The sequence below is a fragment of the Trichosurus vulpecula genome, chromosome 2 (genome assembly GCF_011100635.1).
Source record: "Trichosurus vulpecula isolate mTriVul1 chromosome 2, mTriVul1.pri, whole genome shotgun sequence".
Classification (NCBI taxonomy): Eukaryota; Metazoa; Chordata; class Mammalia; order Diprotodontia; family Phalangeridae; genus Trichosurus; species Trichosurus vulpecula.
The window spans coordinates 191,808,800-192,057,068 of NC_050574.1; the positions used below are offsets into that span (position 1 = coordinate 191,808,800).

Consider the following 248,269-nt stretch of genomic DNA (forward strand, 5'->3'; position numbering starts at 1 on the left):
GGAAGAAGTACATGCCAGTGTGCCAGGGAAGATCAAGGGCCTGAGAATGTGCTACTGTCACAACGAACAGAGAGATTAGCCACAATGAGATGTGGAGGCAACAAGACTGCCCTCTACTCTTCTGCCATTGCCCCAGTACCTTGGCAGTGTCATTGGGAACTCCGGGGGTGGGGGCAAGGTGGGAGGGAAAAAATGTGAATTGGTCGTCAGCTTCTCTGAGGTGCAAGTGGGAGAGAGATGAGAAGAGCCCCTAGGCCTCAGTACTACTGCTGCCACCACTATTATCAGGGGGTGAGACTCTGGTCTACCCAACGCACCACAACAAAATAGTCTTCCTAATTCACTGACTTGAACATGTCATTGTCATGCTCAAAAAAACACCTTTAAAGGCTCCTCATTGCCCACAGAATAAGATGCACATGCTAATTTAACCTAGTATTGAAAGCCCTTGGCAATTAAGTTCAAACCTACTATTCCACACTTATTTCCCACTGTTCTTCATGTTCTACTCATTCCAGTCAAACCCGACTACCAGCCCCGCCCCTTACACTGAGCTCATACTGTCCTCTGCAGAGTCACTGCAGAACATAACAGCAAATTCTCTTTTGTTGGGAATTACCAAAAGTGGACTACTCCTTTTCCTTCCAGAGTATGTTTCTACTACTGACTTTATCTATGTTTCTTTAAGATTACATTTCGCATCTACCTAGTCCCTAAAAGTCAGTATTCCTATGAAACTGGGATTAACCCAATGCATTATTGGTCTGTATACACTTTACTCAAGGGAAGTTGAGAGGGAGATTATTTTCTGTTACACACTGAGAGAGAACTCTCTAAATCACTGGGGTTTCCTCAGCTGGGTTCTTGAAATGAACTGAAGAGATTTTATCGATAAATACTATTATAACTCCTCAAAAGCAGGGAAAAGGGTAAGCCGTGTGAATCCAGACTGTCATGGATTCCCCTGGACATAACTGAGTCAGCTGTGAAAGAAAAACTTTTCCCACAGTTCCTCTGAGGCAATGGCCTCAGGCATTTTCCTTTCCTATTCCCTGGGCTGGTTCAAAGCAACTTCTCTTAATACGAGATAGAGCCAAAGTTGTGGCTAGACAGAAAGTTATGCTTGAAGAGAGGAGGTGGGAAAGTGGGCTTTGGCCACACCAGGTGGCCAGAGAGAAAGAATAGCTAGTTTTCCTAATCAGTAAGACCATTCTGACCTCCAGACATGGTTTCAATGTGAGAGGACAAGCAACATAATTGAAGAGTCCTTCCTTCCTTCCTTCCTTCCTTCCTTCCTTCCTTCCTTCCTTCCTTCCTTCCTTCCTTCCTTCCTTCCTTCCTTCCTTCCTTCTTTCCATATGACAAACCATACCTTTACATGTGGGTGCTCTGTCCAAAGAAATATAGATTTTCTTAAACCTTGCAAGATATCTTGGGGCTTGGGGGCTAGATTTTTTCTTCCCTGCTTATTTATTCTGTCATTGTTGTTTTTTCACCTCAAAACTGGGAAGCTCTTTTGTCTCATGGAGTTTTCATTTATGATTTCTTGAAATACAGCTCCCAAAAACCAGGTTTCCATAAAGCCCATTGGGATTCAAATGGAGCTACTTGACTATGCCTTTGAACCCAAATCACTCTGGCTCTCACTGACTTGGCCCAATCATAGGTCCCAGCCCAAGCCTCACTTGCTGATTATTTGGGTTTTGATGGCTCAGAGAGAATGTAAATACTAATTATGTCTGTTCTGGCCAGAAACTCTGAGGGTCTTCTCTTTCTAGATTGATTCTTTTGTGGAGGCAGACTAGGCCATCTTTTTACCTCAATTCTTACCTAGCCTTTTTTTTAGTATACTTTGATCTTTATTCAGACTCCCAGTTCTTTCTCTGGATGTGGATAGTATTTGAGTCTTTTGGAATTGTCTTAGATCATTGTATTGCTGAGAAGAGGTAAGTCTAGCAAAGTTAATCATCGCACAATGTTGCTGTTACTGTATACAATGTTTTCCTGGTTCTGCTCACTTCACTCAACATCAGTTCATATAACTCTTTCTAGGTTTTTCTGAAATCTGCCTGCTCATCATTTCTTACAGCACAACAGCATTCTATTACATTAATATGCCACAATTTGTTCAGTCATTCCCCAATTGATGGGCATCACCTCAATTTCCAATTCTTTGCCATCACAAAAAGAGCTTCCATAAATATTTTTGTACATGTGGGTCCTTTTCCATTTTTAAATGATCTCCTTGGTATATAGGCCTAGTAGTGGTATTGGTAGATCAAAGGGTATATGCACAGTTTTATAGCCTTTTGGGCAAAAGAACTTGAAAATATATGCCCAAGAACATAGTGAAGGAAAACTATGAGCAGTTTGTTTATAAAGAAAATAAATGGAATCTAAGATTGTGAAGGAGGAGAGTGGGGAGGGAGAGACCTAGCTTAATATCAGCTTGTTTGTAAGAGAATTGGATGTTTTGATGGACTGAGGGTTCCATGAGCATTAGAAATATAAAGTGGTGGCTGGTGGTTGGGGTGTTGATGCCATCATGGACAATCTTGGAGTCAGTTTGGTGTTTAGAGTAAGAGAAGCAGTGATCCCAAAGCTGTCTTCTGTGGTTTTTGGTTTTTTGGGGGGGCAGGGACCTCTGATTCATTTTTATTATAGCATTTTTTTTATTTTTAGTTTACAACACTCGGTTCTACATAATTTTGAGTTCCAGATTTTCTTCCCTCCCTCCCCCGCTCCCTTCCCAAGATGTCATGGAATCCCATATAGCTTCCACGTATAACTTTGCATTGAATTATTTTACACATTAGTCAAGTTATGAAGAAGAACTGTGATCAATGAAATGAATCACGCGAAAGAAGAAACAGGACCAAAAAAACCCACCCAAAAACAAAAACAAAAGAGACAAAAAGAAAAAAAAGTGGGGGGGAAGACTAGCATGAAGTGTGCCTCAATTTGCATTCGTACTTCATAGTTCTTTCTCTGGATGTAGATAGCATTCTCCATCGTGAGTCCTTTTGTCTTTGTACCTTGTGTTGCTGAGAAGAGCAAAGTCTGTCAAGATTGGTCCTCACAGAATCCATATATCTGTGGTGGTGTATAATGTTCTCCTGGCTCTGCTCCGCTCACTCAGCATTATTTCGTGTAGGATTTTCCAGGTTGTTATGAAGTCCGTATCTTCCCCATTTCTTATAGCACAATAGTATTCCATTACCTTCATATACCACAACTTGTTTAGCCATTCCCCAATTGATGGGCATCCCTTTGATTTACAATTCTTAGCTACCACAAAAAGATCCACTATAAATATTTTTGTACATATGGGTCCTTTTCCCACTTGTGTGATTTCTTTGGGATACAACCCTGGAAGTGGTATTGCTGGGTCAAAGGGTATGAATATTTTTATACCCCTTTGGGCATAGTTCCAAATTGCTCTCCAAAATGGCTGAAACAGTTCACAACTCCACCAGCAATGTAACAATGTTCCAATTTTCCCACATTCTCTCCAGCATTTATCATTTTCCTGTTTTGTTATTTTAGCCAATCTGACAGGAGAGATGTGGTATCTAAGAGTTGTTTTGATTTGCATTTCTCTAATCAGTAGTGATTTAGAGCATTTTTGCATATGCCTATAGATATCTTTAATTTCTTCCTCTGAAAACTGCCTGTTCATATCCTTTGACCATTTCTGAGTTGGGGAATGACTTGTATTCCTATATATTTGGCTCAGTTCCCTGTATATTTTAGAAATGAGGCCTTTATCAGAGACACTAGTTGTAAAGATTTTCTCCCAATTTTCTGCTTCCCTCCTAACTTTTGTTGCATTGGCTTTTTTTGTATAAAAACATTTCAATTTCACATAATCAAAATTATCCATTTTGCATTTTGTAATGCTCTCTATCTCTTGTTGGGTCATGAATTCTTTTCTTTTCCATAAATCTGATAGGTAAACTATTCCTTGCTCTCCCAAATTACTTATAGTATCAGCCTTTACTCCTAAATCATGAACCCATTTTGACTTTATTTTGGTATATGGTGTAAGATATTGGTCTATGCCCAGTTTCTGCCCTACCATTTTCCAATTTTCCCAACAGTTTTTGTGAAATAGTGAATTCTTAGCCCAGAAGCTGGCCTCTTTGGGTTTATCAAAGAGTAGATTGCAATAGTTGTTGACTTCTCCATCTTGTGTTCCTATCCTATTCCACTGATCCACACCTCTGTTTCTTAGCCAGTCCCAGGTAGTTTTGATGACTGCTGCTGTATAGTACAGTTTAATATCTGGTATGGCTAGGCCACCTTCTCTAGCATTTCTTTTCATCAATACCTTAGATATTCTAGACCTCTTGTTCTTTCAGATGAATTTTGTTATTATTTTATCCAGCTCTGTAAAATAATTTTTTTGGTAGTTCAATTGGTATGGCACTGAATAGATAGATTAATTTAGGTAAAATTGTCATTTTTATTATATTAGCTCAACCTAACCATGAGCAACTGATGTTTTTCCATTTATTTAGATCTGACTTTATTCGCGTGAAAAGTGTTTCATAATTATGTTCATATAGGCCCTGGGTTTGTCTTGGCAGACAGACTCCCAAATATTTTATGTCTACAGTAGCTTTGAATGGAATCTCTCTTTCTATCTCTTGCTGTTGGGCTTTGTTAGTAATGTATAGGAATGCTGAGGATTTATGTGGGTTTATTGTATATCCTGCAACTTTGCTAAAGTTGTTTATTATTTCAAGTAGTTTTTTACTTGATTCTCTAGGATTCTGTAAGTAAATCATCACATCATCTGCAAAAAGTGATAATTTAGCTTCTTCTTTGCCTATTCTAATTCCTTCAATTTCTTTTTCTTCTCTTATTGCTACAGCTAACATTTCTAGTACCAAATTGAATAGTAGGGGTGATAATGGACATCCTTGTTTCACCCCTGATCTTATTGGGAATGCATCTAGCTTATCCCTGTTGCAAATAATGCTTGTTGATGGTTTTAGGTAGATGCTATTTATAATTTTAAGGAAGGTTCCATTTATTCCTATGCTTTCTAGTGTTTTTAATAGGAATGGGTGTTGCATTTTGTCAAAGGCTTTTTCTGCATGTATTGAGATGATCGTATGGTTTCTGCTAGTTTTGTTGTTGATATAGTCAATTATGCTAATTGTTTTCCTAATATTGAACCAGCCTTGCATTCCTGGAATAAATCCTACCTGGTCATAGTGTATTATTCTCATGATAAGTTGCTGCAATCTTTTTGCTAATATTTTATTTAAAATTTTTGCATCAATATTCATTAGGGAAATTGTTCTATAATTTTCTTTCTCTGTTTTGACTCTACCTGGTTTGGGTATTAGTACCATATTTGTGTCATAAAAAGAATTTGGTAGGACTCCTTCCTCACCTATTTTCCCAAATAGTCTACAAAGTACAGGAAATAGTTGTTTTTTAAATGTTTGATAGAATTCGCATGTAAAACCATCTGGTCCTGGAGATTTTTTCCTAGGGAGTTCATTGATGGCTTGCTCAATTTCTTTTTCTGAGATGGGGTTATTTAGAAATTTTACTTCCTTTTCTGTTAACCTGGGCAAATTATGTTTTTGTAGATATTCATCCATATCTCTAAGGTTGTCAAATTTATGGGCATACAATTGGGCAAAATAGTTCCTAATTATTGTTTTGATTTCCTCTTCATTAGAGGTGAACTCACCCTTTTCATTTTTGATACTGGTAATTTGATTTTCTTCTTTCTTTTTTAAATCAAATTGACCAAAGGTTTATCAATTTTATTGGTTTTTTCATAAAACCAGCTCTTTGTTTTATTTATTAATTCAATAGTTTTCTTGGTTTCAATTTTATCAATCTCTCCTTTGATTTTCAGTGTTTCTAATTTTGTATTTAATTGGGGATTTTCAATTTGCTCTTTTTCTAGCTTTTTCAGCTGTATGCCCAGATCATTGATCTCCTTTTCCCCTATTTTATTCATGTAAGCATTTAGGGATATAAAACTTCCCCTAAGAACTGCTTTCGCTGCATCCCATAAATTCTGGTATGTTGTTTCATTATTGTCATTCTCTTGAATGAAGTTATTAATTGCTTCTCTGATTTGTTCTTTGGCCCACTCATTCATTAGAATTAGATTATTTAGTTTCCAATTAATTTTTAGCTTATTTTTCCATGGTTCTTTGTTACAAATAATTCTTATTGCATCATGATCTGAAAAGGATGCTTTGACTACTTCTGCCTTTCTGCACTGGATTGTGAGGTTTTTATGCCCTAGTATATAGTCAATTTTTGAGTATGTGCCATGTACCGCTGAGAAGAAAGTATATTCCTTTTTATCCCCATTCAGTTTTCTCCAGAGGTCAATCATATCTGCCTTTTCTAAAATTCTGTTTACCTCCTTAACTTCTTTCTTATTCATTTTGAGGTTAGATTTATCAAGTTCAGAAGGGGGAGGTTGAGGTCTCCCAATATTATAGTTTTGCTGTCTCTTTCTTCCTGTAACTCCCTTAACCTCTCCTCTAAGAATTTGTATGCCATACCACTTGGTGCATATATGTTAAACAATGATATTGCTTCATTGTTTATGGTGCCTTTTAGCAGGATGTAATGTCCTTCCTTATCTCTTTTAATTAAATCTATCTTTACTTTTGCTTTGTCTGAGATTAGGATTGCTACACCTGCTTTTTTTTACTTTAACTGATGCGCAATATATTTTACTCCAGCCTTTTACCTTTACCTTGTATATATCCCCCTGTTTCAAATATGTTTCTTGTAAACAGCATATTGTAGGATTATGGTTTTTAATCCATTCTGCTATCTGCTTCCGTTTTATGTGAGAGGTCATCCCGTTCACATTCACAGTTATGATTTCTATCTGTGTCTTTTTCTCCATCCTATTTCCCCCTGTTTATGCTTTTATTTCTCCCTTTTCCCTTCCCCTCCTCAACAAAGTTTTGCTTTTGACTGTGGCCTTCCTCAGTTTACCCTCCCTCTTTATTCCCCTCCCTTATCTTACCATTTCCCACTTGCTACTTCTCCCCTCCCTTCTGACCACCCCCCTCCCTTTTTTTTGCCCCTTCCCCTCCTACTTCCTGTAGGACAAGTTAGATTTCTAAACTTATCAGGGTATGTTATTCCCTTCTTGAACCAGATCAGATGACAGTAAAGCTCAAATACTGCTCTTCTCCCTCCCTTCTTTCCCTCTACTATAATATGTTTTTGTGCCTCTTCATTTGGTGTAATTTACCCTTTTCTACTACCTCCTTACCTCTTCTTTCATAGCCCTCCCTTTACATCTCTTACTTATGTTTTTTATCCTTATATCAGTTAATTTATACAGGCATTTACAATCTGTGTGTATCCCTTTCAATTGACATAATAGCTGTATTATTCTCAAGGCTGACATATATATGTATATATATAAAACATACCTAAGATGACATAATCCTATATAAAGATGCAAATAATTTGCCCTTATTGATTAATAAGGTTTGTGGGAGTTTTTCCCCCTGTTTACCTTTTTATGTCTCTCTTGAGTTTTGTATTTGGAGATCAAATTTTCCACTGAGTTCTGGCCTTTTCATCAGGAAGGTCTGGAATTCCCTTACTTTGTTGAATGTCCATCTCCTTGAAAAATTATGCTTAGTTTTCCTGGGTAGTTGATCCTTGGTTGTAGTCCCAGCTCCTTTGCCCTTTGGAATATCATATTCCAATTTCTCCTGTCTTTTAATGTGGAAGCTGAGAGATCCTGCATGATCCTGACTGTAGTTACACAATGTCTGAATTGTTTCTTTTTGGCTGCTTGCAGTATTTTCTCCTTGACTTTGTTGTTCTGAAATTTGGCTATAATATTTCTTCGTGTTTTCAGTTTGGGATCTCTTTCAGGGGGTGATCAGTGAATTCTTTCAATGACTATTTTGCCCTCTGGTTCTAGGACCTCCATGCAGTTGTCTTTAATAATTTCTTTGAAAATACTATCAAGGCTCTTTATTTCATCATGGATTTCTGGTAGACTAATAACTCTTAAATTGTCTCTCCTGGATCTATTTTCCAGGTCAATTGTTTTCCCAATCAAATATTTTACATTTTTTTCTAATTTTTCATTCTTTACATTTTGTTTTACTACTTCTTGGTGCCTCATAGATTCATTAGCTTCCACTTGCTCAACTCTAATTTTTAATGAGTTAGTGTTTTCATTTTGCTTTTGAGTCTCCTTTTCTGATTGGTTGATTTTACCTCTCAGGGTGTCATTTTCTCTATTTAGATTCTGAATCTCCATGGCCATTTTGCCAGTCTTATCTTTTAGGGACTTGATTTCATCAGTGGATTTTTTTTCCCCTTTTTTCTATTATCTCCCTAATTTGGTTTTTAAAGTCCTCCTTTAGGTCTTCCAGCAGTGCTTTTTGGGCTGGAGACCAGTTCACATTACCTTTTGAGGTATCAGATGTATCTATAGTGTCATTGCTGTCCTCTTCCAAATTAGTATTTTGATCATGCCTGTCTCCATAAAAAGAATCTATGGTCCTTGGTTTTATTGTGTTCTTCTTCATGTTGGTTAGCCTTTTCCTGGCTTTGCAACAAATTTCTGCCTTTGGGGCTCAGGGCTCTCTGTCCCAGCTTTCTTATTCTGGGGATTGTGAGTCTAGTTGTTGTCTTTGTAAATTATAGCCTTCAGTTTCCTGAGGTGTGGGGGAGGGGTCTGGCTCCCTGATGCCTCTTTCCCTAGGGTTGCTCTCCAGCACTGTTGCTCTTCAGCAATGGTCTCAGCTCTTTATTGTTTGGGCTGGTCTGGGTACTTCCCCTAGACGAGCAACATTATGTCTGGGCTCCTAGTGTTGACCCCTGCCAGCTCTGCCCCTCTGGGACTAATGAACTTCTACTATTTGGCCACTGATGCCCCACTTCTGTCTCCTCTGTTCCAGCGTTCTTTTTTTTTTCCCCAGGAATTCTCTGGGTGAGGGGGGGGGTGGGGAGGGATTAGAGCTGTTTACCTGGACATTATGTCTCCCGAAGTTCAAGAAGCCGTGTTTCATATCTTTGGGCTGCAAGCCTCAGGAGTCAGTGTTTCATGGTCGGTGGCATTGCGCTGCCTCTGGTTGCCTCCACAGAGCACCGTCCTGTGTTGGGAGGCCTGGGGATCTCCGCTGCTTTCGGGCACCCAGCTTTCTCCCAGCGTGTCTCCCACATGGGCCTCCTGGCTAGCCACTTCCGCTTTGGTCTGGCGCAGCTTCACATACCGAGCACTCTCCAAGCCTACAGATTCACGCCTTCGGCCTTTCAGACTCTCCCAGCTTGGAAATTCGCCCCACTCAGACTGCTCGTGGTTTCTAACTCTCTCAAACGTGCTCAAATTCACTTTTTTATAGGAATCTGACAGACCTTGTGAGAGAGCCCCGGTAAGATGCTGTTTTCATGCGGCCATCTTGGCTCCGCCCCTGTCTTCTGTCCTTACCTAGCCTTAAATCACTGAATGAGCATTGCCTCAGGCATACTGAGACCTGGGAAAAACCTTAGCTTAAAAAGGCCAAGGTCTCCCATTGCATCCAGGGTCATCACCAGTTGTCCTGATTTATGTCTTGTCAATGAACTCAGATAACTAAAAGAAAGAGTGAAGCCGATGACTTTGCACAGCCTGCCTCACTTAAATCCAACACACTTGCAAGTCTAGACATCACCCTCTTGAGATCATTGGTCCTCTTCAAGAATGAAGGATGACCAACAACAATCTAAACCTTCTTCTCATTTGTATTAATGGTACTACCATACCTACATTTATGTAGGCTCAGTTCTTTGGAGTCACTTTTGATTATTTCTTTTCTCTGATTTGCTATACCCTATCATTTGGAAAGTCCTACTCATTGTACCTTTATAATATGTCTCACAATGGTTCACCCCCTTTCTACTCCCACTATCACCAGACAAGTTCAGGATAGAAAAAATTTTAGAGCAGCTCTTTTTGTGGTGGTGAAGAACTGGAAACTAAGGGGATGCCCATCAATTAGGGAATGGCTGAACAAATTAATGGTATATGAATGTAATGCAATGTTATTGGGCTACAAAGAATGATGAAAGAGAATTTCAGAGAGATGTAATAAAACTTGCGTGAACTGATGCAGAATGAAATGAGCAGAACTAGGAAAACAATTTATGCTGTAACAAAAGCATTGTAAAAACAAACAATATTGACAGATTTAAGAATTCTGATCAATGCAATGATCGATCAGGTTTCCAGAGAACCAATAATTAAGAATACTACCTAGCCTTCTGGACTAAATATGAAGAATGAGACACACATTTTTGGACGTGGCCAATACTGGAATTTTTTTTTACTAGACTATGTATACCTGTTACCAGGCTTCTTCTTTTCATTGGAGGGGAAAGAAAGTAGAAAGGACTAAAAAATGCTTACTAATTGGGAAAGATAGTTTTAAAAGAAGAAGAAGAAGAAGAAAAAGAAGACGATGATGAAGATGATGATGATGATGATGATGATGATGATGAAGAATCTATAGATGCAAAAAAAATGAGGATTTGAAGGAACATCAGAGATTACCTAGTGCAATCCTCTAATTTTTCAGATGAAGCTGAGGCCCAAAGAAGCATCATGAGATCATAGATTTAGAGCTGGGGGATACTTTAGAGGCCATTTAACTTAACCTTTCATTTTACAGATGAGTAAACTGAGGCCAGAGAGTTTAAGTGATTTTCACCCAGATAGTAAGTGAAAGAGACAGAACTAAAACTCAGGTTCCCTGACTCCAAAGCCAGCACTCTTTCCACTGTTCCAAATAAACCTCATTTTGTTTCCCTTACAATTCCATTCAATTTTCAGCTGGGCAGTAGATGTCTGAGAAGAAAAATGTTTGACGTATTTATGACTGTCATGTAGCTGGGGGTAGTTTGGCTATGAAATCAAGGCACTTTTTCCTCCTTTTTTCTTTTTAAGAAAACAGTCATTCAGGCCTTTTAGCACTAATATGACTTGTGTTTGGTGGCAGTTACTAATTTTCAAACCCTGCCAGGCACTGAAGGACACAGAAGGGACATATGTTTTCCCTGTGTTATGTTCCAAATTTGCTTAAAAACAAACAAACAAACAGGCAATTATGTGAAGGTCTGATTTATATTTCCAGGGAACAGCATAGTAATTCCCTTGTTTTTGTAGCTGTGGTGTTCCAAAACTTATTTATATTGCAGACTTTTCAAAGGAAGTTGGGTAATGATCATAAGATTTTTTTTTTCTTTCTGTCATGACATCTGAAAATTTTATGAGCTCTCTGAGATTTAAGAACTTGTCCTGCTTTTGCTGCAAGCAGGGAACATGGCTAACTCGATTTTACAGGGAGAGCAGCCTCTTGCTTAAGCCTCCAATGGCTCTCTCTACTTTGCTTTTTAAAAAAATTCATTATGTGGGTTCAGAGGCATTTTCAGGCATCACCTCCTCCGGAAAACCTTCCCCATCTCCTCCCTTCACCCTGGCTCAGGCTAGAAATGAGCTCACCCGTCTCAGAGTGCTCAGGAAAATCTGTTTGAACTTCCTGTGAACTTTCTTTTTGGACCAGACCTGTGATTTCATTGGTGAAGAGAGCTTCCAGTGAGGACTTTACTAATGAGGCATATTGATGGGCACCTTCTCCACAGCTACACTTTTAGAGAAATGGCTTGAGCTGTGAGAGGTCCATGACTTGTCACACACAGCTAGTAAGTAGGTGGTAAGCATAGGACCTAAACCCAGATCTTTCCTAAGGCCAAGGCCCTCTCTCTGGCCTAGGCCATGATGATCCCTCATATGCTTCCTGCATTCTATAGGATATTATTGTCGTCTTTGGGATTGTCTTATCCCAAAGTGAAGGAAAGTCCTTCACTGTAAAGTCTTTGATATTAGGCACTTGTTTATTTTTTTTAATCCCCTATACCTAAGACACTGCACATAGGTACCATGTTTGTTGGATTGGATTAGATTGGATGGGAAGTCACTTCTGTAGAAGGGGCACAATCAACTCTAAGGTTTGATGAACCACCTGTCCCCTTCTCCTTCTTTGTCCCCTTCCCTTCTCCCAAACGTAGATTCAAGGAAAATGAAGTAATAGATTGATTTAAAACATTTTATTTCTCAAAGACCTCTCTTTTGCCTGTTGAAATATGTAGGATCCTTTTTAATTGAATGGGAGAGACAGGTATTTACCTGAACCTGGGTGGGAAAAGTTATGGAAGAAATTATAATAAAAGAGATACTGAAGAAGAAGGAGAAGAAGAAGGAGAAGAAGAAGAAGGAGAAGGAGGAGGATAAGTCACTTCTGGATGTAGCTAACTATAAATAACTAACTAACCAGTGAAAAGAAGATTGGAGCCACATGGTAGGGAGAAGAGAAAATTGAGAAGGCAAGGATATGCAGGAAGAAACTGACCAAGAGGTGGTTTTTGATATTTTCAAGTCAGTTCAAACAGCATTTGTCTGCACCTACTTTGTGCAAAGCACAGTGCTGAGCCTGGAGATACAAAGATAAAAGGCAAAAATAAAAAAAAAAGTTCCTGCCCTCAAGGAGCTTATAGTCTAGAATGTTAGAATCATCATTTTAGATCTGGAAAGGATCTTAGGGGTCTTCTAGTTCAACATCCTTATTTTATTGTTAAGGAAGTGAAGTGACTTACCCAAGGCTCTACAGGAAGTAAGTCATAGAGAGGCAGGATTTGAACTCTTTCTCTAAATCTGGCACACTTTCCAATAGGAAAGGTAATATTGAAATACTAGATAACGTGAGGAGGGACAGAATACTAACAATTACGGTGAGAGAGGGTCAGAAAAGGCCTTATTTAGGAGGCAGCAGCACCAGAACTGAATCTTGAAGGAATCTAAGTTTCTAAAAGGCAGGTGAGAGAAGTCACAGCCTGGGCAAAAGCACGGAGGCAAGATATAGAATTTTATGTTGGGGAAACAGCAAGTAGGCCATTTTGGCCAAAATGCAAAGTGCCTGAAAAGGATTTGATGTGAAATTTCTAGAAAGGTAGGCTGGAGATTTTGCTGTTGTTCAGTTACATCCGACTTTTTATGATCCCATTTGGGGTTTTCTTAGCAAAGATCCTGGAGTGATTTGCCATTTCCTTCTTCAGCTCATTTTACAGATAAGGAAATGAGACAAGTAGGGTTAAGTGACTTGCCCAAGGTCACATAGCCAGTAAAGTGTTTGAGGTCAGATTTGAAATGAGGAAGATGAGTCTTCCTGACTCCAGGCCCACTGCTCCATCTACTTTGCCACCTCGCTGTCTCGGAGTCAGAATTTATAGGACCTTAAATTCCCAGAGAAGATGTTTGTATTGTCCCTTAGAGAAAACAAGAGGTTGCTGAAGATCCCTGAGCTGGTAAGTGCTGTGGCCAGACCTACACTTGAGGGAGATTATTTTGGCAACTGCGGAGGATGGATTGAAGGGGGAGAAATTGGTAAGTGGGAGCTCGGCTAAGAGGCTTTAAAGCACTTTACCGCATAAATGCACAGTTATGTCCAGGACTTTCTTCCCACACCTGGGCAAGTTCATACAGATGCTAAGGCTACCACTCCACACTTGTGACATCCAGAATAATTCTTTGTGACCCCATCTGGGGTTTTCTTGGCAAAGCTACTGGAGTAGTTTGTCATTTCCTTCTCCACCTCATTTTACAGAAGAGGAAACTGAGGCAAACAGGGGTAAGTGACTTGCTCAGGGTCACACAGCTAGTAAGTGTCTGAGGCCAGATTTGAACTCAGGTCTTCCTGACTCCATGCCCAGCACTTTATCAACTGAGTCACTTGGCTGCCATCCGGAACAATAAGATGTGGTGGCCTTATCTCTCTACCGCTAAAATGGGCAGGCAAGTAGGAATGTGATTGTTGACTTATAGCTGGAAAGGGCCTCACAGGCCAGTTTCTCCAACCCCTTCACTTTGTTAATAAAGAAACTGGAGCCTGTGAAGGTTAAGCAGCTTGTAGGACATGAAGGACAAAGTATCGGGGGTAGGATTTGAATCCAGGTCTTCTGATTCCAGAATCAGTACTCCTTCCACTGTAGTTATAACACAGCAAGCTTAATTAGAGGTGTCAAATTTCTGGCAGTTTGGAATTAAAATAAATGAAATAAAATGAAATTTCTAGAATTTTTGGAAATCATGGTAGAGCAGGGGAAGGGTGGAGATAAAGAAGGAGGAAAGATGGGTGGATCATAGACCCAGAGCTGCAAGGGTCCTTAAAGGCCATCTAGACCACTCCCCTCCATTTTACAGATGAGGAAACTGAGGACCAAGGAGGTTAAGTCACTTGTCTAAGGTCCCATAGGTAGCAAACATCAGGGTGAGATTTGAACCCAGGTTCTCTGACCTCATAGCCAACGAACAATACATTTTAGAGAGTGAACAGCTAAAGTCATGTTTTGTTTTAGGAACATAAAATCAGTTGTGTTTATTTTGGTTTGTGGATAGAGTTATGATATTTGGTATATTTAAAGATGTGAAATCTCAGGAAAAAAATTAGAAAAATACACTATCACTTTCATACACTTCCCCATACCAATCAATTTCAAGGAAGGGAGTGAGAAATTCTTGAAACAGTTGTCTCTCTACCACCAATATTCCCCTGTCTTTCCTGAGACTTTCATATCTCAAGACTCATGACTAGAAGTCATATCCTCTCAAAGCCTTCAGCCATCCTCTTGTTAAAGCCCAGAACAAAGGCTGATTTTTCTCATATGTGCTGTGTTCAAAACCAGATGTCAGGGTGGCTTAAGCCATAAGCTGTTTTTTTGGACTGTGCATAAAATTTGGTCCAAGGGCCATTTGAATTCTGACTGTGGTAATGTTTTTCTTATGTCAGGGGAAAGAACCCATCAGCATCACATCATAACCTTTCACATTCCACACTTGCACAAAGCTGAGTCCCTTCCCCCAAATCCAACTCCTTTAATCTTTCCTCTTGAATTCTTCTCACCCCAAAGTGGTTGGCCCATAAGTTTTAAGTAGAAACCTCAGCACTGCTTTTTCTTTTCTCTGAACCCCAATAGTATGGCTGTTTTTACTTGGGAAACAGCTGGTTTTGTTCCTCCGTGAGTATTTATTAAGCAGCAATTAAGAACATTGGTGTGATGAACACCAATGGCTTTGGGGGAAGGAGAGGAAATTTAACTCAGTCCTTCGAGAAAGGATTCATAAATGGCTTCGCTCTTGCAAGACTATGAATGTACTAATAGCTTCAGATTTGGTCTTGGGATCACTGAATAAGTACTACTTCTCTGTGGGGACTGTGATAATAAGCATACAGTTTTCAGAAAATGACCCTGCTGGTGAAATGAACAATTCCCTCATTCTCTAGCCTCTTCTGCCTTGGGCCGCCTTGGACTGAGCTCAGATAGGATGGTTGAAATAACCAAAGACTAACTTTATGACCTGGGTGAGCTAGATAGGTCCCCCAGTGACAATTTGTTTATTTTTTCAAAGTCAGCAGTTTGAGGACTTTCTGTCTGCATAAGCTAGTGTGGTATAAAGATGACTATAGAATTTTGGAACTGGAAGGGCCCCTCAAATCGATAATTCTAGCTCTCTCATTTTATAGATGAGGAAATAGATCTAGTAAGGCTTGCTCCTACCACTAGGGCTAATTCAGTACTCTTAATCTTTTAGTTTAAGGCTTTCTTTCTTTTCTTTCTTCTTTTCTTCCTTTCCTTCTTTCTCTTTCTTCCTTCCTTTCTTCCTTTCTTTATTCTTCCTTCCTTCCTTCTTTCCTTTATTTCTTCCTTCCATCCTTCCTTCTCTCTCTCTCTCTCTCTCTCTCTCTCTCTCTCTCTCTCTCCTCCTAAGTCCTGATTAATGCAAATAATGAATCCCATGAAGAGGTGACATGTATTCGAATTTATACTATTAGATGCTATAATTATGTAAAATATGGTCATTGGTTCCAGTTCAATGGAAATCTGTGTGTGAATTCCAAAAATGCCGTTACTTTATGGGATTCATTGTTCTCATTAATCAGGACCTCGCTGTAAATGGCCTAAACAAAGCCATTTGCCTGGAGGAGTCCAGGGTTGATCTCTCTATTTTCACATCCACAAAGGATGAAAAGAACAGTCAATGGTAGTGAAAAGAAATCTGAATTTTGAAAGTCAAAAGGTTTGGGTGAGAGTTTTTTTGTTTTGTTTTTTGCTGCTTTCTTAGATGTATGACTCTGGGCAAGTCAATTAACTTCTCTGAGGTAATTGGTAAAATGGGAGCAATAATATTTATATTACCTGGCTCACAAGGTGATTTTTGAAGATCAAAGCAGATAATGTACATAAAATCCTTTGAAAAATGTCCAGACCTACACACCTTGGGTGTAGCCACCCCTCCCCTCCCTGCTCTGGAAGCCTGGCTTCCCTTAATAGTGAGATCCAGAGGTGTGCTGGAGGAGCTAGTTGTTAAATTTTCACTGTGAGCATTTACACCTTGGAAATTGGCAAACACACTAAAGCAGGGCTTGATTTATCGTTTTGTTGACAATCTTGAGAAATTGATGGAGAAAATATTAGTAATTCAGATTAAACTTACAAGTGTGTTATGCATACTTTTTTTTTTGAAAAGCCAGCACACTCCTGGTGAGATCCCATTATATTTAGGCCCCAGATCCTCATGCCATCTTTCCGCTAAGTTTCATACATATTCCCTTCACTTCTTGCTCTAGGTATAGTATTCAAACTAGCCGTATGATTGCTTCTAGAAAAGGGCCTTGTCAGTCAACTATACTTCCAATCCACTTACCATCCCAATGACTTCCAGAGCAAAACAACCTTTCTTAGCTACCATTTCCCTAGGTGTGTTTGCTCTCCTTATTAGAAGGAGAGTTCCTAGGGGTCAGGGACTCTTGCTTCTGTATTTGTACCCATAGAACTTAGCACAGTGCCTGACACATAGGAATTGTTTGAGAAATGCTCTTTTGTCATTCATTGTTTTCTCCTCTCCTCCTCTCCCCTTTCCTTTATAATGACATAGAGGATAAAGGGCTGGATTTGGAGTCATGAATACCCAGGTTCAAACCCCACCTCTGACACCTTCTGGGTTGTGTGACCATGGGCATATCATGTAATCTCTCTGAGACTTAGTTAGTTCATCTATAAAATGAACTTGGTTATATGTGTCATATCTACAGGTTGTTAAACAGGGTTGTTACAAAGCTCTAGCGAGTTATCATATGTAAACACTCTATAAATGTCTGTTGCTATTAGGAGAAAATGTACTGGTGTTTGATATGTCTCTGATTCCAGTGCTCGAAGGGAAAGACTGCAAACCCCCAGAGAATAGAATGCTTGGTAAGATGAATTCAGACAACATGGAAGGAGAAGGTGGTCCTAGGTACAAGGTCACTGGTGGCAAAGAGAATTTCTATGGTGGATGAGATGGGAAAGTGTTTTCATCATCCCTTCATCCAGCTCTTTCTTCTTCCCCCCCCCCACAGTCTCCTGGTCGAAGGAAAGAAGTGGGGCTTTTGTAATAGAATTGAGATTAGGAAATAAAATGGAAACAAAGAAGACTGAGAGGCCCTTTTGGAAAATTTTCCAGAACATCCCAATCTAACCTTACAGTGTTATATATAATTGTAAAATAATAAAAAAAGAATAACTTATGGCATTTTATAGAAAGTTAACAAACATTTATGTAGCATATAGGTAGTCCAACTAATAATTATTTCATTAGCAAAATATTACTGCTCATCATTCTTTTTAAAAATTTTCTCTTCTTTTTCTTTCAACAAGATTGAATATCAAGTGACCCTGGAAGATCTGAAAAAACTAAATATAGCCTTTCAGGTAAAAAACTGTCCAGTGGAAGCTTTTGAAACTTATTAAGCAAGAAATCTTCTTTCCTGTTTTTTGGTATTGGAAACAAAACTAGCTTCTTGTTTCATACCTTGTTTAAATTCAAAATAGAAGTGAAGAAAGAATCCTTATTGTCTTGAAAGTATGGAGGGAAGGTGAGACATGGCTGTGCCATGGGGTCCCTCTACCTAATCAGGGGTATCAAACTCAAATAGAAATAGGGGCCACTAAGCCAAACCTAAGGATCCCTGCCATAGCATATTGATTTAGGTAACCATATATTAACATTATCTATGTTTTGTTGTATTTTTATTTATTTTGTTAAATATTTTATTGCAACTTGGGACTGTTGTAAAAGCATGAGGCTATGAGTTTGACCCCTCTGCTGTAAAGGACTTCTTTGTTTACTACCAGGACATAGAAACATTATGAAACTTCATCTAAGGAGGTGATAGTGTTTCAGAAGTGGACAGCAAGTCCATTTAATTGAATAGATCAGAGTCAGAGACTTAACAGACTTAACAGAAGACCATTACTTGGCCCTCCTAGCTCACTATGTTTTTACTTCTAGGAATTCGAAAAAAGAGGCCAAAAGTTCTTGGACATGGACATGTTCATATGGATAATGAAGAAGTGTGTGAAGTCACCAAAAAAAGTAAATGTGTATTTTCTAAAGTTGGAGCATTGAAATTCCAAATCTAATTGACCTAGATTGTATGTTTGTAGGATAATAAAGCCATAAGGGACCTCCTAGATCAGAAGTTCCCAAACTTATTTGACCTGCTGCTCCCTTTTTTAAAAAAAATTACTCAGCACTCCCCTGGAAATCTTTAACCCTTTAATGGTTTCTTCTTTTAAAAAAAATTTGCATCACTTCAAAAAAATACAAAATTGTTTTAAAAAAGTTATACATCTTAAATTTAATAATTTGTTGTAAATTTGTGGGGTTTTTCCTGCACTGAAATTTTGATGATGCACTATTGCATCATGTAACCATATAGTATCATATTGTAAACAAGTCATTACATGCACGTATTCCTGCCAACGTGTGCTGGACTTCCATACAATGTGGGACACCCTCGCTTGCCAACACTTGCTTGTTAAGACCTGTCATCAGACTTGAACTCTTCAATGCTAACATGCATTTTGTGTGTTTATTTGGAAGACATTGTAATCTCTATGACTTTAATTCTGTTATACAACAGATGAAACATGGATTTTTCAAAATTCTCTTCTCTTTTTTCCTTATGCTTCCACCGCCCCCTTATTTTTACTCAACCCCCTCCCATTTGCACCCAAGGCTACTATTGCCTCCCTAGAATGTTCCAGCACCCCCTTAGGGGGCAGTATAATCCACTTTGGGAACCTATTTCCTAGATCATGTAGTGAAACCTTCTCATTTTGCAGATGAGGTAAAGAGGCCCAATAAGGCAGTGATTGGCCCAAGTTCACAGATTTATCGCTCAAAGGGACCTTAGGAGCCTTCTAATCCAACCTCACCATTTTAAGAAGAGGAAACTGAAGCTTAGAGAGATTAAGTGATTTGTCCAGGGTCACAGAGCTAGTAAGTGGCAGAGCCAAGATTTGAACCAGGTCTTCTGCCTTCCAAGTCCCATTCTCTTTCCATTCTCTATAATAACACACTATCTCTCTAAGGCCTCTTTCCATTAAAATTCTAGGGTCCTTATGTACTTAGACAAGTCTGAATTAACATAGAGTTCAAACTGTAGAATGTTTTTTAAAAGAAATGAAATCATTACTTTTTCATAAATACTGCCGTGGTCTAGGCTAATAAAGTGCAGCTTAGAAGTCCTTAGAAATCTAGATTTCTCTAAGGACTGGTTTGTAATTAGCATACTAATTGTTTTTAGGTAAGTGGGTCCTTCTGAAGTGCTTTCAGGTCCTTGAAAAGTTTAAGTCTTTTAATAATCCCCTTGCAATTTAATTTACATGTTAAACAATGAAGAAAGGTTTTCTGGGAAAAGGTAGGCTTCACCCCATCCACTGTATAAATGCTCACAATCCAAATGAATAGTCTAAATCAGCAGTTCTCTAACTTTTTGATCTTGGGACAACTTTACACTCTTAAAAATTATTGAGGATCCCTCCTCCAAAAAGAGCTTTTGTTTATGGGATCTACGTTTAGCAATATTTACCATATTAGAGATTAAAATGTCTTAGCATCATTATGAAAATAGTTTTAATCTCATGGGCCCCTTGAAAGGGTCTTGGGGACCCCCAAGGGAGCAATACTTTGAAAACTGCAGGTCTAAATTAATGAGATTTTTACCGTGTTTTCATAAGAGTAAATGTTGCCCAGGAAATGGGGCTTTTTAATTTTTCCCTGTATAGCTACATGATAAAATTTTAATTATAAGAAAAAAAATAGCCAGACACAGTTCTGTGACCTTACTTCTAGAAGCTGAAAGAATATACCCTTGAAGAATCCTGAGTTAAAAGATTTATCCATTGTCTCTCGCCTAGAACAAGACATTTGAATTGCATATTTGAATTGGAATTTAAGTTTTAAGTTAGTGTTTTTTGTGGCTCCAATTTGTTGTAAAATGTATTCTTTAAACCATTCTCATTTTTCATTTTTTAAAAGATTTTCCTCTTTTATGAAAAACTGGGTGAAAGAATTCCAAAATGGAATCAATTGTCCCATCAACAAGCATTTATTATGTTCCTATTATTAGGTACTGAGAATACAAAGAGAAAAATGAAATAGCCCAAGCATTTAAGCAGCCTGTATTTGATAGGAAGAGCACAGAGTATTTAAATGAAAATAAAATAGAGTCTTTAAAAGATGACAAACTTTGAAGGACCCCAAACTAGCTACCTGCTCTAGACTTTTTAAATGCCTCAGTGTATTTGGGGACAGAGGAGAGTGATTGAACAGTCAGGAAGTCCATGATATATATGCAAGGTATGTGCATATCCATGTTAGATCTACATATCCACGTGGGAAGTCTAAATGTATAGACAAGTGGTTCAATAGGAGACACTGATAGTTATTTCTGGAGTCTTGCCCTCTCTAAAAGAGATCACAATCTTTTTCTCTGAGAGAAGAAATATTGGACTAGAATTACATATGTATGTATGTATACACACACACACATATATGTACATACATGGGTGTATGTATACACATATACATATGCATATATACACACATATCTTACGCTTGCTATTTTGAATCTTTTCTGCCAAATACCAATTACACAAAAGACTGTCACAAATAGTTAATATGAAGTGAGCCCTTTTATCCAAGAAAATAGTAAATGGAAATCAGAGAAGTTATACAGATGAGAATATACCAGAAAATACACGGAGTGAATTAGCTCTCCAGTTGGGAGAGAAATATTTCAACTCAAAGTGAGAGAGAGAGAGAGAGAGAGAGAGAGAGAGAGGCCCCAGTCTCACCCAAGAGGAAGTGTCTCAAAGTCTTAATAGCAAACTGAATATTAAGAACAATTTATGGAGTTGGCTTCCCTTATATATTTGCTGATTTCAAAGCCTTTCTTTCCAAAATCTGGAGTTGGTCCCCAAGAGCACTACATGTCTACTCTCAAAAAGCATGAAAAATGTCTCTCCTCTCCATAGCTCTTACACTGACTTTGCCCCTGATGAAAAGCACACAGCACTGCATAAGTATTTTCTCCATGAATTAGGAGGGTCTCTTACAAAATACTCTAGGCTTGGTTGGAAGCCCAGGCTACATTTCTCCCCTGAGTCAAAAATTTTTGTAGTCCCTTTTAAAAATCAGTTGAGGTAAACTTGAAACCTACAGCATCAATATAAACATCCATGCTTTAATATCACAAAGATGATTTTTTAAAAAAAAATCATCTTAGATAACCAACATATGTTATTACTGAAAGCAAAATAAAACAAGTCTTCGTTAACAATATATGCAGCTGAAATGGCATTATACAGTACTCACCTGGCAGAGTACTGCACATATAATTATATCAATTGGTAAAAATATTAGGGTGAGTAGTAACTTAAGGTAAGAGAGTAGAGCTTAGATGAATACACTATTTCTTAGGACTGAAGTCTTCCAAGTAGCTGCTGTAATTTGGAATTGTGATCATATGGAGCAGACAGCCCAATAGTCATCCTTCATTTCCCCAGTTGTTTCTAGATTTAATTCAAAGTGCTGATGCTGTAAAACTCTTCCATAAGGAAACCACAGAAGGTTCTTTTGGGGTATTTGCTCCTGATAGAGACTTAGTTTGTTGACTTTCTGAGCATAGCATTCCAAGACTACAATGGAAGATGGAGAGAGGAAAATGACCATGGCACTATATGGGACAGAATTTTTAAAATAATAGGAGAGACATCTTTAAGAGAAACAAAGTAAAATTTATTCTACAAACCTTGCAAGACTTGGGCACACCTCCATAAGGGAGGAGGCAAGGTAAAAGAGAACCTGCCTTAATTTATAGTCTTAATGAAAAAGATTCCCACCCACCTCTATCCCTTCTCACCATTGGCTGAGAGGCAGGCTGCAGTCTAGGCACGAAAACTACACAGAGGACCAAGATTGATCCGGTTCGTTCAGGTTTTTCCCTATCAGAACTCAACTGCCAAGGTGGCGTCTGAAAGTCTAGGAGGAGAAATGGAATGGGGGAAGGAGAGACCCTTCCTGGAGCAGAGAACAAATAGCTCACAGGAAGTTCATTATCTTCTAATATCTGAGAGAGAGGGGGGGAAGGGCATGCCTTCCCAAAATTACAAGGCCAAATCCCAGAACCTCTCCATTAGACATACCCTGTAAAGTCTTCACAATTATCCAACCCACACAGCACCAACCTATCAGGCCATTGGCTGCAGCTAAGATAGGAAATTGTGTAATTCAGGTTGGCTTGTTAGTGTATTTTCCCACTTATATACAGCTTGGATCTTTTGATCTTGATAATAGTGCAGCTTGGCAGATTATACCCGATAATTCCCATACGCAGTTTTCTCCTTGAAAATAAGAGTGAATATTTATTGAATACTGACTTAAAAATAAATGAATTGCTTTGGAGAAATTTTTAACTCAAAGACAAAAATGTTAATCTGCCAAATAACTACTTTTGTATGAAAGAGTTAGTTTTAATAAATCCAACAGCAGGACCACACAGAGAAAGCATGGTGACAAAAAAGAAAGAAGTGGGATTATAACTTTCCAAGTTCCCACTGAATTGTTTCTGAAGTTGGGGAAATTCCAAGAACTTGAAGGAAGTACCCAAAGAGAGTGAATCAGTGCAAAAAAAATCCTTTGGGATCATCCAGTTCAATAGAGGAATCTATTACAAACCTATCAGGAAACCCTGCAATTACCCTACTTCATCTCCTCAGCGTCAGCAATTTCTGGAACTGCAGAGCTGGTTATCAACCAAGATGGCTCTCTAGCCTTGAGGAGCTTCAGGCTGTCCTAAGTCCTAATGAGCACCCTTGCAAAGTACAAGTGTTCCTAATATGCAGTAATGGACTGTCTGCCTGGCACACTATATTTGTGCCATCAGTGGCACAGATGCAAAGCAGTGCCTAAATACTTCTGCTAGGGTTCAGAGTGATGTTCCTGCCCACTCTGAGTGCCTAGGAGCCAACAGCGACTGGGTGGGGCTGATAATGTCTTCTGTTCAGTATCCTGGACTTTGGCTCCCATATATGTATGGAGGATAAAAATGAGGCTCTTGTGTGAGAGACCATGGGGCAATTCAGGACTTGGGTTACTTGCATGGAGCAGTGATTGCACAAAGATCCAGGCTTTGCTACAATTAACCTTTGTGACCTTAGACTTAAATTCCTGAACTGCTCTGCCTCAGTTTCCTCACTTGTATTAGAAGATCTCTAAGCCCCCTTCTAGCTCTAAATCATATGACCCCTTATGATAAAGTTGTTCTTTCTGTTGGAGGACCACAACGATCTACGCTAGTGAGTATCCTAGGTCTCTTTGGCCCTAGTTGTACTTGGGATAATAAGTTCATAGATTTAGAACCAAAAGAGATCCTAAGGACCATCAAATTTCAATCCACCCTTATTTCATAGATAACAAAACTCGCCAAAGGTCAGAGAAGTGGTAAATTGGTAGAATTCAAACTCAGGACTCAATTCCTACTCCAACATTCTTTTCACTGTACTATACTGCTCGGACCATGCGTAATGCTTTTTTGTCCTAGGTTCTGCTGGATCCTTCAGCATTCAGTAGCTTCCATAATGCTTGCTGATGGTTTTAAAACTCCTCTAAGTTTCGGCTTGTTAGTTACAGAGGAAGAGCTTGGGATCCCAGTTCCTGAACTAGGACTCTTGTGTTCTTCCCATAAGATGCCAGGCCCCAGGGCTCATTACCTTGAAGCCATGCCATCTATTTAGTTCATAGGATAAGAGATTTAGAACTGAAAGTTACCTTAGAGGTCATCTAGGCTAATCCCCTCACTCTACAGATGAGGAAACGGAGCCATGGGGAGGTTAATCACTAGCCCAGGGTCACACAGCTAGTATAGCTTCTGAGGCTGGATTTGAAGGCAGATCATCCTGTGTCAAGGCCCAACTCTCTGTCTGCTGTGCCACCTAGCTACCTCTCATTCAACAAATATTTATTATGGGGTGGTTGCATTACCTCTGGATGTGTTGGCCACATTCTAGAGCACTTTTTTTGTTTTTTGGGTTTTTTTCCTATTGGAACTTAATTTGAAGTTCTGGAGGATGGAAGGAAATTTACTCTGTGAGTCATTCACCTTGTCGCATGATCACTAGAATTGGATTGCAAGTCGTTCCTGTTTTAAGTTATTTCCCCTGCCAATACCCTAGTTTTCCTCCAGCTGATTAAAACAAAAACAAACCTAAATCTCCCATTTGTTTTCCAATTTACTCCTCTCAAGTAGGGAAAGCAGGAAGGCAAATTACCTGGCCATGCCAAAGGTCTATTCCCAGGGGAATCCCTACTCTTTCTAGCATCCCATTTGAAACTGCCTTTCTAAGTATATTTTTAGGTGTGAGTGCATGCATACCAAGGGTTCCACTTCTCTCCGCCACTACATTTTTCTTTAAGTTAGAGGCTACAACAAAGTCTTCCACTAGGGAAGAATTTTTGTTCCCATGCACTAGTCAGGTTAATTGCCATATTAACATTTTAGAACACACATCTAGAGACTTTTTGAGTAAGAGGTACTCTTTAAAAATAGATGGAATTCATAAATAGGAGAAATGAAGGTAGCTAAATGCCTTTTTTCCCCTTAGTAGATGTATTTTTTTCCTGTGTAGTCTGCGCACACCGATTATGATTTTTTCCCCTCTAGAGTAATGAGCAAATAGAACAACTGTTCATGAAAATAGACTGTACGGCGACTGGTGGAATTCAGTGGGTAAGTTAGTTTGAGCTGTGTGAGACAAGTTTCAAGTTGTATAGAGCTCCAAGTGGGAGTTTTAGCTTTGCTTCTCTTTCTCCTTTATGGAACATGCAGATTTGTGAAGTATTAACAGTGACCCTCTCTCTTGCCTAGCCATGCCAACTTGGAGTTGACCTGGAAGCAAATCCTGGCTTTCTCACTGTCTGATTGATTCTGGGCAAATCGTGCTACTTGTGATAACTGTGCCTCAATTATCCTCATCTGCATAATGAGGGAGTTCTGTTATGTGACCCCTAATGTCCTTTTCAGGTCTAAATCTACGAGCGTAATATGAAAGATATTTGTAGTTTAAAAACTTTTTAGGTGTTATAAATACGATGTGGGGCAAAACACACAAGCAGATACCAACAGTCTGCTAAAATAGCATCATCCATATGGAACCTGTTTCTAGGAGACTGGAGGACCGGAGCATCCATGGTCACTATGTGTGGGCCTACCACACAGTTGGGAGCTGCTTTTTTCCATTGACTGAGTGTCCAGAGCTATTATCTTGAAAAGAGCTTGACTCTGAGCCTCCTCGGGCCTTTTGCTCCAAGTCCCCAATGTCTTCCACGTGAATGAGGACATTTTAGCAAACTGATGGTGTCCACACAGGCGTCTGACCCCCATTGTCTTCATAACAGTAACACTAGGAGGTCTATATCTTGGGATAGGGCTTCAACTGTAAATTAGTCTATGAAGGGGGTCCCCACACCTATTGACAATCCTGAATGTAAATAACAGTGAAGGTGATGGTAGGCCGATTTGATACCTTTTAAGAGCAATACCAGCTGCCACAGACACATCTTTTATATCACTAGTTTGGGATTCAATTCAACTCGAAAAATATTTATTAACTTAATAAGAGATAATTAAAGGAAGCCGAGACCTAGGAAGATCAAGTCGTTTGCCCTAGGATCAGAAGCAGGATTTGAATCCAGGCCCTCTGACTTCAGTTCCAGTGCTCTTAACACTGTGTCATGATTCTTCAGAGAACAGTCATTCTTCTGTGTCTCTCTTTCAGTTCTTCCTGCCGTTATACATTTTCCTCCTTTCTGATAGACTTTGAAGATGTAACAACTAGTAGTCAAGGTTATAAAAGGGGTAACCAGTCCATTCTCTCGACTGGTAAATAATGGAATAGGCATATTAGGAAGCCAGTCCTGGGTATGTTTGTGATGGCACATGGAATGGTTAGATAAAGTGCCAGACCTGGAGTCAGGGAGATTCATCTTGTAAGTTCAAATCTGTCCTCAGGCACTTACTAACTGTGTGATCCTGGGCAAGTCACTTATTCCTCTTTGCCTCAGTTTCCTTATCTGTAAAATGAGCTGGAGAAGGAAATGGCAAACCATTCCAGTACCTCTGCCAAGAAAACCCCAAATAGGGTCATGAAGCAATCACGATGGAAATGACTGAACAACAACATGGAATGGTTATTGGGGTTGTTAAAAAATATACACCAAAAAGTGGGAGTAGAGAAATAGAATGTGAACAAGGAAGAGAGAGAATGATTAGTGTTATGATTTTATTGAAGTCAAGTGTGTAAATCAATGGATATAATCGGAAGTACACTTCCATAGGCAATTTGGGACTTGTTTGGCCTGTAGATTTACAGCAATCCATCCATGGGAGACTTTTCCTGGTGCAGATGCTCCAAGTGTTTGTTTCCATGAAGCTTAATTTAGGGGAACATGGGGAAGGTGAGAGTGGAGGCAACCCATGGAGTTCCATACCCCCAGCTGGTGTGGTTGAAGGCATCCTGGGCCCTAGTGCTGATCCCTGTCCCCCAAATTCTCATCCTTAGGATAGTGACAACTAGGTATCTATTAGTGTTCTAGGCACTGGGGATACAAAGACAAAAGTGAAATAGTTCCTGCCTTCAAGGAGCTTATAGTCTACCATATCTAAATGACATAGTGCTGGGAGCCCTGCACTTTCCTGATGAAAAAGGATGGGTGAGTATTTGGCATGAAGTAATTCCAGAGCCAGAATGTGAGAATATGTGTAGGTCAGTGGATCTGGGTCCCTTTTATCCAATATCTTAATATCTTCCTAAGAATCTGAGTTTCCTTTAAAGAAAATGGAGAGATATGGGGGTGGATGATGGAGACAAAGACAAGTTAAGAGTAGCTGTAGGCTACTAAAGAGACACCTCATCCTTTAACCCAATAATGTTGGAAGCAATGCTAATGAGTTAATGTTAGTAATTTAATGGCAAATAAAGGCCTTAAGGCAATGTCTAATCCAAGACTCAGTGATGGAGAGAATTTGCGGGAGTCAGAAAGATGGCTGATATAGAATTCCTTTCTTTTTTAGGATGACTTCTGTACCTACCTACAGTTAGAGTATTCAGAACAGGCCGACGCATTGGCCCGGCAGAAAGAGGTTTACTTCACCATGCCTGCATTGTCACAGGGGCTGTCTCACAGTGGGCCTGTCCTTCGCATTTTCTCTCTGCCTGATGATACCTTAATCATGATGGGAGAAGATGGAGTCATTTCTTTCTGGTCTCCACAGCTGACATTGAAAAGAAGAAAGCTGGTTTTCGTATGTGATTTTCCTTTGATAGGGATGCTGAGTACGACAGTTTGATTTTATTTGCAATTTTAAACTGCTTTTTAAGTAGCATGATTACATGAATAGTGTCCTTGAATATAATATATTCCTATAGGAATGTGCCAGTCTAGAGAATGCCAACTGAAGGATGAGCTCAGTGCATAGTACAAGATAATGCTTCGTTTCACTTATAAAATCAGATTGAGTGATACATTACACATGATGGGATTGTGTGTAATTTGTCATATGTCTTAAGAATAGACAAATAGAAAGAATCCTCGAATTTTTTCTCTTCTTAATGGTCATTTCAAGCATTGCTAGCTATTTGCCAGAGATTCTCTTCAGGAAATTTATCACTGAATCATAGAGATTGAGGCTGAAAAGATGTTAGAAGTTCATTTGGACTATTCTCCTGTCTTCAGACATGATTGTGCTTAAACTGCCTAAGAATCTATTCTCTCTCTAAAGTCCTCCTTAGAAGCTACTTCTCCCCAATGTCCCTGAGCAAGGTAGCCCACTAAGGTAGTGGTATTCACAGTCAGCAAGTTCTTCTTCAAATGTAACATTAAATTCCTCCTGTTACAACTGAAGTCCTTATCTTCTTGTTCTGTCCTTATTAGAGAGAGAAAATCTATGTCAAGTCAGTCTCCTCCAAGTATATAAGGGTTTATTACATATAAAGTAATACAACTCTCTCTCTCTCTCTCTCTCTCTCTCTCTCTCTCTCTCTCTCTCTCTGCCTCTCTCTCTCTTTCTCTTTCTTATACAGACACACATCTATATATGTATTATGTTCATATATAATGTGCATACATATCTATATCTTGGACAGATAGTGTAGGTGGACAATGAGTTGAGCCTAGAATTAAACAGGAAGATTAGAATGGGCAGGATTGCCTTTGGGAAATTGCAAAGCTCTGTTAATAAGCCTAAACTTCATCCAGAAACAAAAATCCATCTTTTTAATACCAATACACTAGCGGTGCTATTTTATAGTTTTGAGTCTAGGAACACTTGAGTCATCAAAATGACCATCATACAGAGGGCAATGGAGGGTGTGAAGAGGAGGCAATATATAATTAATAGGTATCAAACATGCCCTGGGCTTCCTCCCCAACTCAGTGCACACAGGTTTAGAAGTTGGATTCCCCAGAAGTCTCACAGGTGCTAGGGTGGTTTGTAGGTCCAGACCTCTGGAAATTATACCTCATGAATGAACTTCTCCCACCGTACTCCTCATGTGATTGCTCCCCTACAACATCTTTATGTCTTCAAAGAAGATCCAGAGTAAAGTGCTTCATAAATGAAGTATACGGTTGAAAAATTTGGATTGGTTCAGTGATGAGAAGTAACTAATTGTTGGACAACCAGTTCCCTAATGAGTATCCCTGAAATGTCAGGAGAAATCAAGGCAGGCTCTTGTCACATTGGGTGGGCCTCTATGAAGAAATTTTGAGAGGACGTAGTCAAGAGTTTCATGAGATGGGCAGGTGTGGAGGAGATACAATATGTATCAGAATGTCCACTCTGATGAGATCACAGATCCATCTGAGTATTGCCTATGACCATCAGAATATTTAATAATCCTCTTTATCTTGAAGGAGACCAATTAAATGAATAGCCTAGGAAGCTGGATATGTTTTAGAAATAAGAATGCCTGTGGCGATGTATGAAACTATTCTGTCCTTGAAAATAAATATGTTGGGGTATAATTAAGATCTTTGATGTTTTAGGACAAAGCCGTCAACCGGAAATCTAAGTGGGTGACAGATTTCATAAGCATGCCACAGTATAACAAACTGATCATTGGGACTGGGTAAGTTCCAGAACTCTTGAAGGGAGAAGGCCATAAGTAGAGGTTGATATAAATATGTGTATGTACAGCATGTGCATGTATATGTACACATAGTCCACATAATATACTAGACCCCCCCTAATGATGAAATTGTAAGTTCAGGAAATCGATCTATCTATCTATCTATCTATCTATCTATCTATCTATCTATCTGTCTGTCTGTCTGTCTGTCTGTCTGTCTGTCTGTCTGTCTATCCAATCTATCTATACATCCATCCATCTATCTATCTGTCTATCTATCTATCTATCTATCTATCTATCTATCCATCCATCTATCTAATCTGTCTGTCTGTCTGTCTACATTCAAACCCCAGCTCTGCCATTTACCACCCATGTGACCTTGGACATACAGCATAACCTTTTATGGGCCTCTGTTCCTCAGCTGTAAAATAAAATGACTTAATTGCCCTGTCCAATTTCTTCTACTTCTAACCCTACAATGCTATGGGATAGACCTGACTCGGATACAGGTTGTGCATCAGTAGGTCTTGCCAGCTGGGTCCAGAAATTGCAGGATTTCCTGGACATTGTAGTGAAAGGAACACTGGAATGAGGGTCTGGAAACAAGAGTTCTATTCCTGACCCTTCCCTTTACTGTGTGACTCCAAGTAATTTATTCCCTCTTTCTGGAATCCATCTCAGACACTTCCTAGCTGTGTAACCCATGGCAAGTAAAGTCTGTCTGTTTCAGTTCCTCACTAGTAAAATGGGGTTTTAATCGTGGTGCCTACCTCTCAGGGTTGTTGTGGGGATCAAATGAGATAATATTTGTAAAGTGCTTAGCACATTGCCCAGCACACAGTAGGTGTTTAATAAATGCTTTTCCCCTCTCTGCCCATCCTAGACCTCAATTTCCTCAACTTTAATATGAAGGAGCTAGATTCGTTGACCTCCATCCATGATCCTTTCCAGCTCTGATGGCCTATGCCTCAATGACTCTCAGCTAATTCCAATGATGCTGCTATCTCTCAAAACATTTTCAGAACACTTCTTTTGGTCTTACCTTCTGAACCCATGCACAGCCCACATGAGAAAGCCAGCTGCTTTTATCCTCTATTCATACCTAGCTTTTTTACTCAAAACGTTATCATCCCATTATTCAAAAGACTTGCCTCTGAATGGTGTTTGGCTGTTTTAAAAAATTAAATGCACTTCCATTGAGGAGATTTCAGAGAATATGCTTCAGGCTCAGAAGGCAGTACCAAAAGCAGAGTTCCCTCTATCTTTTGAACATCTCTGGAATAAAGGCACAGACTCCCAAGATGACCCCTTTGAAGGGGACAGAACTTATTTAAATATCTAAGTCTGGGTAAGTTGGTTAGAGAGCAATAACAACCTGGCATGTTAGTCTCATTGTGTGTGTGTGTGTGTGTGTGTGTGTGTGTGTGTGTGTGAGAGAGAGAGAGAGAGAGAGAGAGAGAGACAGAGAGACAGAGAGAGAGAGAGAGACAGAGACACACAGACAGAAACAGAGAGAGACAGAGACACACAGAGACAGAGAGAGAGAAACAGAGACAGAGAGAGACAGACAGACAGAGACAGAGAGAGGGGGAGAGAGTTACTGAGAGACAGACACAAGAGGAGAGAGAGAGAGAGAGAGAGAGAGAGAGAGAGAGAGAGAGAGAGAGAGAAGCAGAGAAGAGGCAGGGAGAGAGAGAAGAGAGGGAGGAAAGAGAAAAAGAAAATGAGAGAGGAGAGAGAATAGAGGGAGGGAGAGAGAAAGAGAAGAAAGGAGAGAGAAGGAAGTAAGGGAAGAGATAAAGAGTGGGAGGGAGAAAGAGAGAGAGAAAACAAGAGAGGAGAGGTGGAACAGAGGAGAGAGAGGGGGAGGGGGAGAGGGGGAGAAAAGAGAAGAGAAAGGAGAGAGAAAGAGGTAAGGAAAAGGGAGAAAGAGAGAGAAGAAGTGAGAGAGAAGGGACAGGAGGAGAAGGAGGGAGAGAAACAGAAGAGAGGAGGGGGAGAGAAAAAAATGAGAGAGAAAATGAGAGGAGAGGGAGGGAAGGAGAAGAAGAAGAGGAGAGAGAGAGAGAGAGCAAGAGCGAGAGAGAGAGCGAGAGAGAGAGAGAGAGAGAGAGAGAGAGAGAGAGAGAGAGAGAATGTGTGTGTCTCCATGCATGTGGAGAGCACTGTTCTTTCTTTTCTCACAAAGAAGTGCAGGATTGAAATAGAAGCTTTAATGGAAATGGCTGACCCATCAAGCTGACAAGACAGAGGAGGGAAAAAAAGAAAAGAATCAGGAGAGCTGTATCCATGCAACCAGGCTTTAGTGCTCCAGATGAAGCATAGCACCGTCTGGAAATGAAATCTGAAAGGGCATTTAACACCAAGGGCAAAGGAAGCCAATGAGTTTTGCACTTGAGAGAGTGAAACATCAGTCTTAATGAGTAGATCTCTGTACCTCATATTCATCTTACACACATAGGCTTTTACATCAGCAAAACCTGTTGCCATGGCAGGAGTCATTTTTAGATGCAGAACAATGAGAGGCGCTTGTGATGGGGGGTGGGGAGGGGGAAGGAGGGTTGATTCTCCAGGTCAAGATGTTCGGATGTTGTCAGGAGCATTGATGTGGCATAGTGGAAATAGGAGTTAGGAGCCCTGGGTTCTAGTCCTGGCTCAGTCACTTATTATGGACAGCATAGACAGCTTACTTAACCTTAACCTCCTTGGCCTCAGTTTTGTTTATCCGTAAAATGAATGTAATAATTCTCATGATAGCTCCCTCACAAGGTTGTTTGTTGTGAGGTTAAATGAGATTATACACACACACACACACACACACACACACACACACACACACATACACACACACACATACACACATATATATGCATATATGCATACATGTATACACAAATAAATATGTGTATGCTATATAAACGTGTACATATACATGCATGTATGTGTGTATACACACATATATGAAAGTGCTATAAAATGCTATTTAAACGTCCAGTTTCATTACTCTGGATACGGAGGACTTTAATTCCTGGCATTTTACAACCTTCATCATCACCACCACCAAGATTACCTATTTAGTAAAATCCTTAATGCATGTAGAATTGTTTTGGAACATATCCCAAGCACCAAATTCACTCAATTATATTTTTAAAAAATATGATAAAAATGCAATAGCCAATATGTCTCTGTAGTAAGGTAGGTTGGGAGCATGTCTAGCAAGCAAGGGTTAGGATAAAGCAGACCAGGGTGGTCAATGGATGTGGGGACCCCAGGAGAGTACAGGTGAGATCTGTTAAGAGAATGTGGAGGGGAGAGACGGTTTCTTCTCATTGGTCAAATTCTTCTGTTTTGTGGAAGAGATGTGATCTTGCTCCTACAAATGTACAATTATTTTTGACTGAGCTAAGATGAGATGTGTGTAGTTTACTTATGTAAACTATTATGTGCTTAATTTTTGGCCAGAGACCGTGAGATCCAGCTGTATGAACTCTCTAATCTGGAACCTTATTGTCAGATTCGTGGCTTGGATAGCATCCCTCTGAAGCTGGACTACTGGTAAGTGATGCGGCGTCTGAGTGGTGAGGTGGGATTTGTTTGCCCTTTGTCTGTTCTCTTCCTAATCCTCTTTCTCCCTCTTCTTTCTTGGTATGAATGCCCATTTTATAGTCAGTAAGTTTTCGGGATGTGGAATAGTGTATTTCTGTGGGGCATTTGTGCTACCAATGACAAGATTAAGCCATACCTGTGGTGTGGTGGAAGATATACACTCACTAAATTCTTTCTGTTTGTTTGTTTGCCTAGGATTTTTATTGTTGCTTTGGGTTTTGTTATTATTGTTAAGATTGGGTGTACTTACTTGCTCGGATTGGAAATGCAACGGGCACTTATGGGTTCATCCCCACTACTGATGAACATGGAGGCTTGACCTGTTCTGTTTCTGACCTGTGCTGATTTGCCCCCTTCTTTGGCAGCCTGGTCTTCTAGCAGCTGATGACAGGGGTGTAGCACTTGCTGCGGACACCTGATCAGCCTTAGCCCTACTACAACTCAGAACTTCTGAGCTCAGGCGATCCACCATTTTCAGCCTCCCCTCAGCAGCAGGGATTGCAGGCATGTACCACCACTCCTGACTGCTCTCTGATTTACTAGCTGTGTAATGTGAGGCAAGTCATGTCTCTGAGCCTGCATTTGCCCGTCTGCAAAAAGAGGATAATGCCTGCTTTGCCTTCCTCACAGGGTTGATTTTAGAAATTTACTCCTCTTTTACTCCCTCTGTCTCGCCCCCCCCCCGTATATGTATATACATACATATATTGTATACACATATAGTACACATATATGCATATACATATATACTATATATATACTCTCTCTATATATGTATATGTGTATGTATACACACACACACACACACACACATATACATATCCTATGTGAGAGGCATCTTAGCATAGTGGATAAAGAGTTGAACTCAGAATAGATGGAGTTTCCTTACCTGGAAGCTCCCTGTGCTGGTGATATATCACGTCTGATTCCCATCATAAATCCATATTTAAGCACATAATGTACACATTTAGATTAATGAATTGTTACGTTGGCACTGGCATTGTTGGTGGTGGTGGTGGCAGCGGTGGTGATCTAGCCCAACGCCCACATTTACAGATGAGGAGACTGAAGCCGGAAAAAGCAAAATGATTTGCTGGAAACAATCAATTAATTAAATAACATTTATTAAGCATTGATTGGACTTGTAGTCATAAAGATCTGGGTCCAAATCCTGTTGACACACTTACTAGCTATGTGATATGGGCCCACATAGAAAGTACTTAATAAATATTTATTGTTTGACTGAAAGTACTTAATGTATATTTATGGATTGATTGACTAAGGGAGGGAGATGCGGTTGGAAACATAGATTTGGAGTCATTGGCATAGATGATATTGGAACCAATGGGAGCTGATGAAGTCACCAAGGAAGAGAGTAGTGAGAGAAGAGAAGACAGGCCAGGACAGAGTCCTGGATTGCGTCGATGAAAGGGGGATGGGACCCGGCAAAGGAGACTGAGAAAGAGGAGTTAGGTGGGTAAGAGAACCGTAATGGAACAATATCACGAAAACTGAGGGACTAGAGAGCTTCCAGAAGGAGGGGGTAATCAACAATACCATCCACAAGAGAGAGCTTGGGAAGGATGAGAACTGAGAAAACTTCATTTTACACAGTAAAGAGATCATTGGTGACTAGAGAAAGAGGAGTTCTGGTAGAGTGGTGGGCACAACAAGCCAATGCAAAGGATTGAGCATCAGGAAGGAGGTGGGAAAACAGAAGAAAATGAGTAGAGTTTTCGAAAAGTTTTGTCATAAAAGGGAAGAAGATAGAGGACGATAGCTTAAAGAAGTGGTAGGGTCAAGAAAAGGTCTTTGTTTCTTGTTTTGTTTTAAAAAAAACTAGGAGTGGGGGAGGGAGGGAGCCACCAAATAAAGCAAAACTGAAAATTTGGGAGAAAGATGGGATGATCAAAGGGACAAGATGCCAGAGAAGACATGGAGATAAGAGATCGGGGCATATATTGAGGGGTTGGCCCAGACAAGAAGAAAGGTCATCTCTTCCTCCAGGACTAGAACAATGGAAAAGAACATGGGGGATAACGCTGAGATGACTTAAAATATAGAACTGGGGAAAAGACAGGACTAACAATGGGTGAGTTGATTTTTTTTCAGAGAAATATAAAGCCAGGTCTTCTGCTGCCAGAGGCAGCCAAGTGAAGCAGCAGACAGAGAGCTGGGCTAGAAGTCAGAAAGACCTAAGTTCAAATCTGGTCTCAGACATTTCCTAACTGTGTTAGCCTGGTAGGTCACTTAACCTCTGTCTGTCTCTCTTTTCTCAACTGTAAAATGAGGATAATAATAGCACCTACTTCTCAGGGTTGTTGTGAGGATCAAATGAGGTAATATTTAAAGTACTTTCTCCCTTCCTTCCTTTCTTTCTCCCTCCCTCCCTCCCTTCCTTCCTTCCTTCCTTCCTTCCTTCCTTCCTTTCTTCCTTCCTTCCTTCTTTCCTTCCTTCCTTCCTCCTGAAAGGTGAGAGGTTGTATAAATGATCTAAGAAGAAATGAGAATATTTGGAACAGATACCATGGGGAGTGCAGAGAGAATCAAACAAGCAAGAGTAAAAGGATTGGCATCTAGTAATGAAGGCCCAGATGAGATACATAACATAAATTGGCAGTGAATGGGTTTTGTAACTTCCCCCAGTAATTTCATCAGCATGTGAATAGAAGGTGAATGACAGGAGTAATTCAGGGGGTTGGGGTTTTGAAAAGACTAAAGAAAGATAGGACTTGGGGGCAAGGGATTGTAGAAAGACATGGTTAACTGCTTAATTAAAGGGTCAAGATTCTGAAGGAAGAAAAGTGAAGTGATTGGGAAAAACAGAGAGAGATGGAGTAACTGGAGGTTGTGCTGAGGTTGGAGATTAGATTGAGTAGAGATGAGGTATACAAGTGCAGGGCAGCTAAGTGGCACAATTTTTAGTGTGCTGGTCCTGGAGTCAGGAAGACCTGAGTTCAAATGCAGCATTAGATACTTCATAGATGTGTAACCCTGGTCAAGTCCTGTATACCTCAGCTTCTTCATCTGTAAAATGAGAAGAAATGACAAACCACTCTAGTATCTTTGCCAAGAAAACCCCAAATAGGGTCACAAAGAATTGAACACAACTGAACAACAAAAATACAAATGTTCCCAGGAACTAGAACCCAGTTCTCCAGACTCTTCATTTTTCTATTTCATAAGTATCAAGTAGCTAGTTCTAGAAATGAAGATTGTCATTTAAAGATATACTTTAAATGTATAAAGTATGAAAATATACTTGAAGTAAGCAAAAAATCCTTCCTTTGATCACCCAAAAGGTTAAGAAAAGTTTTATCATCTTTTTTAAACACCACAGTCATCCTGATATGCTCATCTTCTGCTAGCACCTTCCCTTGTAACAAAACAAATTATAGTGCCTGCATCTGACAAGAGCAGACAACATTCTGCACCCATAGGTCTCCCTCCCATTCACTTTTTACTGGAGAGTGAAGTGTGTTTGATCATCTTTGCTTTGGGACCAAGATTGATTGCTGCATTTGAAAAAAAAAATTTTAATATTCTATTGATGTTTTAAAAAGGCCCAATCATACCAGTCACTCCTCTCTCCCAACCCTTCCTTGTAATGAAGAAGTACAGTCAAGCAATACAAACTCACAAATTGGCTGTATTTGACAATGCATACCCCATTTGGCACTTATAACCCACCACCTTTATGTTGAGACTAAGGTCTTTTTCTCCATCAGTCTTTGGAAGTCAAAGCTGGTCACCTCTATGATCAGAGTTTGGCTGCCTTGGAATGTTCTTCCCAAGCTTCTCTGAATCCTTCATATCTGTAGTTTCCTATGGAGCCTTTTACTATTCCATTACATTTATTTGGCAATTATACTTGTTCCTGATCTTCCTCTTCCTTTCTTTTCTTCATCTCCTAAGATAAAATTACATTTGTCAGTTGTGATTCTGCTGTAAAACATAGTTTTCATTCACCCCTTTCTCTTCCTTTAAGTTAGATTTGAAAAAATATGGGGGAGGTGGATGAATTGGGGGAAAATGATTGGAAAGCAAACATCTGGAGACCATTTTGAATCCTGTGGAACATATGGATGAAAGAAGCAAAATAAATTTTGAATTGTTCTTTCTTTTTGGATAATGCCACTAAGAGACAAGGCATCTGGTTACCCTGACTTTTTCCTATCCTCTTCTTTGTTAGATCATTTTCTCTTTTCTTTTCTTTTTTTGATCCCTTATTTCTCCCTTAGGAAATATTTTTGGAATGGAATAGATACCCATAGCCACTCAATCAAAATGGTTAAATGGGAAAATATGACCTTTCCCCAACACTAACACAGACCGTTGGGATGAAAATCTGACTTATTATTGAGTTGTGGGGAGATTGATTGCCTTTTTCCTAAGCCATTTCTGGCAGCTTCCTGAAAATAAGGCCCCATGACCCACCCATTATTGCTTTCAGGAAACAACACTTTTCTAAGTGAAAAAAGAATCTTTTTTTTTCCTTAGTAGGCGAATATTGGCATGGGGAGGCAAAAGATGAAGATTAGAAACCCAGAAAAGAGGAGTGTGATTCAGCCCCATTATCTATCAGGGCTCTGGTGATATGCAGATATGACTTCCAGGAATTCCAGGTGCCTGAAATCATATTAGAGTAGTTTGGTTCCCACCCTTCACAATATAAAACCCTGAGTTGGAGCAGGGCTAAGGGAAGGCTTCCAAAAACTGGTGGGTATCCTGACAGCTCCTGCAAATCTGGAGATTGGTGGAGAATCTTAGTTCTGCCTACATATACCCTGGGATACCCTCAGGCATCCTGAGCTGTTGATATGAAAAGTTGGTTTGGGGCTGTTAGAGGCTCCATATGTGAAGTTCTGGGCTCACAGTCTTCAGGAACTCTGGGCCCTCAGTCAGGTATGCAATGACTTGAGGCTGACAGGCATCTGTAAAATGAAGGAGTTGGGCTAGATAATCTCCCAAATTAATGCATCTCTAAATTCTAATGACCTAGATTAGCCTGTCGGGGCCTAGGACTGTGTGAGCCAAACTGGTGATTCCATGGATTGTAAGATTAATTTAGACTATGACCACTTTCAGGGGTTGATGGAATTCTTGTGGTTTTCCTAACCATTCTCATCCATCCTACCCCTCCCCTTCACTTCCCAGTTCTTGTCTCTCAACTGACCTCCTGTCCCAGCCCTCACTGGCCCCTCAAATTCAACATTGATGACATCATGCTCTGAAACCTGCATTTCTGTGGTCCTGTATAAGAGAATGGGTTACAGAAAGGTGGTGCTGGTGGTGGAGGGCCTTTGGAGATAGTCTTTTTTTTCTGTACCTTTGAAGCTGAAACTGCTTTTCCCTTTCTTTCATGTTCCTCTCTGAGAGTTCTTATTGGATTAAATCCAACAGATAACTGATTAGAAACAGGGTTATGGCTTATTTCCTCAAATTTGCAGAGATGGAAAAAAAAACCCCAAGTCCACGGGGAAAATGAAGGTGAATCACAAAATAGAGAAACTACTGAGCTTTGAAACCTTACTTAAAGGTTGCTCGACAGGGTCCCTAACAAATTCATTCTGAGCCGAGACTGGGAAATATTCTTTATTAAGCTTTTTGTTTTTTGGACGTGGACTTCACATTTCATCTTTGTTCATTTCTCCACCCCTTGCCCTTCCTACCCAGACATAATGCTTGCACATCCTTAGACCCACTCTGGTATTGATAATAATATACAGGGAGAGTTAGGTTCTGATAGACAACAAAAATAGCTATTGAGTGTTGGTGGTAGGGAGGATTGGATGGTAAAGCAAGCAGTAATCCCGCATTTGTAGGAGCATTTTGTAAGCAAAGTCCTGTATATAACACCCCCATTGTTATTTTTTACTATATTATTGCAGGTACAATGCAGCTTCATTGGATTCAGTTGTCATGTCTATGCTGACGATTCTCAGGTCACTTATACAGCTTTAACCTTTCTGCCAACCTCCAGTTTCGCATCTCCAGCTGCCAAACTGAACTCATTACCTTTCCCCATAAACCCTTCCCTCTTCCTAACTTCCCTGTTGTTGTCAAAGGCACTAGCATACTCCACATCCCCCAGGCTCATAACCTAGGTGACATCCTCCAATTCCCATTCTGTCTCAATCTGTTGCCAATGCCTGTCATTTTTACCCTGATGCTATCTCTTGCATATGCCCTCTTTTCTGACTACCAACCCTCATCATCTCATGCTTAGACTATTGCAATAGTCTGCTTTGGGGTCTGTCTGCCTCAAGTTTCTCTTCTTTCCAGTTTATCCTCCACTCAGATGTCAAAGACATCTTCTTAAAGTGCAGATCTGACCATGTCACCCTGTCCCCTCAACTTCAACGGCTCCCTATCACCTCCAAAATCAAGTACAAAATCCTCTGTTTGCCATTGAAAGCCCTTCATAACCTACCCACCTCCAACCTTCCTTCTTATATCTTATACCTTCCCACATGTACTCTGAAACTCAGTGACGCTGGCCTACATGCTGTTCTTGAACAAGCTCCTCCGTCTTCCTGACTCAGTCACTGACTGTCCCCAGGTCTGGAATGCTCTCCCTCATTTCCACCTCTTGACTTCTGTGACTTCTTTCAATCTCAACTAAAATCTCATATTCTATGGGAAGCTAGTCCCAACCCTCCTTCTTGCTCGTGCTTTCCCTAAATTGATTGTTCCCCATTTATCCTGTATATAGGTTGTTTGTACATAGCTGTTTGCATGTCATCTCCCCGGTTAGACTGTGAGCTCCTTGAGAGCAGAGGCTGTCTTCTTTTCTCTGTATCTTCAACACTTACCACAATATCCTGCACACAGTATACTGTTAATAAATGTTTTTTGACTAGCTAGCTGAATAAATAGTTTCCCCCTATCCAAAACACTCTTGAGTGTTTTGCAGCTTTTAAACTTTTAGAATGAAAATAATATCAAAGGGAAAAAGGGATTTGAAGGTGAAAGATACAATAGTAGGTGTCATTCATTCTTTTCCCAGCTCTGTTACCCATTTGCTCCATAATCTGGAGCACAATTGTACAAGAGGAATACAATTATATCCACTCTACCTCATAGATTACTTGGAGAAAGAATTTCTTAAACTCTAAAGCACTTTACTTTTTATAAAGCACCATAAATGACTAAGTAGTGATTAGTCTGAACTTGTGGATTTGAGGGATTCCTGACTTATTATTTGTGAAAGAAATGTATATACCCTGAATCTTATTTTTACATTGACATCTATTATGGCTTCTGAGAGGTGTTCTGAAGGAAAAAAAAGCTTACTCTCACATTTCACAATATTAACATCCATTTCTGGGGTTATTCCGCTATTTAAAATGTCCTTCCTTTTATTAAATTCTCCCACATGATCCCTAAAAGAAATTGTCAAATGAATGATTAACTCCCAGGCTGATCAGAAAGACCATTTGCCAGAGCAGGGGTGGAGAACTGGTAAATCCCTGCTATCTCAGGAAGCCAAAATGTAGGAAGTACCAGGAGATGGATGACTTTGTTTCATTTAGCAACCTCATTTAGCAAATAATAATTAGTGTTAACATTTGTGTAGCACTGACTATGTGCCAAGCACTGTGCTAAGGACTTCACAATTATCCTATCATCTGATCCTCACAACAACCCTGGGAAGGTAGGTGCTATTACTATTACTATTCTTATTTTACAGATGGGGAAACTGAGGCAAACAGAAGTTGAGTGACTTGCCTAGGGTCACAAAGCTAGCAAAGATCTGAAGCCAGATTTGAACTCAGGTCCTCCTGACTCCAGGCCCAGTACTCTATCCACTGTGCCAACCTGTTGCCCCAGAGCTTTGAACTTTATATGTAGACTGCTTACTTTCCTTTTCTCCGCCCCTCCTCCCTTCAACTGGTACTGACACGCCGGCATGTTGTCCCTCATTTTTATTTTCCTCATATAACCAGCCACTGCCAAATTTCTACCTTCGCAACCTCTTTCCGATCCATTCCCTTCTCTTTACCACCCTACCAACCACAGGGTGATCAATCCCCTGCTTCAGACCCTCATTACCTCTTTCCTGGACGATTGCAATAGTTTTCTAAATGGTCTCCACAGCTCAAGTGTCTTCCCATTCCAATCCATCTTACACTTGCTGCCAAGTGATTTTCTTAAAGCCAGGACTGGCAATGTTCCCATCTTCCACCTCCACCATGCCACACATTTAATAAACCCCAGTGATTCTCTTTTACCTTTAAAGCTTTTCAAAACCTGGCTCTTCCTATATTTCTAACCTTCTTAAACCATACTCCCTTCCAAATACTTTGTCAGATCCCTTCTGCAGATCTTTCCCCATCCCCCCAGCTAACAATGCCTTTCCCTCTGAGATTGCTTTCCATCTTCTCTGTCTGTACATCGTATGTACCAAGTTATTTACAGGTCATTTTCCCTGGTAGAATGTAAACTCCTTGAAGTCAAGAATTGTTTTTGGCTTTCTTTGTATCCATAGAGCTTAACACAGCATCTGGCACACAGTGAGTGTTTAACAAACACTTGTTGACTGACTCACCACCAAGAGCTGGAACTCAGCTAACCTGGTTGGTGAGAAGACTGGAAGTAATGTCATGTGAGGATATGTTGAAAGAACTGGGGAAGCTTAGCCTAGAGCAGTGGTCTTCAAAGGTGGGGGCGGGGTGGTGAGCCCTGAATATAACAGTTGCAATCAACCAACCAGAAGATGGAATGATGGGTTGCATTACACACCTCCCTCAACAGTCAATCATAGGGTATTTATCCAACACAAACACACCTACACTTATCCTCCATTCCTCCTCAATCTGTGGAGTCCTTCTCCCTATGCTATGCATGATTCTAATCTTTCTCTTGAGGAGAAGGGTAGAGGAAAGGAGAAAGGTATGGGTCCCTCAGGGGGAATTATAACTTAGCCATTACTGGGCAGCCACTATGAACCAGCCATTAGGAAAATTACCTCCCTACTCTCAACATACCCAATCACTGCCCCACCCCCATCACATCACTTTGTGGCTGTGGCACAGACCACTTGCAGGGAGGACTCCTCATTCTTAGGCAATGGCCAGTGAGTAAGAGACTCATCTTTCCTCTTTTCATTTTGGATAAAATGGGGTGAGTTGTACAAGATGATCTCAGATTTCATTACATTATCTTTCCCCTAAAACCTACTCCCCTTCCAAATTTCCCTATTACTGTTAAGAATACTACTATTCTTCTGATCACTTTGGTTCACAACCATGGTGTCATCTTTGACTCCTTTCTTTCCTTCCTACCACAGATCCAATCATTTGCCATATTTGTTGTTTCTATCATCACACCATCTCTAGCCATTCTCTGCTTCTCTCCTTTCATACAACCACAATCAAAGTTCAGGTCCTCAACACCTCTTGCCTGGACCACTACAATAAATAACTAAATGAGCTTCCTTGCCTCAAGTCCCTTCCACTCCAATATATCCTTCATACAGCTGCCAAAGAGATTTTCCTAAAGTGTAGGTCTCACCATGTCACTTCCCTACATGATAATCTTCAGTGGTTCTCTTTTGACTTTAGGATCAAATGTTATTTCATATTTATCACATCCTTTAATAATTTAATATGAAAGTTTCATAATGTATGTAGTTATTAGAGTATCAATACACATCTATTATATATAAATCAGTAAGTATCCACATTGGCATACATGCACCAAATTTTTTTTTTTTACTAATGGGGCACATCCCCAAAAAAGTTTGGAGATCAATGGCCTAGTGAAGGCAAACTTAGAGAAGGCATGATAACCATCTTAGAGTATCTGAAGGATTGTCATGTGAAAAGAAGGATTAGATCTATTTTGCTTAACCATAAAGGGTGAAATTTAGAGTGAGGCATCTAAGTTAATAGGGAGGTAGACCAGTCTGATGTAATGAAAAACTTCCTAACAATGACAGCTATCCAAAAGTGGAATAGGATGTTTTGAAAGGTAGAGAGTTCCCTGTTGCTAGAGTTTTTGGATGACCACTTGTTACCCTATCTATCCACTGAGCCACCTAGCTGCCTATTTCAAGTATATAGTGGGAAATTAGGTTGGAAAACCATCAATGTTCTTCTGGGTCTGGGATCTCTGGATGAGAAAGGTCTTGCATCAGTGAGCATGTGGATATAATAAAGTATTAATAAATGAAGAAATCAAAATATGGAGAGTTCCAGGTAACTGATTGTTTGTCCTACTCAACCTGATTCTCCAGATTCTGTCTTTTTACTTTGGCTGTTTGTGTTCCCTCAAACAACAGGAGAGTTCCTACTGAGTATGACCTATGAAGTTGATTAGTTTTTCTTACCTATGTAACCTCAAGATCCACTGACCTTTTTCTTCTTTCTCCAATTTCCACCTCCTTTGCTCTCCACTCTTATCTGTGGGCTTCTTTCATTATTGGGAGCCACAAATTCTCCCAACTTTGTAGAGTTTGCTAACCAAAGTAAAGCTACAAGGAGAGAAGGAAAAGTAGTTTCCTTTGGCAGGTTTTGCTTTTTTTTAATTTAAATTCAGCTGTAGTTATGGAGATAGCAGATTATGTGTAAATTAGAATATCCAGGAAGGAGAGCTACCAGTCATACATAACTCCTTGTAATTTGGAAAAGTTCCAGAGAAGAGTTCTGAGAAATGGTAAAATCTGGAATTAACCTAAACTTAGTACACGTTTCTGATTTCCTAGCTCTTCTGCTACTGTCAGCGGACATATATAGAGCCCATACTGAGCTTGTGGCCTTTTATAAGGTCTTTTGCGATATCTTCCTCTTATTAGACATGGCAATGCCTTGTATAAAGGAAGTGTTTAATAAATTTTATGAATGAATAAATGATGGACATTTGATCTGACACTCTTCATGCACCGAGCTTTTAGTCAATGACTTGCTATTACTCTACCCAATGGTAGAGCTCTTATTTGTCATCCATACTGAATAAAAACAAGAATGTAGAAATACTTATATTGACTACAGATTAGAACTCTATGAAGAGAAAAGGTGGACTTGTAAATATCTATCCTGAAGAAGCCCTCATATACCCATTAAAAGAAATTGAAATGACTTGTTTGGAAAATTCAATTTTTCCTGGATTCTTATCGGGGATTTCCCTTATCCATTTATCCTGCAACATATTGAAATATTTCACATCCCTGAATTCTAGGATCCTGATCTCATGTCAGAACCATAGAATGATATTAATAATTTCTGGGTTCTCATCTTTAGAATATGTTTGATTCAATATGATTTTTGATAGAAATGCTATTTGAGTAGATCTTAGATAGAGAAAAAATCATTTTAATGTTTGAGGGGAGAAGAGGAAATCCTTCTATCAGTATACCATGGTACAGCAGAGATGTCTATCTAAAATTTGATTTGCATTCTTATGTTAAGGTTTAACAGAGAAAATGAAACGTTTTCTAGGGCCAATACTTTCAGAAATGGAAATTAGGCTTGTGATTACAGTAGTCCTGTTTCTTTAAGATGGTGAATAGAAGTAAGACTACTGCTTCTCCTACTGTATGTTTCCCTATGGCCCCTGATAAACATCAAAGCAAAATGAATTCAAAATGTCTTGGAAATGGTTTGGTGAAAGGTATTGATGTGGAAAGACAACTTCTGTCTATGTGATGCCAAACATTTGGATTGAAAAGTAAAAAATTCGGTCAATCATTCTGCCAACACTAACCGTTCCACTTGGGACCTCAATATCAGATCCTCCCACTTTTCTATCTCTAGGATTTTACTCTATCAGTCATCTCCTTTCTTCAATGCATCTTTAATCTTTTCCTCTTCACTGGCTCTTTCCCTTCTACCCATAAAGATGCTTACATCTCTCCTAAACAAGAAAGAAGGAAAGAAAGAAAAGAAGGAAGGATAGGAGAGGAAGGAAGAATGGGAGAGAGGAAGAAATAGAAAAAGGTAGAAAGAGAGAGGGGAAGGAAGAAAAAAGGGAGGGAAGGAGGAAGGGAAGAAGGAAGAAAAGAAGGAAAGAAGGAAGGAAAGAAAAAAGAGAGAAAGAAAGAAACCTGATCCTTCCAAAGCCAAGAAAAAACAATTTATAATGGCCCTATCACACTCTTGCACTACCATCTCCCATTTCACAGCCAAATATCTTGAAAGAGCCATTTATACTTGTTGCCTCTACTTCCTCAACACTTTTTTATTCCTCATTCCTTCTCCACTTCATTTACTCCTCATCTTTACTTCAATTCTGCTTCTATTTCCATCAGAGAGCTGAAAGGGGTCCCAAAAGCCATCTTGTCTTACTCTCTCATTTTACAGATCAGGAAACTGAGTCCCAGAGAAATTTAGAAACTTGTCCAAGGTCTCAAATGTAGTAGGTGTCAGCAGTGGGATTTGAATCCAGGTGCTCTGTCTACAGAGCCAATATTCTTGCCATTGAGACTACTCTATGTAAAGTCAGCAGTGATCTCTTGATTACGGAAGTCTCTCAATCTTAATCTTTTTTGACCTCTGCAACTTCTGACATCCTCGCTTGGTATTTTCTGCTTCCTTGATTTCTGTGATATTATAGTCGAACAATTCTTTTCTTGTCTTTGTAATTATTGTCTCTCTTCCTAATTCTTTTTTTCTTTCCTTCACTAACTTCTCTTTCTCTCCCAATTACTAAATTTAAGTGTTTTCCTAAGGCTGAATCCTTGGTATTTTTCTATATATGCATTCTCTCTTGGTAATCTCATGTATTTCCATGACTTCAACAATCATTTCTATGCAGATGATTTCCAAATCTTTGTCCCTTGTTCTGACTTGTCTTTGATTCCAGGCCAATATTTCCAGCTACCTATTGGACATCAAATAGATATTGACTGGCACCTTAAACTCTACCTGTGCTTCTCAAAACTTCTCAAGATCATCACCGATTCTCTCCTACCCTCCTGTCTCAAAGGCAGAGTTATCTGTTCTGTCTCAAGGGAAGACGTGATTAGCCAAGGCCAATCACATTACCTATAGCTTCTATTTCCTTCCCTCTTGTCTCCTCTAGGAACTTGTTGTAGCAATTATCCCTTACATCTGTTGCATCTTCAACCTTTTCCTTGCCAATCCTAAAAAAGAGCCTTCCTCTGACCCCTCTACCCCTCTAGTTAGAGGACCATATCTCTCTCATTCCCTTTACTGTCAGGCATTTTCCCCTATTATAGAGTGGACATAAAACCTAAGGTTTTATGTCACTTGGAGATAAATAATTCACTAATTTATGTAACAATCTTTGTCATCTTTCTAAGAAGCTAATATTTGAAAATTATCATTGATATCACAACACAACTCAGAAGGGACAACAGAACTGAGACTGAGAAGCTCCTTCTGATGATTCCAGCTTTGAAGCGAGCAAGGGATTTGGGAGAGGGATGGAAGAAAGCAATGCCAAACTTCTTGAAAAGGTTGTTTGTTCCTGGTGAATCCTCTTCCTCACCATCCATTCTCTCTTAATTTCTCAATAATTCAGTTTCAATTTTCCACATTCTACACAAATGATTCTAAAGTCACAAAGGATCTCATAATTGCCTATTTCTGTGGCTTTTTTTCAGTCTTCATCATTCTCACTTTCTCTGAACTATACACACATGTGAACACTCTCTCTTCTCTTAGCTTCAGAGACACCATACTCTCCTGATTTTCCTCCTTCCTCTCTAACCACTCCTTTTTTCCTTTTTCATTAGTTCTTTGTCTTCTTACCTTAAAGTAGATATTTCCCAAGGTCATGTCCTCTGCCACTCTCTCTCAGTAATCTCATTCACTTCTGTGACTTCAACTGTCACCTCTGTGCAAATGATTCCCCAAATTATCCCTAGCCCTGAATACTCTCCTGGGGTCTAGACTCACATCTAACTGCATATAGGACACCTTTACTTCCATGTTCCACTGGCACTTTAAATCCAACCGGCTCAATTCTTCTCTTTCACCCAAAAGCCACATTTCCTCTTGACTTCACAATTTCTGTCGGGGGAACCACCATTCACTCAGTTTTACATGTTTGAAACTTGAGTGTTTCCTTTGACTCCGTCTATTTCCTCGCTTCAAATATCTAATGAGTCTCTAAGTCCTAATGATTCATCCTCTGTAACATCTCTCATTTGTCTTCTCCTCCCTCCTCCCTATTCCCACTGCCACAATCTTAGTAAGGGCCCTCTTTACCATCTATCTTTACCATCTGAAATAGCCTCCTATGGGGGTCTTCCTACATCCACTTGCTCTCCCTTCTAATCCATCCGTCACACCACTCCAAGGCTGATCTTTTCTATGAATAATTCTGTTCATGGCACTTCACATAACATCCTTCTTCAGTGGGCTCCCTTTTGATTTCCAATTTAAAATCAAGCTTTTGCCTGACATTCAAGACCCTCTACCCTAGGATAGAAGTTGATAGGGCATCCTCCTACCTTTTTATCCTTTTCTTCTGCTATTCCCTTTTTCACTCACTATGCTTCAGCCAAACTAGATTGCTTACCATCTCTTGTGTCCTCATATTTCATCTTCTTTCTCTCTTTTAAAAAAATATTTATTTTGTCTTTAATTTATAGAGCAAAACAAGCATTTCTGTAACATGGTATAATAAAAAAAGATGATTGCACTTGAAGTACAACTTTTAAATATATAATAAAGTTATCATGTAAATTTCTTTTTTTCCTTTTTTTCTTCCCTTCTTCCTCTCCTCCCCACCCTAGAGACAGCCATCATTAGACACAAATATATGTATTATATATATGTAAAATCATTCTATGCACTCTTGTATTTATCAATTCTTTCTCTGGATGCAGATAATGTCTTCCTTCATATGTCCTTTGTAGTTAATTTGGGTATTTATAATAGTGAAAATGGCTTATTCTCTCATAGTTCTTAAAACAATATTGCTGTTACTGTACACAATATTCTCTTCATTCTACTCATTTCATTCTTCATTATTTCATGCAAGTCTATCCATACTTTTCCAAGATCATTGAGCTTGTCATTTCTTATAGCACAGTAGTATTTTATTACAATCATATACCACAACTTGTTCAGTCATTCCCCAATGGATGGGCATCCCCAGTTTCCAGTTCTTTACCACCACTAAGAGAGCTGCTATAAATATTTTAGAATATATAGGGTTTTTTCCTTTTTTCCTAATCATCTTTTGCAATAGACCCCCCCCCCACACACACACATTACAGCTTTATTCTCTTGTTCATGCTGTTAGATATAATCCAAGTGGCCTTCTGAGTCATCCCTGCCTGAAGAATTCCTACTCATCCAAAAATGACCTATCCAAAATGGGACTCTGGGAAGCCTTCTCTGATCCCCCAATTAGTAATAACTTTCTCTCCCTTTGGGACTCATAGAGTACTTTATTTATAGTATGCACCTACACGTGGAATTTTGTAATATAATTATTTATCAATGTGTCACATGGATCATCAGAAATAGACTGTAAGTTCATGAGGGCAAGAGCAGCAAGGCAGAATTTATTAAATACTTACTGCATGCCAGATCCTATGCTATATGCTGGGGATACAAATACAAGTAAAAAACAAGATAGTTCCTGTCCTCAGATATCTTATATTCTAATGAGGAAAAGACAATGCATATAAGCTGAAAGTGGGAGAAATAAGGGGAAATGGAAGATGAAGTAAGGTACCCTGTGGGGAGCACGCTGGCGAAGTCTATGGGAACATGGTAGTGAAGTCCAAAAAGTCAGAAGTATAGCCAGGAGACCAATGAAGCATGGCTAGAGTGGGCCTGTCCCCCAGAGGGTGGCCCTTGGAAGGAGCTCTCCAATGTGAGACGGGAGCTGGCATGGCAGAGGGATGTGCCAGGGTAAGAAGGCCACCAAACTAAGGGTCAAAAGCACAGCTTGGGCGTATGAAAATAGGTGATGTCCAACATAAAGGCTGTGTTTTATTTGGCTCCTAGTGTGGCACTCTTCATAATAGATGTTTGATTAATGTCAGGCTTAAGTGAAGTGAAACCTTCTCTTTTCTGACTTTTCAGTCTTCAATGGAGCCATTGCCATTCTTCCTGTTACTCAAGCTCTAAATTTTAGTCAACTTTGTCTCATCCTTTTCCCTTAGCCTACATATCTATACAATTTGCCAAATGACTGTATAGTAATGCTACAGTACCTTTAACATTCATTCCTTGCCTTCCAATCCCAATACCCCCACCCTAGTTCAAGTCCTTTCTTTTGGATTATTGAAATACCCTCCTAACTATTTTCCTTACTTCCAGGCTCTCCTTCCTCCAATCCATATCTTCTTGACACCATTGCCCTTTTAATCTTCTTAATGGACAGATCTGATCATTCCATTGCTCAAAACTCCTTAGTTTTTACTCATGAATCTCAAAGTCTAAAATCCTTAATGTGGCATTAAAGCACTGCAAAGATTGGAACCAACACACCTTTCCAAGCTTAATTGTCTCTACACTATAATCAAACTGACTACTACTATTTCAAAAACACATTCCATGTTTTTCATTATCTGTGGCAAGAGTCCTTTGTTCACATGCTTTGCTACCTGTGTTTGAAATGCTCTCCCCCATCAGTCTTCACTCATTGAGTAAATGAACATCTTTGCTTTTGAGCCTATCCTTCAAGGCCAAGGCCAAATGCTAGCCTCATCTTGAATTTTTACCTCATCCTGCCTCTCTCCACTGTACCACTACCCCACCCCACACCCAACCAAAAATGGTCTCTTGGTCGTCATTCTCCCACAGCCCTTTGTTAACTCAATTCAACAAACAGTGAGTGTCTGCTCCCTACAAGGCCCTCTCCTGAGCACTAAGATACTAAGATAAAAATGACACAATCTCCAGTTTTTGAGGAGCTATTGAGTAAAAGTGTAGAGAACATGATAGTACACAGATACATAAGATATAAGGTGGGAAAGGATGGACTTAAAGTCCATGTACTCTAGGAATATTTAAGGAAGAAGGAAACAGGAGGCTATTAAGAGCTTGCCATGTTCCAGGCGCTGTGCTGATTTTATTGGTGTTCGCTTGTGTCTGACTCTTTGTGGCCCCACTTGGCCATTTGGGATTTTCTTGGCAAAGATACTGGAGTGATTTGGCATTTCGTTCTCCAGCTCATTTTATAGATGGGGAAACTGAGGCAAACAGAGTTAAATGACTTGCCCAGGGTCCAAACAGCTAAGTGTCAGAGGCCAGATTTGACCTCAGGGAGATGAGTCTTCCTGACTCCAGGCCTGGTGCCCTGTGCTAGTGCCACCTAGCTGCTCTAGATACCTTACAAATATCGTCTCATCTTATCCTTACAATAATCCAGGGAGGTAGGTGCTATTATTATCCTGATTTTACAGTGGAAGAAACTGAAGGTAGATGGCTTGCCTAGCTTCACACAGCTAGTGAATGTGAGTGTAGATTTGAACTCGGATCCTTCCTGACTTCAGGTATAGTGCTCTATTCACTAAGCCAGCTGCCTCGCAGCTACTAGGGGCCATAAGGGAAGGTGGAGGTAGTACTTGAGCTGATCCTTGAAGGAAGAGGATTCTAAAAAGCAAAGATAAGGGGAGAGTCCATTCAAAGCATGGAGGATAGCCTGTGTAAATAAACAGAGCCATAGAGTATGTGAGGGGATTAATGTCTAGGCGAGAGCTTTAGAGAGGGTTTTAAATGCCACACATCAGTAAAGTTCTTGAGGATATTCAATTTCGTATTCTGGTTAACTCTGTGCATGACTTATCTCCCTGACTAGATTGCAAGGCCCTTGAGGGAATTACATAGTGACTTAATTTAGCTTTGCGTCTCCCTGACTACCTGGCACAGTAACTGGCACATAGCTGGTGCTTAATAAATGCCTATTGACTAATTGATTCGTGGCTTAGTAAGCAAATTAAGAAGCCTTTGATGAATCACTTAGTGGTTACAAATTGCTACAGCTGACTGATGGTTCAATTTCACTTTTCAGCTGGAGTTGTTGTTTTGTGTAGATGGTGCGTTCCCAAAAGGCCTATGGTCAGCAGAAGGAGTTTTCAGGCCACTCTCCTCAATGGCTACACTACTGTCTGCTGATTTCTATCTGTCACCAGCTCTGGCCCCGCTGAATGAAACATGAGGGACTTAGAGAATCGTAGAATTCCAAGAGTTCAAAGATGAACTTTCAATTCATTTCATCAATGTTCACCAAGCTTTCATTTCTTCTTTCCCCATCATTTCCCTCCCTCCTAGAAGCCTAGCTTTCACAGACATACAGGAAGGGTTCTGATCTCCTTAATCATCGGCCACCACCTTCCATGTTTGTGTTCTTGTGTGTCTTGTGTCTTGTATGCTTTTGTTGACTATATAAATCAAGCTTTATACCCCCAGAGAAGGGCCAGAAAAGCTGGAGTCCAGGAGACTAGAGGGAAGTACCCAGAAATCTGTGGCTGGGTGAGAGGAATTAAGTAGCCTTTATGATATTTGTGATTTGAGTCCCAAAGGATTAGGCAAGAAATCAACCTCAAGCAAGCAAAGGACTATGGAACTTGTTTCAAACAAGTATGGAAGGGAAGGAGAGTTTTCCTGTGGTGAACATAAAATATGCTCTGTGTGTTTCTGTCAATGTCAATCAATCAGTCAACAGGTATTTATTGAATGCTTACTATGTGCCAGGCTCTGTGGTAAGTCATGTGGATTCAGAAAAAAGACAAAAATAGTCCCTGCCCTCAAAGAGCTTTAGTCTAATGGGGGAGACTATGTGCAAGCAGCTATGTGCATACAAGATATATACAGTGTAAATGGGGGTAATCTCAGAGAAAAGGCCGAGTGGTGGGGGAAGGAGGGACCAAGGACACTGGCCTCCTTTATAATCCTCACACGTGACTTTCCATCCCCACCATTTCCTGACTCTAAGTGTTTTAACTGGCTGTCCACCATGCCTGGAACAACCTCTCTCCTCATTTCTATCTCCTAGCTTCTCCCTGGCAGAGACCTTCAACTAAAAGCTAGAATACTTCCCACCACCCCACCCCCACCACCACCCCAGGCATGGACTGGACTAGATGGCCTCTGAACTCCACTTTAGTTCATAGATTCTATGATTTATTTTTTTCAAATCTGGAGCTCTACCCCTCAAGACATTAGCAAGACACCATTTCTTCAGAGAGCACCTTCGTATACAGTATACAGTTTTGCTGCCTCATTTAGATCTGTTCTGGAGCCACTGGGTCATTTTCACAAAGAATCATTTATGATAAATACTGATGTGTGGTCATTGCCAATGGGAGACGTGTCTTGTCACTTGCAAATATTTTCAATAACCTGCCATCAGTACAGATCATAGGAAATACAGTATTTCACTCAATGTTTCTGTTTGCATCAGTTCATATGTCTTCCCATGCATCTCTATATTCATAATAATTGTTTCTAATTGCAAAGCAACATCCTATTACATGAAAGTTATTGTTGCTCAGCTGTGTCTGACTTTGTGACCCTATCTGGGGTTTCCTTAGCATAGATGCTAGAGTGGTTTGCCATTTCCTTCTCCAGCTCATTTAATATATGAAGAAATTGAGGCAAACAGGGTTAAGTGACTTGCCCAGGGTCACGTAACTACTGTGTGTCTGAGGCCAAATTTGAACTCAGGTCTTCCTGACTCTAGTCTGAGTGGTCTATCCACTGCATTGCCTAGCTGCACAAAGGTACTGCATCTTATTTATCCACTCTGAACAAGTGTTTTTAATCTTACCTGAAGAAGTAGGAAGAAGTAAACATCACCTTTTACAATAGTGACCATCCCATTTTTGGCTTATTGGACATATTGTCTTGGATTGATTTTTCAACAGTCTGAATGAGGAATTCTATTTGTGCCAGGTAAAGCTGCCTTTGATGTCTACAACGGCACCATACTTTCACATGTGAATATCTAACTGTGGCGTGGCTGGCTAGCCACTAAGAATTTGGCTTTGCCACAACTTTTAATGATTTCCTGTTTACATTTGAGGAAGAAATGGATAGCCACTTTATTGAAAACTTTAAAAGGCCTATGCAAATATTTGATGTCATAGAAAAAGCACTGACTTGCAGTCAGAAGTCCTGGGTTCAAGTCTCAGCTCTGTTACTAACCTGTGTTAGTTGGATAATGTGCTGGGCCTGGAATCAGGAAGACCTGAGTTCCTATCCCACCTCAGACATTTACTAGCTGTGCTATTCCATTAAGTTTGGATTCAGTCAAAGGGCCATACATACGGACCTAGAGGGCCACATGTGGCCTCAAGGCTGCAGGTTCCCCACCCTTGGACTAGATCAAAGGTTGAAAAACTATGAGCAGCAAGCTAAGAATGGTTGTTACATTTTAAAATGCAATTGCAGCCCATACCAAAACAATCAGCAGACTGTATTTAGTTCATGGGCCATAGTTTCCTGACCCCTAGATGTTATCATTAAAGTTCCTTTCAACTATAAAACTACGAACCTATTATTTCCTAGAATCTATGAGTCTATTAAGTCTGTCCTGGATCCATCCTTAACACAGCTGCCAAAGAGATTTTCTTTAAGTGAAGGTCACCCTGTTCCCTACACAATAAACTCTAATGGCTCCCTATTGCTTTGAGAATCAAATGCAGACTTCTCTTTTTGCTGTTTAAAGCCCATCATTGCCTGGCCCTGGACTCCAGTGTCACATGCCATCCAAACTGACTTTCTAACTTCTCCCCACACTCAGCAGTCCGACTCGGTAGCTTTATGTCGGCTCTCCACCATCCGCAGAATATTCTCCCTCCTTCCTTTAGCCTTATAGGATCCTTTACTTACTTTAAGACTCAGATCAAGCATCACTTTCTAAATAAGGCCTTTCCTGATACCTCTCCACCCTTATCCAACTACTAGTACCCCCATCCCCAAAATGACTTTGTATTTATGTTCTTGGAGTGAAAGTTAGCCAAAGACAAGCCGGTCACTGTCATGGAAATAGGTGTTGACTACTTTTCACCTCTATACTCAGGATGTTGGAAATACTTGTTCAGAGTAGATAAATAGAGTGTGATACATGAGCGAGATGGAATATTACTTGGTGGTAAAAAACGAGACTGTTATGAATACAGAGAAGCATGGGAAGACTTATATGAATGGATACAAACTGAAATAAGCAGAATGAGGGGAATGGTGTCTTCCTCAGGAGAATGTAAACTTCTTGAGAACAAGGATATTTCACTTCTGGCTTTGTATTTCCAGGATCTAGCATGGAACCTGGAACATAGTAGGTATACATACACACATACATTATACATACATATATAAATGTATGAATGAATGACAGTCCTTTTTGTTAATGCCAGTGGATCTGAAATCTATTAGCAAACATATGAAATGTTGAAGACAATGTTGTCAAGTTTCATTTTTTGAAAAAGAAGTTGATGATACGAAGGAGCTTATTTTGACTGGGTTTCAGAAAGTGGTTTTCATGAAGAAAAGTTCGATGATGTTGAGGCCCTCCTTTGCTTTGCACTACAGCCTGTGTTGCCAATGCCAACATCAGACACATAGAAAACCAAGGTTTTGGTACAAGGTGCCGGAATAGAAAAGCTTTTTAAGTGAGGTGGGAAGTAGAAAAGAATTGCTAGATTTGGAGTTAGTTATCTTGGCTTCAATCCTGGCTCTTGCTCAGTGACTTTATGTGACTTCATTGAACCTCAGTTTACCTGAGGGTACCTAAGGGTGTTAGCCTAAATGATCTCTAGAATCTCTTCAAACCCTGAATCCTACAGACTTGCTGAATGTAGGCTCCAATTATGAAACTGGACATGGAGAGTTTGATTGATGTCTTATCATTGGCTATGCCATTCTTTGCATTAGCTCCCATGGGGGGGGGGGCGGTAAATGGGAGTAGCCAGGGAGTTATAAGTGGTCCTTGATGCCCTTTTATCTTATTGATATTGCATGAAGGCTAAAAAAATGTCCATAACCATTGGTAAGCTCAGACCCTTATATCTCTCTAATGGTAGATGTGCCTACCATATCTAGGACTGTGAATGCCAAAAGCACCACCCACCACCCACCTGCTACTGCCTGGTAAAGTCCAAGGCTCCTCCCACTCTGCTGCAACCGATACACAGAATGAATCTGCTTCACCTGAGAGGGGTAGAATTCGTTGCTTTTCACTTGGTTGGTAAAAAAATGGCCATTTCCAAGTCTATACACCATACGATCTATAGAAGTACAGATAGACACAAACACAGATATATTCTATATGTATAATACTATATTGTATACATACTATATCCTATACATGTATGGTATACTATATTGTTGCTGTTATTGGTGTTCAGTTGTTTCAGTCGTGTTTGAGTCTTTACAACGTTATTTGGGATTTTCTTGGCAAAGATACTGGAGTGGTTTTCCATTTCCTTCTCCAGCCCGTTTTACAGATCAGGAACTGAAACAAACAAGGTGAAGTGACTTGCCCAGAGTCACACAGCTAGTAAATGTCCGAGGCCAGATTTGCACCCAGGAAGATGAGTCTTCCTGACTTCAGGCCTGGTGCTCTATCCATTGCACCACCTAGCCACCTACACACATGTATACATATGTCATATATGCCATATATATAGTACACTATGCACATACAGTATATACCATGTGTATACTATAGATATAGAGTATATGTATGGGATATAGTATATGTATGATATATGTATAGTATATATACTACATGCATGTAAAGTATGTATAGACGATATATTGTATGAATGGGTGTGTATGTACACACATACAAACAATATATTGCATGCGTATATGTGTATGTATGTAAAGTATGTATATGTTATATGATATATTGCATGAATGTATATATACACGTACATGTATACAAACAATATATGGTATAGGTCCATACATATATAGTACATGAGGAAGAAAATTGAAGTCCTTTTCAAATATTATTTCAGGTTTTTTTAACTTTTAACTTTCTTGAGTTCTTAAGATTTTTATTTCATCTTATTTTCTTTGTTTTAGTTACGTGGATCCTGACAAATGCTTGATTTTGTACGGTGATGACCAGGTACAGATGGGGGTGTGTGTATAAGGGGAGTATGTATTGATCCAAGAGAAGAGAGAACCCATCAGATTCCCTTTCAGAGATAAAAATGTAGAGAAAAGTATACAAGTTTCAGAGCTATGGCCAAGAATGAAAAAGGAGTTTAAAAAATTAAATGCGGATGAAGAAAGGGGAAAGTGAAGAAAGCCATTAATGCTCAAGGCACTCAAGCCAGAGAAATAGAGGAAAGAAAGGTTTATTATTATTTTTAATTATAACTCCTTGTCAAGATGGATCTTAGAGTAAGGAGTGAGTTATCTATCTATCTATCTATCCAGTTTATAGTACAGATTATAGTATAATCTCAGGGACCATCAGGCAGGACTAGCTGAAAAATATGTCTTCCACTTTCTCGCTGATGCCTAAAGTCTTTTAACAGGGGGCATGGCCTTTTTTTAAAAAATTTCAGAATTAGAGAGAGGAAATATGGAAATTCTCACCAGACCCAAACTCCACAATGCAAAAAAGTAAATTATCAGATTTTCAGAGGATTTTGTGAAAATGAGTTTTGGTAAGGAAGAAAGATTAGGATTATGTTGGATGCCTGAGAAATGAATATGACCATAAAGAGAAAAAAGGGGAGGCAGTGTACCAAAATGAAACATTTCCTTCTTTGAAGTTTTGTCCAGGGCTGACCTTGCTTTCTCTCTCTCCCTTCCCAAACTCCCCTCCCCCAACCCTTGGAATCTTGAAGGCTGAAAATCTTAATATAAGCCAACAAAGGCATGCTAGCTGCTGAAGGTAATCAGGAGAGCCTGGGCAACTTGAAGAGTCTTCCACACACGATCAAAGTCCCAGACTGTGTCTTTATTCCTTCAGCTTCATCCAGGTTACTAGGCCCTCCTAATCAACCCTAGCAAAAAAAGCAACAACAACAAAAAAAAACCAAAAGCCAAAAAACCTAATATAATATTAGGTTACGTTAAGAACACCAGAGAATCTAAAACATAGATGATGATGGTTCTGCTGCATTCTGCTGTGGTCTAAACATATCTTGATTATTGTATTCCATTCTGGAACCTCCATTTCAGGAACAACATTGAAAAACTAAAGAACATCCAGAAGAGGGCAACAAAGATGGCTGGCGTCGGGGGTGGAGGAGGTGGGGGGGGGAGGTCTTGACATCTGCAATAGGAAAATCAAGGGAAGGGACTTGGGGTGTTATTGAACCTGAATGAGAAAAGACTCAGGGAACACAGCTTTCTTTGGGTATCTAAAGAGCTGTTATGTGGTGGATGAATCTGCCTTTTTCAGCTTAGCCCAAGACAGTAGAACTGGTGGTATTTGATGGAAATTTCAAAGAAGTGAGTACTTGTTGTATGTAACGAAAAACATCCAAATATGAACTATCCAAAGAGCGAATGAATAGGCTGCATATGAAAGCAGTAAGTTACCCATCTTAGGAAGCCTTCAAGCACAGGCTGGATAACCACCTGTTGGAGATGTTCTGGAGGAGATATTTATTCAGGTCCCAATTGGCCATAATGGTCAATTCCATCCAGAAAATTCTGAGAATCTCTGAATTCTCTTGAAGGCAGTAAATGGTTACCTCATAAGATACTCAAATCCTGTTTCCCAGGATCTTAGATTTAGAGCTAGAAGGAACCATTTAATCCAAATCCCTCATTTTTGCAGACAGGCCATTGTAGCCCAGAGAACTTAAGTAATTTGCCCGAGGTCATGCAGGTAACCAGCCGCAGAGTCAGGATTTGAACACAGGTCTTTTACTACCAAATCTCCTATTTCTTTCCATCATATCAAGTTCCAGAGTCCTGCTCATGCATGGGATGAAATAGTTTTTGTGTGCATTTGATTCCAAGAAATGTAGATTGTTACTAGGCTGCGGTGGAAGGATGCAATCCCGCCTCCTATGCAGTCCTTTTCCTCCCTCTTCTCCATTCTCCTTTGACTGGGAAGCCGGCAGCCCTAGGTGAGGGAAAGAATGGGCAAAAACGCCTGTGCATTATAGTACAAGTTCATTTGGGAAAATGCAAATGATCCTTGTTATTTTGTCCCTCTCCCAGAATGTGCTGGTAGCAATAACTGGCTGGCTCGCCCAGCCTGTCACAACAGGGGCTGCTCACTTGAAAATACGCAAGCGCCTGACACACAACAGGTGTATATATATAGTAACCTTGCTGAAGGCACTGCCTGTGCAGGCTCGGTCACACAGTGCCCCCTAGTGGGCAAGGAGGGAGCAAGGCAGAGGAATTCAGGTCCTTCTCTGAGCAAAGGAGAGAGACTCCATTGCATCTAGGGAGCGTTTGGGCTTCTGGTCTTTAGTGCGGGTGCAGACACACACACACACACACACACACACACACACACACACACACACACACAGATCCACACACACATCCCCCCCACACACATATCCACACCACACACAGACACACAGACACACACACATATCCACACACACATCCCCCCCACACACATATCCACACCACACACACACACACACACACACACACACACACACACACACACACCCTTTCTCTCTAAATGGCCGGAACACTCACCAAAGAGCTCAGCAGTGGGAAAGGATGTCAACCACCAGTGGCTTAGAGTACCTAAGAGTTAAACCGAACTTGGAATGTTCTGAAGGCACAGCTATAAATATATAGACATAGATATATTTACATATATACATACACATGTATATGTATGTGCATGCATAATTTATTTCTATATGTGTGTACATGGGACCAGTCATGTTGGAAAATGAGGATGATGTAAGAACAAAAGATAGCAATATAGATACACAGATGTGTATGTTATTTATATAGATAATGTGTATATCTATGTATGCATATACATATATACATACGTGAGTATATCTCTTTTGTTCCTATATCATCCTCATTTCCCAATGTATCTGTTCCCTTTCACACATTCATAAAGCCAGCCCTGATAACAAAGAACAAAAAAGAAGAGGGGGCAGAATACTGAAAGCAATTCGGGAAAACCCATCCGTTCAACAAGTCCAACAACATCTAGATAGCCCACATATATTCCACATCCATAGTTCCCTTTCCCCTGCTTCTCTTCAACCTCTGCAAAGAAGGGAAGGAGGTGCATCCTTACATCTCTTACTCCAGACAAGCTTGGTCATTATAATTATAGTGTCCTTTGTTGGTTTTTGGTATTGGTATTGTTTAATGTATTTTATTGTTGAGGTCAGTGTACATTGTTTTCCTGGGTCTTCTTACTTCACTTTGGGAGAGGGGAAGGAAAGGGAAGGGAAGGGAGAAAGGAGAACAGAAGGGAGAAGAGAAGGGAAGGAAAAAAGGAAGGAAGGGAAGGAAAGGAAAAGGGAAGAGGGAAGGGAAAGGAAGGGAAGGGAAGGGAAGGAAAAAGGGAAGGAAGGGAAGGAAAGGAAAAAGGAAGAGGGAAGGGGAAGGAAGGGAAGGGAAGGAAGAAAGGGAGGGAAGGAAGAAGGGAAGAGGGAAAGGAAGAGGGAAGAGAGAGAAAGGAAGGGGCATTTATATAGTGCCCACTCTGTGGCCACACTGTACTAAGCACTTTACAAATATCATCTCATTTAATCAGTTCATATGAGTTCATCAGTTCACATAAGCCTTCCCAAGGCATGGCATTCTGACACGTGACTTCAGACTTCATTCTGTGCCCTCCTCAGATTCTTAGAGATGAATCTGTGGGCTAGGGCTTCCCCCTTGTAGGTTCTCCTTAGATTCCTTCTCATCACCAACCCTCATGTTCTCATTCGGGGCAATCCTTAGAAGTCCATAGGATTGCCAAAGATCTATGGGGGCCTTCTAGTTCAGCCCCCTCATTTTGCTGATCAGGAAAATGAGGCCCAGAGAAGTAAAAGTGAATCATTTTGGGATCACTGAGGTAGAAAGTGGCAAAGCCATCATTGAGTAAAGCTCATGACTAAATATTGGTTTTTCATCTTCAGAAGTGCTGTTTGTCCTTGATTATGGTTTGGAAAATGCTGCTTTTTCCCTATATGACACTCAAAAAGGGCAAATATAATAAAAAAAGACTATGCTCCCACTCACTAACTAATAAGTGGTATGGAAAAATGAATAAATTAAATAGAACACATTTATTAAGGCTTAAGATGTGCCAGGCACTATGCTAAGCACCAGGGATACAAACACAAAAAGCAAGAGAGTACCCTTCCTTCAAGAAGCTTACATGCTAATTGCAGAAGATGACACATATAGGGGAATGGTAGTTGGGGAGCGGTATTTGGGTCTGGGAAGTCACAGGAATGACGGTTGGAACCATGGGGTAAAAAACAAGCTCACATACTTTGGGGGCCCTGATTCTCCTCCCCTACCCTCCTATATACTTACTGAACTATTTCCTGTTCTTTACTCTGTTTACACACTGTTAGGCAGTTTAGAAAAAGCTTCCAAATTTTGCATACTTGCTAGCCTCTGACCATCCATGGTATCAGGGGTATGTTGAGACAAGGCAGAAGGAACTTCACGTTTTGCTGACCATTGCCATCTATTCGTGGAGTAAAGTCAATCTCATATCCTGAACGTAGGCTGTTATGCTATATACAGAGCTATATACCCAGTGATTGCTCCATAAAATCACTGAATGGTAACCTTTGGTTTGGTTAAATTACATTTTTCTTAAGAATATCAGTAGATCTAACCTTTATCTTAGCCTCTGTATTTCTTCCCATGCAGCCTCCTTTATAGAAGAATTTGGTCAAGCTGGAAATGAAGCCATTCATAGTGTTGAATGATTTCATTCTTTCTACACTGATGTTGGTCTACAGAGCCCGATGAATCCCACTATCTTCCTGTGCCAGTGCTGATGCCAGTTCCCATCACTTTTGGCAACAGTGAATGGGGCAAAAGACTGTTGGGAACTGGTACCTGGTTGGGATTGAGCAGTAAAAAGGCTATATCCGTGGTGGTCATAGCTGTGTATGCTCATAGCAATGATTCATATGGACATATCATTGCCAGAATGATCTCCATTATACCTAGATCTGGTCACATTGTTCCTCTCCTAAAAAAAATCTGATGACTCCCAATTGTCTTCTAAGTAAAGTTCAAACATGTATGTCCGGCATTCAAGGACCTTTTAAAGTTGACACCAACCTGCATTATTGAATACCAGTCCTTATTATACTCCTTAACCTCTAACTTTCCCTGCCCTTCCAAACACCTTGACTCACACTCTTCTCTATGACTGGGATGCTCATTCATCCCCTCTTACCTGCTGAATTTTACCCATCTTTTAAAATTACCACCTCGTCCATGAAGCTTTCCCAGATACTACTTGGTGGTAGGTAATAAACTTTTCTCCTCCGAGCATCAATTTGGCCATAATGTACTCTTCCTATCAACGATAACTCACTTTGACATTTAAATTTTATCATGTAAGGTTGTACACAACAGCTGTTTTTGTTTTTGTCTTATCCCTGAGGGCAGGAGCTATATATCTTCTTATCAAAAACTTTTTATCTCCCTGGATCCCAAGCACAGCGCTCTGTAATTACCCCAGAAGTATTAGTTACTATTAATTACATCCTCCCATGTGCCAGGCACTATGCCAGGTGTTGGGGATACAAAACCCAAAGTTAAAAGCTTTTTGCCCTCAAGGAGGTTACATTCTAGCAAAGAAGACAAAATGGATAAAAAGTATTTTGGGGAAGGGAGGGCCATCATAGGTGGGGGAGAATCAGGAAAGTCTCCATGTAATAGGTGGCCCTTGAGTTATTCTAAGAGCTGGGGGAGAGGAGAGAGGGCATTTCAGATATGGGGGAGGGACAGCCTAGCAAAGATGCACAGATGTGCAATGGAGGGCTGTGTTCAAGGAGCAAGAAGACCAGTTTGACTGAGCTATAACATGTGTGAAGAGTAGTAACTTGTTATTAAGGCTAGAAAGGTAGGTTAAGGCCAAAGATAGATTGTGAAGGGATTTAAGTGCTAAATCTTACAAGCAATAGGGTTGCTTAGGTGAGTGGCATGGTCAGTTCTGCACGTTAAGAAAAACTTTTTGGCAGCTATATGGAGAAAGGATAGGCATGAGGCAAGACTTGAGCCAGGGAAACCAATTAAGAGCCTACTATAATAATCTAGGTAAAAATAGATGTTCAATAAATTATTATTGTTTCCTAATGCTTTCAAGTTTAGAAATTGGGCAGCTAGCTTGTGCAGTGATAGAGTGCTGGGCCTGGAGTCAGGAAGACTCATCTTCCAGAGTTCAAATCTGGACTCAGACACTTACTAACTGTGTGACCCTGGGCAAGTCACTTAACACTCTTTGCCTCAGTTCCTGATCTGCAAAATGAGATGGAGAAGGAAATAGCAAACCACTCCAGTATCTTTGCCCAAAAAAAACTCTGAATGGAGTCATGAAGAGTAAAACATGAGTGAAACAACTGAACAATGCTTTAAAGTTTAAAAATATTTTATCCCATAACAACTATCTGAGATAGTTCATATAAATACTAAGCTGGGAAACCGAGTTATCGGGTGATTTGCCCAGGGTCACACAGTTAATAAGTGTCTAAGCTAGGACTGATATCCAGATTTAATGCTGCTGCCAATGCCCCATGTTGGCTTGCTGCTATAGTCATTTATTTCATTTTGTTTAAAGGACGAACTTAACCAAGTGGATAGGATACTTCTTTGGGGCTTAAAAAGAAAACCCGTGTGGATGCAGGGTTTTAGCTCACTAGTGATGGAGCAGTATTTTAAATTTTCCATCCTATGTAGGTCAGTGACCACAGGAGGTGAACCTCTTAGGAATTCAACACAAGCAGTCCAGTTTTATCCTCCTGATGTCATAGGAAGTATTGCTGATGATTCATCAGGTGGAACATTTCCCTCTGAGTCAGAAATTAACTATGGGTCCTGCCCAGTGTTTGGAGGGCACGAGGCTGCTGCTAGCTAGGTCATGCTCTAATGCAGGGGTCCTCAACTTGGGGGTTAGGGACCCCTTTGGCAGGCTGCTGAACCCTATGGAATCCTCATGCAAGAATTTTTTAAAAACCCATAGAATTATCAAGGAAACTAATTATTTTGATAATTTTTTTTTAAGTTCACAAAACTCAGGTTAAAAACTCCTTATTTTTTGAATACAAGAGAAGTCTTCCTGACCACAGAGATGGGGATATGTTGCTAAGGGAACATCCTCTCCTGGAAATCTTTAAAAATAAAATACTACCGATTTTCATTTCCCTCAGAATGAATTGGGGGCACTTTTCAGGCAAGGGGTAGAAGATTGGGCAGGTTTACTTTGTTATTCTCTGTTCAGAGGGCCAGGATTCAAATGTGAGATACAGTACTGACCTGTTTCCTAAGCATAGGCCTGTTAATTCTGGGATCTTAGCCAAAATCCAATTGGGTAATTCTGTTTTACTCAGTAATCCCATGGAGCAGCTGCAAAGTCAGTCAACATGTAATCATAGGATCATGGAATCTTCCAAAGTAGAAGAGACTTGGGAGGTCATCTAGACCAACCTCCCACCCAGGGAAGAATTTCTGACGAGTGGAAAATGTAGAGAGTTCAGGGTTTGCAGATGATTGAGCTAGAGTCTATGAAGGGATTTTTTTTCAAAGAAAGAAATAGATATTTAATTCATAAATGTTTAACTCTATGTTCCAGGCCCTGTGGTGGGCACCAGCAGTCCAAAAACAAGAAAAGAAATAATCCTTGGCCTCGAGGAGGGTACAGTCTATTGGACAGCAGAGGACCATAGATTTAGGGCTAACAGTGAATTGAAGCCCAGGGAAGTGACTTGCCCTGGTCACATAAGTAGTGATAGAATCGGGACTGCGTTTTGCCAACATATCGTCCATCTTGGCTCCCAGAGGTTGAGAATATTACAATCTAGTTGAGAAGACAAGACAAACACAAGTGAACATGACTGAAGATTGTGTGGAAAGAAAACATATAAAGTGAAGCCAGTTTTTGGTTTTGGCTTCCTGACTAAAATGTCTGGGTCATCTTGCTAATATCATGTTACACTCACTTGCCCCAATCCTGGATTGGTGAGTGAAATGATAAAGCATTTAGGTACACACACACACACACACACACAGCGAGACAGAGAGAGAGAGAGAGAGAGAGAGAGAGAGAGAGAGAGAGAGATATCATTCAGCTGAGAAAGTGGATTTAGTAAAGATTTTATAGCATACAATAATACCAAACACTCTCCGGTTGGTCTCTAGCCAAGCTGTCTCAGTGGCAGTACGATGTATGTTTTATGTAAGGGTTTTGAATCTGCTGCAGGAACCTGGCTTTTCATGTCTCAGTCTAGACAGATGCATGATTGAATGAAAGATTCATCCAAACCCTATGTAACAATGGCCATCTGGAAAGTAGCCAGCCCCTCATTTAGCAAATTGCTCCTTTTAAATGCAGCTGCTGTGTCTCAGCCTTTACAGTACCAAGAAATATCAGAAGGCTTGCATTCCCTCATTTATCTGAGCTGTTCCTCTCAATCTGCCTAGTAACTTCAAAAGGCAGTTATTGTATGGCAAGGCACTTGACCTTCCTGATTTCTAAGCCAAGGAGAAGTATCCATCTTTCTCTGGCTCGTCCTTTCTTCAAAAGCAAGGACAGCTTGTTAGCTGCTTGTCGTCCATTCCAGGGGGCTGATATTATGAGGAATCACATAAACCTTTCCCGAACCTAAATCAACCAGCATCCGTCTTTAAAATGTTATGTGTTAGAAACACTGTCAAAGGTGAGGATGAGGTAGCAAGGCCTGCCGAATCAGCACACTGCCAACCAATCTACCTCCTGGCTTCTTTCAAGTCCCAGCTAAAAATCCCTCTTTCTTCAGGAAGCCTGTCCCAATCCCTCTTAATTCTAGTGCTTTTCATGGTTGATTGGTTCCCATTTGTCCTGTACATAGCTTGTTTATACATAGTTGTTTGCATATTGTCTCTCCCAGCTACCGTGAGCTCCTTGAGGGCAGGGACTGTCTTTTGCATGTTTCTGTATCCCCAGAGCTTGGCATGGTCCCTGGCACAGAGTAGGCATTTAAAAATCCTCATTGACTGACTCACGGATTGACTATGCCCTGTTCCATGCCATCATGAAGGTGTAGTTTGGTAGTTTGGTGCCTCTCTCCATCAGGAAAGTCCAATCACAATGGTAGATGATGTCAATTACCTACCAAAGCCCCTAGGATGGCTTGGATAAAGGTGGATAGCTAAATGATTGTGGAGTGACAATGGGTTCCCAGTCTCTGGCCCCAGCTAATCCTTTGCAGAAGGAAATAAAAGAAATAACATAAGAAATAAGAATTTTTAAAAAGGCTTATCAGGGCTGGCAGCATGCTATCTCACCTCAACCCTTTCTTAAGCACCAGGTGCCAAGCAGGGAGATACAAAGGCTAAAACTTGCCCTCGTTGTGCTCACTAGGGGATAAGGGTGGGGAGGAACACAACATGCACACAGGTAACTAAATACACACTATATACAAAATCATTTTGGGAGGGCACTAGTACTTGCGGTGGGGTGGGGTCAGGAAAAGCTTCATGTAGGAGGTATTTGAGCAGAATCTTGTAGCAAGCTAGATATTCCTTTAAGAGGCAGAGATGAGGTGGGAGGGCATTCTAGGCATGGGGAACAGCCAGTGCAAGAGTACAGAGAGGGGACCTGGGAACAAGCATGAAGTCATAGAATGTAAATTCTGGAAGCAGGAGTGGGCTGGAGTCAGCTCTAGTCAGGGCTGTTTGTTAGGTCTTCAGTGTGAGCATTCACACCTCAGAAATGGGCAAAGTCTACAGATCAGGGCTTGATTTATTGTTCTGTTGATTGTCTAGACTTAAGATATCAGGGAGAAAATATTAATAATGCAGATTAAATTTAAAAGTGAGCTGTGGGTACTTTTTTCCTACCATGACTGGGCCTTAGAGAATATCTAGCTTAATCCTCATGTTTTATGGAAGAAGAAACTAATTCTTGACCTATATATAACACCTCAATGTTTACAAAACACTTTTACAAATATCATCTCATTTGATCCTTAAAACAAACCTAAGAGGTAGGCACTATAGGTATTATTACCTCAATTTTACAGATGAGGAAATGAGGAAATTGAGGTTCAGAGAGTGTAGGTCATTTGCCTAGGGTCAGCTGGCTTTTAAGTGTGATTCACTAACACCCCCCCACCCATCTCTTTGAACTTCAAGTCCAGTGTTCTTCACTTGATTTCATAAATACTCAAAAAATCTGTGATTCTATCATTGTTCTATAGGAAAACTTCCTCTGTTACTAGCATAGTGGGCCAGATAGGTGGCACAGAGCACTGGGCTTGGAATCAGGAAGGCTCATCTTTATGAGTTCAAATCTGGTCTCAGACACGTCATAGCTGTGTGACCCTGGGCAAGTCACTTATCCCTGTTTGCCTCAGTTTCCTCATCTGTAAAATGAGTTAGAGAAAGAAATGGCAAACCACCAAATGGGGTCATGAAGAGTTGGACATGGCTGAAATGACTCAACAGCGACAAAGTACATAAGACTTAGCAGATAAGTAATAGGAAAGTGTCTGAGGCTGAGAGTAAATGATTTGCCCAGGGTAACATGGCCTGTAAATGTCTGAGGCAGGATTTGAACCTGATTCTAAGAGCAGCTTCCCATAAAGGATATGACATGGCAAGAAACAATATCACACCATACCACATTCCACCAATATTTGTTGAACCAGGCACCTTTGTGTAAAAAAAAAATGCTTTTGGAGTGGCTTAAGCTTCAGGTTGTCATTTGGGGTCTGAAAATAGTTAAGTCAAATGAGAAACAAGATGTATATATGTCAACCCTCCTCTAGGCTATTTCACCAAAGAGGGTGGCTGCTACCTCAAAGATCTGGGGGTTACCTGCAGGTTTGTACATCTAATACCGTAGCTCATGAGCCCCCACTAGTGAGCTTTCCCTTAACATTCAGGTAGGAAAACAAACAAACAAAAACAAAACCTAGCCTAAAACAAAATCATTTACTAAGATAGTCTAATAAGAACAGAAGTTATACAACATTCTTTCCATAAACCTGGATGCACTCTCTCTCATAAATACATATGGCTGCAGTGGAAAGATAAATGGAGATTTAAGAATACAGTGGTAGTGAGGCCCACATGCAGGGAAACATTCCTGAACTTCAGGGCCTCAGCGATCTTTCTTTTCTCATGGAGTCCTTAGAAAGCTTCTTTCTGGATGCAGTATTTCTGCTGGGGGTGAGAGTGGGGGTGGGTCACTCATGTGGGATCCCAGGCCCTATTCCTCTCTTGAGTCCATAGCTGGCTCTCTTCTTTGCTTTCAGAGGTCTTGCTCCTTGAATATGCCAGGAGAGTATGTATGTCTGCTCCCTGTTGGATGTGTTATCTCCTACTGGTTAAGCAGCTCTTCCAAGTGCCATGATTGCCTGAAGGATGAGGGAAGAGGAACACTTTTCTTTCTCCTCCTCCTTTTCCCCAATTCCTCTCATGACCTTAGTGGTTTCCTGTGTTGATTAACCTAAGGGCTATTGGAGGGCATGCCCATCTTTTACCAGTCAATAGGGGAGCTGCCCCTATAATTCAATCAAGGGCTTCAAACTTCCAAAATATGAATGCCTGGTTAACAGAAACTTGTTATCTAGGAGAGTCAGCTAACAGGATAGAGCGCTGGAAGTGAACTCAGGAAGACCTGAGTTCAAATATGACCTCAGATACTTACTGGCTGCGTGACCCTAGGCAAGTCATTTAATCTCAGTTTCCTCTACTGCAAAATGGGGACCATAACGGCACCTACCTCCTAGGGTTGTTTTGAGGATCAAATGAGATATCCATAAAGTGCTTAGCATGCTTGGCATATTATTATTCAGTTGTGCGCAACTCTTCGTGACCCCATGGTCCATAGCACATCAGTATGGTCTGTGTGATTTTCTTGGCAAAGATACTAGAGTGGTTTGGTGTTTTCCTTCTCCAGTGGATTAAGGCAAATGAGTTAAGTGACTTGCCCAAGGTCACGTGGTTCATAAGTATCTGAAGCCAGATTTTAGTTAAGGACTTGACTCAAGGCCCAGTGGTCTATCCACTGAGCCACCTAGCTGCCTAACCTGGCACATAATAAATACTATATAAATGTTAGCTATAATTAACTATTATTTTATTGATAGCCTTATCATCTTGTGACTCTATCAGAATGGGTGGGGGAGAACCAAATCCTCCTCCTAATAATAATAGCAAACATTTGTATAGCTCTTCAAGGTTTCCAAAGCCCTTTACATACATTCTTTCATCTGATCTTCACAACACTGGGAGGTAGATGCTATTATTATCCTTCTTTTACACATGAGGAAACTGAGGCAAACAGAGGTTAAGTGGCTTGCCCAGGTTCACATGGCTAGTGAGTGTCTGAGGCCAGATTTGAACTCTGGTCTTTCTAAAACCAAGTCCAACACTTTAGTGAACTTCAGAAGAATGCATGAAATCAATCATTCAACATTTATGAAGCACCTACTTACTATGTGTCAGGCACTGTGCTAATTGCTTTAGAAGTCAATCAATAAACATTTAACGGGAACCTATTATGAGCATACCTCAGAGATATTGCTGGTTTGGTTCCAGGCTCCTGCCATAAAGCAAATATTGCAATAAAGTGAGTTACATGAATTTTTTGGTTTCCTGGTGCATATAAAAGTTATGTTTATATTATATTGTAAATTGTAGTACCATTTTAATACTATCGTGCTATATTGTAGTCTATTAAGTGTGCAATAGTATTATGTATGAAAAACAATGTACCTACCTTAATTAAAAATACATCATTGCTGAAAATGTTACCTGCCATCTGAACCTTCAGCGAGTCATAATCTTTTTGCTGGTGGAGGGTCTTGCCTCAACGTTGATGGCTGTGGCAGATCAGGGTGGTGTTTGCTGAAGGTTAGGGTGGCTGTGGCAGTTTCTTAAAATAAGACGACAAGGAAGTTTGCCCCTTTGATTCACTCTTCCTTTCTCTTGAACACTTAGAGGCCATTGTGGGGTTATTAATTGGCCTAATTTCAATATTATTGTGTCTCAGGGAATAAAGAGGCCTGAGAAGAGGGAAAGAGACAGGGAATTGTGTTCAGTGGAGCAGTCAGAACACAGAGAACATTTATTCATTAAGTTTGCTGTCTTACATGGGTGTGGTTTGTGGTGCCCCAAAACAATTAAAATAGGTAACACCAAAGATCGTTGATCACAGATCACTAACAGATACAATGATGATGAAAATGTCTGAAACGGTGCAAGAATGACTGAAATGTGACACACAGACAGAATGTGAGCACCTGCTGCTGGAAAAATGGCACTGACAGACTTGCTTTGAGGCAGGTTGTTGAATCTGTAAAAAAAAAAAACGTAGTATCTTCTAAGCACAATAAAATGAGGTATGCCTGTACATGCCAGACATTGTGCCAAGCGCTGGTATACAAAAAGGGACAAAAGATAGTCCCTGACCTCAGGGATTTTACAATCTAATGAATTATTAAATATTGAAGTATATAAAGTCAAGTGACAGGATTGTATACGTAGTACAAAATGTAAGGTTATTACAATTTGAAGAAAGAAAATCATCCTGTCTGTGGGATGGTCACTTGGACTATGGTGGGGGAGATGGACTTTTTAGTTGGAGCCTAATGATTTGAGTAAATGGAGTGAAGAGTGGAAGGGGTTTCAGTGGGAGGTTACAGAAGGAGCAGAGGGAGCTCATGTATGAGTGGAAGGGGGAGTGAAGAGGTGAAGAGCGGGCATGACCAGAGATATGGGAAGACAGGAGACTAGCCTAGCTAGAGGAAAGATTTCATGGGGTAGGGAGGGGTGTAGTAGCAGGAGAAAACAAGGAAATAGGCTAGTTGGAGCCAATTCATAGAAAGCCTTGGATACCAAGCTAAGGAGTTTGGAGTTGACCCAGTTGGCAACAGGGAACTGCCATCCTTAAGCAGGATAATGACATAATGAAAGCAATGTTTTAGAAAGATTTATTTGGCATCAGTGTATAACTGGAAGCTTCAAGACTAGTGGCAGGAATTCAGACATAACGTAATGAAGGTCTGGACTAAGGTGGAAAGAGAGAATTCTGAATGAAGCTGGGGAATTTGTCCTGCTTTGGATGAGACTTGATGATGACTGGACAAGGGTGATGGAGAGGGAGGAATAAAAGGTTACCAACATGGCGAGCCAAGAGAATTGTGCCACTGACATAAATAAGGAAGTTCAGAAAGGGAGCTGGCCTGGCAGAGATAAAACAGCGTGCTCGGTTTAAGATGTTATGAATCTGAAATAACCTTGGAATATCTAAATGAAGATGTCTTACAAGCAGCTGGGATTACTAGACTAGAGGTCAGATGGTGCCACAGAAGCAGATGTGTATTGTCCAATAGTCTGGTTTGTTATTTGCCTAATGGTCTTCCCAGGCTCCCTTCTCTTCCTCTCCACCTGCCCAAGGTTGGGAGAAGTGGAATGATTAGCCTGGGGCCAGAGAATTTTCCCTGCTCTCTGGGGAGAGTTCCCTGTTCTAGCTCTGCCCTGCCCCAGAGCCTAAAGCCTTTCCTTTGGAGCAGGGGGCCAGAGGAGGAATGACTAACAGCCAAGGGCCCAGAGACCAGGGTTATGCAGGATTATAAGAGGCATAGAGGCTCTCTGTAACAGTCATAAGAGATGGCGCTGGGAAGAAAATAACAGAAACACAGAAACATTTCGTTTCCTTGTCCATCCTGAGACACTCTTAGTTCTTAAATAAAAAAAAATCTTAAATAACATAAATTAAAAAAAAATAACAAGCCTTTCCATCTAAAAAAATTAAAAGTGTTCAATTTAATAGGGACACATGGTAAAGGGAATAGGGAGATTGACCTCAAAGCCAGGAAGATCTTGGCTCTAGCCTCACTTCTGGGCATATTGGCACTATGACCCTGGGCAAGTTACTTAACTTTTCAGTACTTGATTTCAGTGGTTCTCAAACTTTTTGGTCTTGGGACTCCCTTTACACTCTTTGAAATTATTGAGGACCCCTGTCAAATAAAGAGTTTTTGTTAATGTGGGTTATCTCTATCAATATTTACTTTATCAGAAATTAAAATGTCTTTGGATTATTATGAAAATAATTTTGATCTCATGGACTCCCTGAAAGGGTCTTGGCAACTCCAAGGGTCTCCAGAACAGGCTTTGAGAACCACTGCTCCAGGCAGTTCTCTAAGAATATAAGGTGCCAAGTGGTTTCAAACCAATTAAGTCACGCTCTAATCCCTATCCCCTTTGCTCAATATTTCAATGAATTGATTGGTGTGACTGCTCCTCTCATCCTGTGTGATTCCAGTCAGTCAATCAATGAGCAAGAAAACATTTATTAACTAATTATTATGAGCCAGGTGTTCTGCTAAGGGCAAGAGATACAAAGAAAGGCAAAAACATGGTCCCTGCCCTGATGTTCTAATGGAGGAGACAACATGCAAATAAGTAAGCATGTATAAGATGTATACAGTGTAAATGGAAGGTCTTCTCAGAGGGAAGCTCTGTTGGGGCTGGGGGGGCTTGGAAAAGTTCTCCAACTGAAGGACAACTTTGAGCTGAGTCTTGAAGGACACCAAGATAGCCAGAAGGTATTAGTAAGAAGGGAGGACATTCTAGATCAGGGGTGCGGAACCTGTGGCCTTTAGGCCAAACTTGAGGATTTAGAAAGCCACATGTGGCCTTAAGGCCTCAGGTTCCCACCCCTGTTCTAGATGCAAGGGACAATAGGGCAGCTAGGTGGTATAGTAGACAGAGTACTAGACTCAAAATAAGGATGGCTCTTCTTCATGAGTTCAAATCTGTCTTTAGACATTTATTAGTTGTGTGAACCTGGGCAAGTCTACAGGAAACCCTCCCTAACCCCTCTTAATTCCAGCGCCTTCCCTCTGTTATTATTTCCTATTTATCCTGCACATAGCTTGCTTTGTATCTATTTGTTTGCATGTTCTCTCCCCCATTTGATTGTAAGCTCCTTGAGGGCAAAGACTGACTTGTACCTCTTTTTGCATCCCCTGTTCTTAGCACCGTGCCTGCAGGAGAGCAGGTACTTAATAAATGTTAATTGATTGGTAACCATATTGCAGAGGGCTTGGAGTATCAGCTCTCTACCTACTAAGCCATGCTTCCTCTCATGTAACCTTAGTTGGCATTGATAGAACTACAAGATCTAGAGAACCTTTTTGGTATTATAGATCCCCTTGGCAGAATAATATTTTTAAATATATAAAAATAAAATATATAGGATTATAAAAGAGACAAATTATATTGCAGGTAGTTGTAAAAGAAAGCTAAGATGTTGATAGTTTTTGGTGCCCTATAGCTAATCAGACACATTGTGAGTATTGTATCTAGTTTCAGGTACCGCATTTTAAGAGCGACATTGATAAGCCACATTGGTACCCAAAGAATATAATACAGGGCCCAGAGAAAATCTTCCACCATGTCTTCAAGGCATTAAGTTGTCCAGCAAGTCTTGAACTGTATTGCCAGAAGGAGTTTTCTTACTGGGAGTTCTATATGTCAATGAAATCACAGGTCTGGATCAAAAACCAGGTTGCATTAGCTTTTTGTGGGATGGCTTTATTATGTTGCTGACTCATACTTTCAATCCATTAAAAGCCCTGGGTCCTTTAAAACCTAACAAACAAAAACAAATGGCTTTATTTAGATTTATCTTCAACCTGTGCAGCTGATCCATTTCATCATGAGGATGGAAGACTTACAAAAGACCACTGGATTTCTTAGGTCACTAACCTTAGAGAGAAGAATTTCAGAGAGCCAGGCAGAAGCTAGATTGAAGGTGTTAAGGAGGGCGCGTGTGGTGAGAGAATGACATGATACTGTAGACTCAGAGGAAGTTTAGTTGAAAAGGGAAGACACATAAGAAGGTAGGCATTTGGAAAGGGTGGGAAAGTCAAGTAATTAAAAAACATTTTTTTAAAGTTAGAATACTTTTCAAAATGAAACGCTAATAACCTAAAAGTCCAGTGTAACCCAAAGATGCATTTCTTTCTCTCGGGTAGTTAAATGCCCAGGGAGTATCTAAAGTCAGACAGTGTTAGCACGGAAAGGTAAGCACTGAAAAGTTAGCGACTGACCTTGGAGAGTATCTGGTCCCTATATTGGTGAAAGTCTGAGCACCTTCAAAGCTAAGTGATTACCCAGGGTCACACAGACAATATTGAATTGAGGCATCATAGTGTAGCAGACAGAGGGGCTGGACCTGGAGTCAGGAAGACCTGAGTTCAAATTCTGGCCTCTGTCACTAACTGCGTGTTCTAGCAAGTCACTTAACCTATCTCTGTTTCATTCCCTATAAAGTGGAGACAACTGGGGCTGCTAGGTGGCGCAGTGAGTGGGAGCACCAGCCCTGGGTCAGGAGGACCTGAGTTCCAAATCTGGCCTCAGACACTTGACACATTTACTAACTGTGTGACTTGGGCCAGTCACTTGACCTCAACTTGCCCTGCCTTCTCCCCTCCCAAAAAAAACAAACCAAAAAAAACCATAAAAGTAAACAAAAAGTGGAGACAACTATAGCACATATCTCACAGGGTTGTTCTGAGGATTAAAGGAAGTAAGGAAGCATTCATCAAGCGCCTATTATGTGCTAGACACTGGGCTAAATGCTTAACAAATATCATCTTATTTGATCCTCACAGCAACCCTGTGAGATAGGTGCTGTTATTATCCCCATTTTACAGCTGAGGAAACTGAAGCAGAGGTTAAAATGACTTGCCCAGGGTCACACAGCTAGGTAAGTGTCTGAGGCCAGATTTGAACTCAGGTTTCCTGAGTCCAGTCCCAGCTCTCTATCCACTGCTCACAGGCCTTAGAGGGTTATATAAATGTTTTTCTTCTTCTTTTTTCTTCTTCCTTCTCCTTCTCCTTCTCCTTCTTCTCTTCTTCTTCCTTCTTCTTCTCTCTTCTTCTTCTTCTTCTTCTTCTTCTTCTTCTTCTTCGTTTCTTCTACTCTTCTTCTTCTTCTTCTTCTTCTTCTTCTACTTACTGTCTTCTTCTTCTTCTTCTTCTTCTTCTTCTTCTCTTCTTCTACTTTCTTTCTTCCTTCTTCTTCTTCTTCCTCTTCTCATCCTCCTCTACCTTCTCCTCCTCCTCCTCCTTCTTTCTCCTCCACCTCTGCATCTTCCTCCTCCTCTTCCTCTCTTCCTTCCCTCTTCCTCTTCTTCTTTCTCCTCCTTTCCCTCCTTCCTTCTCTCCTTCTTTGCCTTCTTATTACTACTTAGTAGCAGAGCCAGGACCAGGACCAGATTCCCTGCCTCACAGTCCATGGCTTATGCTACTATATCTTTCGCAAAAACTCACTTAATGCCCAGATTAATACTTTTTTCAAGTGCCCAGACTAATATTTTTCAAGTGCTGTGTTAATGAATGTATCCAGCTACGTTTCCTGTTTCCATTCTTACCACCAGCAGAGAAAGTGTGAATTCACCTGACGTGGAGTCTGTGAGTACACTAAAAGCAGAGCTTGAATTAGTCTTTAATCTCTACCTAACTGACCTCAAAGAGAGCGGAAAACCCCCAAGGAGAAAGGATATATTTTATAGTCACTCAGGTTCTAGAAAGTACTGTGTGGTTGATTCCAGAAACTAAATTGGCAGAATTTATTCCACTGCTTTCCTAAGGGATAAAAGGCTTTGTATATTTAAAAAAAATCAGTGGTGAAATGAAAGGATCTCTCAATTTGGAGGCAGAGGACATGGCTCTGTGACCTACTGTGCGATGTGGGACAAATTACTTCCCCTTTCTAGGCCTCAGTTTCCTCATCTGTAAGATAAAGAGGTTGGGCTTTATAAACCTTGAATGTCTCTCCCACTCTAGATCTATGATCCCATGATACCAGGGTAGTATGGTATGCTGGAGGCTGGTTAAAATCATCCTCGGACACTTATTAGCCATGTGACCCCATAAGGCCCTGTGTTGGTAAGCAAAATGGGCTCTTAGCACTTAGTTCAACAAGTGCCCTTGAAAAGTTTGGTTTGTTTCCTTTGAGTAATTCAGTGTATTTCATTGAGCCTTACTAGGTGCTAAGCCCCAGGCCCAAACCCCTATTAGGTGCAAAACCTATGTGGGTGTGGATTGGTAACTAAGGTGGGGCCCAAGGTGGGGCTAACTCAGGGGAGGGCCTAGTTTACAAATGAGTTTGAGTGATAGGTTTGGGACATCAGAGGCTCTCAGACCACGTGGATTTAAGTTACCTCTTTGTGACAATTTAGGGTGGGTGTGACTCACCCCTGACCCTGAAAAAGATATAAAACCAGGAGTTGGCCTTCTCTTTTTTTTGGAGCTCTTTCCCACAGCAGTGGTGGCACGTGTGACTCTGGGCCAGCCCTTGTTCTGAGCTCCCGGGCCGAACCTAGATGTTGGTAACTATGAATTGTATTGGGTCTGTCTGTTGATGTTTGTAATTTGTTTGTATGTTGCTCTGAAGTTCAGGGTGCTGGTTTTTTCCCCTGAACTAAGTGAATGATATTTGTATGCTGAATTAAAGTAAGCCTGTCAACCCCTTCATGTAGCTTTCCTTAGTTAAGCAGATCAAAAGAACTTGTGCTTTTGCAGCGCACTGGCAGCTTTCTGGGTGCTGGCTGTTGGTGGATCTTACACCCCCCACAGAAGCTGCTAGCTGGATTGTTGAAACAGACCCAAGGCTCTTAACTTTGCTCAGTTTTAATTTCCACTCCAGTAAAAAGTCCAGCTGATGATAGCAACCCCCTCCCTGACTATCATGAGGCTCAAACGAGATTGTGCACAGATATTAAAGTGCTGTGTAAATGTCAGCTATTATCATTACTCATCACATGCGCTAACTATCTGGAAAGTATAGTTTTTTTCCTGTGTGTCGAATATAGCCCAAAGTTGGGGTTGGGGGAGAACAGGCTGGAAAAGAAATCATGGCTCCAACCTCACCATCAAGTCCTATTTTTATTCCTCCTTTAGCCCTGGCTCCAGAAAACAGCAGTTTGTTTTGTCTAGGTTTATCTCCTACCCAAGGTTACAGCGGCCTCACTTGCTCCCTAGTTCACGTACTTCTTTTAGGGAGAGAAAGCTGAAGTGAAAAATGATCTTATACCTTTGGAAACTGGGAGAAATATTGTTTGTGGCTGCTGCCGGGAGAAAATGAGCTTTGGGTGCACAGGAAATAAAGGGTACATGTTGCCTTCTTGTCCCCTGAAGTCTGTGGTTTTTTTTCTCCTTTCTGTCTTGCAGGGATGCGTGAACATTCTGTTTTTGGCTTCTGTGGGGGAGCTATTAAGGTAAATATTGAAGCTTAAATGGAATTTGGAAACGAGGAATATTTCATTTTGAACAAGAATAGAATCCGTTTTACATGTATCTGTTGGCAGAGAAGATAAGATCTGTCTGACCAGTAACCACTTTTTAAGTATCTTCCATCTTGAATTGACTGTTCTTTAATTTTCTGGGTTCGTAATTGTTCCCCACCTCTTTATTTCACTACTCTGACCTCTGCTGCAGTAACCCTCCTCAGAGAAGACTACAGGGCCCTCCCAATTTCACTGAGGAAACCTAAATGAGATGCAGAACAAATTAATATGAAAATTACAACCAAATTTGAAATTGTCGAGGTCATTTGCAGTCTCCCCTCCCCAAATGACAAATATAATAATTAGCCTGCCAAGCAAGGCAGAAAAGGGAAGGGCTGTATGTTTCCTAGGATATTTCTGCTTATGTCGCTCAAGCTTGGAACCCAGAAGTTATCTCTGGATCCTCTCTCTGTCTCACCTCAGTCTGAAGACCAGTAGATTTTTCCTTTGTGGCATTTTCCCATCCATTCCTTACTGCCACCACCTTCGTTCAAGCCTTCACTATGTCATACTTTCTGCTGCATTCCGTACTTCATACCCCAGGCAAATAATTCAACCTAACACACTCTTTTGATCACACCATACCCTGCTCAAAACCTCCAATGGCTTCTTATTGCCTACTCAAAAATCCAGTCTCTTGGCCTAGAGTACAATGCCCTAGACAGTCTGACCCTAAACTCCTTTTCTAACTTTTTCTCCTCCTTTTCTGGTATACAAGCCTTCTCTCTTTTCCAACCAGAATAATCTACTCCCAAACCTCTGAATATGCCTTGAAATTTCCTTTCTTCTTGTTCGTACCATTCCCCATCTGGAAATGATTTCCTGCCTTGTTCTACCTGTCAACATCCTAACCATGCTTCTGTACCCAGCTCAAACCCCATCTCTTTCATGAAGCTTTCCTGTATCACGATAATTGAAAGCAATCCTTCCCTCCTCCAAATCTTAATGGCACTTATTGTCTTTACCATTTATCTATCATGTATCACATATTGCCTTGTATTTAGTTATTTGTGTATATTGTTCATCTCCCTAACAATATTGTTAGCTTCTGGAAGGCAGAAGCCATGTCTTCAGTTTCTTTGTAGTCCCACATCATTAAACATAATGTGTTGTACATAGTAGGCACTCAGAAAATATTTATTGAATGAATAAATGAGTGAGTGATCACTGGATAGAGACAGGAAATATGGGTACTACTCTAGATTTTGACACTAATGGTGGCTATCTATCTACATAAACATACATATACATACATAAAATATATACATATATGTGTATATCTACACACATGTATATATAAGCATACATAGATAAGCAGAGGTTGAATGACTTGATTTATATAGATATGTGTCCTTCACATTTGAGGCTTTGATGAAATGTTCATTAATTAATTAATGTTCATTCAAGACTTTTTGGAGAGTGTAAAATACAAGGGCAAAGTAATATTAGTGATCTTGTTCACTATGAATAGAAGGAAATCTATGGGGCTTATGTGGAAATAGAGACGCATTAGTGCAGCAACTAAGAGAAACCAACAAGAGCTTGATCACATTAGTGAGACCAGGGACAGAGCATATTACCATCACATGTACCTTTCTTGAAAAATGGAAGAGTGTTTCTCAGAAAATAAGGGGTCAGTAAGGAAACGAAACATTTCTGGGTTTTGACTTTAAAGATGGCTAAAAAACACTTTATTCAGTCTCCCCTACAACCTCCTCCTCCAAGCCCCGTTGAAATCAGTCCATCACAGAAGTTTAGGGCCCTGCTTAAAAGAACATTTAAACACCCTAGAAAATAAGCATAATTACAATGTTTCAGACTGGAGCAAACCTTGTCACCTACACTGATGCACTCATGATGGGCTCCCTCCTTACGAGCTTTGGCTTTTACATTAGCTCTCTTGCTTCCCTCTTGGAATATGACTCAAGCTAATTGGAAGTGAATATAGGAGGCTCTGGAAGGCACACCAAATGAAAGGGATGTGTGAGTGGCACCCATTCATCAGAAAGCCCTTTGGGGATCCTGGGCTGTCACATGGACTCAGGCAGGAAATTTAACCTCTCTCTGCTTCTCCTCTTTTGTAAATTTAGGATTGAAATGCTGACAGCATCTTGTAGAAGTGCCAGGGAGGTTTAATTATTAATGAAGAATACCAAAGGCACATATTTGATATAAAACTTGATTTGCCTGCCATGATGGCCTGATAGGAAGGCACCAAGTAGCTTTGAATTAGCAATGCCATTGACTTCAAAACTGCTTAAAGAAGTTAGGCATGATCCCTGTGGGAAATCTTTTATTTTAAAAGAGAAGGAAACCTTCTGAATGATTCTCTAGGGGAAAAACATGTTGAAATTCTAGTCAATGTTGAAATACTTAGTACTCTTTGAGGTCATCATGGGGAAGCAAGCAATAAAGAAGGGTTCTCCTTTGTTCCCTCACCAACCTTTACACTCTCTTGCTTACCTGCAACACGCAAAGAATACCACAAAATGTCTAGGGATGAAAACTTTTGCCTTTATTTCAGCAGTGAAGAGATAGATGGTAACTGGCTAATTCCTAACTCCTACCTTGATAATCTTGATCATTCTGAACCACTGTCTGCCTTGTTAAAATCTCTTTTCCCTGGTACCTTTCTTGGAACTTTCAGTCTTATATAACCCAAGTCTAGCCCTTCCCAGTCCTAATCCTCTGTGTTCATTTCCCACCATTTCGTCTGGACCTCTCAGTCTAGAGTAAAAAAGTTCCCCATATCAAAGACCTCAAGAGCTTGATAGGATCTCGGAGGTCATGTTGTTCAATACTCTCATTTAACATCAGAAACAACTGAGGCCTGGAGAATATAAATGGCTTACCCAAAGCATCAAAAGTAAGATCTGAACCCAGGTTCTTGGTGTCTCTCTTCTAGTGCTCTTTTCACCATACCAAGTGGCTTCCCTTCATTCTAGATACTTCCTTCTGACATCCCCTCCATCCTTTAACTCTCACTATATAACAGCTTCCTCTTGAAGTTTGCTGCACCCCTTGACAGCCCCTCCAATAGTGACTCAGGACCACCTCACCTCCTAAGACTCTTGGTTAAGAACCCTTGACCTATAACTAGAATGGATTGTAGAGATCATTCAGTCTAAGTCCCTAGCTTTAAAGACAAATAACCAGAGAGCCATGGAGTTGAGGTGATGGGTCTAAAGTCACAAAAAATCACGTAACAGAGATGGAACTTAAACACACGTCCACTAACTCCAAGTTATGTTCTTTTCACCTTGCCATGAGGGCTTTCACTCTAGAAATGGAAAGAAATACTATAGGCATAATTCTGATAACTGGGCACTTTGACTCCTGAGAGAAGGGAAGACCTATGTCCGGGTGTTTATAATAGGCATTCTCTCCTTGACATCGTCATAATTCTCAAAACCAAGAAGCGTTTTTAAAGGCAACCAATTACTGATTGTGTGTGCTGTGGTTGGCACTGAACAAAGAAAGCTGCATGGCACAGCCTCCATATTTGTCAAAGGCTCAAGAGGAGACAGAAGGGCCAAAAAAGAGACAAACAAAACTTACGTAACTCCTCACAAACTCTTTATCCCCAATCTTTCACCTTCTCATTTTGAGAAATCTTTTCTTCTAGGTTTGATCCAGAAAAAAAAATCAACGAAAGCCATTTATTACAAACAGCTGGGAACGTAGCACTACCATCAGCAGCTCAGTTCTGGTAATAGAGGGACAGGCTAAAAAAAATAGCTTGAATTAGAGCAAATGATTCCATTCTCCAGCAGCATCAGCTGTGGCCATTAGGGAAGCCAGTGGGGAAAAGCTTTTCTAGTTTATGCCATCTAAGAGTAATGGGAGAAGTTAGAAAGGATTAGCTGTTTTCTGAAATACTAAGACCCTATTCACACTCCAAATGCCAAGGACCACAACTCATTTAAGCCATAGTTTTCATTCACAAAGCTAAATTAATCCTGATCACAGCTGAGGGAGCATGGTTTGCACCCTTCCATCAAGTCAGGTATTTAGGGAGACCTTTTGGTTAGGAAATTATGCCTCACTTCTTTCTAAAATATTTCTTTTTGTGCCTCTCTCTTCTCCAATGACTAGAAGCAAATACCTCTGGGAGCCCTTGTCCTTTCCTTTAGGAAAGAGGGGTTGTTGCCAGACATAAAATGAAGAAAGTCGGAAGAGCAGGGAGATCAAAAAGAAAACTACAAGGACAGATCAAGTAGTTAAGTTGAATAAATGATCTGAACCATATGGAAACCATATGGAAGCCATGGTAGTTGAGCTTCTAGTGAGAATGCACAGTTTATCACAATCTCTAGTGAGAATGTACAGTTTATCATAAGAGATGGTTATTGCTTCAAGAAGCTGAAGAAGAGACAGTTTTACCCAGCAAACACACATGTACACATACATGTGCACAATTCCGGTGGATTCTTTGGGACTTGCATTATAGCAAAATTTGTTTGTCACAAGACGAGCCAGCTCAGAATCACATCCTTTATCAGGAAAGCTAGAAGACACCTGGGTAGATGTAGCAAAATAATGATAACTCATTTATAGAGCTGTTGTTGTTGTTGTTTTAATCAAAAAATGCTCTAAGGACAATCTTTCTCAGCTGGGTCTCATGCCAAATTCTTCCTAGGCTTCTTTTCACCTTAACTGCTCTGTATTATTTTGTAAGACTACTCAAAATTTTCCATCTTCCTGTAATTCAAGTAAATATCGAAATCCTCTGAGTCATTCCTGACTTCACCCGTTATGCCTTCTCGATCAGGAAGTTGTTGAGGCTTCAGGAGCTGCTGAGTTAGTTGATACAGTTTCTGGGCTTTTTTAGCCTCTTCATTGTGGCAAATGTGCATAGATTAAACTTGTAAGAATTAGTGTTGGAGTCAATATATTTACTTTTGTTTGTGTCCCGTTTTCTGAAGCTGATGGTTTGACCACTAAAGGTCAGATTGCTGCTTTTCATTGTTGTCCTTCTAATTTGGTATTTCTTTTGACTTTTGCTCTAATCAGTTAAGAAATGATTATTAGCCAGGCATTTCCTGTTAAAATCTAATCAACTTCCTGTTTGTGACTGCTGTCTGATTTCATTCTTCTGAACAGCCTACTAGCCCTTCTTTCCTTTCATTTCTTGCCTAAACCAGAAGTTCTTAACCTTTTTGTGTGTGTGTCATTGACCTCTTTGGCAGTCTGGTGAAGCCTGTGGATCTCTTCTCAGAATAATTTTAAACTATTCTTAAATTATTTTTAAATGTTTCACATAAAATACATAAGCTAGTAAAGGAAACCAATTACACTGAAATACAGTTATCAGAATATTTTTTTCAAAACAAGTTCAAAGACCCCTGGTTAATAATATCTGTGACCTAAATATTGTCCCAAATAGTTTTCAGTGTCATCCCCCATGTGTGCTTCTACATTGAAGTCACTGCATATTCTTAATACAATTTCTTCACGTCTTAATCTGCTGGTACATGATGAACATTTGGAGAAGGAAATGGCAAACCATTTCAGTATCTTTGCCAAGAAAACTCCCAAAGGGATCCCAAAGAGTTAGACATGACTAAAAATGACTAAAACAACATGATCTTCATCATGGTCTGTTTACAAAATGATGAGGGCCTGGAAGGCAAGATGACCAAGTGTCCCGTTAAATTTTATTTCTTGTTGATTAGGGAGTATACAATGAAAGAAACTCCTACAGCCCCTTTATATTTAAATCTCTGAATTTGGGCAATCCTTTCATTTAATTGCAACTTCTTTATGTCTTTTGGTTTTATTACAGTGAGAATATTAATATGAATATCATCAAGTCCCTCTAGGAATAATTGATCATTGGACAAAGATTTGTATGGTAACATAAATTTGCACCCTTAAAGGTAGAAAGGGTTAAACTGATGTTTGCAGAGGGCTTTAATACTGTGTAATTCATGATAACCCTGCCTTCCATCTTTACCACCACTCTAATCTCTTTAATCACTTCCAAAACAGAAAGAAATTTTAGGAAGTTTTGTGAGTCATCTAGGGCACGAACCAACAACAACAACAACAACAACAACAACAACAAACAACAACAAACCCATTACCTGGTGGCCAGTTTTCTTGTGAGGAGTTTGTTCATACTTGGTTGAATTGGCCCTTGAACAATAAATAGTTTGCCTCCATCCCCAACATAAGATTTTTATAGCCTAGTGAAACCTGGCAGATCTCGAAGCCACCTACATGCCAAGATGAGATCCTGAAGAGATGGCAAAATAAAGTGAAACCAAACAGATCTGCTGGTATTTCTCATAGTAATATATTTTTATTGACAATAATTATAGAACCATACCACATGTGGACTTTGCTTTCTCAGTATCCAGTGTACAATGAAAGGGAGTGACTCTTTAGAAGAAGTTGGCAAGAGTGGCTGGACCCGATGAAAGATAAAAAAGAAGTCCATTTTGGAGGTGATGAAATTTTAAAGACACTCAGATGTCAATTTTGAAATTATCTCAGAAAGGGGAAGACCAAAATAAAAATGGAGAGATCACGGTTTAAAAAAATGGTACCAGGAAATTTTAACACCAACTGCTCATATAGGCCTGTTTTGTCATCTCTATAAAATATGCATGAAGATGATACAAACATGTTTGATGGGTATCCTTGATGAAAATTTGAAATGGGGAGACTCGGGCTTTTGGAGACACATGCATATATATGTACATATATATGTAAGTATGTATGTATGTATGTTTGCATATGTGTGTATCAGACCATCCCTTTATGATCACACCACTGAATAAGAAGTATAGAGAACATAAGAACCTGCTTGTTGATTTAGGACAACATTCAGCCTTAAAGACTCTTCTCAAACAAGGTGTCTCTCAAGATGAGACATATGTCAAAACTGGAAAACACCTAATGACAGACACCTTTATAGGAATAGCTTTGCTCACTTATCAGTTGAGTAGTGACATCAAGGGAGCTGTAAAACAAAGAGTCACGATCACCTAAAATGTTGGTCAGTGTCATGGAAAATGTCCCACACAGAGTACAAACAAAAAAAGGCATGGTTGTATTCATTACACTGAGCTCTGGAAGACCACAGAGCCTCCCTAGTGAAATCCAAAGGACAGCGAAAGAAAGAAAGAGAAAGAAGGATAGAATGAAAGAAAGAAAGAAAGAAAGAAAGAAAGAAGAAGAAAGAAGAAAGAAAGAAAGAAAGAAAGAAGGAAGGAAGGAAGGAGGAAGGAAAGAAAGAAAGAAAGAAAGAAAGAAAGAAAGAAAGAAAGAAAGAAGGAAAGAAAGAAAAGAAAGAAAGAAAGAAAGAAAGAAAGAAAGAAAGAAAGAAGGAAAGAAAGAAAAGAAAGAAAGAAAGAAAGAAAGAAAGAAAGAAAGAAGGAAGGAAGGAAAGAAAGAAAGAAAGAAAGAAAGAAAGGAAGGAAGGAAGGAAGGAAGGGAGAAAGAAAGGGAGAAAGAAAGAGGGTAAGAAAGAGAGGAAAGAGAGAAAGAAAGGAAGGAAGGAAGGAAGGAAGGAAGGAAGGAAGGAAGGAAGGAAGGAAGGAAGGAAGGAAGGAAGGAAGGAAGGAAGAAAGAAAGACAAACCTTCTGTTAGGGCTCCTGCAGAAAGAAACATTACTACAAAGTCAGCAGGGATTTGCCCCCTGACATGGTATTGACATGGTGCGATGTACTTCCTCTCCCAAAGGTACCAACATCACAAGAAGGTATAATTTCTTGAGTGAGACAGGGCTAACGGAGTATCATGAAGCATGGACGGTGGTTGTGAGAAGGAAGTGCAATACCCTCCCCCACCTCCTCCACCCAGGCTCTGAGTCTCTGTAACCATCTTGCCCCACTCTCCACAAAGTGAACTGCCCCTGTGCCTCCAGGCCTGGGAACCCACATCAAATGATCACTTGTGACTGTCGGTGATGGTGCTATGTGCTAGTCTTGGGGTGTCTTGTAGACTCTGTCCTTTCACTCCCTCAACTAAATTTGTCCCAGGTGGCAAAATTTCCAGTTATGGCTTTGTATACATGCATATATGGATACACACATATGTACGTATGCACATATGTATATATACATATATATATATGTGTATGTATAACTCATCCCAAGAAGAGCAATTTTAACATAGGTCTTTCAAGTGTAACACAGAAAAGCATGGGTAAGAAATAAAAAAATATCAAATATTGAAACTAAGTCTTGCTTGAAGATGATTTTCTCCATTATTGGAGGCAACTGAGTGGTACAGTGGTTAGAGCACTGGTGCTAGAATCATGAAAACTCGAGTTCGAATTTGATTTCAGACACTAGTTGCATGTGCTGTATTGACCCTGGACAAGTCACTTAACTTCTCTTCACCTCAGTTTCCTCAATTGTAAAATGGAGATCATAATAGTACTTACTTTGCAGCATTATTGTGAGGATCAAATAATATTTTTAAATCACTCAGCATAGTACCTGGCAGGTTGTTGTTGTTATTTGTCCTTCCTTCTCAAAGAGGACCATGACGTTGGGGAGGTGATGTCATGACTTGCAAATGAATTGAATTTAAGTGAGGCAGGTGTATGCAAAGCCACCAGCCTCGCTTTCTCCTCCAGAGCCATCTGGATCCAGTTATGAATCAGGAGACTGGAGATGGCCCTGGATGCTGTGGGAGACCTTGGCCTTTTAAAGCTTAGGTCTTTAAGAGGTCTCAGTTTGTCTGAGGCAACACCCATGCAGTGATTAAGGCTAGGAAAGAAATGAGCCAAGGAATGGCCCCTTCTGCCTAATAAAAAAAATCAACTTGGGAGGGGAAGACCCTCCCCAAAACAATTAAAATTTACAGAAACAGAAGCAATTAGTATTTACTTTTTTACCACTTGGGCATCTAGGTGGTCCAGTGGATAGAGCACTGGGTCTGAAGTCAGGAAGACCCTTGAGTTCAAATTCAGCCTCCAACACTTGATAACTATGTGACCCTGGGCAAGTCACTTAACCCTGTTTGTCTCAATTTCCTCATCTGTAAAGTGAACTGGAGAACAAAATGGCAAACCATTCCAGTATCTTTGCAAGAAAACCCCAAATGGGGAAACAGAGAGTAAGAAATGACTCAACAAAATTATTTACTCATTGACTTACATTGTAATTTCAAAGAGCCTTTCTGTTTGATATTAGGTTGGCAGTGGCTCTCACTTTAGCTTTAAGTTTCTCATTACATCCCACTCTCCTCACTCTCACCTCCTACCTCTGTCAAATAATTTATTATCTGAACAAACCTGTGAATGCCATAGGGAAGCTTTCTCTATTTGCAGGAATCCCAGAGATAAACCCTTTTGCAAAGTGAAGAACCATTCTTCAGTGCAAATAAGCGTAGGGAATTCTCCATTGGGAATGGGTATTTTTCAGCCCTCCTACTATTTAGGGATCAGGGTAACAGGACCAGAATCTTTTGGCAGTTCTTGCCTCTGTGGGTAGAGGGGATGGGGGTACTATGGACAATTTTGCCAAGGCTCTACCCAGACAGTAAGTGGGTTTCCCAGTAAGATGCAGGATGACCCAAGGACCACACTGTAGCAGCTGCCTCCTTCCATCTGTCTGCTTCCTCAAGAGATTCATGTTGATGCTAGTGAACATCAGTCTCATGTATTCCTCAGCCAGCTGAAAGCTGAAATTCAAGGTGGACAATTTGCTGATGGCACAAATTTGCTCAGATTCATCAAAGGAAGGCCTCGGACAGGGATCTGACCCAAGGAATGTCAGAGCAAATGAAAAACTGGGGGGAGGGAGAGACTAGCAGAAATCTCTTCCTGCTGATGAGTCTTGAATTAGTTATAACCTTTCCAGAGAGCAGGGAAAAATTCTGGCTTTGTCACAGGTAACCCAGAGAACGTCTTCCATTTGCTAGCTGCTGGTCATAAAAGTGAATAAGAGGTTTGGCTGAATTAAGAAAGGGTTGGAGGATAATTTAGAAACTATTACAATAATGGCATTATATAAATCAGAGCCCCTTCCTTACCTCAGAGCTTCTCTCTTCTCTGCCATGTTCTCTCCCTCCTCCCCTCTAAAATTAACTTCTTACAATGGAGCTGGGCCCTGGGTTTCCAGGCAGCAGTGGGAGCGGTTTAAGGCTTTCTCTAGAATTCAGCACATAGATCTCTTGAACGGTTAGTGTATGCTTCACAAAGCATCAATACCCTTTTATTTTTACTTCCCCCGGCTCTCCATGACTGTCTCCTGGACATTTGTTCTCCCCAGCCCCCACCATGGCCCTTCACAAAACCTCTTCACTGAATCTTGAATGCTTCCTGGGGAAGGGAGATGCAAATGATGGGCAGGAACATTGAAGAAATTAAGCTTGAGGGAGGGAGGAGAGAGCTAGAGAGCTTTTGGATGAGGGAAAATTAAAAAGGAACAAGACATATGTGTCAGGAGAGAGAGAGAGGGCCCACAAAACAACCCGAAGGTATGAGGCAGCTCGACTGAGCCCTGCTTAATTGGGTCTGTTGTTGGAGAACAAAAAGGTACCTTATTAAATGACAAAAAGCAGGCTTTTTAAGTGTCTCCCTTTAAAAAACAAAACAAAACATTGGATTGGCCTTCTTAGGATGTGGTTACAAAAGCTCGAGTCAAATATGCTAAATGCAATGGATGGAAAAATACATGGAAAAAGGAAAAACTCATATTTGAAAGTGCCGTGGCCTGTAGTCAGTATGCGTTTGTATATATTTATATGGAATGGAATGGAACAAATATTTATTAAACACCTACTATGTGCCAAGAATTGTACTAGGCACTTTACAAGTATGATCTCATTTAATGAAACATTTATATTTAAGATCAACAAAGAACATTGCCTCATTTGTGTCGTGCCCCTTTACATTGCAAAGAGCTAGAGAGCAGAGATTGTGCAGGTAGTTAGAGCTTCCTACCTACAAATCTATAAGCATTTAATTTACTATGTGTCAGGCATTGTGCTAAGCACTTGAGATACCAGCAACAAAATGGTACCTGCCCTCAAGGACCCTACATCTTACTGGGGAGAGATAGCAAATAAAAGACAGCTAGAGAGGATGGAAGGAGTGTTGGAGCATGGTTTGGAGGAGGAGCTGGCACAGACTTGATCCTGGAGATAAAGCCAAGTCCCAGGTTCCTGTGAGGAGGATGGGTTGAGGGAAGATGGCATGATTTGTAGCTGGTGGCTGGTGGTGTTGCTACTTTTCCTTTAATAGCCTGAACAACAGGGGAATCTGATCTCTCCATTCATTTGTACTAAGTACAGCAAAGCCCCACATACAGAGAGGCCTGTCCCTTGATTTGTGGGATGGGGGTGTGATTGTGTGGCACAAAGGGAGGCAGAATAGTCATTTCTAGCCTCTTCTTCCTCCACCCTTCTCCAAGGGAGACTTTAATTCCTGCCAGAGGAGAAGCAAGGAGCTGGGATCAGAGGCTACTCTTGTCTCCTTGGAAAGGGGCTACCGTGCTAGAATTACATCTATCCACTCCCTTAAATATTCATCTAGGAGACTGCAGAAGCAATGAGAAGAGAGAATTTCATGGAGTGGATGGTAAACAAAGTCAGTGTCATAGAGAGATTAAGCAGATGAAGATTAAGTAAAGGCCACTGAATTTGATGAGGAGTGACCTCCAAGGGCACGGTAGGAATAGGACCCCATCACAAGGGGTGAAGATGGGAATGTAAGACTAGGAAGCCAATATAGTGGCTATAGTCCACAAGTTTAAAGACCCTGAGTCCAAAAGGAAATTCAGAGTTCGGATGGAAGCTTGAAGAGGAAAGATAAAACCAAGATTTTTTTTAAGATGAGGAGGGCTACCTCAGCATCTGTGAAGGAAGGAACCCATGAAGAATGAGATTGAAAATGTCAAAGAGGGAGATGGCAGAGACATACAAGGATGTAAACTTTGTGTCGATTGTGGTTAGAGGGTTTTATATACTTTCTTCGATTCAGTGAAATTCAACAAGTACCTACTTACTATGTGCAAGGCACTATGTTATGTATCGTGCTGGGAATTCAAAGACAAAATGAAAGCATCTGGCCTCAAGGAGGTTCTATTCTACTCTTCATAACCCTTTATTAAGCTAATATTATCTTCTACTTTGGATCTTTAAACTTTTTTCAGAACCTGGAAGAAGCTACCTCCAGTCGAAAACATGCCAACTGTTAAAATTGGCAGTGCAGTGAGTTCTCCCAATGTCAAATATGTTCGTTGGAAAGTGCATGAAGATTGGGTGACTCAGGTAAGAAGCAGATTAATACCAACAACTTACCAAGCTTCCCTCTCTCTCCAGGCAATACTTAAACAAATAAGTGAAAACCACATTCTTCATAGTATTAACCCAGTATAAATTACCCCAGTCAGTCTAGCAATCATTTGTTGAGTACCTACTATGTGCCAGACATTGCTAGATGCTGGAAATACAAAGATAAAAATAGAACAGTCTTTGCCCTCAGAGAGCTTACATTATATTGGAAATGATGATCTATTCAACCAGCTCTAAACAGGTATTAACTGGAATATCCAAAGGAGACCAAGACATATATGAAAGTCACTCTAAGAGATGCAACATGTATTGCAATATTCATAAGATGATGAGTGTGGTTCAATCAGCCTTCCCTTGGCATGGCCACTAACAATTCCTACCTTTGGCTGGCTTTCCATTTTAATCAGAACATTTGGAGTTGCTGTGCTAAAATATCCTAGTGGTTCCTGTGTCTGAAGAGGAGATTTCTTTTCCTCTATCCCAGGGAATGAGTTGGTTAAAATGACTCAGGGCTCATGGGACCCATGATGTACCCCTGTGACTTCTTCTCATCTGGGGGGAGTTATATCAGTGCAATTAAAGCTCTTGTGAAGGAGAAGCATTGTCCTCCATGTTGAATCCATGCTGAAGTCAGCTCCAAAGAGAAATGCTGACCCAGCCGAGAAGAGCAGGAGGATGCTCTGAGCAAAGCTGCTTCAGGAAAATAGGAATGGTGACATCTATTAAAGGAAGGTGAAGTGACACGGGGCAGCTAGGTGGTGCAGTGGATCAAGCACTGGGCCTGGAGTTCAAATCCAACCTCAGATATTTGCTAGATGAGTGACCCTGGACAAGTCACTTAACTTTGCCTCCGTTTCCTTATCTGTAAAATGACCTGGAGAAGGAAATAGCAAACCACTCCAGTATCTTTGCAAAAAAAAAAAGTCCAAATAAGGTCATGAAGAGTTGGACACAACTGAAACAACTGAACAACAAGCTGGCACTTACATATCTCTGTCCAAATTTCCCAGTCTCCTTTGAACAAATAGAGAATTACACTGGATGATAGGGAGTGGCATTAAAATAGTCTTATTTATAAAAAGAGAGGATGAATGGGAGTATAGGAAAATACCATAGAGGGAAGAAATAACCATGAAAAGTTATCAAGGCAAACTTGATAGGTGAAATGGGGAATAAAAAGAGAAAGAAAGGCAGAACCAAGAAAAAAAACAATGAGATAGAGGCAATTAAGACTACAAAATAATAACCATAAGAAAAAGGAAATAAATAATAAGTTAGGCCTGTAGTGAAAAAGAAACACAAATCCAGTTCAACAAAATTCAATTAACATTTATTAAGTACCTAGGAATTTTCTTTTAATGGGAAAAAAGTTAGTCCTTTTCCTCCAGGAAAGTTACATTCTGCTAGGATCTGACATGTACACACAGATGAATAGAGGATAAGGTAAAATGTGGTGGGTCAAGGTTAGAGAGAGAAAAACAGTCTTAGAAGAATTTAAGAGTACTCCGGCTTCCTAGAAGAGGCGGCACACAAGCTGAGCCTTTAAAGAGTACACTTTTGAAAGGTAGAAATGGAGAGGGAGTTCATTCCTGGAATTGGGGCCAGACTGCCGAAATGCTTGGAGGTTTAAGATGTTGGATAGAAGGACAGGTCACATATACAGGCAGGTGCTAGTCTAATTTGGCTAGAAAGTAGAGTGAATAGAGGGGAGTAGTATGAAATAAAGCCGAATAATGACAGCAATGCTAGAGGTAGAAAGGATTTTTAAAAATAGTCTGATATATTTCTTCATGGTATAAAAAGCATGAAGAACCCAGCTGCTATCATAGTATCTTGCTCATCATAGACATTTAATAAATGTTTGTTCAATTTCATAGAAAAGGATAGACCCAAGGCATTTTGTAACTTCCATAATAATTCCTCCTTTTCAGGGCCGCTCAACTTTCACCCTCTTTGGAAAAGCTGCCTTCTTTTTTAATTCATCATTCAATCAACAAAGATTTATTCATTGACTACTTTGTGCCAAAGAATGTATGGGGTGTTGGAGGAGGACTGGCACCTCTGGTGTAAGGGCTGTTGAGCCCTTTTCAGGGCTGTTCATCCAGCTTTGGTGACCACCTGACACTCACCTCTCACCTGTGGCTCCAAGAAGCTATAGTGTGTGCAGTGGCAATACCTCAGTAAACCATCTCAGCAGATGGGTGTGTTGGTAAACAAAATGGGCTCTTAGCACTCAGTTCAACCAAGTGCCCTTGAAGAGTTCAGCCTTTGTTTCCTTGACTAGATTTGGGAGTCCTTGGTGGCCTCCTTGCCTCAGGGGAAGGCCTAGTTTACACATGAGTTTGAGTGACATGTCTGGGACATCAGAGGCTTTTAGACCACGTGGGTTTAAGTCGCCTCTTTGTGATGATTCCAGGTCATGTGGGCGAGTCGCATGTGTGACTCACCCCTGACCCTGAAAAAGATATAAAACCAGGGGTTGGCTTTCTCTTCTTTGGAGCTCTTACCCACAGCTGTGGTGGCATGCATGACTCTGGGCCAGCCCTTGTTACGAGCTCCTGGGCTGAACTTAGATGTTGGTAACTATGAATTGTATTGGGTCTGAGTGTCAATGTTTGTAATTTGTTTGTATTTGCTCTGAAGTTCAGGCTGCTGGCTTTTTCCCCCGAACTAAGTGAATGGTATTTGTATGCTGAATTAAAGTAAGCTTGTCAACCCCTTAACATTGCTTTCCTTAGTAAAGCAGATCAAAAGAACCTGGGCTTTTGCAGCGTGCTGGTAGCATTCTTGTTGTTGGGCTTGTGTTGTTTTTTCACCCCCACAACAGCTGCTAGCCGGATTGTTGAAACAATGGGCTAAATCAGGTCAAGGGTAACTAATGGGCCACAACCCCACAAGTGAGCTAGGGGAGTATCTACCCCAAGGCCGTGAAGACTTCCCCCAGTGGAATGGGCAGACTAGAACAGTTTGTTCCAGTGGCTACAAAAGCCACTGAAGCAGGTGCTGTGGAGTGCTTGGAGCTTGGTCAGACATCAAAGACGCCAAGGTCATCCACTGCATCCGGGGCCATCGCCAGTCATCCTGACATTTTTCTTCCTGCTGGACTTTAATGACTCTGGAAGAGAGAGTGAGGCTGATGATTTTGTGCAACTCTGCCTCACTTAAATCCAATTCACCCTCGAGTCAAGATATCACCCTATGGTGTCACTGGTCCTTTTTGAAAATGAAGGACAAACAATTTTATATGAAGCACTATGCTAGGTTAACTGGGAATGTAAAATGAAACAAGCCCTACTCTCAAGGAACTAACATTCAAAGAGAGTAACAACATATGCATACACTTATGTGTGTGTGTGTGTGTGTGTGTGTGTGTGTGTGTGTGTGTGTACACACAGAAACGGTACAAAGAGTACAAAGTAAATACTGGGCAACTGAGGAAGCAGGGAGGACTCTAACAACTGGGGGATCAGGGAAGTTCTCCAGTAGAAGGTTTTTGTTTGATTTGTGTCGTGAAGAAAGTAAGGAATTCTAAGGGGTAGAGGCAATGAGGGGTTGCATTAGAGGCATAGGGATAGTCACCAGAAATGAGAGATCTAGTGCTACATGCGAGGAACTAGGAGGAGGCTGGTTTGGCTGGCCCATAGAATACAAGATGGGGAGAAATGTACAACATGACATTGGAAAGAGAGACTGGGGGCCAGGTTGTGAAGGGCTTCCAAAGCCAAACAGAGGAGTTTGTGTTTGTTTCTAGAGACAATAGAGTAAGAGAATGGCGAGGTCAGATCTGTACCTAGAGAAAACCACATTGCAGTTGTGTGGAGGATGGATTAGAGAGGAGACAGTTGAGAGCACTGACATAGTTCAGGTGAGAAGTGACGAGAGCCTGAAAATCTGGTTTGGCTTCTAACCTGGTCCCTTCCTACCTTCTCAGTCTTCTTTTTTTTAAAATTATTTTTATTTTTAATTTACAACATTCAGTTCCACAGGTTTTTACGTTTCAAAATTTCTTTTCCTCCCTCTTCTCCCTCCTCCCCCCTCCCAAGACGGCCTGTAATCCATTGTAGGTTCTATATTTACCTTCACATTGACCTTATTTACATAATAGTCCAGTTGTAAAGAAGAATTATAACCACTTCCCAGTCTTCTTACACTCTCCCAAGTAATGTACCATCCCACGGCACTGGCTTCCCTACTTTTCTTTGAACAGGACACTCCATCTCCCATCTTCAGGCATTTTCACTGGCTGTTCCCCCATGCCTGGGATGCTTTCCCTTTTCACCTCTACCTCCTGGCTTCCCTGACTTCCTTCAAGTCCCAGCTAAGATCCTACCTTATTCACAAAGTCTTTCTCATCTCTCTTAATCCTGGTGCCTCCCCTATGAGATTATCTCCACTTTATCCTGTCTGTATCTTGCTGGCATATAGTTGTTTGTATGTTGTCTTTCCCATCATGCTACAAGTTCCTCAAGAACGTGAGCTGTTTTTTGCCTTTCTTTGCATTCTTATAACTTAGTGCCTGGAACATAGCTGGTGCTTAACAAATGCTTGTTGATTTGACCCAGCAGCAAGAGGATGGCTACATTCAAATCTGCTGAGACAGAGCAAAGACCATATCAGTCACTGAAGAAACAAGAGAGGGGAATGTTCTTGGACTGAGCTTGCCAAAATGGTTTACCATGGCATCTGGATTTCAGGTCCTAACCCTTGTTGTTCAGTCATTTCAATCATGTCTGACTCTTCATGACCCCATTTGGGTTTTTTTTTTGGCAAAGATACTAGAGTGGTCTTCCATTTCTCTCTCCAGCTCATTTTACAGATAAGGAAACTGAGGCAAGCAGGGTTACATGACTTGCCCAGGACCACACAGCTAGTAAGTGTCTGAGGCCAGATTTGAACCCAGGTCTTTCTGACTCCAGGCCAGGTACTCTGTCCACTGTGCCATCTAGCTGCCCTTCCTAACCCCAGTATGTGATTTTCTATGGTTCCCTCAGGATTTGGTCATCTCTGTTGGGCACTCAAGGGCTATGTCTGTGTCCCCAAGAAGAATGGTCTCAGAAATTTCTACAAGTCACATATAGCCAAGTTGGGAAAATGGAAGAGTGACCAAAGCAGTCCTTTCCCCTGGAAAAATGCCAAAGAAAAAAGGAGTCAATGAACCAATTTTACTTTGAAGGAGAGGCTTCTAATGGAGTTAACTCAATATAAGTTAACAGTGTGGCATGATAGCAAAGAAGTCAGTAAGATCTTAGACTCTCTCTTGAGAAACAAGGTAGCCAGGACGACAGAGATAATAGTCCTATACCATCTTCACTACCATATGCTACCCTAGTCAAAACACATCTGAAGTATGTTAACATGGTCTCTATAATGACTATACTATATGTTAGAAATTCTGAAAGTAATTTCTAACATATAGTATAGTCATTACAGAGCCCATGTTAACAAGTATAGTGCTCAGTTCTGGGCGCCAAGACCTTTTAGGAAGGAAAGAAGAAGATATGGTATGTCCAGAAAAGTGTCACCAAAACTACAGACAGCCTTAAGATCATGCCATTTGTGAATGAGCTGGGGATGTTTAGCCTGGAAAAAAGAAAGGAAGACTCAGAGCATTGGACACCTGGACAAGTTAGACAGCTGTCCAGTTACTTAAAGGGCTATCATGTGGGAGAGAAAATAATTTGTTTTTCTAGGCCTTAGATGGAGTAGAAGCAATGGAAGTTGCAGAGAGCAGATGTAGACTTGATATAAAGGGAAATTTCCTAACAATTAAAGTAATCCCAAAGTGGGTGAACCCTCCATTGAAGTTCTTCTTGTTGAAGTTGGATAACTGGTCATTGGGTATGCTCTTCAGAGTAGGGAGGATTTCTGTTCAATGTGGGTAGGACTAGGTAACCACTAAAGACCCTTTTGACTCTGAGATTCTTTGTGATTCTGTGTAATAGGTTTGTTATTCAGTCATTTCAGTCGTGTATGACTCTTCCTGATCCTGTTTGAGTTTTTTTTGGCCAAGATACTAGAGTGGTTTGCTATTTCCTTGTCTACTTCATTTTACAGATGAGGAACTGAGGCAAAGTTAAGTGACTTGCCCAAGGTCACACAGCTAGTAAATGTCTGAAACCAGATCTGAACTCAGGAAGATGTGTCTTCCTGACTGTAGGCCCAACAGTCTATCCACTGTACCACCTCACTATCCAAGTTTGACCCAATTTAAATGATCTTATCCTCTAACAAGATCATCCAGAAGTGATGCTAATGCTAGAAATTTCAGTCGAGGTGATAGACTGGTAAGAGAGATATTTAGGGGCTAGAAGTTTAACAGACTATAACAGCATTGCTCAAAATATGTGTTTGATAAATGTTGGTTGAATGAATGAATGAATGAATGAATGATCTGCCTATGTGTAAGGCCAGCTGTAGCCCTTCTAGCTATGGGCCTGGTTATCCTACTTTAGAACCTCTCCACATTGGCATTATTCTCCCTAAAATGTAGCCGTCAGAGTTGATATACTCTGAAATACTCTGGTTAGGGATTAGGGGGGACTTCACTGAAAAGAGAAGGGAGCCATCCTGGGATATCCCCATCGTTGGTCCCTAAAGCTGAGAGAGGAGACAGGGAAGACCTGTAGGGTGGGCTTAAATAGCTGGGGGAAATAAGCAAAAAGCCCACCTAGTCCCAGGAGATAAGGCCGGTCTTTAGGGGTTTATAAACTGTAGGAGTGAGGTCATAGATATGGAGGGGGGTGCAGGAGAAGGGGAGCAACGCGTATTTGGAGGGGTTGCAGTTAATGGAGGCGATGAAAGGGATGGGGAGGTGCTGAGGAGGAGCCCTAGGCATGGGGGGAGGGGAGCCACGGGGGGGGGGGGGCAGTTAGGGCAGAGTTCGGAGGACTACCACACTACCGCCTCCCTCATTCCCGGCATTTGTACTTCAAGCCTTCCATACTTTAATGGAAGACCTTGATCACTGCACTCTCTTTCCAAAAATAGATGATCCTGGGTGTTATGTGTCACAGGATTTTATGTTCCTCACTATATCTTCCAAATTGAAGGTAACTCATACGAATGAATAAAATGGTTTTCTCTTTCAAGTCCTTGTGGCTCTGATGTGGGTCACATTCAGATTTTTCCCAGAAAATCCTAAAATAGAGAATAGAAACTGCGACATGTTCTGTTAGACATGATACACAGGAATTGTTTGCTCTGGTTTTAGCTTTATGAGAAAGCGTAGAAGGAAGATACTGCCATCAGCAACCACGCCAATACGCCCACTCCTGTCCACCTACACACACATGTTTTTTCTAAATGTTCTTCATGCTTTAAACAAGTGGTTTCCTTTATCCAGAGACACATTTCCAGTGAATTTTAAAATACTGTAACACAGTCTCATTTAATCTTACCCATGATCTTGATGTTAATTGACATTTTCTCTTTCTCTTTTTTTAATAGTTGAACTACTATGATTCCATTCAAGCCGTCATTTCTGCCTCTATCCACGAGCCCACTGCTCTAGTGATAGGTATTATTTATCCATTAATATCAATCCTCTTTAATATTCCCTTAGCTTCTTATTTCTAATCCTTAGGCCTCCTGCCTTCATAGTTTCTGTACTGTTATAAAAGATGATAACAATTTGTTTTTTATAGTATCTTTATAATGCAAAATGTTCAGTTTCATTTATATCTTTTAAAAATTCTATTCATATCTTTTGTTTTATATCACCTTCATTTCTGAGAATATCCCTCTCCTTTCCCAAGCCAAACCTTGTAAAAAAATGCATATATGTGTGTGTAGGGAGGGGGGTGTGGATGGGCAATGGGAAAAGCAGTTCAGCAAAACTAACTTTTATCAATTAAATCTGACAGTATATTCTATGTTCCGCACCTATAGTCCCCCATCTCTACAAAGAAGGGGAGGAAAGGTAAATTTTCTCATCTTTTCTTCAGGTACTCTTCCTTGCTTCCTTTTTTCCATCCATCCTTCTTTTTTTCCTTCCCTCCTTCCTCCCTCCCTCCCTTCCTCCCTCCCTTCCTTCCTTCCTTCTTTCCTTCCTTCCTTCCTTCTCTCTCTCATTTGTATAGAATTCAGTTTGGGGTGGTTTTTTTGTTTGTTTAATTTATGTTGTAAGTCAGGCATACTATTCCTGGTTCTGCTCGCTTCAATTTGCAATAATTCATATAACTCTTCTCAAGGTTTTCTGAATTCTTTGTGTAAGTTTTTTCTTATGGTATTCCATTACATGTAACAATCATGACTTGTTCGGTCATATCCCATTAAGTCGGGTGCCACATATCTGGAAATTCAACCTCTCAACCTCCGAATTCAATGCTTTTTTATAAAACAAAGAAAAACATTTAAGCAAAATCACCCGATACTCACACTGACAATATTCTACCCTAACAGTCTCCCACCTCTCTGCTAAGAGGTGGGAGGTATGTTTCATTATTGATTCCCAGTCTCCTTTTATTGATCTTTTCATTTACAGGGTTGTAGTGATATAGCAAAATGTATTTTTATATGTATCATCTCAAGTGATATTTGCAGTTAGGTGACACAAGGAGTCAAACACTGGCTCTGAAGTCAGGAAGATCTGAGTTCAAATCCATCCTCAGACACTTACTAGCTTTGTGACCCCTGGCAAGTCATTTAACTTCTGTCTGTCTCAGTTTCCTCAACTATAAAATATGGATAGTAATAGCACCTACCTCCCGAGGTTATTGTGAGGATGACATGAAAAGTTTTTATAAAGTGTTTAGTATAGTTCCTAGGACATAATAGGCCCTTAAAATGCTTATTACTTTCCTTCCTTCCTTCCTTCCTTCCTTCCTTCCTTCCTTCCTTCCTTCCTTCCTTCCTTCCTTCTCAGGGACTGTTTAATTTGGATTCCTTGGTGCCTAGCACAGAGCCTAACAACATAGTAAGCACTTAATTAGTCAATTCTGAACTGAATTCTGACCATATTCTGAGATGAGCTTGGGAAACACAACATTTTAAAAACAAATTTAATTTCATCACAATATTGATACCCAAGGTCATACTTTTCCCTTAATTCTAAAGGGCGGGGAGAGATTTTTGATGAGTCAGTTGTTTTTCCAGACAGTGGAATGCTAACTTAAATATTCAGAGGCCTTTAGCATTGATTGTTCCCTTAAATAAGCAGGAGCTCCTCCCCTCAGATGGTTAAAAACTTGCTATGTATTAATAAACTGGAGGATGAGCCACCATGGCATTTTGGCCCAAAGGAATGCTTGCCCAAACCTGTGGATGCAGTCTCAGATCTGTCTGCGTGTTTCTGACTCTAATAGATCACTGATGTCATGACATGGGGCCTAGAGATACTTTTTAGTCTTCTAGGAAATGAGCAGTGTTTAGATGGAAAGGCAGCTGCTGCCCAACCTTCCCTCCCAAGTCCTCCTCCGGCACCCAAGGCCGTCACCAGGGAGATACAGAGCCCAGGGTGAAGCACAACATCCTCCTCCACCCCACCCCCCCCATCCCCTTGTTTCCCACACAATATTGTTGTACCAATGTCATCTGGCTAAAATGAACATCAAGAATGACCCTGAAAGAGAACACAGGACACAAAAGGGTAACATGCAACTTGAGGGATGTACAAGGACAGTAGGTGGAGGTGTATGATGCCATTTGGTGAATTCTAGTCCTTCAGTCCCTAGGAAGGAGGGTGGGATTATAGGTTGATCACACAGATAGATCTTAGACCATTTTTTTAAAGGATGAACTATCACTATTTCCTTCTCCCTCGTATTTCTCCCACAATGATTCACCCCTACAGCCACCTCCTTCCCCACATGCTTAGGAACTAGTGTGAACACCCTAAGGGCAGCCCTGCCTGCAGCTCACTAAGGTTTTCCATCACATTGAACCCAAATCTGCTTCTCTGAATGTCAGTGATGAAGCATGCTACCTGCCTCCTGACAGAGACATGATGGAGTCAGGGAGCAGAATGAGACAGAGAGTTTTTGGACCTGGCCAATGCAGGAATCTGTTTTGTTTAATTATGCATATTTATTACAAGGATTTTCTTTTTATTTTTATTAGTGATGGTGGAATGATGGGAAAGGAGGAAAAAAAATTGTGTTCATTGAAAAATTTAAATTTAATTTTAAAAATCTATTTCTCTGTAACCTCTATCTATGTTTAGTGGTTCTACCATCTGGAGTCAAGTAGAGCAAGTAAATCTAGTCCTTTCATGTGACAGCTTGCCATTGCAATTTGGGTCACCTGAAATTTTTTGATTCTTCAGATATTGTGGTAGTCTATGATTTGCAACCAGGTAACACCAAGAGAAGAATAATTATACTTCAATGTACTGCAACCAATTAATCAGTGAACATTTATTAAGTTCCTACTATGTGCCAGACACTGTGCTAAGCTCTGGGGATATAAAAAGAGGCAAATGACAGTCCCTGCCCTCAAGGAACTTATAATCGAATAGGGGAGACAACATTCAAACAAACATATACAAAGCAAGCTATATTCAGGATAAGTTGGAAAAAATAACAGAGGGAAGGCACTGGAATTAAAAGGGGTCAGGGTAGGCTTCCTGTAGAAGGTGAGATTTTAGTTAGGTCTTAAACGAAGCCAGGGATATCAGTAGTTAGAGTGGAGGAGGGAGAGCATTCCAGGGGGAAAGCCAGAGAGAATGCCCGAAGCTGAGAAAAGTGTTGATGATAAAAATATGGATCTTTGTGTCAGGAAAAAAAAAACCCTAAACAAAACCTAGAGGTCAGTAAAAGAACTACAAAATTTCTCATATGTATTGCAGCCTTGTCTTCTTTTCTAACCAACTCTGGTCCTGTTTTATTGTCTTTGCAGCACCTGTCCAAGATACTAATGGACTAACTAAATTTACGGTCTATTCAATTGCATGTGATAGTCGAAATGCAGTGCAGTCTTCATCCACCTGATTTTTCTTTTATAGATTGTTATGCCAAATTGTTGAATGATTATGGATCTCATTTAGTAGGTTCCTCAGTGTTCTGCAGGGTGATACAATTAGTGTAATAACATCTAAAGATATGAGCATGTGGAGGACCGAAGCTTCATCGGGAATCTTTGGATTCCATGCTGTATGCCTGTAATGTTAATGGCGGGGGTGGTGTAAGATCTTCCCCACCCATTAATAGGCCTCATGTGGAGCCCATTAAGGGAAGCCTGCTTGCTTGTAAGAAGGCTTGAATACCTTTTGTTAATAAGCTAATTAGGCAATGAGTCGGGTTGTGATGCCTTCTGGCTCCGAGCCTATTAGCTGAAAGAGTATATATTGTGAGAGGTGAGCTTTTGCTTTGGGGGTTCGCTTATGAGAAAGATGTTGTGATTCCCTCATCAAGTCTCTGAGTGGCTGTATGTTCAGAGCTCCCTGAATCCTCAGAGGTAAAGGCTCTCTCGATTCAGTGGTGGATGTAAAGCTTTGATTCAGGCAGTAGAGCCCTGTCAGTTGGTCTTTATTTCTCTTTGTATTTTTTTCTATGTAATTAAAGACCATTGACCTCTTTTAAGTGGCTTTCCTTAGTGAAGCAGATCTAAGAACCTGCACTAGCAGCCATCCTGGGGCTGCTAGTGTGGTTGCCGTTACAATGCCCTCCGAGCTGTGGCAAATACCTTGGGCAAGTGTGATTACCTATCTTATGCCTTGCTTGATTTTGTTGAGCAGAAAATCATTCAATGAAAGTTTCTTTCTTCTTGCAGTGATCAAATTATCTTGTATGATTTTAACATATCTATGGACAACACCATGTTGGAGGACAACTTAAGGCCGCATTTTGTTCTACTGAGTCAAATGCTTTTTAACAGTAATTTAGAAACAGTAGACTAGTTTGTACTCTAAAATTTCCAATATCACACATACTTCAAGGAAAAGAAATTATACTTCTAATGAGGCTTTGCCAAAGAATATTCTCGTCCAGGAAATGTGGTCACCAAAGCTTTTAGTTATATTGGTCTGCCTCATAAGATCAAGCCAAATTTCAAAGCTGCCAGGGAGTTTTAGAGCCTGACCCTGGGGCAGCAGTTGGCAGCCTTGCAGAAGCGACACATGTGACATCTTCATCTATTCAGTCTAGTGTAGGATTTCATGTGACAATAATAACCACTGCCCTTCTATACCCAAAGCACTGTGGATTAGGAGCTTTCACGTCCAGTTGGGGTCCAGGGTAACTTTGTTGTGTATTTGTTATTATTTGTAAAAAAAATGATAATAATGAGACCTAAAAAATTCTGTCATCTTTGGGTGGCCCAATTTCTTCATCTGTGAATGGGGATAATTCATACTTACATTACTTATCTTTAGTGCAGTATAATGGAGTCGGGAGTGACTTGACTTGGAATCTAGAGGGACTTGGCTTTAAATACTGCCTCCTGGACTTTCCAACTATATGACCATAGGTAAATCACTTAACCTTTCTGAGGCTTAATTTTCTCTGGATTAAAATACTTGTAGAACTCCATCCCGAGGCTGTTCTATGGATGAAGTTATATGGAAAATACCCAAGTGTTATATAAACTTCAGCAATGATGGCCATCATCATTATTAGCCTCCGTCTCTAATCTTCGGGGCTAGATTACCAGAACTTAAAACCCCTTTGACACAAGTGATCTGGCCAGATGCCGATCAACTTACTGACATGGATCACTGCAGAAAAGGACGTCAATGCGATTCCATGGAAAGAATATTTATGCATAACTACATGCTGTGGAAGATTCTCTTTCTGTAGTCTGGGAGCCATTACTCTGCCCATGCAGAGTATGGCTCAGATTTCTATGTGGGTCATATCCTTTGGAACTAGAGAAAGGGAAATAGAACTTGTCTTTGGGTTTCTGGAACCAGGGAGTCCTTGTGGGGAGTATGGATAGGTCTGTTAGCCTGTGTCAATCTGTGGGGGTTTAGCAGTAACAGGGGAACTGTCCTAACAGTGATAACTACTGGTGAGAATTAGTTTCAGGCTAGATAGATTAGATGATAGCTGGGTGGCATGGCGGATAGAGTCTGGAAGACCTGAGCTCAAATCTGGCCTCAGACAGACACTTAGTAGCTGTGCAAACCTGGGCAAATCACTTAATCCTGCTTGCCTCATTCCCTCATCTGTGAAACGAGCTGGAGAAGGACATGGCAAACCATTCCAGTATCTTTGCCAAGAAAACCCCAAATGGAGTCACGAAGAGCCAGACACAACTGAAATGACTGAACAACAACTGATTAATTAGGCCTTCGACGAGAGGTAGCTATATAGAATACTAGATATAGTAGATATAGTACTGGACCTGGGGTCAGGAAGACCTGAATTTAAATATGGCCTCAGATACTCACTAATTGTATGACCTTGGTCGAGTCATTTAACCTGTGGCTGCCTCAGTTTCCTCAACTGTAAAATGGAATAGCACCCACCTCTCAAGATTATTATGAAGATCAAATGAGATATTTGTAAAGCACTTAGCATAGTGTCTGGCACATAGTAGGTACTTAATAAACATTTGTTTCCTTCCTTCTTCACTAAGATTATGGTTCTGACACCCTGGCTATCTCTGCAATAGCATCAAGGGGAAACCCTAGAGAAGATGGTAGTCTTTCTCATAGAACTGTGGTCTCACGTGTGTTTTGGAATTTGAATTGTACACATCAGAAAAAAACACTGGATGTGACGGCTCTTAGTGTTGACTACCAGAGCTTGACTGTTGCACTGGACAGAAAGTCAAGTGAAATCATGGGAAAATTAAGGAAAAAACACTGCTCTTTCCATACCTCCTTCCCCCTTCCCATCCCCTATTCCCCATTCCTCTCTCATCACTCCTCCCTCCCTACTCCTCCTTCCTCACTTCCCCCTTCCCCCTCTTCACTCTCCAGTCCCCCTCTGCTCTCTCCTCTCCCTACTCCTTATTCTTCTTCTCCATTCCCCATTCCCCATTCCCCACCCCCTCCCCATTCCTTCCTTCCCTGTCTCCTTTCTCCACCCCCGCCCCAGTCCCTCTCCCCCTTCTTCACCCTATTTGCTGCAAAAGCTGATCAGGTTCTCTATCAGATCTGGAGCTATGAGTTTGGACCAATATGTGTTATGCCACCAAAGTCTTTGGCCCTGCCAAATGGTTAAACATCAGGAACTGATATAATTTTATTAGTAGAAATAGCATCAAAGAAGAAGGATCACCTTCTATTTTACCACTTGCAAGGCCAGAATGTGAAGAGCTTCAAATGCCAGACTAAGGAGAAAGAGAGAGAGATAGAGAGAGAGAGAGAGAGAGAGAGAGAGAGAGAGAGAGAGAGAGAAGAAAGAGAGAGAAAGAGAGAAAGAGAAAAAGAAGGTAAGAAAGAAAGAGCGAAAGAAAGAAAAGAGAGAGAGAAAGAGAAAGGAAGAAAGAAAGAAAGAAAGAAAGAAAGAAAGAAAGAAAGAAAGAAAGAAAGAAAGAAAGAGGGAGGGAGGGAGGGAGAAGGAAAGAAATAAAGGGAGGGAGGTAGGAAGAAGGAAAGAAAGAAAGGAAGGGAGGAAGAAGGAAAGAAAGAAAGGGAGGGAGGAAGGAAGAAGGAAAGAAAAAAATGGAAGGAGGGAGAAAGGAAGGAAGAAAAGAAGGAAGAAGGGAGGGAGGGAGGAAGAATTTATTAAATGCTTACTATGTGTTAGACACTATGCTAAGTTCTAGAGATACAAATACAAGAAAACAAGTTAGACCCTACTCTTGCATCATAATAGAAGACCAAATATGAAAGGGAGCTAGAGGTATTAGGGATTCCCTGGGGTTTATTGAGTTAGAGGATGACAGTCATCCTACATTTTAGGAAAACCACTTTGGCAGCTCTTCAAAGGATGGCTAAAGTAGAGAGAGACTTGAAGTAGGGGATACAAATAGGAGACTATTGCAATAGTCCATACAAGATGTCCTAAGAGCCTGAACTGGGGTGGTTACTGTGAACGGAGAGAAGGGGATGAATTGGAGAGATGTAAAGATAAAAACAACACAACTGGGCAGGTATGTTACCTATGTGGGGTGAGTTGAAAATGACACTGAGATGGTGAAGCCTGGGAAGATGTTAGTGCTCTCATCAGTAATATGGAGGCTCAGAAAGGGGGTGGGGTTGACTTTTCAGGGAAAGATAAGAAGTTCTGTTCTGAACATGCTGAATTTAAGATACCTGTGGGGACATGAGTATGGAATGGCTAATAGACAGTTGGTGATGAGGGGCTTTGGCAAGGCTCTAGACATCAAGGAAGGAACCGGTAGTTGGGAAGAAATTTAGCAGTTTAGAGATCTACTTCCTTTTGGCCCCACTCACCAGTGTTGGATGAAGTACCCTTCCCTGGCTCTGTGTTATTTCCTCCATTGGAATGTCTTCACTTACATTATAACACACTTGGTCCAATGCTGGTGAGTAGAGCCATAGAGGAAAAGATTGACACTCTCCATTGAGGAAAAATGGAAGAGGTTTTATTTTTTAATGACTCTAGAACTGGGGTGGGAGGGGAAGGAGGAGAAGAAAGGACATTTGTGAAATATATTTCAGGCAAACACCAATAAGGACAGTAAGATTCCAGGGCAGCAGTTCATCTCGGACAACTGTTCTCAAACTTTTTAGTCTCAGGACCCCTTTATGCTTTTGAAAATTATTGAGGAGCTCCTGAAGAGTTTTTGTTTGTGTGGGTTATACCTTTTGATAGTGTCAGAAATTAAAGCATCTTAGTATTACTACAAAATAGTTTTGATCTCACAGACCCCTTAAAAGGTTCTGTTGTTCAGTGGCATCTGACTTTTCATGACCCTATGAACCATAGCATGCCAATATTGTCCATGGGGTTTTCTTGACAAAGACACTGAAGTGGTTGGCCATTTTCTTCTCTAGTGGTTTGAGGCAAACAGAAATTAAGACTTGTCCAGATATTATAAAATATTTGGGAGTCTCCCTGCCAAGACAAACCCAGGACTTATATGAAGACAACTACAAAATGCTTTTCACACAAATAAAGTCAGATCTAAATAAATGGAAAAACATCAGTTGCTCGTGGTTAGGCCGAGTTAATATAATAAAAATGACAACTTTACCTAAATTAATTTACTTATTCAGTACCATACTAATCAAACCACCAAAAAGTTATTTTAAAGAGCTGGATAAAATAATAACAAAATTCAACTGGAAGAACAAAAGGTCCAGAATATCAAGGGAATTAATGAAAAGAAATGCTAGGGAAGGCGGCTTAGCCATACCAGATATTAAACTGTGTTATAAAGCAGCAGTCATCAAAAATGCTTGGTACTGGCTAAGAAACAGAGGGGTAGATCAGTGGAATAGGTTAGGTACACAACACACAGTAGTCAATGACTATAGCAATCTACCCTTTGATAAACCTAAAGAATCCAACTTCTGGGTTGAGAATTCACTAGTTCACAAAAACTGCTGGGAAAACTGGAAAATAATATGGCAGAAACTGGGCATGGACTGATATCTTACACCATATGCCAAAACAAAGTCAAAACGGTTTCATGACTTAGGAATAAAGGTAATTTGGGAGGGCAAAGAATAGTTTACCTGTCAGATTTATGGGAAAGGGAAGAATTCATGACCAAACAAGAGATAGAGAGCATTACAAAATTAAAAATGGATAATTTTTATTGTGTCAAATTGAAAAGTTTTGGTACAAACAAAGCCAATGCAACAAAGGTTAGGAGGGAAGCAGAAAATTGGGAAAGAATCTTTACAACCAGTGTCTCGGATAAAGGCCTCGTATCTAAAATATACAGGGAATTGAGTCAAATTTAGAGGAATATAAGTCATTCCCCAATTGAGAAATGGTCAAAGGGTATGAACAGGCAGTTTTCAGAGAAATTAAAGATATCTATAGTCATATGAAAAAATACTCTAAATCACTACTGATTAGAGAAATGCAAATCAAAACAACTCTTAGGTACCACACCTCTCCTGTCAGATTGGCTAACATGACAGGGCAGGAAAATGATGAATGTTGGAGAGGATGTGGGAAAATTGGAACATTGTTACATTGTTGGTGGAGTTGTGAACTGCTCCAGCCATTCTGGAGAGCAATTTGGGACTATGCCCAAAGGGTTATAAAAATGTTCATACCCTTTGACCCAGCAATACCACTTCTAGGGCTGTATCTTAAAGAGATCACACAAGTGGGAAATGGACCAGTATGCACAAAAGTATAGCAGCTCTTTTTATGAGGGCAAAGAACTAGAACTCAAGGGGATGCCCATCAATTGGGGAATAGCTAAACAAGTTGTGATATGTGAAGGTAATGGAATACTATTGTGCTATAAGAAATGAGGAGCAGACGGACTTCATTATAACCTGGAAAGACTTATATGAACTGATGCTGAGTGAGGGGAGCAGAACCAGGAGATCATTATACATGATTACAGACATGCGGTATCTGTAAGGACTAATTTTGATAGACTTGGCTCTCCTCATCATTGCAAGGTTCAAAGACAGCTCCATAAGACTAATGATGGAAAAAGCTCTGCACATCCAGAGAAAGAATTATGGAGTCTGAATGCAGATTGAGACAAACTATTTGCTCTCTTTTTTTTTCCTTCTTTTTTGGTTTCATTTCTCCTTTATCATGATTCGTTCCATTGGTTATAATTCTTCTTTACAACTGGACTCTTATATAAATAAGTTCAATGCAAAGGTGTACATAGAATCTATATTGCATTATATGCCATCTTGGAGGGGAGAGGGGAAGAGAGGGAGGGAGAGAAAATTTGGAACTCAAAAACTTGTGGAACTGAGTGTTGTAAACTAAAAATAAAAAATAAATTAAAAAAAAAGACTTGCCCAGTCACACAGCTAGTAAATGTGTAAGGTCAAATTTGAACTCAGGTCTTCCTGACTCCAGGCCCAGTAGTCTATCCACTGAGCCAACTAGATGCCTCATAAAAGGGTCTGAGGGACCCTCAGAGGTCCCTGTTGCTGGGCCCCTTTAATTTCATTTTTTGTCATCTCACGAACATCAGCTGGTAGTTTCTCAGAGCCGAGGGCCTGGCTTTGGCAAACCAGGTAGAGATTATCAGTTGATGAAATACCAACAAGCCTTTGGAATTAGCATGTTAACAACCAAATACCTTATATATTTTCTGATGACCTCTCCAGAAAAGCCATGCATAGATTTTCTTTTTTTTAAGTTATTTTTCTTTTTTATTCCAAATTTAACAAACCCTAAAAAATGGCTACTTCCATATACCTAGCAGAGAAGAAAAAGAGAATTACACAAACTTCAGTCTCTTATTTTGTATAATTTGCTTTTCTTTTTTAGTATATAAGTTCAACCAGTACATTTCAAAACCATCTTTGTTCATTCCTCTTTCTGGGCTTCCTTTTGTTCTTTTTGCTGCATTTTTAAAAGATGCCTCAATGACGCTCTCTTCTTTCTTTTTTTCTTTTGGTGCCTTATTTCTATCCCTCCTTGCCCTTCCAACTATCACTCCATACTTCTATCCCACTTCCACAAAAAGAAAATGAAGCCATCATAACAATCAGTACATAGGTATTCTTAATCCAATTGCAAGGATAAGATACCTAAACTTCCTCACACTTCATCCCATCCTTTTCCCAAAGCCAGCCCCCCACATATCACTGAACATCATGGAGGGAACAGTTAACCTCTGAGGGATCTAGCCTGGAATTCAGTCTGGTTTAAACATTGGTACAGAGTGGTCGAATTTACTTCATTTTACCCCAATGGGGATATGTTCTGGGGTTCAATGCTTAGCACAGTGCCCAGAACATAGTAGGCTCTTGTACTTGTCAATTGATTTGATCTTTTTCCAATCCTTCAATTCAATGATTCTAAATCCTTAAGCTCATGTTATCTTTCCAAAGAAGTTTCATTTTACATTTTGTACATTTCTGATTCACTCACATTTAAATCACCAAAATGTCTGGAAGGAGATGTGAGATGATTAAGACACTTCTTAAGAACTTTCACAAGCCTTTCTCAGAACTAGGAAATTGTATTTTTCTAGAACTACAGTGGATATGAATCCCAAGACGTTTAAATTCAGCCCTAATCATCTAGTCCACATAATTTTAAATATGAAAAAATGAATTGCCATTTGGATTACACCAGTTCTCCCTATGGATTTTATAAGGAGCAAGGACCTTTGAGGACCCTGCTGGCACTCAAATGATGTGTTCTGATTTTGACCAGTGATCTTACCAATCGATCATCTCTCCTAGGATTTAACTCTATAGAAATGATAGTAATTGTTCACTCTCATGGAAGCTATGTGATCATTGGGCTGAAGGGGACTTTGAGATGTTCTCTAAAGTCCTGATTCTCAAATTTGGTCCTTCTCATGACCTATATCATTGTTTAACAAGCACAAAAGGGAAAACTCTTCTAGCTCTTGTGGACATTACCTCTCCTAGCTAGATGCTTGGAGTGTCATGGCTCCTGAACACCTCTTGGCATCAAAGCCATCTTAAAGGCTTGGAAAGGTGAGTAGAAAGAGAGGGAAGGAGAAGGAGATGCAAGAGGCAATGAGTCGGTCAATCAACAAACCTTTAGTAAGTGTCTGGTATGAATCAGGCACTGTGCTAGATGCAGGAGATACAAAGAATGATACAATCCTTATTCTCAAAGGGATTATATTCCAACAGAGGAAACAAGTACATATATAACTATATGTAAAATAAATTTAAGCTAATACAAGGTAGCTTTAAAAACAAGGTAGTTTGAGGGGAGTAGCACTAGTAGTTGGAGGAACCTGGAAAAGTTTATTGGAGAAGGGGACACTTGAGCTGAGTCTTGAAGGAAGAGAGGAATTCTATAAGACAGAGGTGAGGAATGAGTGCATTCCAGGCACAGAGAAAGGATTACCAGTGAAAAGGCCAAGAGATGGGAAGTGGACTGCTGAGTTGAGGTACAGAGAGAAATCCAGTTTTGCTGGATCACAAAGTGTGAGAAGCAGAGGAAACTTGTTTACTCCATTCATAGAGCTCCCACCAAACAACTCATTGTGGGATAGTAGAAAACCTACCATATTTGGATTCAGTGATCTGGGTTCTAATCCTGGCTTGACCGCTAAATAATGGTGTGACTTCAGACAAGTCACTTACTCTTTCTCTACTTCATTTTCTTCATCTTTAAAATGAAGAGGGTGGACTACATGACCTCCAAAGTACCTTTCAGTTCTAAATCTGTGATCCTATGAGTTCTAAGCAGCTAGGTGGTGCAGTAGATAGACCACTAGCCCTGGAGTCAGGAGGACCTGAGTTCAAACCCAGTCTCAGACACTTACTAGCTGTGTGACCCTGGGCAAGTTACTTAGTCCTGTTTGCCTCAGTTTCTTCATCTGTAAAGTGAGCTGAAGAAGGAAATGGCAAACTACTCCAGTATCTTTGCCAAGAAAACCCCAAATGGGGCCATAAAGAGTCCGATACGACTGAAATGACTCAACAACATGACTTCTAGTTCCACTACTTCCTGATGTTCTTCCATGACCCCTAGTCCTCCAGACTCCTAGTTTTAGAATCACTGCTGTCATGCTACCACCTACTTGCAAACAGGATCATACTTACTTCAGGGAAGTAGGAGGCAAATTATTTTCATCATTTGAAAATAGAGAATCTGAGGTGCAGAGATATGAAATAACTTCTGAGGCTCATAGGAATTTGGGATTTAGACCATCATTACCTAGGGCAAATCCTAGAATGACTGTCATAGATTCCTATGTTAAGAGATGGAGCTCATCTGGTCCAATCTCCTCATTTTACGGTTAAAAAGCCTGAGACCCAGATTGGTTAAGACTTACCCAAAGCGACAGAGCCAGGATTTGGACCCAGTTCCTTGGACTCCAAATTCAGGACTCTTTCCATTGAATAATGTGACAATAAGTGAGACTGGTAGCATAAACACTGTGAGGGAGAGAGAGAAGGTCATTTATTGGGAGTGGCAAAGAGATTAAAGAAAGAGCAAGAAGGAAGCTGGAGGGGAGGAACTCCACCAAGGAGCCATGAAAGAGAGGAGATGAATCTTCAACTGGGGGAAGCCCAGCTTTCACTCCAGTTCAACCCCTGATGTCTTTTAGCTATCTCATTTAAATACAGCTTCAGGAGTTGAAGTGAAGCCAACCTAGGGATGTATCTCTAGACCCCTGTCCTGCCTACAGCTATATTATAGTGTGATAGTCTCTGCATTAGGCAGCTGGTCATTTCAAGAGTTACCTGCTAGTCGGAGTGTTCAAGGAAACCAGACAACACTTTGAATCTGCTTTAGGTTTCCATGGAGATTGCTTAAAGTTTTTATCATCCTTCATTCAGACCTTGGGGTAGAGCCAGGCTTTCGGGTTTCCATGGGAACCGTTTAAACATGTATCTGTCTAGCTTTGTTGGAACAGGACTGCTAGCGATCATGCAAATGAATTGTCTGCTCTCCATTCTCTTTCTAAAAAACCCCAAACACCTGCTTAATGCTGGAAAACCCTACTCTTTATTGAGGAGAATGAAAGTCTTGCATTGCTTTTTCAGGCAGGTTTTATTTTATTGATTTTTACAGTGAGGAGTTAGTCCAGGTACAATGACTTTGATTACCTTCTTAAGTAATTACTCACATCTAGCATACGCTTTTAAACCCAACCTATCCTCTTCCCCCACCCACCTTGGCTTCAGTTAGATGACAGTGCTATGTACTGAAGGCTCTTTCCTCTCCCCGTGCATGCTGAAGGAGAATGAAGTTAACCAATAACCTCTACCTTGGGCACTATGGACATAAGATCAGGTGCAGGGGTTGCCCACATAGTGTGTATGCTAGAGTTAGCAGGAGGAAGAGATAGGGAAAAAGCATTTATTAAGTGCTTGCTATGTACCAAGCACTGTGCTAAGTTGCCTGAGGCATAGAGTTAGTCTGTTTTTTTAAGGTGTTGTTTTCTTCAGTGTATTTTTCAGTATTTTTTGGGTCTCCTTTAGCAAGTCATTGACTTGTTTTTCATGGTTTTCTCGCATCCTTCTCATTTCTCTTCCCAATTTTTCCTCTACTTCTCTAACTTGCTTTTCCAACTCCTTTTTTGAGTTCTTCTATGGCCTGGGGCCAGTTCATGTTTTTCTTGGAGGCTTTTGTTGTAGGCTCTATGACTTTGTTGTCTTCTTTAGGCTGTATGTTTTGGTCTTCTTTGTCACCAAAGAAAGAATCCAAAGTCTGAGACTGAATCTGGGCGCATTTTCGCTGCCTGGCCATATTTCCAACCAACTAACTTGACCCTTGAGTTTTTCAGTGGGGTATGACTGCTTGTAGACTAACGAGTTCTATGTTCCACGTTTGGGGGGGAGGTGCCAGCTCTATCAGACCTGCACTACTCCTTCCCCAAGAACTCCCAGTCTGGCCTGGGCTTAGATCTTCAGCAGGCTGTTGCACTCCTGCTCTGATCCACCACTTAATTCCTCCCACCAGGTGGGCCTGGAGCCGGAAGTAACAACAGCTGTAGCTACCCCACCTCCGCTGCCCCTGGGGCTGGAAGCCGAACCGCAAACTCCTTCCACTCCTGCAGCTTTTCCCACTAACCTTCTCCGCAGTCTTTGGTGTTTGTGGGTCGAGGGGTCTGGTAACTGCCACAGCTCACATATTCAGGGCGCTAGGGGCCCCATCCGCGCGCTCAGGCTGGGCTCTGCTCCACTCCGTACCCAGCTCTCAGCTCCCAGCTCCGTGTGGAATAGACCTCACCCAGAGACCATCCAGGCTGTCCTGGGCTGGAGCCCTGCTTCCCTCTGCTGTTCTGTGGGTTCTGCCGTTCTAGAATTGGTTCAGAGCCATTTTTTATAGGTTTTTGGAGGGACTCCGTAGGGAGCTCACTCTAGTCCCTGCTTACCAGCTGCCATCTTGGCTCCGCCCCCTGCCTGAGGCATAGAGACATTAAATTACTTGCCTGAGGCCATATAGCCAGTATATGTGTGAGATCAAGTTCCTGTTTAATAATAATAGCTAATATAGTATATATAAACACACATATGTATATATATATATACATATACAATGTAGAGCATATACTGCACATGCAAAGTTTGTATATATGTGTATGCATGTGTATATATGTATGTGTGTATGTATACATACACAAGCTCATATACACACACACAGGCACATATATGTTTTAAGGCTTGCAAAGTGCTATGCCATTTGATCCTCACAATAACCTTGGGCAGTAGGTGCTGTTATTATCATCATTTTAGAGTTGAGGAAACTGAGGCAAACAGAAGTTAAGTGACTCACCCAGGGTCAAATAGATACTAAGTGTCTGAGACTAGATATGAACTCAAGTCTTCCTGATTCCAGATCCAGCACTCTATCCACTGTGCCACCCAGCTACTTAATGTCTTACCAGTACCCATGACTTAAACTGGCACACACTTGTTAAGTCAATGAATAACCTGAAAATGTATAGAGACACACATCCCACCCAAATCAATCAGAAACTATAATAGCTTGCTAGCGCCTAGAAGGCTGAGGGCAGAAATCTGAGTTTGGTATTCACAGCCACAAATCTGTGCCTTCGTAGAAGAAAGGAGAAGGAAGGAAATCTTAATTTCCTCTCCCCTTCTTGGGAACCTGGCCTCAGGGTAGGCTATTCCAGCACGTCTGGTTTTTCTTAGCTTCCTTCTCTCTTTTTTCCACCTCTGAACCTACACGTCTTCTAAAAGGTCTAATAACTCCCATCTTTCTTCTCCTGTGACTCCCCACTCCCTCTTTGAGCATCAACAACTCACCTACGAGGCATAGCCATCACCTCAGGATTTTTCACACCTCATTGTCATCTTCCCTAACAATCAGTGGTGTAGCTTCAGCACATTTTAGGGAGCATAACCAAATCCTGAGATTCTTGTTCTGTTCTGATTTGAGGATAGAAGGATGGCCATTTTATGTACCACATGAAATTTCACACTAGACTGAAGAAATAAAGATGTCACATGTCTTCTGAGGCACTGCCAAGTACTGCCCTAGAACCAGGCCCTAAGCCTCATTGGTGCTCTGAAATGTTTTGATCTTGTGAGACAGTGCTCTATATCTAACAGCTATATTGACTACATTTTCAGAACCAAAAATCTGACCAAGGATAGTCCTTTTGCAAAGACTAATTAGAAGTATAACTTTTTTTCAAATAAAGATATCAGAAAAATCTAGAATATATGACCACTGTTCTGTTGTCTCAGCTGCTCAATGACTGGAACTGAGAGTCACACCCCATTCCAGCCCAGCCCAGAGCAACTGCTGCTGCAGATAGTGTGGGCAAGGCCTCTTGAGTTTGAATTCCTGGAGGTCCATAGGATAAGGGCAATGGGATAAGGAATATGAGTGAGCAGTATGAAGGAGGGAACAGAGTCAGATGTCACCAAGTATAAGCTGTAGTATTTTGTAAGGATTTATTCCATAGAATGAGATAGTAAATTCAGATGTGATATGCTGAAATCCAATCCATTGACCATTTATTAAGTACCTTTTAGGTAGAAGGAAGCATCCTAGGTGCTAAGGATACAAAGAGAAAATGAAAAATAGTCCCTGCCCTCAAGGAACTTACCTTCTAGTGGTGGGATAAAACACACATAAGTGTGTACATTGAAAGCTAAGGGATTGCCAATCAATTGGGGAATGGCTGAGAAAATTATGCTTTATGAATATAATGAAATTTTATTGTGCTCTAAGAAATGACAAAAGAGATGGTCTCAGAGAAAACTGGGAAGACTTGTATGAATAGATGCAGGGTGAAGTCAGCAGAACCAGGAGAACAATTCATACAATAACACTGTAAAGAAAAACAACATTGAAAGACTTAGAAACTCTGATCAATGCATTAATCAACCATAATTCCAGAGGACTAATGATGAGAATGCTACCCACTTTCTAACAGAGAAGTGATGGATACAGTATATAGAGCAAGGCATACATTTTTGGACCAGGCCAATGTGGGCATTTATTTGGCTTGATGCTGCATATTTGTTACAAAGATTTTATTTATTTATTAATTTATTCTTCTTTTAGGAGGGTGTGGTGAGGAAGGAGGAAGAAGAGAGGTGGGACAGAAAGAAAATAAATGCTCGTTAATTTAAAAAATAAAATTTAATCTTAAAAAATTATACACATGATAATTCCAGAAGGAGAAAAAGAACTTTAACAACAGTGGGAACCACCAAAGCTTTCTCATAGGAGATGGCACATAAGCTAGAACTAGGAGGAAGCTAGGGATTCTAAGAGGAGGAAGTAAGGAGGGAATAAATTCCAGGTATTGGGAGACAGCCTGTAAAAAAACAGAGGCAGAAGATCAGACCAGAACATAAGCTGAGTTGCTAAGTTAAAGCTAATGCATCTTAGTAAATATAATAGAATTGGAGGGATATCTAATAAGCAGCAGGAAAGAAATGCTTGTTTCTTCAAGGATTGCTGAGAGTAGTCTGATTTTCAAGGCTTGCAAATGTGGTCCTGATGGATCAGATACAGATAATAGTTGAACTCAACTAATATTTAAGCTGATCTGTTATTTTCTAAAACCCAGACAATTATTTGATGCACCAGGGACTATGTTTCAATATCAAGTTGATATGATCAATGAGAATAATTATTTTTTAAGTTCCATGAGTCTGAAGGTATGTTCTCATCATTTTGGCCCTTTGAGACCAGATTTCTAATACCTTGCATCTTATTTGATTGTGCTGACGATGCAGCAGGGGCAACTAATGTTTCTTGATTCCCTAAGTCTTTTCTAATCATTATAGGATAGCTTGTTTAAATTTGCTGCAAGTCCAATCATGTATTTTAAATCAGTAGTTATGTGCTTCAATCAGGTAATTTTCCCTTTGTTGGAATTCTCTTGATTAGGGAATCTTATGGGTAATTGCTGGGAAATGTGTCAGACTTGTAGTTTATAATAACAGGTGCATATCCAAATAAGACCAATCAACACCCAACTAATTGCCGAAGTCATAAATTATAAAGACAGTTACCTAAAAAAAAACAGATTAAGAAATTAAGATTTCTCTGCCTTTTTGTTATAAGCCAGTGGTTCTTAACCTTTATTGTGTCCTGGACCTTTTTGGCAATCTGGTAAAGCCTGTGGACCCCTTCTCAGGATAATGTTTTTAAATGCATAAAATACATAAGATTACAAAGAAAACCAATCACATTGAAGAACAATTTTCGGGATGGGATTTTCAAAATATTAAGAAAACAAGTAAATTGATCCTAGGTTAAGAATCCCTGCCAAATCCCTTGAAAAGAATTTGGGTATTATCGGGTACAGGAATGTGGTGCAGTGTCAGACATGACTTAAAAATGACTGAATAACAGCAACTGGGGGCAGGAATCTGCCTAGCACATGCCAAACTGGGGAAGAGAATGATGATAACTCACTGTTAGGGCTTTAAGATTTATGAATCACTTTCTAAAGATAACCCCAAGAGATCGGTATCAAATGAAATAATGTATGTCAAGTGCTTTGCAAATGTCAAATTGTTATGTAAGTTGTCACTTTTCTTTATTACCAGAAGTAATGCAAATATCATTATCCCCATTTTGTAAATAAGCATATTGAGGCTTGGGAAGGGTAAGTGTCATTGACAAAGTCATTGTCCAGCAAGTGGTACATCTGGGACTTGAACTCATATCCTCTGACTCCAAGTCCAGACCTCTTTCCATTATACCACATAGCTTTTGTTGTTATTAAGTCACAGTTGTGTCTGTCTCTTTGTGACCCCATTTTGGGTTTTCTTGTCAAAGATACTGGAGCAGTTTGCCATTTCCTTCTTCAGTTCATTTTACATATGAAGAAACCAAGGTAAACGGGTTAAGTGACTTTCCCAGGGTCACACAGCTAGTAAGTCTCTGACGCTGGATTTGAACTCATCTTCCTGACTCCAGGTCTGACGCGCTATCCACTGCACCACCTAGCTACCCACACAGCTTTAATAAGCAACTAATTTGTTTTATTTTATAAATATATGTATATATCTATTGGCGTATAGAACTCTTTCCTTCTAGTCTTCTTTTTGGTAAGGCATATGTCTGAAACCTCTAAGAGACACTGCGACCATGTGGGGCCATCAGTTCAGCCATTCGTTGAACCTGTCCATATTGGTGGGAATTAACTGAATTCACTGGTCATAGCAATTAAACAGTTGAACCAAATAACTCAAGTATATACAGACTTTATTTAGAGGACCCTCTATTACCAAAGATAACTCCTTGGCTTTTTTTCTGTACTCCATTTATCTACCAGTAAGGGGGGGGAGGAATAAATAATACATGAACAGCATTAAATTCATATTCCCTGTGATACTGTAACAACTTGAGAAAGTTCTCCAGCACATTGGAGAGATACTTTATGAAAGTGTTGTGGAAAAGACGTGCATAAGAATTACACAGGAGGAAAGGATATGAACAGGCAGTTTTCATAGGAAGAAATTAAAGATATCTATAGGCATATGAAAAAATGCTCTAAATCACTATTGATTAGAGAAATGCAAATCAAAAAAACTCTTAGGTACCAAATCTCTCCTGTCAGATTGGCTAACATGACCAAAAAGGAAAATGATAAATGCTGGAGAGGATGTGGGAAAATTGGAACACTGTTACATTGTTGGTGGAGTTGTGAACTGATACAGCCATTCTGGAGAGCAATTTGGAACTATACTCAATTGGCTATAAAAATGTGCATACCCTTTGACCCAGCAACACCACTTCAAGGGCTATATCCCAAAGAGATCATACAAGTGGGAAAGGAACCCATATGTACAAAAATATTTATAGCAGCTCTTTTTGTGGTGGCAAAGAATTGGAACTCAAGGGGATGCCCATCAATTGGGGAATGGCTAAACAAATTATGGTACATGGATGTAATGGAATACTATTGTGCTATAAGAAATGAGGAGCAGATGGACTTCATCATAACCTGAGATGGCATATACGAACTGATGCTGAGTGAGGGGAGCAGAACCAGGAGATCATTATACACGATTATAGACACACAGTATTTGTAAGGAACTATACCCAAAGGGCTATAAAACTTTGATAGACTTGACTCCTGTCAATGCAACGTTCAAAGATGGCTCCAAAAGACTCATGATGGAAAAAGCTGTGCACACCCAGAGAAAGAATTATGGAGTCTGAATGCAGATTGAGGCAAACTTTTTGTGCTCTCTTTCTTTTTTTAATTTTTCCTTTTTTTTTTTTGGTTTTGTTTCTCCTTTCTCATGATTCATTCCATTGGTTATAGTTCTTCTTTACAACTGGTCTATTATGTAAATAAATTCAAGGTGAAGGTATATGTAGGACATCTTGGGAGGTTGGGGGGAAGAGTGGGAGGGAGAGAAAATTTGGAACCCAAAAACTTGGGGAACTGAATATTGTAAACTAAAAATAAAAAAATAAATTTAAAAAAAGAAAAAAAAAGAATTATACAGGAGGAGAAAGTATTGAGGGGTTATCATCTGTACCAATAAAAGTAATATTCACATCAGTGAGATCGTAGATCCATCTAAATACCTAATTTATTGGGAAATAAGGTATTATTCATTGGACATAAGAGGTGCACTTCTTGAGTTAGGAGATGTAGAGTTGCAAAGAATCTGAAGAGGTCATGTAGTCTAGACCTATGCCTTCTGGCAAGACGGCCCTTAAACCATTCCAATGTGGCACAGTGGATAAAGTGCTCTACTTGGAGTCAGAAAGACCAGAGTTCAAATTCTGCCTCAGTTTCTTAATAACTGTAAGACTGTGGGCAAATCTCCTAATCTCTCTCACCTTCAGTTTCCTTATCTGTAAAATGGGGATAATAATGATATTTGCTTGACAGGATTATTGTGAAGATCAGATGAAATAATGTTTAAAAAAGCCCTCTATAAATGCTAGCTACATTAGCTATTATAGCGATAAGAACCTAACTTGTTTAAAGTCCTCCAGAGGAGATTCTATAACTTTCCCCTAAGAACCTATTTCACTGTTTAACAGACTGGAAAATGTTCCCTAAAAATTCCTCAGGCTGCAGCTTAACAGCATGTCCCTGCTTAAGGTTTAATTGGAACTGCATTTCCTTCTTGATGCCCTCTCACCCCCTACATGGTGCTAAGTTGCCTCTTTCTGGAAGACATACGGGAATTGGTTTTCTTTCCTGTGGAAATAGTTTCCATTCTCCAGCTCAGAATATCTACATTCTCATAACCTGAGGCAGAAGATGACAGTGACAGTCCTCTCCAAAAGCAAGCCCAGAACCTTCAAAAGTCTCTGACTCAGCTGAAAACTAGCCAGCTTTATTTAATAGCTTTTTGGTTTTTTGCTTTCAGGGTGTACCACTGGAACAACAAACGTTGAGCAAAAGATGAAGGAAATAAAAGATGTTAAGAAAGATGGAAAAGTAAGAAAATGGCACCAAACATCCCTTGGTCTGCCCCAGAGGCGAGCAGATGGCGATCAGACAGTTTTCCGAGTACATAAAGGAGTCAAAGCATTTTCCTTCTGTAAAAGAAACAACTTGCTACTAACTGGTGGAATGGATCGAATAATTCGAATCTGGAACCCTTATGTTCCAAGGTAAGGTTTCTCTCTCCTCTCCGGGACATACTATATGCTGCCAGATCAACAAAAAACAACCCTGGAGTTTCTTAAGTAGAATTTAAGTATCTCCAAGAAGTTCCTTTGGCAGCCCAAAATATCTCCTTAGTACCACCTGATCCTTCATGTGACCATTAAAAATTCAACCTTTTGGGTTAAGGAGCACTTCTTTTAAAATGCAAATAGTCTGAGAAGTTTCTTTAATAAACATCCATTGTTTGTTAAGCTTCTACCCTGTGAAGGGCAATGTTCTAGGTGCAAAGTCATTTTTCTTCAGTTATGTCTGACTATTCATGACTCCTTTTGGGGTTTTCTTGGCCAACAATACTGGTGTGGTTTTCTATTTGCTTCTCCAGCTCATTTCACAAATGCAGAAACTGAGGCAAACAGGGTAAAATGACTTGCCCAGGGTCACACAGCTAATAAGTATCTAAGGCCAGATTTGAACTTGGGAAGATGAGAGTCTTCCTGACTCTAGCCCAGAACTCTATCCACTGGGCCACCTTCCTGCACATTATGATCTTTACCCTCTAGGAACTTACCAACTAATAAGAGGGGAAAGACATGTTCATAGTAATAATGTCATGTTCATCCCAGTTGTGCCATTTACTAGTTGCATGATCATAAAAACTCACCTGATTTTTCTGAGCCTCAGACAAGTCACTTTATGTTTCTAAGCCTCAGTTTTCTTATTTTAAAATGATAATAAAAATGTCCATAGTACTTACCTCACAGGGTGAGGTCTAAGTGGGATAATGAACGAAATGTGCTTTGCAAACCTTAATGTCCTATATAAATGCCAGTTATTGTTGTTGTAAGTGTTTTCATCCCTCTTCTACAAACAAGGAAACAGATAAATGGCTTGCCCAGGACCTCCCACGTGGTAAATGTATTAACAAGAATTCAAACCTAGTTCTGCTACTATGATACACCTGACTCTCTTACAGTACAGCATACCGCCCCTATATGTCTGCTATTAGCTGGACTATGAAAAAGGCAGATGGGAGGTTTAGAAAATGTACCAGGAGAAATTTGAGAGGGAAAAGGTTCCTTCCAATGACAGGAATGGTGCCTGAGCTAAATTCAAGTGCAGAAACTTAGAGGAAGATAGCATAGAGGAAGGTAAGGGTTTCAACAAATAGAGATGTTGAAGGAGTGCATCTCAAGCAAATGGAATGGTCTCTGCAAATACATGAAGGTTGGAGAGGCAGGATGAAATTGAGAAGTAGCAAGGAATCTAATTTGGCCAGAATATAGTGTGTACAAAGATAGGGATGCAAAATGAGGCTGGAAAGGTAGGTTGCAGCAGAACAGTAAGGGGTGCAGAGAGGGGCATTTAAATGTCACACTAAGGAACTTTTATTTTATTTAGAGGTAATAGGGAGCCACTGATGGTTTCTGACCAGGGAAATAAAATCACACCCATGCACTAGGAAATTACTCTGGAAGTGGTGTGAAAGATGAATCAGAAAGGGGAGAGACTGGAAGTAGGAAAAGCATTTATAAAGCTATCCTGATAATCCAAATGAGAGGTAATAAGCATCTAAATTTGGAAGGTGTCTGTGAGATGAGAAGAGGGAACAGAATCAAAAGATATAACCAAGGTAAAATTGACAGTACTTGGCAATTGACTATATGTGGGAAGTGAGGAAGAAGGAAGAATCAAAAATGACTACAAGATTTCAAGTCTTGGTAGGTGAGAACAGGAAGTGCCATCCACAAAAACAGGGAAGCTGGCAAAGAGGCAGATTTGGGGGAGGGATGAATATTAGTTCAGTTTGAATAGTGTTAGGTTAGATCTGATGGCTGGACATCCAAGGGGAGCTGTCCATCCAGCTAGTAGAATTGTGGAATTGGAGCTGAGAAAAGATCTGGGTTGTGTGTGTGGATTGTGGAGACATCCACATAGATGTGATCATTGAATCCATTGCAGAGGAAGAGCTCACCAAAGAAGTGAGTATAAGATCAGGAAAGAAGAGGCTTGAGGACAGAATCTTGAAGAAAACTTAGGGAGTTAAAAAAGATGAACCAGCAAAACATAACAAAACCAAAAACCAACCAAACAACTCAAGAAAGAAGAGTCAGACAGTTAAGAGAAGCATCAAGAGAAAGCAATATTTTAAAAAAAGCCAAAAGAAGAGACAGTATCAAGGAGAAGGAGTTAAGAATGTTGGAGTCTGTAAGTCATTCATAACTCAGTGCAGGTTGTTTTAATCAGTCTTGATTTTCTTCTTACAATGAATGGGGATCCATTAGGGCTGAGGGTAATAATACTGGGGGAGAGGGGGCAGGAAGGGATCAAGGATATAAAGGTAACATTTGGGGCATAGTACTTCACAGAAAGAGCAGATGAGGTGGAGCATCTTAGCTGGGAGCAACTACCAACAAGAGGAAGACATTGCAAAGCTAAGAAACCAGAGCTGGAAGTAGAAAGAAGAGGCAGTAGCAAAGAAAAACTTTGTCTAATTCATAATTTTGTGCAGGTCAAACTCTGAAGACTTTCCCATGTTCCAAATCTTAAGTGAATTCGAGAATCCCTTACTACATAGGCTTCTATTAGACTGAATTTTACAGAGGTTTAGAGGATATTATTAGGCAGTCCCCTTAATCAAGTGCAATAAATAAGAATGCATATATCCATATCCAAAGATTCCCTTCTTGGATAGTACTTCCATGGATTGTCCCTGAGATCTTATTAATCACTAGGACCTTCTCCTTTCCTCTGGTTTACTCTTGTTCATATCTCTGGGTCACCTTGGTTGACTGGGATTACATCCATACCTAGTCATTGAGTATGGTTGTTCAGCCTTATCTGGGATAATAGCTTGCCCATTTCTAGAAGGAAGCAAAGAATCAGAGACCTCAGAATAACAACAAGAAGAACTAACATTTATATAGTGCTTATTATATGCCAGGCACAGTACTAAACGCTTTACAATTATCTCACTTGATCTTCGCAACAACCCTAGAAAGTAGGTGCTATTATTCTCCCCATTTTACAAATGTGGAAACTGAGGCAAACAGAAGTTAAGTGGCTTGCCCAAGGCCACATAGCTAGTAAGTGTCTGAAGCCAGATTTTAATTCAGTGCTTTCTGACTCCAGCCAGGGTACTCTATCTGCTATTCCACTTAGCTATCTCAGAAGTCATCTCTAGTCCAACACATATCCAAAAAGAATCCCCACTCCAACTTACCTGACAAGGAGTAGTCCAGTCTTTGCTTAAATGCCTCCTGTGGCATAACTAGACAATACCAAGCTGCATAGCTACACAGGCTATCATACCAGAAAGAGGTGGAGTGCCATCAGCTCTCCCTTATTTGTCATCAAGCTCCCACCTCCCCATTGCGAGTCATTATGGTCATATCCTTCATGAGTTTGCATCAAGGATGGAGCCATACTTTCTGTGTATGCTGTGTGAACAGCAGGTACTCAGTAAATGCCAACTAGCAATTTGCTAATTTATAGTCTTGGGGGTTGGGAAGAAAGGAGAAGATTCTTTGATTCTATAAATTGGTCTAGAGGGGTGGGCGTAGGTGGGAAAAAACAAGTACAGCTTTTGAAATTTATACAAATTGCAGAGATTTAAAGTTATGGCTCTGCATCATGCACCCTGTAGAGCGAGAGATGCTTGCTACTCCCACTCTTCCCATATTCCTCTTCCCTTAAGTTCCTGTTTACCTTTAATGCGAGACCATTAACTCGCTTCCCAGCCACATAGTTCAGAAAAGATTTCCTTCATCACTCTTTTTGTCCTCAGTGAAGCACACCCCACCTTCCCACCCAGCTCACATATCATGATATCATTGAGAGCAAGGCAGCAGCGTATTGGAAACTCTTGGCAAATGACTGAATAAATCTTGCTTAGTGTTCCTATGTCCGCTGGAATTTTCTGTTGTTCTCTAAACACTGTTAACACCTGCCTTTGTGAAGTTACAACAACCTGTTTTGGAATCCAGCCCAAGTCGACCCTCTCCTCTCTACCTCCTGGGCCTTCTGCCTTTTGTGGTAACCTTGTCCATGGTTGGAGCGACAGAGCTGAGGGCTTCGTCTCACACTGAGTTATGTTGCTATAGCTGGGTATTATCTGTTTCAGCCCTTTTATCCCACAATGAAATATCCTTGAACCCTCCTCCAGGTTGAATAGAAGCACCAGATCAGAGCCAAGTTCAGTCTGATGTTTTCATTTGGAAATAACAGGTGAAACACAACTCAATTGTTTGTTCTTTTTACATTCTAGAAAACCAACAGGCATGCTGAAAAGCCACCTTGCTCCAGTGTTTTACCTCCACATAGCAGCAGAGGAGAAAAGAATATTTTCGATGTCCACTGACAATACAGTCAAGGTTTTTCCCCTTTTGGTATTACATGTAGTAACATATACAGATCAGCACCTGTGCTTTGTTGTCTAGGTCTTGCCTGTTGTCAGCTTTGGGGAGTCTCACTGTGGCAACATGAATAAATAGCACTTGAAATGAAGGGAGGGGATGTGGAAGGGAAACCCAGTTGGCAACTGGAAAATGAATACCACTGGGCATCTTAAGCTTGATGCATGGAAGTGGCTCTCAGGGTATTTTGGCATAGACCTCAAGACCTCCAAGGAAAAGAGGAGGTTCTTACCAGCTGTAGCTTTTATATATTGAAATCCGAATAGGAGATCTTTCTGAGAATTTGGCGCCAAATTTAAATATACCCCAAATTATTAAGGATCCCTCCATCTCATGTTAAGGACCCCCTCTCCATACCCAGTGATGAGTGCTCTCTCTCTCTTTGTTATATAATTTTGTATTTGCATAACTGTATATGTGTTCTATTTCCTTCTAGAATGCAAACTTCTGGAGGGAAGAGGCTACTTTGTCATTCTTTCTATTCTCAGCAACTAGGACAGTGCCTAGTGCATTTGGGTGGGGTAAAGAGCAGACCTTTGATTTCATTGGCGAGGGGAGATCCCACTCTGGAAACTCCTTACACTGAAGCAAATCAGCAACTTTTCTCTAACTTACAACCTTAAGGAGTTGTCACTGAGAAGTTAAGTGACTTCTCCATGGTCACCCAGGTAGTACAGGACAAAGGTGGAATTTCAACCTAAGTATGTGTGACACCAAGCTCAGCCCTCCCACTAGGTAGCCATGCTGTTATTTATCAAGAACATAATAACTAGTCAGTCAATAAGCATTTACTAAATGTCTGCTATGTGCCAGGCATGTGCTAAGTGAATTTAATGTTTTTTGAATCAATCAGAAGTCCAATGTGAGGAGACATGAAAAGATGAGGTAAAAGAAGGGTTGGGTTTTTTTAAAAAAAATTTAATTTTAATTCCCCAAAGGACAAAGGAATCTTCTACCATCATCTGACCCCAATTTTAAAAGATTCCACTGTATCTTGGGAATTATAATGACAGAAATATCACCCATCATTATTCACTTGGCATTTGCCTCTCACTTTATGTTTCTGAGTATAGGAATGTGGGATTTACATCTGTAGGGGACCTTAGAGATTATGAGGTCCAACTCCCTCATTTTACAGATATGGGACCTGAGGCTCAGAGATTATTAAGTAACTTATCCAGGGTCATATAGCCAGTATTTGTTGAAGGCAGGACCTAAACACAGGTCTTCCTGGCTCATAGGCAAGCTCTCTAACTACTCTACAACCCTGACTTTTTTTGAGTCAATCAGGGCTAAGTGACTTTCCCAGGGTCACTCAGCTAGCATCTGAGGCTGGATTTGAACTTAGATCTTCTTGACTCCAGGAACAGTGCTCTATCCACTGTACCACCTAGCTGATCTACCACACTGATTCTTATGGAGAAATTTGTCAAAACGATGATTTGTTCTCCTTTACATAAAAAAGTGAGACAACCTCCTAATTGCATCAGAAGTCATCTCTAATCCAAAACATACCTGAAAAGAGTCCCTACTCCAAGATACCTGATCAAGAATAATGCAGTCTTTGCTTAAATACCTCCAGTAAGGGGAAACCTGTCCTGACAGTGGTCATAACTTGACCATATCAAGGTGGCTACAGAGTCTGCGATAACGGAGGGGTATATCGCTATCAGTCCAGGCCATGTGAAATATTTGCCAATGGAAGTTCTGGGTTTGTATCATACTCTCTTCACACATTCCTTGTTACCTACATTAGCCCATGTTTATTATATGGCTGGACAGGATTAGGAGTGGGGCAATCAGAGGAAGATTCCATTCAACATTTATCAAGTGCTGTTACTAGGTACTGAGAAAGATATGATGATAAATAAGAACTTAGAGTCTGGAAGGGAGACATAGCAAGTATACAGAATTTCAGAATTGGAAAAGACTCGAGGCTGCCATAGAAAACCATATACCTGAACAAGACCACCCCTCCAAAATTTATCTGGCAAGTAGTCACCTAGTTTTGCTCAAAGACCACTAGTAAGAGAAATCTCCCAAGGCAGACCATTCCATTTTTAATACCTCTTATAATTAGAAAGGACAAGTAGGTGGCACAGTGGATAGAGTGCTGGGCCTAGAGTCAGGAAGACCTGAGTTCAAATCTGGCTTCAGACACTTACTAGCTGTGTGACCCTGGGCTAGTCACTCAACCCTGTTTGCCTCAGTTTCCTCATTTATAAAATGAGCTGGTGAAGGAAATGGCAAACTACTCCATTATCTTTTCTAAGAAAACCCCAAATGGGGTCATGAGGAGTCAGACATGACTGAAAAACAATTCAGCAACAACAACATGATTAGGAAAGTTTTCTACACAACATGCAGTATTTAACATAGAGGCTTTCTCGAAATGAAAATTTATTGCTGTATATTTTTAATTCTATCTCACATTGTGCTGTGCACACGACATTTTTTCTTTTCTTATTTTATATTTAAGTTTTAATATTTAAGTTTACAATGTTTCCTTTTCTGTTCTTATTATGTATTTAAGTTTTAGTATTCAAGTCTAAAATAAAAAAGAAAGGTTTTTCTTATATCAAACCTGAATATTTTTCTTTGAAATTCTACCTGTTACCCCTGTGTCCTCAGATCAAGCAAAACAAGCCTAATATTTCTTCCATATTATAGCCCTTCAAATACTTTAAAACAGCCAGTGTTGCTCTGGTAAACATTTAACAACTGGCTTTCTTGGAGAAAAAATGTATTGATGGCACAGTTTAAAGTTGAATCTGTGTTGTTAACATTTAGACAATCAATGAAGCCTGGATTTGTAGCATTTCCTGATTTTCAAGGTGTAAATGCTCACACTGAAAATAGCAATTGGCTCTTGAGGGCTCTAGTCATCTTGTCCTCCCCTACCCTGCCAAATCTTTTCTTCTACAGCTCAAATATCTCCTCATCCTTCAGTCAATTCCCATATGACATGGACTCAAGGTCCTTCACTATCCTGGTTGCCTACCTCTGAGTGTACTCTAGCTTATCAATGCCCTTCCTAAAAATTGGTGTCCAGAGGCAAAAGCAGTATTCCAGAAGTGGAATATTGACTAAACCTCTCTTGGTAGTGCTCATTGTTTCAGTCGTATCCTATTCTTCTTGACCCCATTTGGGGTTTTCTTGGCAGAGATACTGGAGTGGTTGGACGTTTCTTTCTCTAGCTCATTTTGCATACAATGAACTGAGGCAAACAGGGTTAAGTTCCTTGCCTGGGGTCACACAGCTAGGAAGTGTCTGAGGCTGGATTTGAACTCAGATCTTCCTGACTCTTTGTCCAGCACCCTGTCCACTGTGCCCCCTCACTGCCCCAAACCTCTTTTAGTCTAGGACAAGTTTCTAAGACTCTAAGTTTTACACAGGTTATGATTTGCTTCAGTGAAGTATTGACACGACTAGACTTCTGTGATGTTGAAGGGGAGTGGTATGGTAAGATCTGGACCTATGATGGGCCAGGATGAGAAAACTACCAGCAGCAGATGATTTTTTTATTCATATGAATTTAAAGAAGGTGTCTTCTACTGCCCTGGAAGAAATAATTTGGTGAAATAAAAAGAACCCTGGTTCTAGACTTGGAAGACCTGGGTTCTAGTCTTGCTTCTGACACTACTACCTATGGAACCTTGGGTGAGTCCCCTGTCTGGATCTCAGTTTCTTCATCTGTAAATGGAGGGGTTGGGATAGATGACCTCTGAGGTCTCTTCTAGATCTATATCTGTCCTCCCATTGTTCTATGATCTCACTGACTTTTACATGACATAGCTGTTTCTCACCCCCAAGAGAGTGACGACCGAGAGACAGGACTTACTCACAGCAACATTGGCTCATGGCACACACCCCTCACCCCCAAATCTAATGGTCTGAGTGGGAGGGCTTGGCAATGGTACACAGACTTGGCAAGTAAACTGAGTGGAAGGAGACGATGGAAAGGAAAGCTAATAAACTACATCCTCCCTGCCCCATGCTGCCCCAGGTATATTATTAGTGAATTCAGATACAACAGAATTATGCCTCCCTCTAGAGAAAACTAACCTCACAACTGTGGAGGCCATGCCTTTGCCCTGCTTTCCAGAAAATGAGCCTGTGTAGAAGAAGATTTAGTGAACTAGATGACTTCAAGAAATCCTCCCAAACACATAATTCCATGAAGGTGCTTTGGTGGTTTGCATTATGTAAACATTGGATTGTCTATTCTAGAGAGTAGAGTAGGGCACATGGTAGGTGCTTGATATACATCTGTTTGATCTATTAACTAATTAATTTACTTCATCTCAGATGATGATCAGGTCTATTTTTTTTTGTCTCTCCATTTTTGGTTGGCTTTTTTTTTGAGACTGGGTATTCCTATCCCACCTAGGCTAGAAATGCAACAGTCACTCTCCTGGGTCCAGTCTCTACTACTGGTTGACATGGAAGCTCTGACCTGCTCCATTTTTGACCTGGGTCAGCTTGTCTCTCTTTAAGCAGCCCCTGCTCCTGGGGGCTCACTATATTGGAACCAGAAATAGTGTGAACGCCTGATTGGCTCAAGACCTACTACAGCTGAGAACTCTTGAACTCAAGGGCTCCACCAGCCTCAGCTTCTCCAGCAACAGGGATTATAGGCATTATAATCCACTGCATCCCACCATGATTCTTATGTGGGTGGACTGGACAAGCTAGAGGCCCCCAAAGTCAACTTAAGCTCTATACAATGATCTTAAGTTTCAAGGGCAAGGTTATTCTCCCCAATTTCTTGAGGAAAAAACTGAGATATATTGTTCAGGCATTTCTGATTCTTCATATCCCCATTGGGGGTTTTCTTGACTGTGATACTGAAGTGATTTGCCATTTCCTTCTCCAGCTCATTTTATAGATGAGGAAACTGAGGCAAAGAGGATGAAATGTCTTGCCTAGAGTCACATAGCTAGCAAGTGTCTGAGGCCAGATTTGAACCATGAAGATGTCTTCCTGATTCCAAGCCCAGCACTCTATCCACTGTGCCACCTAGCAGCCCCAAACTGGGATATAGCAAGGCTAGATTTAGTTGCCCAAGGTCACATATTCATTAATATAGCAAGGAACCCTACTTCCCCCTTAGTCTCCTGGGCAAACATAACTAATACCGTAAGATTTGCAAATTTTGTTTTGATAAACATCATAAAAAATTAAATGCATGAAAAGGCATTAACAATTTCCTTCAGATTTCCATTTGAAAGCTTCATTTTTTAAACACTCCAAAGAAGTGTTTTTTCCCCTAAATTGCCTTTGCTCTCCAGTCATGGAAACTGTATGTGTGGGTAGGTGTCATATATTCTACTTTATTTCCCATGTGTCTTTCCATATTTTCCCAATCTGTATCCATCATTACGAGATTAACATCTTGCCTGTGATGATTCAGGCACATTTGAATCACTTCCTAAAATTTATTTAAAATACACTGAAATCATATCCTTGAAATATGGTGTGTAAGTTGCTTCTTAATATATTATTCTTATTCAATACACATTAATCATAGAAGGCCCAAACAGCTGAATGTGGCATCTTTGCTTTTTTAAAATTGCTTTTTCAGTCCATATGTTCCACTTTCCTAATTCATGGAAACCCCTTACAAGGACTTCCTGAGTGCTGTTAGCCTTCTTAAATGTACATACAATTTCTTGAGTCTTTAGTCTCACTTTTTTGTCTTGCGACATGTAAGAATGATTTTGGAATAAGAAGACCTGGGTGCAAATCCTACCCAGGTGATCATGAGTAAGTCCTTATTATATTGCCCTGGACCTTAACTTCCTTATCTATATAATAGGGGAAGGGAAGAGAAGGGCAACCAGATAGTCTCTGAGATCTCTCCCAGTTCTGAATCTGAGATCTTATGGTCCTATTTGATATTTTCTGGGCACGTAAAAATACCAACTGAAAAAGAAGCTACCATACAGGAAAGGGTGTGAGAACAGGAAGAAGACCATTCCTGAGTTGTACAAATATTTATTTTGGACGTAACTAAGGTTAGTCCCTGACAAAATTTTAAGTGTATCTTTGCTACTTCCTCTTTGTTCCTTTCTCCCTACTCTTCCAAATCTCTCCTTTGCCCAGGCTGCCCATTGTGACACCACCACACCCCTAGACCTGCCCTCCCTGGGCAATACCATCTATTCTGAAATGATCTTCCCTCCAATCCCGGCAAAATTCCCATTTCCTCAGTGCTCTAAGAAAACCAGCTGATGAGCTAATTCATACTGAAGTGTAAATGACCAGTGATATTAAAAATAATGATAGTGATTTGTATAGTACTCTAAGGTAATCAAGTGCTTTCCATGTCACCTGTAAGAAAAGATAGTAGGGTATCTGGTTTTGCTCCCGCAGAAGCTCTCCATATAGCTGAGTTAAAGTTTACCTACCAAGACAATGGCCATCCTGGTTTCAGGGAGACTAGAGAGGCTAAACCAGTTGAACCAGTCCAAGCTTATCATGTCAGTTCAAGGGTCAGGTCCTGGTCAATTGTCCAGGCCTACTGATCTGCATAATTTGCATATGTTAAAGAGGGAAGATAGGGAAATAAAGAATGTAGATTAATCCTAACTCAGACAAGGAAGATAGAACTAAATAACTTCACTTTTGCTTCTGTATCCTTATTATCCTAACTATGTAAACTGTGTAGCTTAAGAAAAGTATGTAGAAAAGTTAAGAATGTAAACTAATCCTAAGTCAAACAAGGATGGAGGAACTGGTTACCCTCACTCCTGCTTCTGTATCAGGGTGTGTGCTTCTAGTAGCACTGTACCTGCTCTCTCAAGAGGAGTTTGATAAATGCGTTTCTCTGCCCATTCTGGTCCTGAGTTCTTTGGGTGAGAATGGGCAAGTGATGTGGATCTTCCTATGGTTATGCTACCAGGAAAGCAATGAGCTGTGGAAGCTCATCTCAGGCTTACTTCCTGACCCTGCCTTGGGGGGTCTTGTCATCCCCATAGCAGTGTTAAGGGGTTTGCCACTTGGGTCTTCCTCAGGGAGTCCTGTGGTCTGTACAGCCTTCTTAAGGGGCCATCACTTGGGCCTTCCTCAGGGTCTAACCCTGCCTAGGAAGCCCTGTGATCCCTACAGATTAAGGGGGCTACCACTTGGGCTCCCTCAGGGAGACCTGCAGTCTGCACAGCCTTCCTTAGGGGTTATCACTTGGGTCTTTCTCATGGTCAAACCCTAGAAAGTCTTGTGATCCCCACAACTATACCAATCTACTTCCTCAGGATCTGACCCTGCCTAGGGAGGGCCTGTGATCCCCACAGACTAAGGGACCATCACATGGTTCTTCCTCAGGTTTTGGCCCTGCCCAAGAAACCCTGTGATCCCCACAACCATGTTTCTCACATCACCTTAATTTGACGACTTAATTTCTTCCTCCCAGAGGTAGCTATATTTTAAAAGATGTTTGTTGCAGTTGTGACAAACAGATAATTATTAAGTATCTACAATGTGCATTATGTATCAAATATCTACAATTCATTCATTCCTTCAAAAAGCATTTATCAATTACCTATGTTCCAGACACTGTGCTAGGGGATCCGAGGACTGAGAAGGCAAAAATGAAACGGCCCCTGTCCTCAACGAACTTATATTCTTTTGACAGAGCACTGTGATAGGCACTGGGTGGGGGCGGAGGGTGGGGGATACAAAGTTAGATAAAACATGGTTCTTGCCTTCAATGACCTTCCAGTCCTGCACGAAGATAAGACAACAACACAGATAACTTTAGTTTACTAGCTTTCCCTCGACATTCCAGTTCAATCACCAATATGTTCTGACCAGTTGATGTAAAACATAGCTTCAGATACTGAACTGAGGACAAGCCAGGGATATAACCCTAGACCCCTATTCTGCCCACAGCTAGACAACAGTGTGATAGTCTCTGTATCGATGCACCGGTTATTTCAAGAGTAAACATGCTAAGTTCGTCAGAGTTATAAAACAAAGTGCCATATGAGGCAGGAGGGGGAAGTTACCATGGGGGAGGGGGAGGAGACAGACCAGGAAAGGCTTCCTGGAGGAGTTGGCATTTGAACTGATATTTAAAGAAAGGATGAAAATTCAATAAGAAAAAAGGAGGAGGGAAGGCATTCCAGGAGTTGGGAATAGCACAAGCAAAAGCCTAGAGGCATGAGAATATGGTGCGTAGTCAAGGAAGAGATTCAGCTGGTTAGGTTGAATCAGAGAGAATGCATAGAGGGGAATAATTAAAATGAATATATCAAGTTTTTTTTCTTTTTATATTTTATTTTGTTACAATTACATGTAAAAATATTTTTAACATAACTTAAAAAAAAATCTTGAGTAGCAAATTCTCTTCTTCCCTTTCTCCTGTCTCTTCTCTCTCCTTGAGAAGGCAGGAGATTTGATATAGATTATACATGTGCAGTCATGCAAAACATATTTCCAGAATATATCAAGTTTTAAAAGTCCAGTCTGTGTGAGGCAAGTAGGTGGATGAGCATTCTTTGCATCAAGGATTTCTGGATAGAATCCTTTAAAGAGAAAAAAAAGCACTGATATCCTTCCCAGAGTTTCAGGCAGTCAGTTAATAAGATCTTTATGATAAAAAATTATATGTTTGGCCTAGGAGATTGCCCAGACTGAATGTCGAGTTTCCTTGCATTTATTTAGACTTACTCTCTTTATATTTATTCTATATATACTAATGTACCTGCTCGTCCCCTCCTTCCCCGCTCCCATTACAATGTAAGCCCCTTGAAAGTAGCAATTGTTTCATTCACTGTGTTTGTGTCCCCAGTGCCTAGCATAGTGCCTGGCATGTAATAGGCACTGGTTAATTACTTGATTGAACTAGAGATATAAAAGTCAGTACTCCCTGGCAGCCTCAGCATCGCAAAAGAATTCTCCAGAGTTTGGGATGAAAAGGTGGGAACATGGTTGGAGAGTGAAATTCTCCACAGAAGATCCCAGGAGTCTGTTCAATTTGCAATGCACATGGGCTAAGGGGATATTTTTTATTTATTTGATTTTTTTTTCTTTTTGGGGCAAGGGATTTTATAGATGCAAATTTATGACAGAGGCTAGACCTTCACCTCTACCATACAACAGATGGCTGCTTTGCATAAGCATGAAACACAGTGGGGGCCTTTCCAGGAACAAAGTGCCTGCTTCTTAGATGAACACCCCCTCGGGGGCATGTGACTCTGAATGACACTTGCCCTCTGTCTTCCCACCTAGATCTGGGATCTCAAGAACCACAACTGCTTGTTCTCTGCCTGCCCCAAAGCCAGCGGCATCCAGGGGGAGCTTACAGCTTGTCACTACCTGTCCAACATCAAAGCTCTGTGTGTTGCCACAGATTCTGTCTCTCTCCTGCATCTAAGGATGAGGTATGTGACTTGGCTTGTCAGCCTAAAGAGGTCAGCTCTCCTGCAGAGGATATTGGGTATATGCTACCCTTCTGAGGCCTTCGGTCTCACTCCTGTCTTCCCCTATCCTTGTCGTCATCCCTCAGTATGAAGTCATATTGTAAGCCCAAAGGGATCACCCATCTATTGGCCAAGTGATCCATGCAGATGATTGAGATAACTAGGATTCTTTCACCAGTTGTGTGGAGATGACAGGTGGTGCGGTAGAAGGTAGTCTCTTTGTAAGTGCATTTCCCTTGGGGGAGGTAGATCAGAGAGTCTTTCCCTGATCTTCAAGAAGTTTAGGAGGAAAAGGGGTAGGGCTTAGAGAAGAGTATCACAAAACTAGAACCCTGGGGGCGGTTGTGCCATGTGGCACCATAGACCAGTGGAGGACCTTGAAGCAAGGGGGGAAAACATCTTCTCAGGGACTTTCCTGAGTATCTCCTTAGATACTGACACCCTGGGCCAAAGCCCTATTCACCCCATGCCAGTTACGGCTCTGATGGAAGGTACACCTTTGGCTAAATGTTGTACATGAGAAGAGCGAATAACATTTGATCTGATTTACAGGCTCTTTACTAATTTTATCTCATGGTCCAAGGACGTTAATTTGCTCCTCTCGGAAGAGCCCCAGCAGCCTGACTACTACATCACCATTGATATTAGTGCTTGAAGCTAGATGTCAAGGGAGTACATTAAAAGTAAACTTCAGAAAGGAACCCATTCCACGGGACGATGACATCTAGCACAGATTGTGGCCGGGGGCGCGGTGGGGGATGGAAGCGAACTTATTTCAGCATCGTTGTGAAACAGCCCCAGTCTCCAGTGTCAAAAGTCAGATGCCGGCTGGTGCTTTTGTTTTCCCCCAAGCCTTGCTGTCCTTGCTTTCCCTCTCACTCCTCTCTTACCCCTAACTCTCATTCCGCTTCGTGCCTCCTCTCTCGAGGCGCTCTTCCTCCTCTCCATCTTCTCTCTCACCCTCTCTCTCGCCTTCCCCAATATCGTTCTGTAACTCGAGGACAGAATCCTAGAGAAGAGCAGCAATGGGCTCTCATCACGTCCCTCTCTCCAGAGCGGGGCCACGAAGTCCGAAGGATCATCTCATCGGAGCGTCTGAGCCTTGATCTCAGTAATTAAGTATTAGTGATCAGATCATAACTAGCATTGACACAGCACTTTAAAGTTTACAAGCACTTTACAGATATGATCTAGTTTTGTATTGACAACAACCCAGGAAGGTAGGTGCTGTCTGTATAATGGGGATGATCTTTCTTTCTTTCTCCCTTTTTTTTGGAGGGGGGAAGGCAGGGCAATTGAGGTTAAGGGACTTGCCCAAGGTCACCCAGTGTGTCAAGTGTCTGAGGCCGGATTCGAACTCAGGTCCTCCTAACTCCAGGGCCAGTGCTCTAATCACTGCACCACCTAGCTGCCCCAGGGGATGACCTTATCATCCCCATTTTGCAGATGAGGAAACTGAGGCAGACAAGAGGTTAAGTGATTTTTTTCCCAGGGTCACACAGTGTCTGAGACTGGATTTGAACTCAGGTCTTCCTGACTCCAGGTCCAGTGATAGAGTAGAAATTGTGATGGGGCAACAGAAAGCAACTCATGTAGAATTGCCCAGACCAGGGATGAGGCCCTCTAGGTCCTCAAGTGCGGCCCTTTGACTGAATCCAAACTTCACGGAACAATTCCTCTTAATAAAAGGATTTGTTCTGTAAAACTTGGACTCAGTCAAAAGGCCACACCCGAGGACCTAGAAAGCCACAGGTTTGCCACCCTTGGCCCAGACCCTCTTGGAGGGCTACCCCTTCCCCCAAGGGCATGCCATAGTTTCACTGGATTTAGAACTATATACACCCTTGCCGATCATCTCACCCAAAACTCTCATGAATTTAGTGATTCATAAAGGGACAATGAGGGTGTGGTGGTCATGCCCATTTTGTGGAGCCCAGACTTGCCTTCCCGTCATGGCCCTGCAGCCCTGAAAAGAGTAATGTAATGGGAAACTAGATTTATTGTATGCCTTACTGAGCATATATAGCTCTGGCTAGCCATGGAGAATGGACTCGACACACATACGTATCTCAAGGAAATTTCTCTTCCTGGATACATCTCCTTATATATTTTAGGACTCAGTGTGGTATGGTGAGCAGAACACTGGACTTGGAGTTAGGAAGACCAAGGTTCGAATCTTGCCTCAGACTTCAGTTCTCTGGGCCTTCCTTTCCCCATCGGCAAAAGGAGGAGGTTGGAGTCAGCGACTTCTCCCTTTCAGCTCTAAACCTATGATCATACGATCTTATAAGGCACTTCCCATTCTCCTCTCTTCTGATGATGTTCTCAGCTCACTCCTCCCTCACCCCTGGCTGAACTCCACTTAAACAGTTGAGGTGGCTAGGCAGCAGAGGATAGAGCCCTGGGCCTGGAGTTAGCGAGATCTGAGTTCAAATTTGGCTTCAGACACTTACTAGCTGTGTGACCCTGGGCAGGTCACTTAACCCTCTTTGCCTCAGTTTTCCTCAGCTGGAAAATAGGGATCATAATAGCTCTTAGGGTCATTCTGAGGATCACGTGAGATAATATTTGTAAAGCACTTAGCACAGGGCCTGGCACATAGTAGGCACTTTATAAATGCTTGTTTCCTTTCTTTCCTCCTGAACATCAGGGGCAGATGTCTTGTCTCTGTTGCTATTTGCTACAGTAGCTTTGCACGTGTCTTACCACTCTATTGTCTTGGTAACTTGCCAAGACTAGAAGATCATTGCTTCTGTTCATTCTTAGTCCTGAGTTTCTTTTCTGGCCATCAATCTTTCCTTGTCTTTCACTGATGATCCATTCTTATTATGGCCCTTCTTGTGGGTATCTCTCCATTAATGTCCTCCTTATAGATATCAGGTGTCACTCATAGGTCAGTTTCTTATATAAAGGCCTTTATTTCTCTGCCTGTCAGATCTTCACCCTCTACCTAGCTAAGGGGAACAGTAGAGTCAAAAAGTTCTAAGTTCACATTCTGCTTACGAGACCAACTGTGTCTGTGTGACCCTGGGCAAGTCACTTAACCCTTCCTAGACTCAGTTTCCTCATCTGTGAAATTATATTACCCCACAAGGTTGTTATGAGGATCAAATGAAATAACATATTAAACTGCTTTGCAAAGTTTAAAGCACTCTATATACATACAAGCTATTATTAATGATTAAGAGAATATATTTAAAATCATATCTTTTTAACATAAAGCTTGCTTAGTTAACATACCTTCCTGGACTGGCATTTTGCTCAAACTTTTTCTTGCCTCAGCCTTTGACTAGTTTTTCTTAGCCGGTATAACACCCTTGGCCTGGATCTCTGCAGAAATCCCTTTTTGTGTCTGCTTAAAGTTTCACAAACACCAAATGTCACCTTGTATCCCTAGCAAGAGATTGCTATTCTATGGGTCTATTTTATAGAGTCAGGAAGAAATTTCAGAACTGATGCCTGGCTGTTAGGAATTGAGAGACTATTTTGGAAAGGGGTTTTTCAAGAGGGAACAAAGACTGAGGCATAGCTGATGGTGATCACAGTGCTTTTGTCAGGGCACAGTGACACGAAACACTAGTGGAAATAAGAGTTAGTTGAGGGATATGAGAGGGCCTCAATTTATACACAGAACATGGTGATAGAGCAGTGATGGAAGGATCGCATAGAGAGTTGAGGAGAGGAAAAATAAGTGAATCTGGGGTGAAGCTGAATTCAGGGCGTCTACATGGGAGAATGAAGGAGAGAGTAGGTCGATGTATATACCAGGAGAAGGAATGTAATTCCTGGCTGTGCATTGAGTTTGATCTGAAAGAAAATGAATACAATGGAAATGTGGTGATCCCCCACCTCCATTATCATAGACATACATACAGACATAAACACGCACATTCTCTCTCTCTGTCTCTCTCTCTGTCTCTCTGTCTCTCTTTCTCTCTCTGTCTCTCTCTCTCCTGTCTCTCTATTTGTCTCTGTCTCCTTGTCTCTCTGCCTGTCTATCGTTATCTCTTTGTGTCTCTCTCTATTTCTCTGTTTCTCTGTCTGTTTCTGTATGTGTCTCTCTCCTGTCTCTGTCTCTCTGTTTGTCTCTGTCTGTCTCTGTTTCTCTGTCTGTCTCTGTCTGTCTCTCTCCTGTCTCTGTCTCCCTTTTTGTCTCTCTCTTCCTGTCTCTCTTTGTCTTCCTCTGTCTCTGTTTCTTTGTCTGTCTGGGGGTATTGGGGGCAAAGGTTATAACTCAGATTTTTGTCTCATACTATTTACCAAGTACAATGTACCTAAAACATTCATTTTCTCAGTCCCCAGTTCTTCCTAGTTTATTCTGAAGATGGGTGGAAGGATGACCCAAGCCACAGAATAAATAGGATGGTGGGAGGAAGCCTCTAGATTGGTTTTGGTTTTCATGAACTAATTTTGTTTTTCATGCTCTAGAGCTCGCCCTGAGCCTCACCTGGTGGTTTCTCATAAGGAGCCTGTAGTGTGCTGCAGATACAACAAGACATTTGGACATGTGGTTAGCTGCTCGGAAGGGTCTGTAAGTATCAGGTCATTCCAAAAGTGGTAATGATATCTCTGAGTGGTGGGACACCTAGGGCAAGTGAGGCAGGTAGGCAGCATAGACTCTCACAGCTGAGCCTCCCCTTAGAAACCTAAGCGTGAAGACTTAGTGACTAAAGCAAGGGAAACCAAAGAATTATTTCTTAAACAACTGCTATGAGTTCACCCTTTATCCTCCTGTGAAGTAGAAAAAAGAAATAGAAGGTGTTGTTTTCAAAGATTTTCATTTTCTACCTATGGCCACCATGTCAATGACTACCAGAGGCAGTGAGTAATTTGGTACATTTTCCATTTTCACAGACCTTATTTCTTTAGTTAACAACAGATGCATTAGAGAAACAATATGGCGCAGCACAGAAGTTCTCAAACTCTTTGGTGTGAGGACTCTTTTATACTTCTAAAACTTGTTGAGGGCTCCTTTATACTCTTAAAAAGAGCTTTTGTTTATTTGGGTTATATCTACCAATATTTACTACAGTATCAATGGAAATGACAAAAATCTAAAATTTTTTATTATTTTTAAAATAATAATAAACCCATTACATGTTAACATAACTATTTTATTAAATGTAATTATATTTTCCAAAACCAAAAATATTAAAATAAAAACACCTTCACAGATAACTATAATACAAGTAAGAATATAAGAGAATAGGAAAGAGCCAAACAGTGTAGTGTAAAGAAATTGAAAGATAAAAACCAAAAGCAATGCAAGCATTTATTAAGCATTTACTATCTTCCAGGTGCTAAGTAGTAGGAATACGAATACGAATACAAGCTTTGCCCTCAAAGAGCTTACATTCTAATGGAAGATGACATGTTAGAGGAAGCTGAAGAGCAAGTGGGTTGGGTGGAGAGAGGAGGGAACCTGACTAGGGACCACAACAGAGGAAGTCTGAAGTCCAAAGTACAGCCTGGAACCGAATGAAAACATGACTGGTCTGGGGGGTTCTGGGAAGAACCATTTAATCAGAGGGTGAGGCTGCAGGGATGGAGGGTACTTCCAGTGTGTAAATTTCAGATCTGGAATGAGTTTCCAGGATGAAGAAGTTTCTAGGGAATACAGAGGAAGTCCAGGATTCAGCCTAGAGAGGAATGAGGAGAGGATATCATTTCTAGCTGAGGACACTAGGAAAGGCTTTGTGGAGCAGGTGTCACCTGACCTGGGCCTTGAAGGAAGTGAGGGATTTCAACAGCTGGAGATGTCAGGAGGGATAAATGGAGGCCTGGAGGACAGCAGTGAGCAGAAGTACTGATTGGGGTAGCTTTAATTACCTAGGTTGAGCTTTAGTCATCTCAAATTGAAATTAATTATTTTGTGGTTTCTATGGCAGGCAGCTAAAAGTCCTTCTCTTGAATAAATACCAGCATAGGATGAATCTTGCTTCTTATAATGTTTTGTGTATAGGCCCAACTACCCTACTTTCCAAAATAATTGGCTTTGCTGAGGCCTCCTTATCTCTACATTTATTTCAGCTCCTCTCGCAAGCCACATACGTTTTTATTTTCTCTGCATATGTTCTTGCCATATGTCTGCCTAGTGGAACAGTAATGTCAATAAGCATCACATTTTTTATTAATTCTATCAATAGATTATCTGGTCTGTTGGTCAGAGTCTATTTGAGTTCATGGCTCCATCCCAAGGTATCTCAGAGCAGCTACTTTCCAGTACATTCTTGAGCTTGTAAACATATTAAACTGTTTTTCTCCCACTATGTCTAATATATGTCATTCATTCTAGTGAAACAGTCTGCTCACTGTCCCCAGATACACTATGCTCATTCCTTCCTCCATGCCTTTTCTCATGCTTCTATTCTGCCTTAAAGACCCCCATCTTTCCCTTCTTCTATCCAAATCCTGTTGAACCTTGAAGGTCCAGCTGAAGTCTTGCTCCCTCCGTGAAGCCTTCTCTTTTACTATGCTAGATTATCCAATCTCTCACCATTCCTGCATTTATGTGGCACTATACCACATATTTGGGCATTTACGAGTATGATACTAAAAAGAATTATCCCAGAGTATTTTCTCCATGTCTTTAATGCACTGTTACCAAAGCCCACTGTGATGTCATCAGACTAATTAGCCATGGTGCTTATAGATTCAACACTTGGCTCATAGACTTAGAGTTGTTCAGCAAGTCCAACCTCTCCTTTCTATAGATAAAAAAACTGGTCCAGAGACCTTGGGCAGGTCATACAGGCAGTAAGTGGCAAAATTGCTATTTGAACCCAGATCTTCTGACTCAAATTCCTATGCCCTTCCTATTTGCTGTACCATGCTAACAAGACAAATTGAATCATCACAGCCAAATGTTTTTTATGTGATTATTTCACTTAATACATATTTTAAATATTTTTTTGCTAAAGTAATTAATGGTATGAGGTAGGGAGTATGTACAGTTGTATTCTGTCTTATATTGTTTTATGCCTTAAGTATTATCCTTTATAGAAGCAGGGTGATCTAGTACAGTGGTCCCCAAGCAAAAGGCTGAAGGCTGAAGACCTCTGGCTTCTATAGAATTACCATGGAGTAAGAACTCTCCATGGACTAAGAACCCCGTAGAACCCAGAGATCTTCAACCCTCAGCTTTTCAGAACAAAGGGCCTATAAATCCATATGTGCACACAAGATTGTCATTTCGATCTTCATTTAGCTCTAACAAAATATGTAGTGTGATTCAATATGTATTATAACTAAGTGAACATACCTTCTGTAGACTGAATACTGTCTCCCTCATATATGTATATATTACTATTTTTGAATGTGTGTAGATATTTTGATTAATGAAATAAAAATTTAAAGATATTACTGAATCATAGTAGCTTTTTGTCATCATTGATTTTCTCAATAATTGATATTAATAATGTAACTAACCCTAATAATATAAAAATTCATTTAAAGATATTACTGAATCACAGTAGCTTTTTGTTATCATTGATTTTCTTGATAATTGATATTAATCGTACAACTAATTCTGAGTGGGGATGCTCAGAATACTTTTTTTAAATTGAAAAAATGGATTTCTGTATTCAAATACAATAGGAGACACTGGTGTAATTGAGAAATCACTGAACTTGGAATGATGAATGAGAAATCAATGAACTTGGACCTGGGGTTAAGTCCCAAGTATGACATTCCCTAGCTATATGGCTTCCTGGGTGTCAATTAACATGTCTGCACCAAAGTTTTCCCATTTTCATGATACTGCTCTTTCTGGTTCTCCTCCTACTTGTTTAACTGTTCCTTCTCAGTCTCTTTTCCCATATCAGCACCTGTATCATACCCATAACTGTGAGTATCCCATAAGATTCTATCCTAGCCCCTCTTCTCTATACTCCCTTCTTCTATGCTCCCTCTCACTTAGTGACCGCTTCAACTCCCATGGAATCAATTACAATCTCTAGGAATATGATTCCTATATTTATCTATCTATTTTATAGGAATATATGCATGTACGCATATGTAAATATGTGTGTGTGTATATATATATATAGAATCTTCATCTCCCTCTTGAGCTTTAGGACCACATGACCAACTACCAAAATTGGACATTTCAAACTGAATTTAAGGTGTAGACACCACAAACTCAACAGGTCCAAAACAGAACTTATTATCTTTTCTTCCAAATTCATTCTCTTTTAAATTTCCCTTTTACTGTCTCCAGGATTTGCAGCTTCAATGTCATCCTTGGCTCCTCATTCTCACTCACCCTATGTATCCAATCATTTGTCAAATCTCTTCTGTTTCCACAATATCTCTCACATATGTGTCCTCCTCTTCACTCACATGGCCACCACTCTAATTTAATCCCTCATCACCTTTTTCTTGGGCTATTATAATAGCCTCCTAGTTGGTCTCTCTACCAAGTTTTTCCTTAATCCAATCCATTTTCCATATGACTGTGAAAATGATTCTTCTAAAGTGGAGATTTGACCATGTCACTCCCCTCACTCTGCATGCATACACTCAATCAACTCCAGTGTCTCCTTGTCAAATATAAACTCTGTTTGGCATTTAAAACTATTTATAGACTTCTATGTCACATTGTGTAATGGCAAGTAAAGTGGATCTTTTTGTTGTCTTTTGTTTTGGAGTGCTTTTCAGCACTAAGGCAATCAAGTGCCTTTGAGTCTTTCCTTTGTTTCAGTGAAGAGTCTTTGATTGAATTGGGAGTCTTTGACGACCTGCTTAAGTCACAAGAAGGCTTAGGTCACATGGGTTTGAGTCACATGGTTGTGATACCCTCTGACTCTGAAGAAGTGTATATATACTCTGAGGTTAGCATTTTGCTTTGAGAATCACTCACTGGAAGAGTGTCGTGTGATTTGACCAGAGGAGACTCTGGGTAGCCATTGGAGACCCCTGGCTTTGAAAAACCCAGATGTTGGTGCTTCTCTCTCTGGTAACAATGTATGTAATATCTTGGATAGACAGCTAGAAGTCTGTCTGCTGATTTGTGTTATTTTACTCTGTTTATATAATTTCTTTTTGTGTTTTCTCTGAAATTCAGGGTGCTGACTTTTCCCCTGAACTAAGTGAAGGATATATGTAGCTTTAATTAAAGTGAGATTGTAAACTCCTTAAAGTTGCTTTCCTTAGAAAAGCAGATCAAAGAATCTGTGCTAGCAGCCCTCTTGTGTGCTGGTATTATTGGCTTTATACCTCCAAAGTAGCTACAAGCAGCATTGTTATATATTGTTATTATACATTACCAAAAAGATGGCAGACTAGATTTTCTCAGTCCTTACATCCTTTCAGATATCTCCAAAATAAGAATTATGCACAAGAGATAAAGTAATAATAGCTATCTCCATAGACTAATCCACTAAGAACCATAATGAGTCAATAGTCTAATAAATTAATAGCAGAGAAGGCTATTCCTCCAATGTGCTTACTCAGTACCTCCCTCCCCCACTGGCTTCCATGCTCTAGCATGTTGTTGTATACAACAGCACCCATAGGCTTGTGCTGTTGTCTCTACCAGAACACCACATCATCTACCTCTGCCTTTTCCTCATTATTCTGTGGCGACAAACAATAGAACTCAATGAGAAAGAGTGGAGGTATAGGAAAGTGGGGGATTTGCTCTACCAGAGGTGCCAGTGTATGTTCTTCTATAGTAGTGCACACCCAGAGCACTAAGGAATACAGGAGACAAGGACAAGGTTACCAGCAGGGTACCAGACCTGAAAGAAACAAGATGGGCATCCAGCTGAAATTAGTTCTGCCCTCCCCTGAGTCACTTGGAGCAGAGCCTGAGGCCGATGAATAGTGAATTCCCTAGCATGGGAGTAGTCCGAGACAGCTTTGAGAGCCAGCCTGGGGTGAATCTATCACTGTAGAGGAAGGAATTAGAAAATGAGCAATAAGGAAATATAAGAAAAAAATATGGAAATTACTAAAAATCTCAGGAGGAAGAAAATACAGTTTAAAAACTTGAGTACAAGCACATAAACTAACAGAAAAGATATTAATAACAGAAAAGGAAGATGTTCTCCAGATCATCTAAATAAGTTCAAGCATCTCTTAAATAAATATTAAAATACAAAGGAAAATGAATCAATACCTGATGAAGTAGAAGACCCTGTGGATTCCAAAGAGAGTATGGAGCCACAGTAAGATGTTCCCAAATGATCCAAGAGAGAAATGAGGATTGTAAAAGCAGAACTTATGGTCCTTACAGCAGAAGTAAGTGACAGAATAGGAAAACCTGAACAAAGAAATGAGAGAACAATCAACTGGGAATACAAATACACAAAAGTGAAAGACAGTCTGGAAGAATAGGAGCAAAAAGCAATAATGTTCGAAGAATCCATGTTCTCTACACAAGCAAAACAGGTTGCTCTTGCAGACAGGATACACAGATTATAGGTTTACCAAAAAAATACAAAAAGTCAAAAAACTTGAATAGTATGATGCAAGAAATAATGTGTGCAAATTTCTCAGAACTTCTGAACATAGAGAGCAAAATGCCAATCAAAAGAATACACAGATTAACTCCAGAAAAATAAAAAATCCTATGCTGCAAACTCCAAGACAAATAGTGGTTAAATTGAAAAATTTCAGTGACAAATAAATTCTGTAAGTAACCAAAATAAAGACCTTTAAATTTAAAGGTCTGGGAATTCAGGTAACACAAGACTATTCTACATTCACAAGACTTCAAAAGAGAATGGAATAAAATGTTCTGAAGAGCAAATGAGCTCAGATACAATATAAAAAGTATCACATACCTTGCAAAACTGAAACTAATAATTATTGAAAAATATAGATGCTTAATAAAAGAAAAGCATTTGAAATATTCCTATAAAAAAGACATTAGAAAATTATTTGTTTTGAAACATATAAGATAACATAAACACAAGAAAGTCAAACAAATATAATATCCAAGGAAGAAAAAAATAATCCCAGAAAAAAAGGAGAAAAAAAACTAGAAAGAGAAAGATATCTATGGGTTGGAGCGTACAGTTTAAACTGGGGCTCTTGAGAGACAATTTTAAATTTTGATTATAAGCATTTATACCTTGGAAATCAGCAAGTGCCACAAATCAAGACTGGCTTTATTGTTTTGCTGATTTCTAGATTTAAGAAAGTGATATAGGAAATGTTAATAATTTGGATTAAACTTAAAAGTGTGTCAGGCATACTTTTCTTTAGACATCCAGGTGTCAAACATTTATTAGCACACCTTCTCCTATAGGGCTAAAAACAATAACAACAATATCAATAGAGAGAGATCAGTAAGAGATTCATTTTTTTAAAGTGCACAAGGAGACAAAGAAAGTGGACCATAAACAAAAGTTATGGTGGAGGAATAGACCCGAAATACCATGGACTAAACCTTGCAATGCTCCATAAACAGGTAGAACAATGTTTTGTTTTGGTTTTGGTTTTGGTTTTTTTTTTTGGTGGGAATAAACTACAGAATGAGAGAGTACATAAAAAAGAGAAGATGGAAAGCAAAATATAGGGGCAAATGAGATGTGCTCTAATGAAGTCAATGACAAACCACAAAGAGTAAATAACTCTTGTAATCTCTCAGGAAAAAAGAAAGCCAGCTGGAGAATGGGTAAAGTGGCAAAAAGAAGGATTGAATTAGCGGGGGAAAAGGAGAAATCTCAATTCAGTAGTGTAAAGGAAGTCCACTGAAGTACACTTCCACAGAAGGAGAAAGATGCTCTAGCAGAGGTTCCCAAACTTATCTGGACTACTAACTTGAAAAAAAGCCCACTATTAGAGATGAAGGAAAATATAGACCTAACTTCCATAACTTCAAGTGTAAATGTACTTAAACAATTTGATAAAATTGAAGTGACAAATTGCGTAAGAACACAATTCCACAATCTGTTGCTGACAAGAAATGCCACTAAAAAGATATTCCCAGAATAAAGATAAGGGGCTGAAATAATATTGATATCCTTTAGATGGATCCGAAAAAAGCAAGAGTTGTTGTAATCACTGTATCAGACAAAACAAAAACAAAACTTCAAAACATAAAAAGAGTCAAATAAGGAAATTACATATAGCTAAAAGGAGCCACAGACAACTAATCAGTATCAATATTGTTTTAAATCCATCTAAATTCATAAAGGGAACATTAACTGAATTCCTAGAAGACATAGACAACAATATAATAATAGCCAGAGACTTTAAGGTCCCTTCTCTCAGTTTTGGACAAATCTGACAGAAAGATAAACAAAAGGGACAATTGAACAAATTCCTGGAGAAATTAGAGCGAAAAGACCTATGGCATCATCTAAATGGAGATGTTAACAAATGTATATATTTCACATAGAACATGGAAGTTTTACAACAATTGACCATATGTTGGGGGCAAAGATATATTTCAAATAAATGTTTAAAAAAAAGCAGAAATAGTAAACACATGCTTTGTAGACTGTTAATAAAAATAGTAATCAGTTCAGGGAGCAAAAACAAAAAATACAAATGCAAGTGGAGACTTAACAATTAAATACTAAATAATGAATAGAGTAAAGAATAAATCACAGGAACAATGAATATTAGGAAAAATGAATAATCATTTCCCACCTAACTGCACTACATTGGGAGTTCTTGGATCAAATAACGTATTTGTAAAGCATTTAATGCAGTACCTAGCACATAGTAAGTACAATATAAATGTTTATTCTTTTTCTTTTTCCTCTCCCTGACTTCTCCACCATGCTCTAGGAGCCCCATCACTGGGAAACCTCTTGACTTGCAAGACTGAATCACCTTTAATACTCCCACCTCATCACTGTCCTCTGCCCCTCTGATTAAAAGACAGAGTAATGAACTCCACAACACCCATTTAAGAAGGAAACTCAGGACAAACATCTCATTTTCCAGCTGACTTCACTACTTTGGGACTTCTGTGACTTCTCTACTATGCTCTTACATGGAGTCCCTTCCCTTTCAGCTTTTGTGTATTGTCTTCTCCCATTAAACTGTCAACTATTTGAGGGCAGGGACTATCTTTCTTTTTTGTATTTGTATCTCCAGTGCTTAGCACAGTCACAGAGTAGGTTAATAAATGTTGACTATTGCCTATTGACTGAAAGAAAATGGTAATGATAAGATAAATAAAATACCAAATTTCTGGAATGAAGGTAAGGCAGGCTTTAAAAAAAGATAAATTATGTCCCTAAAAACATACATTAACAAAATAGAAAAGGAGAGAATGAATGAACTAAATATTCATTCTGAAAAAATTGGAAAGCTAACAAAAAGGAAACCCAAAATTAAGCACATAATGGTAAAAATAAAGCAAAAATAGATAAACTAGAAATAAAAATGATATAGAAATGATCAATCTAAAAACTTGTTCTTTGAAAAGACTAACAAAACTGGGGCAAAAATATTATGTGTGAGGAGCAGTAAGAAGTCCAATCTGTTTGGAAGGTTGTTACAGTAATTAAAGTGGGACTTTTTTTAATGTTTTCTCTTTTGGAGCACTCATTTAATCCAGTGCCCTTGATGAGTGGCCTTTGTTTCCTTGATTAAATCAGGAGTCTTTGAGGACCCGCTTGCTTCAAGGGAAAGCCTAGTTTACATGGGTTTGAGTCACATGTTTGTGACACCAGAAGCTTTTAGGTCACGTGGGTTTGAGTCACATGTTATGATGCCCTTTGACTCTGAACAGAGTATATAAACTCTGAGGTTGGTGTTTTTCCTTTGGGGCTCTCACTCACTGGAAGAGTGTTGGTGTGGAGACTCTGGGTAGCCACTGGTGCCCCCCAGCTTTGAAGAAAACCCAGATGTTGGTGCTTCTCTTTTTGGTAACAATGTATGTGATATCTTGACCATAGAAAGCCTGTCTGTTGAATTGTGTTATTTGATCTGTTGATAGTTTCTGTTTGTAATTTCTGTTTGTATTTGCTCCAAAGTTCAGAGTGCTGGCTTTTCCTCCTGAACTAAGTGAATGATATATGTATGTTTGATTAAATTGAGATTGTTAACCCCTTAAAGTTGCTTGCCTTAGTAAAGCAGATCAAAGAACCTGTGCTGGCAGCTCTTGTTGCTCATCTTGTTGGGTCTTATATCCCCACAGCAGCTGCTAGCCATATTGTTGTTACAAAGTTGCAGTAGTAAAGGGAAGTAATGGATACTAAGTTAAATTGGGATTACTTGCATTACTTATCTCATGGCATTGTTGTGATAAAACCATTTTGTTACACTTCAAGCACTATATAAGTGTGTTATTATTAACCAGATTCTAAGCTTTTAAAGTACGGAGGCCATTTGTTATTTTTTTAATATTACCCCAACAACACATATTGTAGTGGTAGATACATAATAAGCACTCAATAAATATTTGTTGAATCATAATAACTCATATTTATGTTATAATATCTCCTTTAATTGCTTTAATTGCTTCACAATAACTCCAAGATGTAGGCTATGTATATAGTGCTAGTGTTGTCATCCCCATTTTTACAGATTAGGAAACCAAGGCTCAGAGAATTGAAATGACTTACCCAGATTTATATAGCTAGGAAGTGTCAGGAATAGATTTTAAATTCAAGTCTTCTGATTCCAAGCCCAGAGCTCTTCTCACTAAACCACCATACTTGGATTTTAGGAATGCACCATCTTGTTGAAATTGTTTTGCTAATGGTATAATTCACAGCATCTAAAGCACAGTAAATAGAATTAACAGAATTTATTATAGGTATACCTACTGCCAAGGCAGCCCCTGCCTTATAGGATGACCCAGGAAATGAAACCTTCCTCAACTAAAGATCTGTTTATAGTATTTTGCAATGCATGTAAGAAATAGAGCAACTCATACCACTCTTATTTGGAATGCCACTGGAAACCATACTTGTTTTATAAAATGGCGGATGAGAATTGGGCTATTAACATTTATGAAAATATGCAAGCTGATGAAGGATTGCTTTTGTAAAGATTTACCATCTTGGGGGCTTTGATCACTTTGGCTACCTTGGGGAAGCTGGTTTTGGGGGGTAACTAGTTCCTTTCCCAGTTAGAAATAAGTGGTCATCCAGCTCCTTTTGAAATGGTCCTATGTAAACCTGCTGGATTTTGACCCACTTATCTGATGATGTGGATGCTAAAAAAAATCAAATAGTGAAAAAAGACAGTGATGTCTGATCAGGAGTGGATATGGCCAAATGGTAGAATGGTGTCAAGGGTCATAGGAGGAGAAAATGCTACTACTGACCCCCCGCCTCCGCCGTCAACCACCATTATCACCTCTCAAAAAATGGCAAGTTTTCTAAAACCTGAGACAGGGTAGATGTCATCAATTGGGAAGTAGGTGGACAAATTATTTTACATGATTGTGATTGAATTTTACTGTGCTGTAAAAAGTGATGAATGCAGAAAATCATGAGAATTATAACAAAATAAATGGAAAGAACAATAAAAAAATGAAACTGAGCATTATATAAATATAATGACCAAACTTGATACTAAAGAGGAAATGAGAATGCATCTCCTGCCCTTCTTTATAGAACTAGAGGACTGTGGGTATGGAACACTACATGCACTGTCCAACTTGGTTGATGTGTTGGTCAGTTTTGCTGAACTGAATTTCAAGTTTGTTATATGTGATAGCCCTTTGACTAGGGGAATGGGGAAAAGGGGAATATATCAGAAAATAATGAAAAAAATAAAATTAAAAAGTGGGATGCTTTCTCATTCCTCTAAATCTTCATTAGGGAGATGCCTACCCATTTGTACTAGCTCAAATCTGTTCAGATCCTATCTCTACCAAGCAGAGAAAGCTGGGTCACTTTTGCCCTATGGTTTCTTTAAAAAATGACTGGAACCTTCCAATCTTCTCACTGATGTAGCCCATTCTCAGAAAACCACAGATAAAGCTGGTATCTCTTTTTGGCTTTGACCTCCATGATTCTTGTTTTTAAATGAAAATTCCCTTTATATCCATAATCATTGTAATCCCTATTTCAAACATTTTGTTCAGTTTTTCTTCTTCTCTTACACAGGTGATTAAAGTATGGGATTTTGAAACAGGAATGTTGTTGTCTGAATTTATTGGAGCTCATGGCAATGCAGAAATCACCTGCCTGACTTTTGATTCCAGTGGGAGAAGGTACATTCATTCTTAATTGTCTATTTGACTTAGAATTGTCATTGAACTTCTTGGTCTTGGATCTTAATGGGTAAACATTAATTCCACCTCAGGCTGGTCACTGGTGGCAGAGATGGATGTTTAAGAATCTGGAACTACAACAATGGGCACTGTCTGAAAACTCTGACCCAAGGCAAGTGGCTTCCATTTCTCCAGGCCTTAGAATAGGAGAGTATGTGCATTTGGTAGGTCACATGGGCTAAAGGGGGGACTGAAAGTATTATGGATGTGCATTATTCTCTCACTGAACTTATACATAGGTCAATGTTTTGAAGAGAAGACTTGATTCGACTTATTTAGAGTTTTATAGTATTCAATTCTAAACATTTTTGAAGGTATGGTATACAGACAAGAAATCCCCAGGAAGAACAGTCAAATACACTAGGAACTTCACATAGATTTCCTTTTCATGCTACCAAATTGGCTACCCCACATCCACGGACATTTAAAACCCATGACCTCAGGGTGATATGACTTTAGTATCTATTAGTATACATATATATATATATAATATGTATATAGATAGATAGATAGATATAGAGATAGAGATAGATATATAGATATAGATATATAGATATGTACGCCCCCCACCCCAAGATGGCATGCATTCTGATTGCCCCTTTCCCCAGTCTGCCCTCCCTTCTATCACCTCACTCTCCCCCACCCCTTGTCCCCTTTCCCCTTACTTTCTTGTAGGGCAATATAGATTTCTATACCCCATTGCCTGTAAATTTTATTTCCCAGTTGCATGTAAAAACAATTTTTTAACATTTGTTTTTAAAACTTTAAGTTCCAAATTCTCTCCCTTCTTCCCTTCCCTCCCACACTCATTGAGAAGGCAAGCAATTCAACACAGGTTATATATGTGTAGTTATGCAAAACATTTAAGTAATAGTCATGCTGTAAAAGACTAATTCTATTTCCCTCCATTCTATCCCACGTCTCACCATTTATTCTCTTTTCTACTTTGACCCTGTCCCTTTTCAAGTGTTTGCTTCTGACTACCCCCCCCAACTTCCCTTCCTTCTATCATCCCCCCACCTCTTATCCCCTTCCCCCCTAATTCCTTGTAGGGTAAGATACCCAGCTGAGTACATATGTTATTCCCTCCTTAAGCCAAATCTGATGAGAGTAAGGTTCATGGTCATTAACTTTAAAACAGTGAATGATTTCTTCTCTCCTCACGAGTAGAACCAGACCCGAAGTAAGCAAAACAATTCAAGTGTTTGTAAACATTTCCCCTGTAGGGAAATGAAAGCTCCTTGAGAATATAAATTGTTTCATTCTTTATGCTTATATATCTCCAGTGTCTAGTACACTGCCTGGCACATGGTAGGCACTTCTTGACTGACTGATTGATTTAAAGTGTCTTTGAGAATACAACCTGATTAACTATATTATTTTTCCAGATGAAAAGCACAATGAAGTCTGTGACTGTACCTATGTGGAAGTATATCAGAATAAGTGAGTTACGTCTACAGTAGTGAGACTTATTCTTCAGAAATGCTAACTTGGAGGAGAGAAAACTTGGTGGGAGGGGCAGGACATGAGAGTTATCCTCAAGTACTTCAGAGGTTGCCAGGAGGAACTTGCCCTGGACTACTACTATCCTAACTGGTCTCCCTACTTCCAATCTTCTCCTCCTCTCATCCAGGATTTCCAGGATGCTACAGAACGATTAATTGTATCCTGGAATAGTAGTCAGAAGACTGAGATTGGAAATCTTCCTTCCCTGTTAGGCTTGTGACCTTGGAAAGTTATTTAATCTTTATAAGCCTCTTTTTCCTAATGGGGCTAATACCTAACTAAGGTAATATCTAACTTAGAAATATCAAATAATATGAACTATAACATATTAAATAAGTAAATAACAACCCCACTACCTGCTTTCATAAGAATAAGTAATTAGAGGATGTTAGGCCCCTTTGTAGGTTTTTCTTACCACCCAGGACTAGCAGCCCAGGATAACGTAAGCTCAACATCCTACTTGAGACTAACAAATTCTCTGAGTACTGCAAAATGAAAAAGTAGTTGTCTGTTAGCTTGTGGCTTTGGAGTCAAAGTTCATTGGATTCTAGATTTAGAACCTAGAGGTCTTTTAGTCCAAGACATCCAACCTTCTAAAACTTGATTAAGTTACAGATGGGTTGCAATCCATGTTAGTGTGATGAAATCATGAGTCCTTGATTTATTAATACAAACTTAATTATCTGACTCCTGAACTTTTTATCGTTCTAGGTACATCATAGCTGTGGGATGGGACCGAAGAATAAACATGTATTTTGTAAGTGAACAGCAAAATAAGACAGTTTCAACTGCCTGATTCAGAATAAACTTTCTATAAGTTGGCTATTTTTCTTTTACAAAGAAATATTGGGAAGAGGCCAACACATTCATCTTTAGTATTTTTCACCTGATAACATACCTGGCCAGTGAAGCAAAAATTGAGTCAGGGAAGAATTATTTAGCTTCTCTTCTACTTACATTTTTCCTGTCCTGGTTTTGCTCCTTCTGTTGTTTGTTCTCCCTGGTCTCAGCCGGGTGCAGAAGGAAACTGATTAGAGAGACAGTAAGTGGCAGACGTGGCTGAGTCACATCGGGCCACCCTTAGAATCCATTCATTTTAACAAGCATTTATTGAGCTGTTGTTACGTGCAAGACACTGAGCTAGTTGCAGTGGGGAATAAAAAAAATCAATAAGACACATAGTTCCTGCCTGCAAGGTCTACCATCCTAATTGGTCTCCCTCCTTACAATCTTCTGCTTTTTTAATATACTCAATTCAATTTTTAATAACACACACATATTAAACACCTGTGTGCAAGGTACAGTTACAAAGGCTGAGGTTACATAGGGGCGAAAGTGCCTGCCCTCAAGGAGCAGGGGGAGCAATGAATGACAGTCTAGTTAATATCGGAGGAAGGATATAGAAAGACCTGATGACAGTAGCTTGAGGCTTGGTGACCCTTTGTGATGGAGAGAAGTGCTGGCTGGTGATTCTAGAAAGACACTGACCCACCAAGCCCAGCAGAGATCTTTAGCCAAGGAGAATCTCATGAGGATTCCATGAATCAAGAAAAGACTTCTTGTGTTAGAAGTAAGAAGGTATTCCTTAGCTGCATTTGTCATATGCCTTGCTACCATGTATGTTAAGTTGGAGCCCACTCTCCATGGACTTTCTATGTACAAAGAAAGAGTGTGTCTGGTAACCCCAAGAGTTGGGTAATTCTGAGAGATAGGAGTTCCGCGTATTATCTCTCATATCACGCTTTTTAAAAATTTTTCTACTGGGGGAATACAATATTTACCCAAGTAAGTAAATTCAAAATAGTTTCAAGAGGGAGAGAATGCAATTAATTGGGGAAATCAGGAAAAGTCCCCATATATAGAAAGTAGGACCTGAGCTTTGAAGGAAACTAAGGATTCTATCAGTAGGAGGTACCAGATGCATTTCAGACATGAAGACCACATATTGTTATTGTTCACCCTTCATTCTGAAAGAGGACCAATGACATCAGGAGGGTGATAGCTTGATTTGCAAGTGAACTGGATTTAGGTGAGGCAGGGCTGGGCAAAGTCATCAGCCTCACTCTTTCCTTCACTGTCATCTGAATCCAGGGGCAACGCATAGGTCGTTCCTCGGTGTCAGTTTGTCTGAGGCAGCACCCATTCAGTGATCCAGTGATTTAAGGCTAAGTGAGAAATGAGGTGAAAGATGGCCTAGTTTGCCTGCTCAAAAAAGAAAATCAGGGGGGCTGAGCCAAGATGGTGGCTAGAAAGCAGGGACTAGCGTGAGCTCCCCACCAAGTTCCTCCATAAACCTATAAAAATGGCTCTGAACCAATTCTAGAACTGCAGAACCCACAAAATAGCAGAGCGAAGCAGGGCTCCAGCCCAGGACAGCCTGGATGGTTGCTGGGTGAGGTTTATCGCGCGTGGAGCTGGAGCAGAGCGAAGCAGAGCCCAGCGTGGGCCTCACAGACCAACCAGACCAGGAGCCAGGCAGAGCAGGCCCTAGCGCCCTGAATCAGTGAGCTGTGTCAGTTGCCAGACTTCTCAACCCACAAACACCAAAGACAACAGAGAAGAACTGCAGAACCCACAAAATAGTAGAGGGAAGCAGGGCTCTAGCCCAGGACAGCCTGAATGGTCTCTGGGTGAGGTCTCTCACGCACGGAGCTGGGAGAGGAGCAGAGCAGAACCCAGCCTGGGTGGTGGCAGGACCAACCAGACCAGGAGCCAGGCAGAGCGGGCCCTAGCACCCTGAATCAGTGAACTGCAGCAGTTACCAGACTTCTCAACCCACAAACACCAAAGACAACAGAGAAGGTTAGTGGGAAAAGCTGCTGGGGACAGGGTGATAGAGTTTGGTTCAGCTACTGCCCTGGGGCAGCAGAGGGGGGGCAGCTACAGAACTACAGCTGCAGTTGCTTCTGGCCCCAGGCCACCTGGTGGGAGGAATTAAGTGGCAGATCAGAGCAGGAGTGCAGAGCCTGCTGAAGATCTGAGTCCAGTCCAGGTTGGGGGTTCTTGGGGAAGGAGGAGTGCTGGTATAGCAGAGCTGGCTGTATAGAAATAGCTCTGAAAACAACAGCACATCCCCTCAAGCTTGGAACCCAAAAAAATACTGAAAAAAGAAAATCAATCTGGGACCCTCAAGGATTCTGGCCAGAACAGAAATAAGTGCTACACTCACTCTGAGTCACCAAAACCCAAATAATAACCAAATGAGGCTAGGGCTGGGACCCATCAGGGAGAGGCAGAGTGATTTGGGTTTAAGGCATAGTCAAGTAGCTCTATTTGTATCCAAAGCTGGAAAATGAGGAAGAGCTAGAAAGTCAGTTTGACTGAAACAGAGTGCATTTCAGAGAGTAAAATGAAATTACATTAGAAATATAGGTATGGAAGGCTTTAAATGCCAGACAGAGGATTTTGTATTTTATGCCAAAGGCAACAGGGAACCACTGAAGATTTTTCAGGTGGGATTGAGATGGAGGGAGGGGTAACATGATCATATCTATATTTTAGGAATATCAGTTTGGTAGCTCTGAGGAACTTGGAGACATGGAGACCGATTAGGAGGCGGTCGTAGTGGTCCACAGGAAAAGTGATGAGGACTTATACTAGGATAAAGGCTATGTTAATGCAAAGGTGAACAGATATGTGAGGGACCCTGTAGAACGAAAATCAACAAGACTTGATGACTGATTAGATGAGAGTTGAGGGAGAAGGAAGAATCAAGGATAGTCTAAGGTTGTAAAACTAGGTGTAGCTCTCTCTTTGTGTTCATTCCCCAACTCCCATTTGCACTGGCCTGTTGGATCCTCAGAGAGCAATGACTGCTGCTCCCCTCAAGGTTCTAAGGTGACCCTGAGGGTTGGGTAATCCTGAGAGGTAGGAGTTCCTAGTACTATCTCTCACAAGCCTCCATCCAATGTGCTTCTCATTATCAATCAGCCAGCTGATATCAATTAGCTTTTACAAAAGAGTTCCTGAGAAGCTATAGGAGGGAGAGGAAGGTGCACAAATATCCTCCCCACCAGACTGGGGGACACACTCTTTCCTTGCACATAGAAAGTCCACGGAGAAAGTGGACTCCAACTGAAGACACACGGTGGCAAGGTACATGCCAAATGCATCAAGGAGTACCTTCTCACTTCTTGACTCATGGAATCCTTGCGAGGTTCTCCTTGGGTAAAGGAGTCTGCTGGGCTTGGTGGGTCAGTGCCTTTCTAGAATCACTAACCAGCACTTCTCTTCATCACAAAGGGTCACCAAGCCTGAAGCTGCTGTCATCGGAGCTTTCCACATCCATCCTCAGATATTACCTCAACTGTCATCCATTGCTACCGCTGTCACAGGACTCTATGTTGTTGTTATTGTCGTCGAGTTGTTTCAGTCACGTCTGATTCTTGGTAACCCTGTTTGGGGTTTTCTTGGAAAAGATACTAGAGTGGTTTGCTATTTCCTTCTCTAGCTCATTTTACATTTGAGGAAACTGAGGCAAACAGGGTTAAATGACTTTCCCAGGGTCACACAGCTCATAAGTGTTTGAGGCCAGATTTGAACTTAGGTCTTTCTAACCCCAGGCCTGGCACTGTACCTGACTTCAATTGCTAGAGGGCTCTCTGATGGCTGTGATGGATCTCCAAAACTGACAAGGTTGCTAAAGCACTACCCTCTCAGAAAAGTCATTCACCTAATATCTGGAAAGAATAAAAACAAAAGAAAGAGTGGTATCATGTGCTTGTGGACACAAAGTAGCCAGGTGGGAGATAGGGCAGCCTCTCACCCAATGATTCACAGCAGTCCTTGCTGCTAGGAAGGAAAAGGGACTGAGATACTATTGGATTGTCCTTTGTGTAGGTGAACTCCATTCCAGTTCAATATCTTCTAAGTCATTGGTTCTTCTGGCCTTGTAACCAATTAGAAGATTTTCATCACCATATAATACTAGCTTCTTAGTCAGTCATGGCTGGAAACAGATTCCCAAAGTTCTAACATATTAAATTAAAATTAAGCAAGGAACATCTGTGTATACTTTGTACAACACACAAGGAAAAACAAATCTGAGCAGCTCTGAGACAGAAATTCTTAACCTGTGGTCTGTGAATTTGTTTTTTTTATGTTTAATATTTTTAGAACCATTTCAATATAATTAGTTTCCTTGTAATATTCTATATTTTGTGAATTTAAAAACACTTCTAAGAATGGATCCATAGGCCTCACTAGACTGCCAAAATGGTCCATGACGCAAAAAAGGTTAGGAACTCCAGCCCAATGGATAGCCCTCATTAGTCAACCTCTCCTTACACATATGTACGTGTTTCCCCAGGTTAGATTGTAATATCCTTGAGGGCATTTATCTTTGTATCTTCAGTGCCTGGCACATAGTAGACATCTATTAAATGCTTGTTAACTAACTTCATTGATTACCTATCCTTTCACTGAACCCTTTAAAATCCACTCCTAAAATATATTTTGCATATCAGACTATGCCTAGTTTTCTTCTCTTTCTCCAAAGTGAATTTTAAGACATAATTATTTCTTACTGCCACAGTTTCAATCATGTCTACTCTAGCAACAAATTCCCTTTGGTTGGTCAATCAGAGCCATAATGGTGGTTCTTGTGGCTTTTTTTTTTACCCTTTGAAGAATGAAATAATCATTAAGGCAAGTCAGGAATCTGTCAGATGTTCCACTGTCAGCAGAGAGAGGACTTCAGAAGATATCCAGATAATTAAAGTCCCCCATCACTGCTGTAGCGTGCCACTACGCTAAGTTTGTATGTGCTTTGCAAACTTATCTAATTCTCCTTTCTGTCCAGGTCATAATGCTATTTCTACCTCCATCCATTCTTGCCCAAATGCTCTTCAGCATGCTTCCTTGGTCCTAGCTTTCCTGAAACCAGTCTAGCTTCTTAACATGCAATGCTTCTCTACTCCTCCTTTTAAATCTACTTTATTTCTTTCGAATGAAGGAGACCTTTTGTGAGTCATAGTCCAGTCATGAATCACATCTTATTAAGTCTCAATGGTCCATATTAGTTCATATTTACCTCCTTGCATTAAGATCTCTAGTTCACCCTATTTATTACTCCTATTTTGTGAATTTATGGATCTGAGGCCATGAATTTTATTGCTCTTCCTCTTTTTGTATATTGTTTCTTGTAAATAAGTGGTTCTTTCTTCTGCTATTCTTCCTATGTTGTGACTGCTGCTCTCTATAATATCTAGATGTATTGGAGCATTTTTCTTCTTCCTCCTCAAATTTCAATTTAAAGCTCTAAGCAGATTTACAAGCATAATGGATGACTGGCCAAGAAGAGCCCCAGTCCTTAAGAATATGCATGGTGTTCTCTGCCTGGTGTGTATCTGTGTGGAGGACTGGTAAGTTTGCACCTATGTATGCATAATAGAAGTGCTGAACCCTGATTTTGAGCATGTACAGGTAGTCTGTGACTGTTTACTAATGTAAAAAGCCTCTAAGCTAGAACTGAGTGTTCCTCTAGTAGCTTTTGGGTGAGGAGGGAAAAAAAAATACTGTAAACCTATAGATGGGGGAGTTTCTCCTCCACCTAGGTGCCATATAGTCCCAAACACATGGAGCTGCTGTTTCTTCTGCATATGCTGTGTCTCTTCTACTTGAACTTAGATAAATGAGTGTCAGGCACAAAATGGACAAGATTATGATCTTGTGAACTTTGAAAGGTCAGAAAAAAACACATTAGAGATCCAACAGCTGAGGTGGTAGGGAGAACTGTGCTCCAGGTCTCAGAAGTTTTTGTACTTCAGGTCTTTCTATATAATTCCTGTAAATATCACTTTGTAAAAGCTAATTGCTATTAATTGATTCATTGATCCTGAGAAAGACCAATGGGGATGTCATGGTATTAATGACTGGTTAATGATTACTGAGGAGATGTTAACTTGATGGGTGTTCATGGACAATAGTACTAGAAAGATACACCAGTCCCTCTCGGTTACCTCTAGGACCTTGAAGGGATATGTAGTCAGACATGCTCTGGGAACCCAACTTTCCATTTGGAGTGTAGGTTAAGAAAATAAGCCTAGAGGCTAAATGTACTACAGAGGATTCCAAACAAAATTTTTTTTTACCAACCCTAATCAGGTACATTTCATCTCTCAAAAGCCAATCATTACTATATTTTAAGCTAAAATTCATAAAATCCAAATCTCATTCTCAGACACTATCTTAAATCTTCATTTACTCCTTAATCCACATTTGTCTTCTGAACCCTCTACCTTCAAGAAGCAATGATGATGAAAATACCACTTTGTCCCTAAGGTCTTCATTTTTTTTTATTTTCCTCAGGACTTTAAAATCTTTAGCAATGCTTTCTAGATTCTTCCTGTTGGCATAATTTGTCCCAACAGAAATCATCAGATGTAGGTCATGGTCATCATATTTGACAACTTTCAGAAGCCTCCATCATGAACCAGAAATGTCCCTTGAACAACTCGTATTATTTATGTCCTCAATAACCCCTTATCAGGAAATCATGAACAACCACTCTTCAACTCCTGTTGACACCTATGGATTTACATTATTTCTTCTTGTAAGACAAGAAAGGTATCTGTAGGTTTCTTCATCATTCTCATCAATAGCATTTGTTAATAGCCAAAAAGAAAAAAAACCAACCCACAAAAACTCTTGTCCATTTTTTTCTTTCTCATAGTTTGGCATAGTACCTTGCACATATTATGTACTCGATAAATGTTTGTTGAATAGAAAACATATGTATATTACCTACTTCTGTGCTCATACATATCTAGAGGGAAAGCAAGTGCTAGGAGAGTGAGAGGAATAAATTTTTTTGCCTTTGGAATGACTATGAAATTCTTTAAGAATGCAATACAATCAAAATTACAGTCTTCTTTTCTCAAATATTTTTCCTAAAGAAAATGACATCTTGCCACGGTGGCGGGGGTAGGGCAGGAAATAGAAATTAGGAGCAAGACAGAAACTCTCTGGGGTAGCAAAGAAGAATTTCCTAGGAGAGGGCTCTGAGCTGGCCCATTCCATTATCCAAAGGCAATCTCAATCAAAGGCAAGGCAACTGGTGTGCTGGAGGGCAGTATTTCTTCTTATCCTAGGGACAAGACTGGCTTTAGTTGTCTCTAGTTTGATGGCAATCAACCAAAGACTATTCAGAGGCTGATTATCCAGACTATAATTCATCTGGGTTCTTTGCTTCTCTTCCTGTTCCCTCTTGTTCATATTGTTACTCGCTGTTCCTACTATCAAAAAGTGGGCCCAGGGAAGATCAAGAAAGTGACTCAAATAAATTTATTAGCCACTAGGTAGCAGCTGTGAGATAAAGATGCTTGTTTTGTTTCTTGTTTTAGTATTTTTCTGAGGGCAAAGGGAGAAGGAAGATCATAGATAGAGAGCTAGACAGTACCTAAGAGGCAATCAACTCCAACTCCCTCATCTATAAATGGGTAGTAATGTGGCCAGGGGGCCCTGGGGCCAGGGAAGAATCACTAAAAATTAGTACAATTAGAAAACACATATATGTAGGTTTCTCTGCCACTCCCATCAGTTAATAGCTATGTTAATGGCCAAGAACAAAACCTCGTCCATCTTTTTCTGTGTCTGGGGCCCAGCAAGGTTAAGTAGAGAAAAGGGAGAGGTTAAAAATAATGGCTAAAAGGAATGGTCAACCTCTCATACTATGGTTCCACAATACAGTCAGACATAACAGAAAATTACTTCCAAATCGTAAGTTAATTATTCATTTGAAAAATGTTCCTTTATTTTAAGATACGAATGCTTCATTTCTCTATTCACATAACATAGCAAGGTGAAAGAGTATTTTCTGGAAGACAGGTTTACATTCATTCTCAGGCTTATTGGAGAGCTGATTACCCAGCTTTTCTTAGAGTAGGCTTGTATTTCAGAGTTTGATGGTTTTGTTCTTTGTTTATAGCACAATGTGCAATAAATAGCTGTAGGTGTAATAATGAAGATGGGGCAGTGACTGGCCCACTCTTTTCATCAGTATCCTGGCAAAAGCTGTCACCAGAAATATGATTTGCTGAAATGTAATTACCTTAATGCTTTTGCGCTGCATTGCTTCTCATTTACATGGGCTCAAGGGGACTTTGCTATGACATTTTGAGGATTTAAATCAATGGTGGGGCCCAGGTAGCTGAATTTCAAAGGGTTAGGAGGTGGAACAAATCCTTCTCTCCGTCGCGCGACCGTGTTGACTGCTCATTGTCCTCTTTGATTTTTGGTGCAGGATTCTCCTCATGACTTCCATCACTTCTGGAAGCCTCAGCCACATTGGCCAGATGATCTAGTAAGTTTTACCTCGGGTCCTTATTCACCCCCTGAAAAGTAGGAATAAAAAAGAATGTCTCCTTTGTCCAAGGGAGTCTTAGAACTTCACTGACTTACCTGGGAAAGGAAAGAGTGCCAAGAAGTGTTGGTATGGTAGTATGGCCTACTACCCAAGTCTAGATGATAAAGCTTACTATTAAAATGAACATCTGCTAAATCCACTTAATCCCTGAACAGAACTATTCACATCGAGGTGTTGCCTAGCAAGGTAAAGAGCATGCATGCTTGTTCTTGTTGCTGTGTTTGTCCTTTGTTCTCAAAGAGGACCATGACATCAGGGAGATGATGACATGACTTGCAGTTGACTTTGGCTTGAGTGAAGGAGGGCTGTGCAAGGTCACCAGCCTCACTTTCTCCTCCAGAGTCATCTGGGTCCAGTGGCCTGATATTTGCCAAGATGACTGGAGATGGCCATGAATGCAATGCGTGCTTCTAGGGTCAGACTGACTGACCTATCGTATTGATGGGCAGAGCTAGAAACTGATGATGAGGATGTCATAGGTGAACTAGGAGCCACGTACACCCCCACTCCAGGGCTCCCCCACAAGTATACAGTTGTAACAATCCAATGCTCTTCCCTTAAATGCTCGTCCGAGCTTAGAGGGCACAGGGGTTTCAAGTTAGCTTCCTACTTGTCTGCAGAAGTCACAGAATATACTGGGAACAGCATCAGATTCAGAATCAGAAAACCAGGATTCAGATCTTGATTATGACACTTATTATCTGTGTGACCATGGGCAAGTCTTCTAACATTTCTGAAGTTCAATGTCCTCAACTCCAAAATGAGGGAGTTGAACCAGATAATCTCTGGTCCATGATCCAAAACCCCATGATCCAATACCCCAGTGCTAGAGGAACTCTTTGTGATTCATATGAGGACTCTAAATGTCCCTAAGTTCATAGAACTCCATGCCTGCTGTCTGAAGGGAGGTAATATGGTACAGTGGAAAGAACTTGGGACTTGGAAACAAGAGGACCAGATTTAAATAAAGGTTCTGCCATTAAATCAACCAAATATCATCTATCAAGGACTCACTATGTGCCAAGTACTCTGCTAGGCACTAAGGATGTAAAAGAAAAAGTGATACAGTACCAGCCCTCAAGGAACCTACTTTCTACTTACAACCTGTGTAACCTTGGTCAAGTCACTAAACCTCTCTGTACTACAGTTTTCTCCTTTTTAAAGATGAAATAGTACTAGATAATTTCTTAGGTCCCTTTTGCCTCTTAGTAAGTAATATTATTACTATTTAGGGGTAAATCTATGGCATGTCAAACCACTAAGCTGAGCTCCCAAGAAAGACAGGATATTGTTTCTCTGTCTCTCTGTCTTTCTCTCTATCTCCCTCTGTCTGTCTCTGTCTGTCTTTCTCTCTGTCTCTCTCTCTTTGTCTCTGTCTCTCTCTCTGTCTGTCTCTCTGTCTCTCTCTGTGTGTCTCTCCCCCACATCTTTCTATCTCTCTATCTCTTTCTCTCCCCTTCTCTCTCTGTCTCTCTCTTCTCCAATTCTCCCCTCCCTTCTCTTGGCCTCTCCTCTTAGAAAAGTACAGATTGACCTATAGACTACTAAGCAAACGCCCAATTTTCCTCCAGGGCTATTCAAGTCCAATGAAGTCATGGTTACATCAAGGGATATAAACATGACTGCTCATATAGCCTTGGGCAGTATTGGGCAAGAGAGGGTGGGGGAGGGAGGAAGAGAAGGGGGAAATATTGGAAGAAGGAAATGTGTAGCAGCTGAGTGGGAATAAACTACTTCTTCTTTCCAGATTTCTTTCTTCAGTCCTCTTCCATCCTCACCCCCAACTAGAATTATAGACCTGAAGATACCTTAGAGATCAGCTAGTCCAGCCCATTCGTTTTATAGATGAGTAGATTAAGTCTCATTTAAGAAAAGTCATTTATTCACAGACACACAAGTTAGTGGCAGAACTGAATCAAAATACATGTCACCTGACTACCAGACTACTCTGTGAGTTATCACCCACACGGATACTCTTAGGGTATTTGGAAAGAAATGGTAATCTCTTCAGAACCAACAAGATCTTCATAGACGTATAATAAACCAACTGTCATTCAATTTGCCTCCTTTGGAAAAGAAGAAATGAGTTAAATACAGCTAAAGTTTAAACCTGATGTCATAGGAAATCTTTACAACTCTGCAGTGACAATCTTGGAAGATCATTTTTAAATGTCTTTTCTTTCTTAAGGGCTGCCTGCCATCTGGCTCAGCCCAGGATAATTAATAGCTTCCTGAGAGTCATCTTTTGAAAAGGGCAGATCATTTGAATTCTGATCAGCATGCACTTGCCACTGTGGTGACCAGGTGGAAAGTATGAAAAGATTTAGTAATCAGAGGGCTTTGCATGCAGATGGAGGGCCGAGGTTGTTTTCTGAAAGCTGGACCACCTTGGAGAGTTCGGTATTGTGTTGCTCTATGGCAATCTGCAAGACAAATCACAGCCAGGCTGGGGAGAAAGAAGGCAGCTGAGTTTTCATTTCCATTCATTCTTTCTAAGCAAGGAGTTCAAGTGCCCTGTGAACAGTACAAGTCAGCCAACATGGTAAAGGAAGTGGCAGAAATGTTGGCTTCATGGGAAAAGTGAGACCAGGGGGTATCATGGGATTTAGAACCAGGAAGAACTGTGGAGATCCTCTATACCCCACCCTCCTTTTTACAAATGAAGAAACTGAGGCCCAGAGAAGTTACTAGTGACATGACCAAGATTACACAAGTAGTAGGAGGTAAGTAGCAAAAAGCAGAATTCAAACTCATATAACCCAGACTTCTCTGTGCATACCAAGTTCTAATAGAAAGTTCAGCCCCAATCTGTAACACAGACCTTTTTACAAAGGAATATGTTTTTTAAGACATGATCACAAATATACTTCCCAGCCTGTGGGAGGCATAATCCTCCTCCTCCTCTGACTCCCAGGTCATCAAGACTCAAACTCATGGATCTATGAGGATCACCTCTGGACGGTGAAACTGAGGACAAATAACACAAAGCATAATCAAATACCCCCAGGTCCATTCCTTGGAAAAGGGGTAAAAGAGAGGAAGTATAGAAAGGATATTCCTTCCCCTCCCAGACATTCAGTTCAGGCATCCATGCTGGCAGAAGCAGATCAAATTTATTCAAGAGAGCACAGTAGAAAAAATGATGGGAAAGAGAGCGAATGGCTCAGTCTCACCACACAGGCAGCCAACCAAAGGAAGCTTCCCTCTCCCACATGGTAGGGCTCTTTGTAGGCTCCATATTAGGCAAACTTGGCATGCTCAAAGGCCCCTCAAGGCCATCTCCATGTTAGAACCGGGCATGCCCAGAGAGGCCTGTGTTAGATACGCTAACCCCAAATCCAATCCTCTTTCCCTCATACTGAGCCATCTCTAGTCTAAAATTACTGTCTGACCTGAAGAGAGGCAGTAGATTTTCCTCAATCCACTGTTCATTCGTTTCATTTGTGTGTGACTCTTCATGACCCCATTTGGGGTTTTCTTGGCAGATATACTGGAGTAGTTTGCCATTTCCTTCTGCAGTTCATTTTACTGAGAAGGAAACTGAAGCAAGTGACTTGCCCAGGGTCACACAACTAGTAAGTGTCTGGGGCCAAATTTGAACTCAAGAAGATTAGTCTTCCTGACTCCAGACCCAACACTCTATCTACTTCGCCACCTAGATGCCCAATCCACTAGACCAGATTAAACCACAAAGGAGACCGGAATAATGCCCTAAACATACGGCTAGTTGTAAAGGGAGGCATCTTCCTGAATCCTCTCCTTTACAGCCTCTTTTTGTAGCCCTAATGCAATTAATAAATGTCTATTGATTGTTTGACTACTTGCTCAGTCTCACTCTCTCTCCCCACCTATCATTCTTATAGAGCCAGGGACATAAGGACGATATTTTATGTGTGGTTCAGTGCCCACCTTCTCTTCTTGCCACCTCCAGTTATGATGGGGAAATTATAATTTGGAATATGATCTCAGGACACATGTATTGCAAGCTAAACACACCTGTCCTTACTAACCACTCTGAAGACTCAGAAGGTACGTTTAAGGCAAAGCCCGGTGTTTCAATATATAATGATGCCAGTATTTATACGGTGATTTAAGGTTTGTAGAGCGCTTTACATGTTTCTCATTTGATCTTCACAACAACCCTGTGTTACTATTACTTTTCCCATCTAACAAGTGAGGGAACTGAGACTGAGAGATATCAAATGACTTACCCAAGGTCACACAGCTAGTAAGTGTCTAAGGTCAGATTTGAACTCAGATCTTCCTGGCTCTGGGCTTAGTGGTCTATCCACTGAGTGATCTAGCTGCCTCTTAAGAAGACTTAGACTTGGAAACAAATTCATCTGGTTGACAAGGGCCTTTGTAGAGCCCAGTCAACTTCCTAATTATGGTCAAGAATACTACCATCCTCCCACTTACCCAAGCTTCCAACGTAAGTGTCGTCCTCAACTTCTCTCTTTCACTCCCTATGAACAACCTGTTGCCAAGTCTTTTTAATTCTACTTTCACAAGGTCTCTGAAATAGACCCTTTTCTGATACTGCAACCACCCTGGTATAAACCCTTATCATCTGACACATGGATTAGCCTGCTGATTGTTCTCCCTATCTCAAGTCTCTCCTCACCTCACCCCATCCTCCACTCAGCTGTCAAAATGATTGTCTTAGAGTGCAGATTCTCTCTCTCTCTCTCTCTCTCTCTCTCTCTCTCTGTCTCTCTCTGTCTCTCTCTCTCTCTCTCTCTCCCTCTCTCTCTTTTTTCTCTCTATTCTCTCTCTTTTCTTTCTCTCTCCTCTCTCCCCCCTTTTTCTCTTCTCTCTCTCCCCTCTTCTCTTTTCTCTCTCTCCTCTCTCCCCTCTTTCTCTCTCTTTTTCTCTCTCTCAATCTCTCTCTTCTCTCTCTTTTTTCTCTCTTGTCTCTCTTTTCTCTTACTCTCTCCTCTCCCCCCCCCTTTTCTCTTTTTTCTCTCTCCCCTCTTTCTCTCTTCTATTTCTCTCTCTCTCTCTCTCTCTCTCTCTCTCTCTCTCTCTCACACACACACACACACACACACACACACACACAGAGATAGCTCCAGTGGTTCCCTATTATCCCCCAGAATCAAATATATAGTTGTTTGTTTGGCTTTTGAAGCTCTTTATAATCTTGTCTTTCCTACCTTTCCAGTCTTCTTACACTTACATCCTCTCCATTCACTGCAATCTAGTGAAACTAGCCTCCTTGCTGTTCCTCATACAAGTCCTTCTCCTAACTCTGGGCATTTTCACTGGCTGTTTTCCATGGTTAGAAAGCCCTCCCTCCTCATCTCTGTCTCCTAGCTTTCCTGGCTTCCTTCAAATCTCAGCTAAAATTCTAGTACACAGTTGTTTGCGTGTTTTCACCCCCATTAAAATGGGAGTTCTTTGAAGGCATCAACTGTTTTTTGCCCTTTTTTGTATACCCAGCACATAGCACAGTGTGAGGGCTTAATTAATGCTCATTCACTGACAGAGCCCATACCTGGGAACAGTAACCATTAGGTGAAAGACAAAATTCATAAATTTAACGATTTTTTAAAAAAAAAAGTCGCTGGATCTAAAGAATGGAGATCTGGGTTGTAGTCCTGACCTTGCTATTTATTACCTGAGTGACCTTGGTGGAGTCATTTCATCTCTCTGAACCTCCTTCATGTATAAAATAGAAGTAATTATCTTTATAAGACCTACTTCCCAATGCTGTTGTAAGGAAAGTGGTATATAAATCTTGCAGCATTGAAGAAATATGAGTTATTATATTATTACCAAAATTATATTGAAACATTGGGCTAAAAAAAACAAACTCATAAAATGTTACAGAAAGGGAGGAGGTATGATATAAAAAGTACCATCTCATAAAGCAAAGAGAAGCAGGGGAGGGAAAAACCAGTTTAAAGAAAGCTGGACGAGATATTTCAAAACCAAATTGAAAATGGCGGGTGTGAGTGGAACATATAATCAATGGGGAACTCTGAAGGAGAAGAGGAGTAAAAGAGATCATCAAAGAACTGTATGATAGGAAGAGGAGTTGAGATGATTATACGGCAACATCCAAGGAAAACAAGTAGAGAGGTAGTACCTTCATGAGGAGAAAGTGAAGTAGTCTTCTAGCCTGTTAGGTCAACTTATGGGAGGAAATGGACAAAAGTCACATAGGATGGGCAGGCATGGATGGATTGTAATCTTCACCCTTGGAATACCAACGTGATGGAGATCATATATCAAGGGCTCTTAACATGAGAAATTTGGATAATTATATTTTCATATAATTGGTTTCTTTGGTAATCGTATGTATTTTATTTTCTGTATCTAAAAACCTTACTCTGAATACCACAAATACTATGCATAGGTTTCACCGGACTGTCAAAAGGTACAAGTCACAAAAAAAATGTTAAGAGCTTCTGTCCTGGGTCCATTTGAGAACTTGAGTGATGCCCCTTATAACATATTTGCATTACAACAATTGATTTTGTAAACATTGACTTAAAAAGAGAAATAACTATAATGGTGGAAATTTCAGAAGTTCTTCATTTGTTATGAATTCTCCTTTTTCATTTTTAATACTGGTAATTTGTTTTTCCTTTTTTAAAAAAATCAAATAAACTAATGGTTTATCTATTTCATTGTTTCTCCCCCTCCTTAAAAAATCCTATTTTTATTTATCGGTTTTTTCCTTAATCTCTTCTTTGATTTCCAAGATTTCTATTTTGGTGTTTAATTGGGGGTTTTAATTTGTTGGTTTTCTAGTTTTCTTTGGTTACATTTATGAACCCAGTGGGCAAATCATCTATGAAATCAGCTGCAATCTGAGCATTGGCTCATGGGAATTACAACCATCTGCTACATTTAACTTGACTACTGAGTATCAATGACGGCAGGTCTATAAGCCATCCTGTTCTTCTAGATCCTTCAGGTTATAAAGTGGGATGGGGAGGGGTCATTTTCGGCTCATCATCCAGACCTCAGGACATCTCTAGAAACTTCAGAGTTTTGGGGGCTTAGTTTTGTATCAGGTTGGGTCTGAAATAACTGTGGGCACCTTGGTCATGTTGGGGGAAAGTGGAGGGAAAAGGTCAGGATGACATGGAAAAGATATATATACACACACATATGACTATAGTTCTCTTCCTATTAAAGAATCCTCAGGTGTAGAAAGATTCCGAAGGACCTATCATGGGTCCCAAGCCAATTCAAGAATGTTATAGTGCAGGGCTGTCCAAAATACAACCTGCGGGCCACATGCAGCTCACAGTGAGATTTTATGCACCCTGCCTGTGGGTTTTAATTTTCACAAGTGAAAATACAAAATAATAATTTGCACGGAATGAGTATTGGATTTTTTAATTCCATCACTAATAAATAATCTCGTTGGTGTTAATTTTCTTTGGTGTTTTTAAGCAGTATTATATCTCATGGAATTTTCAGTTGATCTGTGGGATGCATTCCATCTGTACGATGCAGACTAGTCAGTATGCACCTACCTTTATACTGTTGTGTCATTGCTTTGTTGTTTTGTGTTTGCTTTTGCACTTTGTGCCTTCACCTGTCATATCGATGATGCACATTCCATGACTTTCTGCTAATATACTGTATTTTTTATTCTGGGTGTGGCCCTCAAATAATTATTTTATTTTAATGCAACCCTAAGATAACCTAAGGTTAGACAGCCTTGGTATAGTGGATTAAACATTGGACATGGAATCAGAGGGCCTGTTGGAGTGTCAGCTCTACCATTTACTATCCAAGTTATTATGGCAAGTCATATAACCTTTCCAGAGCCCTAGTATCCTCATTTGTGAAATAGAAGTAATAATGCTTGCATTACCCAAATTACAGATCTGTTTTGAGCAAAGAGACTTTTGAAATTGGTTTGCTATCATCATTATTTTTATTCTTGGAAAAACAAAAGCACCCAAACCAAGCTGGGCTTCATCCAGGGTCCCTCTAAAGCAATTTGTAATATGTGAGAATATCCCAGTCCTGACTCACTAAACAGGATCTCAGAGAATCACAGACTTGTAAGGAACCTCTGTTTCTAGTTCAACCCATACCTGAGCAGGGTTTAACATCCCCCCCATTCAACCTCCACTTAAAGATCTTTAATGGTGGAGAATCCACCTCCTTTCAAGGCAGTCCATTTCACTTTTGAACAGCTCTAAGGCTAAGGAGGCCTTTCTTCATATGGAGCCCAAATCTGCCTTCCTGAAGTTTCCATTCATTGCTCCTAGTTCTGCCCTCTGAGACCAAGCAGAACAAGTTCAATCCCTTTTCCATCATTGAGACAAAGATTTGAAAGACCTGAAGGATTTCTGTCTTTTGGATTGACCATTAGCTCAACTATTGACTATAGCAGCCCTTGAACTCTATCCCCTTTCCCACTGAAGGAGGAGAAAATCCAAGGAAATTACTGTTATTCATAACTGGAGCCTCCTCAAAGGGGCTGAAGATGGAAGTAGTGGTGCTAGGAATGCCCTTTAGCTCAATTTTGCCCATTAGCATTCATATTTTGGCTTCACGCCATGGCTACTGGGCAAATAACTGTTGGTCAGACCATTAGATCAGTCAGCATTGCAATCAGCATGGCCAAAGGAGCTGCCTCCTCACCTTCATCAGCTACCATATTTGCAGGAGGTAATCCTGGGAGCGTTTTATGCCTTTCTCCTCATCTTGTGTTGCAGACAGAAGTGTTTCTCATCTCACATTCCTAAAGACCCGTGCAGCCAAATTTGAATCAAAAGCTGCTTCTCTCATTTCCAATGGACCCCAAGGTAAGAACAGGAATTGTCATCAATATAGCTGTGTTTCTCTTAAAAATTGATTTTCCTGGGGTAGTTTACCAAAGACACTTTTACAGAAACACATCTTGCAAGGAACAGCCCTGAACAAATTTACGGGGTCCCCACTGATTTCCTGCTATGGCCCATCCTATTTTGATGAAACCTTGGATGTCTAGACTCCTCTATTAACAGGGAGAAGATAGACAGTTAATTCTATGGACCTGTTCACATGACATATCCCTTCACATCAAATATCTCTTAATGAGCAAGTCCAGATGCCTTAGAGTTATGCATCTATCTTTTGGTTATCCCTGGGCAAGGGCAAGGTGAATTGAATAACAAGTTATAATAAGCATAAAGGGCAGCCTTAGAGGGAGAAAGATGTCACAGGAAGACCAAAATAGCCTGAGGAGTGTACATAAAAGAGGCAAGTAACAAGGCAGGATGACTCTTTGCCTTGGCAATAATGGGAGAGTTTAGGGCTTGAGATCTTATCTAGCACTCACTGTCTGGTTGAGGCACAAATATGTATATCCTAGGGATGGCTCGATCTCCAGCCTCTGCTCTGTAGCATCTCTGTCCAACCTGAATTGGGAACTGGAGCTCTTATCCTAGAAAGAGAAACAGAGAATTTTACGTAGCATGAGGGTAAATTCCTCCTGAGCATGTGTCAGGGTGGGGAGTGTGCCCCATTTGGAAAACTTGATAAGTGAAAATCCTAACCTGAAAAGGCTAATTAGGTTTAAGGCTTCTTCAGAGGGTTTCTCTAGGAAGAGGAAGCTTTGGAGCATAAACTCTCATATTTAAATACAAAGTGATAGTATGTTTGAGCTTTGAAATCTTCTTGTGCCAGTCCCTTAGTCTAACAGATGAGGAAACCAAGATTCAGAGACAGGAAGTAAAATGATCAGGGATACAAAAATTCAAAGTACACACCATTTCCAGAACACATCTGGAAGTGCATTTATATAAGAAACTTAAATGAATTAATTTTGTCGAGTAATTAATCCCACTCTCCTATGTCTCCAACTGAGGCTTACCGTAGAACTCATCTCCTTCTGGAAACTTATCCTGATTTATTGAGAGTATATGTCAACACATGCCTTCCAATGGTGCAACAGCCACTCCTCCATGCCTTTCATCCTGTGTAATACTTGCTCAATACCCAAGGTGCCAGAGGCTGTCCTCTCATTCTTTTTCACTGTATGGAAGCCAGTTCAGCATCCATGCTGCCCATCTGTTGTCTCTCTTATACTATACATGACCAACGCAGCTCCTTTTCCAGTCATACATTTCCTGGATTATATCCCTTATGCCATGTCCTATGCATGGGTCATTGTGGGAAATATGCTGCAGCCTAGTTACACTCACCATTGCCTTTGAGTCATCTTCGCCTTTAATTCTCCTGCCTGAAATCTCTCCCCTCTCCAACCCATTGTCCACTAGTGATTTTCCTAACATACATGTCAGACTTTGTCACTCCCCTACTCACTAAGTTCCAGTGGTTCTTTATCACCTGTAAGAATAAATTATAACCTCTGTTTGGCATTTAAAGTCCTTCACATCATGGACCCGTCCTACCTTGGGGGCTTTCTCCCCTTCACATATTCTACAGTCTAACAAAACTGGCTTTCTGCCTCTCGTATGACACCCCATCTCTCATCTCCTTACATTTGCACTGGCTGTTCTCCATGTCTGGGCTTCACTCCTCTCTCACCTCTGCCTCAGAATTTCCACCTTCCTTCAAGGAGCAGCTCGAGCAGGCTCTGTGAAGTCATCTTCATGAAGCTTTTCCTGATCTCCCCATTACAGTGTTCTCTAATTACCTCTCTCACATACAGGGTGTTCCAAAAATCTTAGTTTAGTAATTACCTAAAACGGCAACTTGGAATATCCTGGATATTTTGATTATATTTTCTCATGCATGTGTTGTCTCCCCTCAATAGACTGGAAGCTTCTCAAGTAAGGACTGTTTTTCACTTTTGTCGAGCAGTGCCTAGACGTAGTAGGACTTGGTAAATGCTTGGTGATTGATTCCAAGGTTGACAACTGAATCAAACCACCTAGAGAATGTTTGTGATAAGTAAATAAATGAGTGAGTGAATGAATAAGTAAATACATAGATATACGTGTGTATGTGTACAGTTAGCCCTTCCACATCATGGGGGCTAGGGGTGCAGGGCTCCTGTGACCTGGAAAACCTGTGTAAAACTTTTGTCCCTCCCTTCATAAGAGAAGAAATCTGATTTTTTTCTTTTTCTTTTGTGAGGTGTTTACAGTACCTTATTATAAAATTTGGGTTAAGTATTCGGTCATTGGCTTTGTGTCATCTGCTGGTCTTGGCGTATCATCTGCAACTTCCACAAAACTCCCCCCAAATTCTCATTTCATTTCATATGCCAACCCACAATATATCAAAACTGCAGTGGGAAAAGTCATGATGTAGAAGGGATAACTGTATATATACATGCATATGTGTATGTACATGTGTGTACATACATACATATGTATATACTTATGTATATGAGTTATATAGATATATGTCATATATATGATATATGTATATATATACATAGATATATAGATATATGAATTTTTCTGAAGGGTAGCAGCCTATGGTCACAAAAAGCACCAAGTAAGGGTTAGGGAGAGAAGATTCAGAACTTCATAACATGACTCATGTAGAGCTTGTCTTTCCCCCAGTTCCAATGATTTAAAACAAACAAACAAACAAACCTAACACAAACCAAAATTATGTAGGAGGTGCTTTTCCATCTTGATTCATTAGAATATGAGTGTCTTAGAGACAGGTAGGGCCCAGGTGTCATTTATTCAGAATAGCCTCTTGAACATTGTGAGGACTCAATAATCACACTAGGGTTGAAAGGACCCTCAGTGAGGAAGGAGTCAGGAGACCTATGTTCTAGGCAAAGCTCTGCTTTGTAGGAGTTGTCTAATGTACTAGCTGTAGAGCCAGCCATTTATGCCCTCCAAGCTCCCACTTGCTCATCTCCAAGGTAATGTGTAAACTATAACTATGCCCACCTTAGGGAGCTACAGTGAGGATCCAGTGAGAGAATACCAAGTCTCTATAAACTGTTCAGTGCCATAAAATGTAAGGGGGTATTACACTGAGTCAAGGAACTGAGATTTCATCCACATGGGAGAGAACTAACTCCCTCTTCTACAGATTGGAGCCTGTACTATAACTGATGGCTTTAGAGTTACCAAAGACCCAGAGAGGTTTAAGTGACTTATTCAGGCCCACTCAGCTAGAAAGTCTCAGAGGTAAGATTTGATCGCAGATCTTCCTAGCTTCGAGCTTCACTCAGCCCACTGTGCCATGTTTCCTCAACACTACAGTTATCCTGTATGTTAATGAAAATTCATCTGACATTTTTTATTCCCCTTCTATCACAGGTTCTGTTATCTTCTGGAGTCTATTCAGTGGGGCTCAGCTCATAGCCAGCTTCATACCTGTAAGTTGAACAGAACCATTTTAAAGAATGTTTTTAAAAAATCAATCTTGCCTGGGTTTTAACAGTCTTCAGGAGGCCGCAGACTGCCTGCTTTATTTGAACTTGAGAGTATTTTTCCTGACTCTCTAGCACTGATATAGGCATAGTAATAAATTATCATTTAAAATGGTTTCAGACAGCATTTAATATACCACTATTTGGTAAAAATGAGCAGCCTTTTAACGAGCACCATGCGTTTGTATTCATTCTAGTCCAGAGGAAAATCCCAGATCAGCAGCATTGTGGTGACAACAGGAGACACCTGTGCCTATGTGGCAGACCATCTGGGTTATGTGTATATCTATGACATCAAGGAATATGCCCTTGAGGGACCTGAGCAAGAACCACCTAAAAGTAGGACTTTTAATTTTTTTTTTAAAGAATACTGTGGTCCAAGTAGTTTTTGGAAGGAAATAACAGATTATCAGTCAGTCAAGAAGCATTTATTAAGTGCTTTCTGTGTTCCAGGCACTATGATAAGTCATGGGGATACAAAGAAAGACAAAAACAAGATCCTTGCCCTCAGAGGCCTCCCAGTCTAACTGGGGAGAAAACATGTAAATAACATGTAAATAACCGACAAAAAATGTAGAGAATAAATGGAAAGTAATCTCAGAGGGAAAGGAACTAGCAGCTATAGGGAAAGGAGTTAGAAATGCCTCCTGCAGAAGGTTAGATTTGAGCTGAATCTTGAAGGAAGCCAAGGAAAAAAAGGAGGGAGGCATGGGGGACAGCCATTGCAAAGGCATGATGACAAGAGATGGAGTGTCTTATACAAGCAATAACAAATAGGTCAGCATAGTTAAATCACAAGGTATAGGGCACAGAGTAAAGTGTAAAAAGACTGGAAAGGTAGAAAAGGGCAAGGTGTGAAGGCTTTAAAAGTCCAACAGAAGTCTATTTTTGATCTTGGAGGTAACAGGGAATCAATGGAATCTGTTGAATTGGGGGGATGGGACAGTGACATGGTTTGACTTGCACTTTAGGAAAATCATTTTTCCAGATGAGTGGAGGACGTATTAGGGTGGGAAGAGACAAGGCAGGGAATCTAATTTGAAAGCTATTTCAATAGACCAAGCCAGAGATGATGAGAACTTTGAATTTCCTTTCTGGCACGTAATTGCCATTCCTTACTTTCTCCTTTCTTCTCCAATCACTGCTTTTTTTTCAAGGAAAGCATCCACAGTGGTTTGTTTTTTTAAGTTTTTACTGATATTTTATTTGTACATAACTTTCATTTCCAAATATATCTCTTCCCCTCTCCTCCCCAGACATCTGGTCTCTGAAACAATAGAAAAAGAAAGGAGCGAGAGGGAAGAAATTCAGCAAAATTACCCAATACATCAACTAAGTCTGATGCTGTACGCTACATTTTAGACCCATAGTCTCCCACCTCTTCAAAAGAAGAAGGAAGGCATATTTTCTAAATTTACTATTAGGACCTAACTTTGTAATTATAATTAAATAGTATTTGAGTTTATTGTTTTGTTTTTATTTATGCTGTTTTAGTCATTGTACTTATTTTGTTCTTGGTTCTACTTCCTTCACTTTGTATCAGTTCAGATAATTTGGGAAGCATCCCTAGTTGTCATTCAAGTCAGAATTTAGAATTGTCTTACTTTTCTGTCATTCACCATTACTCACCCCAGCAAATGGCTGTTTGAAAAACTATTTTTGAAATAGAAAATTGTGTTAAATGACAACCTAATGTGTAAAGAAAAAAACCCATCATTGACCAGAACTAGAGTTTGGGCACCTTGAAAACATGAACTTTATTCCATACTTCTTTGTATCTCTCTGAGTCCATGGCCCTGTGCCTTGTATAAAGCAGGCACTAAAAAATGAATGTTGAATGAAGAGAATGTAGAATTGATCATTTGCCCTGGCCCCTGCCCTTAGCCCATCTTCTCTCTGTACTCACTTGGTTCTGACCTAGCCCTGTAGATTCAGACCAGAGGTTTAAATAAGGTCCAGGAATCCTAGTTTATTGGCCCTAGGCTCCCCTCATGAACAGGTTCATAATCTTAGAGGCTCAGCCCAGAAAGCCTGCTTAAGAAATGGTGGTGTTGTTGCTGATCATGATGCCCTTGGGGAAAGCCTGGCTGGAATGCATTACTTAGGTCCATGTGAGTCCAAGCCTTCTTCAAAGGAGCTGGATGAAACCGAAACTTTCTTGTAATTCTGATCTTTTTTTTGGCCAGGTTTTACCTCCATTTTTCTTTGCCTTTAAAGCCATAGGTGAAGTATATGAAGTAACCTCATAAGTTAATTGTAATAAGAAACAAATAAATCGATGGTGGTTTTTTGTCCCATTTTATAAAGATGTTTTCTTTATATTGCTACAGATGTCAAGTTCTGGCGAGCCCATGTTAATGCAGTCACATCGTGAGTATCTATCTGTAGCTTAGAAAAGCTGGGAAAAATAATATCCTATTTATTTAGCACCATTCTTACAAGGAGGGAAAGGGAACAAGCATTTATTCAGCGACTACTGTGTGCTAGATGCTGTGCTAAGCTTTTTACAAATAGTATTTCATTTGATCCTCGTAACAACCCTGAGAGGTAGGTACTATTATCATCCGCATTTTATAGTAGGTACATTGGTCTACTTACTCCATCAACTGAAGCAGCTAAAAGAATTTGTCCAGCTTTTTTCTCATTTATCATTTCGACGTGCACCTTGTGGGAATGGCAGCTGGGTAGTGCAGTGGATAGAGCACCAGGCCTGGAGTTAGGAAGACCTGAATTCAAATCTGATCTCAGACACTTACTAACTATGCAGCCCTGAGCAAGTCACTTAACCCTTTTGGCCTCAGTTTTCTCACCTGTAAAATGAGCTGGAGAAGAAAATGGCAAACCACTCCAGTATCTTTGCCAAGAAAATCCCAAATGGAGTCAAGAAGAGCTGGACATGACTAAAACAACCGAATAGCAACAACAAACTAGTGAGAAAAAATAATCTTATCCTTATTTTTGTAACAGAGAAATGGACATAAAGTTTTCTCCACAACGCTAAAACTGCTTGTTCAACAACTCTCTTTAACCCCCTGACTCCCTCTGAATGAATGGATATTTGTTTTTAGGAGTAGTAATCGTAGTAGTAGTCGTAGTAGTCGTATTTGCAGTCGTCGTTGTCGTAGTCGTAGTAGTAGTAGCAGTGGTGGTAGTGGTAATCATATCTAGCGTTCATATAGCGCTTGAAGGTTTGCAAAGTGCTTTATAAACGTTATCTTTTACCATGGACATTTTAAGTGATTCGTCTTACCTCCCCGATTTGATGGTAATCTCCTTGGGAACATTTGTATTCCCAGCTGTCTTATGGGACCTGAATATAGAGGCTATTTAACAAATGTTTGCTACATGAAATTTGTTGAATTACACTAGGAGTCAGTGGCAAAGCTGGAACTAACTCCCAATTCTGGATCTTTTCCACCAGACAGAAAGATTACTTCTTAGCTAACAGCTATAGGTTGTTTGCAGAGCACTTTCTTTGATTATTTGAGATTCGAGGCCAGGATATAATTGGAGGAAGGAGTCTCCTAGGAGATATTCAAAGAAGTGGAGCTGGGCTGGAACAAATCGCACTCTTGAAGAGACTCCTTGTGGCACAATGGGTGCCTACTTGGAGGCTCATGGGATTATGTATGGAAAACTTTGCAAAGCTTAAAGTGTTATGTTTGTGTTAACCAAAATTGTTATTATTATTATTGTTATTGTTAAAGGGCTGTTGACTTATTGACTCCATGATCTTCTGATCCTTGGTCCCATTTGGTTGACTCTCAACATCCTAGGAAATGTCTCTGCTTTCTTGTAGTGAATTTATCATCTTTTTTCTTTCATTTCATTAGCCTAGAGCTGATAGAGAAGGAAAAGGCTCTCTTGTCTTCCTCCGTTGACTGTACAGTTCGTCTATGGAGCATGGATGGAGAGTATATAGGTATGGAATGTCTACACCCACCCACGCAGATGATCAAGCTTAGTGTGGGACACACATACACTATTTCCTGGAAGAAGAGCTGAAAACCACCTGAGGAAATGATTTTTCCAGGAAACAAAATCTAATTCTGCTTGGCTGAAGTGGGAATCCCTTAGACCAGGGCTGTCCAAAATATGGCCTGCAGGCCACATGCAGCCCGCAGTATGATTTTTTGCAGCCTGCCTGTGGGTTTTAAATAGAATAATAATCTGCATGGAATGCGTATTAGATTTTTAATTCCATCACTAATAAATAATCTCTATGTTAATTTTCTTTGCTGTTTTTAAGCAGTATTATGGACAAAACATGTCACACGGAATTTTCAATCAATCTGTGGGATGCGTTCCATCTGTACAATGCAGACTAGTCAGTATGCACCTACCTTTATACTGTTGTATTGTCACTTTGTTATTTTGTGTTTGTTTTTGCTCTTCGTGCCTTTGCCTGTTATATTGATGACGCATGTTCCCCCACTTTCTATTAGTGTGCTGTATTTTTTACTCTGGGTGCGGCCCTCAAATAATTATTTTATTTTAATACAGCCCTAAGATAACCTAAGGTTGGACAGCCCTGCCTTACACAGTTAAGCTGAGAAATCCAGCTGGACTGATGGCGATGAGTTTTGTTGGGAATTGTGTTTCTACAGATAACAATATTTGAAATCTAGAAACAACCTGGAAAGAAAACATCTGATTAAGACCATCATTTTATTTGGGGATTTGATATCTCTGGCTGATGAAATCTTTTGTAATTTTGACTTGATCAGTCCTTTACCAAATTATATTTTATACTGTATCATCCTTATTTGTGTACATATGTCATCTCCTCCTCCATTAGGGTGTAAGTTTCTTCTTTCATCTTTGAATCTCTGTAGTAGCAATTTAGATTTGAAGATCTTTCCCACCCATTAATAGGCCATGTGACCTGCTTACATCACAGGAAGCCTGAGTCACATGTGGTGGGAGGAGCTTCCAGACAAGAAAAGGAAAATATGTCACAGGAAATGCTGAGAGAGAGAGAGAGAGAGAGAGTGAGCAGTTGTGGCTGCTAATGGCCGCCTCCTGTGATTGTTAGAACTGAACAGGCTGGCTTAGCTGTACTGTGAGTTTGTCTTTGGGGAAGACCCCAGCAGGGGGTCGGAGAGGTTTTGGGATGGAGAGGCTCCAGGCTGTGATATTGTGTGTGCAATGTTTTACTGTATTGCTATTTTACTGCCTTGCTGTTTCAATCTCCTCTAAAATCTCTCACAGTCTGGACAGGAAGCATGGAGTAAATGCTGTTCCATTTAACCTGGAACACCTTCAGCACAAGCAGCAAGAGCAGACAAGTGATTATAGATTTCCTATTAACAAGGGCAGTTTTCACCCGTTTGCAGAGCTGCCACTAAGGTGGGTCTACAGGCACTTTGCCCATCCGCGCTGAAACTTAGATGATGTTGACAGCACCTAAGATTCTTCAACGAGCTTAGACTTGATGCATTATCAAGCATCCCAAGGCGCCCTCCTCAGCAACCTAGCACCGCTCTGCTCCGTTCCCCAACCAAGCAGCAGCTTCCTGAAAAGTGTCTTCTAGCATCTTGAATTCTCTGTCTCTGTATCCCCTGCTTCCCATGAGGCAGTGTCCTGGAATAACAACAGCAAAAGCAGTAATACCAACTAGCATTTATACAGCGCTTTAAGGTTTGTAAAATATTTTACAAGCAACGTCTCATTTGATGCTCGCAGCAATCAGGTGAGGACCCTGATTATTCCCATTTTACAGATGAGGAAAGTGAGGCAGACAGTGGTGAAGTGACATATCCAGCATCAACAGCTAGTAATTGTCTGAACCTGGATTTGAATTCAAGTCTTCCCCACTCCAGGTGCAGCTCTCTATCCACTGCACCACCTAGCTGAATCTGAAGTCGAAGTGTTTCTAAGTTACCCCACACTCCCAACTGAATTTTGTCTTAAAGTTCACTCGAAAGGCACCGTTCTGTGCTGCTTGCTCCTGAGCGCTTGCCCCAGGTGCCATGATGGCTGGTTATAGCTCTGCATATTTGCTCTCATCCCTGTGCCTATGCTCAAACTCTCTTGCTTCCTGGTTTGCCTCTTGTCTTCCTCTGAACCTTCTCCTCACACTTTCACATGTGTATGGCATGAGCCACGTTCCTCTTTTCCTTCCAATTTCCTGGTAAGTTCCTTCTCCAGGAAGTTTTCCTCAGTTAATTCTGCCCCTTTTCAAATATACACAATCCTTGTCCTAATTATTTTAGCCTTTAGCTTAGGAAATATTTATTAAGTTCTCGCTGCATGTAAGGTATTGTGCTAGGTACAAAAGCAGGTAAAATATGTCCTCATGGAACTTAGAGAAAACACATGCGTAAATAAAAGTACCGCAGCGTAGGCAAGATGAGAGCACGAAAGAAGTACAAAGATAAGGAGGTATAAAAGAGAACGATGTGACCGTGGTATATTAAAGAGCCTGACTGTCTGGTGTGGAGGATCTGTGTGCGTGTTGCAAGTGGATTGTCTTGTCTCTCTTATTGATAGCTGAGATTTTTATGGTGCTTGCTAGGTGCCAGGCATCGTGTTAAGGGCTTTACAAACATTCTCTCATTTGATCCTGACAACAGTCTTAGAAGCTAGGTGCTTTATTATCCCCATTTTGCAGATAAAGAAAGTGACTTGCCCAGGGTCACACAGTTAATAAGTACCTGAAGCCAGATTTGAACTCGTCTTCATGACTCCAGGCCCGTCACTCTGCCCACTCTGCCACCTAGCTGCATGGCTATTATTAAGGCAAGGACTACATCTGTCTTAATCCTATCCCACTGAGAACAATCGTAATAACATGTTTGTGAAGTACTTTACAATTTGCAAAGCACTTTCACAAGCATCACCTTGTATGAGCCTTGTATAAGGCAGACAAGCTCATTGATCATTCCCACTTTACAGACGAGGACATTAAGGTGCTGAGAGGTTAAGTGACATATAGGACTGGGACCTGGGCCCTCCCATTGTCCTGCCTTTGTTCTTCTACATTCCAACTACATTAATACCGTGGACATTCAGCAGACATGTTGAATGACTTGGACTATAAATGGAATATACTATGGTGGTGCTTCTCAGTCCATTTTCCCTGGGATTTTTTTAAATATAGAAGTACATATGCTGAACTTCAGTGTGGTCAAATAACGAGCCTTAATTGATTATAAAGGAGGCACATGGGATCTTAGCACGGAGTCTTCCACAATTAGAGAGCAGATGATTTCCTGCCATCTTCTTATTCAATGATATTTCTTCCTCTTAGGGACTTTTGGGCAGAGTGAGCTCTGGGATGTTTTTACATCTGCCTCCTGGAAGCATCCTATGGTGCCGTATGAAATCCTGATGGATCCACAGAGTATGCCAGTCCATCAAGTGTTAGCAGAAGATGTTTCAGCTTTACAAATTGATCGTGTGGGGGAAGACAAAATGATTCAGGAGAAATCCAGTGCCAAGGTTGGTGCTCGAACTTCCAGGCTGCTTGCCTTCACTTTAGGACAACTTTATAATTAGCATTAGATCATAGGAGATGGCTAAGTGGTGAAGTGGATAGGGCATTGGACTTTGAGTCAGGAAAGCCTGGGTTCAAATTCTGCCTCAGACATCGACTAGCCATGTGATGCTTGACAAGTTACTTAATCTATAAGTTTCCTTATCTGTAAAATAAGGATAAAAATAACATTTCTGTCAGGCTTGTTTTGAGGATTAAATAAGATAACATATGTAAAGTACTCTTCTAAACTTCAAGTGCTATATAAATATATATTTACTTATTTGGAGGCAATCAAGGTTAAGTGGCTACCAAATACAAGGCCAGATTTGAACTCAGGTCCTCCTGACTCCAGGACCAGTGCTCTATCCACTGTGCTATCTAGCTGCCCCAATATTTATTATTATTATAAACTCCAGACATGAAAAAATTTTAGGCAGGACCTATAGAACCAAGTAAAAATTCTAATATAAGCAACTCTCCCCTCCCCCACCCCTTTTAAAGAGTCAGGCTGGCAAAGCATTGAGGGAACTGACCTTGAAATCAGGAAGACCCGGGTTCAAGTCCTGACTCTGACACACACTCACTGTCTGACCATGGACCAATCACTTAATCTGTCAGCATTCCCAGGCAACTCCAATACCATTAACCAGACAGTTCTCATTTTAGATAAATTGGAACAGGCAAATTGCAGGTTCCAGCGGCAACTTAGATTAGTGGGCTTCAAGGCTGTAGAACCCCAGAGGCGTTGGAGCTGTGGAGAGCCCTGCAAGGGGAGGTCTGCAGAAAGTCCCCATTAAGTAAGACCTGACTATAGCAACAGGCACCTTGCTGCTATGCCTCGGTAGAGGGAGTTTTCACAGCACAGATTCTTTTTACCAATTAAATCATGGGTTCAAACAAACAAATGCTGCTTCTACACAAAGATGCCACTACTGACCCCGCCCCTATCAGTAGGGCATGTGATTCCAGTCATTTTTCTAATGCTAGGGATATATCTGTACTGATTGGTTCTTATTCTTTGCTCAGTTTACCTGATGACCATTATCCCTGACTTGTGAGATTGTTGGCTGGGGCTCAGGGCGCAGTCTAGTACTTTGATGAAGAAGAAAGTTAAATGTCTTGCGTAGGAGTATGCTTATTGACCCTGACCTCATTAACACCATGTTAAACCAATTGAGCTAAATCAGTACAGAAATGGGGACTCCAACCAAGAAAGGACATCTCTAATCACTCCATTCAATTCAGTTTTCAATTCAGTAAACATCAATAGAGATCTGGACTTGGAGTAAGGAAGACCTGGGCCTCTGACACTTAATCAAACCATAGGTAAATCACGTAACTTTGCAGAGACTCAGTCAACCCTCAAAGATAAACATTCTGAAACTGAAGTCCATAGAATTTCTCTCTTCTACCCCACTCCCAAGAATTTATGGATAGATTTTAGAGTCCATGAATTTGGATGCAAAAATAATTTTTTTTTCACTAACTTTTTAGCATTTCCTTCAATTATTTAAAAATGCAACTCTGAGAAGGGGTCCTTAGGCCTCACCAGACTGTCCAAGGGGTCTATGACACAGAAAACATTAAGAGTCTCCTAGTCTAAAGCTATAAATTATTGATTGTTTGAAATCTGCTTGCAGTAGGTTGAAGGAGTTTCCATATTGGCAGGGAGAGTTCTTACACCATAGGCAAACATTTATTGAATGTCTATTGTATCTAGGCACTGAGCTAGCTAGGCAAAGTGGAAAATACAAAGAAGACTAATACAAGATCTCTACCTCAAGGAATTTAACAATCTATTATTAAATATATATAAAGGTTGTACCTTAATGTTAAGATGTACCAAGATTAACAATTTGGTCACGTTATTTATGGAAGAGTTAAAAGCTGGAAGTGTGAATTTTTAAAAAGCTCTTTAGATTTGGATGAGGCAGCTAGGTGGGTGCAGTGGATAGGGTGCTAAGCCTGGACTCAGGAAGACTCATCTTCCTGACTTCAAATCTGGCCTCAGACACTAGCTGTGTGACCCTGGGCAAGTCACTTAACCCTTTTTCCCCATCTGAAAAATGAGCTGGAAAAGGAAATGATGAACCATTCCAATATCTTTGCCAAAAAAAAAATTCCCAAATGGGGTCATGAAGAGTTGGAAATGACTGAAAAGACTGGATAACAACTAGATTTGTATAGATTTAGTGGTCTGTGATTCACACCAGCTTTTCAAGAAATTTCAAGAAACCTCAGACAGCAAAGAAGGTCATTTTACAAGCTGTCGTTCCTCTCCACTTATTCTGCATATCAAAGCAAGAGACCTTGTTTGCAAAGTGATATATATGCATCTTAGGTTTTCCTGAACAGACTGGGAGAGGGCCTTTTGGAATTCAGATCACACAGGGTACCTTAATTGTGTGTTTCTGTCAGGAGCCCAAAACGTGGTCAAAATAGGAAACAAAGTTCCTGAGCAAGCAGAGCTTAAGAAAACCTACCAATTCATCAGACACACCAAACCCTTGATAATGAAGGCTCAAGAAGCCTTCCCAAGGTTATACAGAAGTACCACTCTGGCTGGAGGAGACTGAGGAGCCGTGAACACAGCACCATGGACAGCGTTTTCAGTGTATCTTGGCTTCTGCAGTCTTCACGTGAATCTGCTTTTTTTTTTTTTTAAAGGAAACAAAAATAAAGATGGAAGCTGAGGACTAGAACAGGTTGAAAGCAAGGGGGATTGATAGTAGATTAAACTTTTGAATTCAGCAACATGTTGCTTTTAGGAAAAGCTATAAAAATGAGAGATATACACAAACACACAAAAAAAAGGTCAGGAGTAGAATTTATTATGTGAAAAAAGCAGGGGTAGTAATCCTGATCTCAGACAAAGTTAGATCAGATAGACTTAATCAAAAGAGAAAACTAGGGAAACTACACTCTGTGTCAGCCATATTATTCAATATTGTTTTAGACCATTTAAATAGACAGTGTAAAAAACTTGAGAGTATACCTGCCAAAATAGAAACAGGAACTACACAAATATAAACACAAAACACATTTTACATAAATAAACTTAGATCTAAATAACTGATGTAATACTTATTGTTCATGGGTAGGTAAAGCCAATATTTTAAAAATGACAATTTTACCTATTTATGTAATACCATCCCCATTAAAATACTAAAAAATTATCTTACTGAGTTAGAAAAATAATAACAAGGTTCATTTGGGAGAGCAGAGGATCAGGAACTTCAAGGAAAACAAAGGAAAAATGTGAAGGAACCAGATTTAGTAGCATCAGACCTTAAACCACATTACAAGGTGAGAGCATTGTTAAAGTGTAAAATGGATAATTTTGATTATTTTAAACTAAATTTTTCTTGTATAAATAAAACCTGTGCAGTGTAGAATAGAAGGAATGCAGAAATTTGGGAAGAAATTTTCATAGACAATCTCTCAGATAGAATGTGATTAGGATGGAATATTGCTGTGGCACAGGAAATGATGAGTTGGTTGATATAGAAACACATGAAGTAAAATGCTATCCACCTTCATAGAAACAGATGACAAGTGGAAATAAGCAAAGTATGGTCTTACATATATGTGTATGGGTGTATATGTGTATACATGTGTGTATGTTTACATATCTATGTATAAACACACACATAATACATACATGTATCTTGCGGGTGAGGGGAAAATAAAGTAAAAAGTGCGCAGCAGAGAACAAAAGAAAACCTACAAGGAAGCAAAGAAAAGCTGAGCAGCTTTGAAAACAATGTGTAGTATATATTATATAGGTTTTCTTGACATGGAAATTATTTGCTCTAAATTGAATCCTCTCATGTTCTGCTGTGTACATGGCAATGTTTTTTTTTTCTTATTTTGTATTTAAGTTTAAAATAAATTTTAAAACTTTTTAAAAAGAAAGCAAGGGGGAGAAGAAAAAGAAAGAGAAAGAGAATATGAAAATCTTAACAAGTGCAAGCAAAAATTAAACAGAAATTATCCAAATTACATGCTTTATTTCTAAATAAGCCCTTCATTTGAACAGCCCTACAATACACCAGGCTTGAGGGAAACTAGATTACAAATTCAAATACAGGAATGAATTTAAAAGAAAAGAAAAAACAAGTTCAAATACTCAGTTAAGTAAAGCCCAAACATACAACAGTTTAATCCAAGGAGCATTTACTAAGTATTTGCTATGTGTAAAGTATGTTGGGCACCAGGGATGCAAAGATCAAAAAACCCCAAACAAACTCCCAAATTCCATCCTCAAGGACCTTACATTCTACCAGGGGCTACAATTGATAAATAGATAAATAAATATGCATGTGCTAATTTGAAGAAGAAGAGAGGACACTAGTAAGTCATGGTTCCTCATAGGAGGTGGCACATAACCTGCATCTTAAAAGAAGGCAGAGGGCATTCTATGAAATGGAGGGGAGGAGGGAGCATATTCCAGGAATTAGGACAGCCTATGCAAAGTCCTGTAGGTGGGAGAAGCAATGTCCTTTTCAGGAAATAGACCATTTTGTCTAGAACATAGAGTACGTGAAGGAGAATAAATGTTAAATAAACTTTGGCAAGAAGGGTCATCTTTTCATCAAAGACGAAAACTGAAGGAAGAATGAATCGATGATAAGAGATTTTGAGGCATGGAGAAAAAGGAAAAAGGAAGGGCATGACAATACGACCTCTATTTTATCATAAAAATAGGAAGTAAGGCTCTCTGTGGAGAGGGTGGGGAAGAGGAGATGGTATGGGAGATTTGAGGAGAGAGGAACAGGTTTGGAATACCTACTCTGGAAAATATGATATGAAGAGAATAACAGGATTGCCATGCAGCAATGAGCGTGCAGTTGAAACTAGATAACATTAATTTGTAATGAAGACAGTACAGTTGAATAACTTTTTCCACTAGCATTCAGCTGCACATGGATAGGAGCAGATAAGGTTGATGGTGGGAATAACTTAAGGTTGGGGTTTGGCGAAGCATGGTGATGGGAGAAGGGGGAAGAAATTCAAGGACAACTGGTAGTAAATGGTTGAATTGGTTAATCTTAGGGTCAAGACTGTGAAAGAAGAGAAGTGAAACCAGAGCAGGAGTATTCTATTAAAAGAATGGAGTAGGAGTAAATGGAAGGATTGGTAGTCACAGTAAGGTCAAAGAATAAATTTGAAAATAATGAGACAGAGGAAGAGACTAAATAAAAGAAAGGAGGTTGTAGTCAGAGAAGAATTTCAGCACAGTTACATATAATGCACCAGTTTTCATTCAATTTACAGAATCAAAGAATTTCAGAGCTTTATTATAAAGCACCTCAGGAGCCAGGTGTTCATGTAAGTTTTGTCTCCACAACTAGATTATAAATAATTTCTATAATGTTCTCTCCCAAAGAATATAGTGGGTTGATGGGTAAGCCATATTTGAGAGCTTTTGCTAGGGAATAGAACAAGAAGACAGAGTGATTAGGATGGCAAAGGACCTCCAGTTGCTCGCATATAAGCATTAGTTGAAAGAATGAGAGATATTTACATGGGAGAACTAAAGACATAAGAGAATGGAATAGCTGTCTCCAAGTGTGTTTGAAAGACTAAGGAAGATTTGTTCTGTACGACTAGGAGTAATAGATGGAAAGTCACTGTAAGGAAAAACATCTTTAGAGTTAGAGCTATCCCAAAATGGAATGGATTGACTCTGAAGGCAGTGGCTTCTCTTCCTCTGAAGTTCTTCAATCAAGGACTTATTTGTTGCGGATGTTGGAGAAGGGACTTTTGTCCTGATACTGGCTAGGGTACCAGGTACCTAAGGTGCTTTATAATAAAGCTCTGAAATTCTTCGAGTTTATGAACAGAATGAAAGCTGACACATTATATCAGTGTTCTACCCAGCGTGGCCTGGAGTTTCTCAGGACAATTCTCCAACTTCCTTCCAAGGAAGAATAAAGAAAAAAATGAAATATTCTTATATAAAATCATTCTCTGACTGATTAGGGTTAGTTGGCTTGGTCATTGGAAATCTAACTTCTCTAATGGGAAAGAAAAACATGAATGCACCTGGACTGACAGTCATGAGACCTAGGTTCTAGTCTCTTCCTGATTGGCCATGCAATCTTGGGCAAGTCAGTTGGCCTCTCTGACCTCTAGTTTCTTTGTCCATAAAGATGCCACAATGGAGAAGTAACGTGAGCTAGTAAACAGGACTTGAAGGTGTCAGGAGGCCCTGAGTTCAAGTCTCTCCTCAGACACTTAATGGCTATATATAGACCCTGTACAAGTCACTGAACCTCTCTCAGTTCCAATGTCCTCATATGTCTAATAGGAATAGTAGTAGGGGAATGATTCCAACTTCCCAGTTCTTCAATCACCTTACTTCCCGGGATCTCTCTCCTGCACTCCAACGACAAAGAGAGACAGTCAAAATCTTGACCTTGATACGCTTCTATGTCCATGTTCATGAACTTTGAAATTCATTTATATGATCTTTGAAATTCATTTATATGATCATAACCTTTTAGCATTTCATCTTTCTCTCTGCCTGTACAACCCTTAGCCTTGTCCTTCAGCCTCACCATGACTGCCAATCCTTTCACCCCTTAGTTCTTTCCCAGGCCATCACCCCTTCCCTTGGCTACTCTCTGCCCACTTCCCTATCTTAACCCCTTGATGAACAATATCAGCTCTACACTATCCACACTTTAATCCCTTATCCACTTGTCCAATCACTGATAATGTCTTGTTAAATGCCAACCTACGATTACTCCTACACCCATGCTGCTAAACTGAATAGGAGAAGGCCACCAAACCAGCTATCTTCAAACCTCCAGTGGCTCCCCTTCTATTCTCTCTCCTCTCAGCTGCAGACCTTCATACATTACTGAGAAAAACGAGGCCATTCAAGGAAAGCTCCCTCTTCTTCATCCTCCTTATTTCATTTCCCTCAGACATTTATTTACTAGGTTTGTTTAAGTCCCCTAAAATGGGAGCAAGAATTGAGGCAGAAGGATTAACATTCTATGATTATTCCCTTATAAAAGGAGATTGCATTTGGAATAAAAGAATTCATATTTTTTTCAAAAATCTAAAACATATGTAAGAGATTCTCTATTCTAATTCTAGTCCATTTTTGTTTTCCAGAGCAAACTGAATCCAGAGAGGTTCAGTCACTTGCTAGGGTCACACAATGAATTAACAGCTAAGCTAGGATTAGACTCCAAATGTACTCAGTGCATTTCGCTCTCTACTATTACCATTTGGCTGGTAAACTATATCATGTAGAAGCTGATATATTGAAATGACAATAAAAATCCCATTGCACAGTGTTTCAGCTCTCATCTACATACCTCGAGGCTTATTTGTGTTCCCTGGTACTATTGGAATGGTGAGATTTGTCTTCCTTCTGCTAGGCTGAACAGACTTTGGACCTCAACATCCATGAAGATCCTCCCACAGATCTTGAAATAAAAAAAGAAATTAACACGCAAGCTCCTCCGCAAATTAGGTGAGTAAATACAATATGGGAAAATAAACTTCTTGGGCTTCTAAAATCATTCAGGGGCCCTCAAACCTGGGTTGTGATAATCAGTTCAGGGTTCTTTTTTTATATCACTAATAATTCTGTGACTTGGGGCAAGTTGCTTGACATTCCTTCTATTGCCTCATCTGTAAAACGGGGATATTAGTACCTGTTTGGTTACAGGTGGTTGTAGGAATCTAAAGAGACAAGGTATGTGAATGGCAAAGGCCGTTTATTTTTTATTATATCATTTATTTCTCACCATGACCAATATATGCCCATTTTTCTTCAGTGTGTAGTTATTAAGTGTCTACTGTGAGGCAGCTAGATGGCACAGTGGATAGAAATCTGGACCAGGAGTCAGAAAGACCTGAGTTCAGAGCCTACCTCAGACACTTATTCTCTATGCGACCCTGGGCAAGTCACTTAACATTTGCTTCAGTTTCCTCATGTGGAAAATAGAGATTACAATAGTATCTACCTCCTGGGGTTATTATGAGGATCTTACGAGATTATATTTGTAAGGCACTTTGCAAACCCTAAAGCACTATATAAATGTTAGCTATCATTAATATTATTAATACTATGCATCTAGCACTGTGCTAAGTCCTGTGCTAGCTGTGTGACGCTGGGCAAATCATTTAACCTCCGTTTGCCTTAATCCACCAGAGAAGGAAATGGCAAACCACTCCAGTATCTTTGCCAAGAAACCCCCATGGACAGTACGGTGCCCAGGATCATAAAGAGTCAGACCCAAATGAACAACAACCATAGAAGAGAAAAGAACAAAAAGAAAAAGGGAATCATAACAACAATAAAGTAAATTTAAGGAACTTGGGCTAGAATAGAGTGATAAGGATGCAAGGAGAGTCTGTGGGAGCAGACTGGGGTCAAATTAATATAATCAAAACAAAACGTGGGAACCAAGTGCTTCCTTAAATGAGGAAGAAAATAATTAAATGGATACAAACACAAACTCAGTAATTGCATTTTAAATGTAAATGGATTTAACTCTCCAATAAAATGAGCCCCACTTCTCCTGGGTCTGCTCCCGGGAGCCAATTAGAAAAAGTTTAATTTCTCTTCTACATGACAATCCTTTAAAAACTTGAAGGCTTTTCCAGCCTAGTCTTTCTCAATTTATTTTGCTTGTCAGGGTCTCCTTCTCCTCATCCACCTCTACAGATGGTTATAAAGCTCCAATGAGATAACCTAGGTAAGATCCTTGAGGTCAGGCACTGTTTTGTTCTTTTGTGTCGTTGTCTCCCCAGAACCTAGCACAGTGCCTGGCATATAGTAGGTGCTTAAAAAATGCTTGTTGATTGATTGACTGAATGAAGTGAGGATCAAAGAAATATTTTTGAAGGACACCTCAATTAGGAAATGGGGAGAAAAAAGAGAAGGGTAGATAAAGGAGGCTGTAGGAGAAATTAAGGAAATAAAGGTGAACTAGAAAAGTACAAAACCATAGAATCTTATGGCTTTTAAGGAACATATCAAGAAGAAGATGAACAAAAAGCATCACGTGGAACTCTAAGGTGAAGATCCTTAGGAAGTCATTGAAAACTGTCGAGTTTTCATGGAATGGTAAGACTTTCTTGGAATCCAGGAGAGTGTTAAATAAGCATCACAAGCAATGAGAATCAATTGTTCTTCAAGGTATACAGAAATGGTTAGGAAAAAAGAGATGTGAGATCCTTGGAGTGAGTAGTAGAATTGAGCCAAGACTATTTTTCCACATCTGCTAGTGAAAAACTCATTTTGACTATTTATACAACAGGAAATCTATACAAACGGGAGATTATTTGGGGATGGAGTGCTAAAGATAAGAAATAGGCTTCCCATAGTGCTGCCTATGTCATACTAATTTACATTTTTATATGGTTCTATTTTCTTAGGTTGCCACAAGCACAGACCAAGAATTCCAACAGACCATTTAACCCTGGGTGGCCCAACGCCTATCACACACTTAAATGTCATGAGATTGCCAATATTCCACCTATAGGAAGAAAACCAGATTTGTCTGTTATTGGTACAGACTTTTTTTAAAGTGATATTAAAGATAAGAGTAACCAAAGTTACTTCAAAGGACTGATCCTTTAGCTGCTCCCTAGGAAGAAAAATTCAAGATATTTTCTTTTCCTCTTAGTTTTTTCTTTTTGAATACTAAAGAAACTTATGTTTTTTTTTTAACTCACACATTTCTTTCACTGTGAAATCAAAAGGTCTAACAGAGTTTAACCCAGGGATTCTTTTTTCTAAATTTATTTTATTCTGAACTTACGAAATAAAACAAGCATTTCTACAACACAGTAGAATAGGAAAAAAAAGATGATTGTACATGAAACTGCAAATCTATTATGTATAACTTGCTATCCTGTTAATATATAATAAAGTTATCATGTTTTTTTTCCTGTTTTCTCTCCCCCCTCAGAGATAACCTGGGGTCCACAGACCACCCCCCTCCAAGAGTTCTATGTGTATATTTTAGGGGGTCTGTGAACTTTGGAAAAAAAATCACATTCACTATATGGAGAGTGAATAAAAACCCATTCACACTAATACAGTGTTTTTGTAATCCTGTGTTTTATTTTATGCATTTAAAAACATGATTCTTAGAAAAGGTCCATATGTTTCACCAGTTTGCCAAAGGAGTCCATAATAGATAAAAAGGTAAGAACTCTTGGTCTGAGCTTTTCCTTCTAAGAGTCAAAGAATAACAAGACCAAAAAAAAAATATTTGAGCTGGCATCTGAGCTGAGCTTTGAAGGGTAGCTAAGGAGTCTGTAAAGGCTAGGGGAGAAGAAAGTGAACTCAGGGAGGCAGAACAGCTTTTCCAAAGGCATAGAGATGGAGGGTGGAATGTTATGTTTGAGCAACAGTCAATGAGGCAGTCGACTAACTTGTATTGAACACCTACTATGTTCCAACACTGTGCTAAACACTGCAAAGAAATAAAAACCAAAACCAAAAAACCTTACCTACACACACACACACACACACACACACACACACACACACACACACACACTAGTCTCTGCTCTCAAGCTCACAATCTAAGGGGGGTGACAACATAAAAATAACTATGTGCAAATAAGATATATACAAGATGAATTAGAGATAATTTCACAGGGAGAGCGCTAGCCTTAAAAGGAATCAGTAAAGGTGATGGAACAAGAAGGAGGCCAGTTTGTCTACAGTTGCCGATGTCCAATAGGAGTTAGAAATACTAGGCTGGAGGTCACTCCAGAGGTTAGGACTGGATAAATAGATTTAAAAATCATCAGCATAGAGATGATAATTGAATCTAGGGAATTGGTGAGATCACTGAGTGACTTCATATAGAGGGAGAAAGGAATTAGGAGAGAGGTCTGTAGAGATAAAGCGATTTGTCCAAGGTCACAACTAATCAAATTACTTTACATCACATTGTAGTTTATTCTGGTCCATTGTTCAAAGAATTGGGCTCACAGAAGCACGAGCTGACATAAATTAAGGGAAAATTCACCTCTACTATTCTTGGGAGCACTCAGTAACAAAGAAAACAAAGCAAATCCACATGTGAGAATTATATCCTGACATCCTATTAGTAAGTTCACTTACCTAGCTAGAAGAAGAGTCTCCTAATTGGCTGGTGATATTTTTAATAGGCCAGAAATGTTGAGCAAAAGTCAAGAAATATAAGAAAAAAACCACAGGAGTCAAAAGAAGAAGAAAAGCATAGATAAGAGTGAGGAAAAGAAGGCAGATTAGAAGAGGCTTTTTTGCCTTGATGGTGAGAGATGGCCAACGACAAAAGAAAGAACAGCTCTGCTGTCTGGTCTGGGAAGAGAGAGGTGGGAAAGGGGATTAGACAAAGCATCTGCAAACAAAATGTTCTCTGAAAGCCTAGGACATTTCTAAAAAATGTTTTTGTTGGGGGGGGAAGGGTGAGGAATGAGTAATGGGACAACACACAACCACCCGGACTCCATTGGTCCTTGGAAGCCTGTTTAAATACATCAACTATTACAATTCAACAACCTGGGGAAAGTGGAAGATGGGGGAGGAGGGCAGAATCTGCTGTATATAGCCACAAGCTGAGCCAGGTTGTGGAAAGGAATGTAGCCTATATGATAATGCGTTCATGCTCCTCTCCTGGCTCCTCTCCTGACTCCCTGGATTTCTCCACCATGTCCCAGCAGCCTTCTCACCTTGGAACATGCCTCTAACTTGTGGCCTTCTTACCATTGGAGATCTCCCTCCCTCCCTGCTCCTTTTAGCTTTTCACCTCCCTTTTACGTGTTATTTTCCTCCCACTGAGGCATCTCAATGGTACCGTAGATAGAGAGCTGAGCCAAGAGTCAGGTAAGACCTGAGTTCAAATCCAACCTCAGATACCAGTTGTGTGGCTTTGGGCAAGTCACAACCTCTAATTGCCTCAGTTTCCTCAATTGTAAAATAGGGATAATAATAACACCTACTTCCCATGGGTGTTGCAAAGGTCAAATGAGATACTATTTGCAAAGCACTTAAGCCCAGCTGCTGGTACATAGTTGGTGCAGAATAAATGTGTATCGCCTTCCTTACTTAGAATGGAAGCTCTTTAGGAGCTGGGACTGTCTTGCTTTTTGTTTGCATTTGTATTTCCAGCATTTTGTTCAGTGGCTGGCACGTAGTAAACGCTTAATAAATGCTCACCGATTTGACACATTTCAGCACGAACAGAGCTGGGCATATAAGTTGTTTTTTCAGTGTTGATTGATTTCAGTATTGATTGATTCCAATTTTCCATTTCTGAATGTGGCTTGAAAAAAGGCAAGTTCAGGAAAATGATGATGGCATAGTGCAAAGCTAGTTCTTCTAGCTCTCCTGTATGGTGTTCTCACTCAGACAACGTTGAAATTCTTTGCAGAGTTCAAGTCATCTCAAGCACCATACTATGCACCCACCCCAATCAGGGGAGCAGATAATGTTCCGTATGAGTGCCTCCCGGATAAAAGAGCAGACAGTGCCACCCTCTTTGGCCCAATGCTCCTTAAAAAGACAAAACCCTTGTGGAATAGGCATCTGCATTTTCAAAGGCCTGGCTTTCGGTGTTCCAATCAGGGAACACAGAAAGTCAGATACAGCTGGTAAAAAACAAACAAACAAAAACAAAAAAAAAACTGTTTTGAAACCCCAGCATTCTAGATCTGGAAGGTACTTTAGAGACATATTATCCAAATTCTTCACCAACGTAGGAATTCTTTCTCTGATGTTCCTGAGAAGTGGTCCCTCAACTTTTGCTTGAACGCCTCCAATGACAAAGAATCATAAGCATGCATGAAAATAATAATGATAATTTGTTGAAACTGAACTTGCCAAAGCTACAGGATCCAGTCATGCAGGAACCAGAATCTGGGGTGCTTTGGCAATCAGGGATTGAGATGTATATGCAGAATTGAGAGTACAGTAAGACACTCTCTGCTCTTTCTTGATAAGAGACAGGGTTTAAACTTGTCATTTCATTGATATAGGGAACTACTTACTGAATGAGGAAACTCCCTCTACCAAAGTAGGCAAGCACCTCTGCAATTTATATAGTCAGAAAGTTACCCCAGAACATTGAGAAGTTAAGTGAGGTTGACAAGGGTCATGCAACCAATATGTTTCAGAGATAGGATTTGAATGCTGTTAAATGATAAAGAACAGGCTAGGTCCCAAAGAAGAGATATGGGAAAGGACCTGCCTCCTCTGCAGAAGTGGGGGGCTATGGATATGGATTACTTACATATAAAATAAGGCTTTTTAAAACATATTAGTGAATTTTGCTGATCGTTTTTACCTTTTTTATATTATTAGGGACGGCTTTCTAGATGGAGTTGGGGAGTGGGATACAGTGTAAAAGTAGGTGATGTAAAAACAAAAGATAAAATTTTATTTTTTAAAAAATGCTACTGTAGAAAAAATTACGACTTTTTCAGTAATTATGGCATAGCTACTCTGTAATTCTGGCTAATGAGAACCAAATCTTAAAATTTTAAAATGATAATTATGCTGCTCTATTTTGGGGGGGGGGGGCAGGAGGGGGCTTGCCAACTTCCACCCTGGTATTTGACAGAGAAATAAGTGGCCCTGAGCTCAAGCCAAATGAAGATGGCTATACTATTCTTACATGTGCTAAAAGGCACTCATAAAATAAAATCTTTGGTGATTCAACACCTGAGAGCTCTCAAAGGTGTCACACGTTAATTTAGTGTCTACAGAGTGAAAGGTAATGTATGAAAGGGTCCATGGTTGGATTTCCCACCCCCCCACCGCCCCCCATTTGGTACATTTTCTGTTTTTGAGCCCTCAATAAAATGTCATTTTAGAACTGCAGGAATATCTGAGGAGAGCAAAGCTTATGTGTGTGTGTGTGTGTGTGTGTGTAGGTATATATGTGTATAAACATACATACACATATATGTATGTCTGTGTGTGTGTATATATATGTGCATATATATATGTGTGTGTGTGTATATATATACATATAAAATATTCCTATAGATCACGTAGAAATCACTCTCAACAAATATTAGTGCTGGTAAAAAAAAAAATCATGCCATTTTTCTGTACTTTTCCTCCCCTGGGCAAATGTTCAAGTGTAACAACGATACTGCTTGCTGCTACTGTGGCTGTGTAAGACCAATAACACCAGCACACAGGGGGGCTCCTAGCACAGGTTCTTTGATCTGCTTTTCTAAGGTAAGCAGCTTTAAGGGGTTTACAATCTCACTTTAATTAAACATACATAGATCATTCACTTGGTTCAGGGGAAAAAGTCAGCATCCTGAACTTCAGAGCAAATACAAACAGAAATTACAAACAGATTATATAAATAGAGCAAAATAACACAAATTAACAGACAGGCTTCTATCTGTCTGACCATAGCAATACATACACAGTTACCAGAGAAAGAAGCACTAACATCTGGGTTTTCAAAGCTGGGGGGTGGGGCTCAATGGCTACCCAGAGTCTCCATACCAACACTCTTCCAATGAGTGTGCCCCAAACAAAATGCTAACCTCAGAGTATATATATACTTCTTCAGGGTCAGAGCACTTCACATCTCTTGAGGGTTTCACACCTCTTGTGACCAAACTAGCAAAAGGATGTAGGCCTTCCTACAAACAAAGGCAAGGCTCAATTAAAGGCACTTGGTTGCCTTAGTGCTAAGAAGCACTCCAAAAGAAAAAAATAGCAAAAAGTCCCACTTTCCTTGCCATTACATCAAAGCAGCTCTATAAGACTATAAATTGCAGAGAAGCTGGCAACCCATATAGGTAGAGGGAATTTTCTCACCTATGCCAGGGAAGTCACAGATCTGATCAATCCTTCTATTCTCTATCCTTCTTCCCCTGCAATGTTACTTATCTGATCTTAGACTATGACCTAAGGAAATAGCAAATGTAAAGCATTTTATCACTATAAAGCATGGAGACTATAAGGACATCTTACTATAGCTATTTGCTGTTGGGTATTATACAGAACTTTTAGTCACATAGTATTGAAGATTCAATTGCTAATGTTGCTATACCTGGAATTCTATTAGAAATAGGAACCAAGAAGATGGTGGCTAGAAAGCAGGAACTAGTGTGAGCTCCCCGCCAAGTCCCTCCAAAAACCTATACAAAAATGGCTCTGAACCAATTTCAGAACTGCAGAACCCACAAAATAGCAGAGGGAAGCAGGGGTCCCGCCCAGGACAGCCTGGATGGTCTCTGGGTGAGGTCTATCCTGCACGGAGCTGGGAGTGGAGGGGAGCGGAGCAGAGCCCAGCGTAGGTGGCATGGGCCAACCAGACCAGGAGCCAGGCAGAGCATGCCCTAGCACCCTGAATCAGTGAGCTGAAGCAGTTACCAGACTTCTCAACCCACAAACACCAAAGACAACAGGGAAGGTTAGTGGGAAAAGCTGCTGGGGACAAAGTTTATAAAGGAGTTCGAGGTTCGGCCACTGTCCCGGGGGGCAGAGGAGGTGGGGCGGCTACAGAACTACAGCTGCAGTTGCTTCCGGCCCTAGGCCCACCTGGTGGGAGGAATTAAGTGGTGGATCAGAGCAGGAGTGAAGAGCCTGCTGAAGATCTAAGTCCAGTCCAGGTTGGGGGTTCTTGGGCAAGAAGGAGTGCTGGTGTGGCTGGGCTGGCGCATCCCCCCAAGCTTGGAACATAGTTCTCTTAACTCTACAAGCAGTCATACCCCACTGAAAAACTCAAGAGTCAAGTTAGTTGGCTGGGAATATGGCCAGGCAGCGAAAATGCACCCAGATTCAGTCTCAGACTTTGGAAGCTTTCTTTGGTGACAAAGAAGACCAAAACATACAGCCAGAAGAAGTTAACACTGTCAAAGAGCCTACAACAAAAGCCTCCAAGAAAAACATGAACTGGTCTCAGGCCATGCAAGAGCTCAAAAAGGATTTGGAAAAGCAAGTTAGAGAAGTAGAGGAAAAATTGGGAAGAGAAATGAGAAGGATGCAAGAAAACCATGAAAAACAAGTCAATGACTTGCTAAAGAAGACCCCCCAAAAATATTGAAAAATATACTGAAGAAAACAACACCATAAAAAATAGACTAATTCAAATGGCAAAAGAGCTCCAAAAAGCCAATGAGGAGAAGAATGCCTTGAAAGGCAGAATTAACCAAATGGAAAAGGAGGTCCAAAAGACCACTGAAGAAAATACTACCTTAAAAATTAGATTGGAGCAAGTGGAAGTTAGTGACTTGATGAGAAATCAAGATATTACAAAACAGAACCAAAGGAATGAAAAAATGGAAGACAATGTGAAATATCTCATTGGAAGAACCACTGACCTAGAAAATCTCCTGAGAGAATTTAAAAATTATTGGACTACCTGAAAGCCATGATCAAAAAAAGAGCCTAGATATCATCTTTCAAGAAATTATCAAGGAGAACTGCCCCGATATTCTAGAGCCACAGGGCAAAACAGAAATTGAAAGAATCCACTGATCGCCTCCTCAAATAGATCCCCAAAAGAAATCTCCTAGAAATATTGTCGCCAAATTCCAGAGCTCCCAGATCAAGGAGAAAATACTGAAAGCAGCCAGAAAGAAACAATTTGAGTATAATAATAATTGAGTATAATAATCAGAATAACCCAAGATCTAGCAGCGTCTACATTAAGAGATCGAAGGGCTTGGAATACAATATTCTGGAGGTCAATGGAACTAGGATTAAAACCAAGAATCGCTTACCCAGCAAAACTGAGTATCATGCTCCAAGGCAAAATATGGATCTTCAATAGAGGACTTTCAAGATTTCTCAGTGAAAAGACCAGAGCTGAATAGAAAATTTGACTTTCAAACACAAGAATCAAGAGAAGCATGAAAAGGTAATCAAGAAAAAGAAATTGCAAGGGACTTACTAAAGTTGAACTGTTTTGTTTACATTCCTACATGGAAAGATGATGTGTATGATTCATGAGACCTCAGCATTAGGGTAGCTGAAGGGAATATGCATACATACATACATATATATACATATATATATCTATATGTGTGTGTGTGTGTGTGTTTATGTATATATGTATATATGAGTGTGTATGTATGTATATATGTATGTGTGTGTATATATAGAGAGAGAGAGAGCGGGCACAGGGTGAGGCGAAGATGAAGGGAAGATATCTAAAAGAAATAAAATCAAATTAAGGGATGAGAGAGGAATATATTGAGAGCAGGAGATAGGTAGAGATAGAATGGGGTAAATTATCTTGCATAAAAGTGGCAAGAAAAAGCAGTTCTGTAGGAAGAGAAGAGAAGGCAGGTGAGGGGGAATGAGTGAATCTTGCTCTCATCAGATTTGACCTGAGGAGGGAATACCATACATACTCAAATGGGTATCTTACCCCACAGGAAAAAAGGAGGAAAAAGATAAAAAAAAGGGGGGATGATAGAAGGGAGGGCAGATGGGGGTGGAGGTAATCAAAAACAAACACTTTTGAAAGGGGACAGGGTCAAGGGAGAAAATTCAATAAAGGGGGATAGGTTAGGAAGAAGCAAAATATAGTTACTCTTTCACAACATGAGTATTGTGGAAGGGTTATACATAATGATACGCATGTGGCCTATGTTGAATTGCTTGACTTCTTAGGGAGGGTGGGTGGGAAGGGAAGAGGGGAGAGAATTTGGAACTCAAAGTTTTAAAAACAGATGTTCAAAAACAACAAAAAAAAAGTTTTTGAATGCAACTAGAAAATAAGATACACAGGCAATGGGGCATAGAAATTTATCTTGCCCTACAAGAAAGGAAGGGAAAAGGGAATGGGAGGGGAGTGGGGTGACAGAAGGGAGGGCTGACTGGGGAACAGGGCAACCAGAATATACGCCATCTTGGAGTAGGGGGGAGGGTAGAAATGGGGAGAAAATTTGTAATTCAAACTCTTGTGAAAATCAATGCTGAAAACTAAATATATTAAATAAAAAAAAGAGAAAAAAAAAAGAAATAGGAACCAAGGTGAGAGGTGGGATGGGGGCTGGGAAGGGGATATGGCCTGATGTCACCTCCATGGAATGATCGTCATCTTCTGATGGGTAGAATTTGGTAAAGCCACCCACAAAATATTCTATCAATTTCATGGGATTCATGTAGTGTTACAGTTGACAGGAATGCCTGAGATGATCTAGCATAACCCCCTCATTTCTTGAAATGGAAGGAATACTCCTCCATAATGCCCCCATCGAACGAATGGCACACATGACATAGAAGAATGGGTGGGTGCAAACTGTCAAAGGTGGTTCTGTGATCCACTGGCAGTCATTTAAAATACCAGCTTCTGAATACTGCCAGTCCAAGGACAATGATGCGAGTTAAGCCAGTAATATTTCTTCAAAGATGAGAAAAACAAATGGAAGGAGACTGCTTTGGACTTGGATTCACTGTTTTGGCTAGAGGCAGACTTAATTATGAAATTATTAATTATCAAATACTTCCCTAAAACTAGGTACAAATTTGTACTTGTAGAGGGACTTTCCTCATTGAGAATTCCCAATGAAATTCACTTGTTTTGTACAGTCTTCAAGGATACAAAGGCAAAATATGAAATGACACCTGCCCTTAAGAAGCTTACCTTCTACTGGTGGTGAAGGTGGGCAGGATGTGTTACAGAGACAAATTTGTACAAGATATTTTGAGGAAAGAGTATTAACAAGTAGGGACTTCATGAAAGGCTTCCTGCAGAAAGGTGGTCCTTTGAAATGAGACTTCGTGGAAGGTTAGGACAAAGGAACGCATTCTGGGCATAACACTCCATGCAAATGTGGGGTAGTGGAAGATAGAATATAAAATTCAGAGAACAGCTCAAAGTGGGTAGCTTGTCTAGCTAGATCATGAAGTGTATGAATGGAGAACAATATGAAATAATCCTGGAGAGGTAAGTTGAAACCAGATTTCTGAAAACCTCATATAACCAAGCTAAGGCGTTTCTATTTTAGAGGTAACAGGGTGCCACTAAAGTTTTTTTGAGCAGATTGTGCTCAGGCTATGCCTTAGGAAGATTATTTTGGCAGCCATGTGGGAGATGGAGTGGAAGAAGGAGATACCAGAGGCAGAGACCAATTAGATTATTACAACCATCTAGCCAAGGAGTGACAGAGGCTTGAACTAGGGCAGAGATCAGAAACTAGAAGGTCCTTTTAAAGACACCATGAAGCAACTGATTAAACTTGCTGTGCTCACCACTGGCTACAGATACGAAGTAGAAAGAGTTCTGCACTTGGCAGTCAGACAGCCAGGGCTCAATTCCTGGCTTTGTCATTTATTATCTGTGTGACTTGGAGCAATTCAACATTCATTCATCATTTCCTGTTTGTAAAGTGAAATCTAGCATCAAGTAGAAGTGGATCGGTTTGAGTCAGAAGACCTGTATGCAAGGCCTATCTGAAACATACCAGCTATTTATTACCATGAGAAGTCACCCAACGTTTCAGGGCCCCCAACCAACTCCTTAAGATACCTAACAGTTACGAATCCAATTTGAGGGAGTTTCTGCTATCAGTGACACCATTAGTTCAGACCCAGTACATGGAAGGCAGAACACAAAAACCCGAATGATAACCTGCCTCTAGTCAGCCAGTATACATCTATCCAAAGCAAGCTTAGAACCAAGGTCTCTCCTTGAAGGCTGGCCCTCTGTCCACTGTGCCACACTAGTTTTCACTAATAATACCAAGGGACTCCAAGTTATTTCAAGGATATGAGTAAACTAGGACACCTGGGGGGAGAGGTAATCATGAAAGGCCTCAGCACCTCATTCTTCATCAAAGCAAGGAAGCTAGGGACACTTCAGAGGTGGAGTCCTTTACAGACTGCTCTGAAATGGCACCGGGGTAGGACATGGAATTTGTGTGAATAGATGGCCAACCATTTTGGAGTAGCAAACACATGAAAATGAAATCGGACTTGAAAAGTAGGTAAGAACCATATTATGGACAGCTTTAAATGACAACCCAAGGCAATGTGGCTAATATGGAAATGTGTCTCGCGTGACTTCATAGGTAGAACTGATATAAAATCGTTTGCCTTCTCAGGGAGAGGAGACAGAAAGCAGGAAGAGAATTTGGAATGCAGAATTTTTTTAAATGTTAAAAAAAAAAAGTTTCAGCTCCACTTTCCACCACAGCTATTGACCTTACACTTCACATCATCCATAGCTCTAGCTCGATGTATTCGTCATGCATTATCCATTTCCACCCCCAAAAAAAGGCATGTCACTGACAAGTTTCTTGAGACCAGGGACAGTTGTCTTGGTATTCCCAGCACCTAACATGGTAAATGCTAACATATGTTAAATAGGTACGTTGATTTTTCTACTAAAAAGTCTTTCTTCCACATCTTGATATGTCTTCTTCCTCTTCCTCTCCCCTTTCAAATCTCAACTCAGTGATAACTCCTATGAAAGCAATCTTACACTCAGTCCTTCTAATATTTCTATCTGACCTGACACTTTTGCCCCTATCACACACTCCTTTATATTATACTTACCTAACCTTTAATACCTTCTCTTCCACTAAAGTTCCTTGAAAGGAAGAAGAAACTAATTTTAACTCATGTAACTTTCAGTTGTGTCTCACTCTTTGTGACTCCATTTGGGTGCCAGAGGGGTTTTGCCATTTCCTTCTCCAGCTTATTTTATAGACAAGGAACTGAGGCAAACTGAGTTAAGTGACTTGCCCAAGGTCATCCAGCTAATAAAAATGTCTGAGGCCAGATTTGAACTCATGAAGATGACTCTTCTGATTCCAAGCCCAGCACCTCTATCCACTTGCACCACCTAGCTAAACACCCCTGGAATACCTAGTGCCCAACAGTGTACCTTCCATACAGTAGAGGCTGTGGAACTGAATTAAGGCAGAAAGAAAGCATGTAATACGTTTTTAGAAGACTTGGAATAAGGTAAAACCCTCAGTTACTAAGAAAGCCTCATTCAGAATGGTCTAGTCTCTAATGAGTCAGGATCTGATTCAACAACAGGACATTTAATTTTTGGATCCATTAATAATTCTATTATCACTTAATGCCTATTAAACTTGTCTTCCTGTAATAATTTTGGGAATTCATTGTTTCACAGCTTCCAGAATAAGTGCTGAACAACAGTATGTGGAGCCTAACGGAATGAGTACTTCAAACAACATGAACACAAAATCACTGACATTCTACCACCAGAGAATGTTTTAGCTTTGTTCGCATTTGTGTGTGGAGGGCAAAGGATGGTAGAACAAATAGGCTACAGACCTCACCTCTCCAAAATGACCGAGTATCTTTGTTTTTATAAGTAATAGTAATAAACACAAAACTGAGGCACCCCCACCAAGTTGCTCATTATACCTTCTACACCTCAGTGTTCAGTCCTTACTTAAAAATGCTAATGTTAGCTTGTCTTAAAGCTGCCATATTGAACAAAAGAAATGGGAGCTGTAATTTTATAAACTGAAAAAAAAAAAAATTAAAAGGAATTTGGAGTTTCACAAAAAGTGGCCTGTCCTGTAAGCTTCTATCAGTGTTTAAAAATAACCAACAAAGCCAACAATTTAGAAATGACACCATTATATGAACTTTATTATTAAAGCTCATTAAATGCTTCACAATACCAGTTACAACAGGATCAACATTTCCTCCATTGGTAAATCTCCACAGGACAATGTACTGTTTAGCAAGAGATAAATTTTAAGTTTTTGTTCTGCATGCTACTAATACATTTCACTATCTTTTGTTTTACCCAGTGAAATATAAATAATAATAATGAGGAAAAAAGTCCTACCCTATTAGACGATTTTGGAAAGCCCTTATGAACTCGGATTTAACCATATTTACACACATACACGCCCACACACATGCGGAAATGGAGGGTAAGATGCAAGAAAACTACCTTGGCAGAAACAAATGCTTAAAGATTTTTAGTCACAACCCTCTTGAATGAGCAGTACATTTTTTTTTTCCAGAAGACAAAATCAATTTCATCCTTACTGATGCAAATGGTTAATACTGCACAGAAGCTTAGTATGAATTCACAATTCCACAGGAATCTGAAAGTTACCAAGGCAATTTTCCCTTTTAGGATCATAATGACTACAGACTTAAGCTTTGCATTTTTCCATATAATACACAAAAAATTTCTAAACATTCTTAAAAAAGAAAATATAAATAAGTCTCAGTATGTCTTTAAGAATTACATACTACTGCAAAAAATATTTTCTTCGTCATTTGTTGGTAGTGACCCTGCTTAACCTGAGGCGATTTAGTCCAAGTCCATGTGAATGGTGCTGTTGTCACTGGGATGGCAGTCTCCATTCTGGTGCAGGCCTTCAGCATTCAGGTTATTTTTTACTTCGAAACCTTCATTCTTATCCATATTGGGGCCGTTCAATGTCTTTTCCTGCTTGGGAGATTCTATTTTTGGTTTTGGTTGTGTTACAACTGGTTCACAAGTATGGATCAATTCCTGAGGCAGAAAGACAAAACAAAGTTAGCTCAGATTTCTTCATTCCTTTTTGGAGAGATCTTTCTTCTACACTTTCTAATTTCCTTTCCTAATGGCAATCTAGCCTGCTAAAATAGAACTTTATATATTAAACTCTTCCATAAATCTGAATTTTGCAGACCGAACAAAGACAGACCAAACATTTTCACCACACCATTCTTCTGTTCACTAAGCTGGTTAAGGAAAGAAAGCAGGAGCTTCATCGCTCTCATTAGGGAGAAAACTGGACTGCGGCATCACTGGTAAGAAGATAGTGAAGAACTTGAAAGTTTTGGAGGGTGGCCGGGAGCACTGAGAGGTCCAGGGTCACAGAGCCAGGATGTGGGAGAGGTGGACCCAGAAGCTCTTCCTGGCTCCGAGGCTGGCACTGCACCATACTGCCTCTCCTCATTTAAGACTCTCGTTTCTTAGATTTAACCATTTTGTCTTTTTCTAGGGGATGTGATTCACTCAATAGGCATTTATTAAGTGCCAGGCACAGAGTGCTCAGATAGAGGTGAAATGATAAAGGAGCAGGTCCTCAGAGGCTCATCTGGATAAATCTCCTTTCTTGAGGATGGAGCTACCTTTAATGTCTAGAGAGTGACTCTGGGGATACAATCTCAACAGAGAGGTGTGCTGTTTTAAACACTCAGGGAGGTAAATAAGGCTACGTGGCAACACTCACCTCTATCTTCATTTTTATTTCACTGCCACGTACAACTGGGTCCTGATCGGGGCTTCTTTTAGCCTGAGCATTCATGACATTATTCATCCACTCCATCGTTTCATTGACAGACTTTTCAACTTTCTTCATTTCTGATTCATCAATGTGGATGTATTTCTCATCCTGAATGGAGTGAATAAAACTGGTTATTGTATGTAATTCAAAGCTGAAGGTGCACCCAAAGTAAAGGGGACAGTTAATGAAGCACATGGAGTGAATTAACATCTTTGAACATCAACTCCTTCCCACGATGTTATAATTGGTTTCTGGGCAAATTCTCAAGTGTAGTTGATGGGATGAGGGGAGGACAACCCAATTCAAAATACCTATTTCCCTTTTTCTGAGGGGAATTTTGCTGGTTATAGAAGTTGCCCAGTTGGCTCATCTGTTAATGGTAATTTCTACATAGTTTTCAACCTGCCATATACAGAGAAGGACTCACTTTATTCCTGTAGTCGCCTGCTATTTTCGCATAGTGTTGCAGCCTTCGTCCTAATTCTTCAAACATTCTTGGTCGTTCCTCAGCTTCTTGAAATCTAATCTTAATTGGAGTACCCAATTTCTAAATCAAAACGAGACACATGACAACCATTTCATTTATTCTGCAAGACTTACCTAAATTTTACAAAAGGAATAGCCCAAGGGTGGGGAACCTAAAAGCCTCAAGGTCACATGCGGCCTTCTAGGTCCTCCTCGAGTGAGGCCCTTTGACTGAATCCAAACTCCACGGAACAAATCCCTTTAATAAAAGGATTTATTCTGTAAAACTTGGACTCAGTCAAAGGGCCATACTTGCAGACCTACAGGGCTGCACGTGGCCTTGAGGCCACAGGTTTGCCACCCCTGGAACAGCCCCTATGCCCAGGTGTCCTACCATTAACTGGTCCAACTTGTCAACATATGCTTGTTTGGCTTGGTCCTCTCCCTCCTCATACAGCCAGTCTTCGGTCTCTGTCAAGAGTTTCAGGAAATTCTGATGATCCTAGAAAATGAAAGTTGAGTATTCAGATTTGGCTTTACCATAACAGAGTCTAGGCATTCCTATTTTATAAGAAGTGCTCGAGTCTATAAATTGTAGGTCTTATTTTGTGAAGCTGACTAAGCAGTACTGGTTGTAACGTAAACTTAAGCCCTCATAAAACCTTTGGAAAGGAAGAGTGGGAACCAGGATGAGTGATATCCTATCCCATTTTCTTTAAATGAAATAAGTCAGTATAAGAATATTAAGTGGATCTGCATCAAATAATGGTAAAATATATAGTACTTACTTGTTATATATAAAATTCTTCCAACAGGACCTGGAAGAATCATGATGGCATTTCTAATCAGTAGCCTGTTAAATCCTAACCTTGGGGTTTCAATTATTTCATCTAGAAAATATATACGTTGTTATTGTGCTTCTATGGTAATTTGAGGAGTCCAAGTAATTTATAAGCAGCCCAATGTTACTGCACTTGGCTCAGTCTCTCAAGGGATTCTACCAGTAATTTCAACTCTAAGGTAGGTTGTGGAGACTAATTCTTCTTTCCACTATTTATTTGCATGAAGACCTCAAAGTAAATTTTTCATTACACTTCACAATAAATAGCCCTGTGAGGAATGCAAGAAGCAATGGTTGTACTACAACAGTCAACTTCAGTACTCTAATACATATCAATGTCATTCATCTTTAATTAAGGTCAGTTGACATCAGAATTGATCAAAGAGCGAACATCTTGGTTCTTAGCCAGTAAGTCTAGCCACTAAATTATATCATCCTGTGATCATTCAAACAAATATTTAAATCAACTGCTTATAACCCAAGCTCATAATAAATTTCTCCCTAATTCCTGGAGTCTGAAGTGGATTACCCAGATCTGTCATTTTCATCCCACCCCATTTATGCTCCCAAACTCAGCAGGCTCTAGAGCTGACCAAAATGTTAAGTTCTACTAAAAGAGAGGGGTCTTAATATAAACTGGATTGGACCACCCTTGAAGTAACCTAGGAACAGACCTGAAATGTCCAGCATTAGTCCTAGACACATTCTGACTCTTCCCATGACCTGCTCTAGACCTGGGCTTCGAATTTTTTTTTCTTTCCAAGCCAAATGAATACTTGGGATCAGGCCTGATTAATAAGCCTTTACTAGACACTTAACATGTGTCACTGTATAAATTTTGCACAAAAGCAAAGATATTTTGTGTATGTATGTATGTATATTTGTACCTAGTTCTTCAAACAGTTTTGATCATTTCTCATCTTCTTGAAGTCTAGTCTTAATTGTAGTACCTGGTTTCTAAATGAAAACAAGATACATGGCAACCATTTCATTTATTTCTCAAGACTCCTATATGTTTTAAACTAAGCAATAGGCTCTATACCCATTAACTGGTCCAACTTGTCAACTTATCATACGTAGATATCTATCTACTGATATCAAGATCAGTCTATTTGTATAAGTGATAACTGAACCAATGGGAACTGATAGTCACCCAAAAAATCCAGGCGAAAAAGAGAACCTAGGATAGAGCCTGGAAGTATATATACAGATAATGGTGGAGATACAGATGGTGACATAGTAAGACTCAGAAAGGACAGTCAGAAAGGAGAATCATGACAAGCCACCTTCAGCAGCACCCCTTATCTGAAGTGAATTTGGGAACATGGTAAAACAAAAAACAAAACCAAAAAAATCCCCCCAGGACAAAAACTACACAGCTTAGGTTTGTGACTTTGGTTTCTATAAGTCACTGGTACTAAGTAACATAGGTTTGCCTGTCATCAGTGCTTCTTGCCATCTGAAAACAGACTGAACTCTGGTTGACAAGTTTCAAATATACAGGGCTTTCACTTTCTATAAGCTTAAGCTACACAATACTTTGTGGACCAGAAAACAAAATCTGACAAACAATGGACTATATCATCAGGAAGATTAAGTCCCATAGTTAGACAGCTACTATACCTGTTCACATATGAACTTTTCATAGGGCCCAGACAGCTTATCCCTGAACTCATAGACATATTCTTCTACTGCATTTTTGGCATCGTTCCTCTCTTTCTCGAGCTTGTCCTGCATGATCATCTTGCCCTGCAAGAAATAAGAATTTATCTCGATATTACGCTTATCAAACCTTGATAAAAAGAGCTAAAAGTTAATACATATATTTTTTAAATTGACTGCACAATTGTTTCTGTGTATCAAATATATTTCTGGTTTATGACGGCCAACACACTTTGCTCTCAGGATAGAAAGAACTATGTAGGCAAATAACTTCCATGACATTTTAAAACCATCGACCTCTAGAACAGCGGCTATCCTTGGTTGAGACAATAAGTACAACCATTTTATCAGTGAGACTTGTTATTCTATCTATGGACAGTGAACCTCCCCCATCATCTGCAACAAACACTGTTGCAGTGAGAAGGAAAACTAGATCTCCAAATACTCTTAGAGCATCCTGGAAAGACTCAGATAAGACTTCAAAAACTGTGTCATTCCAGCAGCCACTTAGCATAAAACTTAACAAATAACATCAAGTTTGCCAAGATGTCATTCATAACAGAGAAATGGCACAGTGTAAGGTAAAGAGCACTATATCAGGTACGAACGCTGATTTCTCCATTTACTACCTATATATGACTTTTGGCAAATCAACCTGTATTCTGTGAAATGAAGGGGTTGGACCAGGCCTGCTCAACAATTGGCCCATGGGTGGTATGTTGTGCAGACCTATCTTACTTCCTCTACATTTTCCACAAGCCACCTGAAATCCTTTCTCAGGCACGCAGGCCAAATGTGATGTAGGTACTATAGATTATTACCCCTATTTTTACGGATGAGAACAATGAGGCTCAGTTCAATCAAATGGGCCCAAAGCCCAGCTATTTGCAACAGGGTTATCTTTAAATTGTTTTTTTTTAAAGCTTCCTCAAATGAGACCAACATTTGTCCATGAACTTGCAGTTCACAACACATGCATTGAGAAATTCACATTAAATATGGAAACAAATAAGATTGAGACAATAAGTATTGTTATAGTTTAGGGTTCTATATGACTCAATTTACAAAGGACTGCTTTTTGTTTTTTATTAGTAGTTACACATTTCTCTAGTTTTGTTAGTTCAAGTTAAAACAAACTTATTCGAATACACACACAGAATGAAATAAATACATCAGCCACAGTAAGACCTGTATAAGAAAATACTCAACTGGAAACTTACTTCTGTTTCAATATACATGTTGAGAAGGTCTTTTCCCAGTTGCCAGACCAAGTTTGCTTCAATGGGAAGCTCGACATTCACCACCTTAATTTTCGGTTTTTTAGCTTCTGGAGGTTGATCTACTTTCTTTTCATTTGCCTTCAGGAGAGAAAACAGTTCTTAAGTATTCCTTTAAAAAAACCACAGGCACATTTACATAAATAAAATGGGACTCATCACTAGGCTGAGAAGCCATCTCCATCTTTACTAAGGGTCATAATCATAAAGACGGGATAGTGCCAAATGGTTGAACTTTTGTACAACTACCAATAAGCATGTATTCTAATGACTAACATACCTCATCGTCAGAATTTTTCTTGTATCTACTTAAATTTCTCCTACGATGCTTATGCTATCCTCACAGACTTATGCCTCAGGCCCCTTATTTCTCCATCTTTGTGGCTCTTCTGTGATCTCTTCAAATTCTTAACATCCTTAGTTTAAGAAGAATGTGATAGTATTTCAAATGAAAATCTAATCAGAGCTACTTACAATTATTACTTCTACATTCCAGCATTATCATGTACTTTTACAAAACTGGAAGATGTCCAACAATCTGGGCAATCACTATGGCAAATGTGACTTTCCAGAATTTTGGCCTAAGGAAATAAATACCTAATGGGGATTTTGAGTATTTCTCATTTCAGCTACTTATGCTTTTGGTCTTTTTGTTACTCTTAGCCAGCTTTGTAGCTAAGTGACAGAAAAAGGGGCATAAAAAATGGTCTGACTCAGCAGCTACCAAAAAATTTTGTTTTGTAAACCCAAGGCTCAAATGGGGCTCAGAAATTCTTCTACTTGTTTGTTATCCAAGCTTTCCCCGCTTCTACTATCCTAAAGGTATATGTTTCCACATCCTGATCACAAGCAAAAGAATGACTACAAAAATTCAGGCTCACCATACTTGTTAATGTGATGCAAGCTGATCAGACAACAAGTATTTCAATGAACAACTGTGATGCTCAAAGTAGGAGCAAAAAGAGTACAGCTGGTCCATAAGGTACTATAGGATATTTTATGCAAAAGATCTTTAGGAAATTTATGGATAAGAAGGATAGAATAAGATAGAAATTCACAGATCATCTAAGGCAAGCCTGATTAAATTACAGAAGGGGATTGAGGCTCAGAGTTGAGGAACTAAATTCACACAGCTTGTTAGCTAAGTCAGTCCCTAAACTTTGACCAAAATAGTTTCTACCAAAAACTTCGCTTCTTCTTAAGCACTGGAAAATACCAACAGTAATAATTCACATTTCTACTCAGTGAGTGGAGAAGTGGTATGGCCAGTGTCAAGTGGAGAAGCAAGTATGGCCAGTGTCAAAACAGCCCTCCCTTACTGACATCTGGGTTGTTACAAGGATGCACAATAGTGAATAAAGGATATACTATTTACCTGAGAGACTAAGTTGACTAATGATGTGACCAGTGTGCACTACAAAACGTTATCTAAAAGAAGTAATAAAGATGCTAACAAGAAAGTACGTTTTGGCATTCCACCTGGACCGATCATCATCTTCCAAAAGAAACATACCTACAACTTGACCATCCAGATAGCCATCATCAATACTGGTTGTTAACTGATGCTACCAGTATTGATTAAAGGAGAATGAATGGGAGATTAAACTGTTAAGAGGGAAGGAATGCTTTCCTGACCTAAGAAAAACTACAAGAAGGCTTACAGAAACTAAAAAATCAGTGGGTGAAAGATGAAGCCAAAGAATGGCATGCAGACTAACAAAAGAATAAATATTTCTACCCACAGGTCTGAAGAGGGCATGAGGAACAATCCATATTTCTAATACCATTGAGTAGTCCAGAGGGCCACTTCAAGATCCCTGTTTTTTAGAGTAGATCAAATACTAAGTTTTGCTTCTGCTGTTTGGGATGAAATTCTGTCAAGCACAGGGGTATGACAAGCTAATTTGAGGCTACTACTGCTACATAACGAAAAAAAAAAATTGGCAAAACTACTGGACCTGATGGCAGGTCACTGAAGATGTCAGGCTGAAAGGGCAATGGTATTGCTTATATGTCTACATAAACTGTGTCTTGATATTTCAAGATAAGTAAACAGGGTTATAAGGGTTCGAATAATCTTTTTTATAACTCAAGAAGGAAAGCAATTGACAAGCACAGCCAATATTTTACTATCATTTAGGATCTGAAAATTTGCCATCACAAACATGTGGCAATCATTGAAAGCTGGTGATCAGAACAGTGTCTCTTTTTATCCCTTCCCCATTAGAATGGAGAAAGAAAAGCTATGTAATAAAACGAAGTTCAGTGTTTTTCCGTACAGCCATGTTTGATGATCAATAGGAGACCTAGGAGATGCTGTCAACATCCTGGGGAATTCAGAAACTTCATAAACTTTGCTCACAACGACAACTATTCATGAGGGGTGTTATGTTAGCAATCATGTCCCTGAAGCACACATGTAAGTGTTTGACTCTTCTGCAGTAACAAAGCTCTAAGATGACTTCCACTGACTCACATAAGCAGGAGTGCCTACTGTGTGCAGCACATTTCATTAAGTTCTAAGAATAAAAAGGCATAGTCTTGATCCAAGATCTTCATCAGAAATAAAGAACTGAAAACTATAATTTTTGTTACGTGGGCAAACACAGTCTTATCAGATAGCATATCGTAGAAACAAGATCAAGACCACTACTAGGACCTCTGGGTGGTAGACTTTGGTACTAACCAAAATTGACTAAAAAGGCCTACACAAAGGAATGTTAGGCTTCTACCATGGCAGTGAAACGTGGATTTAATACAGACGATTTAAATAGCTTCAATTCTATCAATCAACCTCTTTTAAATGGAGGGTGGGATGGAAAAGGGAAGAAACCTATAATCAAATTTCAAAATTTGATCATAAAGACAAACGGACAGCAGAGAAAGATATTCAAGATACTGCAATGTCACAAGATGAAGTATGGTAAGTGACTGAAAGGTCATGACATTGAAATCACTTTAAGGGACTAACTGAAACAGAACCTAAAGTAATAGGGCATAAAATGTGAAACATGCAACTGGGAAGCCACAGAAGAATTTGTCAGAAAATTCAATTATAAAAAACATGGAGTTATTTTCTTTTTGAGTAAAAACTTTGGAGAAATAAAGCAGAAAAGCCTTTTAGATGGACAGTTATTAGAGGACAAATTTTACATGCATTCAGTGCAAAAATGACCAAGTAGCAAATTAGTTTTTAGTTATACTTGCAACATGCAGACCATCATCACCAAAACTGAATACCAGAAGTCCGATTAGAAAATATTGAGAGGTGGCTGTATAAATGCAGGCAAACAGCTACATGATGCTGCTGCTTGGTATTATACATGTTCATGGATATATGGATATTCATATGGATATTTTGGGGGAGATAAGGACTGTTTTAAAATGTTCTGCTCATCACTAGTTCTTAACTTTCTCAACACAATACAAAATGACTTTAGGAGAAAATATACTAAGAATCAATCTACCTACACATATTTATTTTCTTATTAAGTTAAAAAGGTAAAACCAATTCAAAGTGATCAATTAAAAAATATAAACACACCTCAGGGACACATGCAATACAACTGTATCTATGTCTGCTGCCATCAATGAGTTAATATCCTAAGATAATGAAATAACTAATTTTCTACTACTGAATGGCAGCAAAACAAAGATTCTCTCAATTAGAAGCTTCTGGAAATAAAGCAGAACATCGGATTGACTTCAGTGTTGCTATTCGAAAAAAAGTTAACATAAAAAATCCTACGTAAGAAGAATAGATTAACTTTGCATGGTATGATTAATGCTTACACGTTGTAATATTGTCTCATGGAACGAACTAGAAGAATCACTCACTTTGTCAGCATCAGGGATTTTGTTTTCTTCAGAGGGAAGGTCAGGTGAAGGGGGACACTGTGGCGTTTGTTGACCATCAGTTTGTACCTGGGGCTGTGTTCCAGCGTCACTGTTGTCTTGCTGGATATTTTTCTGAAATGAAAGCCCAGGCACAAAGGATGTAGAAAGCATGTGTACTTGGTTTTATTAAAGCTAAAGGGCATCAAAAGTCAGTACACTCAATTTCTGCTATACTGTAGGGAAAAAAAAAGTGTCTGATCAAAGCAAGCTGAATACAATATCTGAAACTGAGAAATTTCCAACCTGTAAAAAAACTTGGTTGAAATTAACACAGCTGTTTTAAAAAGTAGGCAACGTGATAACCACCGAGTGTGACAACTTTTACTTCAGAAATGTCCACAATTCTCTCAAAGTGATAGCCTTTATTCTGTGCTCTGGACTCTGGCATGACTTTCATTCTCATTTGCTGGTGTTCAGGGTATATACAGCCAACTCTCAATTACATGGAGAAAATGCCCTCATCCTTCAGTCTGTAGGTTATAGCAGGGTGCATTATTTTTCAATGTGGCTGTGAACACTCTACAGGGGTTACAAAAGCAAAGAGAGGCTATTTTGCTTAGTAGACAGAGCAAAGATGTCTTAACAAAGTTTAGTGGGGAATGTTTTGGGACTATCTGTAACAGTCACCCTATATCACCAGATGATTGAGAGTTGGCTATAGCTTCTTTGTTCTGAGGAAAGCCCCAAACCCTTATCTGTTCACCTTGAGACTCCCTTTTCAGTCATGTAGGCCTTGGGGGTGGCTAAAGCAATACATGATTCCTGTAAACTTTACTAGGAGTCCAAAAGGCAGGGGAGAGTAAATTAAGACCATAAATACCAATAAAGATGTTTAAAGCTAACGAAGGAACACCTGAAAAAGACACTGGTAAGCTTATCTTCTTCAATTGAAGGGACTGTTATGTGCCCAGTATCACTGAGGTTTGGGGTGGTATGCTCTTTTATCTAGGATTTTAGTTTTGCTAGACCTTGTTCCTTGACCAAAGTTTGTTTGAAAATCCCTAATGAATACATTAATACGTTGCTACGCTTTAGGATTTTCTCTCAGTGTCACTATTGCCTATGCAGGGTGCTATTATTCTTGCCAATGGAATCTGAGATCTATGTTGTGTAGGAGCAGTTCTCTATCATTCAGTAAGTAATGAGTTATGCTCTTTTCAAACTAGTGTTTAAAACCACAAAAAGAATAAAAAAAAATCATTCAGTAATATAAATGCCAGTTTTTTCCATGCAGGGTGGTAGGGTAGTTTGATATCAGCCTTAATATTTATTAGGCAAACCAAGTAGCTTTTTCTATGGTATAAGTGAGGTAAGCAAAACAACATTCAATAAACACCTATAATGTGTAGAACACTTTCAATTATTTCTACCTCATGTTTAGCAACACACTGAAATGAACAAGATCTGGAGTAACATTTAAATTAGAAACTGATTTCCTTCAGGTAACAGCTTAAAGATAAAAGACTAAATCATACCTGATGAAACTATAAAACACATTTCTCAATGCATTATTACTACTTCCTTCAGACAACTTTGACAGGTTAGAATTATAACATTTATTTTTAACTCCCTTCCACCATCCCCATAAGATGGCCCCACCCCACTATCTATACTTCCTATCTGGTTCATACCCATGTTCCCAAACTTACATCCACGTCTGCATTTTCAGGTGGAGGTCGGCTCTGATGCTCCATGTCTGTTTCAATGGAAGAACCCTCACTTTCTTCTGTTGGGATTTTCTCTACCATTGATGCAGTAGATATTGTAAAAATGCCATGAGTGTTGACACGTACTTTGACTTTGACCTTAGACTTCTCTCCATCTCTCTGAGCTGAAACATTCTGGACTACAAAGCGGCCTAAAAGAGAGGACACACATTGGGAAGGGTGTCAAAGACTGCAAAACTGATATGCCACAAAATTAGACCTCAGAGAAGAACATGAGAGAAACCAACAAACACACACCGGCTCTAACAGGCTGCTCCTTCCCTCCCTAGCCCTCCATTAATCTAGTGCTTACATCTCTTTCCAGGCCTACTCTAGGTCTTTTTTTTTTTTTTTTTCAAAAAAACCTTCTTGAACTACCACAGTGCATAATTCTTCCTTCTCTCTTAATTCCTGGAGGATTTACAGGTTGTACCAAACTTTCTGCAGCCTGGAATATACACTAATATATTCTCTAAGGCTTTTTTAGATTGGTTGGTCAATACTCTCATCCTGTCATTTAAGTTCAAAGTCAATAATTTCTTTGAACTTCCCCATCCCCATAATGAGAGCAATAAAATATAATAATACTAGCTAACACTGAGATAGCACCTAATATGTGCCAATCGCTTTACAAACATCATCTCATTTGATCCGCACAATAACCCTGGGAAGTAGGTGCTATGATACTCCCATTTCACAGATGAAGAAACTGAGGCAAACAGAGGCTAAGTGACTTGCTCAGGATCACACAGCTAATTCAGTATCTGAGGCAGGATTTGAACCCTGATTTTCCTGACTTCGGACCTGTTGCTCTATCCACTATGTTACCTCACTGCCTCACACTCCTCTTAAAACGTAAGACTAACATAAAAACTTTGATCCAATTCAGCATGTAATACTTTTAGGACATGTCAAACACTATACACTAACTTCAATCTGAATTGTAACTTTCTTTAGTGGGTCTTTTAAAGAGTAGTTTTAAGTGCTTATGATTAGTCAATTCTACCTTCCCCCTTTATGTTTTTTTTTGAGGAGACAGAATGTGGAGGATTTATAATTTGAGAATAAAAATGTTAGTGACTTTTAAATTTCATTGCCATGTTGGACATAATTTCAAAGATAGAGACAAAATTAATTACTGTTCAGAAGAAAAGGATGATTATTATGGGCTTGGGCTGGTAAGACACTCCAGGTTTTATTATTAAAAATTCTGGGGGTGGGTTGGATAGATAACATCTGATGTGTACCACACCCTTTCTCCTAAAAGGGTTACTTTCTTGCATCACCAGTTTCTTCATCTATAAAATGAGGGGCTCATAGAGGATTGGGAGGGATGGATCTCAGTGACACGCAGTAGACATACTTGAATCCACCCCTAAACCTTACTAGCTGTGTGACCAGAGGGAATCAAGTCATTGAACCTTTGAGACTTAGTTTATTCAAGTGTCAAAATGGGGGCACTACCCATTAGTTCCCAGTGCTGCTGGGAGGATCAAAGGAAAACAAAGTGCTTTGCAAAGCTTAAAGCACTAAATAAGTGTCACAAATTAAAAGAACACTGAGCAAGAACCAGTAAAGGTTAATATGAAGACAGTGCTTTGTGGCATTTCACCTTCTATCTGAACTCAAAATAATTCTTAGTATAACAAAGTGCTTTTTGCTGCACTACCCAGGGTCATGCAGTTGTTAATTACAACCTCATCTGTATCATTTTGGGAAAAAATAGCAGAATGGTAACTTATACTTACCAATTTTTGCCTCTGGGTATGGAAAGCCTTCAGGATCAGAGTAAAAGGCTTCTAACTCAAAGGGACCTTTCCTATAAAAAGTGAGAACTTTGGAGAAAGGAGCAGCATGGTTCCTGCTGAACACTTCATGAACACTAAAGTTAGAAAAGGAGAGAAGGAAAACATCATGAAACAAGGTCATTATGCAGTAAAATAACCTTCAAAGAAATTCTAACAGCCTGAAAACGATGCTCCAATTTAACTCATTCTGTTTCACCTACATAAATACAGGAAATAATAGTGACAACTTTGATTCAGAGAAGATTCTGATAGATAACACCTATGAAAACCTTCCTAAAGCATATTAGTCATTTTTTCTCCCTTGTGTTAAAAAACAAAGACTATCTCCTTTTGAAAAATAACAGCTACCTACCCTTCAGCATCTTCTGAGTCATTGTTCCAGACTAAAGAGATTGGGAAAGGAACTGCATCAGTGACTGAGAACTCTCGTACTTTAAATGCTGGGGAGAGGATGGCACACTGAAAGAAAAAAAAAACACAAATTACCTCTGGTTTGTCATGGCTCTTTATAGGATGCTATCAAGTCATACCTTGCCTTAATTTTCTTTTTTACAACACAAAGGTATGATTGATGGGTTTGAATGTTTTTTTAAAACTCTGTATTATTTATCATGAACAAAAGAATACAATGAAGTACTTAATTATTCTGAACAAAAGTATATGTGCTTAAATAGGTAATTGCAAGGAGTGTAATACTTAGAAGCATATAAGAATTCAAAAGGGATGGAATGGAGGGACCACAGCTGTTTGTCATAGAAAGACTGGATGAGAACTCTAAAGAGGAAGCACCACTAGTCCCCAATGGTCTTCCCAGGATCACTCATACAAATAAGAAAATATGTAGAGTCATTTCTGAAAAATCATGCATATATTTAAATAAATTAAGCCATATAACCTGGCTCTTGTTCTCTACTTAACAAAACAAATAAAACAAAATTTCTAGTATAAAGATATAAGGATAACATACTCTGAGCACATTTAACCTACAGGGTTATACATTCAATTCTATGTCAGGATGTTCATATTATATTTTACAAATTGGAGAAAATGGTGAATATTGGGGTAGGCACCTACTGCTAAGTTCACAAAATAAAATAACTTATTTGAGAACATCACCTATCTGACTTAGCAGATAGGCACTGTGCAGAGCATCAACATCCCTGCAGTGAGGTTTCTAGGACAGAGTCTAGCCCTAGGCCTAACTTTTTATCATTCTGGAAAAATCAGTTCATTTTTGGGGGCCTTAATTTTCTCCAACATAAAGCATGGGGTGGGGAACATGGTTAGACCAAAGTTCTACTAACACTAGGGGAAACAGCCTGGCCAAGGGAAACAATCAAATCTGCTCTAATTTAATGATGTTCCAAGAGGCAGAGTTCAGTTTCTTCCAAAATGTTAAGTCAGTGATACTTCATGTTCTGAGCCTGCATTCATCTCCCAAGTACTTGGCAAACTTTAAAACATAAATGACAGATATTGTTGTTGTCATCATTTATATTAGGTATCCCACAAAAAAAGTAGATTCCCCTCAAAGACATTATTTTCTACATTTCTTGCTCTTCCAAAACATCATAACCCTGACTTAATAGGACTATTCTGATTAACACAGTCTTACCACAGAATCATACATGTGTTTTAAAGAAAGGGGGATAGCGGGTGCAGCTAGGTGGTATAGTGAATACAGCACCAGCCCGCCCTGGAGTCAGGATGACCTGAGTTCAAATCTGACCTCAGAGACTTGATACTTACTAGCTGTGTGACATTGGGTGAGTCACTAAACCCCAATTGCCCTGCCTTCCCCCACCAAAAACAAAACAACCCACCACATTACATGCATGGTCTTACCACAGAATCATACATGTTTATGTATACGTATTTATGTGTAAATCTCTTTATCTATCATTGCTCCTTAGATCTAATTTAACATCACCTTAGAACACAAATGTCATCTTTTAAGGTTTAAGCTGTGCTTCTTTAAGCATTTAGCCTGTCACCTAAACAAAGCAAGATAGAACCAGGTATCTGACCTAGAAGACAGCCTTCTACGATGAAAGAAGCTACCCACCATTGGTCCAATTTTTCCTTAATGATCACTTGTTACTACAACTTCTATATTTTTCAACATAGATTTGAAGAAGCTATGTAAAGCCCTTCAAAAGACACTGACTTCCCACACCAACCTAAAATATATGCATGCTCTACAGCAGTTTTCTAATGATATGGTCAAGTTCAGCAAGATTTGTGCCTGACACGCCCAGCTGAGCAGGGTAAAAGAGCCCAGGTACTAAGTTGTCAAAAAAAGAAAATGACAAATGCTGGAAAGGCTGTGGGAAAGCAGAACCATTAAGATGCCGTTGCTGGAACTATGAACTGGTTCAGCCATTCTGCAAAGCTATTTGGACCCATGCCCAAAAAGCTATTAAACTGTGCACATTTAGCAATACTAGATCTATACACTAAAATGCTCAAAACAGGGAAAGAGCCCACATGTACAAAAAAAATCAAAGCAGCTCTTTTTGCAGCGGCAAAGAATTGGAAATTGAGGAGTTGTCCCTCAATTGGGGAGTGGCTGAATAACTTATGCAATATGAATGGTATACTAGTGCTGTAAGAAATGATAAACAGAACTGGCTTCAGAGAAACCTGGGTAGACTTGTGTAAGTAGACAGATGCAAAGTATAACAGAAAGAACAATAATACTATAAAGATGAACAACTTTTAAAGATTTAGAAACTCTAATCAACAAAATGACCAAAGATTTGAAAGACTCATGATAAAACATGCTTTCCACCTCCAGATAGAGAGGTTATGATCTCAAGAATGCAAGTTGAAGCATTTTTTTTTTGGACTTGGCTAATGTCGAAATGTCTTTTGTTTGACTATACATATTTGTGATGAGTTTTTTTCCCTTGCCTTCTCAATAGGTAGAGGAAAGCAAAGTGGAAGGGAGAAAATTAGGAATGGAAAATAAATAGAAATTGAAAGAAAAAAAATTAGTTAAAAAACAAAGCCCAAGTATCAGAAATAGATAGTTCATTTATTTTATATATGCTAAAGCTATGATTAAATAGCTATTTGTAATTAATAGAGCACTGACCTGCACTAGCCTTAATATCTGTAACCTGTACTAGTGAACAGCACTTCCTCCCCTCCCATACCCTCACACCATCATATTCTTTTAGTTTGAGAAATACTGGTATAATACTATTGCCTACTTTTCTGTCTCTTCTTGATTTAGAAGATATTTTTCCTTGTCTTCTCATCTTAATTTTCTTTAAAAGTTCTCACCAAAAAGCACTGGGCATTTACACGTTCCTTCCAGGACAGAACTGGGATAGTCTTGGCAAGCACTCCCTTTTTTGCCTGAAATTATTTCCGACCACTCAGTCAGCAAGCATTAACTTTCAGGATAAGAAGAGCAATCAGTTTGGAAGTGGAAAGAATGGCAAACTATGGTTAGAGTTGGCCAAGGGAAAAGAACAGTTGTCCTGAGGTAGTACAGTGGCTGGGCACGGAAACAAGCAAAGGCTGGCTCTGCTAATGTTTCTGGGGGAGGAAAAAGGCAGCAGGAGCATATTCTCCCTCAGTAAAGATCTTAAAGCAAAAGCTGAATGACCATTTGCTGATTATGATTTAAAAGGGATTCTCATTCAGGTACGGGTTGTACTAAATGGTTTCTGAGGTCCTAAGTTAAGTGACTCAGTCTATTATTTTTATCTTCCTTCTCCCCGAGACTTAAAAACAACCCCTACCACAACCCTGTATTCAGAGTCACTAAAGGGAAATCCATGCAAAGGCCAAGTACATGTTAGTAGAAATAATGACATGAATGATAACACCAACTCCTTTCAGTTTTGAAGATCTGGAGTTACACCAAGGGCTTTTTGAAAGAAACCCTAGACGGGACTAGGCCAGGAGACACTTTTAGGAGCCAGGTCCCTCCCAGGCCTGGGTTATTACTTTATATATCCTGGGCAGGATCCTAGGCTATCACATCTTCTACAATTTATCAGTCCAGATATCACTTTTTGAGACTAGCTGAAGGCAGGGCCTACCTGTAGGGCACACCCTCTGGCTACAGCTTCATCAGCATTCAGAGTGGTGCTGATATCTTTCCCAAAGAATCTGGCAATCTTCTCTTTTACTGCAGGGATTCTTGTAGTGCCTCCAACAATCTCCACAGCGCTTACATCTTCTACTTGGAGCTGGGTTTGTTCCATTAATGAGGCAAGGGGTTTGTCTATCTTTTGCAGGAGATCAGCACATAACTCTTCAAACTGAGATCTGGACAAGGGAAAATTTATTTTGAAAAACAAGACAAACCAAAAAAACCTGGCACCCTGTATAACTTTAGTATTTTAGGACTTAAACATGCAGGCAGTGAGGTGCTTTCTAAACTTAGGGAACCTTTTAGTATGTAGCCCAGAAACACAGTTCAATGAATCAATTAATAACAAACCATCCTTTACCATGCATCTGCGTTAGGGGGTAGGACTATCAAGACAAAAATCAAGCAATCCTTGTTCAGATCAGAGAGTATACATGCACATATTTAAGTATATACTGCATAAATCCACAAAAGCACTTCGGTTGAGAGCAGGGGAAAATCAGGGAAGGTTTATTGTAGAAGGAGGTGCTTATGTCCAGTTCTGAAGGAAGAGAGGAACTCTAAGGTAGAGATAAGAAGGGAGCATAATCCAGTCATGGGGTAAGCTGCAAGAGCACAGAAGCAGGTGATAGAGAATCACACGGGAGAAAAAGCAAGAAAGCCACCTCAGCTGGCTGTATCACAGAGGGAGAGAGAGAAACAAAACAAAGATGGATTTGAGGACAGATTGTGAAGGGCTCTAAAAGTCCAACAGAAGAGCTTCTATTTGCTCCTACATGTAATGAAGGGTGGAGAGAAGAGAGAACTTCAATGGAAGATGGAATGGGGTGGGGTAGAGTGAGACTTGAGGCAGAAAGACTGATTACAAGGCTATTTCAGTAGCCCAGGCTGAACTAGTATGGTAGCTTCTTGAGTAGTGAGAAAGGGTTTATGAAAGCAAGGAATGGTAAGGAACACTACTCATTTTTTTCAGGGTTTAACTTTGAGTGGCCAATAAATACAACCTCAAAAGCAGTAGTAAAAAAATTCAGCCAAAAGATTCCATCAAATATATTCACAATGAAGTATGGCACTCTGCAAAATCTAACATTTTTGGCTTCAGTTCTGCCTATGAAAATAACTTAGAGAATATGTCCTGACTCTTCTGACAAGAATTTCATATCAACAACTCACCTGTTCATCTTCCCAGAGATATCTATGTCATTCATAAAGCACTCAATATTCAGTGGGAGGTCCATGCTATTAGAGCTCATCAGCTTTTTCAGTTTCTCACATTCCTGATAGAGGCGTAGGAGTGCTCGAATTTTAGATTTGGCATCCAACTTGTATTTAGTTTTAATTTCTGCACAGAAGTGCTCCACTAGTTTTTCATCAAAATTTCTCCCTCCCAAGAAAGGATCAAAAGCTGTTCCTAGAACCTAATAAAAAAAACGCCCCCCCCCCAACTAGTTTAGAGTCAAGTTTGCAAATAACATTACCCCTCTTCCCTAGATGTCAAGATGCTCTAACACTTCAACTTAAACCACCTTCAATGAAAAATTGAAATCAGTCATGAAGAAAGAAACTCATACACTTCCCTATATAGTTTACTTCAGTACACTACCTAGAATGAATAGAAATGTTTGTTTTTAAAGCTTTGCTGCAAAAGATACAATATGAAGAATTTTTTTTTAAAGAAGATCCCAATAATTACCATTAGTACCAATTTCTTAGAATGATAAGATCTCAGGGGGTGAAAGGAAGCTCATGATCGCAAGTCTTGACTTGAAAATATAAATCCTTCCTATTACACTCCCAAGGATAAATAACCTAGCTTCTGTTCTACAACCTCTTGTGACAGGAAACACACCACCTTCCAGGAGGAAACTGTCAGGAATAAACAGAACTGAAACTGGCTAAGCTCTAAGTTCCACCTTTAGGCAGTTGTCTTCTCCCGGCTAAGTATGCCTAGGTCCTTTAAACCAATGCTCACAATGTGCTTTTTCTGTCTCCCTGAATTCATGGTAGTCTGTCAAAACTTTCCTAAAACGTGGTGTCCAGAGCTGGACATATATTACATTACTTCAGATGCAAATTGATCACACTTGTAGAGAACCACAGGTCACTGGGAAAACACACTGGAACCTGAGCGAGGAAACTTTTTTCATGAACAGCTTTCTAGTCACATTTCCTCCACCTTATACTTGATATTAATTTTTTTTTCTTTCACCTGCCAGGATTTGAACACATGATCACTGGGTCAAACTGAGGTGAGGGAAACACTGACCTACTGAAGATCAACTATTTTTTACAAATATGACTGTTCAGTTTCACTAAGTTGCTTTTCACTTGAACCTGTGGCTCATCTTGAGAACATGTTAACTACCTTCAGTTTACCCTTGTTGAAAGCACAGGCAGATACTTGGAAAGCCGAGTGTCCCATATCAACAAAGACCACAATTCGTGGCTTTTCTTCTGGGCCTGGAAGATCTTGCTTATAAATTCCATAATTCAAAGCAACTACAAAAAAGGATACATGTTACATAAAACAACCTAATTCCTAACAGGATGACATGCAGAATCCTTTTTATAGGATAAAGGTCACTGTTATCTCTAGTTTCATTCTCCTTTGAAAACAATACTATAGCAATAAATTAAGCATGAGAAATCTCTGAAGAATGGCAAGAAGTTCAGACTGGGAATGCAAGAAATAAAATGTGGATGTAAGGGGAAAAAAATTGGAAAATTAGGGCTTTGAATGTCAGGATAAATAGTCTGGACCTCATTTGGTATATGTTTATTTCCCACAGACAATGCTGCATTCTCTTGAATTTCTCCCAAGAACTTATCAGGGACCTCTAAAGACCTCCACCCTCCCCTCTCACTTTCCAGCTTCCTTTTTATGTGTAGTCTTCCCTTGAAGGTAAGCTCCCTGAGGACAAGGAAAGTTTGTCTTTTTCTTACTTGTATCCCTAGCCCTTCGCCACAATGGCTTAATAAAAGTTTACTAACTATACAAAGTGGAGCTGCTGGTATTTGAATAGGGGACTAGATTACCTACTAGCAAGAAGTGCATAGTAGAAAGATTAGTTTGGCAATGATATGCAATTTGAGGAGAAAACCACTGGAGTGGGGCACATAGGCTGGAGGAAGGAAATCTGCTGAAAGGGAGGGAAGAAGTAATAAGCACCTGGCCCAGGGTGTTTCAGTAGGAAAAAGACTAGAAATCAGTCAGTGAATCATTCAGTCAAACATTTATTAAGCACTATGTGTCAGCACTGTGTTATGCACTGGAAATACAAAGAAAGGCAAAAGACAGCCCTGATTAGAGTTACATGGGAACTGGGAAAATAGTACCAGAAGTCAAGGGTAGAAAGAATACCAAAAAAGAGGGGTAAAGTAAAGCAGTGTCAAACTCTGTAAAAAGATCAAGGGAGGAAAATAAAAGTCTATTAAGATTTAGCAAATTGGCCACAAGTTTTGGAACACAAAAGTGATTATGGGATAAGTAATGATGGAATAGAATACAGAGTACTCTTAAATAGAAAATAGATTATAAGTTTGTCAGTAAAAAGGAGGATACTTAACTGTAGCTTAAAAGGCTAAGTAGGATCAAGGTTAGGCTTAAAGAGGAGCTGGTTTTGCTGGTCAAGAACAGCAGTTCTCAAAAGTGTGGTGTGAATCTCTGGGGGTCTGCAAGACCATTTCACATGAGGTGAAAAATATTTTCAAAATAGTACTAAGACATTATTCGTCCATTAAACACATCTCCCTTTCCTAACTACGTACCTCTGTGAGTTAAATTTTCTTCAGATATTTCAAATAATAGATTATAGCAGACTAAGTGCGCAAGCATATACAAGAATCTAGCTGTCTTCTATTAAGCCAGACATGAGATGTGCAAAAACTGTATTTTAAAAATGTCACTCTTTTTGTTTTAGAAAACATTTATTTTTCATAAAAAAGATACTTATGTTAAAATGTAATGAGGTTATTGTTACATCAGTTTTAGCTTGCAACATGGCAAATTTTTATGGCCATAACCTTTTGTTTGTACACAAAAACTCTTTGGGTTCCTCAATTTCTAAGACTCTAAAGGGCGTTTTTGAGACTACAAAGTAGTCTGACAGAAAGGGTCACACTAACTCCACCAATTCTATCAAAAGTGCAGGTACCTACCTACCAAAGATCTTGGGGATAACTTAACACCCACACGTGACCCAATAACTGCAACGTTTATAGAGTAGAAGGTATGGTGTTCCTTAACTATAAAAATAAAGTGTGACCAGGAGTGGCCTTAATTTACGGATGAATTTCATCCAAGAGCAGAAAAGTCCTGAAAGCTTTCCTGAAGAAACAATTAAATATGTTACCAACTTTGTGTGAAAACTATTGCCTGAAACTTTCAGTTTTTTTTCCCTGATCTGAAATGTGTTTTAAGGTTTTTTTTTTGGTTGTCTGATGCAATCTATGACTTTATTGCTATAGGGATCTCCTAGTAAGCAAATTCCCTCTAACAATGCAGGTTGACACCTGCACTGCAATTTAGAATTGTCTTTCACATGACCCAAAAGTTCACAAATAACTTCTGAAAGAGTAGCATACTAATATGTAATTTTGTTTTAGTTTTAAGGTTCTTACCCTCCTTCTCTGGCAAAGGTACTTGAAACTCCCTTCTAATGCTTACTCTGCATCGAAACTTTCTTTCTTACCTGCTGTCATGTCATTCATTAGTCGTAGGCAGTTTAAGCCAACGATCTGAGCAGCATCCAATACAGACCTTCTTTCAGCATCTGTGAAAAATGATGGAACCTAGAACAAGAATGAATTGTAGAATTATTTTCTTTCTCAATCTTACATACTGTCGTCAATCTTACTTAGGTTGAGTGTCTTCACAATATCCTATGAAATAAAATAGCTATTCTGCCTCTAAAGAAATTAATAGTGAAGCTCAGGTGTGGATTTGGTCCCTGCTACAAGGTTGCTTATGTTTGGGAGCTCTGAGCTATAGAAGGACTTGGTTGGGTGTCTGCCACCCATCTGGGGAGCCTCTGCTAGTGAGGAGTCACAAATCTTGCCTAAACAGGGGCAAACTGGCCCACGCTAAAGAAAGAGCAGGATGAAGCTTCCATGCTGACCAGCAGTGGGATTACGTCCAAGAGTAGCCGCTGAACTTTCATCTTGGGCAAGAGGGATCTAGTCTCAAGCTTTATAAAAAGGCACATCATCATTTAATATGCTGGCAGTTAAACAAATCAGTGGTAAAATACTAGTTTTTCCATCATTTGATTTGCTACAATTATACTTTTTTCCAAATACCTCTCCTCAGAAGGAGTGAGACAGAGTAACTGCCCCAAAGATTACCTTTTTATCTTGCAAACAAATGACGGATTTTAGCTGAGGTATTAAGCGATAACAGGTAATTTGCATAAAGGACTTTTGTATCACACTAAAGCACAGTTATAAATTGTTCATTTAGACATGCAAATACAGGCTATCAATTCAAAATGCTGACAAGACCCATGACACTTTCCACCTGTCTAGAGGTTAAGAACGTCTTGGTTTGCGAATGTCTACAAGTGCGCAGTGTCACAGTGAGAGAGGCCCAGAGAACAGCTCACAAGATGAAAATTTCCAACTGTGCCCAGCCATGATCAAGTCATTAAAATATACTTTCTGTGGCAAGATTTAGTAAGATTAAGAGTTAGTCTCCAAGCAAACTCTTTGGGGAGAAAGGTTGTCCAATATAGCTAGAACAGTGTTGAGAGAAAATAACATCTAAATCTATCACCTGCACTTTATGAGTAAGTAGATTAATTCATTATCTTTCTGATCACTTACTGAAATAACACAGTCTGTTACTGGCTTTTTGAGGTTGTTCTCAGCAGTTTCCTTTAACTTGGTTAGCAGCATTGCAGTTATTTGTTCCACACTAAAGTAATGTTCTTCATCCATGTACATTACCTATTAAAGAAACAGAAGGAAACAAAAAGGCCATACTATTTCCCTTCCTGTATTAGTACCTGCCTGTTTCTCTCTCCTTGAAGGGTATTCATATCCACGATTCACAGAATGTCAATTCAACATAAAGCACATTTCCAAAGGAAGAAACCCTACAGCCATTTTTCCCCTTCAAAGAACTGAATACCAATGTCCAGAAAATGTTTCTATTATAAACAAAAGATTAATTTGTGGGATTGTTTTTTGTAGTTGTAGCAATATTACCCTTAGAAATTCTGTTGCAGGTTATAACTGCTACACAAATCAAGAGAAGTTCAATTCAACCAACTATATTCATCATATACCTACTATTAGAAAGGCGAAGTTATTAACCTGATAAGTTGCCTCCTAATGTTTTTCTGCAATTGTCATACCACACTGTTTAGGTTTGTAAAATGGAATTTTAAAACACCAGATAGGATTTTAATACCTTCACTCTTAAGATTCTATGAATTTTGAATATTTCTCATCTCAACTACAGAATATCTGAGCCTGAATCAGATGTCTACTCTCCTTAAATTTTGAAACCATAATCTTCTAGTGCCTATATTATAAAAATTGTAATTTTTTCTTTTCAATGCTTATAATTTTCATTATCATGTTCAAACTTCTACCCCACCTTTCAGAGATATCTTACAAGTAACAGCAGTCATAGGTAATTTGTTTCCATTCCTAGTTTTATGAGTTAATATTAGGGTAAGCTAACACTAAGGCAAAAGGTATGGAAGAAAGTAGTCCAGGATGAAACAATGAGGCTTCTCAAATGTTCTTATTAAGAATGAAATTAGAATATGAAGTGTAAAAGCCTAATGATCAGATACACTGACAAATCAATTTAGCTTTTAAAATCCACTTAACTTTTAGCAGCTTGAGAATTTCCAATAAGTTGGGGAAATGACAAATTGCTTTAATACTATATGTAATCTATTATTATCTGATATTCTTCAAACTAGTAGTAAATGCAATATATGTGAAGTTACAGCTACAAGACTATATTAAATTGGAAGTTAATACCATGGATTTTTTTTTAAAAGCAAAGTCCAGTTTCTATAATCAACCAGTTTTCAATTATGTTTTGATTACGAATAACGAAAATACAGATTAAAAAAATAAAGATGCAGTTACATTACCTTTATTCCAACACCTCCATTTTTCATAGGAACCAAGTCAAAACTCAAATTTTCTTTTTCTTTTTGAACAAAAGGGTCATTAAAAGCTCGGCCGTGAAACCTCTTGAAGTTAGATACTGTGTTGTTCGCATGAGTGATTTGCTGAAGAAAAAAAGTTTAAGGTGTTTATTCTCCTTCCTTCCCACCTCCAGGGAACAATACCCTACAATAGCAGTTACAGCAACCCTGGAGATAGCACATACACCTAGATCCCAGGAAAACTTGCTCACCACCATTTGTTCAACAAAAACAATAAACAAAATGGCTGAATTTCTTTTATGTCACCTATTTTTTTTTCCTGACAGGAAAGCCAAAAGCAGTCACAGGAACAGATTCCTTGCTGCTTTAAAACCACTAATGCATTCTATCCTACAGCACCAAGATGGTTAGTGAACTTTTCAGAATGATCAAGACTGCACTTAAGTGCTTTAAATAAAACCCCAAACAGTGATCTTTTGTCATTTCATTTGGTTTCTAGGAGTCCTGGTCCTAAATACAAATGCATAAACAGTGCTTAAAAAAAGTTTTAGAACTATGACAGTTAACACACAGGTCAAGAAAGGATTACTTAGTTGTTTTAATCCTGCTTTAATATTCATTTGTGCAAGTTAAATAATTTATGAAGACTAAGATGAGCCTACAGCTAAAGTCCCTTTAAACTGACATCAGGGCTCAAGCTTTGGCCAGTCCTACCAACTTGGAAAGGCTGTATCTCTGCTGTCCAAAGACCAGCCTGGCTAAATTCAGAGGCTCGTTATCAGGCCAGCCACAGGGTGATTCATTATTTTAGTGACAGCAACTCTCAAAGAAGAGAGTGTATTGTGCAAAATGTACTAGATCTAGAGCCAGATCTGAGTTGCAATCCCAGCAGCGGAGATTATCACCTGTGTCACAACCTGCTTGGGCATTCTTTGTAAAAGGTGGTTGGATTAGATCATCAATATGGTCCTTGCCAGCTCAGAATCTATAGTCTACTTACTACATTATGGGAGATGCAGTCTGCATAGACAGAATCACAGATCCTTTATGTAATATTATGAAATTCTAATTAAATGTACTTTGTTGCTTGACAACTGTTTCTCAATTACTTATCCACATTAACAAGAAAAGGGGAATCAACAATTCAGAATCATATTTAGCTTGTGAAAATGGCTCTGTACTTTTAGTCTAACAAGAAATAATATACTGGCACTTAGATGTTCCCCATTATAAAACTATTGTTTTAATTTCTTTTTTTAAAAATATAAAACAAAAGAGCTTTAATAATATCTTTTAGAGATTCACAGGTATGGAAATACACTCACACACAAGACCAAGGACTCACTAGCTTGAAATATCTCCCTAAAGAAAGATTGGTACAAAGACTACATTAATTTATCTTAAATCCTGATGCTGTTTTTTTTTTGAGGTGCAATTGGGGTTAAGTGACTTGCCCAAGGTCACACAGCTAGTGTGTCAAGTGTCTGAGGTCAAATTTGAACTCAGGTCCTCCTGACTCCAGGGCCAGTGCTCTACTCACTAACCCTCCTGACAGCTTTTTATATAATTGTCGCTAACAACAACAACAACAAAAAGGTGATCTCCTTGAGCTAGTCTTGTAGGATTCCAGATCAAAATAATTTGTTTTAGATAAGGGTTTTTGTATCAAGGTCCCTCCTCCCCCCAATTATTTTATCAATCAGACCACTCTAGTGCAAAAATTAGGATGTGAAGTCAAGAGAATATCTTTCCCTATTTGGGGCTATGTCGTAAAGTTCAACCAAAATAAAGCTTTAGAAACTATCTGTTCTCAAACATAACAGTAGCACATGAAATATTTCTAAGTGATAAAAATTATTATTTAAATATCTCCTCTAAAACTGTGCCAAACTATAACTATTTTCCCCATCTCTTCCTGAATGAAAATGGGAGCCAGAACGAAGGCTAGGACAACGTGCTAAATGTCATTCCCTTCTCCATTTTCATGTGCTGTAGACCACCAAGGGCTTCAGCATTCGTTTTCAATCTAGATGCTGTCAAGAAGCATCTTGTCAATAATTCTCCTACATAAATTTTTTTTTGCACCGGAGGGCAAAGACTATTGATGGGCCAAGTGTGGTCCTAGGACTAATTTTCTTTGCCATGACTAAACAGGGATGTCTTCACATAAAGATTATAGCTAAAAAATGCAACACGGCTAGGACTGTCTTAAATGGCAATATCCCCAAAGGTCACAAAGGAATGTCACTCCATATATGGAGCTTGCTCTACATATATCTATTTGTTTTATTCTGCCTTCATGTCTCTCCCTCACTCTTCATTTCAGAGGATAATTAACTCAGAGCTGAAAGGGACCTCAGGCAAGAGTTGAACCTCCTCATTTTGTAGGCTAGAAAACTGGGGCCCAGAGGCTAAATTTTAGAGTGTTAAGTGCTGTTAAAAATGAAACAAGAAATTGCAAATACTAGATGAAGATAGAAATGTTAAAAACTACATTCAATGAAACAAAAAACGTCATGAATTGATGTAATACCCCATGATAGCTCCCAAATCCTTGTCCTCGGTAGAGGAGGGCACTGGTAGTCTAAGACACATGAGGCACCCCCACCCTGTGCTGGTATATGCTTACTTGGAAACTTCTGTCCTATGAGGTAGAGCAAGGTTTGAGCTTCACTTGTCCTATCAAGGACTGGAAACCAATCAGACCTATCTGGGACCCTGACCCCTATAAAACCCTGACTGGGTTGATCCAGATGCTCCTGATATCAAAATTAAGTGCACAGATGACTTTCTCACCTTCCTAGTCCTTGGCATAAGGACGTGATGCCTGAAGTCCTGGAGATTTTTTCCCCCTCAAACATCCTTTATTGCTCTTATCTTATATATACACGTGTATTACTTAAAGATAATCTTATCTTTAGACAATTAAGATTAACATTTTATTGAGCTTTTTTTCATTTCCCTAAGAAGTGATCAGAACTGTTCCTTCCCCAAAGCACATACCTGATTTTTAGCTGCAACTCCAATTGTTCTGTTTTTTGATCCAAATGATATTACTGATCTGAAAGAGAAATACAAGCCACACTTAAACAACACAGAGCAACATTAACAGGCAATTTGCAAGGCACTGGGGATAATCTAATTGAAACCTCAGGCTCCAAGTGGAGCCACAGAAAGTAGGAGCTCCACAGACGAATGACCAAGGCATGCTTGCCAACCTATTTTGATGGTATCAGGGTAGAAGTTACTTTATGGTTTAGGAAAAAGAGAATTAAGAGGAATTCCCACAAGTATATGCCCTATAAAGACAACTCTCTGAGTCTTAAGAACACTAATAAGATAATTCTGAAGGGCAAGGTTACTGGTCCCAAGCACATTTAGGAATATCACTCAGTAACAGTATCAAATATCAAATACCATCGATACCATGGGAAATATTCCTAAGTGATAAACCAAATCACTATTTAAATATCTTCCTCTAAAATTTTTGTGATCCAGAACTCTTTTTCTCATCTCCTTCTGAATGAAAACAGCAACAGGGATGAAGGCTAGGAAAAGGTGCTGAGGGTCATTCCCTTCTCCATTTCACATGCTGCAGATCACCAGGGGCTTCAGTATTAGTCTTTAACCTAGAGTTAACATCAATGACACATTATTTTCACTCTCCATCACTACTAGCAAGACTTTCACAGCTTTCATGTTCTCTTATGGGATTTATGTATACAGAAGGATCAGCAAACTTTTTAGTCCAAAATACCAGTAACCAAGTAGTATCTGAGTACCACTGGAACTAACATACCTAGATGAAAGAAAAAAGGGGAAAAAAGAAGAGAGAGAATGAAAAGGTGAAAGACAAGTAGCAGAATGCCATTTAAATGCCTAATTCTGTATCCCTGACCTACATACAGATTTTACCCTATCACTGAAGATAAAACCAAACATCCAGTAAAAACTCAGGAAAAAAAAAGGGGGTGGGGTGGGGCTGGGGCAAGGCATGCTTCATTAAGTCTATATAGTTAATTTACAAGGATAAAAAAAAACAGAATCCTAGACTATTTAGGCATTAAGGATGGAAAAAGGCAATGAGAATCACCCTAGAAGTAGAAGCTGATAGTAGAGAGGTTGGAAAAACACCTGATAAGGGACTTCAGAACTGTTTGCAGAGTAGCAGGTATTACTGTTTCTTGCCCTGGGTACAAGCCTACACTAGATAATTTACATAGAATCTTAATTCTAAGATCCTACCACTTTAGACCTGAAATTAAAAACTTTATTTGATCATTACGCTTTTTTAAAAAGGGGGACGGGGAGACATGTAACAGCTCAATAAATTTTTCTGACCCTCATTAGACAAACACCCTAAATTTCCCCACTGCTTGAATTCTGGAGAATATTTGAGTAAGAGCTTATTTTAAATGGACTAGCATATCGTTTATGATGAACTTGCTTTTTGTTGGTTCCCCACTCCAATTTTTAAAAAAGAGGTTTGCTTAGGGGGAAAAGGGTGTGTATGTTGGGGGTGGGGAGTACATTTTCTGATGTCAGACTGACCCTAGTGGTGACAGCTTCAGTCTGTTTCCTCAGTCTTTCAATACATATCTATTACAAGCGCACCTTGCCCTAGGAATAAACAAGGATCTCCAAACTTTGCGCTTGGGGAAAACTGCCCCCGAATCCCTGACTTCTAATTTTACATTTACCTACACAAGATGGAGGTTACACCTGAGGGAACGGAACAAGGGCCGCCCTCCGGCCAAGGTTGCTTGTGGCCCCATCCGCGGGGGTCTGCGTAGGATAACGCGCTCGACACAGCGTCGTTAATCCGCCGATGGCGGGAGCCCTTCGCTAACCCATCACTACAGACGGGGTGTCTCGCATCTCCCCCGACGCTCGGCACGAAGCTCCGAGCCTACCAAGTGCTTCACATTCCCCGAATGACTAGAGACGCGGCTCTGGGCCAAGGGCGACCATTCTGCATTGTTCAATCCGCACTCCCAGCCCGGCGAAGCCGGGGTCTGCCTCCTCACTCCCTAACTTTCACCGCCCCGGGGGCGGTCCCTCCCCCGCGGAAGCCCCACGGGCAGGTTTGCGGGCGGTCACCCTAGCAGCGGGCCAACGCGCGGCGCGGGGATAGGGGGGAGGGGGAGGCCGGCCGCCCTCCGGGAGCACGGCGGGCTCTGGAAGCTTCCGAGGCGCAGGGGCGAGCGCGGCGGCAGAACGCGGCTGCTCCGCGGCGCGGCGCTAAGATCTACGCTGGGGCCGCTGCCTGCCGGGGCGGAGGAAATGGGGGGAGGGCAGGCCGGCTGGAGGCGGCTCCAAGCCCGGGTGAGGGGAAAGCGGGGGCGGGCGGAGACCGAAGCAGCCCCCTCCGGGCCGGCGGGGGAAACCGCGGCAGAAGCTCAGGCTTTGTCGCAGTCAGATTCCCCCCAAAGTTGATGAGACAGAAAACGAATGAATGATGGCCGCTTCCCACCCGGCACCACCTCCATTCCTGTCCCCGGGGGGAATCCTAGGGATGAGGCCCCCCACCCTCGGAGATCTCCGTACGCCCCCCCCCATATTCTAGAAAGAGTCACGCCCACGCCTGGCCCCAAACTCAAGACCCTGAGCGCTCAGAAAGGGAGATTTGGGGGAGAGGGGCGGGGATGCGCGTGGAGAAAAAGGGAAAAGCCCGGATCAGCCGGCTTTCTTTCACCTTGCACCCGCCCCTTCCCCTCGCTTCTTCCTACCGCCCCTCGCCTCTCAAAGCTTTCTTTCGCTCCCCCCCAGTCGCTGCATCCCTGCGGCGCGCACACACTTACGGGGTGCACCGGTCGCTGAACTCGTTGGCGATGGTCTCGATTCCCCCGGCCCGAGCCACCGCGATGTAGCAGCTCTGGGAGCCCACGTCTAGCCCCACCACCGACATGGCTGGAGCTGCTGCTGCCTCCTTCTTCTACTGCCTGAGAGCCGCTTGTCGCTGGGTCCGCCCGAGCGCTGCTGCCGCCGCCGCCGTCTCGCGCCTGCTCAGCTCGGAAAGGCTCTGACAGACCCGACTCACGGCGCCAGGCGGGGTGGGGGGAGGGAGAGAGGAAGATGGACAGACGTGCCCCCTGCCGCTGGCCCGCTCTGCCTGCTGGTCTAGCTCGCTGGGTCGGTCTCGCAGGGTGGCACGCGCAGCCGCTCCTCCTTTCGCTCCTAGACCCGCAGCGCGCGTGCCGAAGCACCGGCTCAGACAGAAGGGAAGTCCGGCCTCCTCAGCTTTATGTAGCTCCCTGATGAGAACTTTCCAGAATCTGCGGCATTTACTCCCCGGCGCCTCCGCCGGCTCCCCTCCCACTCCTCCCCTGACCACGTGCCACTTCCGCTTCCGTCTTCTCGAGCCTTCTCGAAAGATTCTAGCCAATAGGCGGCCGTCCCTTCCTCCCGACTTGCCGCCGTTGCCATGGCCGCGGAGAAGTCGCCCGTTTGCCATAGGCCTCGGACACAAAAGCCTGACCCGCCCTCTGTCCCTCCCCCTCTTCCCGTTCTCCTCCCTGACAGGAAGTAAGGGCAATGGCTTCCGAGAGCTAGGGCCCCGTAGCGGCTCCTCCTCCGAGGTGAGTCGTTCGCGCTTCGGAGAATCGGTTTTACCTGCGTAGTCAAACTAAAGATGGTGTGGCTCTGAGAACGCCACGGTGTTTGTAAAGATTGCGGACCCCGGGCACTCAATCCTTAGCCGGACGGCCTGACGCCGGGAAATCCTAACCTGGGCGTTGTGGCGGGGGTCGGAGGGTGGGGGCGGGGCGGAAATCGGGGGATTGACGGACCGCTCCTGCGGGGCTCTGAAGTGTGAGGTTACACCTGGCGAACATCCCAGGCCGCGGCGCTCGGCCCAAGCTTAGAGTTGGGGGGATGGGAAGCGGGGGGAGGTCACGTCCTTTACAATCCGGTCCTTCACCTGTCCGGTTGTTTTCAGCTACTTAACCTGAAGCTTAGTTTTGCTTTTTGATTTTGCTTATTTGTTGCTGGTGGGTTTTTTTTGGGGGGGGGGAGGGGGAAGGCAGGGGCGTTCCGTGTTTGAATTCCCCAGTCACCTTATGATAGAGGTTTTCACTTTGAGAAACGTAAGGAGTGAGTGCAGGAATGCGTTACTGTTTTTTGCTTTTCTTCTGAAAGCCAACAGCATGCCTTTATCAAGTGCACTGTTAAAGGGTGTTGTTCTGGAGTTGTCTTGTTTGTTTGCTTTCAATAAAGGAAAACTACAAGTGTCTCAGTCGAAATTGAGCTACTGATGACTCCGAAGATCAAACTGCTTTCTGCGTGTGTTTACTATTTATGAAATAAATTTGCTCAACCCGATGAAAAGATGACTCTTCTGGAGGCGGCAGTGGATGAAGTCAGGAAGACCTGAGGTCCTATGTGGCTTCACACACTTAATGATTGTGTAACCCAGGGCAAGTCACTTGTGTTTGCCTGAGTTTCCTGAACTGTTAAGTGAAAATAATAGCACCTACCTCTGAGAGATGTGAGGATCAAATGAGATATTTGTAAATTACTTAGTACAGTCCACACATAGTAGGAACTTGATAAATGTTTCTGTCCCTCCCTCTTTCCCTCCTTTCCTTACACCCCTTTCTCCCTCCCTTTTTCCTTCCCTTCCCCTCCCCCTCTATTCCCTCTCTCTTCTCTCTTCCTCCTTCCTTCCCTGTCTTTCCCTTTTACTGAAGACAACCCTTCTACTTGTACACCTGATCCCATTTCTCTGCCTGATTGCCCCACTATCATCCTCTTTCTCTCCTTAATCTCTTCATAGCTTCCTTCCCCTCCTACTAGCATAGTCCAGCCACACTGGCTTACTTGCTCACATGGGATCTTGTGTTGCCTATCTCTGCGCTTTTATAATCACTAACTCTCCCCATGCTTGGAATGCCCTTTTCTCACCTGCTCCTGGCTTCCTAAAAGGCAATCCACAGTTAAATGTATTTAATCTCTTGTTACTTCCCTTTACATCCACTATTTTCTAGTCAAGCTGTCCACCCTGCTCATGCTGTCCTTCACCTCCATTCCTTTATTTATGTCACTTCCGATGCCTAGTGCATAAATTCATAGATCTAGAGCTTATGGACCTGTAATATCAGCTAGTCCAAAGCCCTCACTTAGAGTCACTTCCATAAAGTTTTCACTGACCACTTGCCCCACCTGAGAGTTTCCGACCAACCAACTCATTCTATCAAGTGTGTGGCACTGTGTGAGGTGCCAGTGAAGAAGAGGCAAAACAAAAACCAAAAAAATTCCCTCTTCCTGAAAAAGCTTATATTTTACTGGGAGGAATTATTACACAATAAGTTTTTAATATAAAATAATTCAACTGAGTTCCACACTAAAGTCATTTTAAAATAATTTCCTTAAACCAATCCCCAGCATAAGCACAGCTCAGTCCTAATACAGTATATTAGGACCTACAGTCAGGAAGACCCAAGTCAAATCCAGCCCCAAACACGTACTGACTGTATGACCCTGAGCAAATACTTAACCTCTGTCTGCCTCAGTTCCCCCATCTATAAAATGGGGATGATAGTACCTACCTCCCAGATTGTTGTGAAGATTAAATTACATATTTGTAAAATGCTTTACAAACCATAAAGCAGTATAAAATGCTAGCTATTACTATTGCTTTATTCACAAACAGGCATTATGCTGCTTTCTGGAACATAATGGGAAGAACTGGGAAAAAATCTTGGAAATATAAAACAAACAACTTATAGTCACATTTTTACAGGGTTAAAGTTAATGACCACTGGTTCTGGTACTCCTGTAGTCTTTAAACAGGAGAAGGGAGAGGAGGTGAGGAGGAGGAGGATTCTTCAGTTCTAATCAAATATACTCCCCCTTTTGTACTAATAATAGCCCAATTATGTAGGTAGTATGAGTATTACCATTCCATTTTACTAATGAACAAACTGAACCTGATGGGAGATTTCATGATTTTCCCCAGGCCACAGAGCTAGTAAGTGGTTAGGTATTAGGACTCACTGCTCTTTCTGTTTTTTTAGTTAGATGAAGTGTACTTTTCCTAGCTGTGGACAGTCTTTCATTCTTCTTTGACTTCACTGAGAGCTATCATCTCTGCTCAACTGCAGGTTTGGGGGATTCTGTGGGTATGAAAGAGCTCCTCTTCCCAGCCCTTGCTTCTAGCATGTTAGTTTCTTTACCTCCAGCCATTTACTTGCATCCACTTCTTTGTGGCTACCAGCAGCCCACCTCTGGGGTCCCTTTTTATGAGGGATATATACCTCAGCAATCCTACTCATACCAGTCTCACGCTATTTTAAAGGACAATTTTGACTCTCTGTAGCTTGAATTTTGATCACTCAGAAACAGAATGTTTTATTTACGGTAGTATGGGAATTAACTGGGACAGTCAAATTTATTGACCTATACAATAAACCTTACAACCATTTACATTTTAACACTTTTAATATGTAATATATCTTTTTCTTTCAGTCATTTATTTTACACAATTTGGTATTAAGGTCACAAGATTTTGACACAGTCTTTATTCTTCATCTTGAAGCAATACTTTTTCATCACATTGGATCATAAGCATACCTTTGACAAACATTTTCCTACAAGGAGAAATCATTCGGGGCCTACAGTGTGCTAGGCACTGTACTGAGTGCTGGGAATACAAAGAGAGGCAAAAGAAAATCCTTACTCTCATGGAGCATACAGTCTAACAGGAGAGACAAGCAAACAAATCTGTACAAATACGCTATATTCAATATAAATAGGAAGTGAATAAGAGGGAAGCCACTAGTAGAATTTAAGAGATTTTGGGAAAGGCTTCCTGTAGAAGATGTCTAGAATTGATTATAGCCCACAGATTTTAAAATTCATCATTCTCTCAGTGGATATAAGACTTGGAAGCCCCCTTTAAACAAAAAGAAAAGAAAAAAATCCAAGGATTTGTTTTTGTTGTGCCACTTTTCGTGACCCCATTTGGGGTTTCTTGGCAAAGATACTGGAGTGGTTTGCCATTTTCTTCAGCTCATTTTACAGATGAAGAAACTGAGGCAAACAGTGTGAAGTGACTTGCCGAGGGGTCACACAGCTAGTAAGTGTCTGAGGCCAGATTTGAATTCATGAAGTTGATTCGTCCTGACTCCAGGCCTGGTGCTCTATCCACTGAGCCACCTAGCTACTCCAAGATTTGTAGGTGGATGTTTTACATTCTGAAGAAGATGCCCATATCATCTTCCAGATTCATCTGGACTTCTAACAACAGTTTTGGCATAGTCTTAAAAGAAAAATTAATTTCATCTGTAAAAATTACCTTTTCCCAATCTTCAGTACTCTAAACTTTATATTTTCTAGCCCATGACAAGTGTTTTGTTTTTTTTTTATAGCAAGGGTTAACAGTTTTGAAATTTCACTGGTCACCTTGTTCTTCTGATTTCAAAATGCTTATGCCTTTCGTGGAGAAATCAGTAACAGTCTAGGTGCCTAATGTCTCTGAAGTCATGTGTTTTCTGAGGATTAATTAGACTGCTTTGCAGCTATAGTTTGCCAGTTCTTGTTCTTTTTTTTCTGATGCACTTTCCTTTGTACTTTACTGATCAAGGCCTTGTCTTTATGGACTTGGATAATTCTTGAAACACTGACTTCCCCACATCAGCAGCCTTTGCAGTATCTTTAAAATTATGAAAGTAGGCTCTTTAGGAGCTATAAGTTTTGCACATTGACTTGGAATAATATCTATTCTTTGAAATCCCAAGGAAAGAGCAATGAAATATTTGTGTATGGCACAAAATCTAGCATTCAGTTGACAAAAAACTGACCAAAAGTGGGGAAAACAGGTTAATCTGGTTTCATCTGGTCAAGATCAGACATTTGGATTCAGCCAAGTGTCAGTAGAAGCGCACACATGCACACGCGCGCACACATACATGGCCGTTGCTGTTACAGAATGAAATCATATAAGAATTGTTGCTTGTCCTTACATAGTTGCACAACATTGTATAACTTACTATAGAATCAGTCAACTAACTATTAAGCACATATGGATATATGCAGCATAAATGTAAAGTAAATAAATACAAAGTAGTTTTAAATAAAAGGTAGTTTGTCTGGAAAGGGAACTATGATTAAAAGGATTCAGAAAGGCTTTATGCAGACAATTGTGCATGAATTGTACCTTGAGGGAAGAGGACTGGGAAGGGAATCAAGCATATAATGAGATTGTAAACCTGAGAGATTGGAGAGCTGGTGGTACCTTCAACAGAAACACAGAACTTTGAAAAGGAGAGGGTTTTGGAGGAAAGTAATGATTTAAGTTTTGGACATGTTGAATTTGAGATGTGTCCTGGAGACATCCAGTTGAAAATGTCCAAAAGGCAGTTGGTGATACAGGACTAAAGCTGCTCAAGGGAGACTGAGGCAGGATGTGGTGTGTGGATGTGGATGTATGAGTGTGCAGATGTGCACACAGATGTGATCTGTATGGAGATAGTTGTTAAACCTGTAAGAGCTGATAAGGTTACCAAAGAGAGTATTGGGGAAAAGAGAAGACAGAAGATAGACTTTGGGGGGAACACTTAGAATTAGAAGGTATGACATGAAAAAAAAAAAGTAAGATATGGATGATGGCATGAGGAGCAGGCAGGTAGGTAGGAGAACCTAGAGTGAGTAGTAGCATGAAAACCCAAATGCAGCTGATGAGCAGGATGTATACTTCGAAAAGACCATTAGAGTTGACAATTAAGGATCATTAGTAATTTTGGAAAGAGCAGTTTTAGTTGAATGATGAGGTTGGGGACCAGAATTACAAAGAGTTGAGGAAAAGTAAAGGCAGCAAGTGAAGACAACTTTTTCAAGGGGGTTGCTTGAGGTGATGTCTAGTAAAGGTTTTTTTAAGGATAGGAGAAACTTGGCATGTTTTAAGACTTCGGGGGAAGGAACCAATAGCTAGGTGGAAGTTGGGGGATGTGTGGGGGATGATTAAGGGTAGAGTCTAATGGAGAAGACAAGAAGGGGCAGAATCCAATGCAAGTCAGATTAGTCTAGATAAGAAGGGCCACCTCTTTGTCAGAGACTGGGGTAGGGGAGTAGAGAGTAGGAGAAGATATCAAGGGTTTTTGAGATAAAGAGAATGGGAGAAAAAGAAGCTCATGCCAGATGCCTGAGGTTTTCTCAGAAGAATAAGATGTTCATCTAGAAGAGATGAAGGAAGGAGGTGTGTGGTAGGCTTCAGAAGGGAAGAGGTTTGGAATAGCTTCTGTGGGGAGTGAGAGAGGGAATTGATTTGGAAGCAATCAAAGCATTGCCTTGCTGTAGTAAGGGCCCAAGAGTCTAAATCATATGAATTGGTAACATGCCTGAAGCAGACTGCAAATGGTGGGTGTAAAAAAAGGGCTAAGGTTTGGCAAGAGATGAGTGGTGATAGGACTAAGAGAGTAAAGGACCTGGGGGCCCTTTCCCACCTGATGGGAAAGGACAGTGTAGAGTTGAAGTGGGTAAGGGAGGAGAGTGAAGCCAGCAGGGATGATGGCCTGGAGAAGTACTAAAGGGGACAAAGGGTTTGGAGGTTTTGACTACATTTGTCTGCATTGGTTGCTTCAGCTAAAGTCAGGTTCAGGGAAACTAATTAATTAAATTAGGTGGGTATGCTTTACATGAGATCGTTGAAAGGAGGGTACCTAGACTAGGTTGGAGGAGCATCATCAAATCCTTGCAAATTTTGGAGACTGGTCTCCATGTGTTATGCTCATGATTACCTTTCCAACCCTCCAACCCTGCAACAGGTACCACAGAGTTACTCTGGTTCTGGAAACAATGGGACCTAGGATGAAAGAGAGAGAAGTGTGGGCAGAGGCACCCCCCAGAGATATGGGAAGGGAAGGCCAGAACACAGATATGGTATAAGAGACAATGTGCAATTTGTGTATGACAATTTTGAAGTATACACATGTATGCTTCCTCAGACTATAAACTTCTGATCAGTCCAATATTTGAATGCCTACTAGAGTTACAGAAGTATGTGGTATCATACATGTAAGAACTGTTTTTTTTTTTTTTGTACGGGTAGAATTGTGCTCAGATACTCTTTTTTTTTTTTGAAGAACGTTTTTGCTCAGATATTCTTAAAACACAAACTTAGTGTCTATCCTGACCTCTTGAAACATTTGCTTGCTAAAGTAAATTGAATTCTTCTGATAGCCCTTTCAGGAGTGATATTTTATAACACCGTGGATCCATTTAGTATGCTGTTTTGGCATGTGGGTGTCTACATTTTCAGATAGTAATGCAGTGGTATACGTTAATAATTAAGTGGCTCTATAATCATATTGGGTCTATATGCCATTAGTTCAGATCACAGCCCATCCATACCTAATCCTGTCTGTGACTTCCTCTCAAACCTCAGGAGCTATGGTCTCTCTCCAGTGTCCTGGTGGTATTTGTCCAGATCTTTTTTCCTATGGGTTCTTGTGTTACATTCAGACCGTCCATTTTAAAAAAATTTTTATTTCTTACTCTTATTAGCAAGCACTTGCTTCTTACATTGTACATTTACTGGATGATACCTTTTATGCCACTTACATTTATTCCTGCATGCATTTGGGAAATCCTGCAAATGACCCCAGGCTGCTCCCTGAAAAAAAGTGTAGAGGGAACAAAGTATGACTATTGGACAATTGGCTGTCTTAATCTTCAATCAGTCAACAACAGTAAACATTTATTGAGCACCTACTATGTGCCAGGCACTATACTAAGCTCTTAATCTTGAGAGGGACTAATCTGGGGGCTTGGCAGATCACAGCTAAACATGCAGATATATGTGGCTGGTAAATGCATGGCACATCTGGCATTTAAGTTTTCCCCTGTCCTCCCTTATTTTTTTTTAAAACCACCTATGGACCTTGTATGTACTAGTTACTACTAGTTACTATATCACTAGCACACAGTAGCAGGAAAATAATTGAAACCATAAAGATCAAAGAAACCTCGTTTTTTACACTTACCTTTTTCTATTTGCTTTTTATCTCCTAGGAACCCCAGAACATCTATGATTCAGCCCATACCTAAACAAGAAAACACTTTCAAAAACATCCTGGAGAAGTGCTCACCCAGCTTTTGCTTGAAGGCCTTGAGTGAGATGGAACTAACTGCTAAATTGTAATGAGTATGTGTTTGAATACTGCAGAATTCTTTTAGTGAGAGTTCTAAAATGATACCAGGTTGCAATTAATGCAAGCAAAAATTCAATTAATGTGACACATGGGAGGAAGCCAATGCTGTTAAATACCACTAAATCATCATTCTGTACTTAGCTATCATTAAGTGTAGATGTGATGTGCCATTGCATACCATAATCAACAGTTTTGTTAATTTTTCAAAAAAAGAGCCCTTAATAAAATGGACAAAAGGAAAAATACTTCAGATGGCAACACTGCCAGCACAAAAAAGAAGAGACTTGTTATTACATTAGAACAAAAATTTGATGTAATCGAACGGCATGAACGTGGTCATAGTAACTCTAAAATAGGAAGAGATATAGGAATGCCTGAATCTACAGTACGGAATATTATAAAACATGCAGGTGAAATTAAAAAAAAAGGCAAAGTTGCATCAACTTTTTGTGGTTTGCAAACAACTACGAGAAACAGAAGTATTACGATGATAGAAATGGAGCGTCTGTTAGCTGTATGGATTGAAGACTGCAACCAAAAATGCATTCCTCTTACCAGAGCGGCCATTCAGACAAAAGCTTCAAGTTTATTTAAGGCAGTTAAAGAAAATGGAAATGAAATGGATAGTGAAGAAACATTTGCTGCAAGTGTTGGTTGGTTTAATCGCTTTAAAAATCGACTTCAATTGCATAATGCTAAAATTACCAGAGAGGCAGCCAGTGCAGATAAGGACACCACGGTGTGGAAGCACATTTTGCCACACTCTACAAATAGTAATTTTGAGGGTTTCCCCCCTCAAAAACAGACTGTTATAGAAGAAATAACAAACATTGGCAGAAAGCTTGGTTTTGATGAACTAGAAAATGGTGATGTCCGAGAATTGCTCATTTCACACTCAGAAGAGTTGGCCGATAATGATCTTCATTTAGAACAACAACAAGTGTTTGAAGAAGCCGAGAATGATGCCAAAGAATCAGATAATATGCAGATGAAGGAGTTCACTCTCAAGGAATTTGAAGATATTTTTCGAGCTGTAGAAGTCATGAAGCAAAAAATTATCAATGCTGATCCTAACGTCAGTCGAAGTATACAAATTCGCCAAGATGTGGATAAAGCTCTCTGTACCTACCAGCATATGTATGAGGATTTAAAGAAAAAGACAGTTCAGCCTGCTCTGCTAAACTATATTAAACAAGAATAAAGACATTTTTGTCATCTCATTGTAGGCTTATCATTAGATATAGTCAATAATTTTTAAATTTTGCGTTCTAGTGTTCCTTTGTAATAAACTCAAATTAGAAATACATTTTTTGCTATTAGGTTAATAAAGAGATTAAAAAACTTATTTTTAAAAATTTCATTACACATTTCCATTGGGCTAGAACCACTTATCTATTTTACATGATTATAACATTCAGTAGTGTAAATTTAGACTGTGTTACCACTTTACAGGATTTCATTATTGGGATCTAGCTGTACCTCTTTAATGTCCAAGAACCTGAGTTGAACCTTGAAAAAATCTGTTTAATCAGAGGTAGAAGTAAGGAGGTTATGATGGACTGCTTGTGTAAAAATATGGAGATGGGTTTTATGTAACAGTAGGACAGCTGAGCTGGAACATAGCGTTCAAAAGGGGGGGCAAAAGTAAATTTGGGAAGGGAAGTTGGAGTTAAGCCATAGATAATTTTAAATTTTAGATTGAGAAGTCTGTATTTTATGCTAGAAATAATAGTAAGATGTTGACGATTTTTGAGCAGGCAAGTGACATAGACATAGACTTAACACTTTAGTGTCCTTTTGCTTAAGCATTTTCTTCTCCAGGATATACATCATCTCTCTAAGGTTCTGTTCTAGGTCCATAACCTCATTGACTCCCATGGGTCTAGCCATCGTCTCAATATCCTTTGTAAGATGTAGCATTCAGAACTGAAAACAGTACTCCAGATGTGATCTGGCCAGAATAAATACAGCAAAATGATAACCCACCCTGGTCTGGATACTTGGCCTCTCTTAATCAAAACCCCCAATCATTTTTAAACTGACCACTATCTGGCTATATCTCCCTTAATTTCTATTTGTGAAGTAGCTTTTTTTGAAACCAAGCATTGAGACTTTATATTTATCTCTACTAAATTTCATATTACTAGGTTAGAACTAGCATTTTAGTCCATCAAGATCTTTTTGCATTGAGTTTTGTGTTAACTCTCCTTTTAAACTTTGTGTCACCTATATATTTAATAATCAACACCACTCTTTCAGCCAAGTCATTGGTAAAAAACATTAAGCAGAACAGGGTCAAGACAGACTCTGGGACCTTACGTTAGAGATTTCCTTCCAAGGTGATAAAGAGCTGTTAGTACAATGTACTTTTGGGGTTTGGCAATTCAGTCGGTACCTACCTTACAGATTAACTGTAACTAGAGTCATTTGGCTGTCTTTTCTGCAAGTATTGCAGGAAAAATTTTGTCAAACTGTTAAAATGTAGGCAAACTGACTTCCTCCTGATTCATCAGTTTAATAGCTTTGTAAAAAAAAAAAAAGTCTGCCATGACCTATTTTTGGTGAGGCCGTTCTGACTTGTGATCATTGCTGCTTTTTTTCTAGGTTTAGCAAGATGGTGGAATAAATAAATGGTTCTCAGTGTAACTTCCAAACCCTGCCGTCTCAGCTTTTATTTTCTCTTCTCTTAGAAGTTTCTACAAAGCAGGGATCCAGCCAGATGTTCCAACACCCCAGTTTGAGGAGGACTTTGAAATTGCTCACCACTAGTACTTGGTATGGGAGGAAACCTCATAGTGATGGATAGGAGAGGGGCTAACCAACGCAGAGGTCTCATAGAAAACCAATTGGTCTCTATAAAAAGTGAAAGACGAGAAAACAGACGAAATCTGGGCATAGGCCTAGCCCATAAATAGTAAAATAAGCTGTGACATTTTTTTTAAAGGTAAGTGGGATACCACGTTGTGGTACATGCTTGTGATCTCTGCGGCTAGAGGGACTGAGTCTTGTGGCTCCCACCAGTTTGGTAACTGAGAGCTGCAGTAGGGCTGTAAGCTACTTGGGTGTCTGCACTAAGTACATCACTAATATGGTGAGTCCCAAGGAGCAGAGGGCCAATGTGCTGCCAAAGGAGGGGCAAACCAACCCAGGTCAGAAAAAGCAAGTTAAAGCTTGCATATCTGATGGCCATTGGAATTAGGCCTGTTAGTGACCACTTAACTTTTTAGCCTGGGTGACATAGGAACACAGGGTTGGGGTGGGAATAAGTAACAAACTACAGGAGAATGTAATACTTGGAGTAAATCAAAGAATAAATGCTCTACGTTAGTGAAAACCTCAGGAAAAAAAAAGACCCACAACATAAATTCTATGGGACACCCAGAAATAGCATAACAGCAAGAACCTCCAGAATGGCTTAAAAGAAATGAGAAGAACCTAGCGCAGAAGTTATCAGTCTTAGAGAAGTAAGACATAAAAAAAAGTTGCCGATTGAGAACACAAGGAAGTCTAGATTGCACATTGTGTTCACTAAACATGTCTTTAATATTAAAATTGAGATCAAACTCACTAGTCTACATATAGTTTGAAAATAGGACTTTGATTCCCTTTAAAAAAAAATAGGACAATTATTCAGTCCTGTAGCACTTTTCCTGATCTCCACAGATTTGGAACAGTCACCCGACAATAATATCTCTCAGTTCTTTCAGTACCTTAGAATGTAGTTCAATTGGGCCTTGTGACTTGAACTCACCAGGATCTGCTTGGTACTCTATTATAGTCTCTCTTTCCTTATCTTAGGTTTTAATTCCCGATTTGCTTACTCCCAGACTAAGATCGTTCTCCTTGGCAGGGAAAACAGAAGAAAATAGTAAAAACTGAGTAGTCCTGCTTTCATTCTGTCATCGGCATATTCCTCCTTTGATCCCTCTTACCCTAATGCATCCTTTTACCTCCAATGTGACCTTTTAAAAAAATCTAATCTTTACCTATTTAAGGTATCCCTAAAGCCACTAGCCTGAGGCTTTCTCTGCTATATACACATCCCTCTGCCCCTTCTTATTTTTCATGCTAGAGATTTACATGCCTTATTTTTGTACAGCCTGGTCATCTCCTTGCACATCCAGACCTGCCCCAGATAACATGTGGGTGGCTACTCAGCTCTGATAGGTCTTAAAGGTTTATGCTGTCTTGATTGATGGGTGTATCACATGACCCACTGTCTAGCTTTCTCCATGGCCATTTTCTTTCCCTTTGCCTGTTCCACTCTGGACTGTTAAAACTTGATATTCCACCCTTCTGCTTTCTAACTCTAATCTGTACTTGCTTTGCTATGGGAAATGATGTCTCAAGCTCCCTATTATGGGACTGGTGATTTCCCAAACCAAAACATTTCTCCTTGGTCTCTGCTCATATTTTCTCTATTAGAATGAAAGCTCCTTAAGAGCAGGGATTGTCTTTTTAAAAACATATGCCTTATTTGGTTTAATCAGCCAAGACCTGCTTTTTCACCCTCCTGTGCCAACCACTGTTAACTGAGAACATGAAAAGAAATTGCAAACATTTATAATCAATCAAAATGAATTTCCACATTGGCCATGTCCAAAAATTTTTTTTTGTCTCATTCTGCATTCTCAGTCCTTCATCTCTATATAAGGAGGTGGGTAACGTTTCCTTATTAGTCCTCTGGGATTCTGGTTTGTCATGACACTAATAAGAGTTCAGTATGATATTATTCCATCATCACATATTGGCTTTTAAATTTTTTTTAAAAAAAATTTGCTTATTTATTTTTAGTTTTCAACATTCACTTTTACAAGACTTTGAGTTCCCAAATTTTCCCCTTCCTTCCCCTTCCTCCTCCTCAAGATGGCATGCAATCTGATCTAGGCAATACATGTACAATCATATTAAGCATATTTCTGTATTAGTCATCTTGTGAAAGAAGAATCAGAACAAAAGAGAAAAAAACACAAGAAAGAAAAAAACAAAACAACAAAAAGCGAAAATAGTATGCTTCAGTCTACATTCAGACTCCCTAATTCTTTCTCTGGATGTGGATTTTCCATCATGAGTCTTTTGGAATTGTCTTAGATCGTTGTATTGCTGAGAAGAGCTAAGTCTATCAAAGCTGATCGTTGCACAATGTTGCTGTTCCTGTGTTTAATGTTCTGGTTCTGTTCACTTCGCTCAGCATCAGTTAGGTAAGTCTTAGCATGTTTTCCTGAAATCTGCCTGCTCTTCACTTTTTGTAGAACAATAGTATTGCATTATATTCATATACCACAACTTGTTTGGCCATTCCCCAGTTGATGGGCACTTGAGATGGGAAATTGATGGGCATCTCAATTTCCAGTTCTTTGCCACCACAGAAAGAGCTGCTATAAATATTTTTTTACATGTGGGTCCTTTTCCCTTTTTTATGATCTCTGTGATACAGACCTAGTAGTGCTATTGCTGGATCATAGGGTATGCGCAGTTTGATAGCCCTTTGGGTACAATTCCAAATTGCTCTCCAGAATGGTTGGATCAGTTCACAACTCCACCCTTAATGCATTTATGTTTCAATTTTGCTACATCTTCTCCAACATTTATCATTTTCCTTCTTTGTCATACTAGTCAATCTGGTAGGCATGAGACGGTACCTCAGAGTTGTTTTCATTTGTATTTCTCAAATCAATGGCATCACGTATTTTTAAGAGCTGTTAAGGGGTCCCTTGAACTTGTCTTTTTGAGTTGCCACATTTTCCATAAACATGGTGTCCAGAGCATGCAGGAGGCCCTGAATGTGTCAAGGACAAAGTCCCCCCTGAGCTGACAATTTCTTGTTGCATCCCAAGCTGAACTCCTCCTGTGTCCTTGGGAGGCAAGACAGGCACCAGCCAGTCTATGCCAGGCTGGGATAATGCTTGTACTGCTGGGGTCCTTTGAAGATAGACCCTTTTTTCTTCATACAGGGGTGGGGAACCTGCAGCTTCGAGGCCACATGTGGCCTTCTAGGTCCTTGGATGTAGATGTTTTTGACTGAGTCCCAAGTTTTGCAGAACAAATCTTTTTACTAAGGGGATTTCTTCTGTGAAATTTGGATTCAAAGAGCCACCCTTGAGGACCTAGAGGACCACATGTGGCCTTGAGGCCACAGGTTCCCCATCCTTGCAGTTCTTGAGGGAAGGGAATGAGGCTTTTGCCATCCTCTTGCTCCTCCCATGGGGAATGTTCTTGTCTTTTTTCCCCGCCTTTGCTGCACCATTCCCTTCCTGGTATCCTTCCCTTTGTTCTACTATTATAAAAATGTAAGCTTATGTAAAGACTTGGAACCCTTTGGGTTCCACATACATGTTAATTTCTCTTGTAATGAACTTGGTTTACACATAAGTCTTGTGACATCGTGATTGCTTGTTGACAGTATATAAACCATGATTTGTTTATGCATTCCCCAGTTTGTGAGCATTACCTCAGATTCCCATTCTTTGCCACCTCAAAGAGAGTTTAAAATATTTTTGTATATCCTTAGAGTTTGTTTTGCTTAGGACTAATCCCTCCCTTAAACTACCCTTGCTCTAATTCCTCCTTCCTTCTCCTCTTTCCCTCCTATTTTCTTATATTGTGAAATAGATTGTTGTATCTAATTCTCTCTCTCTCTCTCTCTCTCTCTTTCTCTCTCTCTCTCTCTCTCTCTCTCTCTCTCTCTCTCTCTCTCTCTCTCTCTCTCTCTCTCTCTCTCTCTCTTCCTCCTTCTTTTGACCAGTTCAAATGATAGTGAGGTTCAAGTGCTACGCATTCCTCCCCATCTCCTCCTCTTCCATCTTTGTATAGATGTCTACTTGTGCACCCAGATTTCGTAAGCTAATTTTCCCTAACCTTCCTTTCCCCTTCTTCACTCAGCCCCACCCCTTCTCTTTCCATTATTTTAAGATCATCAAGACACAACAGAACCATTCCCAGGCCTTGTGTAATTAGAGTCCTTCTATGAAGCCTGGGGATGATAGTGTTCAGAGGGGACAGGTATGATCTCCCCATATTTCAATGTAAGCAGTTTATCCTTGTTTAGTCCTTTATCATTGTTTGTTAATTCATAGTACCTTTTTATGTTTCTCTTCACTCCTGTATTTGAACTTCAAAGTTTCTCTACAGCTTTAGTCTTTTCATCAGTAATACTTCAAAGTCCGTTTTCATTAAAGGTTCATTTTCCCCCCTCTGCAATATTAAACTTAGTTTTGCTGGGTAAGTTATTTCTGCCTGTAAGCCCATATCCTTTGCCTTAAATAGAATGTCTAGGCTTCTTTTTGGTTATATAGTTCAGAGTCCAATGATACTTAATTTTTTTTTCTCCTTGATGTGTTTTCCAGGTCAGCTGTTTTTGCTATGAGATACATTTTCTTCTGTTCCCTCATCCCACCCCACCCCCACTTTGACTTTATTTTAATATTTCTTCTTGCTTCATGAAGTCATTGGCTTCTGTTTGGTCCACTAGAATTTTCAGAGTTTGTTGCTTAGGCAAGGTTTTATAACTCTTGGGTCAAGCTGTTAATTACCTTTCCAATTCTTTCTTCCATAGCTCTCATTTCCCCAATTTTTTCCTCAAGGACACTTATCCTATACATAAAAAGATTTTTTAACTTTTGCTTTATCGCTTCCAGAAATTCTAGTTCAGCTTGTGCCCAAGCTATGTTTTTCTTTCAGGCATTGCTTGTGGATGTTTGGGAGTTATCTTCTTTTACCATAATAGCTTGTCATGGTATGGTTCATTTTTGTTTACTCATTCTTCCAGTCTAATTCCTGACTTTAGGCTTGGTGTTAGGGATGGACTCTACCACGATTCTGGTGAAAACTTTTTGGTTTGGTCCTTGCTTCTTTCTTGGGATATTTGATGTTGTTATTCCAAGGTCTCAGAGACAGGCTGGTGACCTGCAGGCTTCCAGTGCTCCCAGAAGGGTGGTTGCAGGGCAAAGTCTGATTGTTGCCCCCTCAATCTGAACTCTGCAAGTTCTTGACCTGGGCTTGGGTCTGTGCAAAGGTAAACTGCTGCTAAATGCCACCCCATCAACCAGCTGGAAAGCTCTGTTGGCTTAAAGTGGCAGAATTGTAGACTCCTCTTTGGTCTGGATTTTCTGCCTCCGCTATTCCTCTGCAGGCTGGTCTGAGTGCGAGAACAGGCAAATTGTGTGAAGAATAATCTGTTTTCTTGATAACTTTGGAATAATCAACTGTAGATCAAGGGTACAACCATCTTTGTGTGTGGCTGAGGTGGAGTGGAGGAATGGGTCATGGGAAGTGAGTATATTGAGGAGCTGAGTGACTAGGGTGTTAGAGGAGAGTTAATATGTATATGGAAGTCCCCTAGTATGAGGGGACTGATGGTTTTACTTTAGTCAAGATCGTTTTTCTCAAATTATGATCTTAAGAAATAACCATGTATACCCTTCTCCTGAAGGCCCTACTGCGGCTCCCATCAATTATTTAAAATCCTTAACCATGGTCTTCAAGTACAGGTTATTTGGTCTGCTCTAAATAAATATGAATAAATGCACAAATACAAACTAGAATGTTTACATGAAGGAAGTAGGATAATTAAGTGGAAAGAACTCTGCATTGTGCATCAGAAGATCTGGGTACAAATCCTAGTTCTGACACATTCTAGCTATGTGATTGTGGGTCAGCCTCGGTGTTCTCATCTGTAAAGTGGGAATAATTTATACATATTCTACCTCAAAGACTGTCATAAAGAAAGAACTTTGTTAATTATTTCCTATTTGGCCTGTATATAGCTTGTTTGTGTATATTTCTTTGCGTGTCATCTCTTCCATTAGATTGTGAGCTCCTTGAGGGCAGGGACTGTCTTTTACCTCTTTTTGTATCCCAAATGTTTGGCTCAATGCTTGGCACATAGTATGTGTTTAATAAATGTTTTTTGGCTGATTGAAATAGCAAATTTTATGTTGTTTGGCATTTTAGTTGTATTAGAACTGTTCTGGCTCCTGCAAACTCTAACTG

General features: G+C 40.1%; 3 protein-coding genes across 4 annotated transcripts; 2 read left to right on the forward strand and 1 right to left on the reverse strand.

Annotated features, from left to right (window-relative positions):
* Positions 1-13,311: 13,311 nt before the first annotated feature.
* On the forward strand, positions 13,312-188,573 carry LOC118836883 (WD repeat-containing protein on Y chromosome-like). The gene is made up of 28 exons (XM_036744003.1): positions 13,312-13,365; positions 17,755-17,808; positions 25,107-25,172; positions 27,516-27,746; positions 29,489-29,571; positions 33,034-33,126; positions 56,139-56,184; positions 58,245-58,336; positions 88,658-88,775; positions 96,246-96,315; positions 118,078-118,324; positions 122,584-122,689; positions 131,963-132,114; positions 136,582-136,684; positions 148,179-148,285; positions 148,378-148,457; positions 149,734-149,788; positions 150,563-150,608; positions 159,093-159,152; positions 163,079-163,265; positions 167,906-167,995; positions 171,425-171,483; positions 171,735-171,876; positions 173,868-173,907; positions 175,371-175,459; positions 178,790-178,980; positions 186,415-186,509; positions 188,423-188,573. Exons 1-28 carry the CDS (start codon positions 13,312-13,314, stop codon positions 188,571-188,573), a joined length of 2,907 nt encoding a protein of 968 aa, XP_036599898.1.
* Positions 188,574-200,568: 11,995 nt separating this feature from the next.
* Positions 200,569-231,473, reverse strand: HSPH1 (heat shock protein family H (Hsp110) member 1). 2 transcript variants are annotated; one of them, XM_036744404.1, is made up of 18 exons: positions 230,933-231,473; positions 228,135-228,192; positions 225,114-225,254; positions 223,825-223,947; positions 222,696-222,795; positions 220,370-220,503; positions 219,178-219,422; positions 217,952-218,180; positions 214,249-214,355; positions 213,837-213,970; positions 212,032-212,240; positions 210,323-210,454; positions 206,429-206,566; positions 205,170-205,295; positions 203,100-203,207; positions 202,668-202,787; positions 202,187-202,348; positions 200,569-201,480 (listed from the first exon to the last, which is right to left on the reverse strand). In XM_036744404.1, the coding sequence occupies exons 1-18, from the start codon at positions 231,037-231,039 to the stop codon at positions 201,277-201,279; spliced, it is 2,577 nt and encodes an 858-aa protein (XP_036600299.1). In that variant the 5' UTR covers positions 231,040-231,473; the 3' UTR covers positions 200,569-201,276. The 2 variants fall into 2 exon arrangements, with proteins under 2 accessions (XP_036600299.1, XP_036600300.1); XM_036744405.1 differs by lacking the exon at positions 210,323-210,454 and having other exon boundaries at positions 200,572-201,480; positions 230,933-231,453.
* A 163-nt stretch (positions 231,474-231,636) lies between these two features.
* On the forward strand, positions 231,637-241,932 carry LOC118840014. The gene is made up of 2 exons (XM_036747522.1): positions 231,637-231,709; positions 239,139-241,932. Exon 2 carries the CDS (start codon positions 239,505-239,507, stop codon positions 240,477-240,479), a length of 975 nt encoding a protein of 324 aa, XP_036603417.1. The 5' UTR covers positions 231,637-231,709; positions 239,139-239,504; the 3' UTR covers positions 240,480-241,932.
* Positions 241,933-248,269: the final 6,337 nt, after the last annotated feature.

Excerpts from the sequence above, each read along its gene's own strand:
- LOC118836883 (XM_036744003.1), top strand. The coding sequence starts at position 13,312 with ATGTTTGTATTGTCCCTTAGAGAAAACAAGAGGTTGCTGAAGATCCCT. Across the intron at positions 163,266-167,905 it reads TACGTTTAAGGCAAAGCCCG|ACAGAAGTGTTTCTCATCTC; the intron begins GTGTTTCAATAT and ends CTTGTGTTGCAG. Across the intron at positions 186,510-188,422 it reads CAAGCTCCTCCGCAAATTAG|GTTGCCACAAGCACAGACCA; the intron begins GTGAGTAAATAC and ends CTATTTTCTTAG.
- HSPH1 (XM_036744404.1), bottom strand. The coding sequence starts at position 231,039 with ATGTCGGTGGTGGGGCTAGACGTGGGCTCCCAGAGCTGCTACATCGCG. Across the intron at positions 212,241-213,836 it reads ATACCCAGAGGCAAAAATTG|GCCGCTTTGTAGTCCAGAAT; the intron begins GTAAGTATAAGT and ends CCTCTCTTTTAG. Across the intron at positions 202,349-202,667 it reads CAGGCGACTACAGGAATAAA|GATGAGAAATACATCCACAT; the intron begins GTGAGTCCTTCT and ends CACTCCATTCAG.
- LOC118840014 (XM_036747522.1), top strand. The coding sequence starts at position 239,505 with ATGGACAAAAGGAAAAATACTTCAGATGGCAACACTGCCAGCACAAAA.